Source organism: Coregonus clupeaformis, chromosome 11 (assembly GCF_020615455.1).
Source record: "Coregonus clupeaformis isolate EN_2021a chromosome 11, ASM2061545v1, whole genome shotgun sequence".
NCBI classification, from domain to species: domain Eukaryota; kingdom Metazoa; phylum Chordata; class Actinopteri; order Salmoniformes; family Salmonidae; genus Coregonus; species Coregonus clupeaformis.
In genome coordinates, this window is record NC_059202.1 from 12,899,248 (window position 1) to 13,187,605 (window position 288,358).

Here is a 288,358-nt window from a genome sequence, read left to right on the forward strand (position 1 = left end):
GTGTAGGGTGAAGTTGCCCATAGACGCTGATCTTGGGTCAGTTTAGCATTTTCCCCACTAATGGTTAAGGTTAGGATTTGGGGAGGGGAAGCTGATCCTAGATCTGTACCTAGGGTAAACGTCATCCCGGAGCCCACGTCTCTTTGCCCTTCCTGTTGTCGTGCTGTACATCGACTAGAAGAATCTTTAGTTTGTGTTATCAGGTACTTTCAGGTATAATGATATCACACCAGTTGTCTTAGTTTATAATGGAAATTGGGCGGCAGGTAGCCTAGCGTTGGGCCAGTAACCGAAAGGTCGCTGGTTCGAATCCCAGAGCCAACTAAGTGAAAAATCTATGTGCCCTTGAACAAGGCACTTAACCCTAATTGCTCCTGTAAGTCGTAATGGATAAAAGCGTCTGCTAAATGTAAATGTACCTTTCTAATGTGCTACACAGCTGATTCAAATAACCAACTCATCATCAAGCTGTGAATCAGCTGTGTAGTGCTAGGGCAAAAAACAAAACGGTCCTGGGCCCCCCCCCCCCGGTTGCACGAGTTTGGGAACCTCTAATAGAGGACTGAAATGTTCAGACAGATCATGAGATGGCAGTTGTAATCCACCAGAGGGAGTAGTTAGCATGGTTGTGTGTGTGTGTGTGTGTGTCACCCCAGGTAGTTTCTGTTGGGAGGGGTTGGGTATAAGCTGTGTTTGTGCTAAGTCAGTAGTATGAAATATGACTGTGAGTGATCTCTTTGTCTCAAATTACAGATAAGTAATTTGTTATGGAGTAAAGAGAGTGGATTGGTCAAACAATACAGTAGGAATGATCCTCACAATAATATTCACAAGTTTCCTTTTATTTACATTTGAGTCATTTAGCAGACGCGCTTATCCAGAGCGACTTACATAAGCAATTAGGGTTAAGTGCCTTGCTCAAGGGAACATCGACAGATTTTTCACCTAGTCGGCTCGGGGATTAGAACCAGCGATCTTTCAGTTACTGGCACAACGCTCTTAACCACTAAGCTACCTGCCTTTTATTTGTGTTACAGCAAAGAGAGGTTGAGTCAAATTAAAAATTATTTGTCACATGCTTTGTAAACAACAGGTGTCCACTAACAGTGAAATGTTTACTTACGGGTCCTTTTGCAACAATATAGATATTTAAAATAAAGAAAGAAATGAAATAGTAACAAGTGGAATACATAGTGAATAACAATAAAGAGTTAAAATAACATGGCTATGTACAGGGAGTACCAGTATCGAGTCGATGTGCAGGGGTACGAGGTAGTTGAGGTAGATATACTGTAGGCAGGGGTAAAGTGACTAGGCAACAGGATAGATAATAGACAGTGGCAGCAGCGTATGTGATGAGTGTGTGGCGTCAATGTAATTATGTGTGAGTGTGCATAGTCAGTGCAAGAAAGTTGGTGCAAAAAAGGGTCAATGCAGGTAGTCCGGGTAGCTATTTGATTAGCTATTTAGCGGTCTTATGGCTTGGGGGTAGAAGCTGTTCAGGGTCCTGTTGGTTCCAGACTTGGTGCATTAGCAAAGAGAACAGTCTATGGCTTGGGTGGCTGGAGTCTTTGACAATTTTCTGGGCCTTCCTTTGACACCACCTGGTATAGAGGTCTTGGATGGCAGGGAGCTCAGCTTGAGTGATGTACTGGGCCATACTCACCACCCTCTGTAGCGCCTTGCGGTGATGCAGCCAATCAAGATGCTCTCAATGGTGCAGTTGAGGGCCCATGCCAAGTCTTTTCAACCTCCTGAGGGGGACGAGGCGCTGTCGTGCCCTCTTCACAACTGTGTGGATGTGTGTGGACCATGTTAATTCCGTAGTGATGTGGACACCGAGGAACTTGAAGCTCTTGACCCGCTCCACTACAGCCCCATCGATGTGGATGGGGTGTGTGCTCGCTCCTCTGTTTCTTGTAGTCCACGATCAGATCCTTTGTCTTGCTGACTTTGAGGGAGAGGTTGTCCTGGCACAACACTGCCAGGTCTCTGACCTTCCTATGGGCTGTCTGCCTCATTGTCATCAGTGTTCAGTCCTACCACCGTCGTGTCAGCATCCTTGATGATGGTGTTTGGGTTGTGTACAGCCACGCCTGGGTGAACAGGGAGTACAGGAGGGGATAAGCACACCCCTGAGAGGCCCCCGTGGTGATGGTCAGCGTGTCTGATGTGTTGTTGCCTACCCTCACTGCCTGGGGGTGGCCAGTCATGAAGTCCATGATTTAGTTGCAGAGGGAGTTGTTCAGTCCCAGGGTACTGAGATTGGTTATGAGCTTTGAGGGGACTATGGGGTTGAATGCTGAGCTGTAGTCAATGAACAGCATTCTTACATAGGTATTCCTTTTGTCCAGGTGGGTGAGGGCAGTGTGGAGTGCAATAGAGATTCTGTCATCTGTGGATCTGTTGGGGAGGTATGTGAATTGGAGTGGGTCCAGGGTGTCTGGGATGATGGTGTTGATGTGAGCCATGACCAGCCTTTCAAAGCATTTCATGACTATAAATGTTAACGCTACGGAATGATAGTAATTTAGGCAGGTTACCTTGGTGTTTATTGGCACGGGGACTATGGTGGTCTACTTGAAACAAGATGGTATTACAGACCGGGTAAGGGATAGGTTGAAAATGTCAGTGAAGACACTTGCCAGCTGGTCAGCGCATGCTCTGAGTACGAGTCCTGGTATTCCGTCTGGCCCCGCGGCCTTGCAAATGTTAACCTGTTTAAAAGTCTTACATCGGCTATGGAGAGTGTGGTGGATATGATAAAATAAGGATTTGCTGGAGTCCAAGTCAAACTAAGATTCTTTATTTTTCTGAGCTCAGGAGAATAACAGATTTACACAGCGCAGTCTGAATTCCGAAGCATTGGGTGATAAGCACATATCTTTATAGTTTCTTCTTGGGCGGAACTCTGTTCTGTTTTTATCTGTACAAGGACACACGTGCAGCTGTTTTTGCAACACAGGATTATACTCCCCAGAACAGGAGATGATAATAGGACAGTTTCACACAGTTTCACAAGGTTAGTCACAACTCAGTTATGTGGACACATACAATTAAAAATGTCCCATTACAAAAGCGAGATCACACAGTCATCCGGAACAGCTGGTGCTCTCATGCATGGTTCAGTGTTGCTTGCATAGAAGGCATTTAGATGATCTGGTAGGCTTGCTTCGCAGGGAAGCTTGTGGCTGGGTTTCCGTTTGTATTTATACTTTGCAAGCCCTGCCATGTCTGTCGAGCGCCAGAGCGGCGTAGTAGGATTCGATCATAGTCCTATATTGACGCTTTGCCTGTTTGATGGCTCGTCTGAGGCGTGATTTCTTATAAGCGTCCGGATTAGTGTCCCACTCCTTGAAAGTGACAGCTTAAGCCTTTAGCTCAGTTTCGATGTTGCCTGTAACCCATTTCTTCTGGGGAAGACGTCGTGGATGCACTTGTTAATGAAGCCGGTGACTAGGGCTGTGGCGGTCATTACATTTTGTCAGCAGGTGATTGTCAAGCAAATAACTGCCGGTCTCATGGTAATTGACCGTTAACTAATATAAACACATTTAGCATCTCCTGGCTTCCAAGCATAGCCTACAAGCCACTGATGCAGACCTTTAGAACGTCTACATTTTAAGTCTAATAAATCCATGTAATATAGCCTACACCATCACAATAAATCCATTATTTATTTTAGACAGGTCTAAAGAAACATGATATGAAGAAAATGTAGTCTATTTCAGAAGAACAGACTAGCATACTCTGAGTTGTCCTTATGTCAGGCCCTGATCTGGCTATGCCATATGGTTGTGGGCGACACTAGTTCATTTAGCAGACAAGAATTGCTTAGAATTCCGTGGCATTATTTTATATTATTTTATAGTATGAAGAATACATGCGGCTATTCTGTGTTGAGCGGTTAACAAAGAAACATTTAATGAGGGAAATAAGTATTTGACCCCTCTGCAAAACATGACTTAGTACTTGGTGACAAAACACTTGTTGGCAATCACAGAGGTCAGACGTTTCTTGTAGTTGGCCACCAGGTTTGCGCACATCTCAGGAGGGATTTTGTCCCACTCCTCTTTGCAGATCTTCTCCAAGTCATTAAGGTTTCGAGGCTGACGTTTGGCAACTCGAACCTTCAGCTCCCTCCACAGATTTTCTATGGGATGAAGGTCTGGAGACTGGCTAGGCCACTCCAGGACCTTAATGTGCTTCTTCTTGAGCCACTCCTTTGTTGCCTTGGCCGTGTGTTTTGGGTCATTGTCATTTTCAATTCCCTGGCTGAAAATAATGTTTCCACCTCCATGTTTGACGGTGGGGATGGTGTTCTTGGGGTCATAGGCAGCATTCCTCTTCCTCCAAACATGGCGAATTGAGTTGATGCCAAAGAGCTCTATTTTGGTCTCATCTGACCACAACACTTTCACCCAGTTCTCCTCTGAATCATTCAGATGTTCATTGGCAAACTTCAGACGGGCATGTATACGTGCTTTCTTGAGCAGGGGGACCTTGCGGGCGCTGCAGGATTTCAGTCCTTCACGGTGTAGTGTGTTACCAATTGTTTTCTTGGTGACTATGGTCCCAGCTGCCTTGAGATCATTGACAAGATCCTCCCGTGTAGTTCTGGGCTGATTCCTCACCGTTCTCATGATCATTGCAACTCCACGAGGTGAGATCTTGCATGGAGCCCCAGGCCGAGGGAGATTGACAGTTATTTTGTGTTTCTTCCATTTGCGAATAATCGCACCAACTGTTGTCATCTTCTCACCAAGCTGCTTGGCGATGGTCTTTTAGCCCATTCCAGCCTTGTGTAGGTCTACAATCTTGTCCCTGACATCCTTGGAGAGCTCTTTGGTCTTGGCCATGGTGGAGAGTTTGTAATCTGATTGATTGATTGCTTCTGTGGACAGGTGTCTTTTATACAGGTAACAAGCTGAGATTAGAAGCACTCCCTTTTAAGCTCGTTACCTGTATAAAAGACACCTGGGAGCCAGAAATCTTTCTGATTGAGAGGGGGTCAAATACTTATTTCCATCATTAAAATGCAAATGAATTTATAAAAATGTTTACATGCGTTTTTCTGGATTTTTTTGCTGTTATTCTGTCTCTCCCTGTTCAAATAAACCTACCATTAAAATTATAGACTGATAATTTCTTTGTCAGTGGGCAAACGTACAAAATCAGCAGGGGATCAAATACTTGTTTCCCTCACTATATACTTAATTTAAAGTTATTTATGTGACTTTAGTTGTCATACAAATGTTGGGCTATATGTTTTGATATTTAATACTTTCTAAGGCTGCATGATTCGACTCTAATGATGATTTGAAAAAAGTCACATGAAAGGCATGAGCTCTGCTTAGTTTTTTTGCGCAGGCTGTACACACTTCATCAGCCTTTCATTCACAATTTGATAAGCACTTGATAATGCCTCAAATTTCCGGGCTGCATCCCCTTTGTGTGGCCGTAATGCCCCCTAAAACAATCCATGCCTTTCGCGGCCAGTGGCCGTTGTGCCCATGGGCTGAATATAATAATTTGAATTCCCTTCTCCAAGTTGCATGCAGAAGCACCTCTCAGTCACATGGCTCTCCTTCAAGTGATCGGGCCTATCTCACAGGCTACAAATGAAGACAGACACATCAGAGATGCAACTGAGCACGTCCTTATCCATTCCGAGGCGCATATTGAAGATATTGGAAGAACTGTCCACATTTTTTTTTTGTCAGCCAACAAGATGAGAAGCCTAATGAACAGCAAAAGCACTAGCCTATGTAAATCTACTATCCCAAATAGTACAAAAGTTGACCTATTCTATTCTGTGTGAGAAATAAATATTCCAAACATAGTCTGTGACAGTTGTGGGCTGCGATAGATTCCATATTAATACAACCACTAACATCAAAAATACTTTGTTACGCAATGTGGCTGACGCAACAGATCAGAACCTTTAGCTTAAAATGTTGATAAACTATTAGGCTATTTCATTTGTTCACATTATCAGCGCAGCAATGCGCACATGGCAGTAGGCTATAAGTGGAAATGTTCCATTCTTAAAAGTGACCACAAATGCAATTATGCATGTGATGCTTTTATTATAAAAGTGCATTTCTATAGTGAAAATTATCTTCCCCAAACTTTAAACTCACTTGCTGCATACAGTGCCTTCGGAAAGTATTCAGACCCCTTCCCTTTTTCCACATTTTGTTACGTTACAGCCTTATTCTAAAATTGATGAAATATTTATTTCTACACACAATAAATCATAATGACAAAGCGAAAACAGGTTTTTCAAATTTTTCAGCTCAGGTGCATTCTCTTTCCATTGATCATCCTTGAGATGTTTCTACAACTTGATTGGAGTCCACCTTTGGTAAATTCAATTGATTGGACATGATTTGGAAAGGCACACACATGTCTATATAAGGTCCCACAGATGACAGTGCATGTCAGAGCAAAAACCAAGCCATGAGGTCAAAGGAATTGTCCGTAGAGCTCCGAGACAAGATTGTGTCGAGGCACAGATCTAGGGAAGGATAACAACACATTTCTGCAGCATTGAAGGTCCCCAAGAACACAGTGGCCTCCATCATTCTTAAATGGAAGAAGTTTGGAACCACCAAGACTCTTCCTAGAGCTGCCAAACTGAGCCAGGGAGGTGACCAATAACCTGATGGTACTCTGACAGAGCTCTAGAGATCCTCTGTGGAGATGGGAGAACCTTCCAGAAGGACAACCATCTCTGCAGCACTCCACCAATCAGGCATTTATGGTAGAGTGGCCAGACGGAAGCCACTCCTCAGTAAAAGGCACATGACAGTCCGCTTGGAGTTTGCCAAAAGGCACCTAAAGACTCTCAGACCATGAGAAGGAAAATTCTCTGGTCTGATGAAACCAAGATTGAACTCTTTGGCCTGAATGCCAAGCATCATGTCTGGAGGAAACCTGGCACTATCCCTTTGGTGAAGCATGGTGGTGGCAGCATCACGCTGTTGGGATATTTTTCAGCAGCAGGGACTGGGAGACTAGTCAGGATCGAGGCAAAGACGAATGGAACAAAGTACAGAGGGATCCTTGATGAAAACCTGCTCCAGAGCGCTCAGGACCTCAGACTGGGGTGAAGGTTCACCTTCTAACAGGACAATGACCCTAAGCACACAGCCAAGACAACGCAGGAGTGGCTTCGGGACAAGTCTCTGAATGTCCTTGAGTGGTCCAGCCAGAGCCCGTACTTGAACCCAATCGAACATCTCTGGAGAGACCTGAAAATAGCTGTGCAGCAATGCTCCCCATCCAACATGAAAGAGGTTGAGAGGATCAGCAGAGGGTCTGAATACTTATGTCAATGTCACATTTCAATTTTGGGGGGGGATAAATTAACAAACATTTTTAAAAACCTGTTTTTGCATTATGGGGTGTTTTGTGTAGATTGATGAGTGGAAAAAAACAATTTAATCAATTTTAGAATAAGGCTGTAACATAACAAAATGTGGAAAAAGTCATGGAGTCTAAATACTTTCCGAAGGCACTGTATGTTAACGTGGGCTATTTTGAGTACTTTTCTGGGATGCTTGCTTGTTTTCATTGCTTTACTGGGAAGCTTGGTAGAAGTAGATATTCTCATGTTATTTATGTTAGTGCAGGGTGAGCTGCACACAGTGGACTTCCTACTAGGGCACACCTCCTCAGTGCTAACAGCATACATCTGGTTCATAGGCACATGATTGCTGCATACAATACATCTTAGTCATTTAGCAGACACTCTTATCCAGAGCGTCTTACAGGAGCAATTAGGGTTAAGTGCCTTGCTTAAGGGCACATCGACAGATTTTTCACCTAGTCGGTTCAGGGATTAGAACCAGCGACGTTTCGGTTACTGGCACAACGCTCTTACCCACTACGCTACCTGCTGTAGGATTAGCTGAGGCATTCAGGGCAGTTAGAGGGAAATAAATTAGGTTACTTACATTGTGTCTACCAATGCCCCTGGTGTAATGTACATTTGCTAAAACATTATGATGACTCAGCAAGGGATTAACTGAGCTGGGCTTGGGTCATTGATAAGTCATTGTCTCAAAGCAGCCTTATAATGCTGTGAAAGGATCCAGGAACCCAAATTATTTGGGTGGATCCCATCCTCCTTATAAAATGTGTTTTGTTTCCAAAAGGTATCGAAATTGTCAACAAAAGAGGTTCTTCAAATAGCCACCCTTTGCCTTGATGACAGCTTTGCACACTCTTGGTATTCTCTCAACCAGCTTCATGAGGTAGTCACCTGGAATGAATTTCAATTAACAGGTGTGCCTTCTTAAAAGTTAATTTGTGGAATTTTTTTCCTTCTTAATGTGTTTGAGCCAATCAGTTGTTGTGACAAGGAAGGGGGGGGGGGGGGTATACAGAAGATAGCCCTATTTGGTAAAAGACCAAGTCCATATTATGGCAAGAACAGCTCAAATAAGCAAAGAGAAACAACAGTCCATCAATACTTTAAGACATGAAGGTCAGTCAATACGGAAAATTCGCAAAAAATCGCAAAAACCATCAAGCGCAATGATGAAACTGGCTCTCATGAGGACCGCCACAGGAATGGAAGACCCAGAGTTACCTCTGCTGCAGAGGATAAGTTCATTAGAGTTAGCAGCGTCAGAAATTGTAGCCCAAATAAATGCTTCATAGAGTTCAAGTCACAGACACATCTCAACATCAACTGTTCAGAGGAGACTGTGTGAATCAGGCCTTCATGGTTGAATTGCTGCAAAGAAACCATTACTAAAGGACACCAATAAGAAGAAGAGACCTGCTTGGGCCAAGAAACATGAGCAATGGATATTAGACCGTGGAAATTTGTTTGTTGGTCTGGAGTCCAAATTGAAGATTTTAGGTTCCAACTATGTGTCTTTGTGAGATGCGGTGTGGGTGAATGGATTATCTCCACATGTGTAGTTCCCACCGTAAAGCATGGAGGAGGAGGTGTTATGGTGTGGGGGTGCTTTGCTTGTGACACTGTCTGTGATTTATTTAGAATTCAAGGCACACTTAACTAGCATGGCTACCACAGCATTCTGCAGCGATATGCCATCCCATCTGGTTTGGGCTTATTGGGACATCATTTGTTTTTCAACAGGACAATGATCCAACACACATCCAGGCTGTGTAAGGGCTATTTTACCAAGAAGGAGAATGATGGTGCTGCATCAGATGACCTGGCCTCCACAATCCCCCAACCTCAACCCAATTGAGATGGTTTGGGATGAGTCGTACGGCAGAGTGAAAGAAAAGCAGCCAACAAGTGCTCAGCATATGTGGGAACTCCTTCAAGACTGTTGGAAAAGCATTCCAGGTGAAGTTGGTTGAGAGAATGCCAAGAGTGTGCAAAGCTGTCATCAAGGCAAAGGGTGGCAATTTGAAAAATCTCAAATATATTTTGATTTGTTTAACACTTTTTTGGTTACTACATGATTCCATATGTGTTATTTCATAGTTTTGATGTCTTCACTATTATTCTACAATGTAGAAAATAGTTAAAATAAAGAAAAACCCTTGAATGAGTAGGTGTGTTCAAACTTTTGACTGGTATAGAGAGTGTGCGACTCTCTTTATTTTTATAGCTTACAGTCAGCACCTCCACACAAAATAATTTTCTCTGTGTCTGCTCCAGCTCATGCTTTTTATTAGGCTACTAATGACCATCAGCAGCATCAGAGCTTGGAGAAGCCTAATTACTGTGACTAAACGGTCATGTGGAATTTTACTGCCGTCATGACTCGTGACCGCCGGTGTGGCAGTAATACGGTCACCGTAACAGCCCTACCGGTGACTGATGTGGTAAACTCCTCAATGTTATCAGATGAATCCTGGAACATATTCCAGTCTGTGCTAGTGAAACAGTCCTGTAGCTTAGCATCCACTTCATCTGACCACTTCCGTATTGAGCGTGTCACTGGTACGTCCTGTTTGAGTTTTTGCTTGAAAGCAGGAAGCAGGAAGATAGGGTAATGTTCTGGTTTGCCAAAGGGAGGGCGAGGGAGGGCCTTGTATGTATTTCTGTGTGTGGAGTAAATGTGATCTAGAACTTTTCCATTTCCCAGCATTAAAATTACCGTCCACGAGAAACACAGCCTCTTAATGTGCATTTTATTGTGTACTTATGGCCCTATACAGCTCGTTGAGTGCCAGCATTGGTTTGAGGTGGTAAATACTATAGAAAGCTACGAAAAATAAATAGTATGATCTGCAGTCATGAGGTATTTAACTCAGGTGAGCAAAAACTTGAGACTTCCTTAACATTAGAGATCGCGCACCAGCTGTTGTTAACAGAGGTAGAGTATCTTATGATAAGCTGTAGACCACACTATTTACCAAGAGAGTTTTCATCTATATTTTTCATAGCTGTCTATTTACCACCACAAACCAATGCTGGCATTAAGATTGCACTGAATGAGTTGTACAAGGCCATTAATCAACAGGAAAACGCTCATCCAGATGCAGCGCTCCTAGTGGCCGGGGACTTTAATGCAGGGAAACTTAAATCCGTTCTACCTCATTTCTACCAGCATGTTAAATGTGCAACCAGAGGGAAAAAAACTCTAGACCACCTGTACTCCACACACAGAGACGCATACAAAGCTCTCCCTCGCCCTCCATTTGGCAAATCTGACCATAACTCTATCCTCCTGATTCCTGCTTATAAGCAAAAACTGAAGCAGGAAGCACCAGTGATTCGGTTAATAAAAAAGTGGTCAGATGACGAGATGCTAAGCTACAGGACTGTTTTGCTAGCACAGACTGGAACATGTTCCGGGATTCTTCAGACAGCATTGAGGAGTACACCACATCAGTCACTGGCTTCATCAATAAGTGCATCGATGATGTCGTCCCCACAGTGACCATACGTACATACCCCAACCAGAAGCCATGGATTACAGGAAACATCCGCACTGAGCTAAAGGGTAGAGCTGCCGCTTTCAAGGAACGGGACTCTAACCCGGACGCTTATAAGAAATCCCGCTATGACCTCCGACGAACCATCAAACAGGCAAAGAGTCAATACAGGTCTAAGATTGAATCATACTACACTGGCTCTGACGCTCGTCGGATGTGGCAGGGCTTGAAAACTATTACAGACTACAAAGGGAAGCACAGCCGCGAGCTGCCCAGTGACACAAGCCTACCAGACGAGCTAAACCACTTCTATGCTCGCTTCGAGGCAAGCAACACTGAAGCATGCATGAGAGCACCAGCTGTTCCGGATGACTATGTGATCACGCTCTCCGTAGCCGACGTGAGTAAGACTTTTAAGCAGGTCAACATTCACAAGGCCGCAGGGCCAGACGGATTACCAGGACGTGTACTCCGAGCATGTGCTGACCAACTGGCAAGTGTCTTCACTGACATTTTCAACATGTCCCTGACTGAGTCTGTAATACCAACATGTTTCAAGCAGACCACCATAGTCCCCGTGCCCAAGAACTCTAAGATAACCTGCCTAAATGACTACCGACCCGTAGCACTGACGTCTGTAGCCATGAAGTGCTTTGAAAGACTGGTCATGGCTCACATCAACAGCATAATCCCAGAAACCCTAGACCCACTCCAATTTGCATACCGCCCCAACAGATCCACAGATGATGCAATCTCTATCGCACTCCACACTGCCCTTTCCCACCTGGACAAGAGGAACACCTACGTGAGAATGCTATTCATTGACTACAGCTCAGCATTCAACACCATAGTGCCCTCTAAGCTCATCACTAAGCTAAGGATCCTGGGACTAAACACCTCCCCTCTGCAACTGGATCCTGGACTTCCTGACGGGCCGCCCCCAGGTGGTAAGGGTAGGTAACAACACATCTGCCACACTGATCCTCAACACGGGGGCCCCTCAGGGGTGCGTGCTCAGTCCCCCTCCTGTACTCTCTGTTCACCCATGACTGCATGGCCAGGCACGACTCCAACACCATCATTAAGTTTGCCGACGACACAACAGTGGTAGGCCTGATCACCGACAACGATGAGACAGCCTATAGGGAGGAGGTCAGAGATCTGGCCGTGTGGTGCCAGGACAACAACCTCTCCCTCAACGTGACCAAGACAAAGGAGATGATTGTGGACTACAGGAAAAAAAAGAGGACTGAGCACGCCCCCATTCTCATCGACGGGGCTGTAGTGGAACAGGTTGAGAGCTTCAAGTTCCTTGGTGTCCACATCACCAACAAACTATCATGGTCCAAACACACCAAGACAGTCGTGAAGAGGGCACGACAAAGCCTATTCCCCCTCAGGAGACTAAAAAGAAAAGATTTGGCATGGGTCCTCAGATCCTCAAAAAATTCTACAGCTGCACCATCGAGAGCATCCTGACTGGTTGCATCACCGCCTGGTATGGCAACTGCTTGGCCTCTGACCGCAAGGCACTACAGAGGGTAGTGCGTACGGCCCAGTACATCACTGGGGCAAAGCTCCCTGCCATCCAGGACCTCTATACCAGGCGGTGTCAGAGGAAGGCCCTCAAAATTGTCAAAGACTCCAGCCACCCTAGTCATAGACTGTTCTCTCTGCTACCGCACGGCAAGCGGTACCGGAGTGCCAAGTCTAGGTCCAAAAGACTTCTCAACAGCTTCTACCCCCAAGCCAAAAAGACTCCTGAACAGCTAATCATGGCTACCCGGACTATTTGCACTGCCCCCCCACCCCATCCTTTTTACGCTGCTGCTACTCTGTTAAGTATTTATGCATAGTCACTTTAACTCTACCCACATGTACATATTACCTCAACTACCTCAACTAGCCGGTGCCCCCGCACATTGACTCTGCAACGGTACCCCCCTGTATATATAGCCTCCCTACTGTCACTTTTATTTTACTGTATATATAGCCTCCCTACTGTCACTTTATTTTACTTCTGCTCTTTTTTTCTCAACACTTTTTTTGTTGTTGTTTTATTCTTACTTTTTTTGTTTAAAATAAATGCACTGTTGGTTAAGGGCTGTAAGTAAGCATTTCACTGTAATGTCTGCACCTGTTGTATTCGGCGCATGTGACCAATACAATTTGATTTGATTTGATTTGATTTGAGACAGACCCCTCCTCCCTTCGTCTTACCCGAGTCTGCCGTCCGGTTCTGACAATGCATAGAAAAATCCGCCACGACTCTGAGAGTCATAGGATATTACAGTTTTTCAGGTCCCATTGATAGGATAGTCTCGAACTGAGGTCATCCAGCTTGTTCTCCAGTGACTGCACGTTCGCCAATAGAACAGATGGCAATGACGGTCTATTTGCTCGCCGCCGTAATCTCGTCAGGATGCCGCCTCGCCTGCATCTCTTTCACCGCCACTTCCTCTTTCGAGTCCAGGGGATTAGGGCCTGGTCTGAAGTAAGCAGAACGATAATAAAACATGGAACAAAAAGTGAAATTAAGATGTGATTGCTGATGTGAAAGTTATATAAAGTGTGAGAGAGAAAAATTACGTATTTACCTGATTTGTTTAATATTAATAGTTAACAATTAATATGCTTAAAGACATTTCTTTAGTGCCAATGCTGTGCTTCTGAGAAAGGATGGTTAATCTCTTCCACGTTCACTCCCCACAGCTGGTCAGGGCGTGTAGTCAAGGACATGTGATAGAGATAGACTTGAGGAACAGATAGACCTGTATTGTTTCAATTTCTCTTTGCTTCTCAGTAACTTAGTCACACAGTCAAGACAAAGACCCTCTGAGAAGTGACCACAGTGTCTCAGCCCATCCTGTTTCTTCTCATCTTTCAAGGGCACAGCTGTGGGGAGATAGAAGAGAACGGAGGCTAGATTGGTAGAGAAAGGAGTAACAGAACTGTCGTTATCACTTGTTTGAGCGCTATAACCTCACACACCCAATACACCTGACCACAAGAAGAAAACAAGATGGCTTATCTGCCAGGGAGGGGTGGAACCAACCATGACTAAGCAGTTTTGGGTTTCTATATAAACCCCTTGCGTCTCTGTATCGTTGGGCTCTCAACGAATCACCTACGGGGGTTCCTTGGCCAGCTCCATTATTGCAATAATTAATCGATATCAAATCAAGATGGATTGTTTGAAGAAATGACAGAGTCTCTCACACTTGATTAGAATTTCCACGATAAAAGACAGAGTTTGATCTTAAGAGTTTTGTATTGGTATTTCATTGCCGTCTAAAAAGAACAGGTGTACTTGTTGACACAGGTTCCTAGAAACCTAGAAACCAGACACACCCTGTCTTGAGAAAAGGAGAGTGAGCAGAGAAATGAAACTCAAAGACAGACTTTACTGGAAACAAAACTGAAGGGAAAGAAGAAGAGTTGTGTGGAAAATAGCCACTGTGCTCAGCGTGTGCATGAGCCCGCACACACACACCGCAGGAGGCTGCTGAGGGGAGAATGGCCAATAATAATGGATGGAATGGAGCAAATGGAATGGCATCAATGGAAACCATGTGTTGGATGTATTTGATACCATTCCACCTATTCCAGGCCAGCCATTACCACAAGCCCATCCTCCCCAATTAAGGTGCCACCAACCTCCTGTGACACACACACAAACAATGCAGGCTGAGTGTAAGTTAGGTGCTTTCCTGTGGCCCTCGGCATTGACAGTTGAGGGGGAGGGGAGGTTTTTTTCAGGGCATAAATGGATGATGCGACGTTTGATCTGTCCTTTTTATTCTGCGGAGCCCTCCGCTAAAGGATTCAGGGGCGAGTTTCCTTTCCATAGAGATCTAATAGTTTGTATAGTGATGTATTATTTTATTGTTTAATGTGCTTTGTATGTCGTTCAGTTTGCATTCATTTCAATATCATCAAACCAAAATATTGTATTTGTGTTGCTGTACATTTACAGTTGCAGGGAAAGGCTACTGTTTTGTCTTTAGAGTAAAATTGCTATAGAACAAGATAACTTTGACAAGAATATAATACATGGTAAGAGTATTTGTTAAACATCAAACCTGCACCAGGAAGTATCAGTGTCAACTACAGTTGAAGTCGGAAGTTTACATACACCTTAGCCAAATACATTTAAACTCAGTTTTTCACAATTCCTGACATTTAATCCTAGTAAAAGTTCCCTGTCTTAGGTCAGTTATTTTAAGAATGTGAAATGTCAGAATAATATTCGAGAGAATGATTTATTTCAGCTTTAATTTCTTTCATCACATTCCCAGTGTGTCAGAAATTTACATACACTCAATTAGTATTTGGTAGCATTGCCTTTAAATTGTTTAGCTTGGGTCAAACGTTTCGGGTAGCCTTCCACAAACTTCCCACAATAAGTTGTGTGAATTTTGGCCCATTCCTCCTGACAGAGCTGGTGTAACTGAGTCAGGTTTGTAGGTCTCCTTGCTCATAAACACTTTTTCAGTTCTGCCCACAAATGTTCTATAGGCTTGAGGTCAGGGCTTTGTGATGGCCACTCCAATACCTTGACTTTGTTGTCCTTAAGCCATTTTGCCACAACTTTAGAAGTATGCTTGGGGTCATTGTCCATTTGGAAGACCCATTTGCGACCAAGCTTTAACTTCCTGACTGATGTCTTGAGATGTTGCTTCAATATATCCACATAATTTTCTTTCCTCATGATGCCATCTATTTTGTGAAGTGCACCAGTCCCTCCTGCAGCAAAGCACCCCCACAGCATGATGCTGCCACCCCTGTGCTTCACGTTTGGGATGGTGTTCTTCGGCTTGTAAGCATTTACATTACATTTACGTCATTTAGCAGACGCTCTTATCCAGAGCGACTTACAAATTGGTGCAAATTGGTGATTCTTTTTTGGGGTGGGGTAAGGGGGGTAGAAGGATTACTTTATCCTATCCCAGGTATTCCTTAAAGAGGTGGGGTTTCAAGTGTCTCCGGAAGGTGGTGAGTGACTCCGCTGTCCTGCCGTCTTGAGGGAGCTTGTTCCACCATTGGGGTGCCAGAGCAGCGAACAGTTTTGACTGGGACAGTTCTATACCGCAGAGGTAGGGGGGCCAGCAGGCCAGAGGTGGATGAACGCAATGCCCTCGTTTGGGTGTAGGGACTGATCAGAGCCTGAAGGTACGGAGGTGCCGTTCCCCTCACAGCTCCGTAGGCAAGCACCATGGTCTTGTAGCAGATGCGAGCTTCAACTGGAAGCCAGTGGAGTGTGCGGAGGAGCGGGGTGACATGAGAGAACTTGGGAAGGTTGAACACCAGACGGGCTGCGGCATTCTGGATGAGTTGTAGGGGTTTAATGGCACAGGCAGGGAGCCCAGCCAACAGCGAGTTGCAGTAATCCAGACGGGAGATGACAAGTGCCTGGATTAGGACCTGTGCCGCTTCCTGTGTAAGGCAGGGTCATACTCTCCGAATGTTGTAGAGCATGAACCTACAGGATCGGGTCACCGCCTTGATGTTAGCGGAGAACGACAGGGTGTTGTCCAGGGTCACGCCAAGGCTCTTTGCACTCTGGGAGGAGGACACAACGGAGTTGTCAACCGTGATGGTGAGATCATGGAACGGGCAGTCCTTCCCCGGGAGGAAGAGCAGCTCCGTCTTTCCGAGGTTCAGCTTGATGTGGTGATCCGTCATCCACACTGATATGTCTGCCAGACATGCAGAGATGCGATTCGCCACCTGGTTATCAGAAATGGAAAGGAGAAGATTAGTTGTGTATCGTCTGCGTAGCAATGATAGGAGAGGCCATGTGAGGATATGACAGAGCCAAGTGACTTGGTGTATAGCGAGAATAGGAGAGGGCCTAGAACTGAGCCCTGGGGGACACCAGTGGTGAGAGCACGTGGTGCGGAGACAGATTCTCGCCACGCCACTTGGTAGGAGCGACCTGTCAGGTAGGACGCAATCCAAGAGTGAGCCGCGCCGGAGATGCCCAACTCTGAGAGGGTGGAGAGGAGGATCTGATGGTTCACAGTATCAAAGGCAGCAGACAGGTCTAGAAGGACAAGAGCAGAGGAGAGAGAGTTAGCTTTAGCAGTGCAGAGAGCCTCCGTGCAGAGAAGAGCAGTCTCAGTTGAATTACCAGTCTTGAAACCTGACTGGTTTGGATCAAGAAGGTCATTCTGAGAGAGATAGCAAGAGAGTTGGCTAAAGACGGCACGCTCAAGAGTTTTGGAGAGAAAATAAAAAAGGGATACTGGTCACCCCCTTTTTCCTCCAAACATAACGATGGTCATTATGGACAAACAGTTCTATTTTTGCTTCATCAGACCAGAGGGCATTTCTCCAAAAAGTACAATCTTTGTCCCCATGTGCAGTTGCAAACCATAGTCTGGCTTTTTTATGGCGGTTTTGGAGCAGTGGCTTGCTGAGCGGCCTTTTAGGTTATGTCGATATAGGACTCGTTTTACTGTGGATATACAGTAGATACATTTGTACCTGTTTCCTCCAGCATCTTCACAAGGTCCTTAACTGTTGTTCTGGGATTGATTTGCACTTTTCGCACCAAAGTACGTTCATCTCTAGGAGACAGAACGCATCTCCTTCCTGAGCGGAATGACGGCTGCGTGGTCCCATGTTGTTTATACTTGCGTACTATTGTTTGTACAGATAAACGTGGTACCTTCAGGCGTTTGGAAATCCAAAGGATTAACCAGACTTGTGGAGGTCTACCATTTTTGGCTGATTAATTTTGATTTTCCCATGATGTCAATCAAAGAGGCACTGAGTTTGAAGATAGGCCTTGAAATACATCCACCGGTACACCTCCAATTTACTCAAATTATGTCAAATAGACTATCAGAAGCTTCTAAAACCATGACATCATTTTCTGGAATTTTCCAAGCTGTTTAAAGGCACCGTCAACTTAGTGTATGTAAACTTCTGACCCACTGGAATTGTGATACTGTGAATTATAAGTGAAATAATCTGTCTGTAAACAATTGTTGGAAAAATTGTCCTTACCGACTGGCCAAAACTATAGTTTGATAACAAGACATTTGTGGAGTGGTTGAAAAACGAGTTTTAATGACTCCAACCTAAGTGTATGTAAATTTCCGACTTCAACTGTATACTGCTGTTTTTGTGCACGGTGCGTACAGATTTATCTTGGGTTATTTGAGGATAGTGGTCAGAGAATATTGGTGTGGAGAAAGGGGTCTTACATGCTCACATCAAGCACACAATCTCTTTTAGGCGTTGCCTTAATAAGACAAAAGAAGGGAAAGTGTTTTTCATATAAATAATCTGTTTCTTTTTTTGATAGAAGGTATAGTACAAACTGTTCTCTACCAGGATGGGGCTAGGAAGAGCGATTGCAAACGGATTAACTTAACTGCTGTGTAAGGACAGAGCATTCAGTTAGCAACCACAGAGTAATACTGTGTAATAGATGAGAGTAGAGGCACAGCTTTCAAGATGTGTGCTGATGTACTTTGGAATTAGTTTGGAAAAGTGATATGCTATGCCTAGTTGACTTTCATATGCTTCAGATGGGGCTTCATTTGAAATCGCATTAAGCCAGAGACTGTCACCCTGAGCAGTTGAATCATACGTAATGTCAATGACCTCAGTCTTCCCATTTACCATGTTTTGCTCTCCAATTAAATGTGTAGCCTAATTGATGGCTAATGTAAGGCTCATCCTTTGCGGTCCATTATATATTAGTTACCAAAACTTTTCGGATTGTATAACTCAAACGCAAGGCTTTTCATTTAGCATGTTTAGAAAAACAAATCTGAGGTCTTGACTGATTTCTTTTGATTTTCCCATCATGTCAAGAAAATAGGCACTGAGTTTGAAGGTAGGCCTTGAAATACATCCACAGGTACACCTCCAATTGACTCAAATTATGTCAATTAGCCTATCAGAAGCTTCTAAAGACATTACATCATTTTCTGGAATTTTCCAAGCTGTTAATAGGCACAGTCAACTTAGTGTATGTAAACTTCTGACCCACTGGAATTGTGATACAGTGAATTATAAGTGAAATAATCTGTCTGTAAACAATTGTTGGAAAAATGACTTGTGTCATGCACAAAGTAGATGTCCTAACCGACTTGCCAAAACTATAGTTTGTTAACAAGATATTTGTGGAGTGATTGAAAAACTAGTTTTAATGACTCCAACCTAAGTGTATGTAAACTTCCGACTACAACTGTATGTGTGTCCTTCCTTGTGTTGCAGGACTGGTGACCCTCTGTCAGGTCACCATGGAGTTCCCACTCTGTCTGCTTGCTGTGTATTTTCTTGTATCTCACATCCGCAACATGAAAAAATGTATGCACTCACTAACTGTAAGTCGCTCTGGATAAGAGCGTTAGCTAAATGACTAAACATTTTACAAATTTAAAAATGAATGCGCCTGTGATGAATAAACCTTTATGGACAATAAAGATTTATAGAATTAAAATGAGCCTGTAAACATACTAAATTGTAGGGCCAGAGTTGCCTTGTGGACTAGCTGTGACTAAAACAAAGTCTTGTCCCACAGTGACGAGGAGAAAGAGAGGAGGCTCCCAAGGACAGATCACTGGGTCCCTGACCATGTCCTGGGGGGTGTGTTGGGAGTCTGTCCACTAGCAGGTACTGACCCTCAGCATGACCCTTCAGGACCTGGGCCCGGTTTCCCAAAAGCATCTTAAGGCTAAGGTTCTTCTTAGAAACTTAGCCTTAAGATGCTTTTGGGAAACCGGGCCCTGGTCAGTCGGGCCTGGTGAGCAGAGCCAGGAGCTGCAGATCAGCCAATCCGTAGCGACCTTGACACCAGAAGACACCTAAGATGACTAGATGAAGCTCATCCAAAGCACAAAGCTCATATTATTTACCTAAATACTTCAACAATTAATACTTACTTGAATACTTAAACAAGCAATGTAACTATATAGAATGCAGCCAGATGAAGAACCATTATTTTCTTTATTTTGGTAGGCTTCTGGTTGTCTGTGTTTCGGCAGCTCATTAAAACACAATCCCAAATACACTACAAGGCTGAAGGCCTGATTTCCTTAAATGTTTTTTTAAATGAAAATAAAAATGGAAAGAACCTTTGCAACATGAACAAACTTGCCTGTGCCATTTGTTCTGTAGTTTTGCAATTCTTAGTATTTATAAGCTCTTTGATATTGATTCCACATTGCAGAGAACAGCTACAATATAATACTTACAGCTAGTAGTGTAGTGTAAGTCAATCATATCCAAGCCACTTGACACATCCTTAAAGTGATACATACTGACAATTTCATATCAGTCTCACTGCATTATTTTATTTTCATTTTTTTGTAATTAGCTTAATGTAGGCCTAGATTAGCGTGTAGTTTAAAGCCTTCTCTGTTTAATACTTCCTTGAATGGGACTGCCCTCTCTCCAGGCACATACGCACACATACATACTGTACGTGCACGCACGTCATAGTTTGGTTCTCTTTCAAATACACGTTTCCGCCTTATAAAGAGGGAGGGGCTCACCTCATTCGCCACTCGACCTGTCTGTCTCTGACAGACGTTGTGTGATTGGTTCTTCCTAGTAGTGATCTGCTGGAGCAAATCCCACAAGTGATATATCTCACTTATTATCAGATAACCGGGGTTACGAAAGTTTTTTTTATTTTTTTTATTTTTTATTTAACCTTTATTTAACCAGGTAAGCCAGTTGAGAACAGGTTCTCATTTACAACTGCGACCTGGCCAAGATAAAGCAAAGTAGTGCAATAAAAACAACACAGAGTTACATATGGGGTAAAAAAAAATAAAAAAAATAAAAAAAAACATAAAGTCAGAAATAGAACAGAAAATATATATACAGTGTGTGCAAATGTAGCAAGTTATGGAGGTAAGGCAATAAATAGGCTATAGTGCAGAATAATTACAATAGTATTAACACTGGAATGCTAGATGTGCAAGAGATTATGTGCAAATAGAGATACTGGGGTGCAAAAGAGCAAAATAAATAACAATATAGGGATGAGGTAGTTGGGTGGGCTAATTTCAGATGGGCTGTGTACAGGTGCAGTGATCGGTAAGGTGCTCTGACAACTGATGCTTAAAGTTATTGAGGGAGATAAGAGTCTCCAGCTTCAGAGATTTTTGCAATTCGTTCCAGTCATTGGCAGCAGAGAACTGGAAGGAATGGCGGCCAAAGGAGGTGTTGGCTTTGGGAATGACCAGAGAGATATACCTGCTGGAGCGCAGACTACGGGTGGGTGCTGCTATGGTGACCAATGAGCTAAGATAAGGCGGGATTTGCCTAGCAGTGATTTATAGATGGCCTGGAGCCAGTGGGTTTGACGACGAACATGTAGTGAGGACCAGCCAACAAGAGCGTACAGGTCACAGTGGTGGGTAGTGTATGGGGCTTTGGAGACAAAACGGATGGCACTGTGATAGACTACATCCAATTTGCTGAGTAGAGTGTTGGAGGCTATTTTGTAAATGACATCGCCGAAGTCAAGGATCGGTAGGATAGTCAGTTTTACGAGGGCATGTTTGGCAGCATGAGTGAAGGAGGCTTTGTTGCGAAATAGGAAGCCGATTCTAGATTTAACTTTGGATTGGAGATTCTTTATGTGAGTCTGGAAGTTGAGTTTACAGTCTAACCAGACACCTAGATATTTGTAGTTGTCCACATACTCTAGGTCAGACCCGTCGAGAGTGGTGATTCTAGTCGGGTGGGTGGGTGCTAGCAGCGTTCGATTGAAAAGCATGCATTTAGTTTTACTAGTGTTTAAGAGCAGTTGAAGGCTACTGAAGGATTGTTGTATGGCATTGAAGCTCGTTTGGAGGTTTGTTAACACAGTGTCCAATGAAGGGCCAGATGTATACAAAATGGTGTCGTCTGCGTAGAGGTGGATCTGAGAGTCACCAGCAGCAAGAGCGACATCATTGATGTACACGGAGAAAAGTGTCGGCCCAAGAATTGAACCCTGTGGCACCCCCATAGAGACTGCCATAGGTCCAGACAACAGGCCCTCCGATTTGACACACTGAACTCTATCTGAGAAGTAGTTGGTGAACCAGGCGAGGCAGTCATTTGAGAAACCAAGGCTATTTAGTCTGCCAATAAGAATGCGGTGGTTGACAGAGTCGAAAGCCTTGGCCAGGTCGATGAAGACGGCTGCACAGTACTGTCTATTATCAATCGCGGTTATAATATCGTTTAGGACCTTGAGCGTGGCTGAAGTGCACCCGTGACCAGCTCGGAAACCGGATTGCATAGCGGAGAAGGTACGGTGGTATTCGAAATGGTCGATGATCTGTTTGTTAACTTGGCTTTGAATACTTTGGAAAGGCAGGGCAGGATGGATATAGGTCTGTAGCAGTTTGGATCTAGAGTGTCACCCCCCTTTGAAGAGGGGGATGACCGCGGCAGCTTTCCAATCTCTGGGGATCTCAGACGTTATGAAAGAGAGGTTGAACAGACTAGTAATAGGGGTTGCGACAATTTCGGCGGCTAGTTTTAGAAAGAAAGGGTCCAGATTGTCTAGCCCAGCTGATTTGTAGGGGTCCAGATTTTGCAGCGCTTTCAAAACATCAGCTGTCTGAATTTGTGTGAAGGAGAAGCGGGGGGCATGGGCAAGTTGCAGCAGAGGGTGCAGAGTTGGTGGCCGGGTTAGTGGTAGCCAGATGGAAAGCATGGCCAGCTGTAGCAAAATGCTTGTTGAAATTCTCGATTATTGTAGATTTATCGGTGGTGATAGTGTTTCCTAGCCTCAGTGCAGTGGGCAGCTGGGAGGAAGTGCTCTTATTCTCCATGGACTTTACAGTGTCCCAAAACTTTTTGGAGTTAGTGCTACAGGATGCAAATTTCTGTTTGAAAAAGTTAGCCTTTGCTTTCCTGACTGCTTGTGTATATTGGTTCCTAACTTCCCTGAAAAGTTGCATATCGCGGGGGCTATTTGATGCTAATGCTGTACACCACAGGATGTTTTTGTGCTGGTCAAGGGCAGTCAAGTCTGAGGAGAACCAGGGGCTATATCGGTTCTTAGTTCTGTATTTTTGAATGGGGCATGTTTATTTAAGATTGAGAGGAAATTACTTTTAAGGAACAACCAGGCATCCTCTACTGACGGAATGAGATCTATATCCATCCAGGATACCTGGGCCAGGTCAATTAGGAAGGCCTCCTCGCTAAAGTGTTTTAGGGAGCGTTTGACAGTGATGAGGGGTGGTCGTTTGACCGCGGACCCGGTACGGACGCAGGCAATAAGGCAGTGATCGCTGAGATCCTGGTTGAAGACAGCTGAGGTGTATTTAGAGGGTATGTTAGTCAGGATGATATCTATGAGGGTACCCATGTTTACGGATTTAGGGTTGTACCTGGTAGGTTCGTTGATAATTTGCGTGAGGTTGAGGGCATCTAGCTTGGATTGTAGGATGGCTGGGGTATTAAGCATATCCCAATTTAGGTCACCAAGCAGTACAAACTCTGAGGATAAGTAACCTTGAGTTTTGTTGAGTTGTGTTTGTTCAGCACCTAGTAACCAAAGAATGCACACCCCTATCTGAGAAAAAGAGAGGCAGCGCAAAAATGAAACTAAAAGATGGATGTTGATGTAAACAAAACAGACAAAGAAAGAAGTAAAGCTTGCTGACACGCACACACAGACAGACACACACGAACACACACTGCAGGCTGTGTGTCTGAGGTGCTGTCAGACAGGGCTAAACAGTTCAGGGTATAGGACGAGGGAGAGTAAGAGGAGGAGGAGGGAAGAGAGGAGGAGGGAGAGGAAGAGAGGAGAGGGGAGGAGTAGGAGGAGGAGAAGAGGGTTCTCAGGGTTTAAAAGGAAGATGCAGCGATTCATCTGTCCTTTCTATCCTGCGGATATGTCTGCTGAAGGATTCAGGGGTGAGTTTTATCTCTATAATGATAAAGAACTTACTGTAAGCATTGACCTGTGTTATTTGACCTGATTAATATATAGTTGAGTTTACATTCATTTCAGTATCATTCTTCCTTGTATTTTTTAAAGTAAAGTTGATATGACAAACAGGAATGTTTTTTGTACTTTTTTAAAAACTTTTTAAGTACATTTCCTGTATTATGAATAAGAGCAGTACAAGTACAAGTCTAATGTGATGTACAGTCATTATCATATGACAACATCCTGTTGTTGTTATTTAGTTTAGTCAGAGAGTAGCAGATCCATTGAGAAAATATGAATAATAATTCAATGAATAGCTTTTGAATTATTGATAAACTATGTAATATATTGACTTCAGAATCAGACTAAGAGTCTGAACATAGGGAAGTGACCATGTTTTGTAATTATTGACTGCGTCACATCTAAGTCTATCATTCCTTGTGTTTCAGGGCTGGTGACCTTAACCCTTTGACAGGTCACCCATGGAGTCCCATTCTGTCTGCTTGCCTTGAATCATGTAAGTATCTCTGTTTGAAGTATCTCTGTAAAACAATATACTACTATTCAGAGATGTCAGGTCCTAGATATTAAATGTATCTGTAAAAAAAGGAGACAAGTACAGACTTCCTTTTTATTGCTGTAAATCAAGCAATTTCTCACAACTACTCAGAAATGTTGTCTCAATAAGTCAATAAGTCTGTGTTGTGACACTTATCAATGATATGTATCAAGACCTCTACTGCTGCTGTTTTCTCTGCCACTCCCTTGCATCACCAGTGATAAAGTACTATTTGATAAAGGTTTATTAGCAAATGTAAAGGTTTTGCTGGGGTGAAGGTTTCTGAATTGTAGTACTGAACACAATCTCTCTTCCCACAGTGAGGAGGAGGAGGAGGAGGAGGAGAAGAAATCCTGGGCTAGACTAAGGGCGGGTCGCGCCTCCCCCTCGACTGCCCCATCATGAGAACACTACACATCGGGTGTGGCCTTCACTAGGGAGTTACGCAACAGTGGTGCTGCCTACCACAGGTACAAGGCCGATGCGTCGTGTTCCCATGCCGGGACAGCAGGGGGCGACGTGTGCAGAGCCAGTGCTGCAGAAATGCAGTGACCTCGAAACACCTAACCGAAGCTCAGACTACAGAAGCACCACAAAAGCCAAAAACTACTTTCCACTTCCCTTTTTCCCTTTGGCTTCTGGTGGTCTGCGTGCTTGGTTAGGTGGGCTCGAGGGAGGGGCCTGCTGATACACACAATCCCATAATAAATTCATCTAAAAAGGCTATACGCAACATTTCCTGTAAAAACCCATGAAACTGTGAAAATAAAAACTGTAAACACATGCAACTTCTGTCTAGTGTCTGTCGTTTCTATGTGTTGTTTATTCAATATTATAAACCTATCGATGTATTGTTAGGTTGACCAAATGAGTCTTCCCCTCATCAGTTCTACTAGTATTAGTTCAATTCAAACGTAACAACAGGCTGACAACAGGGACACAACAATACAATAACATACTGTACATATAACTATGACAACAATCATGACCATACAGTGCATTCTGAAAAATATTCAGACCCATGACTTTATCCACATTTTGATACATTACAGCCTTATTCTAAAATTGATTAAATTGTTTTTTTCCCCTCATCAATCTACACACAATTCCCCATAATGACATAGCAAAAACGGAAATATCACATTTACATAAGTATTCAGACCCTTTACTCAGTAATTTGTTGAAGCACCTTTGGCAGTGATTACAGCCTCAAGTCTTCTTGGGTATGACGGTACAAGCTTGGCACACCTGTATTTGGGGAGTTTCTTTCATTCTTCCCTGCAGATCCTCTCAAGCTTTGTCAGGTTGGATGGGGAGCGTCGCTGTACAGCTATTTTCAGGTCTCTCCAGAGATGTTCGATCGGGTTCAAGTCCGGGCTCTGGCTGGGCCACTCAAGGACATTCATAGACTTGTCCCAAAGCCACTCCTGCGTTATCTTGGCTGTGTGCTTAGGGTCGTTGTCCTGTTGGAAGGTGAACCTTTGCCCCAGTCTGAGGTCCTGAGCACTCTGGAGCAGGTTTTCATCAAGGATCTCTCTGTACTTTGCTCCGTTCATCTTTCTCTCAATCCTGACTAGTCTCCCAGTCCCTGCCGCTGAAAAACATCCCCACAACATGATGCTGCCACCACCATGCTTCACCGTAGGGATGGTGCCAGGATTCCTCCAGACGTGACGCTTGGCATTCAGGCCAAAGAGTTCAATCTTGGTTTGATCAGACCAGAGAATCTTGTTTCTCATGGTCTGAGAGTCTTTAGATGCCTTTTGGCAAACGCCAAGCGGGCTGTCATGTGCCTTTTACTGAGGAGTGGCTTCCGTCTGGCCACTCTACCATAAAGGCCTGATTGGTGTAGTGCTGCAGAGATGGTTGTCCTTCTGGAAGGTTCTCCCATCTCTGGAGCCATGTCAGAATGACCATCGGGTTCTTGGTTACCTCCCTGACCAAGGCCCTTCTCCCCCGATTGCTTAGTTTGTCCAGGCGGTGAAGAATGAACTGTGTTCTTGGGGACCTTCAATGCTACAGAAATTTTTTGGTACCCTTCCCCAGATCTCTGCCTCGACACAGTCCTGTGTCGGAGCTCTACGGACAATTCCTTCGATCTCATGGCTTGGTTTTTGCTCTGACATGCACTGTCAACTGTGGGACCTTATATATGTCAAATCAATTGAATTTACCATAGGTGGACTCCAATCAAGTTGTAGAAACATCTCAAGGATGATCAATCGAAACAGGATGCACCTGAGCTCAATTTTGAGTCTCATAGCAAAGGGTCTGAACACTTAAGTAAATAAGGTATTTCTGTTTTTTATTTGTAATAAATTTGCAAACATTTCTAAAAACCTGTTTTCGCTTTGTCATTATGAGGTATTGTGTGTAGATTGATGAGGAAATTGTTTTATTTAATTCATTTTACAATAAGTCTGTAACGTAACAAAATGTGGAAAAAGTGTAGCGGTCTGAATACTTTCCGAAGGCACTGTATGTCCAGAGGAAATAAATAATTACAAAGGAATGCAAAGTGCAATTACACATATTTGATAATAACACAATATTCATCATCAGATAATGTACAGTGTAACTTTCTAAAGAAAATAATATATATGCCTATGTAAGCTATTTCTCTGACCATAGTTTCAAATGTTTCGTAGCGTATTGTGCTAAAGGCCTTTTAGCACTGGTAAAGGATAAGAGTTGGTACAAATACACCTCTCATTTCCACCTTCCAGTTGTTTGTATCCCTCCAGCTGACAATAATGCAGTAAACACCAGCCTGTACACACAGCCAACAGAGTAGAGGATGTATTGGCTCCACTAGCTCCATATCAGTTGTGTCAGGGGTTTTCTAGGAGAGGTGTCAGGGGTTTTCCAGCAGATCCATAGGAGTGTGTGTGTGTGTGTGTGTACATGGGCGTCTGTGTGCATGTTTAGTATGCACTGGGCTCAGTCGCGCTTCACTGAGACACACCCCTTCTTCTTTCCCATCAGTTTTGTTTCCAGAAAAGTCAGTCTGAGTTTCACTTCACAGGGGAGGTGGAGACTCAGGCTTTGTCTCTACCCTGCAGTATAAAATCCACCCACTGCTCACTCTCCTCAGTCCTGCAGTCCTCTGCTGAACGCCATTATGGTAAGCTTGATGTTTTTTGATTGCATTAATGACAACTTCTACTGTAGGAACAGTGCAATATATGCAAGCAACACATAACTACTTATACTGTATTACATTGTATTGCTACAAAATACTGTTTCATTTTAAATTAGATATTTTGTAAAAGTGATCAGTTGTATCATTCTCACTCAAATGCACAGTCAATATCACGTGATAAAGGATCTCTCACACACACGGCATAACTGATAAATAAATTATCTACTTCATGTTCTATCTGCAGACGACCACAGATGAGCAGGATGAAGAGGAAGATGATGATTATGACGAAAAATATGAAGGTGGTTACAAAGACCATGATGATGGTGGTGAAGATTATTAGTATAATGACTTTTTATAGTGTACAGTCAGGCTACTCCCAAGGGTAGCACACCAGGTTCCTTTGGCCCTGCATACGGCACATACACTGTAGGCCATGTGTGGGGCTGTGGAACCGGTGGGCAGAAGTCCACCTGAGGCACTGAAACAGGTCTTAAAACAAGGAGGCAGAACTCCTTCCAGATGAGGAAGGACATAACCTTTTAACCTTGAAGAAAAAAGACTATCACTATCACAACGCTATTTGAAGCTATGTGAAGGAATTTCTGAGTGGCTCAGAACATTTCAGGGTTGCTGGCCAATGGTTAGGATTGCATAACTTACTATATGAGGATATTACGTTTGCAGATATCTTTTCATTAATGTAAGCTATGCATCTCACTGCTAAATGAAGAAAAAGTGAGAAAACTCATAATGTGAAAGCATACAGTTACAGGGCATAAATAACATAACAAAATAGTATGTTTATTATCATACCATGTTTACTTGTGTTCTATTTTTAACATAGGTACTATGTTAAAATATAACTAAGGATTTCTGTCGCTTGGTTCTGTGGCTATAAGGGAACATTTGAGGGTAGTTGTTCAGGATAAAATGGTTATGATTGGATATATTTTCATACTGTGGTATGAACATAATTTATGGTGATTACATGTTCATATATAATGTATATGTAGATACAACTAAAAATCAAAGCCAAGCTAACATCTACCTTCACTTGGAGCCACATGTTGAACGTCCCTTCTTGTGTTTTATTTGTTTTGAAATAAATGTTTTCTTTCATTCTAATGTTGTCTGTACTTTGTATTCAAATTAATGTAATTAATGTGAGATGAATATGTAAGTACTTCCATGCCTATCATTATTGTTGATTCCTGTTGAACCATGTTATTACTATGCCTAATTTAGTTGTTTTGTTACATATTACTCGTGTAAGATCAGTGGATCTTACTGCAAGTAAGGAAATAATAAACGATGTTAATAAGTATTCGAAAGAGGCGCTCGCCAAACTCACTTGTCCGTCTGCAAAACCGTCCGTACTGAAACCAAAGCTAGCTATCTATGATATGAGAGCAGTTGCCCATAGAGAATGATAGCGGCCAAAAGGCTGTGTTAGCATGAAGAATGCCATTGAGGGCGTCCACCATTTTAATGTAGTAGTAAACTGGGTGGGACATCCAACTTTATTGGCGTATCTCTCCTGGTGACCATGTTGGAGTAATGTCCAACTGGGCCATCAGGAGGGACCAGCCAATCGTGAAGAAGAAAACCTTCTACTTCAAAATTGAGATTGCCTTTGCTGCCACAGACCCTAAAATAGCACAGATACAAAGATGAGTCCTCTATCTATTTCTATGCAGTTGCCTTACTTTAGACTCGGCTAGGCTGCCTGGGTTGTCTACAAGTTGTACGTTTTGTTCCATTTTATCTGCTGTTTGAAACAACAAGCCACTGGTCGCAATGGAGTCTTTTGTTAAGTTCACAAATCAAAGTCAAGGAAGGGATCGTATTTTCAGGTATGTCATTGGTAAGTTAGCGAGATAGCTAGCTAAATCGGCTTATTTAGTAGCAAGCTAGCTGTCTACAGTAGCTAACTCATGATTTAAAAGTTGAGTATAATTCCAACCTTAATTAGCTAACTAATGCCAATGTTATCCATCATTCATTTCTGCTGCAACAAGTTACATCTCTTTGCTAATGTAGCTTGCTGTCTGTCAATCTAGCAAGTCAGATCAGTTTAGTTTGTATGATGATCTCCTTTTCAGTCTAACGTTACTAGCTACACATATAGTTGCTGTCCTGCTGAGATGTGTGTTTAAAGGCCATTATGTCTAATGCTTATATTTCAGGACAACCCAATATGCATGTGCCTTGTCGAAGTATTTGCTTCGCAAGAATTCTGCAAGGAAAGAGCTTGTTGTCAAGCTGCAGAGTCTGGAGTCCAACATGAGTTCTGGAAGGAAATGTGAGTTTGTACAACCTTCACCACCACCAACTACTACACTCCCCAGGGACATACTGTAGCTAACTAACCGGTAGGACAAGTGTTTTTGAAACATGCTGTAGGCTAATTATTATTGGATGGCTTTATGTGGAGAACATTTTGGGTATCAGACCCTCAACCATTTGGAAGAGTAGGCTCACTAGGCTGCTTCTGCAATTGCATAAGACATGGACAGTTAAGTTACATAAGCAGTAATTCCCCCAGGTCATATAGGAAAGCTGAAGGTCTATGCCTGGAAAGAAGCTCTCTAGTTTTGTGCTGACAAATATTTGGTTCAACGATCAGTCAAATGTAGCCTACTTGATAACTATTTTCATTCATGAGCATGTGCTGAATTCTGTATTTTGTTCTTTGTTTCAGTGTTCAGACTAGGGAACACTGTGAATTCCATTGACGCTGCCAAGCGAACCTTGCAGCTCTCTGACCCTGTGCTGCGCCTCTGCCTTACTGTGGCCAACCTCAACCGCGCCCTTTACTTTATCTGCGACAATGTGCTCTGGGCCAGGAATGTTGGCCTTGTCCCTGGTATTGACAAGGAGCGCTGGAGCTTGAATGCCTCTCGTTGCTACTTCCTGTCCCTGGTTATGAGTCTGACCAGAGATGTTTACGTAATCACCCAGACTATGGTTCAGAGAACCAGAGATAGGCAGTTTCAACAGAAAATGGATCAGCACCTCAACGACAGCCCTGATGTGGCTACTGTTATTGTTCCTCAACTGGATGCTTTTCTGTTCCTGCTCTTCGAGAGTCTTAAAAGCCATCCCTCGGTTGCCCTTGACACACTGAAAAACATTTGTGATCTTTTCATTCCACTGGACAGGCTGGGTGTGTACCGGTCAAACCCAGGAGTGGTGGGCTTTTGTGGGCTGATTTCCTCTATCTTAGGGATAGTGTCAGTCTTGCACCCCAGTTTGAAAATCCAACCGTAACCTAGAGTTGAAGGAAAAGGAAAGGAGCTAGAATTATGAAATGAAGAGAAGCCATACACAGTACAATGGGCAGATGCCAGGACTAAGGTTTATAGTCAAACACTGGTGAGACAGAATCTTTCAGGGGTACTATCCTACTTTAAATGTCACTTCAGGGGAAGCTGCATGTTAGCAGAAGTTCAGTGATGACAGCAACCCCTTCAGATAGCAGTTAGGAGCTTAAAGGGCAAACACTTATGAGTAGCCGATGATTACTGTTAGGACCAACAACAGCTCATAGGTGGATACATATGTACCTTTTTAGACATTTCTAAATTAATATATTATAAAGGAAACTTTGCAGTAGTTTAGGAATCACAAAGACAGAATAGACTGGACAGGGATCTTAGTCAACTTTGTTTACTAGTGTTTGATTGAACGTAGAGCACTGTAGGTGGGTGCCATAATGCTTTCACTAAATAACTTGACGGATCATGAGTTGCGTGATTCAGCATTACCACACTAATCCAAGCCCACCAGCACTGTCTCCTGTATGTCTTTATGATTCCAAGGCCACTTTGTATAATAATGTGAATTTGCACTACCTGTGCAATTGATAAAAGGAAGCATTCACTTTGGAAATAAGGCCCTTATGATGTAGCATATAACAGATTGAAATGAACAATTCAAGTGTACTTAAGATTGTGACCAATTGGAGCATTTACCAAACAATTTTGTTAATGTTTTGTCTAATTGTCAAATCATGTACAGTATTTCTTTAATTTTGTATTGTTGTTTAACTATGTATCAATACCTGAAACACTGATGTTTAGGCCACGCCTACCTGTTTACAGTTATAATCTTCCTCTTAATAGATGCTGTTCAGCATACATAGTCTACATTTTGTATTCTGCCAGGGACATCAACAATGGCAGGGATATGGCCTAGAAGTCAGTATTTCTCCAGCGCTGTTATAGAATGAGATGTAAGGTTCTAATGATTAACACTAATCAGTAGATGTTTTCTATTTATCATGAGGAAAGTACAAAAAGTCTATGCAAATAATGTATTCCATAATGGAAGAGCCTTATTAATACAGTAGATTTCTATGCATAATGCAATGTAACAAAATGGTTTGAATTTGATCAAACCTGTTGAATAATCAAATAGATTCCATTGACGTATGCTATAATTCACAATGCAGTTGTAAAGTTATAATTATCTGAAGTCCCGAGTTGAACAAAGTTAAAAATCAAGCATGTTTGATGAATGGGGCCCATGGGACTGAAACATATTGAAACACTGAAAGTAGATGGATGATAATTTGGGGTTGAAATGCGCTTTTTTATTAGATTGCAAAAGTTCAAAGTAATCCATTATTGCATTATAAGACAATAACCAAGGTTATTTTGATGATTTGGAAAATGTCTCAAGGATCTGGAAAATAAGTGCATCTTGAGGGATGCAGAATTCAAACATGGTGAATATTTGTCCTTTGCTTAATTGATTTTATCTAAACTACATTGACATTTTGACTAATGTAGAGAACTGTGTGATGTACAGTCACTATTCAAGATGATGTAGATGGCCTATAATATCAGTTTGTGGTGCAAGGAATTCCAATAAAAGTGCTGCAACATCGCCACCTTAAGAAAATATAGGAATTTTTAAAAACTCAATACTTGATGAAAAGAGCATTATACTTTATTTTTACAGAGACAATACATTTTGTAGGCTTTTTCTAGAGGAACAGGTGGTGATAAAGCATCCCCCACTGAAAATTGCAAAAATATATATTCCATTTCCCTTTTGCCAAGGAGAGGCTTTTTGTCTGCCTTTAATAGACTGAGAAAATTGTGCAAAGGAGGAACCAAAAAAAGAAAACATTAAAAGCAATAAATAGTTACACAAATTTGTTCTCATAGGTAGACTGAAGTGACTTATACAGGACAAGAGATTTAATTTCACATTTCTATTGAGACATTTAATTTACCAATATCAACAAAGTAAACGCAACAGCCAAAGCAAAACAATTACCTTAAAATAATCCTAGAGTTGTTTGATTTGTAAGCAGTATGCAGATTAACGTTCAAGAGCACATTGTGGGTGTCAAGAGTTAAGGACCTTTAGCCACAAATCTGTAGCCCTACACATGAAAAATACAATTTAGGGACCAATAAATTGAGTGCATACATTTGGTTTCAACTGCATGTTATGCAATAATCTCAATTATGATAGATATGAACATTATGTAAACACCAATGTGACTCAGATTTTCCTATTAGAAGGCACCTAGCTAACTCTGCATATATCACAATTAGCACTTATTCAGATGACCAGCCTCTGGCTCAGTCCAATACTGCACACAAAGAGACAGTGGTCTATGCTGGTCTCATATCTGATCATGTGCTTTCCAGAATACCACAGTAGCATACATTTCATTTAGGACATTTAGAATTCAACAATAAAAAAATTCACCAAACTGTGACAGAAGAACTCCCGACATTTACATGTCAGGGATGAATCTAGTTGAGTCAAGCACTTCTGACAGACCTTTCAGACACTTATACATAGCGCTAGAACCAGGTGGTTTGTGACAGTGGTGCAGAATTGTATTGGATGAGAAAAGGCCCTTAACACAATCACAATTATTTTTTGTACTCTGTTCATGATTATCAAAAAGATCCACAGACCACTCATATGGATGAGGAAAATGAACAGAAATTAACCTATGACAAACACAAAAGGATTAGGGGCTCTATTTAATCTGTATCGCTGAAGCGTTACAGGCTGCGTGATAGAAATGTAAAGGTAATTTCTGGTTGAGCTGACATATGCAGCAATTACCCTTAAATACAGTCTCCACTAATGCTGGAACATTGCCTTTAAATTTCAATCGTGCTGTAACGTTGAATTTCAATATGCAGCGATTACTGTGAATGCAGTCTCCGCTGACGCGGGAACATTGCCTTTACATTTCAATCATGCTGGAACGTTGAATTTCCGCGATACGGACACTCATTAGCCTGGCTGACGCGTGACTACACAGCAAGCTGTGACTCACTGATGTTAGCAAGACTAAGGACTCACATGGTAGAGGAGGAATACATCAACATTGTACTCTAACACTTAAAAAATGCTCTGACATAACACACAATATTGAAAACATCCATTAACTTAAATTCAGCAATTCCTTAAACCTAAAAATAAGTGAACTAAAATACATGATCCTGAAACATCTGCATATGTGCAGATAAAAAAATTTATCAGAGACATGGAAATGTGTGATGGGTATGTTAAGGCAAAATGAACTCTTATCTTCCTATTTACACCCATCTTAAGACAGCAATTAAGTAGCAAGACAGTGTACACAGACAGTCATATTGACTTCAATACTGTTTAGGAGTAGTCACTGTCTCTGAATATATATATATATATATATATATATATATATATATATATATATATATATATATATATATTACACACACACACACACACACAGTGCTTTCGGAAAGTATTCAGACCCCTTGACTTTTTCCACATTTTGTTAGGTTACAGCCTTATTCAAAAATTGATTAAATTGTTTTTTTCCCTCAATCTACACACAATACCCCATAATGACAAAGCAAAAACATTACTAATAAAAAACAGAAATATCACATTTACATATGTATTCAGACCCTTTACTCAGTACTTTGTTGAAGCACCTTTGGCAGCAATTATAGCCTAGAGTCTTCTTGGGTATGACACTACAAGCATGGCACCTCTGTATTTGGGGAGTTTCTCCCATTCTTCTCTGCAGATCCTCTCAAGCGCTGTCAGGTTGGATGGGGAGCGTTGCTGCACAGCTATTTTCAGATCTCTCCAGAGATGTTCAATTGGGTTCAAGTCCGGGCTCTGGCTGGGCCACTCAAGGACATTCAGAGACTTGTCCCGAAGCCAATCCTGCGTTGTCTTGGCTGTGTGCTTAGGGTTGTTGTCCTGTTGGAAGGTGAACCTTCGCTCTGGAGCAGGTTTTCATCAAGGATCCCTCTATACTTTGTTCCATTCATCTTTGCCCTGATCCTGACTAGTCTCCCAGTCCCTGCCGCTGAAAAACACCCCCACAGCATGATGCTGCCACCACCATGTTTCGACGTAGGGATGGTGCCAGGTTTCCTCCATACGTGACGCTTGGCATTCAGGCCAAAGAGTTGAATCTTGGTTTCATCAGACCAGAGAATCTTGTTTCTCATGGTCTGAGAGTCTTTAGATGCCTTTTGGCAAACGCCAAGCGGGCTGTCATGTGCCTTTTACTGAGGAGTGGCTTCCATCTGGCCACTCTACCATAAAGGCCTGATTGGAGTGCTGCAGAGATGGTTGTCCTTCTGGAAGGTTCTCCCATCTCCACAGAAGAACTCTAGAGCTCTGTCAGAGTGACCATCGGGTTCTTGGTCACCTCCCTGACCAAGGCCCTTCTCCCCTAATTGCTCTGTTTGGCCGGGCGGCCAGCTCTAGGAAATGTCTTCCATTTAAGAATGGTGGAGGCCACTGTGTTCTTGGGGACCTTCAATGCTGCAGAAATGTTTTGGTACCCTTCTCCAGATCTGTGCCTCGACACAATCCTGTCTCGGAGCTCTACGGACAATTCCTTCGACCTCATGGCTTGGTTTTTGCTCTGACATGCACTGTCAACTGTGGGACCTTATATAGACAGGTGTGTGCCTTTCAAAATCATGTCCAATCAATTGAATTTACCACAGGTATGACTCCAATCAAGTTCTAGAAACATCAAGGATGATCAATGGAAACAGGATGCACCTGAGCTCAATTTCGAGTATCATAGCAAAGGGTCTGAATACTTATGTAAATAAAGTATGTTTATTTTTATTTTTAATACATCTGCAAAAATGTCTAAAAACCTGTTTTTGCTTTGTCATTATGGGGTATTGTGTGTAGATTTCATTTTACAATAAGGCTGTAACTTAACAAAATGTGGAAAAAGTCAAGGGGTCTGAATACTTTCCGAAGGCACTGTATAGTTTGGACACACCTCATTCCAGGGTTTTTCTTTAATTTTTACTATTTTCTACATTGTAGAATAATAGTGAAGACATCAAAACTATGAAATAACACATATGGAATCATGTAGTAACCAAAAAAGTGTTAAACAAATCCAAATATATTTTGAGATTCTTCAAAGTAATCACCCTTTGCCTTGACAGCTTTGCACACTCTCGGCATTCTCTCAACCAGCTTCATGAGGTAGTCACCTGGAATGCATTTCAATTAACAGGTGTGCCTTCTTAAAAGTTAATTTGTGGAATTTATTTCCTTCTTAATGCATTTGAGCCAATCAGTTGTGTTGTGACAAGGTAGGGGTGGTATCCAGAAGATGGTATTTTACCAAATAGGGCTAAGTCCATATTATGGCAAGAACAGCTCAAATAAGCAAAGAGAAATGACAGTCCATCATTACTTTATGACATGAAGGTCAATCAATCCGGACACCAATAATAATAAGAGACTTGCTTGGGCCAAGAAACACTAGCAATGGACAATAGACCGGTGGAAATCTGTCCTTTGGTCTGATGAGTCCAAATTGGAGATTCTTGGATCCAACCGCCATGTCTTTGTGAGACGCAGAGTAGGTGAATGGATGATCTCCGCATGTGTGGTTCCCACCGTGAAGCATGGAGGAGGAGGTGTGATGGTGTGGGGGTGCTTGCTGGTGACACTGTCTGTGATTTATTTAGAATTCAAGACACACTTAACCAGCATGGCTACCACAGCATTCTGCAGCGATACGCCATCCTATCTGGTTTGGGCTTAGTGGGACTATCATTTGTTTTTCAACAGGACAATGACCCAACACACCTCCAGGCTGTTTAAGGGCTATTTGACCAAGAAGGAGTGATGGAGTGCTGCATCAGATGACCTGGCCTCCACAATCACCCGACCTTAACCCAATTGAGATGGTTTGGGATGAGTTGGACTGCAGAGTGAAGGAAAAGCAGCCAACAAGTGCTCAGCATGTGGGAACTCCTTCAAGACTGTTGGAAAAGCATTCCAGGTGAAGCTGGTTGAGAGAATGCCAAGAGTGTCCAAAGCTGTCATCAAGGCAAAGGGTGGCTACTTTGGAGAATCTCAAATATAAAATATATTTAGATTTGTTTAACACTTTTTTGGTTACTACATGATTCCATATGTGTTATTTCATAGTTTTGATGTCTTCACTATTATTCTACAATTACTCTACTACTATTCTACAATGTAGAAAATACTAAAAATAAAGAAAAACCCTTGAATGAGTAAGTGTGTCCAAACGTCTTACTGGTACTGTGTGTGTGTGTGTGTTATATATATCTTCAAGCCACAGATAATGAACTGTATGAAATCCCAGGTGATGGTACATCCAGCGAGGTTAAGTTAATGTGGTCCAGTTTGTTGAAAGGCATTTACTCCAATACATCCATATGTTGGAATGGAACATTCACTGTTTCAAACTGAAAATAAACTGTCCTATCTTGGCAATCTATATATAGTTTTGTGTAGGTGAAATCTAGTGAACTGCTACAGCAACACAATGAAATACCACCGGTTAGCACAGTATTTTCCTACAAAGCAGTGTCGACAGCAAGAGTGAAGAAGTTCACACACGTCAGAAAATAGATCTGTGAGAGCTCATCTTTGAACTACGATTCATCTCTGATCTACTGGATGGACAATCTTATTTCTGAGGCCCTAAATCAGGTTGAAATCAGCAGACACCAGAAGCTGTAAGGCATTACTTTTCATCACTGCATGGACACAAACCTATGTTTCTTGCTGGACTGATACACAAGCACAAGCTTATAAAAAGGGCTTCATGAAGTACTGTTAAATGATCTGGTATTCCACCCAGTCTCACAAATGTAATGGACTATTGATCGAGGTAATAAAAGATTTGTTAAAATTGTATGAACTTTATTACCATCAAAGGTCAGAGCATACTGGCTCAAACAATGAGAACCATTTATCCAGAAGGATAAGTAGGTAATAGAATGCCACAACAATCTTGACAAATCTTCTACTAATTATGCTCTTGGAGTTGGATTGCAGTTCTTATTCAGAATAGTGTTCTTTCAGTAACAATGTAGTGTTTTAAACAGAAACATGGGAGTATACTGTATGACTATGATGGCACTTTCCTCTATCCTACACATGTCAGGGGGCAGTTCCCCTTGCCCATATTTGATGAAGCAGAATGCCTTAATTACTGCCAACATGAACCACAGACAGAATGTGATGTTTGGGTCAGAGGCAGATGTATAGGATGTTTGACTGGCATGTCCGATTAATGACATGCACTGTCTCATTAACTTTAACAAAGAGATCAATTATCAGCACAAACAGTTAAATTCATGTTCATAGAGGTCTAAGACATTTCCACAGAACATTATGTTTAGGCCACTCCTACCTTTTTACAGTTACAATATTCCTCTTAATAGCTGCTGTTCAGCATACATAGTCTACTGCATTTTCTAGATAGTCTACATTTTGTACTCTGCCTGGGTCTTCACCAATGGCAGTGACATCGCCTAGAAGGCAGTATTTCTCCAGCGCTTTAAAACATTTGTGAAATGTTTCTGTAACAAACAGTGTGGTTATAGAATGAGATATACGTTTCAAAGGTTCTAATGATTAACACTATCAATAGTTGTAGATGTTTTCTGTTTATCATGTGAAAAGTAGAAAAAGTCTACGCAAATAATAGAGCCTTATCAATACTGATTGAAATGAACAACAAGTTCAAGTGTACTTAATATTGTGACCAATTGGAGCATTTACCAAACACGTTTTTTGTTAATGTCTTGGCTAATTGTCAAATCATGTACAGTATTTTTCTTTGTAATTTTGTATTGTTGTTTAATTATGTATCAATACCTGAAACCACTCCTACCGTTTTACAGTTACAATAATCTTCTTCTTAATAGCAGCTGTTCAGCAGTTCTGCATACATAGTCTACCTCATTTGTATTCTGCCTGGGACATCAACAATGGCAGGGATATGGCCTAGAATTCAGGTCTAAGATATTTCCACAGAACATTAAATATCTTCCATCTTTCACTAATCTTAATCCAGTGATTACAACCCTCTCTATAGGAATCAAGATTTTATATCATTATTTTGATATACCATTTTACATCTAGACATTCAGTGAAACAGCAAACCACAAATTGTACTGGGTACTTAAATATAGCATTGATATAAGACTGGGTATGAAGAGCATTTGTTGTCATCTGTCCTTATGATTGTACCATCAAACCAATATGCCTTTGTGTGTAGTCATGACAATAGACCAAACGTTAAAAGCATTTGGGCAGGAGAGTTCATGTACATTTTGCATTATGGGTAGAAAAAGGAATTTGGCTTAAGTTGTGTCATCTTATGATTTATGCGCCACAACAAATTCCAGTCATTACAACACTCGCCCTCAACAACGAAAACATTAAAGGGTTTTATTTGCTCACGAGTTGCTGGTCTTGGCCCACTTCATATAAGACAACATCGCTCCCCTCTCCCATCAACACTGGGAGGAGTAAAGTGAATGTGTGATTCATGTGATTCCAGGTCACTCCAGGACCCAGGCTTGGCTGGGCAGTCATTTGGTCCACGGGGAGTCTTTTGGACCATTGATACAGTAACACCCTGGGGCAGCAGGGTGCAGGCCAGTCACTATGAAGGGGCCTGGGTACGGTCATAGTCCAGGATCAGACCTTTGATGTGGGAAAGTTTCTGATGCAGATACTCGCATCGCTTCTTCTCTTCCCGGTAACCAGGGAACTTCTGCAAAGACAAGGCAGAGGGGTGTCAGAGAGCTGGCATTATGGTGACATGGTCAAGGCAGAGGGGCATGTAGTACAGTGGGGGAAAAAAGTATTTAGTCAGCCACCAATTGTGCAAGTTCTCCCACTTAAAAAGATGAGAGAGGCCTGTAATTTTCATCATAGGTACACGTCAACTATGACAGACAAAATGAGAAGAAAAAAAAATCCAGAAAATCACATTGTAGGATTTTTTATGAATTTATTTGCAAATTATGGTGGAAAATAAGTATTTGGTCACCTACAAACAAGCAAGATTTCTGGCTCTCACAGACCTGTAACTTCTTCTTTAAGAGGCTCCTCTGTCCTCCACTCATTACCTGTATTAATGGCACCTGTTTGAACTTGTTATCAGTATAAAAGACACCTGTTCATAACCTCAAACAGTCACACTCCAAACTCCACTATGGCCAAGACCAAAGAGCTGTCAAATGACACCAGAAACAAAATTGTAGACCTGCACCAGGCTGGGAAGACTGAATCTGCAATAGGTAAGCAGCTTGGTTTGAAGAAATCAACTGTGGGAGCAATTATTAGGAAATGGAAGACATACAAGACCACTGATAATCTCCCTCGATCTGGGGCTCCACGCAAGATCTCACCCCGTGGGGTCAAAATGATCACAAGAACGGTGAGCAAAATCCCAGAACCACACGGGGGGGACCTAGTGAATGACCTGCAGAGAGCTGGGTCCAAAGTAACAAAGCCTACCATCAGTAACACACTACGCCGCCAGGGACTCAAATCCTGCAGTGCCAGACGTGTCCCCCTGCTTAAGCCAGTACATGTCCAGGCCCGTCTGAAGTTTGCTAGAGTGCATTTGGATGATCCAGAAGAGGATTGGGAGAATGTCATATGGTCAGATGAAACCAAAATTGAACTTTTTGGTAAAAACTCAACTCATCGTGTTTGGAGGACAAAGAATGCTGAGTTGCATCCAAAGAATACCATACCTACTGTGAAGCATGGGGGTGGAAACATCATGCTTTGGGGCTGTTTTTCTGCAAAGGGACCAGGACGACTGATCCGTGTAAAGGAAAGAATGAATGGGGCCATGTATCGTGAGATTTTGAGTGAAAACCTCCTTCCATCAGCAAGGGCATTGAAGATTAAACGTGGCTGGGTCTTTCAGCATGACAATGATCCCAAACACACCGCCCAGGCAACGAAGGAGTGGCTTCGTAAGAAGCATTTCAAGGTCCTGGAGTGGCCTAGCCAGTCTCCAGATCTCAACCCCATAGAAAATCTTTGGAGGGAGTTGAAAGTCCGTGTTGCCCAGCGACAGCCCCAAAACATCACTGCTCTAGAGGAGATCTGCATGGAGGAATGGGCCAAAATACCAGCAACATTGTGTGAAAACCTTGTGAAGACTTACAGAAAACGTTTGACCTGTGTCATTGCCAACAAAGGGTATATAACAAAGTATTGAGAAACTTTTGTTATTGACCAAATACTTATTTTCCACCATAATTTGCAAATAAATTCATAAAAAATCCTACAATGTGATTTTCTGGATTTTCTTTTCTCATTTTGTCTGTCATAGTTGACGTGTACCTATGATGAAAATTACAGGCCTCTCATCTTTTTAAGTGGGAGAACTTGCACAATTGGTGGCTGACTAAATACTTTTTTCCCCCACTGTATATGGGAAAAGTTGATCCGATTCTAATTAGATTAATATCACTGGTATCAGTTAAAGTTATTTGTGATATCCATACAGGCATATAGGCTACAGTAGATAAGACAGGCTATACAATAATGACATGATATTTGCTGCTCATGCATTACTTACTTTCTTATACTTTCTATATTTCTGCAGTATTTGTTCCTCCATGAGCTGTAAGGGTGGAAAAATACAAGACATTTAGTAAATCCTTGAAAGTACATGAAGCCAGGTCTTCAACTGTTTAACCAGAAGTGTTTTGTGGTGTGTGTGGAAGTGATGTCAGTTCCTTGCTCATACCTTGTATTCCTGTGTACCGGGGGACAGTGTGTTTATCTTGGAACCCAGCTGAACAAACATCTCAGTGATAGTACCGATCCGGTCGTGCAGGGCCCTGTACTCATCGTACTCTGCACAGAAATCCTGCTTGTACTGTTGTCGCTGTTCTGAGGCTGTGATGGTGTTGTACTTTCTGGAAAGAGAGACCAACATCTTGTGAGCTGTAATTTCAACAACCACAGGTGCATGGCATGCATCCACTATGGTCTGGACTGGCCAGCTCTGACAGGCAACGTGGAATGGCCACATCAGGAGGTAGAAATATAAACATTCATTGTTCTTTCCAGCAGGTGGCACTGCAGATTAGCAGAGTGATGGCCTATGACTCCCCAATGACTTCACAAAGAGATTTGTTCACAAGATGTAGAAATGTAAGACATTAGATCCTAATAATTAGGTGCTCACATTTGTCCCATTTCATGTACAAGTGTGTATTATACACATGTGAATTGGACATTTGTTTTTCGCATATTCCACTCCCCCTGAGACACCCTCAGAGAGTGGGGTCACGGCCAGGGATCTGCCATTTATAGATGGCGACCCTGGAGCAATTAGGGTTAAGTGCCTTGCTCAAGGGGACATCGACACCAAGTTGGCTCGGGGAATCGAACCAGCACATTTTTGGTTACCAGCCCAACGAACTTAACTGCTAGGCTACCTGCTGCTCCTAGATCATTTGTTTTCTAAGTCACTCTCTTATTTTATTTTATAACACAAAACCTACACATAAAAACGACAGCATACAGATGCTCACAAACATCAACGACATCGGACCTACCCAAACTCCCCCCCCCATTTTGTTTCTCTCCGTCGCCCACACACTTTCAACATTTAGATAATAAAGCATTTTACCTTTCCATTGAGTTTAAGTATATGTTTTGTCAAGATGATTGATAAGAAAAGTATCGTCCAACCCGTCGGGAATCTCACTGCTCACTGCTCACTCATATGCTTGAAATATGCAGACAGACGGATTAAAAGTACATTTACATTGTAATACTTCTGATAGCCAACTTTCTAACGCCACCCATAACTTTCGGACTTTATAGCATTCCCAGAAGGCATGGATTGAGTCATTGTTAGTTTTACACTTAAGACATGGACTCCATTGTGCTGTAAAATGTGTATAAATTCTATACATTAGTTTATACTGGATTAAGTGTACATTTTCGTTAACTGTAGTTTCGTTAGTTATGTTCCAACATTCCCTCCAGCTTGTGCCAATATCAGTTATTTTAAAGTCTTGGTTCCAATAGTTTATATATTTTTTTCTAAGAGATTGTCAGTTGGATAGGCTCTCTGCAAAGTTTTGTATATCTTACCTACACTACATGACCAAAAGTATGTGGACACCTGCTCGTCAAACATCTCATTCATGGCATTAATATGTAGTTGGTCCCCCCTTTGCTGCTATAACAGCCTCCACTCTTCTGGGAAGGCTTTCCACTAGATGTTGGAACATTGCTGCGGGGACTTGCTTCCATTCAGCCACAAGAACATTAGTGAGATCGGGCACTGGTGTTTATCGATTAGGCCTGGCTCGCAGTCGGCATTCCAATTCATCCCAAAGGTGTTTGATGGGGTTGAGGTCAGGACTCTGTGCAGGCCAGTCAAGTTCTTCAACGCCGATCTCGACAAACCATTTCTGTACGGACCTCGCTTTGTGCACGGGGGCACTGTCTTGCTGAAACAGGAAAGGGCCTTCCCCAAACTGTAGTCACAATGTTGGAAGCACAGAATCATCTAGAATGTCATTGTATGCTGTAGCATTAAGATTTCCCTTCACTGGAACTAAGGAGCCCGAACCATGAAAAACAGTCCCAGACCATTATTCCTCTTTCACCAAACTTTACAGTTGGCACTATGCATTGGGGCAGGTAGCGTTCTCCTGGCATCCGCCAAACCTAGATTCGTCCGTCGGACTGCCAGATGGTGAAGCGTGATTCATCACTCCAGAGAACGCGTTTCCACCGCTCCAGAGTCCAATGGCGGCGAGCTTTACACCACTCCAGCCGACACTTGGCATTACGTATGGTGATCTTAGGCTTGTGTGCGGCTGCTCGGCTATGGAAACCCATTTCATGAAGCTCCCGACAAACAGTTATTGTGCTGATGTTGCTTCCAGAGGCAGTTTGGAACTCTGTAGTGAGTGTTGCAACCGAGGACAGACAATTTCTACACGCTTCAGCGGTCCCATTCTGTGAGCTTGTGTGGCCTACCACTTCAAGGCTGAGCCGTTGTCTCTCCTAGACATTTCCAGTTCACAATAACAGCACTTACAGTTGACCGGGGCAGCTCTAGCAGAGCAGAAATTTGACGGACTGACTTGTTGGAAAGGTGGCATTCTATGATGGTGCCATGTTGAAAGTCACTGAGCTCTTCAGTAAGGCCATTCTACTGCCAATGTTTGTCTATGGAGATTGCATGGCTGTGTGCTCAATTTTATACACCTCTCAGCAAAGAGTGTGGCTGAAATAGCCAAATCCACTAATTTGAAGGGGTGTCCAGATACTTTTGTATATATAGTGCATCATATGAATATCATTTTCTGACTCAAATAAGATTCCATCAAGATTGCTCTGATGTCCAAAAGATTTCAAATCGAAATTTCGTGATATGAAACTTTTAAGTTGCATGTATTTAAGAATATCTACAGTGGACAGTCTAAAATTGCTTCTGAATTCTGTAATGGAAATAAATGTATTTCCTATTACCAAGTCATTTACGGTTGAATGGGAGGGGTTGAATGGAGCTTAAGGTTGGGACTAATAACAACTAATAACAACAAGATAACTAATGTAAAACATACTATGTCCATAATAAGTATATAGGTTATAGGTTAAGAACTTTTGTGAAAGAGCACAGTTTGAAAGATATGGCATATAGAAGCAAACCGGATGGACATCATGAAAATGATCGGAGAGGTTGAGGGTAGATGAAGTTCAGGAGTAAAAACTAACAAAATAGAACTATTGTAAAATTGACTGTGTCCATAAAATGTATATAGTATGTATAAGCTGGAAGTAGAGGCCTAAGCGTTGTTGTTCACTAGTTTACTCCAATTAGGGGAGGGGTGGTGGGGTTGGAAAGTAACTTTTTCAGCTGTGCTAACATAATTGCGAAAGGGTTTTCTAATGATCAATTAGCCTTTAAAAATGATAAACTTGGATTAGCAAACACAACATGCCATTGGAACACAGATGGTTGCTGATAATGGCCTCTGTACGCCTATGTAGATATTAATTTTTTTTTTTAAATCAGCCGTTTCCAGCTACAATAGCCATTTACAACATTAACAATGTCTACACTGTATTTCTGATCAATTTGATGTTATTTTAAATGGACAAAAAATATACTTTTCTTTCGAAAACAAGGACATTTCTAAGTGACCCCAAACTTTTGAAAGGTAGTGTATATGCGAAAAAATATATATGGGGGATTGGAAGTGATGCAGACAATTACATTGATGGAAGTTACAATCTATCTGCAATATTAAAGCTGATCTACCCCCTAAAAAAAAAAAACATTTACGGTTACTATGCCTTTAGTTTTCCATGTGGACCAATTTATCGGTGAATTACGAAAAGCTATCCAAGGATTGTTCCATAGGGTTGTGTTTCTAGGGAGTGATATTGGCTCTTGTAGAATAAGTTTAATTTTCTTCCATATTGTTATAGTGTTCTTAACTAAGAAGTTCTTAATGTTCTTAGCTTTATCCTTTGAAAATAGACAAGTGAAAAGATGAGCATGCGCATCTTCAATATGTACCCATTGTTCTTCTGTAGTGCATTTAACTATATGGTCGCAAGTAAAAGCTGTGGGTGGCGAGTTGATACAATTCCAAGTCTGGAAGGTTAAAAACACCCTCAGACTTAAAAAGGAAAGTTTTACATCTTCCTATTTTATGAGTTTTATTTGCCCATTTCAAGTCTGTTATGACCGATTATACTTTTTAAAATAATGTCTTCGGTGGGGTAATTGCTATTACCGAGAATAAATATACAAACTTTGGGAGCCAGATCATTCTGAAGAGGTTTATTCTACCTGTAAGATTTATGGGAAGATTGTTCCATTTAATTAGATCTGTTTCCATATTGTTGAGTAATGGGACAAAGTTATCTTTATATATTTGTTGTAACTTATTAAGCATCCTAAGTATTTGATATTTTTTGTGGTCCACTTAAAGGATTGCTGAAGATCATGAGTTATTATTTTTCATATTGCCATTATTTCGGGGGTTTTCCACGTTCATTTTATATCCTGAGATTTTAGAGTATTCTGAAAATATTTTTAGCAAGGGGGGCATTGAGTTTTCAATAGTGGTCAGATATATCAGGAGATAATCTGCAAATAAGTTTAGTTTATATTCATGTTTACCAATACTGATACCTGTTATGTTTGAGCCCTGTCTAATTCTTTCTGCAATCGGTTCAATTGCCAGTGCAAACAGGAGGGGGGAGAGGGGACATCCTGTCTTGTGCCCCTTTCTAAAGCCATTTCATCAGATAATGTATGATTTGTGTATATTTTTGCTTTAGGACATTTATATAATATTGTCATTTTTATTTGTATTTTTTGCTGTAAAGTTGAAAGCTTCCAAAGTTTTGAATAGAAAGACCATTCAAGATGGTCAAAATACTTTTCGGCATCAACAGCCATTATTGATCAATCTATATCTTGTTTTTTAGCGTATTGTATGTATTAAACTGAAACATGTTCTTGTATTTGTGTCTATTTTTAATAAACCTTGTTTGATTGATATGTATCAAGTCTGGTAATATTTTTGCCATTGTATTGCTTATGAGCTTTGTTATTATTTTATTGTCACAATTTATTAAACTTAAGGGTCTGTAACCAGCAGGGGATTCTCCAGATTTTCCTCGTTTTAATATAACTGAAATAACTATTTGATACATAGAACTAGGAAGCACTGAATTGACTGACGTGTGTTGTCATTTGTGTAAATAGGGGCGCTACTTTGTCCTAAAATGTTAAATAGAATTCTATGGGAAAGTCATCCATTCCTGGTGCTTTTCTCTGCGCAAATGCTTTAACAGTATCTAATATTTCATTTTGGGTGATCTTTTCTTTTAGTGATTATTTTATGTCTGCTGATAAATGCTTCAGGGTTGTTGAGTCTATGAAGGCTGTAGGATCAGTCCAACAGTTGTTTAATTCTGATTTATATCGATTTTCATAGACGCTTTTAAAATTGTCATTAAATCACATTGTTTCTAATTAACACATTTTGATCTTTATCTTTTAAAATTGTGTATTCATTTTGTGAGGGCTGAGAGATGTTTACCATGTTTAATTGCCATTAATTAGTATGCTTTATTTGAGTTTAACCTGTAGTCGCTCTACAAAAGTAAAATATAATCGCTGCTTAAATTCTGACATGTTATTTTCTTCTTTACATTGTAAAGATTTTTTTTAATGGGCTTTTTTTTATTTATTGGGATTTATTTTCCTTTAATTTACATTTCTAACTCAGATTTAACTTTCACAGAGTATGAGATTATCATTCCCCCTAATGTACGCCTTAAAAGCAACCCAGATTATATCGGGGGTCGGCTTTTCTCTGTCATCTATGTCTACATTTGTAATGGAAAAGTTTTTATTTATTTATTTATGAATTTAATACATTTCGGGTCTTGAAGATGCGCTCTGTTCATTCTCCATATTCTGTTGCTAATTGTATTTTCTGTTGGAGTAATTAAGCATGATACCGGAGAATGATCCGATATCACTAGGTCATGGATTTTTGAACCCAGTAAATTGTTGAGAGCATATATTTCAGCCTCATTGGAAGCTCCTTGAATTAGTATTTTTTGTTACTACGTCTGTCAATCTTATCGAACATATGATTTCAGTCACCTGCTAGAATAATAGTTATTGTCAGGATTTTATCTAATTTAGCTTGAATTCTATCTAAACACCAGATTTGCCCCTGGTGGGATATACAGTGGGGAGAACAAGTATTTGATACACTGCCGATTTTGCAGGTTTTCCTACTTACAAAGCATGTAGAGGTCTGTAATTTATATCATAGGTACACTTCAACTGTGAGAGACGGAATCAAAAAAAAAATCCAGAAAATCACATTGTATGATTTTTAAGTAATTAATTTGCATTTTATTGCATGACATAAGTATTTGATACATCAGAAAAGCAGAACTTAATATTTGGTACAGAAACCTTTGTTTGCAATTACAGAGATCATATGTTTCCTGTAGGTCTTGACCAGGTTTGCACACACTGCAGCAGGGATTTTGGCCCACTCCTCCATACAGACCTTCTCCAGATCCTTCAGGTTTCGGGGCTGTCGCTGAGCAATACGGACTTTCAGCTCCCTCCAAAGATTTTCTATTGGGTTCAGGTCTGGATCTGGCTAGGCCACTCCATGACCTTAAGATGCTTCTTACGGAGCCACTCCTTAGTTGCCCTGGCTGTGTGTTTCGGGTCATTGTCATGCTGGAAGACCCAGCCACGACCCAACTTCAATGCTCTTACTGAGGGAAGGAGGTTGTTGGCCAAGATCTCACGATACATGGCCCCATCCATCTTCCCCTCAATACGGTGCAGTCGTCCTGTCCCCTTTGCAGAAAAGCATCCCCAAAGAATGATGTTTCCACCTCCATGCTTCACGGTTGGGATGGTGTTCTTGGGGTTGTACTCATCCTTCTTCTTCCTCCAAACACGGCGAGTGGAGTTTAGACCAAAAAGCTCTATTTTTGTCTCATCAGACCACATGACCTTCTCCCATTCCTCCTCTGGATCAACCAGATGGTCATTGGCAAACTTCAGACGGGCCTGGACATGCGCTGGCTTGAGCAGGGGGACCTTGCGTGCGCTGCAGGATTTTAATCCATGACGGCGTAGTATGTTACTAATGGTTTTCTTTGAGACTGTGGTCCCAGGTCATTGACCAGGTCCTGCCGTGTAGTTCTGGGCTGATCCTTCACCTTCCTCATGATCATTGATGCCCCACGAGGTGAGATCTTGCATGGAGCCCCAGACCGAGGGTGATTGACCGTCATCTTGAACTTCTTCCATTTTCTAATAATTGCGCCAACAGTTGTTGCCTTCTCACCAAGCTGCTTGCCTATTGTCCTGTAGCCCATCCCAGCCTCGTGCAGGTCTACAATTTTATCCCTGATGTCCTTACACAGCTCTTTGGTCTTGGCCATTGTGGAGAGGTTGGAGTCTGTTTGATTGAGTGTGTGGACAGGTGTCTTTTATACAGGTAACGAGTTCAAACAGGTGCTGTTAATACAGGTAATGAGTGGAGAACAGGAGGGCTTCTTAAAGAAAAACTAACAGGTCTGTGAGAGCCGGAATTCTTACTGGTTGGTAGGTGATCAAATACTTATGTCATGCAATAAAATGCAAATTAATTACTTAAAAATCATACAATGTGATTTTCTGGATTTTTGTTTTAGATTCCGTCTCTCACAGTTGAAGTGTACCTATGATAAAAATTACAGACCTCTACATGCTTTGTAAGTAGGAAAACCTACAAAATCGGCAGTGTATCAAATACTTGTTCTCCCCACTGTACAATGAAATCAATGTGTATTTTTCCCCATATAAAGGTACAATTCAACATTAGAAAACGGCCTTCTTGGTCTGTGTGCTGGGCCTTCTTGGTCCGTGTGCTGGGCCTTCTTGGTCCGTGTGCTCTCTCTCTCCCTCTCCCCCTCTCTACCATACCTGCTGTCTCGACCTATGAAAAGCCAACTGACATTTACTCCTGAGGTGCTGACCTGTTGCACCCTCTACAGCCACTGTGATTATTATTTGTCCCTGCTGGTCATCTATGAACATTTGAACATCTTGAAGAACAATCTGGCCTTAAATGGCCATGTACTCTTATAATCTCCACCCGGCATAGCCAGAAGAGGACTGGCCACCCCTCAGAGCCTGGTTCCTCTCTAGGTTTCTTTCTAGGTTCCTGCCTTTCTAGGGAGTTTTTCCTAGCCACCATGCTTCTACATTGCATTGCTTGCTCTTTGGGGTTTTAGGCTGGGTTTCTGTATAAGCACTTTGTGACATCTGCTGATGTAAAAAGGGCTTTATAAATAAATGTGATTGAATTAGATTGATACAGTAGGTGGCAGCAAAGGCCTCTCCAACCTAGCTCCTCTTTAAATATTCAATTTCTTATAATTTTTTAAAATGTAACACTTGCAGGAAAACCACATCTGCTGACAATCTCTGTGTTCAAGAACCATATGCTTTTTGTTGTTGTTGTTTTCATCATGGAGCCTGTGCACATTCCATGTAATAAATTGGATTTTGTTGGTCATGTCATTTATATATTGGAGAAAGACTGTCACTTAAGTATTGTGGTCAGTTTGTATTACTTTGTAAATTCAATTAAAGCATAGTGGCTGGTGGGGCTCTACTTGGGGAGAGTGGGTCCACCGAGAGACTGAAGTGAGATGAGCGGAGACCCCACACATACTTCAAAAAAAGTTTCTGATGCCAAACATTATACCTCTGACACACTTACACCCATCCATCGACTTACTCATCCATTCTCATTTATTCCCCCCCAACATCCATCCTATGTATCCACACACCCATTCTCTCCCATGCATATTCATATTCACCATCCCTCACTTCTTCCCTCACACTCCCATTCACACACACTATATTTCCCCTTTTGAATGGTCTTTTTAGTGTCCATGTAGCCCATTGGCATCGGCTACTTCTATCGTTACTTCATAGAGAAAAAAAATTACTTGGAGAAAGTATAGATTGTATTGGGGGGGATATAGTCTCAATTTACGATAAACTGGTGTTAGGCATCACTGTATGTAGCCTAGTGCGCTCATCGTTTTTTCCTACTTTGCCCTCTTCTCAGAGCAGGGGGCTATCCTCCTTCAACTGGGAAGGTTTCTTGTAGCTTGATTAAGGATTCACTGACGCTTATGAATTCCATCCCTTGCATTCACTTCGATACCCACAGCACTGCCGGGAAGCGGAGCTGAGACTTGATCCCCTTTTCCTCCAGTGTCTATCTGATCGGAATGTATTCCTTGCGTCTCTCTCATCCTAGCAGACAGGTCCTGGACCAATCGAATGGACCAGCCGTGGATTTTGATCTCCTTTCCCCCCTGTGACCTCAGAATGTTTATTTTTGACCGATAGTTCCACAGTTTGAAGATTACCAGGCGTGGGTATTTAGCGTTCTCCTATCTTCTGGTGATATATCCACGTCAAGTTCTTCTGATATCAGTTTGACCACTTAGCTGGAAATGTCTCCTTTTTACTCTTCTTCCGGTAAGGACAAAATTCTCATGTTGTTTCGTCCAATTAATCTTCTACATTTTGCAACTTTGTTTCCAAAAGGCACATTTTGTTGTCTTGTTCGTTCATGCACATGTGACTGACACGATAGCCTCTACTTTCTTTTCGAGCTAATCTCATTTTGTAATAACATATTGTAGCAGTTTGTTTTGTTGTGCATTGAGAGCATTTTAGCTATGTTTTCCTGGATAGCCTTTAACTGTTCATTACACTCATTTGCATCTCCAAGTTGCTCCTTGTCTTTTCCTCTGGGGAAAGCCATGGCTTGTTGGACTCGTGTCACCGTGCCGCTTTACCAACTTATTGGTTCGCTGTTGTACATAACTGATCGCTCACACTCTCCCAGTTGCTAGGGGATGTGTTGATTTATCGATTTTAGAGGCTTGATTTAAACTTTGTCTGGTTTGTACATATAACCACAGTTTTGTCAGTACAAAACGGAGCTACTCACACCCCATGCATCCTATCAGTACGCGCATGCGCCTCTCACCTTTTTTAAGTCATTCTCAGTGAAGCTGTGTTATTATTGCACATTTGACAGACCATTTAAACTTCCACATTTTCCACTATTTATGTGAATGTTTTCAAGCCGAATCCAGACCTTTTGGAACAAATCACTTTCCTTTCACAACAAAAGGGACTAAAGTAGTCATACCATTAAACAAAAACATTGAAGCAACAGATGGCAGCAACAGAACCTGAGCATTTGAAAGCACATTCTGGCTTCACATGTACCATGTTTACAGCTTGAATGGGTTTCACATAACTTATCAACCTAGAAGTACAACTCAGCAACCCGATTCTGGAGGACTTATGAATGAAGCAGTGTGTTTGAACTTACATTAAATAGTCGGGCAGCTCCTCCGGTGAGGTACGAGTGACAGGTGTTTTAGCCCCCTCATGGTCTGGAGATAAAAAGAAGCAGAGAAAAAAAGGTTAATGTAATCTGCCAATGCAAACGTGATAAAACTCATATCATACCAAGGCTGATGGAGTCATTTATCACTACTACTGATACGAGACCTGCTACAGAAGTGCCCCAGATTGCGAGGCAGAGCAGCCTGCTGACTCGATGGACCGTGGGTCACCCAGCTGTTCCACAGTCAATCATCTACACACTAGCCAGGGAAAGGGATGGGTGGTGCTAACGGAAGCTACATACACAGCACCCTTTCCACTGGAAATGCTCTTCAGATCATTTATTTATTGTCACTCTGTTTAAAACCTACAGCAATTCACTGTGAGCCGTATATCTAGATAAGTCACCTAACCTATTGGGTACCGATCCCTTTGAAGATTCATAATACTGGAAAGTTTTTATGACAGTGTTTATGTATATGGAGAGTGTTTATTCGTATGTATACAAATACTGGGCAGTCTTTCCTGTAATCTTGTTGGCTCAAATACACTGATTAGGTGGTTCTTGTAAATTATTAAACTGCTCTGATTTCAAGGTGGTCATAGACCAGAGGTGCTGTAAATATATCCTTTGATGTCATTACAGTATCATTATCAACATGTTCTTTTCTGCTATCATTCCCGTCAACAAGGCCTCAAAATTATAAGATTTAGTTGAAAATTACATTGGGAATGAGATGGTGCTTTTCTTACCATTGACATTTTCCTGGTTCGGTTTCAGGTCGGGACTGTTCTCTATCCAGTCCTGTTTTAAGCGCTCCCGGTCCTTGTCTTTGTGCTTCTTGGACTTCTTCTTTTTGTGCTGGCCGTTGGCTAGCAGCTGGTCAGTGCAGATGGAGGACTCAGTCTGTAGAGCCTTGGGGCTTGGTACTGCTAGGACCGGCTCTGTCCTCTCCAGCTTGGGAATACTGGAGGAGCCACCCAGTTTATGCCGTGTGTAGAGACCATTAGGGCTTCCCTGGACGTGATTGTTGGTTCTCTCAAACTCTGTTTTGGTCTGTACACTGGTGTTGCCTGGACCAGATGAGCTAAGGACTCCAATGGGACCAAGGTGTCCATTGGAAGGGGACTGCAGGGGTAAACTGTGGTCTAATAGTCTTTGCTTCTTGGGGGTCTGACAATCAGATAGGTCTGAGGGCACTGGGCGTTTCTATGAGAAGGGGAAGAGAAGAGGTTTTACCTGTAATACTACTTAGCAAAGACCAACATACCCTACATGTGAAAGGAATGGCTCCGCTACATTAAAACGTCCTAACTGGCTCCTGAAAATGTCAGTGACTGAACTGCCTCCAGCACTCCCATAAATAAAAAGCAGATGCGACCAAACCAAGAAACTTTCCTCTCATTCCTCCTTTACTCAATCTTATTCTGCAGTAGGCCCAAGTCAAAAGGCATAACACTGATCCACTATTCAAACAGAAATCATTTAACCCTTGAAATTAATCTCTGCATTCTCTTTTATTTCTAATCAATCTCAAGCTTTTAAGAAAATAAACAATGAGTAAGGGCAGGATGTAGGAATTCTTTTAGAGTTAGGTAGGGGAGTATTTACCACAGAGGGAGTCTTGACCGGGCTGAGTTGTGACGGAGAATCCCCAGGGGTTTTGTGGAATGAATGGTTTGACTGGAAACTCTTCAACTGGCTACTGCTGCTCAGTGGCTGCAGTTTCCTGCAACATTAGAAGGGGAAGACATTTTTACTTTGCTATTATGTTTATGTTAGGGCAGATAACTCAAGCTTAACTTAATTTTTGGACAGATTTATTTGTTTTTATACAACGGGTGGGTCTAATCCCGAATGCTGATTGGTTAAAACCGCATTCCAGCCGGTGTCTATTCCACAAGTTACCACCGGCTAAATCTATGACGTTAAAAGGCCTATTTAAATCCACTGTCTCATCAGCCTAGACAGGCAATTTATAAACTTGATATCCACTATAAAAAGCATCTAGACATTATCGCACATTTATTTTAGACTAACATTTAGTTTTTGACAGCGGAGATTTGTATAAACCTTGCTGTCTGTCTCTCCGACATTTGCAACATTGTTTCAATATTCAAATTCGATCTCCAGCTGTCCCATAGTAATGTTGAACGAGTCGGGATGAGACAGACAGGCAGGCAGCTTTTCTCAGCCAGTCAAAATCACGAATCAGCATAATTTTTATGGATATATACAAAGAACTATCAATAGAAAACAGGTCAAACGAAATGAAGTGCAGCTAGTTTGCAGTCTTTCCAGCTTCAGTTTAAAGTGATTGTGTTAGCTGTGTTGTTGGCTAGCTCCTCTGAACAACAGTGTCCTGAGCAGAGATCACATTTTCTACGGCAGGCGAAATTGCGCATCATTAGCTCATTGTTATGGATGTATCCAAATAAATGTCACTAGAAAACAGCTTAAACAAATGCAAATGCAGCTACTTTGTTGTTATTCTGGCTGCACTAGTGTTTGACATGACTGTAAGTTAGCCGTAGTTGGCTAGCTAGCAAGCGAGGGATAAGAATGTTGCCAGCCAGTATGGCAATGGAACACTTAGAACGAACGACTGGGTCGCGCCCATAGATACAGAACATAAAGACTGAACGACTCTGGCAACCGAACCGATAGAACAGTCAGTTTGGGTAGCAACCCTAGATTTGTGTCGGGACTTTATCTTGTGGAAGGATTAAATAGAATGAATAAAAATAACGTTTTTAATGAAAATACGTAAATCATTATTTTAATATGTTGGTAACCCATTGTATAAAAGTGATAATGCCCGCGAAGCCGGTGTTTGGAGGATATATTGCCACGGTTTTCCGGCCCTCGACAAACAACACCCGCGCCAATATATCCTCCAAACACCGACTTCTCTGGCATTATCACTTAAGTAAATAATGGTTCAAACTCCAACTGCATGGTTTACAGCGAAATGAGAGAGGTGGGGCCATGTTAACAGAGGAAAACATGACACAAAACAGGTAGAACCAGTTGGTTACTGTAACTTCAGGATCAAGGTACATCAATTACAAGCAAAGCCCACCTTGACGCCGCTGTTGACATGAATATTGCATAAGAACAAATAGACCACATTGTCAGACAGATGATGTTACACTCCCATTATCTACACTTGACCTCAGGGTGAAACTGACAAGTTTGTCAGCATGTTTCAAAGTGTTAAGCTGTCTGTAGTGTTTCTAGTTTACAGAACACAGATTACATCGACAAGAGGCAGGCACTAAGACAGAGCAGTGTCCAGTCACTTCAGTGAGGAGAACAATGGTGCCAGATGCAGGCTCTGTTAGGCCAAACACTCCTCTCTCAACTGGCAATCTGTTTCCTCCAGCTCCTTCCTCACAGAAACCTCACTGGAATCAGAGTTCAATCATACCTCCCACAGGAGCCACATGACCTTTTCAACTACATGATCAATGGAATCTGATGGAAGCACCACTGACTTTCAGGACATTCCAGACATGAGACCCTCTGACAGACTAGGCTTCCAGCAATATGGTTACTTTCTGGGATAAACTATAGGGAAAGGCTCTGATCTCAAAAACCATTGGTCATACACTGATGAGCCACATCAACAGCTACCTTATCCTGTACATGCAGCAAAACAACCTGTCCACTCCCATTCAGAGCTCTCTTTTGAACATCTGAGTAGTGTAAACAGAAGGGAAACAATAAGCAGGCAGGAGGACCATCCAAAAAGCTTATGAAACACACCCCCTAACTGACCAGTGGCAGGAGAGGACACGTACTTAACGTGGGATGACGTCCACTCTCTCATTCTGAACAGCTCAGCCAGGCTACCTTCCTCTACAATAATGCTATTTGGCAACACCAAGCAGAGAATATTTCTCTCCCCACTTTGATGTGCCCATTAAGAAATTCATCTGTGCAGAGAAATAGTCATTTAGAGTCTCTCCTTTCACCATGATCACAGCGGCCTGCCACAGTAATCCAGTGGGCCTGCAGTCTCAATGCCAGCACGTTGTCAAAAAGCATCAGAGCACCCCGCTACTGAGGAGAGGTAATTATCCAATTACTGACGCTTACAAGGTTAAATGAAGATAAACTACAGACTAGGGGACTCTCCGCCATGACACCAACATCATGTTGATACAGGTAAATATTTAAATATTCAGTGGTGAAAATGTGAAGGAGAATATGATGGTAGAGAAGACAGGTGAGTAGAAGTACAAGCCACACCCACCTGGCCAGGAGCCTATGGATGAGAGGCTTCTCTTCCTCTAGGTAACCGGGCCAATCCTTCTGGACGTGCCTGTAGAACTCATCCTTCAGAGTAAAGCTGTGGTCTTTGGGGTTCAGTTTAGCAACCTGCAAATCAATGACAACACATTTGAACCCTCTGTCCCTGTAGCATTAGATACACTTTTGACCCCGGTTAAAAGAAAGGCTCAACTGGCAGGCTGTCAAAGTTCAATAATACATTGTTCACCATTAAAGTAATTGATAGTAAACACAGCAGTTACACTAGCACTGTGCCCAATTAGTCACAAATGCAGTACCAAATCTAGTCTACCCAGAGTGCCTCTGTGACAGACAACATCCATTTGTCAGAGCAGTCCTGGCCTGGCTGGAGACACCCCACCCTCCCCTGTCGAAACACTGTCTTCTCCTCCAGACATAATTAAAGCACAGCTCTAATTACAGCTACCAGTAGAGGCAGTGGCAGCAGCGACACAGTCTCCCCTTGTATGACTGCACTGGGACTTCCAAACATACCCAGAACAGGAAATACGCCTCAAATATACCTACTGAGATCACTTAGCTGCTCAACATTTGGTTGTAAAAGCAGCCATTAGCATTAGCTTCTGAGTGGCTGTAGAGAGCAAGCGATGGAGACAGAGCGGCTACTCTACAGTGTTTCCATTAGGAACCCCTGGAGGGATTTAGAATTGCACTTTTAAAGACCCTGTCCTTTCTATCAACGTGAAAGTTGTTGTGATGTTTTAAAATGTTTCATTTACCAAAATAGATTGTTTATTCATTTCAAATGCATTACAATTGGAATACAATATGCAAAAGTTGTACATTATTAAGTTATATCTCCACTTAGTGAAACCAGCGCCTACCATGTACATGCATCTGCAGCCTAGTGCCGGAGTACAATTTTAGTGTTGTGTCGTGTTGTGTTCTACAGGTCTCACCTCATCCAGTACTGTTCCCAGGTCAGTCTTGTCCTTGGGACTGGCCCTCTCCCTCTCCAGCCACAACAGCAGCTCAGGCTTCCTGTAGGGCTTTAAGGCCAGGACGTGGATGATGCGGTCTCTCAGGGGCCTAAGGGCCACTGGGCTGGGGGCCCCGCTCCTTTTGTTGCTGGGGGAGTGCTTGTTGCTGCCGCTGTCCATGCCTGACGACAGGCCCTGCTTCCTCTGGATCTTCACACATTTACCTGACAGAAAAAGGGAGATGCACAGAGAGGCGCCATTTGATGAGAAAAATGTTACATACAAACTATATTTTCGTTATAAAAGCTACCTTGTTACACCTCTAAGCTACTGTTACCAAGTGAAAAGCAGTGGTTTTGTGCTCGTCAGTTAGTGAAAGTTTCAGCGATTACCACAATTATGACTTGGATAATCTAAAAACTCTCGTAGAAGCAGTACACTGGAAATGTGACGAGAGGAGATGGAGGTATTATGCTTGTTCTAACAGCCTCTGAACAGGATTCAAAATACACTGACACTTCTCTGAATAGCCCAGCAACTCAACACTTGGCCAATCCTCAGACCAGTTATGCAAAAAAGTTATAATGTGACTAGGGCCGGAAGCAAAACTTTGTCTTGACAGATGATGTCAGTTATATACACAGTATGCAAACACTGCACACAGGAATGGCACCTTGTGTCCCTAGTAGGAAATAGCGTTTTAACAAACATATTTAGCCAGATCTCAAACAGCCTCCTGTACACATACACACTTAAGTGTTGGTACGCAGCACCAGGCTTGGAGTGCAGTGAAAGGGTTGACAGTGAGGTTAGCCGGTTCCTGTGCAAACAGAGGAACATGGAAACTAAAGCACCTCGCTCACTCACACACAGTGACCATTTTCCCTGTTGCAGCACTAATTCACCTGGCTCCAAGCCAGCAGGACATGGTGGTGCTTATACTGTATGTAGATGTATCTCCAAACCTAATCTCATTAAACATTTAAGATCTACTTTCAAGGTTGCTATAGGACAAAAAGCACAGCCTCTACATGGAAGTACAGTCGTGGTCAAAAGTTTTGAGAATGACACAAGTATTGGTCTTCACAAAGTTTGCTGCTTCAGTGTTTTTAGATATTTTTGTCAGATGTTACTATGGTATACTGAAGTATAATTACAAGCATTCCATAAGTGTCAAAGGCTTTTATTGACAATTACATTAAGTTTATGCAAAGAGTCAATATTCGCAGTGTTGACCCTTCTTTTTCAAGACCTTTGCAATCCGCCCTGGCATGCTGTCAATTAACTTCTGGGCCACATCCTGACTGATGGCAGCCCATTCTTGCATAATCAATGCTTGGAGTTTGTCAGAATGTGTGGGTTTTTGTTTGTCCACCCGCCTTTTGAGGATTGACCACAAGTTCTCAATGGGATTAAAGTCTGGGGAGTTTCCTGGCCATGGACCCAAAATGTTGATGTTTTGTTCCCCGAGCCACTTAGTTATCACTTTTTCCTTATGGCAAGGTGCTCCATCATGCTGGAAAAGGCATTGTTTGTCACCAAACTGTTCTTGGATGGTTGGGAGAAGTTGCTCTCGGAGGATGTGTTGGTACCATTCTTTATTCATGGCTGTGTTCTTAGGCAAAATTGTGAGTGAGCCCACTCCCTTGGCTGAGAAGCAACCCCACACATGAATGGTCTCAGGATGCTTTACTGTTGGCATGACACAGGACTGATGGTAGCGCTCACCTTGTCCTCTCCGGACAAACTTTTTTCCGGATGCCCCAAACAATCGGAAAGGGGATTCATCAGAGAAAATGACTTTACCCCAGTCATCAGCAGTCCAATCCCTGTACCTTTTGCAGAATATCAGTCTGTCCCTGATGTTTTTCCTGGAGAGAAGTGGCTTCCTCGCTGCTCTTCTTGACACCAGGCCATCCTCCAAAAGTCTTTGCCTCACTGTGCGTGCAGATGCACTCACACCTGCCTGCTGCCATTCCTGAGCAAGCTCTGCACTGGTGGTGCCCCGATCCCGCAGCTGAATCAACTTTAGGAGACGGTCCTGGCCCTTGCTGGACTTTCTTGGGTGCCCTGAAGCCTTCTTCACAACAATTGAACCTCTCTCCTTGAAGTATTTGATGATCCGATAAATTGTTGATTTAGGTGCAATCTTACTAGCAGCAATATCCTTGCCTGTGAAACCCTTTTTGTGCAAAGCAATGATGACGGCACCTGTTTCCTTGCAGGTAACCATGGTTAACAGAGGAAGAACAATGATTTCAAGCACCACCCTCCTTTTAAATCTTCCAGTCTGTTATTCTAACTCAATCAGCATGCCAGAGTGATCTCCAGCCTTCAGTCCTCATCAACACTCTCACCTGTGTTAACGAGAGAATCACTGACATGATGTCAGCTGGTCCTTTTGTGGCAGGGCTGAAATGCAGTGGACATATTTTTGGGGGATTAAGTTCTTTTCATGGCAAAGAGGGACTTTGCAATTAATTGCAATTCATCTGATCACTCTTCATAACATTCTGGAGTATATGCAAATTGCCATCATAAAAACTGAGGCAGCAGACTTTGTAAAAATTAATATTTGTGTCATTCTCAAAACCTTTGACCACGACTGTAGTGTGGTTCTGGTATCATGCATCTACTGCATTGCGTAAAGCACTGTACGTGAAAGAGTTGATCCATTATGTGACAATCTAAATAGTATTTTACGGAGTATGTAAATTATTTGGCTCCATGCACTCAATTTGACATTTCTAAAAGGCCACAGTTGTTGCACAACTGGAATGTAATAATGTTAAGGATATGAAATAACAAGTCGCCAAAATGTCTGTATTCTTATATGTTATGCATCAAACATTATACAAACGATTCCTGACATTTTCTTAATGTGAGAAATGAGGATATCATCAACATATAACATAAACCCCAGTACGATCAAAATTCATTTTTTTTTTATCAACTCTGGGCCTGAGGGTAAATCTCTGCTTTTGCCAAATGCAATGTAGTTTCGAGAGCTTGTCGTAACAGCTACCCTGGTTCAAGACACATACATATTCCAGTCCAATATCTTCCTGTCGTGTAGAGAAATAGCCTGTATTGCCACATTTTAAACAAGCAGCGACTAGACGCTAACAATAAATTAAATCTGCTTGTCATGTAGGTGGTTATGGGAAAGTTTGTAAAACGCTATTCTGTCTACTGTATAGCCTTTACATAAAACCAGCAGAACACTGCACATGCTTGACTGAAACAAAAGTTGCTTTCAGAAATATGATATGGGTTGGTTTCGTTGTTGGTAAAAAATATTTGTGCAACATCGTGCCGTACAAAATCAAAAACAGTAACTAAAATAGATTAGGGTTGTCACGATACCAGTATCGCGATACTCTGAGGTATCGTTGCAAGGAAACAAAACATGAAGCGGACTGAATTTCCTGAAGAAAACGGTCCTATTGTTGGAAACAAGCTGCCTTATATTGTCACCCAGAATCACATTTCTTTTCCATGCTATAGCATGCAATATTTTACATATAGTAGCTGTTTTAAAAGGACCAGTTTAGTCTGCTTTGTGTTTTCCTTTTTGCCATGGAAAATCAGGTATCGTAGTATTGCGATACTGGTATCGTGACAACCCTAAACTAGATAGTCATGTTTGGACACACTAATGTTTATCACATTGAAACCATAACAGTAGCATTCATCCAACATCTATAGTTACACCAAAGACCATCATAGCTCAGCTTGAGATTGTCGGGTGTTCCTCATCCCACCTGTCACCAAGGTGTAATGCATCACAACCATAAGTAATGTACGTCAGACTGACACCAGACCAAGCAGAGAAGTGAGGAGTTAGTGAGCCTATAACAGGCTGAGGATGAGTTCTCCATGGTTCCCAGGTTGGAGTTTATCCAGGACGGTGGGGTTAAATCCTACTCTAGCATTAAGTGCCATAGGATCTTTAGTGATCACAGAGCATTAGGATCTTGGCTTATCATCTCATCTGAAAGACAGCTCACAGGGTGTGGTATTCCTCACTCCTTGGGGGTATTGACATGTCCTATTGCTACCTGATGTTCTCCTTACCAGATACATGATTCTAACCAGACCCAATCATAACTGGACTAACCTTTCTTAACCTCAATACTAGCTAGTGCTGAGCTATTAACTGAGATTTTGGGGGGGGTTTCGGGTTATTAAACAACTAATTGACTAATGTCGGTTCAATTACTTGAATTCCATTTAGTATTATATTTTTTTTGTGTGAACCCAACACGCCCTTTCTCTAGAGAACTCAAATCATTCACAAAAGAAATCAAGTCAAGAACTATGTGGGATGCTGAACTGATGGGAGTTGTAGTTTTCATTAAGCAAATATTCAACCTAGTTCAGCGCAGACATTTGGTAATTAACTAGGTGTAGTGTATCATGTTGTTTTCAAACTCTCGTGAGAATGTTTCAGATGAAGTAGATGTCCACTCATTAGATGGTTCTCCAATTGAATGTGTTCCCACATATAAATACTTACACATTTGGATTGATATGGATTTTACATTTAAAAAACATACTGTAGATGAGCTGGTTAAGAAGCTAAGATTTAAAGTTGGCTTTTTCTAAAGAAACAGATTGTGCCTTTCTCTAAGCAGTAGGAAGCAGATTATTCAGTCAACCTTTTTATCTGTTCTTGATTATGGTGATATTATTTATCAAAGTGAAGCTTCTTCTACTCTTAAACCTTTGGATGCCAGCAACCATAGCGCCCTTCGTTTTGTTACAGGTGACAGTTTTGATACTCATCACTGCATCCTGTATCAAAAGGTTGGCTGGACTTCGCTAAAGACCCATAGATCTCTACATTGTTCCCTTTCTGTTTATAAGGCCCTACTTCATTAACTTCTGTCTTATCTAACTTTGCTGTTGAAGTATAGACACCTGAGTTGCCTAATTCGTTCACAGGATTGGTTAACTCTTGAGGTTCCTAGGGTCTCCACCGACCTAGGTAAATCTGCTTTCAGTTTTAATGCACCTTATTGCTGGGACAAAATTGTAAATACATTTCATCTTGATATTCTGGTGCCATTCAGACAATTTAAAGTATTGATTGGGGACTTAAATCTCTTTTACAAATGCGCCCTGTATACACACACACACACACACACACACACACACAACGTAAATATACACATTATACCCAATCGATCGATCTATCGATCTAAATACAAAAACACAGTCATGGGAAGCACAAAAAAAAATAAAAAATAATACATTCCTCCACAAATACACCACATGACCAGAATTAACTGTTTTTCTGGGTGATTTGTTATGTTTTATTTGTGCTTCCCATGACTGTGTTTGTGTTTGTTTGTATATATATATTTATTTATTTATGGTATAATGTGTATATTTATTTTGTATATACAGGGCGCATTTGTAAAAGAGACCTACACTACATGACCAAAAGTATGTGGACACCTGCTCGTCAAACATCTCACCCAAAATCATGGGCATTAATATAGAGTTGGTCCTCCCTTTGCTGCTATAACAGCCTCCACTCTTCTGGGAAGGCTTTCCACTAGATGTTGGGACATTCCTGCGAGGACTTGCTTCCATTCAGCCACAAGAGCATCAGTGAGGTCAAGCACTGATGTTGGGCGATTAGGCCAGGCTCGCAGTCGGCGTTCCAATTCATCCCAAAGGTGTTCGATGGGGTTTAGGTCAGGGCTCTGGGCAGGCAAGTCAAGTTCTTCCACACCAATCTCTACAAACCATTCCTGTATGGACCTTGCATTGTGCACAAGGGCATTGTCATGCTGAAACAGGAAAGGGCCTTCCCCAAACCGTTGCCACAAATTTGGAAGCACAGAATCGTCTAGAATGTCATTGTATGCTGTAGCATTAAGATTTCCCTTCACTGGAACTAAGGGCCTGAACCATAAAAATCAGTCCCAGACCATTATTCCTCCTCCAAACTTTACAGTTGGCACTATGCATTCAGCAGGTAGCGTTCTCCTGGGATCTGCCAAACGCAGATTCGTCCGTCGGACTGCCAGATGGTGAAGTGTGATTCATCACTCCAGAGAACGCGTTTCCACTGCTCCAGAGTCCAACTCCTATCAGCAACGGGTGTGGCTGAAATAGCCGAATCCACTTATTTGAAGGGGTTTTCACATATTTTTGCATATATAGTGTTGGTCTCAATATGTCTTCCCTGTTAAAATAAAGGTTAAATAAAACTAAAATGACCATAATCCATTGAGTCCGTTTTTTCAGGCTTGGATTTACGGATACACTTTTACGCCTACTACTTTCGGTTAGATACACACAGACCGCATAGACTGCATGAGAGAGGACTGTACACAACACGAGAGGGATAGAGACAGTTCATGAAAGTATGCCTTATCCACTTTGAAGAACTACACTGTGTGCACAATTATTAGGCAAGTCAGTATTTTGACCATATCATCATTATTATGCATATCTCCCAACTCCAAGCTGTATAAACTGGAATACTTATTGGATTTAAGCATATCAGGTGATGTGTATTTGTGTAATGAGGGAGGGTGTGGCCTAAGGAGATCAACACCCTATATCAAGGTGTGTATAATTATTAGGCAGCTTCTTTTCCTCAGGCAAAATGGGCCATAAAATAGATTAAACTGACTCTGAAAAGTCAAAAATTGTAAAAACTCTTTCAGAGGGATGCAGCACTCTTGAAATTGCTAAGATATTGGGGCGTGATCACAGAACCATCAAACGTTTTGTTGCAAATAGTCAACAGGGTCGCAAGAACCGTGTTGAGAAAAAAATACGCAAATTAACTGCCAAAGATTTGAGAAGAATCAAACGTGAAGCTACCAGGAACCCATTATCCTCCAGTGCTGTCATATTCCAGAACTGCAACCTACCTGGAGTGCCCAGAAGTACAAGGTGTTCAGTGCTCAGAGACATGGCCAAGTTAAGGAAGGCTGAAACCAGACCACCACTGAACAAGACACATAAGTTGAAACGTCAAGACTGGGCCAAGAAATATCTGAAGACAGATTTTATGGACTGATGAGATGAGTGACTCTTGACAGACCGGATGGATGGGCCCGTGGCTGGATCAGTAATGGGCACGGAGCTCCACTTCGACTCAGACGCCAGCAAGGTGGAGGTGGGGTACTGGTATGGGCTGGTATTATTAAAGATGAGCTAGTTGGACCTTTTCGGATTGAAGATGGACTCAAACTCAACTCCCAAACCTACTGCCAGTTTTTAGAAGACACTTTCTTCAAGCAGTGGTACAGGAAAAAGTCTGCATCTTTCAAGAAGACCATGATTTTTATGTAGGACAATGCTCCATCGCATGCATCGAAGTACTCCACTGGGTGGCTAGCCAGTAAAGGCCTTAAAGATGAAAGAATAATGACATGGCCCCCTTCCTCACCTGACCTAAACCCTATTGAGAACTTGTGGTCCCTTCTTAAACAGTTGATTTACGGTGAAGGAAAACAGTACACCTCTCTGACCAGTGTCTGGGAGGCTGTGGTTGCTGCTGCACAAAAAGTTGATCGTCAACAGATCAAGAAACTGACAGACTCCATGGATGGAAGGCTTATGACTGTTATTGAAAAGAAGGGTGGCTATATTTGTCACAGATTTTTTTCTTTTTATGTCAGAAATGTTTATTTGTAAATTTTGAGTTGTTTGTTTATTATTCTCACTTTAACAGATTAAAATAAACAAGTGAGATGGGGAACTTTCCGTTTTTCATTTAGTTGCATAATAATTCTGCACACTAATAGTTGCCCAATAATTGTGCACACATAGATATTCTCCAAAGAAAGCCAAAACCTCACTTTTACTTTCTTAAATATTCAGGTTTGAGGTTTATTAACATTTTGGATTGACCGAGAGCACTGTAGTTGTTCAATAATAAAATTAATCCTCAAACATACAACTTGCCTAATAATTGTGCACACAGTGTAGTAAAATGATTTTGTCAGACAGCTCTGCAGCATACTTAGGCAGGCTAGCCTAGCTAAATAGGATGACTAAAGACAGTACAGTATGGGGAGCACAGAGATAATGTTAGATGGTCTAGCTGGCCGGCAGCTACTGCCTGAGCAGAGATGAGACTATGAGACTATGATATACAAAACTACAATATGTTATTATTTCTTAGTAATTTTCTATTTTCTACAGATGTCTACCCAATTTGGACCTGACAGTGACATTGGAATATTTTCAATGTTTTGGCAATTGAATGTTCACATTAATGTTATGTTGTACTTATGTTTTAGAAAATATATGTAAAACTGTCAGTGTGTGCAAAGAGAAGCTTAAATCCACAAATGTGTATAATGTCATAAACACAGCAATGTTTTATGTGTCTGGCCAGGTTATAATACAAAGCATCTGTAACATGTCCCTTCAATCAACAAGACATAACCCATCAAAAGACACAGAAGTATGCCTGTGTATACATCCTCCTCCTGGATTAAATATAGCTAATGCACATCCCAAAGGTCCCACTGGTTCAGATGCTGTGTAAAGACATCTACAGCACTGCTATGCTCCCACAATTATTTATTTACATTGTGGCGCAAATACACAGCATTTTGATTCTGATCTTCATCAGTTCTTAAATCCTTATGATGAATTATGGCCTTTGCGTCAGAGAATCTGCATACATTATTCAGTATTTCAATAGATGAAAACGAATTGAATCGCAGCCACTGTAATTGAACTCTTACGCAAAACTTCATCCACTCAGCATGAGACTAGTTAGTGCATACTTCTGGCAAACTCAATCACATTAATGGAGCTGGCAGGCAGGTTGGCAACGTGCCTGAGCAATCTGGTCAAAATGAAGGGAAAACGAGAAGAAAAAGAGGCATCCCCTCTCGCATGAATAATTGCAACCCAGTACTTTGATCAATTATGTGAAAACCTCCACACCATATTGCAATTATCAGCAGGACAAGATGGTAGAAGGCGATGGATTAGAAGCTTTCCGAGAACATTAAACACCTCCATTATTTTGCCCTTGATCCCCAGGCAGTAAAGGGCTCAGTATAAAGCTGGTTTGGACCCAACTCAGGCAGCATAGGTAAAGGCAGCCTGTGACTGCAGACTTACCATGTGTGGAGCCCGGCTTGATCTCGATGGCCGACCTGCTCATGATGTCCTTCTCCACCTGAGACATGCGCTCTCGGGTCATCTGGTATGAGTCATCAGTGGCACATACAGTGATCTTGTCCTGAATACTGCCCTGGCCCTCCAGGTGCTCCCTGCCCTCCCTGAGGAGAGGACAGGATCAGGCTCACATAGCAGCAACTGGTAATGTACAAAATATCTCACACTACTTCCCAATCAATAGAGCATTTAATAAAAATGTATTTAGGGTGTTTCTTTCAACGTGTGACATACAGTGCCTTCGAAAAGTATTCAGACCCCTTGACTTTTTCCACATTTTGTTATGTTACAGCCTTATTCTAAAATTGATTAAATTGTTTTTTCCCCCCCTCATCAATCTACACACAATACCCAATAATGACAAAGCAAATGTATTAAAGATACAAAAATATGAAATATGACATTTACATATGTATTCAGACCCTTTACTCAGTACTTTGTTGAAGCACCTTTAGCAGCGATTACAGCATCGAGTCTTCTTGGGTATGACGCTACAAGCTTGGCACACCTGTATTTGGGGAGTTTCTCCCATTCTTCTCTGCAGATCCTCTCAAGCTCTGTCAGGTTGGATGGGGAGCGTTGCTGCACAGCTATTTTCAGGTCTCTCCAGAGATGTTTGATCGGGTTCAAGTCCGGGATCTGGCTGGGCCACTCAAGGACATTCAGAGACTTGTCCCGAAGCCACTCCTGCGTCGTCTTGGCTGTGTGCTTAGGGTCGTTGTCCTGTTGGAAGGTGAACCTTCTCCCCAGTCTGAGGTCTTGATTGCTCTGGAGCAGGTTTTCATCAAGGATCTCTCTGTACTTTGCTCCGTTCATCTTTGCCTCGATCCTGACTAGTCTACCAGTCCTTGCCGCTGAAAAACATCCTCACAGCATGATGCTGCCACAACCATGCTTCACCGTCGGGATGGTGCCAGGTTTCCTTCAGACGTGACGCTTGGCATTCAGGCCAAAGAGTTCAATCTTGGTTTCATCAGACCAGAGAATCTTGTTTCTCATGGTCTGAGAGTCCTTTAGGTGCCTTTTGGCAAACTCCAAGCAGGTGGTCATGTGCCTTTTACTGAGGAGTGGCTTCCGTCTGGCCACTCTACAATAAAGGCCTGATTGGTGGAATGCTGCAGAGATGGTTGTCCTTCTGGAAGGTCCTCCCATCTCCACAGAGGAACTCTAGGGCTCTGTCAGAGTGACCATCGGGTTCTTGGTCACCTCCCTGACCAAGGCCCTTCTCCCCTGATTGCTCAGTTTGGCCGGGCGGCCAGCTCTAGGAATCTTGGTGGTTCGAAACTTCTTCCATTTAAGAATTATGGAGGCCACTGTGTTCTTGGGGACCTTCAATACTGCAGACATTTTTTGGTACCCTTCCCCAGATCTGTGCCTCGACACAATCCTGTCTCGATGGACAATTCATTCGACCTCATGGCTTGCTTTTTGCTCTGACAACTGTGGGACCTTATATAGACAGGTGTGTGCCTTTCCAAATCATGTACAATCAATTGAATTTACCACAGGTGGACTCCAATCAAGTTGTAGAAACATCAAGGATGATCAATGGAAACAGGATGCACTTGAGCTCAATTTCGAGTCTCATAGCAAAGGGTCTGAATATTATGTAAATAAGGTATCTGCTTTTTATTTTTAATAGATTAGCAAACATTTCTAAAAACCTGTTTTCGCTTTGTCAATATGGGGTATTGTGTGTAGATTGCTGAGGATATTATTTTTAAATCCATTTTAGAATAAGGCTGTAACTTAACTAAATATGGAAAAAGTCAAGGGGTCTGAATACTTTCCGAAGGCACTGTATGTCTCACTCCTATGACCGGTTCTGTGACTTCTGTCCTCATGCTCATTCCTCACATCCGATGCTATGGCATTAAGCTGTACAACAAGCGAAGATGCCTATGAGCTGTGGTGCAAACAGAGCAGCACAGAGCTACCTTTGACCCCCACATGACCACAAACACTGATCTCACCGTTCTCAGACATGCGCAGTGTTGGGGGTAACGTGTTACAAAAGTAATGCACTCATTACTTTAAACTGGGTAATATTATTACGGTTACGTTGTCAAACAATGCGTGCGTTACTTTCAGAATCAAATCGAATTGTATTGGTCACATGCTTCGTAAATAACAGGTGTAGACCAACCATGAAATGCTTACTTACGGGCCCTTCCCATCAATGCAGAGAGAAAAATATAGACAAATAATAACACAACAAATAAATAAACAATGAGTAACGACAACTTGGCTATATACAGGGGGTACCAGTACCGAGTCGATGTGCAGGCGTACGAGGTAATTGAGGTAGATATGTACATATAGGTTGGGGCAAAGTGACTAGGCAACAGGATAGATAATAAACAGTAGCAGCAGCAGCAGCATAGGTAATGAGTCAAAAGAGTTAATGCAAAAAGGGTCAATGCAGATAGTTCGGGTAGCTATTTGGTCAACTATTTAGTTGTCTTATGGCTTGGGGGTGTAGAAGCTGTTCAAAGTCCTGCTGGTACCAGACTTTGTGCATCGGTACCGCTTGCCATGCTGTAGCAGAGAGAACAGTCGATGACTTGGGTGGCTGGAGTCTGACAATTGTTGGGGCCTTCCTCTGACACCGCCTGGTATAGAGGTCCTGGATGGCAGGGAGCTTGGCCCCAGTGATGTACTGGGCTGTACGCACTACCCTCTAGCGCCTTGCGGTCAGATGCCAAGCAGTTGCCATACCAAGCAGTGATGCAGCCAGACAAGAGGCTTTCAATGGTGCAGCTGGATAACTTTAAGGATCTGAGTGCCCATGCCAAATCTTTTCAGCCTCCTGAGGGAGAAGAGGCACTGGCGTGCCTTCTTCCCCACTGTGTTGGTGTGTGTGGACCATGTTAATTCCTTACTGAAGTGGACACTGAGGAACTTGAAGCTCTTGACCCACACCACTACAGCCCCGTCGATGTGGATGGGGGCGTACTTGCTGACGTTGATGGAGAGGTTGTTGTCATGGCACCACACTGCCAGGTCACTGACCTCTCTATAGGGTGTCTCATCGTCATCAGTGATCAGGCCTACCACCTTTGTGTCGTCAGCAAACTTAATGATGGTGTTGGAGTCATGCGCAGCCACGCAGTCGTGGGTGAACAGGGCCTGAGGGACCCCCGTGTTGAGAGTCTGCGTGGCAGATGTGTTGTTGCCTACCCTCACCACCTGGAGGCGGCCTGTCAGGAAGTCCAGGATCCAGTTGCAGAGGGAGGTGTTCAGTCCTAGGGTCCTGAGCTTAGTGATGAGATTGGAGGGCACTATGGTGTTGAACGCTGAGCTGTAGTCAATGAACAGCATTCTCACATATGTATTCCTCTTGTCCAGGTGGGAGAGGGCAGTGTGGAGTGCATTAGAGATTGCGTCATCTGTGGATCTGTTGGAGCAGTATGTGAATTGGAGGGGGTCCAGGGTGTCTGGGATGATGGGGTTGATGTCAGCCATGAACAGCCTTTCAAAGCATTTCATGGCTACAGATGTGAGTGCTATGGGGCAATAGTCATTTAGACAGGTTACCATGGTGTTCTTGGGCACAGGGACTACGGTCTGATTGAAAATGTCAGTGAAGACACCCGCCAGCTGGTCAGCGCATGCTCTGAGAACACATCCTGGTAATCCGTCTGGCCCCGCGGCCTGTTGAATGTTAACCTGTTTAAAAGGTCTTACTCACATTGGCTACGGCGAGCGTGATCACACAGTCATTCGTAACTGCTGGTGCTCTCATGCATGGTTCAGTGTTGCTTGCCTCGAAGCGAACAAAGAAGGCATTAGGCTTGGGCGATATAACGTTGATACCATATACCAGGGAATTTCAAAATAATAAAAAAAGAAAGTCTATAAAATATATTTATAAGTTACCTATAAGAAATCTAAGATGTGTCAAATAAATTTGATCGAGCTCAGGGCCACAGCTATGCATTTGGTCTGCTAACTTGCTAGCTAAATGGCTAGATGTAAAAACCAAGCTTCTTGGTTACAGCAGAGACATTCAATCCCCTCCTGGATCAAGATCCTGATGCCTAAATAGTTATATATATATTTTTATTTATTTATTTATTTATGTATAGCGCCCCTTGTGTGCACATTCGGTAATACTGTATACCCTGGTATGGTACAGAAACGGTATGACGGTATGAAAATCTAGATACCGCCCAACCCTAGAAGGCATTTAAGCTCTTCCGGTAAGCTCACGTCAATGAACGGCTGGGTTTCCTTTTGTAATCCATTATAGTTTGCAAGCCCTGCCACACCCGACAAGAGTCAAAGCCGGCGTAACAGGATTCTATTTTATTCCTGTATTGATGCTTTGCCTGTTGTTTGATGGCTCGGCGGTCATAGCGGGATTTCTTATAAGCGTCTGGATTAGTGTCCCGCTCCATGAAAACGGCAGTTCTAGCCTTTAGCTCAGTGTGGATGTTGCCTGTAATCCATGACTTTTGGTTGGGATATGTACGTACGGTCACTGTGGGGGGGACGTCGTCGATGCACTTATTAATGAAGCCAGTGACTGATGTGGATGAATCCCGGAACATTCCAGTCTGTGCTAGCGAAACAGTCCATATCTCTACCGAGCGCATGTTTCCATGACCTGATCTCAACTTGTTTGGAGAAATGTCATGACATCTGCTGTCTATAGAAATGTATAGAGGGCGCACCTCTGATCTTTGCCATTGATCGCTTGTGATATAAAACCTGAGTTAGTAAGTAGCATATCCTTGTTAGAGCGCACGCGGCTCGCCTTGCTCCCTCCGACAGTCAAACAAACGGTGAGATTTAGATTTTTTGCATGAAAGTAATGCAAAGTAGTATAACTAGTAATATTGTAAAGTAACATTACTTTTGTAAAATGTAACAAGTATTACTTTTCAAGTAACTAATCCCATCACCGCACATGTGTAGGTCAAAGGTCTAGAGACAGACAGTTGAGATTGGTTATCTTCTGTCATTACATTACAATCTTCAACTAACAAATAAAACACCTTACCTAAATAAGCTTATGTATGTATATGTATACTGATATGTATGTATGCGTCTAACTGATAGATACAGCGCCTTGCAAAAGTATTCATCCCCCTTGGCGATGTTCCTATTATGTTGCATTACAACCTGTAATTTACATGGATATTTTATTTGGATTTCATGTAATGGACATACACAAAATAGTCCAAATTGGTGAAGTGAAATGAAAAAAAATACCTTGTTTCAAATAATTCTAAAAAATAAATAACGGAAAAGTGGTGCGTGCATATATATTCACCCCCTTTGCTATGAAGCCCCTAAATAAGATATGGTGCAACCAATTACCTTCAGAAGTCACATAATTTGTTAAATAGAGTCCACCTGTGTGCAATCTAAGGGTCACATGATGTGTCACATGATCTCAGTATATATACACACCTGTTCTGAAAGGCCCCAGAGTCTGAAACACCATTAAGCAAGGGACACCACCAAGCAAGCGGCACCATGAAGACCAAGGAGCTCTCCAAACAGGTCAGGGACAAAGTTGTGGAGAAGTACAGATCAGGGTTGGGTATTTAAAAAATATCCGAAACATTGAACATCCCACGGAGCACCATTAAATCCATGTGTCCAGAAAAAAAGCCATTGCTTAAAGAAATAAATAAGCAAACACGTTTGGTGTTCGCCAAAAGGCATGTGGGAGACTCCCCAAACATATGGAAGAAGGTACTCTGGTCAGATGAGACTAAAATTGAGCTTTTTGGCCATCAAGGAAAACGCTATGTCTGGCGCAAACACCATCCCCACAGTGAAACATGGTGGTGGCAGCATCACGCTGTGGGGATGTTTTTCATCGGCAGGGACTGGGAAACTGGTCAGAATTTAAGGAATGATGGATGGCGCTAAATACTGGGAAATTCTGGATGGAAACCTGTTTCAGTCTTCCAGAGATTTGAGACTAGGACGGAGGTTCACCTTCCAGCAGGACAATGACCCTAAGCATACTGCTAAAGCAACAGAGTGGTTCAATTTGTAAGTCGCTCTGGATAAGAGCGTCTGCTAAATGACGTAAATGTAAATGTTTAAGGGGAAACATTTAAATGTCTTGGAATGGCCTAGTCAAAGCCCAGACCTCAATCCAATTGATTGCTGTACACCAGCGGAACCCATCCAACTTGAAGGAGCTGGAGCAGTTTTGCCTTGAAGAATGGGCAAAAATCCCAGTGGCTAGATGTGCCAAGCTTATAGAGACATACCCCAAGAGACTTGCAGCTGTAATTGCTGCAAAAGGTGGCTCTACAAAGTATTGACTTTGGGGGGGTGAATAGTTATGCACGCTCAAGTTCTGTTTTTTTGTTTGTTTCACAATAAAAAATATTTTGCATCTTCAAAGTGGTAGGCATGTTGTGTAAATCAAATGATACAAACCCCCAAAAAATATTTTTTAATTCCAGGTTGTAAGGCAACAAAATAGGAAAAATGCCAAGGGGGGGTGAATACTTTCGCAAGCCACTGTACTACTCAATGTAAATGTAATATAAGAAAGTGGAAATGAATGTAGGCCTAGAGTAATACAGTGCCTTGCAAAAGTATTCATACCCCTGGGATTTCTTCACATTTTATTTTGTCAGAAAGCGTAATTAAAATGGATTTAATTGTAATTTGTTGTCAATCTACACAAGATACTCTAATGTCAAAGTGGAAGAAAAATTAACATTTTTTAAAATATTATTTAATTAATGAAATAACAAAAATATATAGTAATTGCATAAGTATTCAGCTCCCTGAGTTAATACATGTTAGAAACACATTTGGCAACAATTACATCTGTGAGTCTTCTTGGGGAGAGCTTTACACACCTGGATTGTGCAATTTTAGCCCATTATTCTTTTCATAATTCCTCAAGCTCTGTCAAGATGCTAGACAGCAATTTTCAAGTCTTGCCATATATTTTCAAGCAGATTTAAGTCAAAACTGTAACTTGGCCACTCAGGAACATTCACTGCCATCTTGGTAAGCAACTCCAGTGTAGATTTGGCCTTGTGTTGTAGGTTATTGTCCTGCTGAAAGGTGAAATTCTCTCCTAATGTAAAGCAGACTGAAGCAGGTTTTCCTCTAGGATTTTGCCTGTGCTTAGCTCCATCCTGTTTCTTTTTATCCTGAAAAACTCCCCAGTATTTGCCGATGTCAAGCATACCCATACCATGATGCAGCCACCACTATGCTTGAAAATAAGGATGCAGTTACTCAGTGCTATGTTGGATTTGCCCAAAACATAGGACTTTGCATTTAGGCCATAAAGTGTATTCCTTTGCCGTGTTTTTCTGCAGTATTACTTTAGTGCCTTGTTGCATACAAGATGCATGTTTTGGAATATTTGTATTCTTCTTTTCATTTAAGCCATTATTGTGGGGTCACTACAATGTTGTTGATCCATCCTCAGTTTTCTCCCATCACAGCCATTGAACTCTGTTTTAAAATCACCAATGGCCTCATGGTAACATCCCTGAGCAGTTTCCTTCCGGTCCTGCAGCTCAGTTCAGAAGGATGACTGTATGTGTCTGGGTTGTTTAATACATAAATCACTGCATAATTATTAACTTGACCATGCTGATTTGTTATTGTTACCCATCTAACAATCAATGGCCTTCTTTATGAAGCTTTGTAGTTGAATCTGTGCATGAAATTCAACTCTTGTTGTATGTATGGTGGACAGAGGAAGGGTCAGTAAAAAAATTTCAAACCCTATTATTTCATGTAACTTATGTGATTTTTTAAGCCAAATGTTATTCCTGAACTAATTTAGGCATGCCTGAACATAGGGGCTGACTACTTATGCAATGACTATATTTTTTTATAATTTTTTGGGGGTATTTTACCCCCTTTTTCTCCACAATTTCGTGGTATCCAATTGGTAGTTACAGTCTTGTCCCACCGCTGCATCCTCCGAAACACAACCCAACCGAGCCGCACTGCTTCTTGACACAGTGCCCGCTTAACCCGGAAGCCAGCTGCACCAATGTGTCAGAGAAACATTGTACACCTGGCGACCTAGTCAGCGTGCACTGCGCCTGGCCCGCCACAGGAGTCGCTAGTGCGCGATGGGACAAGAACATCCCTGCCGGCCAAACCCTCCCCTACCCTGGACGACGCTGGGCCAATTGTGCGCCGCGCCCCATGGGTCCGGCCGGTTGCGGCCGGTTGCGACAGAGCCTGGACTCGAACCAGGATCTCTAGCACTGCGATTCAGTGCCTTAGACCACTGCGCCACTCGGGAGGCCCTTATTAACTTTGACAGAGTATTTTGAGTAGATTATTGACAAAAAATTACAATTAAATCCATTTTAATCCCGCTTTGTAACAATAAACTGTGAAGAAATCCAAGGTATACAGTGGGGGAAAAAATTATTTGATCCCCTGCTGATTTTGTACATTTGCCCACTGACAAAGAAATGATCAGTCTATACTTTTTATGGTAGGTTTATTTGAACAGTGAGAGACAGAACAACAACAACAAAAAATCCAGAAAAACGCATGTCAAAAATGTTATAAATTGATTTGCATTTTAATGAGGGAAATAAGTATTTGATCCCCCTCTCAATCAGGAAGATTTCTGGCTCCCAGGTGTCTTTTATACAGGTAACGAGCTGAGATTAGGGGCACAATCTCCCTCGGCCTGGGGCTCCATGCAAGATCTCACCTCGTGGAGTTGCAATGATCATGAGAACGGTGAGGAATCAGCCCAGAACTACACAGGAGGATCTTGTCAATGATCTCAAGGCAGCTGGGACCATAGTCACCAAGAAAACAATTGGTAACACACTACGCCGTGAAGGACTGAAACCCTGCAGCGCCCGCAAGGTCCCCCTGCTCAAGCAAGCACATATACAGGGCCGTCTGAAGTTTGCCAATGAACATCTGAATGATTCAGAAGAGAACTGGGTGAAAGTGTTGTGGTCAGATGAGACCAAAATCGAGCTCTTTGGCATCAACTCAACTCGCCATGTTTGGAGGAGGAGGAATGCTGCCTATGACCCCAAGAACACCATCCCCACCGACAAACATGGAGGTGGAAACATTATGCTTTGGGGGTGTTTTTCTGCTAAGGGGACAGGACAACTTCACCGCATCAAAAGGACGATGGACGAGGCCATGTACCATCAAATCTTGGGTGAGAACCTCCTTCCCTCAGCCAGGGCATTGAAAATGGGTCATGGATGGGTATTCCAGCATGACAATGACCCAAAACACACGGCCAAGGCAACAAAGGAGTGGCTCAAGAAGAAGCACATTAAGGTCCTGGAGTGGCCTAGCCAGTCTCCAGACCTTAATCCCATAGAAAATCTGTGGAGGGAGCTGAAGGTTCGACTTGGAGAAGATCTGCAAAAAGGAGTGGAACAAAATCCCTCCTGAGATGTGTGCAAACCTGGTGGCCAACTACAAGAAACGTCTGACCTCTGTGATTGCCAACAAGGGTTTTGCCACCAAGTACTAAGTCATGTTTTGCAGAGGGGTCAAATACTTATTTCCCTCAAATGCAAATCAATTTATAACATTCTTGACATGCGTTTTTCTGGATTGTTTTGTTGTTATTCTGTCTCTCACTGTTCAAATAAACCTACCATTAAAATTATAGACTGATCATGTCTTTGTCAGTGGGCAAACATACAAAATCAGCAGGGGATCAAATACTTTTTTCCCTCACTGTATGAATACTTTTGCAAGGCACTGTTGGTCCCTCTGTTTCTCTGTGTTGTGTCAGTACAGGACTTTGTTAGGTCTATTTTTCTCATTTAAAATGTATGTTGTTCTGTCCTTGAGCTGCTCTTGTCTATTCATGTTCTGTACTATGCCATGCTTTATGTTTTGTGTGGACCCCAGGAAGAGTAGCTGCTGCTTCAGCAACAGCTAATGGGGATCCTAATAAAATATTAAATACTAATACACCAGCATTCAAACTTTAGCAACACAGCACGCTAAATAGGTGCTTACAATAACTCAAAGGAAAAACAAGAGCTCAACAAATAGTGCTTAACTCAAAAGGTCAGAGCTTATGAGTAGTTCGAAAATAAGACTGAACTATACATGGTAAGAAAAACAGTCGGGGATAAGCTGTCACTTGTTTCTAGCGGACGTTCACATGGGGACAAGGGTTACTTGTGTTAGCAATGAGAGCGAGAGAGAGCAGTGTCTCAGAAGCCCTGTGGTCCAAATCTGACTGAACTAGAGTTGGGCAATATGGGCATAAATCCATATTGCGATAAATTGCCTGAATTGATGCCATAACAATAAATACAACAAAGTTTCTAACAATGAGCACCACATTTATTTATTTATTATCCTTTAAAACGATTACTAGTTTGATGGTTGTAGCCATCAATTGTTCCATTAACAATCACCCATATTATCAAACTTATTTCATTTAAAAAACTTTACATTTCTCTAGTATAGGCTACTTATCGTAATGAACAATATCAGCAAAATGTCTACAATAAGTGATCGGTGTCAAATGTTTGGTTTATCATCCCAGCTCTACTGTGAACTGGCTGAGAATTCCATCTGTGGTTGACTGAAAACAGTAGCGAGGGCTTACCCTGAGACATGGTGGTGGATGCAGTCAAAGCTGGCCTGAGGTTTGTCCTTGCCATCACTGGACAGGTAGAAGGAGAAGACCCGGAGTGCATCTGGGGCCTCTGGGGACGGGGCAGGGATCTTGATGTACTGTTGTCAGGGGAAACAGAGATAGCGTTAGATCACTGAGGAGACCATGTGTAAAACTATAAATGTTTATGACCAAGCAGTTTTAGCATATTCAGCTGTGCTTTCTGTCTGCATATTCTACATTTACATTTGAGTACTTTAGCAGACGCACTTATCCAGAGCGACTTACAGCAGTGAGTGCATTCATTTCAATACTTTTTTTCTGTACTGGTCCCTGTGGGAATTCTAAACATGCTAAATGAAAAGCCTTGCGTTTGTGTTATACAATCCGAAACGTTTTGGTAACTAATGTATAATGCACCGCAAAGGATGACCCTTCCATTAGCCATCAATTAGGCTACACATTTAATTGGAGAGCAAAACATGGTAAATGGGAAGACTGAGGTTATTGACATTACGTATGATTCAACTGCTCAGGGTGACAGCCAGGCAGTCTCTGGCTTAATGCGATTTCAAATGAAGCCCCATCTGAAGCATATGAAAGTCAACTAGGCATAGCATATCACTTTTCCAAACTAATTCCAAAGTACATCAGCACACATCTTGAAAGCTGTGCCTCTACTCTCATCTATTACACAGTATTACTCTGTGGTTGCTAACTGAATGCTCTGTCCTTACACAGCAGTTAAGTTAATCAGTTTGCACTCGCTCTTCCTAGCCCCATCCTGGTAGAGAACAGTGTGTACTATACCTTCTATCAAAAAAAGGAACAGATTATTTCTATGAAAAACACTTTCCCTTCTTTTGTCCTAAGGCAACGCCTAAAAGAGATTGTGTGCTTGATGTGAGCATGTAAGACCCCTTTCTCCACACCGATATTCTCTGACCACTATCCTCAAATAACCCAAGATAAATCTGTACGCACCGTGCACAAAAACAGCAGTATACAGTTGAAGTCGGTAGTTTACATACACTTAGGTTGGAGTCATTAAAACTCGTTTTTCAACCACTCCACAAATTTCTTGTTAACAAACTATAGTTTTGGCAAGTCGGTAAGGACATCTACTTTGTGCATGACAAGTAATTTTTCCAACAATTGTTTACAGACAGATTATTTAATTTATAATTCACTGTATCACAATTCCAGTGGGTCAGAAGTTTACATACACTAAATTGACTGTGCCTTTAAACAGCTTGGAAAATTCCAGAAAATGATGTCATGGCTTTAGAAGCTTCTGATAGGCTAATTGACATAATTTGAGTAAATTGGAGGTGTACAGGTGGATGTATTTTAAGGCCTACCTTCAAACTCAGTGCCTCTGATTGACATCATGGGAAAATCAAAATTAATCAGCCAAGACCTCAGAAAAAGAATTGTAGACCTCCACAAGTCTGGTTCTTCCTTGGGAGCAATTTCCAAATGCCTGAAGGTACCACGTTCATCTCAATAGTACGCAAGTATAAACACCATGGGACCACGCAGCCGTCATACTGCTCAGGAAGGAGACGCATTCTGTCTCCTAGAGATGAACGTACTTTGGTGCGAAAAGTTAAATCAATCCCAGAACAACAGCAAAGGACCTTGTGAAGATGCTGGATGAAACAGGTACAATAGTATCTATATCCACAGTAAAACGAGTCCTATATCGACATAACCTGAAAGGCCGCTCAGCAAGGAAGAAGCCACTGCTCCAAAACCGCCATAAAAAAGCCAGACTACGGTTTGCAACTGCACATGGGGACAAAGATCGTACTTTTTGGAGAAATGTCCTCTGGTCTGATGAAACAAAAATAGAACTGTTTTCCCATAATGACCATTGTTATGTTTGAAGGAAAAAGGGGGAACTTGCAAGCCGAAGAACACCATCCCAACCGTGAAGCACTTCACAAAATAGATGGCATCATGAGGAAGGAAAATTATGTGGATATATTGAAGCAACATCTCAAGACATCAGTCAGGAAGTTAAAACTTGGTCGTAAATGGCTTCCAAATGGACAATGACCCCAAGCATACTTCCAAAGTTGTGCCAAAATGGCTTAAGGACAACAAAGTCAAGGTATTGGAGTGGCCATCACAAAGCCCTGACCTCAATCCTATAGAACATTTGTGGGCAGAACTGAAAAAGCATGTGCGAGCAAGGAGGCCTGACTCAGTTACACCAGCTCTGTCAGGAGGAATGGGCCAAAATTCACCCAACTTATTGTGGAAAGCTTGTGGAAGGCTACCCGAAACGTTTGACCCAAGTTAAACAATTTAAAGGCAATGCTACCAAATACTAATTGAGTGTATGTAAACTTCTGACACACTGGGAATGTGATGAAATAAAATAAATAAAAGCTGAAATAAATCACTCTCTACTATTATTCTGACATTTCACATTCTTAAAATAAAGTGGTGATCCTAACTGACCTAAGACAGGGAATTTTTACTAGGATTGAATGTCAGGAATTGTGAAAAACTGAGTTTAAATGTATTTGGCTAAGGTGTACGTAAACTTCCGACTTCAACTGTAGATGTATAAATAGTCTTAAACAGGCCAAATGCAAAAGGTGTTCATCTGTAGAGCACCATGTTAATCATCTACCTATACCAGTATTACTGTATTCTGCATGCTACACTCTGTGACAGGGGTTCTCAAACTTTTTGGGTCAGGGGACACAACTTTGACTTTAGAGTGCAATAAAATAGCATACAAGGTGTTTTACTATGACTGCTGTAGTGCATGGTCGGACTAACCAAGTCTCGGGCCCAGGGAAAGAACATTTTAAAGGCACCCCTTTTCGCATCGGAGAGACCATTTTGCAGTTTTAAAGCTCATTTCCTGCAACTCTACACATTTGCCATGAGGCAGAGAGAACATTTTGCAGTTTTACAGCTTAAATTACAGTGCATCTATGTTAAAAACAAAAATTTTGGGGAATACAAGAACTATTCAGTTGAATACTGGATCATTGATGGAGTACTGTGGATCCCTGTGACCTCCCTGTTGGCCCTGTTGTGCATTTAAGGGTATATTGTAGATGAATAATATTACATTGTATTGTATTGCACCCTCTAAAATTTTCCACATGGCCCTTGGCCAAATGTGTTTAATCTGCTAGCAATATATATATATATTTTTTTATATAGTACCTCCGCGATCCGCAGACCCCAGTTTGGGAACCACTGCTCTGTGACACACTTGTATCAACCTTGTAGCGTTGCTGTTTTGATGTTATTGCTTTGGAACAACACACAGTTATGTAATGAGTACATTTTATCTTCCCAGAAGGTGATTAGAGTAAATGTAATCTAGAAGTGTATTTGTTACTGCACCAAAGTAGCTGGACCAAAGTCTTTTAATGTATTGATATGAGAATGAGCTTGGCCCTCTGCTGTTCTCAAGCCATAAAACTGCCCTAAATAAGCCACTGGTTAAGCCAATAACCCAGGCCACGTGGGACCTCCTAGGTCTCAAAGTGGCAACCTCTACTCAGCCATTGGAACAGTGAGGCTGATATACGGGCCTTAACCATTGGGCCTTATGTCTCTCTACCTAGGTGATAGTATCGTACTGTAGTGTCCAGAGCTCCCTTGGAATCCAACAGACCCACAGGGTGCTATGGGGCCAAAAACAGCTAATAAAATGGCCTAAAAACCTACTTTCACAAAATGGCCAATTCAACATAGAAAGTCATTAACTAACAGGTATTGCCGTGTACTTAAACACATTGGGTGCCGACTGTCCTTTTACTCCAGCTGAAATAGACCGTTTTGTTGATGCTGAGCCTGTGCCCTAGATTCAGAGGACAAGATGAAAGGGGCAGAGAGATAGATGGCCCACAGAATAATTATCACTTCTTTTGACCCAGCATCATAACTGACTGACTGACTGACTGGCTGATCACTGACTGAACTCAGAAATTAGGAATTGTTTCCAAATCATCTAAAAATAAGTCACTTTCACTTCCCTAGTGGTCTCAGACTAGGGTGAGATGGCTAACACAAAAGACAAAAGGGCTCCATGTAATATGTCCCTTTTATTATGAGCACTAAGACAAACAGAGGACAGTCAGTGGGCCTTGAAACAGCCTCTTTAGCTTAACTGTGGAAAGTGATTGATTCCAGGCTGGCTGGTAGAATGCACAGTGCCTGGGGCAGATGTGGCAGGCAGGACTCTAGTTGTCACAAATACCCAGTCATGCAGTTTCTGTAGCGCGTAGGCAATAAACAGCTCTTCTTTCAACACCCCTCCCCCCCACCCCTTCTTCCCCCGAACCCCACAGCGAGCTGGACACTCTACCCCCATCACCCTCAGCTCTCTTAATAGCACACAACACACAAGCCAACAATCACAACACAAAGCACAAGGCAGCCCACAAAGTCATGGACACTTCTGATATCAAACTGACCATTAGTTATGTTGACCTATATCTGTCCAGCCCTTCACATGAAGTGGTGGGGCAGGATTCCACTAATGTCAGCTTCAGGTTTCCACTAATTAACTGCCATCAACCAAAAAAAGCATCAAAGTAAATAGGAGCAACAGAACAGCCATGTCTGCAGGACCTAATACATCAAGACGCTGTCTAAAGTGGTAGCGGTCTTGACCAAAACTCGAAGCAACAAGTCAGAGAGGCTCCAGAAGTAGGTCAAGGCAGATAGCATTGCACTGGAGAATGATTTATTTCAAATGGAGATGCTGATAAACAGCTTGGCTGCCCCCAGGCGAGAGCACAGCTCAGGATTTACAGTCTTAGCTGTGCAATCACCGTCCCCCCCCCCACATCCCCCTCAGTCACTATGCGCTCTTGGTTTGAAGCGAGCAGCAAGCACCCCCCTCCAGCCAAGCGTTAGATTCGCCTGTCCCCCCCATCCCCGCCACCGTGCACACATCACATTCTAATTCTAATCAATGTCACTCAGGTCAGTCCATTCTGAGGTCGACCCCATTTTATTCACAGCTTCCTTCTCCACCTTCATAAACATATGTCATTAGTTCCCAGCTCTATGCTCCTGGCTCCTGGGGGAGCTGCTCCTGGCTCCTGGCTGCTTTTAGCCCGTACATTCCCTGATGTGAAGATTAAGGACTCCAAAATATGAGGCACTCCAGTTAAAAGCTTTGTCTGAGCACACACGGGCCATCCTTGACTTGCTCCCTGCAACTTTTTTTCTCTCTCGTCTTCAGATTACATTTCCCAGGACAGTTGTTCATGCTAGAGGGTTCTGAATAAACACTCAAAAGAAAAGGAAAACAACTAATCTTAGGCCTCCATTTTGTAGGCTTTTGTGTATGTAAAAAATAAAATCTATAAAACTGTTGATCACAAAAATGCTGTTGAAATATTTATAATTTTTAGAATGTCATTCAATCTTTTGTGGGTTCCCATTTCCAAACTGATGGAAATCTACCATGACTTTTCCCCTCGTCCCCATCTGTTCCAGAACCACCACCTACATTGACAGGTAAGTCTAATATCAGTGTGAATAACAGAGGTGTGTATTTCCATAGAGCTGACTACACAGGGCAGTCCGGCCGTACCATGAAGCTGTCCTTGCCCGAGGCCCCCAGGCCTACCCTTTCCATCTCTGGTTAAACCAGGGGAGTCCCACACTTCCGCAGGTCACATGGAAGGACTAAGGTCAAACTCCTAAGCTTTGCTGCAGCTGAGGCCGTATGCCACACTTCAACCAAACATCAACATCAGCTGTCAATGCCTCCAACTAACTTACTTGGCCTACATGGGAAATGAATCACTATTTAGCATTCACTAACTGCTGGAATTAGGCTTCACCCTTCGGGTCTGTACTCTTAAGATATTTTATCTGACCCTTCCTAAAGGGACATTTGAAATATATAGTAAGCTATGCCATATTACACAAAATGTATCTTGTTCAAATCAAGTTAAGACAATTTCAAATAAATGTGTGAGAATGGATAACATATGCAAATGATTCTAAAAACTCCCCAGCAGGAACTAATGGAAGTCATTGTGCTGCAGTGTACTGTCAGACGAGTGGTAGGTCAGTCAGCTTTGCCCAGTAGTGTCCATCCTGTGAGCTGAAGTTGGCAGTTGGACAGTTAGTGTCATCCTAGCCAAATGGCATCAGATCGACAATCCTCAGCACCTTGTCAGCAGAGCCTCTCTACGGGGTGCTGGGGCAGATACAATAGCCCCTCTGTGGCCTGGGCCCAGGCACATCTGCTGCAGCCTGCACAAGGCCAGGGCCGGCCAGCCCTGTGTGTTTGGAGATGTCAAATACTTTCAGGCTGTTGTAAGGTGTGAACTGGACTGGAACGGAACAACTTGGCGTGGGTTCTGCCGTTAGAGCATGACAAAGGGCACCCTCACTGGTGTCAATGAAAAACTCCCCCTTACACCCACAGACAGCATTAACACTATTTAGTATTTATCACCTCTAATCAGATTTAATAATGCTCTTCTCCTGCCTTACATTTGGTGGCAGATGAGGAAAGGATTCTGGTAAAGAGATTTATTTCCTACTGCTAACCACACATCTGCCAGGAAAGATGAGAAGTATTTTTGGGGGATGTTTTTTCTTCTTCTTGGGTCTGTAGACGTAAGCGGACAGGCAGAGATCCCAGCTCTTGCATTTAGCATGGCAGCACAGTGATGAGAGCAGTCGTCTAGATATACAAACGTGATTTACTATAGTCTGTGCCTCCTGCCTCTGTCTGTACTGACACTGCTGGCCATTGTCCTCTCATCCCAGTCTGCTCAGTCATGGCTGCTGCTGTGAGCCGCCTGTCTTTTGTTCTTGCATCTTCCCCCACACAGCTGAGTGCAATGGCCCGTCGGCCCGCCTGGATTATTCATGAACAGCAGGGACGTGTGGTGGGCGGGCGGGCGAGGGGGACAGCACTGTCATGGTGAGGCTCAGCTCAGCTCGTGCATGAGGTATAGCACTCCACAGTCCCCGCTTTCATCTCCCTATGGAATGTGGTCAACACTAAAGCATCCCAGCGAAGGGACAAACAGAACAGAGAAAACTAGTCTGGGAGGAGGAGGGGCATGGGTAAGAGCTTGGGCCAAAAGCATTCCATCTCTTTGCCACGCTGCATCTCTTCACAAACAGCCATACGCACACGCTGGATCCATGTGTACTATGGGGAAACACTGCTAAGACATTCAGAAAGAAAGGCAATGTTTTTCCTCTGGAGGCTCCACACAGAGCTATTGGTCAAAAAGGAAAAGGAAGCTTACAAGTGGCATTTAAAAGGAAGGCATTATTCCAGTGACACATGCAGACAACTATAGAAGGTAACACATGCAGACGATGCCTCAGGGAATATTCATATTAATTCCTGCTATCCACAATCCTCCCGCTGTTTACCGTATGATCAATGACTCTGTGGTGACTCATAGATGGTGAATACAATGCGTGAGATCACCTCTCCTTTAAATCAGGCTTTTAGGGAGGCTTGCTTTTTGTTCCTGTGCTTTAAGTCAGCCCGACCGTTGAGGGGGTTGGTAGAGAAAGACTGAAGATCCACAGAGAGGAGGAGTGGGGGTCTGAAGGGGGTTGGGAGGGGAGTAGGGGGTGGGCAATTGTTGTGGCTACAACATCCCCCAAGGTATTGGCTCTTATGCCAAGCTAAATTTGCCTTCTCCAAGAGAAGCTGGGCTAATCTGTCAACCTCGGCAAACACATGGGTCACCAACTCACCCCCTCCCCTCGCCACCCTCTCTCCTCCCAGCAGTGTTCCTGTCTGAGTGGACACACAGATAGGGGGGTGGAGAACACTGATGGCAGGCTTCATAGACAGCCCATTTTAACATTACATGCAGCCACTTTTCCACTGGTTACTATAGTTACAGTGTTTGGGGATTATGTAGGCCCATGACTCTACATAAGGCTTGGGGGTGGAGGGGCCCGTATGTGCTGTGTGATGTCGTGTTTTAATCAATTGTTTAATTACAGTGATCATTACTAACTTGAAGAATGATCCAAATACTCCCTTTACCGGCCCTTGATTCCAAGCAGTTGGTAATCCTTTAACAATTCCCAGATTGTAACATGTGAAAATACATCCAAATCTGATTAATTTACACAGAGCCTCAGAGAAACAAGACTAAATCCAAAACATGCACCGAGCTGTGACGTGGAAAACCAGGGTGAGCAGATAAGCCTTCCCTAGTGCATGACAAACAAACACTCATAAACCGTCACATGCCCAAACAAACACAAAACATACAGTGAAACCTCAGTATACATCAAAGTCCTCTTTGCACACAGTGTATATCTCCCACTGTCAATGTGGTAAAGATTACCTTGTTATTCTTCTTTAGGTTAAACAATAGCTCAGTCTGTAGTACTCTAGTGATTTGAGCCCTAGAGAACACAACAACTACATACTGCAGACAGAAACTCTGCCCTCTGACCATTCCACTTCCCTAACCATGTTTGTTTACGGGGGCAGCGTTGCTTGTATGCTGTTGTGCTGCATTTTTAAATGCCGGAAAAATTATGGATGTGGGAAGAGTTCAGGAAAAGCAACCATTGCAGACAGCCGAACAACCAACCAAACCAACAGAAAGAGCGGAGGAACAGAGGCTTGCTCTTTCTTACATCACTTAGTGCTTTTCACTCTCGCTGATGGTCGTTTGTTGCTCTAGTGCTTTCAGTGATGTTATGTTATTACCCTCCAAAAGGTAACTTCTGGGTCAGTCCTTACTGGTTTACAGAATGGTGAGGCATCTTCCATGAATGGGATTAGATCCAACAGGATCTCATTTGTCTAGCCTATTCTTGTGATATAAAATAAATAGCTATCATGATCCCAGTTAGATGTAGTAAGCGTTTGCTAATTGACAAGACATCTCGCAGACGTATTTAGAATACCTACATTCTAAATTCTACAGTTCTACATAGATTATATGTCAGCCAGGCATTCTATTCTGATGTCTCGGTGACATCTTGCCAATGTGCAAACGCTCTCCAAACTACATATTCCCTACGCATTTTGATACGTCGGCCAAAGTTGTGTGTGCTTATTGGGATATTCCTAACACTGTTATTGGAATGTAAGGAGAACACGAAGACTGTACAAGTATAAACAATAGGGGCTGGGTGTTTCAATCAATCTTTCTAATAGATTTTTGACCTGTGCTAATAAACAAAATGGTTGACCTAATACTGTATGTGAGCAGAGCTACAACATCATCCTGGAACCACTGGTCTTCCTGGTGAGGAGACCACACACACTGAGGCTGTGCCAGTCCAGATAGATCAGGGCTGCTGGCAATCAACAGTCTCAGATCAATGCACCAAACAATCAAATCTCTGTACCTTCAGTTCCATATCTGTGTTAAATTACTACAGGTTACGTGTTTAATTGCTACACAAAAACTAGCAGAAATGTGCTCGCTAAAAGCCCTTGTGCGATAACTTGGATAATATCATCATCAAATCACTATACTTCAGAGCTACATTAGCGATCTCAATATCAGAGGTGCTTGCTAAAGAAAGAGAACCAGTCTTCCCTGGACTGGGAGATGTCTCATGAGGCTTGTCCCTCCAATATGTGATCCCAAAATGGGGCCAACAGCTTTGCCAGTCAAAACAGTGGGCCTCAAACACGCAGGGCACGCAGTGCCTTTTGCCTAGCCTGACACATCTGGATGAATAGAGCAGCGTGTGCCGTTTCAGGCACACGTGGGACAACTCCCCCAACCTCTGGCTGAGCCACTGGGAAAGGACCTCGCTCTAACCGCATTCGTCTTATTGTTATTCTAATTAGCGTTCGTAAAAAAAAATACTGACTGACGGGCGTGCACACACACAGACACACAGAGCAAAGGCTCATTTGCAGTGAGAAAGGGAGGCGGAGTGCTCTGGGTGGGGGTAGATGTCTCCCAGGGCTTCAGCCAAGGCACGGGGTGAAACGGCACAATAATCAGGGGGGCAGACGGGAGGGGGCCTCGGGGGAGCTAGCTGAGCCTTCACACACAGTCGTCATGAGAAGATCTCTGGGAAGAATGCTCCCTAACCCTTCCTCTACTCTCCTCCTCTTCTCTTAGCACCAGCCAGCCTTTAGTTAGCTGCTGGGCAGACCATCCAGATATTACCTACAGTGGGGAAAAAAAGTATTTAGTCAGCCACCAATTGTGCAAGTTCTCCCACTTAAAAAGATGAGAGAGGCCTGTAATTTTCATCATAGGTACACGTCAACTATGACAGACAAAATGAGAAATAAAAATCCAGAAAATCACTTTGTAGGATTTTTAATGAATTTATTGGCAAATGATGGTGGAAAATAAGTATTTGGTCAATAACAAAAGTTTCTCAATACTTTGTTATATACCCTTTGTTGGCAATGACACAGGTCAAACGTTTTCTGTAAGTCTTCACAAGGTTTTCACACACTGTTGCTTGTATTTTGGCCCATTCCTCCATGCAGATCTCCTCTAGAGCAGTGATGTTTTGGGGCTGTCGCTGGGCAACACAGACTTTCAACTCCCTCCAAAGATTTTCTATGGGGTTGAGATCTGGAGACTGGCTAGGCCACTCCAGGACCTTGAAATGCTTCTTACGAAGCCACTCCTTCGTTGCCCGGGCGGTGTGTTTGGGATCATTGTCATGCTGAAAGACCCAGCCACGTTTCATCTTCAATGCCCTTGCTGATGGAAGGAGGTTTTCACTCAAAATCTCACGATACATGGCCCCATTCATTCTTTCCTTTACACGGATCAGTCGTCCTGGTCCCTTTGCAGAAAAACAGCCCAAAAGCATGATGTTTCCACCCCCCATGCTTCACAGTAGGTATGGTGTTCTTTGGATGCAACTCAGCATTCTTTGTCCTCCAAACATGACGAGTTGAGTTTTTACCAAAAAAGTTATATTTTGGTTTCATCTGACCATATGACATTCTCCCAATCCTCTTCTGGATCATCCAAATGCACTTCAGACGGGCCTGGACATGTACTGGCTTAAGCAGGGGGACACTTCTCGCACTGCAGGATTTGAGTCCCTGGCGGCGTAGTGTGTTACTGATGGTAGGCTTTGTTACTTTGGTCCCAGCTCTCTGCAGGTCATGCACTAGGTCCCCCCGTGTGTTTCTGGGATTTTTGCTCACCGTTCTTGTGATCATTTTGACCCCACGGGGTGAGATCTTGCGTGGAGCCCCGGATTGAGGGAGATTATCAGTGGTCTTGTATGTCTTCCATTTCCTAATAATTGCTCCCACAGTTGATTTCTTCAAACCAAGCTGCTTACCTATTGCAGATTCAGTCTTCCCAGCCTGGTGCAAGTCTACAATTTTGTTTCTGGTGTCCTTTGACAGCTCTTTGGTCTTGGCCATTGTGGAGTTTGGAGTGTGACTGTTTGAGGTTGTGGACAGGTGTCTTTTATACTGATAACAAGTTCAAACAGGTGCCATTAATACAGGTAACGAGTGGAGGACAGAGGAGCCTCTTAAAGAAGAAGTTACAGGTCTGTGAGAGCCAGAAATCTTGCTTGTTTGTAGGTGACCAAATACTTATTTTCCACCATAATTTGCAAATAAATTCATAAAAAATCCTACAATGGGATTTTCTGGATTTTTTTTTCTCAATTTGTCTGTCATAGTTGACGTGTACCTATGATGAAAATTACAGGCCTCTCTCATCTTTTTAAGTGGGAGAACTTGCACAATTGGTGGCTGACTAAATACTTTTTTTCCCCACTGTATGTATATCAACTCTTATATGCAAGGTATTCCCCATATCTGGAGGGGGATGAGATCACCATCAATGTGACACACAACACATAAAAGAGATTGCTCTGCAATATATAGCCCAGACAGATTATAGAGCGTACACGTTTTTAAAACCGTGGCTGTAACTCTGTATTATGGCATTTCTGGCAAGAGCAGAGATCCCATTTTGAGGGCATACTGTACCAGCAAAACAATGCCTAACCCAGATCCTTTCTCTAGTTCTTATTTAGGAAGCTGAGTGGGAAGGAAAACAGGAATCTCATCATTTGCAGGAAGATTTCTGGAGGCAAACAGGAAAGTGATCACACTGCAGGATTATATCGCCGCACAACAGAGCCACGAGGAAATAGTGTGCCAACGTAATCCAAAATCAACACTATCCAATCTCACAAATTGCAATATCCCTACAATGAATGAATTGTCACCATATGGCACAAATACTGTAACAGGGCTCATTGGACATAACTCTTGTTAATAAATACAGTCGCTACCTTAGGTGTGAAATATAACTTGAAATTCACACACTGTTCATTTGTGTACATGCACTCGACATGAAAGAGGGATAATATGTTCAATGCTGTGAAAACGCATTGAAGAATCATCACGTGTCCTATAATTGGAGACCAAAGAGAGCTAAGAGATTCAATTTCTACTAAGCAGACATAAAACATACCAGCTAAAAGACTTCTTTGCCAGCACTAAAGGAAAATAAGCACTAGGATGTGAAATTCTAGTCCATGAGAACCCAACCCTACACTGAATAAGTTCCTAAATCCCTAGTGACGATTTCAAAGTAATACAGACATGAATTCCTTTTAGACTGAGAGCTTTTGTGAAAAGTGAAAAGAATTTCACATAACCCTCTCGTCTTCACGTTTATTTCTTTAAAGTTGCTTCACCCGCTCCACTTTTAATATGTTTGCTTACATGACAAGGTTTTGTTATTTCTTTAACCACTGCAACTGAAAGCTCATTACTGATCTAGCTTTTCAATTTACTTTCCTTCAATAACATTATGAATATGACAAGTGTAGCTAGTTGTTATGAGCAAATGGTTCCAACCTTATCACTGGGGGGGCAATGTGGGAACTTCTCAAGCATGAGTGATACATACACTACCGGTCAACATTTTTAGAACACCTACTCATTCAAGGGTTTCTTTATTTTTTTAAAACTATTTTCTACATTGTAGAATAATAGTGAAGACATCAAAACTATGAAATAACACATATGGAACCATGTAGTAACCAAAAAAGTGTTAAAATAGCCACCCTTTGCCTTGATGACAGCTTTGCACACTCTTGGCATTCTCTCAACCAGCTTCACCTGGAATGCTTTTCCAACAGTCTTGATGGAGTTCCCACATACACTGGGCACTTGTTGGCTGCTTTTCCTTCACTCTGCGGTCTGACTCATCCCAAACCATCTCAATTTGGTTGAGGTTGGGGGATTGTGAAGGCCAGGTCATCTGATGCAGCACTCCATCACTCTCCTTCTTGGTCAAATAGCCCTTACACAGCCTGGAGGTGTGTTGGGTCATTGTCCTGTTGAAAAACAAATGATAGTCCCACAAAGCGCAAACTAGATGATTTGGTGTATCGCTGCAGAATGCTGTGGTAGCCATGCTAGTTAAGTGTACCTTTAATTTCTAAATAAATCACAGACAGTGTCACCAGCAAAGCACCCCCACACCATAACATCTCCTCCATGCTTTCTGGTGGGAAATACACATGCGGAGATCATCTGTTCACCCACACTGCGTCTCACAAAGACACGGCGGTTGGAACCAAAAATCTCAAAATTTGGACTCCAGACCAAAGGACACATTTCCATTGCTCGTGTTTCTTGGCCCAACCAAGTCTCTTCTTATTATTGGTGTCCTTTAGTAGTGGTTTCTTTGCAGCAATTCGACCATGAAGGCCTGATTCACACAGTCTCCTATGAACAGTTGATGTTGAGATGTGTTTGTTATTTGAACTCTGTGAAGCATTTATTTGGGCTGCAATTTCTGTGGCTGGTAACTCTAATTAACTTATCCTCTGCAGCAGAGGTAACTCTGGGTCTTCCATTGCTGTGGTGGTCCTCATGAGAGCCAGTTTCATCATAGCACTAAGACCGCACTCAATGAGCTGTATAAGGCCTTAAGCAAACATGAAAACACTCATCCAGAGGCGGCTCTCCTAGTGGCCGGGGACTTTAATGCAGGGAAACTTAAATCAGTTTTACCTCATGTCTAACAGCATGTTAAATGTGCAACCAGAGGGGGAAAAAAACTCTAGACCACCTTTACTCCACACACAGAGATGCGTACCAAGCTCTCCCTTGCCCTCCATTTGGCAAATCTGACCATAATTCTATCCTCCTGATTCCTGCTTACAAGCAAAAACGAAAGCAGGAAGCACCAGTGACTCGGTCAATAAAGAAGTGGTCAGATGACGCAGATGCTAAGCTACAGGACTGTTTTGCTAGCACAGACTGGAATTTGTTCTGGGATTCTTCCGATGGCATTGAGGAGTATACCACATCAGTCACTGGCTTCATCAATAAGTGCATCGATGTCGTCGTCCCCACAGTGACCGTACGTACATACCCCAACCAGAAGCCATGGATTACAGGCAACATCCGCACTGAGCTAAAGGGTAGAGCTACCGCTTTCACGGAGCGGGACTCTAAACCGGACGCTTATAAGAAATCCCACTATGCCCTCCGACGAACCATCAAACAGGCAAAGCGTCAATACAGGACTAAGATTGAATCGTACTACACCGGCTCCGACGCTCGTCGGATGTGGCAGGGCTTGCAAACTATTACAGACTACAAAAGGGAAGCACAGCCGTGAGCTAACCCTAACCCTAACTTTTAAGAAGGCACACCTGTTAATTGAACTGCATTCCAGGTGACTACCTCATGAAGCTGGTTGAGAGAATGCAAAGAGTGTGCAAAGCTGTCATCAAGGCAAAGGGTGGCTATTTGAAGAATCTCAAATATAACATATATTTTGATTTGCATAACACTTTTTTTGTTACTACATTATTCCATATGTGTTCTTTCATAGTTTTGATATCTTCACTATTATTCTACAATGTAGAAAACAGTAAAAATAAAGAAAACCCTTGAATGAGTAGGTTCTAAAACTTTTGACCGGTAGTGTAGCTGGCCACATATCCAGAGGAAAGCCGTGTGTCAACCACAGCATGGCATTGCTTGATATGGGGACTAACCCCTAACACCACAGAGGCCTGGAGAGGGGCCAGCAGAGGGGTTATGGGAATTCCCTTGGCTTAGTGGCTCTGGAAATGGAAATGTGACTTGAGCTAGCAAGCCCTGAGACAACAGCAGGAATTGTTTGAACTGGTAGGGCACGTCTGAGAGGACACTGCCACCTGTCACTGGTCACAAGAATCACCCCTCTCTTCACCCACTCTTTAGCTAGGATAATAGGTTTTTGAAATATGTTAAAGACAAAAGAGCTGCTCTAGATATGATGGTAAAGACGCTGTTTACTGTGACTGTACTGTTCTAAGGCACCTTAGAGCCCACTGGTCCTCCTCTGTCTGGTGTACTCCAGTCTGCCATGTTCACCATCATCCTCCCCCCAGTAACAGCTTAATCTGCTCTCCCTCCAACGGCTGCAGATAGCTCATTAATACCCAATCGGCCAGCGCAGGGGGCCGTTGTCAGAGGGGGAGGGAGCCTATACTTGAATTCCGCCAAAGCAATTTGAATATGTAATGTGCCAACAAAGACATAATCACAAAATCCTATTCAGTGATTAAAGCATACTTAAATTGCACACTAAACAGAACGACTGATGTCGCCTATCCTTATTCATCTCTTGCGTGTTTTGCATATGTTCAATTACACTCACTGGTTTGCATATGCCTTACATATGTTTGTTTATACCTAAGCTACATTCTGTATCAAAGTACTTTATTCTTTTCTGATGAAGTGCCATAAAGAACTGTGCAGACAGAGGGAGAACAATTCCATGGCTGCCATAGCATCCCCCTTTCCTCATCTCGGCTCTTTCATGTCTACACAGAGACAACAGGCGTGGAGACATGGGGCTCCCTGGGGTTCACCAACTCCCCAACCTCCTCCCCCTCTCCAAACAAAGCCTTTCCAGTTGCCAGCCTGACCCAGTAACCTGGCTAGCAGCCTGGGAGTATGGTGTACCCTCTCTTAGGGCCCGTGTGAGCACACAGGCCAGCGTTTGCGTACAGAGCAAAGTCACTTTCGTCAATGCAATCGGCTCTTGCAGGGATTAGAGCAGCTCCTTTTAGACAGGGCTGATTGTGTGGTAAATGTGCCGTAGGCAGCGCTGGGGAGGGTGCTCTAGTGCCCCGGCTAATCTGGTTGGACACAGGCATCTTTATTTACTGCGGTTTCACAGGAATGTCTTCTCCATTTCACTGCCAAGTGTTTCTGTAGATGATGTACTAGGTCTGACTACACTCATCATTAAGGATAATATGACACAGAGCTACATTCAAACAAACCTGCATTGCAGTATTTATGCATTAGCATAATCACCTTTTTCCCCGTAGCCAGATAAAAATCACAACCACGGTCCTGGAATATTGTGAAAATGCCAGCTATATGCTTCCAGTTTTCAGAATAAAAGGCAGTACTGTACTTGTGTAAATAAAGACTGTGTATAAACATTGCTGTGGCAGGACTGATTAAATCCTGTTCTAAATCTAACATGGAAAACATAAAACCTCACACATGCCACAAATGCAAAGGAGGTCACATTAAACACTGATAGTCCTTTGCGAGGCAGTCAAGCTTTTAATGTATTTATAATGACAAATATGAGAACTGCTCCATTCTACTGTATATCCCTGTAAGGCAACAATAACCACCAGCTAAAGAATAGAACAATATCCTCACAACATGTGCAATCTCATCAGGCAGGCCTTCAGGGTTTAGTCAGTGGACGCATGCAACTGAACTGCCCTCCTGTTTCAAGCCATTGGTTTTGGATCTCATGAAAAATGCAGTGGAAGAGCGATTGCGAGTGCTGCTTGTACGGCAAATAAGAACTAATTAACGCATTTCATTTCTAAAGCTTTAGAAAGGGTGTGCAAAAACACATTCATCTTACCCCCTGGCTCCCCTTGAAGCAAATTGATGGCTGATTTGGTAAGGATCCCTGGGAAGAGGAAAGAAAGGGGGAAAGTGGTTATCATTTAATATAACAGATTCAAGTGTTGCAGGTAAAATACAATTGATCCTAAAATACATCAGGTAACATCTAAAATGTTGAAAGGAAATATTGTTATTTAATATTAAATATCTGGTCAAGCTCTGCTAGCAGATACATTTTCTGCGATTGCACTCTAAACACCATCAATTTCTCCCACAGCAATCATCCTTTATTCATCAAGCTAACAATGTATTACAACAGAACTACTTAGTTCAATTAGACCAGTGGGGCAAATTATAACCATTAGCCAACCATCACAATAATTATAGTTTCCTATCACTTATTTGCCCCAATGACCAGAGTACAACCTCTTAAGTGTTAATTCAATAATAAAACGTGCTCTTAAGGCTTTTTGAGTGTGCTCATATCCGTGGCCCCTCGCCAGTATCATGGTTCTATACGGCCTACAGATCAAGGGGCTTCACTGCTAATCTGCACTGGAATGTGTGATTAATCAATCTAGAGCACAGAAACCTTGTTTCACTCAATCAGTTCTCATAGTCAATTGGAAATTGGGGACATAGGGAGGGAGAGAGACAGAGGGGGGTGAGAGACAGAGAGACAAAGGGGGGAGAGAGAGAGACAAAGGGGTGGAGAGAGAGCGAGAGCGGCGTATCAAGGGAAAAGCCTCATCACAAAGCTTTAAGCGTAAAATCCCTAATCATTTTCTCAGCTGATTTCTCATCAAAACGACAGGCTGGAGAACTAATTGTACCTTTTGTTTACAAGTGGGCTACATTTTATCATCCCTTTGTACTGTGACTTGCACAAACCTGTCGTCCATGTACAAAGCAGTCCCCCAAATAAGCCTTTATGTAACCGTAAAGAGGTGACCACGCTGTGCATGTTTCAGGTGTTCCTGAACAGTCAAGCATCAGTACCTTCACATGACCAGTACGTAACAATGAAGAGAACAATAAAACTGTTCTCTTCTCTCTGAGGTACTCCTAGCGATGGTACAGGGTCAAGAGATAAGCGCCGTTATCTGAAAGGTACAGCTGCAGCCATGGTCAACAGGCCTGTTTATCTATTATAGATGGTTTTGGGAGAAGTCTTCATGCTTCTCTCTTTCCCTCTGGTCATTGCTTAACAGGTCTACAGCTCATGTTGTATTTTAAAGTGTAGGCTTATTAGAGATCCATTTCTTTTCATTGGTCAGAGTTGCAGGATAAACGTCATTAAGAGGAGATAGGGGCCAGCACTTTGCTCCTATAGTCTGTGAGTGAAAACCACAGAACCTCATAATGACCGGACGTGACCACCTTTGCTGCTTTTCGACCGTAACACCAGTGTTACACTAGAGCAAAGCACTTAGCCCTAATTGCTCCAGGGCCGCCATTGATATTGGCAGACCCCGGCCGTGACCCCACTCTCCAAGGGAGGAGTTGTGATATGCAAAAAACACATTTCCTGAAATAGGACAAAATATAAGCACCTAAATTATAAAAAAACAAAAACATTTGGGCCGTGTGTGTATACAATCTCATGTTATACTACGGAAATTGTGTTTCCATAGCTCGGGCTGAGAGTGAAGACTTGTGAATAGCAGAATCAACAACCTCTGGATAATCAAAACAGTTGCTTTGTGAGAAGGTGTGCGGCAGTCTGCTGAGTGATGAATATGATCGGGGCTCTAAAGTGCGACCATTTTGGTCACATATGCTCCAAAATATTTTGCTGTGAGAACTGGAATTTTATTTAGATAAAAAAAAAAAAAAAAAAGCTAGGTAGTTAGCCATCTCTAGTCGGCTGTACCTGCAACAAAACTCTGGTATTTCTCCTTCTCTAGTTTGCTCACCATCTTCTTTAAAAAAAAAATGGTAAGCCAACATGTTGTCAGCACTTTTATTTCCATGACTGATCAAAACTAGTTCTCATGGCTCTCATGTCCCTCTGTAGCAGATGAGCAACTTGAGTATTTTGGACCCCACCAGAGGGCAATGCCAACCCTATTTCGACGTAATTCCTGTTCTAGAGTGGAAATGCTCATTTAGGTTCCACCACCTCAACATTCCTTCCCTTCTCCAATTCGTGAAATAGGGGTGGCATTGCTCCAATTCGTGGAGTGGAGAAACATTAACAAATAGGGCACTGGCAGCTGTCAGTATAGCTAGCTATCTTGCTAACCTTATCTAGCTAGCTAATGTTATCTGTTGTTGCTGGGATCTTTTTTACTACACTGTATTCAGAAGATTAGCCAGCTGGCTAGGCTATGGCTGGTTCTGGAGCTGGATTTGTCATAATCATTTAGGGAAAACTTCACCACAGATGGAAACCAGTATCTTTGACTTCGCAATCTATTGTTATCTCCAAAGTTGTCATTTTCCATAAATTGTGGCCACGAATCCGCCACAGAAAGTGTAATAAAATGAAGCTCCGGTAATATGGATAACTACTGAAAGGCTTAGAGACATGCATTTTTCTACATTGTAATGGACAAGGTGCAACCTTTATTTTGTTTTATTTTACCAGGTAACTTGACTGAGAACACATTCTCATTTACAGCAAAGACCTGGGGAATAGTTACAGGGAAGGTAGGCTGCTGGTAAGTCCCGTGTAGATCAGTTGGTAGAGCATGGCGCTTGCAACGCCAGGGTTGTGGGTTTGATTCCCACAGGGGGCCAGTATGATTTTTTTTATTTTTTATTAATGTATGCACTCACTAACTGTAAGTCGCTCTGGATAAGAGCGTCTGCTAAAATGACTAAAATGTCAAATGTAAAAGAGTATGTGGGCTGCTGGCAGGCTTTGGCTGCAATACAGCAAAGCCAAATCAGCCCGTGGTCATGGATCTCACAGGGGAAGTGAAATGATAGGCTACAATGACTTTGCCCATGATGCACGCCGCAAATGACATGTAACAACACCCTGAGTGCATCGGACACGAAACACCAATACAAATGTAACAGCACAAAAAAAATTGATAAACAAGTTCTTTCAATTGTCTTTTGCAGTTGCCTTTTAAATATAGGACAGACACTTCTAGCTGCACCAATCAAAGCAGTGGAGTGTGTAGTGAAGTAAAACAGTGGTAAAAACCATTCATCTTGGGGTGACATGGGGAGCAGGGTTGCAAAATGCTACTTTGAAAAATGGATTATGATAATTTTCTGATAAAAAAGTACATTAGTTTGCACCCCCTATTTTAATTTGCTCCACGGCTCAGGAGGCCAAGTGGACGCAAGGCTGTTTGGCTCAGCTCAGTCGCGAAGAGGAAGAACTTTGCAGCTGTTTTTGATTAAGAAACAATGCCATGCTCGGTGGTGGTAAGGAAACACACAGCATTGACACAGATTTCTACAAATGTCCCACTTCAATCCCAAATTAGCCCAACCGGCCGCAAGATGGCCCTATTATACCTTTTACGTTGTTTGTCATCTTATGTCCAAATGTAATGTATTCAGCCGGCAATACACTCGTGTCCTCCATGGAACGACTCGTACATAAAACATCCGCCATTCAGGCTGCAAAGGCACCAGTTTCCTCAACTCGATTTATGGTGAGTCGGTGGAAAATAAAACTGAAAATATTTATACTGTCTTAACAAAAACAATATTTTCCACCACTGTTTTCGGATTTTCCGACAACTTCCGGATGTTGCATGCTGCGTGATTCTGTTGTTCACCCCTGGCTGAACACGCACCGCAACATCAGGAGGTAGCATTAGCCACCCTAGCATGGTGATGGAAAATAGTGTTTTATCAAGACAGTACTAATATTTCCCAATTTTTCTTCCCACCATTAAATCGAGTTAAGGAGGAAACCGATGCACCTTTGCAGCCTGAATGGAGGATGTTTTGTGTACGAGCCCGTCCATGGGGACATGAGTGTATTACCAGCTGGGCTGAGTGTGTTGACACCTACAAGTAATACGTCATCAGGAAGAACTACGCCCTCTAGGGGTCTTGGCGCTAAAGCCCAACTATATCATACTTTGACTAAAACGATGACTTATTGACTTACAGTAAATCGTTGTGCAACATCATGGGTAAGCGCCGGGCATCGTGTTTCAGTAGAAAAAAAGTGAATTTCCGCTGCTGTGGCACTTTAAGGGGCAAAACAATGAGGGAGTTCTATTAACCTGAGTCGCGGGGCAACGGTCTATGGCCTGTGACGTGAATGGGCAAAAGCGGTGAGGGAGGAGCGCCCTTTTCAAATCGAACAGTAATCTGCACCACTCGGTCATGTTGTCAACAATGCAGCATGGTGCATCTTCTGGAAACATACATAATCTCTTTTCCATCAAATATATGTTCACATTTTCTAACTAGTTTTCATTGTTTTCAGATACAGCGTTTTTATCAAAAGCAATCACTTTTACATGTGAAAACACATAATCCTACTCCTTACGCCACGTGCTTAATCTAGCCTACGTCACTTTTGTTTTGAGCCAACTTCGCCGTGGCAGAGAGGAAGAGGTGAAGCGAGAGGATTTACTGAAAAATCTGTCCATGAAAATAAGACCACGAAGTGAGGATTTTTTTTATGGATGTCAATGAGAGTGTCGGATTTGCACGTGAGGCTTATTTGAATAGAATAGAAGTTCCGTAATGATTAGATTGTTACAAATGCACTGATATACACTGAACAAAAATATTAAAACGCAAAATTTAAAGTGTTGTTCCCATGTTTCATGAGCTGAAATAAAGGTTCCCAGAAATGTTCCATATGCACAAAAATATTATTTCTCTCAAATTTGTTTACGTCCCTGTTAGTGAGCATTTCTCCTTTGCCAAGATAATCCATCCACCTGACAGGTGTGGCATAATCAAGTAGCTGATTAAATAACATCATTATACGGATGCACCTTGTGCTGGGGACAATGAAAGGCCACAACGCCACAGATGGCTCAAGTTTTGAGGGAGCGTGCAATTGGCAAGCTGCAGGAATGTCTACCAGAGCTGTTGCCAGAGAATGTAATATTCATTTCTCTACCATAAGCTGCCTCCAATGTCATTTTAGAGAATTTGACAGTACATCCAACTGGACTCACAACCGCAGACCACGTGTAACCACGCCAAACCCAGGACCTCCACATCCAGCTTCTTCACCTGTGGGATCGTCTGAGACCAGCCACCCGGACAGCTGATGAAACTGTGGGTTTGCATAACCAAAGAATTTCTGCACAAACTGTCAGAAACAATTTCAGGGAAGCTCATCTGCGTGTTCGTTGTCCTCACCAGGGTCTTGACCTGACTGCAGTTCGGCGTCGTAACCGACTTTAGTGGGCAAATGCTCACTTTCGATGGCCACTGGCACGCTAGATAAGTGTGCTGTTTACGGATGAGTCCCGGTTTCAATTGTACCGGGCAGATGGCAGCGGTTTGCTGATGTCAACGTTGTGAACAGAGTGCCCCATGGTGGCGGTGGGGTTATGGTATGGGCAGGCATAAGCTGCGGACAATGAACACAATTGCATTTTATCGATGGCAATTTGAATGCACAGAGATAACGTGACGATATCCTGAGGCCCATTGTCGTGCCATTCATCTGCCGCCATCACCTCATGTTTCAGTATGATATTGCATGGCCCCATGTCGCAAGGATCTGTACAAAACTCCTGGAAGCTGAAAATGTCCCAGTTCTTCCATGGCCTGCATACTCACATTACATGTCCCCCATTGAGCACTTTTGGGATGCTCTGGATCGACGTGTATGACAACGTGTTCCAGTTCCCGCCAATATCCAGCAACTTTACACAGCCATTGAAGAGGAGTGGGACAACATTCCACAGGCCATAATCAACAGCCTGATCAACTCTATGCTAAGGACATGTGTCACGCTGCATGAGACAAATGGTGGTCACACCAGATACTGACTGGTTTTCTGATCCACGCCCCTACCTTTTTTTTAAGGTATCTGTGACCAACAGATGCATATCTGTATTCCCAGTCATCTGAAATCCAGGTCCTAATGAATTTATTTCAATTGACTGATTTCCTTATATGAACTGTAAATCTCTCAAATTGTTGCATGTTGCGTTTATATTTTTGTTCAGTGTAAGTGGACGCACATGACACTTCGGCAAAAAAAACGGCTTTATATCAGAGTTGTGCCTGTTGTTCACACGCGTATCTGCCCTCTCATTGTCTAGAATCACCTGTGCGGATCACCACCGTATCTCACCTCCTTCCGCCTGCCTTACATCTTTGAGGACATGTATTTTCATTGTTAGAGGGACTATCTTTTCAATATAATAGAAAGTCTTTGGCTGTGGGCTTTGAACGGAGCACTTGGCTCGATCACGCCTGAGAGGCAGCCCGGTTCCAAAACGACCGCAATCACTTTTCACCCGGTGTAAACTCCTCTCACCAGTGTTACCCAGGCCAGATAATCGAATCCCCTCACTGCACAAAAGCACAGCAACAAAACTGCCCTGCCACCACCCAATAGCAACAAGAGACTCCAGGTTTGGGGTGACTACTTTTCATAGCCTAAATAAGGTATTTCTTTCTCACCAAATACACCACGTTTAGAATAGATATATCCTATGAAAATTACAGTAATTTAGAAACGCTTACACATTATCCATGTCACATAGGTATATGGCTATTAGGCTTACACATTTTTCTAAATTACAAACTGCAACATGTTATCAGAAACCATAACAGGTCATGTAGGCTGTTACTTTTGAAAGTAACAACATTGCTGGATAGATTATAGCCTACCTTCGATGGCCAACATTTATGCTACATTCAAGCTAAGAATTCAAATGTTATATCATGTTAATCAAAATGAACCATTTTTGGCTCATCAATTTGCAATTAATGTTCAGTGGCGTTAGTCCTTACTCGCATGTATAGCGCAGATGAGAGCCTAGATATTGTGGCTATGTCGCCATGATCCGTCTCAGAGACTATCCTAATGTTAAAAAGTAACGTTAGCCTACAAAAGTTATGAAACCACAATGTAGCAACGTGCTTTATTCCAACATATCGGCATATATCACGATCATTTAAATTACATACATTAATTGGTACAGTTTACGAATAGATAGACTACATGTTTGGGCTATGTCTGAAGGTCTATAACGTATGTTTACTTTAAAACACCAATGGATCACATACATACGCTAATATTCTACACAACAAACATGCATCACACAAATGACATTTCTCATTATTTTTAGCGCAATCCATGGCATTTTCCAAGCAATTTTAAAACAACCTCAAATTGTGTATTGGATGCTGTGGCATTATTTCTATGAAGTCCTATATAATCAAGTAACCATTGCCTATTAAAACGGCAAGCTTTCCCATCGACCAATAAACCATTCAATAGACATTGCCTATACAGTGCAAGCACAAGTAAGTGTACAATCACCACATAGGACTGAACGATAGGCTACTGTGTCGCTGACACTTTTTTAAAAAACTTTTTACCCCAGTGGTCTACCTCTTTTCATTGAGATTAGACTAGTCGGAGGAGTATCCAATCAAACAAACACCTGCGCGAGAGCAAATAAAAATTGGCTGGGATTTACCTTAAGATTTTGATAGGCTTCAAGCGTTCGAATGGCGGTATCGGTTAGCTTGACGTGAAATAGAGTTTTATTATGAGCTTTTTTGTTGATTTTTGCACAGGAGAGCCCATACCGATGCTCCTGCCTCAGCGCTGCCATGTCTTCAACTGGGGTGAATTGGCGACATTCTCTGTGAAACGTCACTTGGACCTAGGCGGAGTTAACATTGCATGCGTTGCCGTGATCACGTCACACACACACACACACACACACACACACACACACACACACACACACACACACACACACACACACACACACACACACACACACACACACACACACACACACACACACACAAATGGGTTATTTGCATGTCTTTGAATGTCTTTGTTTTGATATTATAATAACAATGTCATACAGCATGTTTGCAAAATAATCCATCTCAGTTTTTTTCTACTGAATGAGAGGGAAAAACAAATTGAAGAATTGCTTGTGACACAATCATGTTTTGTTTTGCTTCTATTGTAAATAACAATGAATAATAATCATAATCATTGTTATTACTGTATTGCATAATGTGAAATATATATCATATAATCTCCTTTTTGTGTAGCCTAATACAGATAAATATGTTTTTTTACCAAGGTTCTAATTCATTCTACAGCCCTGAAGTCATAATAAATAAATAAAATATGATGAAAAACATTTTTTTTCTCAACTAGATTTAAAATACAAAAATAGCCTATATTCCCTTGATCAGCTGGGCCAATCCCCTGCTCCCAGACAGATAAGGTGAAATGGACAGTGATGAAAAACTAGGGAATTTGGGTTAATTAAAGGTGTAATCCCTAACAGACAAGATGCTTGGGCAGTGGTTAAGGAGCTCTATCCCAGCACTAATGGAGTCTTTACTTGCCATATGGCCATTTGAGGTTCACTATGACTATCTGAACCAGACTATCAACAACACATGCATCACAGCAAATGTACAGTACATAGCCTAGTGCAGTATGTTGTCTTTTGGCAATAATGTGAGAGGAGATAATGAATTCAGACCCCAGAGATTATCACTGTGAATGTTCTTGTCGGTTGTAGCTACTATGTGGGACAATATACCTCAGGAGATTTAACAACCCAAATCCAAACTCTCAAGTGACGGTATTACGGAATCGTAGAATGCAAGTGTGGCTCTTGCTCAGCTGTGTATTGGTCTAATAAGGGTATTTTCAGTAAATGGCTCTAAGCTGTTTTGCAGTGCTAAAGTATTAAGGGGGTTGAGGATAAAACAGAGGGGGATCATCAAACCATATGTAGGTGCAAATAAAAAGCCTTGCTCATGTTGAGTTTCCACACAAACTACAAAAATACATAGTACGCACAAATCATTTTAAATTCATTTCAATACAGCAAAAAGTAGATACTTTGCATTGGAGTTTACCTTCTTTAGTGTGTTTCGTTTAAATCAGATAATAATTTCCCCATTGAATGCTAAATTAAATAATTCATCTAACATTATTTTGAGATTTTCTATCCAGATAATAAGTATCATTCTTAAATCAGTCTATACATAATTGATAAACAAGACACAAGTGTAATCCTGTATATCTCAATACCCATTTCAGGTAAATAACCATAGCATTCACTGCAAGGCTCATTTTCCCTTTAGTCAAGTGGAAAAGTGATATTGAGTTTAGGCATGACAGTCTGAATATTTTTGGTTCCCTTTTCCTGTTGCGACATGACCAGAAACAGCAATGACACACACACTCAAATAAGCAGATTTTAATAACTGTATAAAATGAATGCAATATCTCAGTTCATTATCCTTGTTAAGATAACAAAGACGTTATATTATGTTGACACAGTGCCAGGGGATACCTAACAGACACTCCAAATCATGAACGCAAAAAAACTTGATCTTTGTATCACTGTTTAAAAACAAAAGCTATTTTCATTTAAATTGTGAGTGCATTTTGAATTGAGGGATGGTTTATGATTACATGGGTTGTGGTCGTATATACTGATCTTTGTTGAATTTGCAATTCAATGAATTATTAAGCTAATACACTCTATGAGACACAGTGTGTAGTCATTATAGGACTGAGGCCTGTCTTGTCTTGAAAGTGTAGCTTGCTGGCTCCTCTCCCACAGAAAGTATGTGGTAAACCTAGAAAAACCTGTTCTGTTTGCAGAAATGTATTACACTCAGATCATATTAGATCATAATAATATCTAGTTTGTGCCACACACATGTTGCTGTGATTGTTTTCCCCTTCAAACGTATAAAAGGATGAAATGAGTGAAAGAAAGTGCATACATTGTTGATGATTAGTTTATAAATGGAAATCCACTCAACTCAATCTAGCACTCAATGTCTCACATTGGTCATCAGGGCCATTCTATGAACCTTGGGTCCCCCTCTTAACACTTGACTACTTAAAAAGGGAAAATAAGATCTTGCGCCACAGAGTAAGACAAAACTGTGTCCAAGACAGCAGTCCCTGAGATCTTATTGGTGGAAAGCATTAATGGAAACTGCATTATGGGGCAGCGCGATGAAGTCATTAAGAAGCTTACAGACGTTCTGCCAGATTAGATTTTGCTCTCCTAATCCTACAGATTACAGTCGCACAAGCCTGTTGACCGAGTGTGCTTCGTTGTGTTGTACAATTTATTTGCATTGATAATTTATTGTTGCTCCTAACTCTCTGGAATATGTAGGCTAACAAGGAGTAGCAGGATTTAGAGGAGGTTAAGGTGAGACTGTATATAGCTCTAGTTGATAAGACAAAGCGCTGGTTAAAACTATTGATGCAACCGGGATTCAGTCTGGTTATGGATGTTTTTAAATTGGATTTAACTAGAGTTTATGTGACTGTTCGGTTTTCATAAAAACTACAGACTGTCTCTAATGGATGAAGGCACTTCTCAGCTGTAACTAGACCGAGCAACTGCTTCCACACTACAGAACCAACCAGCCAGGCAGGCAGCGTGGGGAGAGATAGGCGGAGGAGGATCATCTCTTTGGGAGGCTTTCACAGATGGTGTCCCTTGCTCCCTGTAGTGAGATGGAGACAGAACCCTGCCCTGGAGAGCAAGAGAAGTGGGTGGTGGAGACCAATGAGCCAGGCTTGAAGGAGGCCTACACAGGCCCTGGTGACAATGACAGTCAGGAGGAGAAGGAACTGTCCCATGGGCCTCAGCAGGAAGACAAGGAGCCCCATGGTGAGGGAGACCCCAGGATAGACAGCCAGGGTGGAGGGAAGGAGGGCACTACGTTAAACCCACTCCCTATATCTGAGATGACAGAGACCCCCTGTGTGGAAGAGAGGAAGCTGAAGACTCCCAGTTTTGCGAAGACAGTGCGGTTCAGTGAGACAGAGTCTGTGGAGGACAGAGAGAAGTCAGAGGAGAGTCTCTTCCCAGACCATGAGATGGTGCAGTGGACCTCCTCCAGCTTCGAGGAGCTGTTCCTGGCTGAGGACTGGGAGAACATCACAGGTATGATACTCATTCAATACAGTCATCGTCATAACGTTTTTTACAAATTATAAAATATTGAAATGGTTGTTGAAGCAATAGTGTTCTATTGTTTGTCAGTTGTTGTGGCACTGCCTGTAATTTGCTTGCCAACAAATTGTACAGACATTGGAAGTTATGTGGAGTATTGTCTATGTAATTTATTAAATTATATTTAGTCAAATTCTATTCTATTTAGTCAAACACCGGCATGTAACGGCTTCTGAAACTGTATTACACAACATTATGCCCTTTCCTAATAGTTGTTTTGTCTCCAAGTGCCTGTTGATCAACAACAAGCAGATTAACCCCCCTTTCCCCCCCCCCCCTCCTCCTTCCTCCCTCTCTCCCTCTGTCTGTCCATCCCTCGCTCCCTCCTTTCCCCAGATGATCAGCTGTTGAGGAAGAAGGTGCTGGTACCTGGCCCCCAGCAAGCTGAGCACCCAGCCTGGGGTCAGGAGGTCACAGTCAAAATGCAGGGAGTGCTGGAGGACAGGACTGTGGTGGAGAAGGACCCTAAATTGGTGTTCGTCATCGGAGAGGGAGATGTAAACCAGGTGGGCCCTACAGACATTCTGACTGACAACAGGACAGGTTCCAGCACCCCTGTCCTCCACCCTGTCACACACACCTACACCTGCTAAACATAACACAGGGTTGGCCTGATCCTTCAGAGAATGTACATGTGATAGCTACAGTATAGGTTGCAGTGTAGCCATAACAAAACAGCACTGTAAGTTATACATTGGTATTCTGTGTGGCTATAGGGTTTCAATGTATGCCATCGTACACACTAGACATTTTAGGTAAATTAATCACTCTTCATGAATGGATTTTTATAATTATTAACTAATGTGTGCAAATAAACCATTAACAGTTAGAGAGCTGTGGGTAATACAGTGCTGTTTGACACATAGGCCCTGGAGGAGTGTGCCATAGCCATGCAGCAGGACGAGATCGCATTACTGCTGGCAGATTCACAGTACACCTATGGACTTCTGGGAAGGTAAACACCGCTGGGGGGGAAACACATTCATGATCCACAGCATCACTGTAGGCAAAGACACAATCACAACACAAAAAAAAATATATATATTTGGTTAAATTAAACTTGAGTTCTGCCTCTCCTCCGATCTATAAGGAGGTTGTATTATGGGGGTGAGGGTGTAAAAACCCAAACTCAGATTTGGCCATCTATCACCCCTCATTAAAAAAAGTAATGTGACATCTATCATCACACTAAGGAACAGAGTCCTATTGTACCTGTTAATCAGAGGGCAGCCTGGCTGTCCCCAGTAGCCTGACTAATGAACCACAACCTGGAGCAGATGGCCCCCTCCAAACACCATTCACACACGGCTAGAGGCCTCTACCCTCCCTCCCACCCTATGGTAGGACACCACTCAAATGACAGCCAATGGCTTGGGTTTACAACCCATGTCCCATTAATGAGCCATTGCATGCATAGAACTTAACGCATTGACACCTGTGGTTCCGACACAATGATACTTCACATGCAATGTTTACTTCAACATAGCACTGTAACGTGATCATTACTCTGCAAATACCACTTGATTTGCAAAAGAAAATAAATTTAAAAAAAATGATGGGGCGGTTAACCAGACGTAAATTCAGTTATTTGCCAAATTACATGCTACCTTTTTTAAAAGTATACCATAGTGTTGTTCATGCACGGGCATATACCTGTGTGTTTCTAACAGGTAAACAAAACAGGATAATGCTCCTGAATAGTGTCATGTCACATAACATGTTTAATCTCCCACACAGATTACCCAATCATCATGTTGTTTAGGATCTTCCTCTGGATATTTACATAAAACCCAATGGAACTAATCGAGATGTGACAATATTTTTGGACAAAACAGCATGAAGATAATACAGCTGTCCTATATGCAAAGAGTTATCCGTTGCACTCCATTTGCATGTTATAGTTTACATCCCAAAATATAGCTGTTTCAGTGGATCCATGGGCAAGGTTGTACTCAGACTGTGTCATGTGTCTGTGTGGTCTTGTATTTCTTGCCAGAGCCTGATGCAGTGTGATGAGCGTGCAGTGCAAGTCTTGGCCTCTATGTGTGGTCCTATTCTATGTGTGAGGTCTTGTTAGTATTGAGTTTGTGGAGCTCTAGAGAGTAGTTGTTCAATTCTGTTTTAGCATAGAGAGGGCTGAAAGGAAGGTGATCCTCTGAGGAAAATCTTTCCCTCTGTCTGTTCCTGAGGTGAGTCCCCTGGTCTGTTCCTGAGGTGAGTCACCTGGTCTGTTCCTGAGGTGAGTCACCTGGTGCGTGTAGACAGAGAGAGCTAGAGAGGCCAGGCAGGCAGGCAAGCAGGCAGGCAGGAGCTCAGTTAATGATTGTTTTGCTGCATCTGGTTAAGGCTGTGTACTGTGGAGTCAAATTTAGCCCTTCCCCTGAGGTAGTCCTCCTGGGCACCGTGCCAGCTCCTAAAAGGGTGGTAACAAAGCTGTTTAAGTAACTTCTCCCTGCTGTGATGTCCAACAATGAAAGACAGCTAGTGGTGTCTCAGAGAGACTTCCTAGAATATGTCAAAAGGAGTGACGTAAATTAAACAAGGTGCCGTTGTACGGTGCTTTTTATACCATGATGTGATTCAAAGACAGTAATACCACTAATATTTTAAGTTGGAAGAATAACAACTACTTTTTTAAAGTATCATGCAAAATAATGTATTTACCCTCTCCCCATCCTCTAATGGATACATTGATTGAACCTGTCGGTCGCCTGTTGCAGACAGCGGCACTGTCTCTGCTGAGAGCACTTCACAGCTATTTGTCTGAACATTTTGCTGACACGCTGATTCACTGGTAGGGATGCACCTGGCGTGTTGTGGGTGTGCTGCTGCCTGCTGCATCTGATCCTAAAAGACTTGGTCTGTTAGGATTATTAGACTGATGATGTTACAGTATGTTAGGATATGGCTAATGAAACCCCTGGAACAGTCTCCATGATCAACAATTTACCTGATTCGATACGTCAGACAGGCTGGTGAAAGGTTTATGGGGTAAATCGAGTGTAAAGCACACTGACGTTTGTGCTGCCAGGAATGAACCATGGAACAAGGCAATAAAGAAGTGACTCCATCATCATAACCATCTCTGACACAAGTAACATACGCCAAAAGCATCCAAGCATTTCCGGGGAGATACAGACTGGACTCTGTCAGTCACCACATCCTAATCATAAACCCATGGAGAGCAACATCTGTGGATCTGTGCTCAGGCCCAAGACCAACACAGTCGAGAAGTCCTGGGGGGCAACACCCCCTCAGCTCCTCACAGACCCAAAGTCAACAACATAAAACATGTGCACTGACAGCTGTTGTACTGACAGGATAAATGTAGTCTTTGCAAATATTAGGAAAGTTTATAAAATCCAGTTGTGGTCCTGCCTGACTACTTGACACCTATGTTATTTGACATCTGTACAAAACACTATGAATTCATAACTTTAATATAACTTTAGTAATAGAAAAAGGTCTACACTGTATCAGGATTGTGAGGGGAAGTTGTTTGAGAAAGTCCTATTCAACAGATCCTTATGTCCCAGCAGGGATGGGGTGGCTCTAGTATCATTTTTGGCAGATATTTGTTTTCTTGGCAGAGATGAAAGCAATGTTAATGATGCATGTTGGAGAGAGCAGTGTTTATTTACTAGGATATTGAGACATGTCAAACAGTCTAATAATGAACACACCTCAGAGGGCTTGGTAGAGTCAAACCAAAGTCTACCCATGATTTGAGGTGATGTATAGTAGCCAAAGGGTGATGAATCCTATCCATTTCAATTCAATTCAAATAACTTGTATTTCTTGACAACATAGCAGCATAGAACACAAAAACATTTAGAGCATTTATTTGCAGAAAATGACAACTGGTCAAAATAACAAAAAAGATACAGTGTTGTCAGACCTCGAATAATGCACAGACAATAAGTTAAATGTTCATTTTTAAACAACACAATACTAATGTTTTAACTTAGGAAGAGTTCAGAAATCAATATTTGGTGGAATAACCCTGATTTTCAAGCACAGCTTTCATGCGTCTTGGCATGCTCTCCACCAGTCTTTCACATTGATGTTGGGTGACTTTATGGCACTCCTGGCGCAAAAATTCAAGCAGTTCGGCTTTGTTTGATGGCTTGTGACCATCCATCTTCCTCTTGATCACATTCCAGAAGTTTTCAATGGGGTTCAGGTCTGGAGATTGGGCTGGCCATGACAGGGTCTTGATCTGGTGGTCCTCCATCCACACCTTGATTGACCTGGCTGTGTGGCATGGCGCATTGTCCTGCTGGAAAAACCAATCCTCATAGTTGGAGAACAATGTCAGAGCAAAAGGAAGCCAGTTTTCTTCCAGGACAACCTTGTACGTGGCTTGATTCATGCATCCTTCACAAAGACAAATCTGCCCAATTCCAGCCTTGCTGAAGAACCCCCAGATCATCACCGATCCTCCACCAAATTTCACATTGGGTGCAAGACACTGTGGCTTGTAGGCCTCTCCAGGTCTCCGTCTAACCATTAGATGACCAGGTGTTGGGCAAAGCTGAAAATTGGACTCATCAGAGAAGATGACCTTGCTCCAGTCCTCTACGGTCCAATCCTTATGGTCTTTTGCAAACCTCAGCCTGGCTCTTCTTTGCTTCTCATTGATGAAGGGCTTTTTTCTAGCTTTGCTCGCCATGCACTTCACCCCAGCTGCCGTTTGCCATTCTTTTTGTAGGTCACTTGATGTCATCCTACGGTTGTTGAGTGACATTTGAATGAGTTGGCGGTCATCCCGGTCAGTAGAGAGTCGTTTCGCCCTCTGCTGGTCTGTAGCTTTGTTGTCTCCAATGTCTGCTGCTTGACCTTGTTCTTATGAACCGCCGTCTTTGAAATTTTAAGGATGGAAGCAACCTGACGCTCACTATATCCCTCTGGCAGTAAAGCTAGAATAGAACCCTTCTTTTCCTCACTCAAAACTTTCCTTTTCAACTCTTTTGGCATGGTCAATAGTTATTTTTTGATTAATATTACTTTTGAGGTACTATTAGCACTGTTTTTGCCATCCAGCTGGTCCTATTGCAAGAGGATAGTGATGACCACAGCAGTGGTTTTTATACTTTTCCTCGTTAAATAAGATTTGGTTCAGGTGATCACCTAATCAGTACCTAATTCAGTAGAATGAGGTGTGCCTGTGTTGGAATTCAACAGACACTGGAATGGAATGGCTGTCATACATGTAGAGATGCTGATTTAAAGAAATATTTGCAGTGGTCTCTTAATGTTTTCCACAGCTGTATATAAAATAAGTGAATCATTTTTGTAAAATGTTTTTATGAATATCACTAGCTACAACAGAATACACACATTTTGAATTACATACCTACAGTAGAAAAGAGGATCATATCTTCTTTCTAATGATGTTATCTTACACTCACTGGAGTATTTGACATAGGTTTTCAAAAAGCACCCGCAAATAGGCTACCAGTGCGGTAAGTGCCGCTGGCTACTGGTAAGCTTTCTTGACTTGGACATACATTTTTGCCAACACATGGATAACCTTAGTTTAACCAGCTAAACAGCTGATCTTAGCGAAAATGTTTTTGGAGTTACCTTTCTAGCTAATAGGCTATGTTAGAGTTTAAACTTCCTCTTCCAATTATAATGTGGGGAGGTCAAAATAATGAAATACTATCTACCAAATCTATTAATTTTAAAAGGTTGATTACTTCTCCTTGCCATTATCATTCACCTGATGATAAGACATGACATTTTAGTTTTTTTTATTTGTTGATAAATTATGATGGGGGTCCCTGGGTCGCTGGTTTGCCTGTTAGGGGGTCCCTGGGCGAAAAAAGGTTGAAGACCCCTGCCCTATAGCACCAAACCACTCCACAATATTAAACAACAGGATGGATTGTATAAAGCATTTATAAAATGCTTGGAGGATGGATTGGTGTACATTAAACTTCCTCAATTTCCGTAAAATGAACAACCGTTGTTGACATTTAGAGTGAATCTGTTCGGTGTTCCTTTTTTTAACTCATGCGTAAGGAAGGATTACCACATTCAAAACATGTGAGACCTGCAAAGGAAAAGTGAATACACGGTTGAGGCTTCACATATAGCTATCATTATCAGAATTCTGCAAGGAGCAATGCAAACTAGTTTGTCCCAAGAGATGAGGTGAGGAATATCTCCTGCATTGACCTCAGGGTGCCACTGGAGCATGGAGATGAAAGCTGCACTGCCCAGTTAGTAGGGGTGGGGCTGAAGCTTGTCTTAAGTTTGGTGGTGTTTATCTATAGGTTGAATGTTTACCTACCTTAAGGCATGGTTAAATAGCATTGATTGGTCAGTTAGTTGTTTAAGGTGTCATAATGGTTTGATAGTGTCTATTTGCTGAATCGTCTCGTTCGGAAGATAAGAAGATTATATGTTTTGGTCAGTTTCTTTAGTTATCCAGAAAACACAGGTAATTTGCATACCACTCCAATTCACATACCGCCCCAACAGATCCACACTGCCCTCACCCACCAGGACAAAAGGAATACCTATGTAAGAATGCTGTTCATTGATTACAGCTCAGCATTCAACATCATATTCCCCTCCAAGCACATCACCAAGGTCAGGACCCTGGGACTGAACACCTCCTTCTGCAACTGGATCCTGGACTTCCTGACGGGCCACCCCCAGGTGGTGAGGGTAGGCTACAACACATCCGCCACGCTGACCATCAACATGGGGGCCCCTCAGGGGTGTGTGCTTAGTCTACTCCTGCACTGAGTGTTCATCCACGACTGCATGGCCGCGCACGACTCCAACACCATCATCAAGTTTGCTGGCGACGTGATTGTGGTAGGACTGATCACAGCGACGATAAGGCAGCCTATAGGGAGAAGGTCAGAGACCTGGCAGTGTGGTGCCAGGACAACAACCTCTCCCTCAACGTCAACAAGACAAAGGAGCTGATCGTGGACAACAGGAAATGGAGGGGCGAGCGGTACCAGTGCACCAAATTTGGGACCAACAGGAACCTGAACAGCTTCTACCCACAAGCCATAAGACTGCTAAACAAGACTGCTAAGTAGCTAATCAAATGGTTACCCAGAAAACCTGCATTGACACATTCTTTGCACTAACTCTCTTGCACTGACTCTATGCACACACTCACACATACTGTACTTACACTGACACCCCAACACACACAAACAATATGTGCACACATGCATACTGACGCTACACACACACACACACACACACTTTTACACTCACCACATACGCTGCTGCTACTATCTATTATCTATCCTGTTGCCTAGTCACTTTACCACTACTTTACTACCACTCAATTACCTCGAACCCCTGCACATCGACTCGGTACTGGTACTCCCTGTATGTAGCCATGTTATTTTTTACACTTTATTGTTATTCACTGTGTATTTATTCCTCGTGTCACTATTTCTTAAAATAAAATATATACAGTACCAGTCAAAAGTTTGGACACACCTACTCATTCCAGGATTTTTCTTAATTTTTTGTATTTTCCATATTGACTGACCTTCATGTCTTAAAGTAATGATGGACTGTCGTTTCTCTTTGCTTACTTGAGCTGTTCTTGCCATAATATGGACTCGATCTTTTACCAAATAGGGCTATCTTCTGTATTCCCCCCCAACACAACTGATTGGCTCAAACGCATTAAGAAGGAAAGAAATTCCACAAATTAACTTTTAAGAAGGCACACCTGTTAATTGAAATGCATTCCAGGTGACTACCTCATGAAGCTGGTTGAGAGAATAACAAGAGTGTGCAAAGCTGTCATCAAGGCAAAGGGTGGCTATTTGAATAATCAAATATAAAATATTTTTTGATTTGTTTAACACTTTTTTGGTTACTACATGATTCCATATGTGGTATTTCATAGTTCATAGTTTCTACAATGTAGAAAATAGTAAAAATAAAGAAAAACCCTGAAATGAGTAGGTGTGTCCAAACTTTTGGTACTGTATATATATATATATATATATATATATATATATATATATATATATATATATATCTTTAACTCTGCATTGTTGGAAAAGGACCCGTAAGTAAGCATTTCACTGTCAGTCTACACCTGTAATTTACGAAGCATGTGACAAATAAAATGTGATTTTATTTGAGCAGGTAGCACCTTTATACTGTCCTGGGAATGTACTTAAGAGGTGACTTGGTAAACACTTCTCAGGACTCAAGTCTTTCCCCATCACCTCTGAGACACACTCACATCCAGCAGAGAATGTAGCTGCGTAACGTAACAGTGACATTCTTAGAAGAAAACAGAGCATGCAGACAAAGTGAGCCACAATCCAAACCACCACCATGTGAGAGGTCGTGAACTCTGGGTTGTGATGAATGACTTGTCTAATAAGTGAGGGTATCTGTGGGTGTTGCTATTCTCAATGAAAATGTAGCATTTGCAATGGCATATGACACACACACATACACACACACACACACACACACACACACACGACACACACCTATGGCATATGACACACACACACATTTGCATGTGCATACATGCACACACACACACACACACACACACACACACTCTCTCTCTCTCTCAGGGATATGAATCAACACATCCAGCCCTGGTGACTCCCATCCTTTCCCAAGCTTTGAGAAAGACCAGAACAACAGGAGAAAAGAACTGGCCGCAGCTTGTTTTCTGGCATTAATAACAATAGACTCAGCCATCCAATTGGGTATAGTCCCAAGATTTGAATGGTAGTAGTATTTCAAATCCATAGCCACCAGTACAGCCAGTAATATTCACATTGTAAAGTAAAACTCTTGTTTTGGTAAAACATTAATTCACATGAAACCACTTCTTACCTTTGGTACTTACACTGTAATACTAACTTAGTGCAGTCGAAAAGCAATGCTCTGAATTGTTGTGTGTGTTTGTGTGTGCGTGCATGTATGTATTTGTGTGAATGCGCGCGTGTGTGTGTGTGTGTGTCTGTCTTATGCTCAACCCAGTCTCATTGTAAAATGATATGGCCCAGAACATACTTCTGCTTTATTTTTGTAACACTGGTAAGAGGATATTTATTGGAATACTGTACTACAGTAAATCTCTCACAGAAACGGTTTGCTTATAAACATTCCTGCATGCGTGTGTGTGTGTGCATGTATGTGCGCATTTGTGTGTCTGGCTGAAAGGCCCATTAGTTGAAATGAGCTGCCGTGACACATCATCCCAGAGATGCGTAAGCAGGGCTGACTACCAGGGTCAAAATCAAGCTCTGACACCTCCCGAGCCACCGTGGATGACTAAAAATGATAAACCAGTTTTACAACAGAATTAAACATGTTCAGAAGGGTTTAGCAAGCTTAACCATGGTCAATGAGGGCAATGACTAAAGATAGGGAGTATGGTGCATCATTTTCTGCTGAAAATGTCCTTTTATATCATTCATTGACAGCCTAGAATTATTGTAGCATGATTTTTCCGCGAACCTGAAATTGAACTCGTGTGTGCAGTCAAATGTCTGAGAAGTTACAGTTGAAGTTGAAAGTTTACATACATCTTAGCCAAATACATTTAAATTCAGTTTTTCACCATTCCTGACATTTAATCCTAGTAAAAATTCCCTGTCTTAGGTCAGTTAGGATCACCACTTTATTTTAAGAATGTGAAATGTCAGAATAATGTCATAAATAATTATTTATTTCAGCTTTTATTTATTTCATCACATTCCCAGTGGGTCAGAAGTTTACATACACTCAATTAGTATTTGGTAGCATTGCCTTTAAATTGTTTAACTTGGGTCAAACGTTTCGGGTAGCCTTCCATAAGCTTCCCACAATAAGTTGGGTGAATTTTGGCCCATTCCTTCTGACAGAGCTGGTGTAACTGAGTCAGGTTTGTAGGCCTCCTTGCTCGCACATGCTTTTTCAGTTCTGCCCACACATTTTCTATAGGATTGAGGTCAGGGCTTTGTGATGGCCACTCCAATACCTTGACTTTGTTGTCCTTAAGCCATTTTGCCACAACCTTGGAAGTATGCTTGGGGTCATTGTCCATTTGGAAGACCCATTTGCGACCAAGCTTTAACTTCCTGACTGATGTCTTGAGATGTTGCTTCACTATATCCACATCATTTTCCTTCCTTATGATGCCATCTATTTTGTGAAGTGCACCAGTCCCTCCTGCAGCAAAGCAATCCCACGGCATGATGCTGCCACCCCCGTGCTTCATGGTTGGGATGGTATTCTTCGGCTTGCAAGAACCCCCTTTTTCCTCCAAACATAACGATGGTCATTATGGCCAAACAGTTCTATTTTTGTTTCATCAGACCAGAGGACATTTCTCCAAAAAGTACGATCTTTGTCCCTATGTGCAGTTGACAACCGTAGTCTGGCTTTTTTATGGTGGTTTTGGAGCAGTGGCTTCTTCCTTGCTGAGCGGCCTTTCAGGTTATGTCAATATAGGTCCCATAGTGTTTATACTTGCGTACTATTGTTTGTACAGATGAATGTGGTACCTTCAGGCGTTTGTAAATTGCACCAGGGTTTTTTTCTGAGGTCTTGGCTGATTTCTTTTGATTTTCCCATGTTGTAAAGCAAAGAGGCACTGAGTTTGAAGGTAGGCCTTGAAATACATCCACAGGTACACCTCCAATTGACTCAAATGATGTCAATTAGCCTATCAGAAGCTTCTAAAGCCATGACATCAAGCCATGACATTTCTGGAATTTTCCAAGCGGTTTAAATGCACAGTCAACTTAGTGTATGTAAACTTCTGACCCACTGGAATTGTGAAACAGTGAATTATAAGTGAAATAATCAGTCTGTAAACAATTGTTGGAAAAATTACTTGTGTCATGCACAAAGTAGATGTCCTAACCGACTTGCCAAAACTATAGTTTTGTGGAGTGGTTGAAAAACAAGTTTTAATGACTCCAACCTAAGTGTATGTAAACTTCCGACTTCAAAGTATGAAAAATGTATGCACTCACTAACTGTAAGTCACTCTGGATAAGATCGTCTGCTAAAATGACTAAAATGTAAAAATGTAAACTGTAGAATTTTAGGACTGTGTTTGTAGCTGTCCTGGCACACTAGCAGCAGGCAGACAAGAGGCCACACCCAGCTCTCATGCAGCAGGAGCATGCTGTTTAGGGAGGGGAATATTGAACGCTATTAGAATTACTTAAACATACATTTTAAAGTTGTTTTTATCAGGGGCGCAACTTTGGTTTTAGTAGTCGGATAACACTCCAAACAGCCTACCCGACCGCTCGTAGGCGTCCGCATGGTCCTAAAGCACATCATTGCGTCATTCTGTATCACATTCCAATGCTAAAACTGGGGGGGATGCAATTTTAAAATGTGGGGGGACATGTCCCCTGGTTTTTATACCCCTATTACCTTTCCTTTAGTCAAGGCTAGTTGTTTGGTTGACCTGCATGCATTGCAACAACAAATGTCTGCTGTCAGGCTGTGTGTGACCTCTGCATGTGCTCAGTGGATGTTTATCTTTTAGACTTCTTGCTAGCAGCAAACCCCACACTTATCGCTCCCATCGACACAGCCCTCATTGTAATACGATACTGCCTTGGAACTGGTCAACTTCTGCTCTTTATTTTTGGAATCTGTGGTGAGAGGATATTTACTGGGATACTAAATATCAGTGAGTGGAATCACTGATAACTGAAAGTTTTCTAAGTTAGTGAGGGTTCTAGGTTTAGCTGTTTTGTACTTGACTGACCAAAAAGTATTCAGCTGTGCCTGCATTAGACAACCGACACAGTTTAATTGTTGCTGTTAAAATAGCAACATGATATATTGATGATTTCTTTAGTTTAAACCATGCTTTTTCAGCCACAATGTTATGATAGTACGAGCTGGGGTCATTTTGAAAGTATGTCACATGAATCATTCACAGTACCATTAAAATAATTGCTTTTTGCTCATAATACAAACATGCTCTGCTATTAAGCTGTTTTACATTGTGAAAGTATAGTATTGTCTGGATGGGTGCCAGATCAAGGAGATAGACAGTCTGCTGCTCTCCTGCTGACCCACTGTTAAACAAACCCTCCCCTTTATCTTTGCAGTTTAATAGCCAGTCAGAGATAGGCAGTCCACAGTATCAAAACGAGCTGTTTGGACTGGAGCATAAAGAGAAGAAAAAAATAATTTTGCTTCAGTTATTGATAGCCCTTTTTAGTCCATTGTTACACTCACCCCAGCATGTTGGGTCGACACGGCCATGTGGCAGTGCATTATTGAGAGAGTGACATGCATAGGAAACACGCGGAGGAGCACACGTGAGGTAGCACTCCACCTCTAATCAAGCCTAGCTACCTGCTCCTCCTTGCCTCTCTGTACTATTCTCTCCCCACCACATCCTCCATGCCTGCTGTGCACAGTGCATAGCCAATAAGGGAAGGAGATTACTGGTGCATGGCAGAGAATAGAGGAGCACATGAGGCGCCAGGATCAAATCTGCCACATCCACAGGAACCTGATGTCCTCTCCAGGCACAGATGAATATGTGTCAGGACCCCGGACATTCTCCACTATGGTTGAGGCTGGGGGAGGTCTGGGCTCTGGGGGATACAAATAATGATTCCAAACTCGAGGGCTTTATCTTTTTTTTCCCCCTGGTTGCTTATGAACTGTTTGCTTAATCGCACAATAAACCTCTACTCTTGCACAAAAGTTAAGAAAAGTGAGAGAGGTCCACACAGACTAGCTAGCCCCGAAGTGCTACACCCTTCAGCACTTGAAAAGTAAATGCGATATTTGTCTGTGTTTTGATTATATAAAAACAAATTTTAACCTGTATTTAACTAGGCAAGTCAGTTAAGAACAAATTCTTATTTACAATGACGGCCTACCCCGGCCAAACCTGGATGACGCTGGGCCAATTGTGCGCCGCCCTACGGGACTCCCAATCACGGCCAGGTTGTGATACAGCCTGGAATCCAACCAGGGTCTGTAGTGACGCCTCTAGCACTGAGATGCAGTGCCTTAGATTGCTGCCTTAGACTGCTGCGGCACTCGAGAGCCCAGGCCAAGACACCTAAAGCGTGTAACGAGAGGACATGTATGCTCTGCCTTTCCTCTGTGTTCATAGCTGGTTTCCATCCACCTTGTTATTCTCCATACACAGTAATGTGATGAGGTGTGAATGACGGAGTCAGGCGCAGGAGGTAAAACACCGAAATCAACCGAGCTACTCACTCTCACAACGAACAATCACTCACAAAGGACAAGGTGGCAGAGAGATCACTTATACACAGACTAATGAGGGAATGAGTACCAGGTGTGTGTGATTGACAAGACAAGACAAGACAAGACAAGACAAATGGAGTGATGATAAATGGAGCGGTAGTGGCTAATAAGCCAGTGACGACAATCGCCGAAACCAGCCCGAGCAAGGAGGAGGGGCAGCTTCGGCTGAATTCGTGACAGTACCCCCACTTGACGCGCAGCTCCAGCAGCGCGCCGACACCGGCCTCGGGGACGGCCAGGAGGACGCGGAGCAGGGTGAGTCGGATGGCGACGATGGAGTCCCTCAGCAGAGAGGGATCGAGGATATCCCTCACCGGGACCCAGCACCGTTCCTCCGGACTGTACCCTTCCCACTCCACGAGGTACTGAAGGCCCCCCACCCGGCGCCTCGAATCCAGGATGGACCGGACAGAGTACGCTGGCGCCCCCTCAATGTCCAAAGGAGGTGGAGGGACCTCCCACACCTCAGACTCCTGGAGCGGACCAGCCACCACCGGCCTGAGGAGAGACACATGAAACGAGGGGTTAATACGGTAATCAGGGGGGAGTAATAACAGGGCAGGCGGAGGGGCAGATTCTGGGTCGAGAGCCAGATCCGATCCCCCGGTACAAAGACGGGGGCCTCACTGCGGTGGCGGTCAGCGTTGGCCTTCTGACGACGCACGGCGCGTTGGATGTGAACATGGGTGGCGTTCCACGTTTCCTCTGCGCACCGAAACCTGTCATCCACCGCAGGAGCTTCGGTCTGGCTCTGGTGCCACGGTGCCAAAACCGGTTGATAACCTAAAACACACTGAAATGGCGTTAGGTTCGTAGAGGAGTGGCGGAGAGAGTTCTGGGCATATTCTGCCCATGGCAGGAACACCGACCACTTCCCCGGCCGGTCCTGGCAATAGGACCTCAGGAATCTACCCTCATCCTGATTAACCCGTTCCACCTGCCCATTACTCTCAGGGTGGAATCCAGAGGTCAGGCTGACCGAGACTCCCAGACGTTCCATGAACGCCTTCCAGACTTTTGACGTGAACTGGGAACCTCGGTCAGACACTATATCCTCTGGTACCCCATAGTGCCGGAAGAAGTGTGTAAACAGGGCCTCCGCAGTTTGCAGAGCCGTGGGGAGACCGGGCAGAGGAAGGAGGCGGCAGGCCTTCGAAAATCAACACTCAAATGAGACCATGGTCGTTGTGGAACTGGTAAAGGTTTTAACTTACCCGCTGGGAGGTGCCTGGGTGCCTTACTCTGGGTGCACACTGAGCAGGAGGAAACATACACCCTCACGTCCTTAGCCAAGGTAGGCCACCAGTACTTTTCGGTCAGGCAGCCCAGCTGGACACTGCGGTGGAGATGGATCTGTGCGTAATGCCTGCGCTATATCTGCGTCCATCGCCCATACTACCAGCGCCACAATGCAGGAGTCTGGCAGTATGGGGGTATTGTCTCTGGACTTCTCCTCTGTATCATACAGCCGGGACTGTGCGTCTGCCTGCACGTTCTTCGTACCCGAAATGTATGACAGTGTGAAATCAAACCGGGTGAAGAATAGGGCCCACCTGGCCTGGCGAGGGTTCAGCCTCCTCGCTGCCCGGATGTACTCCAGGTTACGGTGGTCCGTCCAGACGAGGAAAGGGTGTTTCGCCCCCTCAAGCCAATGTCTCCACACTGTCAGAGCTCGGACAACAGCCAACAGCTCCCGATCACCAACGCCGTAGTTCTGCTGAGCTTCTTTGAGAAGAACGCACAGGGGCGGAGCTTGGGTGGCGTGCCCGAGCGTTGAGACAGGACTGCTCCCATCCCAACCTCAGACGCATCCACCTCCACTACGAATGGTAGTGATGGATCGGGGTGGGCCAGTACCGGGGCCGAGGTGAACAGTTCCCTCAGGTTACTGAAGGCCCTGTCAGCCTCAACAGACCAGTGGAGCCCAGATAAACCTTCGATAATAGTTGGCGAATCCAAGGAAGCGCTGCACCTCCTTTACCGTGGTTGGAGTCGGCCAATTACGCACGGCTGCAATGCGGTCGCCCTCCATCGCCACACCTGTGGTAGAAATGTGGTATCCGAGGAAGGAGACGGACTGCTGGAAAAACGTACACTTTTCAGCCTTAGCATAAAGGTCATTTTCCAACAGTCGGGACAGTACTTTGCGAACCAGGGACACATGCTCAGCGCGCATAGCGGAATACACCAAGATGTCGTCGATGTAGACCACTACACTGTGACCAAGCATGTCCCGAAACACCTCATTCACAAAGGACTGGAAGACTGAGGGAGCATTCATCAAACCATAGGGCATCACCAGGTATTCATAATGTCCCCGTGGTTGTGCTGAATGCTGTCTTCCACTCATCTCCCTCTCGGATACGCACCAGGTTGTACGCACTCCTGAGATCTAATTTAGTGAAGAAGCGCGCTCCATGCAATGACTCAACCACTGACGGAATGAGGGGGAGAGGATAACTAAATCTAATCGTCTCCTTGTTCAGTGGTCGATAGTCAATGTACGGGCGCAGACCGCCGTCTTTCTTCTTCACAAAAAATTAAACTTGAGGAGGTGGGTGAAGTGGAGGGACGTATGCACCCCTGGCGCAGGGACTCGGTGACGTATGTCTCCATAGCCTCCGTCTCCGCCTGCGACAGGGAATACACTTGACTCCTGAGGGGTACAGCGTCTACCCGAAGGTTTATTGCACAATCCCACGCCCGATGAGGTGGTAATTTAGTCGCTTTATATTTAGAGAAGACTTGTGCCAGATCATGGTATTCAGGGGGAATGCGCACGGTGGAGGCACCGTCTGGACTTTCCACCGTGGTTGCACCAATGGAAACACCCATACACCTACCCTGACACTCTCGCGACCACCCCGTGAGAACCCTCTGCGGCCATGAGAAAGTGGGGTTGTGGAGTGCTAGCCATGGAATACCTAACATCACAGGGAAAGCAGGAGACTCAATGATGGAAAAAGTGACCTGCTCACAATGCGTCTCCTGTGTGATCATGGTGACTGGTACCGTGACTTCCTTTATCAACCCGGACCCTAATGGTCGACTATCAAGTGCTCTGATGGGGCGTGGAATGGATAGGGGAACAAATGAAATGCCCTGGCGGCGTGCGAAAGTTTTGTCCATAAAGTTCCCAGCTGCGCCTGAATCGACTAGCGCCTTACACTGGGGAGGAGGGGCAGCCTCGGCTGAATTTGTGACAAGTAAGTGTTTAACAGACTTGGTTTCTGGGACTCTTTCACTCTAGGGACACCCTGCTTCTCTCCTAATTTGTGGTCCACCCATGTCAACTCTTATTATACTCTTACATATAATTTAAGGCATGGCTATCAACCCCCTCCCCAGAATGCTCCCTTCTCATAATCTGACCTGAGCCAGACCCTTTTGTGATAACAGACGCATAGTTGCTAGGCAACTCATAAACACACCCACACCATGACTTTTCTGTTTGTAGCACCATTATAGTGGAAGCAGATGGGAAAGTGTGTGACCAGCTGTTGTCAGCAAGAGAGAGCAACACAGAAAAACACGCACGCACGCACGCACACACACACACACACACACACACACACACACACACACACACACACACACACACACACACACACACACACACACAGTAGGAGCTCTGGGCAAGTCCTGGCACTCTGGTCTGTATTTAAGAGCTATAGCGTGTTGACTGTGTCACACACTAGAGTCTATATGCAGAGAATGACCCAGTGATGTGAGCTGTTTGTGTGTCTCTGGCAGTACAGTGTGATGTGGGAGGCTGGGAGGCAGGGAGCCAGGGAGGCATACTCATGGCAGAGCAGCCAGTGCCATGGGGGGCCCCCCTCCGTCAGTGAGGACGTGGAGTAGGGGTGACTCATCATGTGAGACGTCAGCGCTTCGTCACCAGCCGTCTGCATCTGCACCAGCACAGCAGTCCATCACTGAAGCTCTGTGCTCACACAAAATCCTATTTTGTTGCATTACAACCTGTAATATAAATGCATTTTTATTTGGATTTCATGTAATGGACATTAAACACAAATTAGTCCAAATTGGTAAAGTGGAATGAAAGAAATAACTTTTTCCAAAAAAATAAATAACGGAAAAGTGGTGCGTGCATATGTATTCACCCCCTTTGCTATGAAGCCCCTAAATAAGATCTGGTGCAACCAATTGCCTCCAGAAGTCACATAATTTGTTAAATGTGTTAAATAAAGTCCACCTGTGTGCAATCTAAGTGTCACATGATCTGTCACATGATCTCAGTATATATACACCTGTTCTGAAAGGCCCCAGAGTCTGCAACACCACTAAGCAAGGAGAACCACCAAGCAAGCGGCACCATGAAGACCAAGGAGCTCTCCAAACAGGTCAAGGACAAAGTTGTGGAGAAGTATAGATCAGGGTTGGGTTAAAAAAAATATCAGAAACTTTGAACATCCCACAGAGCACCATTAAATCCATTATTAAAAAATGGAAAGAATATGGCACCACAACAAACCTGCCAAGAGTTTGGCCGCCCACCAAAACCCACGGACCAGGCAAGGAGGGCATTAATCAGAGAGGCAACAAAGAGACCAAAGATAACCCTGAAGGAGCTGCAAAGCTCCACAGCGGAGATTGGAGTATCTGTCCATAGGACCACTTTAAGCCGTACACTCCACAGAGCTGGGCTTTATGGAAGAGTGGCCAGAAAAAAGCCATTGCTTGAAGAAAAAAATAAGCAAACACGTTTGGTGTTCGCCAAAAGCCATGTGGGAGACTCCCCAAACATATGGAAGAAGGTACTCTGGTCAGATGAGACTAAAATTGAGCTTTTTGGCCATCAAGGAAAACGCAATGGCTGGCGCAAACCCAACACCTCTCATCACCCCGAGAACACCATCCCCACATTGAAGCATGGTGGTGGCAGCATCATGCTGTGGGGATGTTTTTCATTGGCAGGGACTGGGAAACTGGTGAGAATTGAAGTAATGATGGATGGCGCTAATACAGGGGAATTCTTGAGGGAAACCTGTTTCAGTCTTCCAGAGATTTGAGACTGGGACGGAGGTTTACCTTCTAGCAGGACAATGACCCTAAGCATACTGCTAAAGCAACACTCAAGTGGTTTAAAGGGAAACATTTAAATGTCTTGGAATGGCCTAGTCAAAGCCCAGACCTCAATCCAATTGAGAATCTGTGGTATGACTTGAAGATTTCTGTACACCAGCGGAACCCATCCAACTTGAAGGAGCTGGAGCAGTTTTGCCTTGAAGAATGGGCAAAAGTCCCAGTGGCTAGATGTGCCAAGCTTATAGAGACATACCAAGAGACTTGCAGCTGTAATTGCTGTAAAAGGTGGCTCTACAAAGTATTGACTTTCTGTTTCTTTGTGTTATTTCTTGTTTTTTTTCACACAAAAAATATTTAGCATCTTCAAAGTTGTAGACATGTTGTGTAAATCAAATGATACAAACCCCCCAAAAATCAATTTTAATTCCAGGTTGTAAGGCAACAAAATAGGAAAAATGCCAAGGGGGTGAATACTTTCGCAAGCCACTGTATATCTCCAATGGGTTTTCTACCTCATATTAATTCATCACCAGCAGGCTCCCTCTGACTTGTGTGATTATAACACTAAACCTATGTTTTTAGGATTTTGTGATTAGTTCAGTAGGTCTTAATTATCACAACTAGAATTGTCTTTATAATAGTGTTAATACAGTTCATATTCCAGTGTTGAACAGCACAGGGCACAATATATGTGTTTGTATTTTGTAAAATACTATATGCTAAAGAAGACGTATGATAATTGTCTTTTGCTCAGTTAAATGGCTACACATTTCTCCTAATTGCCTGTGGTTGCCTGTGAGGCTTTCTGTCTCTGATGAGTGTAACCCAGTGCCATTGCCAGTGGCTCTGGTCAAGTCAAGTCAAGTCCTTTCTCCTCCAGTCTAATGACTGGTGCTCTTGGTCTCATTCCTCCTCATCAAATCAAATCAAATCAAATTGTATTGGTCACATACACGTGTTTAGCAGATGTTATTGCAGGTGTAGCAAAATGCTTGTGTTTCTAGCTCCGACAGTGCAGTATATCTAACAAGTAATATCTAATAATTTCACAACATATACCCAATACACACAAATCTAAGTAAAGCAACGGAATATATAAATAAATATATGGACGAGGAATGTCAGAGCGGCATAGACTAAGATACAGTAGAATAGTATAGAATACAGTATATACATATGAGATGAGTAACGCAAGATATGTAAACATTATTAAAGTGACTAGTGTTCCATTTATTAAAGTGGCCAGTGATTTCTAATCTATGTATACAGGCAGCAGGCTCTAATGTGCTAGTGAAGGCTATTTAACAGACTGATGGCCTTGAGATAGAAGCTGTTTTAAAGTCTCTCGGTCCCAGCTTTGATGCACCTGTACTGACCTCGCCTTCTGGATGATAGCGGGCTTAGCACCTTAAACCCTCACAAACTTTTACAGATGCACAATTGAGAGCATCCTGTCGGGCTGTATCACCGCCGGGTACGGCAACTACACTGCCCTCAACCGCAGGGCTCTCCAGAGGGTGGTGCGGTCTGCCCAATGCATCACCGGGGGCAAACTACCAGCCCTCCAGGACACCTACAGCACCCAATGTCACAGGCAGTGGCTCGGGTGGTTGTTGTCCTTGATGATCTTTTTGGCCTTCCTGTGACATTGGGTGCTGTAAAATATTAATGAAAAATAAAACACTACTATACAGTATCTTGATTAGGTAAGTATTCAACCCCCTGAGTCAAGATATGTTAGAATCACCTTTGGCAGCGATTACAGCTGTGAGTCTTTTGGGGTAAGTCTCTAAGAGCTTTGCACACTTGGATTGTACAATATTTTTTTTACTCGAAAATCTATGGCATGACCTGAAAATGCCTGTCTAGCAATGACCAACAACCAACTTGATAGAGCTTAAAAAGCTGATTTATGTCAAAACTGGAACTAGGCCATTCAGGAACATTCTATGTCGTCTTGGTAAGCAACTCCAGTGTATACTTGGCCTTGAGTTTTAGGTTATTGTCCTGCTGAAAGATGAATTTCTCTGCTAGTGTCTGTTGGAAAGCAAGACTTTTATTCCCTAGTCCTTGCCGATGACGAGCATATCCATAAAATGATGCAGCCACCACCATGCTTGAAAATATGAAGAATGGTACTCAGTGATGTGTTGTTGTGATGGATTTGCCCCAAACAATATGCTTTATGTCCAGGACAAAAAGTTAATTTCTTTGCCAAATTTTTTGCAGTATTACTTTAGTGCCTTATTGCAAACAGGATGCATGTTTTTGAATATTTGTATTCTGTACAGACTTCCTTCTTTTCACTCTGTCATTTAGGTTCGTATTGTGGAGTAACTACAATGTTCTTGATCCATCCTCAGTTTTCTTCTATCACAGCCACTAAACTCTGTAACCATTTTAAAATCACCATTGTCCTCATGGTGAAATCCCTGAGCGGTTTCCTTCCTCTCCGGCAACTGAGTTAGGAAGGACTCCTGTATCTTTGTAGTGACTGGATGTATTGATACACCATCCAAAGTGTAATTAATAACTTCACCATGCTCAAAGGTATATTCAGTGTTTGTTTTTTACCCATCTACCAATAGGTGCCCTTCTTTGCGAGGCATTGGAAAACCTCCCTGGTCTTTGTGGTTGAATCTGTGCTTGAAATTCACTACTCGACTGACCTTACAGATAATTGTATGTAGATGAGATAATCATTCAAGTCCATGCAACTTATTATGTGACTTGTTAAGCAAATGTTTACTCCTGAATGTATTTAGGCTTGCTATAACAAAGGGGTTAAATACTTATTGACTCAAGACATTTCAGCATAAAATGTTGTATTTTTTTTTTTATTAAACAAAATTCCACTTTGATATTGTTGGGTATTGTGTTTTGGTATTGTGAGTGGCACAAAATCTAAATTTAATCCATTTAAAAGACAGAGGGAGCCTCATCATGGTTTAAGATGAGTTCATGCACGTATTTCAATTACCAGTGTTATCCGAATTAATCTTTCTGGCACTGTTTGTGATGCTATTGCACCCAATATTTCTTGATTTACAAAGCAAAAGACATAAGTCAGTCATGGCAGGTAGGCACCCTGGTGTGAGATGCGTGATGACCACTTGTTATGTTTCCAATCCACTGGGTGATATTCTAGACATGGTGACATTTCTTTGATCACCATTTTGTCTCTGGTTCTTAACTTTGTTTTTAATACATGCACCAGTAGCAAATCAGACTTTGAAAGAAAGGAAATACATATTTTATGAATATCTATTTTTATGACATTTATTCTATTCTCAGAGTGTCACACATAAATGACTAAGCTGCATGTGGTCACAAATATTTTTATCATCAGAATTCACAGAAATCTACTAGGAGGTGATGATATATTAAGTGTGTGTCTGTCTCCCAAACATAGCTAAAAGGTGTAGCAGTAGTGTGAGGAAGGCAATCTGAAACCTTGTTGGATGAGGATGATTTATTTGATTCATTACTAAAATGTCCTGCAGTTCATTTTTCACTCACTCCTCTCTCAGATACATACTAAATGGCATACCACCATTCTGTAGTTCACTGGATATGCTGGTGCCAGTCTAAGACGAAAACCACAGGACGTAGCTCAATTTAACGACAATCCCTGTGACTATGTAGATCAGGGTTCCCCAACTGGCAGCCCGCGGGCCAAATTCTGTCCTTGTTTTATTTTTATTTTCATGGTTGTACATAAAAGACTGTAAAAACACCAGGAAATCAACTCAAAGTGATTTTAATTTAAGAAATCAGTTCCCAAGTATTCCCATGCATAATAAAGAGACACGTAATCGTATACAAATGTAAGTAAGGTTTGAAATGATTATGCTTTAGTCAAAAATGATATCTGTTTGATCTTCTTGCAGTCAATTTGCAGTCTACAAATTATTTGTAATTATGTTCCGGCCCCCCGACTATCCGCTCAAGAAGAAAAAAAATCAGCCCGCGGCTGAATCTAGCTGATGATCCCTGATGTAGACAGTATTTGACACACTTTTTTAACACCCCCATCACATTTAGTACTTCCTTGAATCTTGCAATTATTGGATAGACTTTGAGAGTCAAGAGTAGGCCTAACTAAATTAATCTGGTTTTGCCATTTACCTCACTAATAAATCCACTGAACCAAAGGTTCCTCGGACTGCACGCAAACTAACATATCTGCCTCTTCAAAGTCTAGTCTTAATTAATCCTCTGAATTCCCCTCCAAAATAGGTCTCCTTCCGACACTACTTTCATTGAACAGCCCATCAGTTTATAATACCAGTGAAACAACAGGAAGTGCTGTATTCATAACATAACCTCTAGTCACACCTTCCTTCACAATATCTCAGTGACAGTCCAGTGATGATGTGGAACAGTTGTTACAAACTGTACTTGTGGATCAACTTGAAAATGGAATGTATGATTGGCTCATATTTCATATACAACATGCAGCCTAAAAATGCATAAATTGTATGGTGCAAAACATGTCAACAACAACGTCACAACTTTATAGTGTGGGTCACAACCGATATGAGTCTGCCTCAGCCACAGGAGCATTGTGGGCCCTTCATGACTCAGAGGAAGACAGATCATCACATTGAATCACAGAATTCCATTTAATTCAGCGATTTTAAATGCACCCTCAGATCAGTCTCATGTCTCAAAATGCTAGCATGCTAGTAGATACCCATAGACTTCCAGTAATAGCGCTAACGCTAGTTAGCATTGGCTTGCGAAACTACATCTAACTTCCTTCATTCTGGACACAGAGACATAAAAATGGTATCCACGAGTTCATCGGACTCTGGGGAAGTAGATAAAGGGCCTCATTGCCAAAATCCTGAAGTATCCCTTTAGTCACAGTCTGTTGACCCATGTCTCCCTAAACCTCAGAGGACTCATGATATAGCTGTGGTTCTAGCAATCTGCCTCCACCAGCTCATCTCAGATGGGCCCAGTACACATAACTGCCTATAAAAAGCTACTGTAGCACTGTAACTAGCCCCAGGCCTGAGATTGGATTCATTTTAACAGGCTGAGGAGGCCTGCTCCAGATTATATGAGGACTTTTGAAGAGCTCACCCCCAGGCAGTGGGCAGGAACTACCCTTGATGCCTGCTGTTTTCTCCCTCATTGGATTTTGTGGACGAGGGAATAAAAATAAACAATGTAGTAAACACACAGAGGCAGCAGCCCAGTTAGAGGTACATAGTTGACAGAATCAACGTTGGTTAGTCCTTGTATCATAGACAGTAACATAGGACTGTTTTGCAGTAAATTAACCGCTTAGGCAAGGCAGAAAAACAGCTGTGACGTTTCACTGAGGGCAGGATTAGAGCTAAGCTCCTTTGTGTGGATGTTTTGATGTTGTGTCCAGAGCTGCCAATGTCTCTTTAAAGAGCAAAACAGAAACAAATAAATGTCCAGTGAACAATCCAATTGATGTGTTTATCATGACATTAAAGTGACCATCCCCATAAATCACCCACTGGGTGATATTAGCATACGATTTGTACAACACATCTATTTTTATTACCGGCATGTACTATGGTAGGTTATCTCCATAGCAACCGCAGTGAGGCACTTTCTGGGCATTTCCATCATTTAAAGACGCATGATAAAAATTGAGTGCCTGACGTCAAAGGGACTTCTGTTTTTTCCCTCCACTGAGGTATTTTTCCTTCATTCACACTGACAAGGTCTCTGTCTGCTTGACAGATAACACTATGAGTCAACTGCATTAAGAGCCATAAACATGATGAAGTTTGCATTGCAGCTCTCGGTGAGTCAAACAGATCGGTCATGGATGCATGCATCCCATAGAGATGACATGGCGAGAAAGGAAAACAAAACAAAGCCTTCATAAGTGAGGACCATTATCCAAACAAACACTATGGGATGGCAGGGGTTACACACATTCTATTGACCTGACTAGTGTATATGAATTGCGTCAAGATATTACTCTGTTTAATTTTAATGAAGTACCGGTCACTTACACTACTGCATGTGTTATAAGAAAACATGCCAAGCATTTACTGTACATGTTGCCTCTCCTTACTTGCCTACACTTTCCCTTTAATGGAGACAGATAACGTACCTCAACAGCCCCTGGCCAGACGATCCTGTCAATGTGACTCCCTCAACCTGTCTATCTCTCAGCACCACTAGCAGACTTGCTGCTTCAGCTAAATCCTTGTCCTAAGTCTCTTGTAATTTCACTGCTATCCTCTTCCCCCTTACCCACCTCCAGCCTACCCCCACCCCCACTCAGCTCAGTCACAGTGCTCAGGGTCAGATGTTGACCAACAGGACAGGGTCAGTCCTAAAGGTTAAGTCTACCGGATGTAGGGCTTGAATAACTGTGTTACTATTCTGCCGCTTTGCTGTTTATTACCCCATCACATCTCAAGGCTTGACAACTCTAATCAGCCTGTAGAAAGGTTATGTAGGCTATATAACCTATTTTCTCTGGTCTCTGTCAATAGCTACTCCAAAAAACCTCAACTACACACATACCCCTCTTCTGGCTAACTGTGGGTGGCTTACTTTGCTGGGCTTTAGACTTTTAAAAAATGTCAGTATATGTGTGAGAGAATCTAATGGCCTCTTTAGGCTCCAACACCGATCGGTTGTGTGCCAGGCACTGCTAGGCCTAGCCTCGAAGGAGCCTGGTTAGTGTCAGATGAGTTTGTCCCACTGACCAGCCTGTGTTTCCTGTCTTATAATCAGGCCCTGGGGGCTCATTCACTGCGCTCTACACACCAGTGGCTGGCTATGGGGCTAATCACTAGTGCCCTGTGTGACACTGTAAACCCGGTGGAGTTGTGATCTCAAATTACATCTGACAACTCTCTGACACTGCCTGTTTGGTTTGAAGAATGTAGGTGCAATTCACAGCTGTTAATATTTTTGGGTAAAGGAAAATAATTGTGATGTTGATGGAATCCACCTTACGTAGCCTGGCAACAAGGGGGCAGACAATTTGTTGCTGTTGCCTTTCAACTTCCGCCACATTGACACAGCTGGTGATGTCGTTATAAATTACATTTGTCAAAACTATTCAATAACGTGCACAGAATTTGAAAGATATCATAATTCTCTGGTGAGAAAAATGTCTTGAAAAATGTAAAACGTTTTGTTTTCACCAGTGGAGGCTCCTCCGAGGAGGAAGGGGAGGACCATCCTCCTCCGTGAATTTCATAAACATATATATTTTTTAACATTTTAGATAAAACTATACAAAAATATATTCACGTCACCAAATAATTGATTAAAAAACAATGTTTTACAATGAAGGTCTACAGTAGCCTCAACAGCACTCTGTAGGGTAGCACCACGGTGTAGCCGAGGACAGCTAGCCTCATGGTTCTCACCCCCTTCCATAGACTTACACAGTAATTATGACAACTTCCGGAGAACGTCCTCCAATCTATCAGAGCTCTTGCAGCATGAACTGACATGTTGTCCACCCAATCAAAGGATCAGAGAATGAATATGGTACTGAAAGCATAAGCTACAGCTAGCTAGCAATGCAGTGCATACAATGTGGTTAGTAGTTGACTCAAAAAGAGAGAAAGACAATAGTTGAACAGTTTTGAACAAATACATTTCTTTAAAAAAAAAAATGCAGCTAGCTAGTTGAGCCTACTAAAACAGAGGGGTGCTATGTTAGCTAGCTGGCTATGACTATCCAACACAACACTGGAACTCTTCCAAGTCAAGGTAAGCTTTTGGTTTGACTAATTCATTGCCACCGGGGCCCGCCGGTGTAACTGCTAAACTGCTTACTAACTGCTTACTAACTAACGTTATACACTGTAACGTTACTGCATGATTGTAGCGGGTTTACTAACGTGTTAGTTCTATCAGCTATGTTGACTATGATGTTACTTTAGCAAATATGGTGACAACGATGTAGGCTGTGTGTAGTGGTTACGATATGGTTTGGCTTGGAAAGGTTTTTTCGCCTGGTCACATACAGCTGACGTGTTGTGCATTGAAGTCCACAAATGAAGGGAAAAGGTGAGAGGAGGAGAGCACATAGATGCGAGAAGGAAGACAACGTGGCTGTTATTAAAGTATACTGTGTTTTACGCGTGATTAGGGGTGTATTCACTCCGCCGATTTTGTTGAAAAACGTTTTTTAAACAGAAGCAAACGGAAAGAAGATAAACATACCCGAATCTGTCCAATATAAACTCTCGTTTGCAACTGTTGGACTAATGATTACACCCTAGATCAGCTAGATAGTTAAATAAAAGGTAAATAAATGTTTCTAAAACTCCCTATGGGAAAAATGTATGGTGGAAAAACAATTGGAACCCTTTACCTGTTAGACTGCTAGGTTTTATTGGTATTAAGACACCTCCACTGTGGGGCTCTATAGGTAGTGGCTTGGGGTTTAGATATCTGTGGTTAATATTCTATTGATGTGGCTATGTTTTAGGAGCACACCACACCGATGTGCATTAATCAGCCAGTGAGTTTACCCTAACTAACTGGGCACCTGTAGCACAGTGACCTGCTTGTCTTAGCCTCTCACCAGCCAGTTTGACTAGCTATGTTTGTTTCTTCAATACAGTCCAGTGTTACATAATGTAGCCTTTGGACTATTGTGAAATGTAGTGAGATAAGAGCAGAAAGGGAAAACTCCAAGGCAAAGAGAATCAAATCACTGTTCTAGATTGTCTATTTATACATTCTCAGCGATTGTCGTACATCCTGGTCAATGGATTTACATGGAATGTGTGACCAGAATGAGAAGAAAATATTTGTCCCTCATGAAGGTGAAATACAATGACATGAGTTGTTGGGCTTTTTTATAAATGAATCAATTATTCACATTTCCATTTGTTTATCACATAGATAAATAATTATAATGCCAGTGAGTACTTGTCCAGAAAGGTGGTGGACAGATGTATGGCAGATCATGAGAGGATACTTCCTCTGTAGTACACTCCAAAGAGGAAATACAATGGGTGTTTCTCAATATGCATACTACCGTGCTCCACACTCTCTTGCTCCAAGTACATTCTCCGAGGACATTCTCTTGAGTACGTTCTTGTGAGGACGAAAGTGTGGATAACGCATAAAACATTATATTTGAGAAGCACTCGCACTCCCCTTACTGTATTACCTCACACTGCATCTCCCCATTCACTGAAACTTCTTCCAGCCAGGACAATGGCAACAATATAGACAAAACAAGATATACACTAAGCAAATGTTTTACTTCATAATTATCAGCTAGATATACAGTATGTGAATCGTTGTGATCTAGCTAGCCAGCTAACTAGTTATACAGGCAAAAATGTCCTAAAACTAATGTTATGCAAGGTACAGTAGATGTCAATTCTTTGTGGGTAGCTAGCTAACAATTATTTGTGGCTAGCTAGCTAGTTAGCCCTATTGACTTACCCATCCACTGAACCTTCCTTCTTCTAGCCAGGACAATGGCAATAGAGATGAAACAAGTTATACACAAAGCAAACGTTTTACTTCATAACTGTCAGCTAGCTATATGTAAATCGAAATAATGTAGCTAACCAGATGAATGAATGACAATGAATGGATGAATGAATGAATGACATTTTATTTTCGTGTCAAATCGCTTATTGGCAACCCATCCCTTATGGGATTAATTGACACAAACAAACATTACAATAAGTCACTGTGATAATTCAGTAATAATTGTTCTTCCGGTGTTCTCTGCAGTGCGCATCGCATAGAGAGTACAAAAAAAATAATATCTATATATAGTAAATAAGGTTATCCAAACAATAATTATAAATACAGAAAAATGAAACAGAAGTCATTTTAACCCAGTCTGGCACAAAGAGAAGATTCATGTGGGAGACAGGCCTACACACAATCTATATACAAAAATATATGTAGTTCTGTTCTTGAGCTGTTCTTGTCAATTAATGTTCTGTATTATGTCATGTTTCATGTTTTGTGTGGACCCCAGGAAGAGTAGCTGCTGCTTTTGCAACAGCTAATGGGGTTCCTAATAAAATACAAAAAAAATACCAAATACACATGTGCCATTTGTCACATAGAAACAAATGTGTATAATTTGATTATAGGTAACCCTTAATTTTATTCCAGGCTTTATCTAAATATTCCGCAAATGGAAATACACAATGGACAAAACTATTTCAGTTTCTCCTCATCGCTCAGCCACATAATGCCAGTTATATCTGGTGTGCTTTCTGGAATAAGAGCAAGCATATATCGTGGTAAAAAGGGCAATAGAGGATAGAATTAGTTTCATTCTCTATTTCTTCGAGGTCACAATAGTTACATAGTCTTTCCTTTTCCATTTCACCACAATACCGACCTGTTTCAATACGCAGGGGTAATATCCCTGATCTTACCTGTGCACATAGCAATCTCTTGCTTTTAGGTAGGTTATACATAATATATATCTCACACATGAATTCACTCTTAATCAAACAGAAGGTTTTCAATTTGGGTTTATGATTAATCTCCTCCACCCATTTATTTTCATATTGCATCATCAGTAGTTTAAAAAAATAATATCTACAGTATGTCTACCTTAATTTGGTTTTCGTACAGATGTTCACAGTCAGACTAGTATATACAGTGGGGAAAAAAAGTATTTAGTTAGCCACCAATTGTGCAAGTTCTCCCACTTAAAAAGATGAGAGAGGCTTGTAATTTTCATCATAGGTACACGTCAACTATGACAGACAAAATGAGAATTTTTTTTCCAGAAAATCACATTGTAGGATTTTTAATGAATTTATTTGCAAATTATGGTGGAAAATAAGTATTTGGTCAATAACAAAAGTTTCTCAATACTTTGTTATATACCCTTTGTTGGCAATGACACAGGTCAAACGTTTTCTGTAAGTCTTCACAAGGTTTTCACACACTGTTGCTGGTATTTTGGCCCATTCCTCCATGCAGATCTCCTCTAGAGCAGTGATGTTTTGGGGCTGTCACTGGGCAACACGGACTTTCAACTCCCTCCAAAGATTTTCTATGGGGTTGAGATCTGGAGACTGGCTAGGCCACTCCAGGACCTTGAAATGCTTCGTACGAAGCCACTCCTTCGTTGCCCGGGCGGTGTGTTTGGGATCATTGTCATGCTGAAAGACCCAGCCACGTTTCATCTTCAATGCCCTTGCTGATGGAAGGAGGTTTTCACTCAAAATCTCACGATACATGGCCCCATTCATTCGTTCCTTTACACGGATCAGTCGTCCTGGTCCCTTTGCAGAAAAACAGCCCCAAAGCATGATGTTTCCACCCCCATGCTTCACAGTAGGTATGGTGTTCTTTGGATGCAACTCAGCATTCTTTGTCCTCCAAACACGACGAGTTGAGTTTTTACCAAAAAGTTATATTTTGGTTTCATCTGACCATATGACATTCTCCCAATCCTCTTCTGGATCATCCAAATGCACTCTGGCAAACTTCAGACGGGCCTGGACATGTACTGGCTTAAGCAGGGGGACACGTCTGGCACTGCAGGATTTGAGCCCCTGGCGGCGTAGTGTGTTACTGATGGTAGGCTTTGTTACTTTGGTCCCAGCTCTCTGCAGGTCATTCACTAGGTCCCCCGTGTGGTTCTGGGATTTTTGCTCACCGTTCTTGTGATCATTTTGACCCCATGGGGTGAGATCTTGCGTGGAGCCCCAGATCGAGGGAGATTATCAGTGGTCTTGTATGTCTTCCATTTCCTAATAATTGCTCCCACAGTTGATTTCTTCAAACCAAGCTGCTTACCTATTGCAGATTCAGTCTTCCCAGCCTGGTGCAGGTCTACAATTTTGTTTCTGGTGTCCTTTGACAGCTCTTTGGTCTTGGCCATAGTGGAGTTTGGAGTGTGACTGTTTGAGGTTGTGGACAGGTGTCTTTTATACTGATAACAAGTTCAAACAGGTGCCATTAATACAGGTAACGAGTGGAGGACAGAGGAGCCTCTTAAAGAAGAAGTTACAGGTCTGTGAGAGCCAGAAATCTTGCTTGTTTGTAGGTGACCAAATACTTATTTTCCACCATAATTTGCAAATAACTTCATAAAAAATCCTACAATGTGATTTTCTGGATTTTTTTTTCTCAATTTGTCTGTCATAGTTGACGTGTACCTATGATGAAAATTACAGGCCTCTCTCATCTTTTTAAGTGGGAGAACTTGCACAATTGGTGGCTGACTAAATACTTTTTTTCACCACTGTAGTATAACAGGAAAAATGACCTAAAACCAATGTTATCCAAGGTAGATGTCAATTCTTCATGGGTAGCTAGCTAACGATTCTTCGTGGCTATCTGGCTAGCTAACAGTAGTAGCTAGCCAGTTAGATCTATTGACTTTTTTTTTAATCTTTTTTTTTCACCTTTTATTTAACCAGGTAAGCCAGTTGAGAACAAGTTCTCATTTACAACTGCGACCTGGCCAAGATAAAGCAAAGCAGTGCGATAAAAACAACAACACAGAGTTACATATGGGGTAAAACCAAACATAAAGTCAAAAATACAACAGAAAATATATATATACAGTGTGTGCAAATGTAGCAAGTTATGGAGGTAAGGCAATAAATAGGCTTAGTGCAAAATAATTACAATGAGTATTAACACTGGAATGATAGATGTGCAAGAGATGATGTGCAACTATGAGCTTGTGACCTACGCACACTACAGTGGGTATTGTAGGCAAGTAACCATGCAAAAATTAACACAGCATGTATTTATTAACATATCAAGATAAAATATTGTAGTCAGGCAACATATGAGATGTGAATAGGCAACATTTCATTCCGAAGTCAGAGTGTATTTTCTCTCGCTTCAGCTCAGATAATGGCGGACATTGATTTCAAGAAAATGTGTGTCCTTTTTTACGTGGTTGCATCATATTTCCTTGCATACTTTCTGTTGAAGCTTGCATCGATGCATGCTTCAAAATATGTACATATATTATTAACACATTCACTTTGTGAACACATTCCATCTCACATCTATGCTTATGGATAATTGCCCAAGACACTGAAAGGGAGATTAACTCTTAGAAGGGTCTTGTCCCATAGGTTAATAACTACTGTAGGGGCCTAGGCTCTGTGGATTCACATACAGTAGAAGGGCTGTTAATGCATTTATACAGGTAACTGCCAAAATAAAGGAAACACCAACATAAAGTGTGTTAATAGGGCGTTGGACCACCACGAGCCGCCAGAACAGCTTCAATGCGCCTTGGCATAGATTCTACAAGTGTCTGGAACTCTATTGGAGGGAAGCAACACCATTCTTCCATGAGAAATTCTATAATTTGGTGTTTTGTTCACCGTGGTGGATAACGCTGTCTCAGGCCCCACTCCAGAATCTCCCATAAGTGTTCAATTGGGTTGAGATCCGGGGACAGATACACACACAGCTTTTTTTTACATGGATTTTCAGGACTTTTTGGGGAGTAAAAATGTATTCCCATAGAGCCCCACAGTGGAGGTGTCATAATACTCATAAAACCTAGTGGTTCCAATCGTTTTTCCACCATTCATTTTTCCCATAGGGGATTTTAGAAACACTTAAAATAAGGGATGTGTTTCATGTAGGCTTACCCTTGTCAGGACATTCTGGTCCTGATAATGTAGGAAAACACGCACGCACGCTCCTTTGAGACCCCTCTTTCAAAGTCACTGAGATCTGTGGTCCTCTGTAGCTCAGCTGGTAGAGCACAGCGCTTGTAACGCCAAGGTAGTGGGTTCGATCCCCGGGACCACCCATACACAAAAAAATAAATGTATGCACGCATGACTGTAAGTCGCTTTGGATAAAAGCGTCTGCTAAATGGCATATTATTATTTATTATCTGTTCTTCTGGCCATGGTGGCCAAAATTAACGGGCAACTGGGCATTTTTGTACATGACCCTAAGCACGATGGGATGTTAATCGCTTAATTAACTCAGGAACCACACCTGTCTGGATGCACCTGCTTTTAATATACTTTGTATCCCTCATTTACTCAAGTGTTTCCTTTATGTTGGCAGTTACCTGTATATCTACATATGCTAAATCTGAATATTCTATGACAGGGCAACTCCAGTCCTTGGGGACATGATTGGTGTCACACATTTGCCCTCAGCCCAAGCTAACACATCTGACTCCAATAATCAACTAATCATGATCTATAGTTTAGAATGCAATTAGTTTAATCAGCTGTGTTGGCTAGGGATGGGGGAAAAGTGTGACACCACTCCGGCCACCGAGGACTGTTCTACGAGCTAGTCACATTGAAAAGGGTCACCATCACTAATGGTGGAATCTGACTTCTAAGGTTATTTCCTCTTTTGTCTACTCATCCAAAGCCTAAATTGATAAACATCTTTGAATGTCCCTACTTCCTCCTGTTTCAAGGGATCCATCTCATGTTTCCAAGGCCATAGCTCATCTGCTACATGCTCCTGAATCATGTAACACTGGATGTAGTCCCTTGGGAGGAGAGGTGAAATGGTAACCCGATTCTACCTGCTGACACAGCCACACAGTGGTCGCGCTCCCCTGCTCAGACGTTGCATGCATCACCAATGGTTGCGTGCCACGTCATCGACTGTGTCATCAACTGACAGATTGCTATAACATCATGATGTGGTTAGCTGAAACTTAAAATACCTATCCACGCGTTGTAAGATCTGGCATGCGTCAGCAACGCCTGGGCAAAGGAATGCGCCCAAAGACTAGTGCTATGCTAATTATCTTAGACAGACATAAATTGTGTTATTGATACAACCAATTTGAATAATTCATGCTCTGACACACCACAGTGCTATCACCTTGCAATACAACTACCAGTACCAGACCTTGCTATGACATCTGGACTTATCAGTATCAGACTTCATTTCAAATGTCTACTTTCTAGAACTGAATTTCCAACATGATCCACTTTCATTTTTAATTTCTCTTTTTAAAGAGAATTGAGTTTTATAACTTTATTTTGGCATATGACCTTGACATACTTAGGAACCTAGAAATCAGAATTGCACCTGCCAATTATGCCTTTATATTGAATGAGGGATGATAATGAGAGGGGGCTTAACACTTTCGCTATAATTAAGCAAGGGCTGTGCACTGTAACATCTATGTTCACATATGGTATGAGAATTGTGGAGCTCTCCTCCCAACTCCCGAATTTCAGTCAACCTACTGCTCCCTCTGCTAAACGTAATCAATTAAGTGAGCCCATGTCATGCATGCTCCATTGTGTGCTATGGGGTCACAGGTACCAACTGATAAGCTAGAGAACCAATTTAACTTTCCTTCTGAGTGTCTCTTGCGTAAACTGAAGCCATCAGGAACTTACAAGTGTAACTCACAGGTGGACCAGATTACATTTCTTGCCTGTTTACATTTACATTTACATTTTAGTCATTTGGAATACCCTGACAAGTTCACAAATCCTAGAGCTTGTGGTGACTTAGATATTAAACTTTAATTCGCTGTAGTAACACTGCCCTGGGAGATAACAGCTGTTAAGTGTGAACCCACAGGAATATATACACATACAGTTGAAGTCGGAAGTTTACATACACTTAGTTTGGAGTCATTAAAACTCGTTTTTCAACCACTCCACAAATGTATTGTTAACAAACTATAGTTTTGGCAAGTCGGTTAGGACATCTACTTTGTGCATGACACAAGTAATTTTTCCAACAATTGTTTACAGACAGATTATTTCACTTATAATTCACTGTATCACAATTCCAGTGGGTCAGAAGTTTACATACACTAAATTGACTGTGCCTTTAAACAGCTTGGAAAATTCCAGAAAATGATGTCATGGCTTTACAAGCTTCTGATAGGCTAATTGACAACATTTGAGTCAATTGGAGGTGTACCTGTGATGTATTTCAAGGCCTACCTTCAAACTCAGTGCCTCTTTGCTTGACATCATGGGAAAATCAAAATAAATAAGCCAAGACCTCAGATTTTTTTTTTAGACCTCCACAAGTCTGGTTCATCCTTGGGAGCAATTCCAAACGCCTGAAGGTACCACGTTCATCTGTACAAACAATAGTACGCAAGTATAAACACCATGGGACCACTCAGCCGTCATACCGCTCAGGAAGGAGACGCGTTCTGTCTCCTAGAGATGAACGTACTTTGGTGCGAAAAGTGCAAATCAATCCCAGAACAACAGCAAAGGACCTTGTGAAGATGCTGGAGGAAACCAGTACAAAAGTATCTATATCCACAGTAAAAAGAGTCCTATATTGACATAACCTGAAAGGCCGCTCAGCAAGGAAGAAGCCACTGCTCCAAAACCGCCATAAAAAAGCCAGACTACGATTTGCAACTGCACATGGGGACAAAGATCGTACTTTTTGGAGAAATGTCCTCTGGTCTGATGAAACAAAAATAGAACTGTTTGGCCATAATGACCATCGTTATGTTTGGAGGGGGTTCTTGCAAGCCGAAGAACACCATCCCAACCGTGAAGCACGGGGGTGGCAGCATCATGCTGTGGGGGTGCTTTGCTGCAGGAGGGACTGGTGCACTTCACAAAATAGATGGCATCATGAGGAAGGAAAATTATGTGGATATAGTGAAGCAACATCTCAAGACATCAGTCAGGAAGTTAAAGCTTGGTCGCAAATGGGTCTTCCAAATGGACAGTGACCCCAAGCATACTTCCAAAGTTGTGGCAAAATGGCTTAAGGACAACAAAGTCAAGGTATTGGAGTGGCCATCACAAAGCCCTGACCTCAATTCTATAGAAAATGTGTGGGCAGAACTGAAAAAGCATGTGCGAGCAAGCAGGCCTACAAACCTAACTCAGTTACATCAGCTCTGTCAGGAGGAGTGGGAAGCATGTGGAAGGCTACCCGAAACGTTTGACCCAAGTTAAACAATGTAAAGGTAATGCTACCAAATACTAATTGAGTGTATGTAAACTTCTGACCCACTGGGAATGTGATGAAATAAATAAAAGCTGAAATAAATCATTCTCTCTACTATTATTCTGACATTTCACATTCTTAAAATAAAGTGGTGATCCTAACTGACCTAAGACAGGGAATTTTTACTAGGATTCAATGTCAGGAATTGTGAAAAACTGAGTTTAAATATATTTGACTAAGGTGTATACAAACTTCCGACTTCAACTGTATATCACATATATACAGTTGAAGTCGGAAACATTACTTGTCATGCACAAAGTAGATGTCCTAACCGACTTTCCAAAACTATAATTTGTTAACACGAAATTTGTGGAGTGGTTGAAAATCAAGTTTTAATGACTCCAACCTAAGTGTATGTAAACTTCCGACTTCAACTGTATATATACACTGCTCAAAAAAATAAAGGGAACACTAAAATAACACATCCTAGATCTGAATGAATGAAATAATCTTATTAAATACTTTTTTCTTTACATAGTTGAATGTGCTGACAACAAAATCACACAAAAAGTATCAATGGAAATCAAATGTATCAACCCATGGTGGTCACACTCAAAATTAAAGTGGAAAACCACACTACAGGCTGATCCAACTTTGATGTAATGTCCTTAAAACAAGTCAAAATGAGGCACAGTAGTGTGTGTGGCCTCCACGTGCCTGTATGACCTCCCTACAACGCCTGGGCATGCTCCTGATGAGGTGGCGGATGGTCTCCTGAGGGATCTCCTCCCAGACCTGGACTAAAGCATCCGCCAACTCCTGGACAGTCTGTGGTGCAACGTGGCGTTGGTGGATGGAGCGAGACATGATGTCCCAGATGTGCTCAATTGGATTCAGGTCTGGGGAACGGGCGGGCCAGTCCATAGCATCAATGCCTTCCTCTTGCAGGAACTGCTGACACACTCCAGCCACATGAGGTCTAGCATTGTCTTGCATTAGGAGGAACCCAGGGCCAACCGCACCAGCATATGGTCTCACAAGGGGTCTGAGGATCTCATCTCGGTACCTAATGGCAGTCAGGCTACCTCTGGCAAGCACATGGAGGGCTGTGCGGCCTCCCAAAGAAATGCCACCCCACACCATTACTCACCCACCGCCAAACCGGTCATGCTGGAGGATGTTGCAGGCAGCAGAACGTTCTCCACGGCGTCTCCAGACTCTGTCACGTCTGTCACATGTGCTCAGTGTGAACCTGCTTTCATCTGTGAAGAGCACAGGGCGCCAGTGGCGAATTTGCCAATCTTGGTGTTCTCTGGCAAATGCCAAACGTACTGCACGGTGTTGGGCTGTAAGCACAACTCCCACCTGTGGACGTCGGGCCCTCATACCACCCTCATGGAGTCTGTTTCTGACCGTTTGAGCAGACACATGCACATTTGTGGCCTGCTGGAGGTCATTTTGCAGGGCTCTGGCAGTGCTCCTCCTGCTCCTCCTTGCACAAAGGCGGAGGTAGCGGTCCTGCTGCTGGGTTGTTGCCCTCCTACGGCCTCCTCCACGTCTCCTGATGTACTGGCCTGTCTCCTGGTAGCGCCTCCATGCTCTGGACACTACGCTGACAGACACAGCAAACCTTCTTGCTACAGCTCGCATTGATGTGCCATCCTGGATGAGCTGCACTACCTGAGCCACTTGTGTGGGTTGTAGACTCCGTCTCATGCTACCACTAGAGTGAAAGCACCGCCAGCATTCAAAAGTGACCAAAACATCAGCCAGGAAGCATAGGAACTGAGAAGTTGTCTGTGGTCACCACCTGCAGAACCACTCCTTTATTGGGGGTGTCTTGCTAATTGCCTATAATTTCCACCTGTTGTCTATCCATTTGCACAACAGCATGTGAAATTTATTGTCAATCAGTGTTGCTTCCTAAGTGGACAGTTTGATTTCACAGAAGTGTGATTGACTTGGAGTTACATTGTGTTGTTTAAGTGTTCCCTTTATTTTTTTGAGCTGTGTATATACAGTGCTATGAAAAAGTATTTGCCCCCTTTCTAATTTTCTCTACTTTTGCATATTTGTGATACTGAATGTTATCAGATCTTCAACCAAAACCTAATATTAGATAAAGGGAACATAAGTGAACAAATAACACAACAATTACATATTTATTTCATAAACAAAGTTATGCAATACCCAATTCCCCTGTGTGAAAAAGTAATTGCCCCCTTACACTCAATAACTGGTTGTGCCACCTTTAGCTGCAATGACTCCAACCAAATGCTTCCTGTAGTTGTTGATCAGTCTCTCACGTCGCTGTGGAGGAATTTTGGCCCACTCTTCCAAGCAGAACTGCTTTAACTCAGTGACGTGTGGGTTTTCAAGCATGAACTGCTCGTTTCAAGTCCTGCCACAACATCTCAATTGGGATTAGGTCTGGACTTTGACTAGGCCATTCCAAAACTTCCAATTTGTTGCTTTTTAGCAATTTTCATGTAGACTTGATTGTGTGTTTTGGATCATTGTCTTGCTGCATGACCCAGCTGCGCTTCAGCTTCAGCTCACAGATGGACGGTCTGACATTCTCCTGTAGAGTTCTCTGATACAGAGCAGAATTCATGGTTCCTTCTATTAAGGCAAGTCGTCCAGGTCCTGAGGCAGCAAAGCATCCCCAAACCATCACACCACCACCACCATGCTTGACCTTTGGTATGATGTTAATACTGTGGAATGCAGAGTTTGGTTTTCGCTAGGCATTACTGGAACCATGTCGTCCAAAAAGTTATACTTTTGAATCATCTGTTCATAGAACGTTCTTCCAAGAGTCTTGATGATCATCCAGGTGCTTTTTGGAAAACTTGAGTCAACTTTTTTGACGAAATGGGTCCCATTATGCCTGGCGAAAACCAAACACTGCATTCCACAGTAAGAACATCATACCAAAGGTCAAGCATGGTGGTGGTGGTGTGATGGTTTGGGGATGCTTTGCTGCCTCAGGACCCTTGAATGAGTAGGTGTGTCCAAACTTTTGACTGGTAGTGTATATATATATACATACATGCATGCATACATACATACATACATACATACATACATACATACATACATACATACAGTGCCTTTGGAAAGTATTCAGACCCCTTTACTTTTTCCACATTTTATTACATTACAGCCTTACTCTAAAATTGATAAAAAAACAAAAAACTCAGCAATCTACACACAATACCCCATAATGACGAAGCGAAAACAGGTTTTTAGAAATGTTTGCAAATGTATTACAAATAAAAAAACAGAAATACCTTATTTACATAAGTATTCAGACACTTTGCTATGTGACTCTAAATTGAGCTCAGGTGTATTCTGTTTCCATTTATCATCCTTGAGATATTTCTACAACTTGATTGGAGTCCACCTGTGGTAAATTCAATCGATTGGACATAATTTGGAAAGGCACACACCTGTCTATATAAGTTCCCATAGTTGACAGTGCATGTCAGAGCAAAAACCAAACCATTTGTTCGAAGGAATTGTCCGTAGAGCTCCGAGACAGGATTGTGTCGAGGCACAGATCTGGGGAATGGTACCAAAAAATGTCTACAGCATTGAAGGTCCCTAAGAACACAGTGGCCTCCATCATTCTTAAATGGAAGAAGTTTGGAACCACCAAGACTCTTCCTAGAGTTGGCTGCCCGGCCAAACTGAGCATTCGGAGGAGAAGGGCCTTGGTGAGGGAGGTGACCAAGAACCCGTTTAATTGCTGGAGGAAACCTGGCACCATACCTACGGTGAAGCATGGTGGTGGCAGCATCAAGCTTTGGGGATGCTCAGGACGTCAGACTGGGGCAAGGTTCACCTTCCAACAGGACAACAACCCTAAGCACACAGCCAAGACAACGCAGGAGTGGCTTTTTAAAAATCTGTTTTTGCTTTGTCATTATGGGGTATTGTGTGTAGATTGATGAAAAAAAACAATTTAATTAATTTTAGAATAAGGCTGTAACGTAACAAAGTGGAAAAAGTAAAGGGGTCTGAATGCTTTCCAAATCTATCTATCTATACACACACACACTACATGATTTAGCCACTCTACCATAAAGGCCTGATTGGTGGAGTGCTGCGGAGATGGTTGTCCTTCTGGAAGGTTCTCCCATCTCCACAGAGAAACTCTAGAGCTCTGTCAGCGTGACCATCGGGTTCTTGGTCACCTCCCTCACCAAAGCCCTTCTCCCCCGATTGCTCAGTTTGGCCGGGCGGCCAGCTCTAGGAAGAGTCTTGGTGGTTCCAAACTTCTTCAATTTAAGAATGATGGAGGCCACTGTGTTCTTGGGGACCTTCAATGCTGCAGAAATGTTTTGGTACCCTTCCCCAGATCTGTGCCTTGACACAATCCTGTCTCGTAGCTCTACGGACAATTCCTTGGACATGGCTTGGTTTTTGCTCTGACATGCACTGTCAACTGTGGGACCTTCTATAGACAGGTGTGTGCCTTTCCAAATCATGTCCAATCAATTGGATTTACCACAGGTGGACTCCAATCAAGTCGTAGAAACATCTCAAGGATGGTCAATGGTAACAGGATGCACCTGAGCTCAATTTCAAGTCTTATAGCAAAGGGTCTGAATACTTATGTAAATAAGCTATTTCTGTTTTTTATTTTATAAAATGTGCAAACATTTCTATAAACCTGTTTTCGCTTCGTCATTATGGGGTATTGTGTGTAGAATGCTGAGGATTTTTGTTTATTTAATGTGTCAAGGGGTCTGAATAGTTTCCAAAGGCACTGTACCAGCCTCAGAAATCGGCAATTAAATGCACCTCAGATTGCGCCTCACAGAGTTCAAGTAACAGACACATCTCAACATCAACTGTTCAGAGGAGACTGCCTGAATCAGGCCTTCATGGTCAAATTGCTGCAGAGAAACCACTACTAAAGGACACCAATAAGAAGAAGAGACTTGCTTGGGCCAAGAAACACGAGCAATGGACATTAGACTGGTGGAAATCTGTCTAAATTTGAGATTTTTGGTTCCAACCGCCGTACCTTCGTGAGACGCAGAGTAGGTGAACGGATGATCTCTGCATTTGTGGTTCCCACCGTTAAGCATGGAGGAGGAGGTGTGATGGTGTGGGGGAGCTTTGCTGGTGACACTGTCAGTGATTTATTTAGAATTCAAGGCACACTTAACCAGCATGGCTACCACAGCATTCTGCAGCGATACGCCATCCCAACTGGTTTGCGCTTAATGGGACTATCATTTGTTTTTCAACAGTACAATGACCCAAAACACACCTAGCTGTGTAAGGGCTATTTGACTAAGAAGGAGAGTGATGGAGTGCTGCATCAGATGACCTGGCCACCACAATCACCCGACCTCAACCCAATTGAGATGGTTTGGGATGAGTTGAACCACAGAGTGAAGGAAAAGCAGCCAACAAGTGCTCAGCAAATGTGGGAACTCCTTCAAGACTGTTGGAAAAGTATTCCAGGTGACTACCTCATGAAGCTGGTTGAGAGAATGCAAAGCTGTCATCAAGGCAAAGGGTGGCTACTTTGAAGAATCTGAAATATATTTTGATGTTTAACACTTTTTTGGTTACTACATGATTCCATATGTGCTGGCTTCACTATTATTCTACAATGTAGAAAATAGTAAAAATAAAGAAAAACCCTTGAATGAGTAGGTGTGTCCAAGCTTTTGACTGGTCCTGTATATATATATACACAAAGGTATCTCTCACAACACAGTGCCAGTTCCCTATTGACCAGATAGCAGAAATTGGTTGTCTACTAATACACATTGCAGGTGAAGTCACAAGTCAATATGCAGTCCAATCAATCAAGATGTAACCAGAACAACTTCAAACTTAGTTGTGATATTCGCAAATGACTGGGACATGGAAAATGACTTCAAACAACCATTCTTGTGATGTTTTCAAGTCAACAACATGAGTGATATGATACGCACTGACCCAGCATATTTACACACAATCAAAGTGAGATGTTGATGCAGATATTTAGGCAATCCCTATTCTTTGAGGCTCTCCACATTGCTCCGGTCTGGGTGTGATTGAAGGTTTGTGTATGTGTGTATTTGTTTTTGTTTTTGGCAGGGAGCCTGATATTCCAGCATGGGCTCCCTTACTCTACCAGCTGCAGCTTCTGGACATCAGAGAGAAGCCCGACCCTCTGATTCTCCCAATCTCGGACCGTATGCGCATCGGAAACCAGAAACGAGAGCGGGGGAACTTCCACTTCCAGAGGGAGGAGTACAGCATGGCTGCCAGGGCCTACTGGATGGCTCTGGAGGTCCTTACTACACGCACTAGAGGTAATCCTTTCCTTCATCAGGTGTGTCATGCTACACACACGCAAGCATAGAGGCGTCATACCCATAGGGGGCACAGGGGCACGTGCCCTCTCAGATTTGCCCTGTTAATAAATAAATACATTTAAAAAATGGTTTATCTGTAATACTACTAGCCACCTACATATGTAGGATCTTAATTTGAGCCAGTTTGTTAAATCAGGAAGATAATCCTGTGGCAATAGGAAATTATTATGTGGATTATAATGAATGGACATTTTTGTATGCTTCGATACATTTTTCATAAGGGAAAATCAATTATGTAATTTCAAATAGGAAATTACAAACTTCAGAGGCCTTTTTAAAACCTCAAATACACTACACATTTTAAAATGTCCTGCATTGCAGGAAAGTTCTCCTGCAACAGGGTGATCAAATGAAGTTCCTACATCTGTAGCAATTTTATGAAGTTGGCTTTAGCTAGCTAGATAGGTTTCCAATCTCCCAACCTCATAACTAGCTACCAAGAAGACATTTCCGGATCAAGTTAGAGTAGCTAGCTTGTCTAACTATTTTAGCTGGCATGCCTGCTGGAAAGGTTGGTAGACTTTAGAAAAGCAAACAATTACTAAATGTACTGAATAAGACTCACATTATTTACAGATGCAGAGAAGCATATTTAGTTTCTTAAATAAATAAAAAACACCAGTCAGGTGGATACAGACAGCTCAAGAGGTATGCTTAGAGATATACAGAAAAATATACATATTTTAGTATAGAATTAAGAATAATGATTATGGCTCTAGATTGCAGGAAAAAGCTGTTTCAGGTGTTTGAAAAATTATAAATTCTCCAACTTCCGTCCCACCCCCAGCCATCCTGACATACTTTTGCCCCCTCAGATATTCATTTTACATTTACATTTAAGTCATTTAGCAGACGCTCTTATCCAGAGCGACTTACAAATTGGATATTCGGTGTGCATGACGCACCTGCGCACGCACACAGCTTTTAGTTAACTAGCACACTTCAGAAAAATACAGTTTCCACATTTCCATGCATGATAGTCTCTTCATGGCTTACTGCTAGTCCATCTCAGAACTAATCATGCTATCATAATGAGGAGGCAAATCCAGCAGAGGTCACTGTCATGAGAAATGTTATTGTTAATTCTTAATCAAACCTAATAAACGTTCTTGTTAATTCAAGGTCCTTAATAATGTTCATTGCTGGAAAGGCAGGGTGGACCCAAGAGAGACATTTAACAGAAATGTGTCAGTGAGGAGAAGAGCATGGGCTGCCTCTAAATGTATCAATGATGATGGGCCAATGGCTACATTTTCCTCAGCACTTAACAAGAAATGAATATATTCGATGCAAAAAGACTGCGAATTTAGCAGGTTAGCATTTTTCGTCATGAATCTTGTTCTGGAGGCAGCTCTGCAGATTGGGGCTGTGCCAGCAAGTGACCAAAGTCATGAAATCGAACCCTAACCTTAACCACACTGATAACCCTAACCTTAAATTAAGACCAAAAAGCTAATTTTTGTTTTCATGAATTTTTACAATATAGCCAATTTTTACTTTGCAGCTGGCCCATCTAGCAGAAATCACTCAGTTCTGCTGCATGACAATGCTTGATGAGATAATGCAACAGAATATTCAGAAATTCAATACATGGCATAAAACCATCATTAAATATTTACATTCAAATTATTACTGCATATCCCAACAGATATAGGTCCCTCCCCCCATGTGTAGAAGTAGAAAATGTATATAAATTGAACTTGCATCAAAACACTGATTTACGTCTGTCGTGATCATTCACACTTGAATACACAATGGCAATGCACCAAACTTTGGATAATGATGACTTCTTCCTGGATTTGAGTGAGATGACGCAACCTTACCGTCTCTATAATATACTGTAAATCCTTGAATAACTGCTCCTTCCCCTCAATCTAATCCTAACATAGCTCTGCTAACAACAATCCCTCACAGATCTTAGACTAATAACTCTCACTTCAGCTGTAACAGAGACTTCCAAACTCACAGGAGTGTCAAAGTCAGCGCTTCCATAATGGCGTTAATGGATTTTTACTGAGGCAAACAAACACACAGATGTCCTTACAGTACATCAAATACCCAAAGTCTTTCCTCCCTTTAGTTCCAGTGAGTATATAATTCTCCCTAACACCCAGAGAGACTGGGGCTCCAAGGATATATACATGACAATAGCCCAGGTGTGAGAGGCTGTGTGGCCTGTTTCCCCCCCTGTAGATGGTAGAAGTGATGTGCTGTTGGAGGGGGAGGAGGAGGAGGTGCAGGACTACCGGGTGAAGTGTCTGAACAACCTGGCAGTGGCTCAGCTGAAATTGGAGCAGTACGATGACGCACTACACACCAGCCGGGATGTTCTGTCCCTGGATCCACAAAACGTCAAAGCCCTCTTCAGGACAGGAAAGGTGAGGGACACACTGTAACATTACCTCCCCTTCACAAATCTACGGTGCCTGGGTGGCAGGGGAATTCAATGACAAAACCCTATTCAGACATTATAGATGGGTGTAAAGATGTACTGCCATTCAACATATACTACTGAAACATGTACAGTATACAACTGAAGGATGATTGTTGATTTAGCTGTTCAGAGATATTGCAATCTATTTGCAGCTTCTGTCAGACAAGAGCGAGTACCAGGAGGCAATGGAGATACTGAAGAAGGCCCTGAAACTGGAGCCGTCCACTAAGGTGAGATAGCCTATCTAAATGAGGTTCTCAACACCTCCACCTCTCCCTAGCCTCTAGCCTGCTAGTGAAATCCACCCCCCACAAACAGATCAAGGGTCAATGTCCACTACAGGTCCTTGAAATCATTGCCCAATCAAACACACTCAGATGACACTAGACCAGAGATTCATGATTTTATTTCCATGTCTGGAGTAGAGTGTGACTCACAGTTCACAATAAGTTTACAGAGTTATGTACTATTGCCCAATACTGCCAATGTTGAAGTACCTTTTGGCATGGGTTTGTGTTGTATTTTAAAGCACTTAGTGTTGGATTTGCACAATATAGTTCATCAAAGCAAAGCCAACCAAAGGTATTAGAGCCTAACACTTTGCAGAGATCATTGTGTAGTGTTACTTCCATTGCCACAGTGAAGACCTGTTCTGTGTTGCTCCTAGTGCTGTCTGCTAAATTCTCTACTCAGCCACAAAGATTTAAGACCCTGATGTCACACATTGAGTGATAAAGCAAATCAACATTTTCATTCATTTAACATTTGTAATTAATTCAGTTAGTTCTAGGCCTAACTCATTATGCTAAACAACTCCAATGCTACCAAAATACAAAGTGTGAATAACAACATTTAGAAACGTTTGCCCTTGTGGGTAGAATTCAGAATATTTTGTGCTTGTTAGTTTTTTTAACCCATGCTCTGAATGTGTTTTTCTGTGGCCTCAGCCCCACTTGGCTTGACCTGCAGTGTGCACTGCTGTCGTGTTGAGACAGTCTTGTCTAGACAAAACTAAAATATCTGGTGCCTTGGTAATTACACCCTTGTCTTGATGGCGAATAAAGTAATCTTTCCCTTTAGAGACCTCATTTAGCTGTGTGGGTAAGGAATTGAAAAACAGAAACATGATTCTGAATCCGAATGATCTATAAAAGCCATTTTGGGGTATAAGTTAGACCAAAAACCAAGGGTTGGAACCAGTTCAGGGAACAGAACAGAAAACTGAAAAATAACAACATTTTTCAAGGAACAGAAACAGAACCGGAAACAAAAGTGATCCATACCGTTATTTTAAAAGCATGGGAACCGGTTAAGAACTTTATTTTACTTCCAGGCATTTTTCTCTAGCCCCACAAAAAAACGCAACAAAGTGCCTATGCAAAGCCCTCACTCTGTCACTCAGAAACATATTCCAGTGTCTGCCTGCAAGCTGAAAATGTGTGCGTTTAGGCTACCTATCTATATTCCAAATCATGTGAAATCTATAGATTAGGGCCTATTGAATTTATTTCAATTGACTGATTTCCTTATATGAACTGTAATGCAGTAAAATCTTTGAAATTGTTGCATGTTGCATTTATATTTTTTATTCAGTGTAGTTAAAGAAGAATGGATTAACTTTTTCAATGCTAGTTAAGGATACTATAGGCCTAGATATCACGTTTCACGTTGAATTTATTAACTACAAAAAGGTAAGAGGTGTTTTTAATTCTGGTGCTGCTCTGTACACACAAGCTTGTTAGCTAGCTAGCTAGCTCAAAGGACATACAAAGTTCCTCCATAGAAGCCGCTCCTCCTAGGTATAATTATGTGGACCTAGCTATAAAAGCTTGCCAGCTTGTAGTCCTAAAACCCGGAAATAAGTTACCTCTGGTTCATTCAGCCATCCCTATGGAAAAAATGAATGGGGAAAGAATAGGGTTTTGGAATAAACGCCAAACATAAGGTTATTAACACAGTCTTAGGAGATCTTATACATTTTGTTATATGAGATAATAGCAATCAGGTAACATGCCCTTTATGAATTATGAAGCCTTTGTCATTTATGTGTTTTATTATTACATAAATTCTTCAAAATTCTCAAAAAGTGAGTTAGCTGATGAAGATGATCTAGAACAAAACGTATAAGATCTCCTAAGCATGTGTTTGCCATATACAGTGAGGGAAAAAAGTATTTGATCCCCTGCTGATTTTGTACATTTGCCCACTGACAAAGACATGATCAGTCTATAATTTTAATGGTAGGTTTATTTGAACAGTGAGAGACAGAATAACAAAACAAAAATCCAGAAAAACGCATGTCAAAAATGTTATAAATTGATTTGCATTTTAATGAGGGAAATAAGTATTTGACCCCTCTGCAAAATATGACTTAGTACTTGGTGGCAAAACCCTTGTTGGCAATCACAGAGGTCAGACGTTTCTTGTAGTTGGCCACCAGGTTTGCACACATCTCAGGAGGGATTTTGTTCCACTCCTCTTTGCAGATCTTCTCCAAGTCATTAAGGTTTTGAGGCTGACGTTTGGCAACTCGAACCTTCAGCTCCCTCCACAGATTTTCTATGGGATTAAGGTCTGGAGACTGGCTAGGCCACTCCAGGACCTTAATGTGCCTCTTCTTGAGCCACTCCTTTGTTGCATTGGCCGTGTGTTTTGGGTCATTGTCATGCTGGAATACCCATCCACGACCCATTTTCAATGCCCTGGCTGAGGGAAGGAGGTTCTCACCCAAGATTTGACGGTACATGGCCCCGTCCATCGTCCCTTTGATGCGGTGAAGTTGTCCTGTCCCCTTAGCAGAAAAACACCCCCAAAGCATAATGTTTCCACCTCCATGTTTGTCGGTGGGGATGGTGTTCTTGGGGTCATAGGCAGCATTCCTCCTCCTCCAAACACGGCGAGTTGAGTTGATGCCAAAGAGCTCGATTTTGGTCTCATCTGACCACAACACTTTCACCCAGTTCTCCTCTGAATCATTCAGATGTTCATTGGCAAACTTCAGACGGCCCTGTATATGTGCTTTCTTGAGCAGGGGGACCTTGCGGGCGCTGCAGGATTTCAGTCCTTCACGGCGTAGTGTGTTACCAATTGTTTTCTTGGTGACTATGGTCCCAGCTGCCTTGAGATCATTGACAAGATCCTCCCGTGTAGTTCTGGGCTGATTCCTCACCATTCTCATGATCATTGCAACTCCACGAGGTGAGATCTTGCATGGAGCCCCAGCTTCCATTTGCGAATAATCGCACCAACTGTTGTCACCTTCTCACCAAGCTGCTTGGCGATGGTCTTGTAGCCCATTCCAGCCTTGTGTAGGTCTACAATCTTGTCCCTGACATCCTTGGAGAGCTCTTTGGTCTTGGCCATGGTGGAGAGTTTGGAATCTGATTGATTGATTGCTTCTGTGGACAGGTGTCTTTTATACAGGTAATAAACTGAGATTAGGAGCACTCCCTTTAAGAGTGTGCTCCTAATCTCAGCTCGTTACCTGTATAAAAGACACCTGGGAGCCAGAAATCTTTCTGATTGAGAGGGGGTCAAATACTTATTTCCCTCATTAAAATGCAAATCAATTTATAACATTTTTGACATGCGTTTTTCTGGATTTTGTTGTTGTTATTCTGTCTCTCACAGTTCAAATAAACCTACCATTAAAATTATATACTGATCATTTCTTTGTCATTGGGCAAACGTACAAAATCAGCAGGGGATCAAATACTTTTTTCCCTCACTGTACCTCATTTTCGGCGTTTATCCAAAAACACCATTCCTTTTCCTCATAGGCTTTGTCCAACAAACCATGGCGGAGTTGGTGCCTACAAAAATACGCCATTACTATTTATCTCTATTCAGATAATGCATATCATTACAAGATGCCCAGCGCTTCAAGCCTCTTCCTCAACCCTCTCTCAGGTAATGGCTAGAAGGGATCCTGCTTTATTTATTTATTTATTTTTTGCATTTTAGCTAACCCCTCACCCTTTTCCTACCTTAACGTAATTCTCCTAACCTGCTACGTTAATTATCCTAACCTGCTGCGTAAATTCTCCTAACCAGCTACAAAAAGTCAAATCTGACGTTAATTGGACAAAAGCTGGATCCCTTCTAACTAACACCCCTCTCTCGCTCTCTCCCCACCCGCAAAATTTCAGTCGCATCTTGCGCCATAGGCTACACTTGTCTGTCCATCAAGCATGTTAATAACTAGCTTGCCTGTTCTAGCCGCACTGATTGGTGAAGTAATTTAATGAGCTAAATGAAGAAAAGAAAACTGTTGATTTCACAGATTAAAAAAGGAACAGAAAGGAATGATATAACCGGTACTTTATTTTATTTGTGTGGTTCGAACCGGTTCATAACTTTATTTGGCAGGTCGGAACAGTGTAATGGAATGAAAAAAAATTGTGGTTGTGTTCCGAACAAAACGATTGGGAAATAATTTCAGTTCCAACCCCTGCCAATAACAGTTCGTTTTCAGGTTACACATCCCTCCCATTAGGCTACCAAGACCCTATAGTGGTCCAAATGCAAAGAAATGCTAAATAAAGTAGGCTACAAAACATAAGACAACTTTGATTATGAGAGCTTAACAGGAAACTGGTTAATATTTGTTGTCTAATATTTGTTGAAAATACTTTTTATGCTAGAAAGATAAACTAAATTTGATTGTCAACGTTAGGGGATCTGATTCAATTGTAAAGTCCAACTATGGCTTGAGCCGGAGATTGCATTTAATATGATCTATGCTGTCATCTACTGGACAACTCCTAAACTACAACCTCATACTCAATGACAATCCACCCAGCCCTCTTTACTGCTAAAATACTTAACCTAGACCACTTTACTGCTAAAATAATAAATTGTATTGTACAAGATTGTGCATAAGGTTATTAGGATAAGTAGTCACTACAGTCTCTCTTTCCCTTCCCAGGCCATCCATGTTGAGTTGTCCAAGCTAGTGAAAAGGCAATCAGGAGGCAAAGATACCCAGAAGTGGCAAGCCAAACCTGCCCGGCTCCTTGGAGACAATATTGCTCCTTTTCTGACTCCTTCTAAAAAGAAGCCACCTGTAAGCCACTGAGAACTTTCCCTGAGTGAAATGTTTAGGTTTAATTCAGTTCACGAGAAAAATACATTTGACTGTTTGTTGACATTGCGTCACTTGGTGTTTCAGGGAATTTCATGGACGTTCCTGCTTGGTGCTCTGGTGGTGGCCTTGGGCAGTTTAGTGACGTCAGTGGTTCTCACTGCAAGAAACTGACGTCCTCTACAAAGGAACTGTCCTCTAGCTCATGAATACTAAACTGAGTTGTCTACTGTGAATAAAATGAAATAAAGATTGCACTGAACGATGGAAAAACCTGTATCAATGTTCACTGACATATTGTAGCAGCACCGACATTTACACCACAGATTGTATTTATTTGAGCGTAACAGAGTAAACTAATGGCACTTCTTCCAAAGAATATATATTTATTTTTTTACAAAACAATGACCACAAAATAGCTTTGTGATGTAATCGTATAGTACAGTTATTAGCTGATATATGTCCCCAAATCCATAGAAAAATGCCCAAATCCCCAAACTCATTCTGGAATAGTCAATTGGTCAATGTTCAATGTTCCTCAACAAAAGATTGAGGAGAGCAGTATTCTCGTGTTACAGCTTTTAAATGTCTTGTATGATTGAGGGGTTTCTGTAATAACAGGTTATGTGTCCCAGTTCATTTTATCTATGTCAATGGAAAATCTAATAAAAATTGTAGGCCTACTGTCCGTTGATACAGAAACAACATCAATAAAGCTGCATACTGTAATAGCTATATTCCAGTCATTGTTTATAACGGAGGGGTGGATGGGGGTGGGTTCTGCCAATGAAGTATATACAGTGCATTCGGAAAGTATTCAGACCCTTCCCTTTTTCCACATTTTGTTACGTTACAGCCTTAATCTAAAATATATTAAATAAAAAAGGGTCTTCATCAATCTACACACAATACCCCATAATGACAACGCAAAAACAGGTTTTTAGAAATGTTTGCAAATGTATAAAACATAAAAAACAGATACCTTATTTACATACAGTACCAGTCAAAAGTTTGGACACACCTACTCATTCCAGGGTTTTTCTTTATTTTTGTACAATTTTCTACATTGTAGAATAATAGTGAAGACATCAAAACTATGAAATAACACATATGGAATCATGTAGTAAGCAAAAAAGTGTTAAACAAATCAAAATATATTTTCTATTTCAGATTCTTCAAATAGCCACCGTTTGCCTTGATGACAGCTTTGCACACTCTTGGCATTCTCTCAACCAGCTTCACCTGGAATGCTTTTCCAACAGTAATGAAGGAGTTCCCACATATGCTGAGCACTTGTTGGCTGTTTTTCCTTCACTCTGCGGTCCGACTCATCCCAAACCATCTTAATTGGGTGGAGGTCGGGGGATTGTGGAGGCCAGGTCATCTGATGCAGCACTCCATCACTCTCCTGCTTGGTCAAATAGCCCTTACACAGCCTGGAGGTGTGTTGGGTCATTGTCCTGTTGAAAAACAAATGATAGTCCCAGTAAGCCCAAACTAGATGGGATGGCGTATCACTGCAGAATGCTGTGGTAGCCATGCTGGTTAAGTGTGCCTTGAATTCTAAATAAATCACAGACAGTGTCACCAGCAAAGCACCCCCACACCATAACACCTCCTCCTCCATGCTTTACAGTGGGAAATGCACATGCGGAGATCATCCGTTCACACCACGTCTCACAATGACACGGCGGTTGGAACCAAAAATCTCAAATTTGGACTCCAGACCAAAGGACAAATTTCCACCGGTCTAATGTCCATTGCTTGTGTTTCTTGGCCCAAGCAAGTCTCTTCTTCTTATTGGTGTCCTTTAGTAGTGGTTTCTTTGCAGCAATTCGACCATGAAGGCCTGATTCACACAGTCCCCTCTGAACAGTTGATGTTGAGATGTGTCTGATACTTGAACTCTATGAAGCATTTATTTGGGCCGCAATTTCTGAGGCTGGTAACTCTAATGAGCTTATGATCTGCAGCAGAGGTAACTCTGGGTCTTCCATTCCTGTGGCGGTCCTCATGAGAGCCAGTTTCATTATAGCACTCATTCCAGGGTTTTTCTTTATTTTTAGTATTTTCCATATTGACTGACCTTCATGTCTTAAATTAATGATGGACTGTCGTTTCTCTTTGCTTATTTGAGATGTTCTTGCCATAATAGGGCTATCTTCTGTATTCCCCCCCCTACCTTGTCACAACACAACTGATTGGCTCAAACGCATTAAGAAGGAAATAAATTCCACAAATTAACTTTTAAGAAGGCACACCTGTTAATTGAAATGCATTCCAGTTGACTATCTCATGAAGCTGGTTGAGAGAATGCCAAGAGTGCGCAAAGCTGTCATCAAGGCAAAGGGTGGCTATTTGAAGAAACTCAAATATAAAATATATTTGATTTAACACTTTTTTGCTTACATGATTCCATGTGTTTTCATAGTTTTGATGTGTTCACTATTATTCTACAATGTAAAAAATTGTAAAAATAAAGAAAAACCCTTGAATGAGTAGGTGTGTCCAACCTTTTGACTGGTAGAATAAGTATTCAGACCCTTTGCTATGAGACTCGAAATTGAGCTCAGGTGCATCTTGTTTCCATTGATCATCCTTGAGATGTTTCTACAACTTGATTGGAGTCTACCTGTGCTAAATTCAATTGAGTGGACATGATTTGGAAAGGCACACACCTGTCTATATAAGGTCTCACAGTTGACAGTGCATGTCAGAGCAAAAACCAAGCCATGAGGTCTAAGGAATTGTCCGTAGAGCTCCGAGACAGGATTGTGTCGAGCCACAGATCTGGGGAAGGGTACCAAAACATTTCTGCAGTATTGAAGATCCCCAAGAACAGAGTGGCCTCCATCATTCTTAAATGGAAGAAGTTTGGAACCACCACGACTCTTCCTAGAGCTGGCCGCCCGACCAAACTGAGCAATTAGGGGAGAAGGGCCTTGGTCAGGGAGGTGACCAAGAACCAGATGGTCACTCTGACAGAGCTCCAGAGTTCCTCTGTGGAGATGGGAGAACCTTCAAGAAGGACAACCATCTCTGTAGCACTCCACCAATCAGACCTTTATCGTAGAGTGGCCAGACAGAAGCCACTCCTCAGTAAAAAGCACATGACAGCCCACTAAAGGACTCTCAGACCATGAGAAACAAGATTCTCTGGTCTGATGAAACCAAGATTAAACTCTTTGGCCTGAATGCTAAATGTCACGTCTGGAGGAAACCAGGCACCATCCCTACCGTGAAGCATGGTGGTGGCAGAATCATGCTGTGGGGATGTTTTTCAGCGGCAGGGACTGGGAGACTAGTCAGGATTGAGGGAAAGATGAACGGAGCAAAGTACAGAGAGATCCTTGACAACAACCTGCTCCAGAACACTCAGGACCTCAGACTGGGGCGAAGGTTCACCTTCCAACAGGACAACGACCCTAAGCACACAGCCAAGACAACGCAGGAGTGGCTTTGGGACAAGTCTCTGAATGTCCTTGAGTGGCCTAACTAGAGCCCGGACTTGAACCCGATCGAACATCTCTGGAGAGACATGAAAATAGCTGTGCAGCGATGCTCCCCATCCAACCTGACAGAGTTTGAGAGGATCTGCAGAGAACAATGTGAGAAACTCCCCAAATACAGGTGTGCCAAGCTTGTAGCGTCACACCCAAGAAGACTCAAGGCTGTAATCGCTGCCAAAGAAGCTTCAACAAAGTAGTAAGTAAAGGTTCTGAATAGTCATATAAATGTGATATTTCATTTTTAAATTGATAATACATTTGCTAAAATTGTCTTGATGGGGTATTGTGTGTAGATAGATGACAGTTTTGCAGAATTGAAGACAATTTAATCAATTTCAGAATACGTCTAACGTAACAAAATGTGGAAAAAGTCAAGGGGTTTGAATATTTTCCAAATGCAATGTATAAACACTGGATCACTGATGCGATGTATTGGCCAATTAGAGGCTTTGAATCCACCAGTCGCCATATTGGTACTCCCCAGAAGGAGCAGTCCTCCATAGGAATGAACGGAATTCTACAGTATTTCAATAAAATGACAAAATTATAAGTATTTTAGTATTTCTTTGTTGATGTGGGGACAGTCCCATTAGTACTAAAAAAATAATTTAAGGAATCGTTTTTTATATAAACAATTTTTTTTAAATGTTCAGTTCAAATAATGTAATTTAAAAGTATGCATTAAGGCAGTGGTCACCAACCTTTTCTGAGTCAAAATGCAAGCAGAGATCTACCACTCAGATGTATTTTAAATATGACTTAAAAATCGTAAGCCTATGCAACATTAACCAATTAAAAACAGTTAGGTAGCAATGAGGTTTGTGCAGTAGGCTATATGCCCAATACATTATCACTATGCTTGAATTGCCCTGCCAATGTTGTTTTTCTCAGACTATATTTCTAAATTGTAGGTATATGATCACACTGGTAATAGATCATTTGTTATTACTTGTGAGGCACAGCTGAGTGAGCATAATATTATGATTTTTTTTTAGAGGACTGATGGCCTGCATCTGATGGTCAGTCTGAGGGGAGGGAAGGGGAACAGCGGTGAGGCTGCCTGTCACCTGACTCATGTCCCTCGGCTCTCCCTACCTCCGCTGAGAAAAGGGGAGACCTTCTTCCAGCTGATGGCGAAACTTAAGTCGCACTGCATTATTTCTGCCTCATGCACCAATTCATGTCGTTACTCCTATGACCAGAGACAGTGAAATATTCCTAGATATTAAAAAAGGCACAAGCTGCAAATAATAACAACGCAAACTTATTGAAACACTTTGCTATACTCATTAATTGAAGCTGCAGTGCTGGTTGGAGCCTATGCGGAAGTAGTGAGAATGAGCATTTTATGGCTTATAAAAATTTTGAACAAAGTGTTGACAGTGCTGAATAACAACTTAAACATGAACTTACTCATAAAAACAGCAGCTCTTTGCTGTATTCGTTGAGTCTCTCTCTAGTAATGATTTTAAAAGTTTTTAAATCTCACATTATCAACTTTGGTGAGTTCGAGGATTCTTTTTAACTCAATTCGCCTTTGCACTCCTAAACAACGCAATTTTTTAAAACTTTGGCAAAGGGTCAATTCTACAAAACGTAGTCCACTCTATTCATAACAGATTCTAGTTTTCCAGAAAACTGTATTGAAGTCAAATGTTTAATCGATGAGAAAATCCATCTTCTTCCATCTTCTCCCACTGCCGGCCACTGGGCTTCCTCTCACTACCATATTTGGTAGTGAGTGGAAACGCCAAGCGGATGCTTCACATTTATACATCCTGTGAAATATCTGTCTCATTGTTCTGTCTGTGGCTTTACCGTTGGAGGAGTAACAAAATGGCTGCGTGGTGGCTTCAATACAGCGTCCCCTGTCAGTCATCCAGGGTTTGTACACATAATTGGATACTGCCCATTACATTTTCATAAAGTCTAATATTAATAAATGTCTTTGGGAGGAAGGGATTTTGTTTACATTTGTATCTAAAATCATAATTGAGAAAAATCTAATTCCAGTTGCAAATATCCTTTAATGTCTATCAAAGTATTTGTAGTAAATTACTCAAATGTATTGAATCATTGAGAAAAATATAACTTTGCAAACATAATTCGAAGCTATAAAGTTGTTTTACAGTCGTGTGGCCTGCCAACCACCATAACAGAATCTCTTTGGTTTTTTTTGTTAAAGAATCTAGTATAGTTATGGTATTTCATAATCTTCAAAAGCCACTGGGAAATTTAAATCATTGATAAAATGTTGAATTTTTAGGTTTTATAGTACGAGTCATAATAACCATAACACCTAGTGGTCAAACAAGCAAATGGTTCCAATCGATTTTCCACCATTAATTTTTCCCATAGGGGATTTTAGAAACACTTAAAATAAGGGCTGTGTTTGAAGGTATATGCTTACCCTGGCGTGATGTTTTGATAACCGTGTAAATCTCTCTAGTCAATATATTCACCCTCCAAAAATGAAGCGCTAATTAGCTGCTAATGTGGCTATCATACAGAACTACAAATGCCATGATGATCTGGACGGGACTGCCGAATCGAGGCAAAGGTAAGAATATCTGGATGAACTATCTAATGTTAACTACATTTAGTAATGAATAAATTGGCTACATTTCATTAAAATGGACAATTCTGTGCACTGTCTTGTGCATGTTTTAAATTGACACAATACCTGCTCGCAAAGGTGTCAGCTAGAGTTGACGTGTAGGAGCTGGCAGGGATATGTAGTCTAGCATGATTCTACTTTAATGCTAATTAGCATTTTTTGAATCTGAGAGTAAATAGAGCTGAATATATTGATAAAAGTCAACTTGTCCGAGAGAGATTTACATTGTTATCAAAACAAATGGTGGAAAAACCATTGGAACCATTTCCCTGTTTGACCGCTAGTATTTATGGGTATTATGACACCTCCACTGTGGGGCTCTATTGCCGCGTTCAAAACAACTGGGAACTCCGGAATGGAGGTCGGACGGAAAAAAGATGGTGGAAGCGGATGATGATGTGGATTCTGAATCTAATGGTGGTAGAATCAAGGAGAATTTGAATATTGTCCAAAAGAATGGAAAACGGAGCAAAGTAGAGTACAGTGATGAGAATGTCTCTTAGTATCTTGTAGGAGTACGGTTTGTAAATGAGGAGCAGCTGATCGAATTACCAATCTTGAGGAATCCATTTGAGATATCCAAACTGGTGGAGAGAGTGCTGGGTAGAGTGAAGGCTGTGAGGATCACGAGAGGCGGGCTGGTTTAGATTTTTTGTGCTTCTGAGGATCAAAAGAAAAGTGTGTTGCGTCTCACCCGATTTGATAAGTTTGAAGTGTCGTGTGTGTCTCTTAGGAACAGGGCACCCCTCAAGGGGGTTATATCTGGAGTCTCGTGGGAAGTAGATGTTGAAGAGATGAAAAATATTCCTGGAGTGATTGATGCACGTCGGTGAATGAAGAAAAAGTGAAGAGTCTATCTGTTCTTTTGTTTTTTGATATGGAGTCTCTCCCTACTCAAGTGCAGTTGGGGTTTATAAACTACAGAGTCAGAGCATTTATACCAAGACCAATGCAGTGTGATCATTGTAAAGCTTTTGGACATGTTTCAAGTGTTTGCAGAAGGGAGAAGCCGAGATGACCAAATCATATGTGTTATAAAAGTGATGAAAATGTGACATGTTGCAATTGTGGTGGGAACCATGAAGCGATGTCTTTCAAATGCCCCACAAGGGTGAAAGAGAATGAGGTGGCCAAAGTCAGGGCTATCCAGAGCATATCATATGCAGCAGCTGTTAAAAGGGTTGGGGGTTTGAATGGTGCACTTGAAGAGTCCATGGTGGTGGATAGGCCTTCACTGCATACTGCAGCGGTTGCCTTTCACCAGCAGGATCCTGACATTTTAAAGGTTAAGAAGGTGGACTTCGTGGCCTTTATAGCTATGGTGATAAATAGCACTGCCAAGGTGGAGAGAAGGTCCAGGAAGATAGAAATCATTGTGGAAGCGGCGGAGCGGTTCCTGGGGCTGAAAGATTTATCGGTGAAAGAGTTACATGGAATATTGTCACAAGCCATACCACCCTCTCAGGCCCTAGAGCCTGAGAAGGGAGACAGGGAGAACTGAAAGAAGGAAGAAGTGGGAGTTTTGTTTTGTTTTATCAATGTACTATTTTTATTTGTGTGGATTAAGTTAGTTTCCCTATCAAGTATGGATTAAATTTTTACCCGTCCAGTTGGTGTTGGCAATACACCTTTTTGGGTTGTAGTCCACCATAAATCCCACAGAAGAAAAAGAAGAAGAAGAACTGGGAAATCTCCGACCTCAGTGTGTTCCAGACAACTGGGAACTCTGAAAAAACGAGCTTCAACTGGGAAAATCTATTTGAACGGTCATCCAATTCGGAATTCTAACTTGGGCCTCTTTCTAGAGCTCCGACTTTGAAGATCACTGACATCATGATTTGACCCTGTATTTTTCCAAGTTCCCAGTTGTTTTGAACGCGGCATAATGTACTGATATTATGTAGACGTCAACTAGAAGGAAATAGGGGAGAAAGAGAGTGCGCTTGTTTGAAATGGAAAAGCGTTGCAGTAGCTATTGATGAGGAAGAACATCAAGATGAACCAGTTGATTTACAAGTGGGATGCTCTGTTGAGCTCTACATCCCGAGGGGTTCGTGCTGATTGTATGGAGATTGTGACAACCGATTAAATGGTGTCCCTTGACAAGGCAAGAACAAGATGTGTGTCAGGAGAAGTGCAGTATTATCATAAGGAGAGTTATACGTGGAATACGGAGGAGGAATGGAGGGAAAAAGAGAGGCAGAGGAGGTCTAAGAGAGAGAGGGAGGAAGAGGGTGAACTTGAGTCGGTTAAAAATGGAGGAAAAAAGGGAGATGGTTTGTTAAAGAAGAATGGTAGAAAGTGTAAGCAGGAGGAGAAATGGAAGTGAATGAGGTCGAAGTATCGGAGGTGGTAGGTGTGGTGAAGTTCTCGGAGCCCGAGGCTTGCACCGAGGGTCAGGATAAAGATGAGTCTGACAGTAGGAGTGAAGTTTTTGGAAAAAGTGGACCCTTGCCTTTTGGCTGATCCATTTGTGGTTTCAGGGTGGGTGAAAACAGAGTTGGGTGCTGTGGAATCGGTGAGGGTAACCAGAAGTGGTCTTGTGATAATTGTTTGTGTTTCTGCTGGTCAGAGGGAGCAGGCGCGCTGTGTTAAACAAATGGGGGCAAGAGATGTGAATTGTTTTGCTCTCAAGAAAAGGGCACTATCGAAAGGAGTTATTACTGGGGTAGCGGTAAATGTGAAAGCTGACCAACTGAAGGGGAAGATTCCCGGTGTTTGTGATGCTTGTCGTTTGGTGCGACGCAGACAGGGTGGTGTGAGTGGTGAAACAGAAGAGTCATTGTCTGTTCTTTTGAGTTTTGATGTTGAGTCTTTGCCCGACAAAGTGATGTTAGGATATATAAGTTATCCTGTATGAGCTTTTGTGCCGAATACATTACGTTGTTACAGGTGTCAAGCTTATGGGCATGTGGCAGCAGTGTGTAGGAGGGAGGTTCCTAGGTATGAGAAGTGTGCAGAAGGACATGAGACAAAGGAATGTGTAGCATTGTGGAAAGTAGTGGTATGTGTTAATTGCATGGGTGCCCATGGGGCTGGGGATCAGAAATGTCCCATGCGAGAGGCAGGTTGAGGTTTCCAGGGTTAGAGTAGTGCAGAAGTTGTCATATGCTGAGGCAGTGAAGAAAGTAGAGGGAGATGGGTCAAGGGAGAGGAATCCTGAGAGGAGTGGTGTGAGTAGTAGATCCGTACCAGTACAGAGGGATAAACCAACAAGTGATATATGTTTCAGTAAGATTGGATTTTTGTCATTTATAGCAATGGTTATCAACTGTACTGCAGGGATGGGACGTAAGTCGCAGAAAATAGAGATTGTGGTGGCAGCTGCAGAGAGGTATTTGGGTGTGCGAGACTTCACATCAGAATAGTTACAGAGTGTGTTAAGTGGCGGTGTCCCATCTTTTCAGGCTTTTGGCCTGAAGTAGGACTAGTATCCCTTCTTTCTTTTCTCTCCAAAACTCTTGAGCGTGTCGTCTTTAGCCAACTCTCTTGCTATCTCTCTCAGAATGACCTTCTTGATCCAAACCAGTCAGCTTTCAAGACTGGTCATTCAACTGAGACTGCTCTTCTCTGTGTCACGGAGGCTCTCCGCACTGCTAAAGCTAACTCTCTCTCCTCTGCTCTTGTCCTTCTAGACCTGTCTGCTGCCTTTGATACTGTGAACCATCAGATCCTCCTCTCCACCCTCTCCGAGCTGGGCATCTCCGGTGCGGCTCACTCTTGGATTGCGTCCTACCTGACCGGTCGCTCCTACCAAGTGGCGTGGCGAGAAGCTGTCTCCGCACCACGTGCTCTCACCACTGGTGTCCCCCAGGGCTCAGTTCTAGGCCCTCTCCTATTCTCGCTATACACCAAGTCACTTGGCTCTGTCATATCCTCACATGGCCTCTCCTATCATTGCTACGCAGACGACATACAACTAATCTTCTCCTTTCCCCCTTCTGATAACCAGGTGGCGAATCGCATCTCTGCATGTCTGGCAGACATATCAGTATGGATGACGGATCACCACCTCAAGCTGAACCTTGGCAAGACGGAGCTGCTCTTCCTCCCGGGGAAGGACTGCCCGTTCCATGATCTCGCCATCACGGTTGACAACTCCGTTGTGTCCTCCTCCCAGAGTGCGAAGAGCCTTGGCGTGACCCTGGACAACACCCTGTCGTTCTCCGCTAACATCAAGGCGGTGACCCGATCCTGTAGGTTCATGCTCTACAACATTCGGAGAGTACGACCCTGCCTTACACAGGAAGCGGCACAGGTCCTAATCCAGGCACTTGTCATCTCCCGTCTGGATTACTGCAACTCGCTGTTGGCTGGGCTCCCTGCCTGTGCCATTAAACCGCAACAACTCATCCAGAATTCCGCAGACCGTCTGGTGTTCAACCTTCCCAAGTTCTCTCACGTCACCCCGCTCCTCCACACACTCCACTGGCTTCCAGTTGAAGCTCGCATCTGCTACAAGACCATGGTGCTTGCCTACGGAGCTGTGAGGGGAACGGCACCTCCGTACCTTCAGGCTCTGATCAGTCCCTACACCCAAACGAGGGCATTGCGTTCATCCACCTCTGGCCTGCTGGCTCCCCTACCTCTGCGGAAGCACAGTTCCCGCTCAGCCCAGTCAAAACTGTTCGCTGCTCTGGCACCCCAATGGTGGAACAAGCTCCCTCACGACGCCAGGACAGCGGAGTCACTCACCACCTTCCGGAGACATTTGAAACCCCACCTCTTTAAGGAATACCTGGGATAGGATAAAGTAATCCTTCTACCCCCCCCTTAACCCACCCCACCAAAAAAAATATAAACATTGTAAAGTGGTTATCCCACTGGCTATAAGGTGAATGCACCAATTTGTAAGTCGCTCTGGATAAGAGCGTCTGCTAAATGACGTAAATGTAAATAGATTTAAATAGTGGAGTATGGTATTTATTATTATGTTTTGTGAGTGTTAGATGGTAGGGTATTATTATTATTATTAATTATTATTATTTTTAAAGCAAAGTATAAGGGAGTTATACTCCAGCCTTGTAGGTGGTGGTAATGTAACATTTATTGGATGCCAACCGCCGTTAAACCTCATCGAAGAAGTAGAAGAAAAAAAATACCGCTACTCTCGCGATGTCTCGTATCAACGCGTTCACTTGCCGTGACGTAAATCGAATATTGTCGGTGCACAGCTGGCAGGCTTGGCAGCCTTCTCCACACCGTTTACATAGAAACAACAACATGACAAGTGAGTATATAGCTATATTTTTATTCACTATGTATTAGCTACTAAACTAAAGTTGTTTGTTGGTAGCTAAGCTAGTTACGCATCTCGCTTTGCTGTTTCAAGCAATGAAATCAGAGACCATCAATGCTAGGTAGCTAACGTTAGCTAGCTATGTTTGAACTGGATAAGTAAAAAAGAAAAAAAAGCTAGCTAACTAGAAAGTATAGTGTAACATGGCTTTCTGTTACCATACACGAATTTGTTTTAGTGCCATAAAATGTATACCCTTTTCCATTGTTAACTGGTAAGGATCTGATTTGTAGTTAGCTCGCTAACTAGCTACGTTAACTGACGTTAACTGACTAGGCCCGTGAAGTGCCACGCACAATAACAAACCCTGCTAAGCAGTGGCCTAGCGTTATGCTCCCTCTCTCCCGAACGTACATTATAGATTAAACCATTATTTTCGTTTTCACTAACTATTAGGTACACTGTTGTAATTATCTAGCCAGTTCAGTTACCAAACTATCAATACAGGGGCTGGTTTTAATTGAGTGTTTTAAAATTAAGACATTACATTTTTGTCATTTAGCAGACGCTCTTATCCAGAGCGACTTACAGTTAGTGAGTGCATACATTTATTAAATTTTAATTTTATACTGGAATCGAACCCACAACCCTGGCGTTGCAAATGCCATGCTCTACCAACTGAGCTACATCCCATTAGCAATGACTCTGCAACAGTCCCTCACCTGGGTCTTTCAAATCGATTTCTTTGCAGGGGGGAATCAGCGTGACCTTGCTCGTGCTAGAAATGCCAAAAAGCAAGGGAATGACAAGGGAAAGAAGGCTGATGATGGCATGTCTGCAGCTGCGAGGAAGCTGAGGTAAGTTATTCGTTTTGGCTTTTAGGAAGTTCTCCTGGTACACAGGTGAGAATCTTTCACTGAAACCAGGACCATTTATTTTTTATTTTTTTACATGCATTTCGTTTTTATTGAACAGATTGTATTTGGTTTGACTATTTTGTTTGTCTTCCTTAGGGATGCAGAGATAATGCAACAGAAGCAGAAAAAAGCCAATGACCCTAAGCCGGCCGATGAGAAAGCCAAATAGCAGCAAGATCCAGAGCTCAATCACGACTATTCTCAGATACCAAGATGTTACCCATTATTGAAAGATGACCAGTTCTCTTTTTGTCCCCATAATCTGGGGTTCAGAACCAGTTTGTAATATTTTGTGGTGGAGGTTGTACTGTATAGTTTGGGAAATGAATGGTTTTGAATAAGGACTAATGCGTAAGCCTATTTCAATACACAGGTCTAATGTTAATCAGTATTTACAATGTAAAGAGCAGGAATTTCAAACTCCACTACTTGGAATTACAAAACAATATTGTATTTTTGTATTCCCTCATCTAGATTAAGTAACTCAACTAGTGGTTGTTTATGGTTTATATACCATGTTTATTGCTTTTATATTGAGGATGGGCATATGCAGTGCTGTAAGATTAATCAAATAAACAAATGAAAGATTCAAACAAATCACACACACCTCTGTACAGAAAGTTTATTCAATTAAAACATTAGCTGATAAATACTGTAAGCACCTCATTGTAAAATGTGATAATTTCTGCATGTTTCTAACCACAGCATTAGCATTGTAGTTTCGACTGAGCTAGAACAACTTCAACTGTGCCTTTCTGAATACAGTAAATTCCTGATGTGTACAACAGGTAAGTGCTGACTATTTAGGTGCAGTACACAAATCCCATTCATTAAACATCTCTGGAGATCTACAGTGGGGAGAACAAGTATTTGATACACTGCCGATGTTGCAGGTTTTCCTACTTACAAAGCATGTAGAAGTCTGTCATTTTTATCATAGGTACACTTCAACTGTGAGAGACGGAATCTAAAACAAAAATCCAGAAAGTCACGTATGATTTTTAAGTAATTCATTTGCATTTTATTGCATGACATATGTATTTGATACATCAGCAAAGCAGATCTTAATATTTGGTACAGAAACCTTGGTTTGCAATTACAGAGATCATACGTTTCCTATAGGTCTTGACCAGGTTTGCACACACTGCAGCAGGGATATTGGCCCACTCCTCCATACAGACCTTCTCCAGATCCTTCAGGTTTCGGGGCTGTCGCTGGGCAATACGGACTTTCAGCTCCCTCCAAAGATTTTCTATTGGGTTCAGGTCTGGAGACTGGCTAGGCCACTCCAGGACCTTGAGATGCTTCTTACGGAGCCACTCCTTAGTTGCCCTGGCTGTGTGTTTCGGGTCGTTGTCATTCTGGAAGAACCAGCCATGACCCATCTTCAATGCTCTTACTGCGGGAAGGTTGTTGTTGGCCAAGATCTCGCAATACATGGCCCCATCCATCCTCCCCTCAATACGGTGCAGTCATCCTGTCCCCTTTGCAGAAAAGCATCCCCAAAGAATGATGTTTCCACCTCCATGCTTCACAGTTGGGATGGTGTTCTGGAGGTTGTACTCATCCTTCTTCTTCCTCCAAACACCGCGAGTGGAGTTTAGACCAAAAAGCTATATTTTTGTCTCATTAGACCACATGACCTTCTCCCATTCCTCCTCTGGATCATCCAGATGGTCATTGGCAAACTTCAGATGGGCCTGGACATGCGCTGGCTTGAGCAGGGGGACCTTGCGTGCGCTGCAGGATTTTAATCCATGACGGCGTAGTGTGTTACTAATGGTTTTCTTTGAGACTGTGGTCCCAGCTCTCTTCAGGTCATTGACCAGGTCCTGCCGTGTAGTTCTGGGCTGATCCCTCACCTTCCTCATGATCATTGATGCCCCACAAGGTGAGATCTTGCATGGAGCCCCAGACAGAGGGTGATTGACCGTCATCTTGAACTTCTTCCATTTTCTAATAATTGCGCCAACAGTTGTTGCCTTCTCACCAAGCTGCTTGCCTATTGTCCTGTAGCCCATCCCAGCCTTGTGCAGGTCTACAATTTTATCCCTGATGTCCTTACACAGCTCTCTGGTCTTGGCCATTGTGGAGAGGTTGGAGTCTGTTTGATTGAGTGTGTGGACAGGTGTCTTTTATACAGGTAACGAGTTCAAACAGGTGCAGTTAATACAGGTAATGAGTGGAGAACAGGAGGGCTTCTTAAAGAAAAACTAACAGGTCTGTGAGAGCTGGAATTCTTACTGGTTGGTAGGCGATCAAATACTTATGTCATGCAATAAAATGCAAATGAATTACTTAAAAATCATACAATGTGATTTTCTGGATTTTTGTTTTAGATTCTGTCTCTCACAGTTGAAGTGTACCTATGATAAAAATTACAGACCTCTACATGCTTTGTAAGTAGGAAAACCTGCAAAAATCAGCAGTGAATCAAATACTTGTTCTCCCCACTGTACATGCTCCAGATCAGTTTTGTGCCACCTGTTCAGGACCATTGCATTTCAGGAGTTGACTATTGCTAAAGATTGGTCAATTACTTAGATTAAACTTAAAAAATATGAATTAGATATCTACAGTTTTGCTAACTTTACAGTAATCTCAGATTTCTTATACGTATTTAGCTACTATTTACAGAGAGCAGAAATACTACACAAAACAGCTCTGCATCACAAAATAAGTTCTCAATCACAAAAGCTGTGGTGCTAAAATAGAGCCCCCATCCTCCCTAGTCTCCAGTCAGATGCATTCCATTGTGTGAAGTGATGGGCCTCCATGGTTATACTCTGCAGCAGTTGGTCAGAGCTTTCTTTGAACTGCTTAAACTCAACTTCACCTGTGACTCTGATTGCCGTCTCAGTTTCACACTTTTCTTAACTCCTCTGTTAGGAAAAAATGGTAAGAGCTCAGTTATAGTTTAGGTATTCGTGGTAGGGAAGTGTAGGGGTTGGATGGGAAGGGGCTTTAAGATTCTTACCTTGCCAGGTGAAGTACTGCCTCCACTACATTAGTTCCCTCTTTGGCACTAGTTTCACAGAACAGGGCATTGTATGTCTGAAACACATGGTAATATTGTGATTCATATTTATTTTATGGACCCATGAACATCTTGTTATTTTGACTGCTAAAAAGAGGTTGTACCCTAGCCAGCCTTTCCCCATCAACAGTGCTGACACAGCTTCCTTCTGGTCGGTCTTCCCGCAGGTCCACTTTATTCCCAATTACACACATTGGGAGGTGCTCATCCGTGGATTCCTGGGATAACAAGGGCAGTTTGTTCTTCAGTAAGTTCCTGATTTATGCGTAATCATAATTGTTCCTTTATATTGTATATAACTGAAAATACCATTATGGCCTCAAACTGAAATATAGTAACACATTTAAAAATCTGCCTGTAATAAAAGACACCTGTTATTTTGGCATCCCATTCCAAGTTGTTTTTTTAATCACGAGGACCATAAAACCCCTCCACTGGGACTGCTACCTGAATCTGGTCCATCCACTCTCTGACATTAAGGAAGCTGCTCTCAGAAGTGACATCATACAGCAGTAAGACTCCATGGGCTTTACGGAAGTAAGACCTGGCAATACTGCGGAACCTACAGTAACAGGGAAATCCCATTTATCTTTTGATATTACATGATCATTTGGAATCTGTAACAGCCACATCACCAAAGACACATTATGGGACAACTATTTATTTTTATTTATTTTTATTTGCTTTTACTATGTCAATGTACAGAAACATACCTCTCTTGTCCAGCAGTATCCCATATCTGGAGGTTCGTTTTTTCTCCGTCCACCAACATCTTCTTGATTTGGAAATCAACTCCTACGAACAACATGTAATGGAAATAGCAATGCACTTTCTGCATTTATTCTACCACTATCAAAAACTGTTACTGTACATGTACTTACCCAACGTCGTCTGAATATCTCCCCTGAACTCATTGAGACTCAACCTCAACAGAAAGCTGGACTTCCCTGATCCTGCATCTCCTGCCAAAACTAACCGGTACATGGGACCAGGGCACTCAGGGCCACCAGTGTCAACAAGGTCTGCTTCTGTTTGCTGAGGACCAAGTAGCATTAGTTAGTTATGGAAAATAATACAGATACCATATGTCAGCAGCATATACCAATTCCACATAAGCCTCCATACACAAATGTCTTACTGTGCTTCAAAACTGAGCATCTCAGCTCATAGCCTTACCTTTATTGGGAAAGCAGACAAGCGTCTCCGGATGGACGAAGCAATGGAGCTAGCTTTGCTGGGAGCTACAGACAGTGTTGCCTGACTTGCTTCCAATTTCACATCTGATATCTGGTGCAGAAATAGGTACATTCATGTATTAGAATGTGAAACATACTAATAAAATAGTAGTTGGTCAAACCTTGCAGTTACCCTTACCTCGATGTCTGAGGGCTCATATGAATAACTATGGTGTACTGTTTCTGCAGAGTCATCACTGTCAGACTCGCTGCCTGAGCTTTCAGTAGTGTCCATAGGCAAGGACACACCGCTGTCCAGGTATGCATCAGCCCAGCTGGCTACATGGGAGTTGGTCGTTTTACTGGAGCCTACAGTTGTGTGCTCTCCCTCTGAACTGGACTCAACATAGGGATGAAAAAATTAAAACATTAGTTAAGTGGTCAATTAATATTATTAATCAATAGGTCCAGATTTCTAGGATTAAAATATAGTATGTGTACTTTATAAGCGTGCTCTGTCGAACTGGCTTCATTCTTCGAGCTGGAATTTCATTGTTGGGGGATAGCTGTGGGGAGGAAGATTTGTTACACTTTGTAAACAAATAAACTAAAGCATTGTAGAGATGCCTTATAAATGTAAATATAAAGGGGTAATGTGAGTCTTCTTTATCTTGAGTGAAAACAACCAAGACTTACCCTCCTTTTACTTGATGCCACATCGTTGACTAAGGCAGAGCGCAAGCCATCATTGCTGTCATACAGCTTTTTGTTCATGGCCCTATAAGGAAGGAGTCAATGTAGAGACATATCAGATGCTTTACTAATCTTTTAGCCTGCCACCATTAGAGTAGAGTCAGCATTCATGATAATGAGCATAAGGTGTGCATGCATGACTCAAAGCTATGCTTGACACATGCTTGACTACGATGCAACAAAAACAATCATCATGAAAGGACATACTGTACTAACGAACAAATTGGGTCAGACAGACTTACTGGAGAATTTCAATGTGACTGGAGTAAGACTGGTATTCAATAACCATCTTTTTCAGTTCATCACTTTCTCTGTGAAAATAGACAAATACAACATTTGTTATCAACTAGTCTGTATTTACTGAGTTGGACTTGATCCATTGGACCTGAGCATGAAGTCGGTGATCTCACCTCTCATGCTGAAGTTTCTGGTCTGCATACATGTTCTTCAGCTTGTCCATCTCTACCTGCAGAATGGAGACGTTTGTCTGAGCTTTGAAGAGAGAAGTCCGTAACTGCTCATTTTCCTGAGGAGAGATCATGTAATATGTAGAACATTACTGGAAAGTGTACAGGAAATAATGTACAGTGCATTCGGAAAGTATTCAGACCCCTTTTTCCACATTTTGTTACGTTACAGCCTTATTTTAAAATTGATTAAATAAATACAAATCATCAATCTACACACAATACCCCATAATGACAAAGCGAAAAAATTGGTTTGTAGAAATGTTTGCTAATTTATTACAAATAAAAAAATGAATACCTTATTTACATAAGTATTCAGACTCTTTGCTATGAGACTCAAAATTGAGCTCAGGTGCTGTTTCCATTTATCATCCTTGAGATGTTACTATAACTTGATTGGAGTCCACCTGTGGTAAACTCAATTGATTGGACATGATTTGGAAAGGCACACACCTGTCTATATAAAAGGTCCCACAGTTGACAGTGCATGTCAGAGTAAAAACCAAGCCATGAGGTCGAAGGAATTGTCCATAGAGCTCCGAGACAGGATTGTGTCGAGGCACAGATCTGGGGAAGGGTACCAAACATTTTCTGCAACATTGAAGGTCCCCAAGAACACAGTGGCCTCCATCATTCTTAAATGGAAAGAGTTTGGAACAACCAAGATTCTTCCTAGAGCTGGACACCCGGCCAAACTGAGCAATCGGGGGAGAAGGGCCTTGGTCAGGGAGGTGATCAAGAACCAGATGGTCACTCTGACAGAGCTCCAGAGTTCCTCTGTGGAGATGGGAGAACGTTCCAGAAGGACAACCATCTCTGCAGCACTCAACCAATCAGGCCTTTATGGTAGAGTGGCCAGACGGAAGCCACTCCTCAGTAAAAGGCACATGACAGCCCGCTTGGTGTTTGCCAAAAGGCACCTAAAGGACTCTCAGACCATGAGAAACAAGATTCTCTGGTCTGATGAAACCAAGATTGAACTCTTTGGCCTGAATGCCAAGAGTCACCTCTGGAGAAAACCTGGCACCAACCCTATGGTGAAGCATGGTGGTGGCAGCATCATGCTCTGGGGATGTTTTTCAGTGGCAGGGACTGGGAGACTAGTCAGGATCGAGGGAAAGATGAACGGAGCAAAGTACAGAGATATCCTTGATGAAAACCTGCTCCAGAGCATTTAGGACCTCAGACTGGGGCGAAGGTTCACGTTCCAACAGGACAATGACCCTAAGCACACAGCCAAGACAATGCAGGAGTGGCTTCAGGACAAGTCACTGAATGTCCTTGACTGGCCCTGCCAGAGCCTGGACTTGAACCCGATCGAACATCTCTGGAGAGACCTGAAAATACCGGACAGAGCTTGAGAGGATCTGCAGAGAAGAATGGGAGAAACTCCCCAAATACAGGTGTGCCAAGCTTGTAGTGTCATACCCAAGAAGACTTGAGGCTATAATCGCTGTCAAAGGTGCTTCAACAAAGTACTGAGTAAGGGGTCTGAATACTTATGTAAATATTATATTTCAGTCTTATTTTTAATACATTTGCAAACATTTCTAAAAACCTGTTTTTGCTTTGTCATTATGGGATACTGTGTGTAGATTGAGGGAAAAAACAAAACAATTTAATCAATTTTAGAATAAGGCTGTAACATAACAAAATGTGGAAAAAGTCAAGGGGTCTGAATACTTTCCGAATGCACTGTAAATGGGACTTAAGATACAGTTATGTGTCTAACTGATCCAACGTACCTGAATCAGTTCACTTATTTGGTTATGTAGTTTGTCAACATCCTGCCTGGAACTGTTGAGTTCAGATTCCCCTTGGGACTACAATGAAAACAAATTAATCATAGATATGATTAAGCATCAACTGAAATCATATTCACATCCAAGACTGCCTGAATCTAGGTAAATAAAGTAGTGTTAACGGATAAGAGTGGCAATCCTTGGGAAACATTAAATAACCTTTCAACACCAACAATAATAGGTCAATAGGTGAAATAGGTCACAAAACCTGTTTCAAACGGATGACACCTACCTTTAACAACCTGTCCATAACAGTATGCAGGTCTGCCACCTCATTCTCATGCCTTCTCTGGAGTGCAGCCATGACTCCCTCCATTCTCTTTCGCTCCTACAGACAAGAAACCCAATGAGAGACAACTTTGCTCATTTGCACTGGACTAAAAGAGGGGCTTTCACAAAACTTTATAAAGGGGCCTTTGTGAGAGTTTGAGCTAGCTGCTCTCCCTTCTCTAAAAGTGAATTCCTCTACCACAAATATGCGGATAAACACCTGTGCCGAGGCAAGGAGGAATGCTGCAGGGAGGAGTGTCCCTGGCCTAGCCCCTCTTGAAATAAAAACAGTTTAATCTTCATTTCCAACAAACTATTTGCCCCAGTATAAGTCTATATTACTCAACTTTTTCTCATTCATTAAAAAAAAAACATTTCTAAGGTACATTTTCAATGACACCAATGCCTTTTTAATGACTTAGCTTGCTTGTTATTTGCTTGTTTTGTTTATTTTTAGTTCTTAAATACTTGATGTTAGAATGATATATATTTTTTTCTAGCACAATGTGTAGAATATACTGTAGTAAATAAGTCCTCATAATATGTCACTTACCTCTTCTCTCACCCTGTCCTCTACACAGGCAAGCTGCTGCTGCATGTCCTCCTCCAGCTCTGTCAACTGACTGGTGTTCAGCTCCTCTGTTCTGTCGGCACACAGAGGTACATACCATTTACACGTCGGCCCTGGATGTCCATCAAATGCAAAACAAATGCCCCAACACTAGTCCAGCAAAAGTGATGAGTCAGAATATAAGGTGAACAAATCAAAAATATGGTTTGCAAGCGATAACATCTTCAAACACAGCAGCAACACAGCACATATAACTACACCTTTTGGTTCCAATCATATCTGTTCCATATGTATCCATTGCCCATGTGTTTTCATCTAGGAGTGTACTTTGAGCGGGCGGGGCACTATTCAGTTAAATGTGTTTTCTCATAATCAAGTGACAACACTTGGTCCAGCTAGTCAAGAGACATGGGAGGGCCCCTAGGAGGCAAATACCACAGGTTCACAAGACTGAGATTTGCAGTGTGAGATTGAACAAATCAAAATACAGCACGTCTTGCCACTGATTAGCAAATATTCTATATTCGTGTCAGAATTTTGGGTTTTACAGGCACATTAATTTGCGTTAGGATTAGGCCTAAATGGAAATCTAAAAAGGGACAAGAATAGCAACTCATTTAAAACTACTTCATTGGGTGAGAAATGTCATCCCTATCATGTAATGCAGCCTCTGAACCATGAAAGCAACTCCACCCCATCTAGGGTTACAATTCAGTAGCTGGAAACATGCAATTCTGTCTGATGATAATCACCTTACTGTGGGAAGCATACTGGCACAATCAATACTCACATTTGTAAATGTTAACTGATTAACAGCTCAGGCCTGATCTTGATTGAAACACTGTTACATGGATATCCCACAACATAAACACTACATATGTGTTTTTAGTAACACAAACAGGCAAATGTCAAAGTTAACTGATATATAAATATGTTCCATTCGTGAAGATAACATAATTCAGACAATATACATTTGGTAGATTGTTTCTCAATATATTGTTTTCCTCCTCTTATTGTGGAATCTGAGCCAAGAGATGCTTCTATGACAGAATCCCTACCTTCTCAAACTGGTTTCCAGCTGCTCACTCTCAAGCCTGTGGTCCTTGCTCTCACTGACAAGAGCATCAACAAGTCCCTCATATTGTTGCAACAACAAAGGTTCTGAGGTGGAATACATGGCTTGGTACAGTTCAGCCAATTGATCCCGCAGTCTGAAAGAATATAGAGATTATGGACAAGCATCATTTCTCAATTTTACATATTTATAAAATCAGAGGGATGAACGCATAACGAATATCTACATATTACACCCACAGTCTGTTGTAACAGCTGTAATAGCAGGTGCAACTTTGTCAAACAATTCACACCAACCACCAGATTTACCTTCCTGAGAGGAGACCGGTTGCATCGTCCATCATGCTCTGGAACTCGTCCCAGGGTTTCCCTTGACTTTGAGGAGACGATCCAAAAGAGGCTAAATCCAATGTTTCAGAAACCTCTTGAAACCGTGACGAGAAATTGCTGTAATTGATACATCCATCTTCACTAGCGCCGAATTTGTTGAATAAAGTTTTGATTTCGTCTTCAGGCACATTCAGCTCTCGACAAACAACTGTAAAGTCTTCGTATTCAATCACACCAGATTTATTAATGTCACACGCTGAAAACAGTCTCTGGAGGCTGGGTTTGTCCATGACTTTGTAGTTACATGAAGTCCGCCTTGGGAAATAACCCCTTCTGTAAAATAAAATCGATAGGCTAGGTGCAATACGTGACCATTTGATCCCCACCTTTATTTGTGCAACCTTATCCCGCACCAGTGATCAGAATTTTAGCTCGTCACTCGAGTGGCCAGAAGTGTGAAGTGATGGAGGCGGTAATACTTTTACCACGCTAATTATCAACTCTATTCACAGGTAGATTGCAGTACAATCAAAAAGCCACTGATTGGCTCAGCCGGCCTGAAATGGGCGTGACTGCGCGTGCACACCGATTACAGCATTGGGGCCATGACATCAGACAGTGAGAATGTGCGTCACCTGTACTTGTCAATTTTGTTTTACTGCTGTTAAAAATGTCATTGTTTGTACACGTTGTCATGCAACCCACATACTTTAAATATTTTTTTTTATTGAGTGGATGTAGGTCTCACAAATAAAGTTTGAACAAAATACATTAATTTACATGTATAAAACACTCATATATAAAACAGATTAAAATGAAATGTAGGTCAACAACATTTTCAAATAGTATATGATGTATTTGCACAGGGGTGGAGAATAATTGTATATCCATTGCTAGGGTGTGGCAAGGATTCTACCTATGACACCAAAGTAGACTATTTTCCTTTCAGGTGTGGACTGCACTCTTTATCAAGAATACTTGACTGCCTGCCATTGTTGCACTGTGCTCACACTCAGTAATTAACTCCACCCTACCGTGTGATATCCCTAGCCATACTTATTTTTACTACTGTGACAGAAACACCTCTACTAAAAAACACAGAACTACAATATTAGCTTATTTGTTTGACATGATTATGCAAGAATTAGGCTCACATAAAAAAAAAGACTGAACATGTTCAACAGGAACTTTCTGCGCTGTTCTTCGCATATGTTTTTATATGAGTCTGATGGAATGCGTCAGCAAACGCTGTGCTCCACCTTAATGTGACTAATGTGTTGACAGAGGACACAGTCACTGTTAACCTTTCACTAATCAAACAACAGAGGGAATAAAAATGGCTCACACATACTACTTTAAAATAACATACCTATTACATTCCTTACTGTAATGACAGAAATCCCTTTTTACATTACAATAAATCTTTCTGAAAGTTGTCAATAATATTGTGGCCACACAGTGGCAGTGTAAGAGCAGAATCAGGCAAGTCTGGAACTACTTCTTACACCAGTACAGTATCTGGATCCATTTAGCAATGACTGAACCTTTATGATATAGACAGATTTTGAAAATTTGTTTTTGAATCAAGTGTAGCAATGTGACAAGCACGACTTGTGTCCTAGAAAGTCTAAATTTAGGCTATTCTCTAATTTCATGTGGCATTACAACTATATAGTTCATGAACCATATGAAGGAAACTAAATGTTTCCATTTATCTTTATTTGAAAAATTTAAATAAAGTGCTTTTATGTACAGAACAATAAAAACAACTGAAAGAGTAGTGATGTATAATATAAAAAAATACGGTTCACAAGAGCTTTTTACATTGGCAGCTCAATTTACAAAGCACTTTTACATACAAACTTACAAGACATGTTGACATGAGTCAGAGAAACTTGGTACACTGTCACAAATAGAAGGCTTGACTGAAGTTGTTCTTCAACTGACAGAGGTGCCTTACTGCAACTTATAACTGCAGTCTCAAAAACCTTATGTAAGGATATATTAATTTCGAGCAGTGATCAAACAAAAGAGATTTGTATGCTGCATGTCTGAACCTATTATGCTAGATATTCAGGCTGATTTTGTTCTGCATTCGGCTAATGTATTATTGAGTTTAGATAACTTTACTCAACTGATCCAAGCTGCCATTTCTTAACTTGCAATCTTTGTCACAAAACAAAAAATAATCATACATTTGAAATGTTCAGTTGTCAAAACAATGTTTCAACTTCTTCTCCTCCCATGTTTGTTACACTTTGAGTCTTTGAAACCCTGATGGAGTTCACAAGAGTTGTGTAGACATTAGCAGTATGGGATTTCTGTACAAGTTGAGACTATAATTCAATGGTGTTTGCAATAGTGTTTGCAATAGTGTCAACACAGAAATACATTGTGACTGAAGTTGAAGCCATTCTAACAGAGTTATTGTACTGATACTGGCCATAATCGAAAGGAATTCACTCAAAGTGTTGTAATAGTATTGTTCAGCATGCTCAGTAGAGTTCTACAGTCTATTCTGTCGTACCTATCATGCAGGTGATGCTGCTGCTACCTGGTTATCCATGTGATTAAGTAATGTCACAAGGACAGGAGAACACATTTAGTATCCCAAGAAGCACAACTCTTGATTCTTTCATTTTGCTTAAAGGCATGAAAAAATAAGTTGAAAACCTAATACATAATTCTCAACAAAATCCCCATCCGTATCCCAAACTAAGTCTTTCCAACATTCTGTGCAAAAACAACGCATTCTCAAGGTGTTTGCTGGTTCTGCACTTTCACCACAATGATACAACTTTCACCAGTCTTCTCAAATACAATACAAATGTACATTATATACAATCAGCCACCATGGCAGTCCTTTAGCAGTATGCTCTTTGGACAGCTACTTTGTCAATTGTTTTTGAAATTGTAAGTCCCTTGTATAAAATTCAATATCTAGAATAAACTTAAATAAAACAGTTTTACTTAGAAATTGTTTTGGAATACTTGTATCACTACATTCCACAATTCCACAATGTTGCAATAGTTCATATTTACCACAATTTTGCACTGACATAGCAACATCTTTGGAATATTAAATTGATATTCTTACATTTTAAATGTAGAATTATTATTTATTTCCAATCATGAACAGCTGAAAACATATACCTGTTACTGGGTATTGTAATGCCTGAATAAAAGTCCTCACTTTTGGATTATAAAATATTCTGCAGGTTCTATCCTTTAACAATATCGGTTTCTACAGTAGTTAAAAAAAAAAAAACACATTCCTCCATTGACTGGTCCATAACCGCTGTGTGACCCTTTGCTCTATGTTAGTAAAACCCATTTTACAGTCATTAGTGTCATTAAACCAGAGGTGATGGTTGTAACTATGGCAGCTTTCATATGCACTACATTATGAATAGCCTAAGCACATGCTGTTTGGTACAGTACATGCTGAATCAGTCAGGCCCATTAAACACAAGACATTGATTTGACGTGACAGTTGTGTTGGATAGGATGAAAACAGAAGACGCATCATAAAAAAAAGTACTTTTTGGCACAAAAGTCATTTTGTTTACATAAATTAACACATATGAGCTTGGTTGCCTCTGGGTGTGTGTCACAATCAACAACACTAAGAGCTCCATAGCCCACTGGCTGACTCTGTTGTGTTGCCACACTCTACCTTTGGCTCTTCTAAGCTCTGCTGTCTACTGGTCTCTGAATCACAGGGCCAGGACAGAGCTATCTAAACAACATGGTGAACAGGTTTTTATAGTCTCAGTCCACTTTAACTTGGTGTCTGAAGTCACTGAATTTGGATTGAAGGAATCAGTTCCTGACTGACACTCTGAACTAGTCAGCAACCATTTTATACTGGGACTTCAGCCTAGCTACATCAACTCCAGGCCTAGTGATAGCCTCTATCTCATTCCCTCGCTCTATGACACAGAAATGGCTCAAAATCACTTGCATACTAAATTGTATAATGCCTCTCATTCTCTGTAATCAATAATGTGCTGACACCTATGTGCTTGCACAGTCTCAAGATGAGATTCTCTTTTGATGTGACCTTTCACCCTACTTCACATGATGTGCTTTGCATAGTCTGTCTGCTCCATAATGAACAATATGTTAATACCTGGTCTAGGGTCTTCCCCAATGACAGGGGTACATTTCAACCCTGTGAATGTCAATCTTACACATAACTTAGGCACCATATCCTCCAATACCTTGGGACTTACAAAACCCATCTAACTTCTCTCCATTTAAGCTCCTGGTGGAGCAGAGCAGAGCAGAGGGCCTCAACAAAACCTCTCCAGTGTTATGTTATTCTGTTGTGTGCTATTTTAACCTCACCTCATCCCAGGTGGTCACTACCTCTTTCATTCCTTCCTCATTGGTTCCTCAGCATGTCTCTCGGGTACTGCCAGCCTGTCTCTTGACCAGTGGATTCCATTCTAATGCCTGTCTGGTTATGCTGCATTGAGGTTTATCTACAGTTTAAACTGCCTTTAATTAATAGCAGTTACAATGCTGTTATAACTAAGTCATAGGCCTAATGATCTACTTACTATAGTGTGAATTAGAGGTTGTTTATTCCACTGCTATCCATGCACTGAGTCTGTCTAATGTCTCAGTGCAGGGCTAAGCCCATGCTAACTGTGGATGTAGGTGGGAGAGTTAAGGGTCAGTTCTTGACCCATAGAGTATCTCTCTACTTTCAATGCAATGCCAACAGAGCATTTGGACGGATTGAGTGGCAATGCATACAAACATGACTAAACCATATACAAACTGTTACAGAAGGACAATATCAGCTGTATGTGTCCTATACCCACCATGAGCATCATTCCACAGATTCAATAGTCTAAAGGCAATCTGTATCAGATTCTCTTCATTGTGCTTCAGATGCACTAGAGAAAGAAGAGTGACTAAACAAGGAAATGAGAACTGACCACAGGGACAAAATGAAAAAGACAAATGTGCAAAATCAGTGTAATGAAATGTCCCTCTGAGAAGAGGTTGACGGTTTTCAGTGTTCCCTCCTTTTGTGTTTTTCTTTTCTTTCACTTATAGTCCCCTCTTTCCTTACAGTTCATAGTTAGTCACTCCGCATTACAGTTTTATATCCTGCTCAAGTTGATCAAAGCTGTCCTCACACAATGGAGTCTTTGATCTCTGAGCCCAGTCTCACCCGAGGCCGCGGGCAGGTGGGCGAGATCTCGACAGTGCTCTCCTTTAAGTTTAGAGGCCTCGTCTCTGACTCCGAGAAGCTCTTGCTGTTGTCTGGTGATGAGCACTCATGTGGCGGCGTGTTGCAGATGTAGTTGTCATTGAGTGTCTGGTAACCCTTGTGGTCTGACACCGACACTGGCACTGTGCTGTTGCCATTCAGAGGCAGGTTTTCTGCCGGCTTCCCCACTATCCTGGGTTTCTTCTGCTGCATGTTGGGACACTCACCCTCCTTCAGCATGGACTTCATGCGGTCACGGTTCCTGTAAACCACAAACAGGGAGAAGACCACCAGGGAGAAGCCCAGCAGGGCACACACCACAATCAGCTCGTTCCAGTAGGTCTTGGTGTTGATCTGCGGGGAGCGGGTCTCTCCGGGTAGGATGATTGGCTCCTCCTGGGGGACAAGAGGGGTGCGTGAGTGGCCGATCAGGGTGGTACTCTCCTGCCTGGCCTCACCTCTCACACAGTAGTTGGCCAGGAGCTGCCTGAAGCCCTCCTCCACTGACCAGCACTCATAGGTCTCCTGTCTGTCAGCATGGGCCACCACCACTAGACCTCCCTCAGGACTGGGGTACAGGAAGTGACCTGCACCCTCACTGTACTCCCACTTCCTCTCAGCCAGGTTGGAGCGCAGCTTACAGGGCAGCACTTTGAATGTGTTGGCTGGGATCATTATCACCTGGCATGAAGACATCCCTGCAGACAACAAGTGGAAGGGCTTTTTCATTTTTCATTTGTGAAAGCAAGTTCATCCCAGGTAGTTCAAACAAACTGCATTATTATATCACTGTGTTAGCTGAGTATGAGTGTGCTGAGAATGAACAAATTAAATGAGCTGGGTACGGATAATGACGGTAAGAGAACATTGGAATAAAATTGTCAGCAAAATTTAAATTTAAATGCAGCAGTCCCAGAGTAGATTACGGTGGTACAGTATAGAGCCAAAAGGATTTAGTCCAGCAGGAGCTAATGGTATGGTACAGTACTTACGTGTGGGTGGGTGTTTAGCAAAGCGAGGGCTGGGCTGTGTCTTGTTGCAGATAACTGATGTGTCTGCCTCGTCCACATCCTGCTGCCAGTGGCTGAGAACACAGGCAACAGTAAATCAGAGAAATGGGTGTCTCAGAACAGCTCTAACTGGCACTATCAATCTACACATAGAAGGTCTTGACAGACTACAGTGTTAGTCTGCACATACAGCATGTAAGCAGACAGCATAGAGCATTGTCCTGTATTGTCACTTTTTCTTTGGTGTACTCAGATGTTCTGGAAAGTTACCAGTCATTATGAGAGCTTAGCATCAAAATAGTTTATACCTATCTCTTACATGTTAATACAAGGCTAGTATCTATTTGATGAGTAACACCTACATGTCCATGAGTGGACCATGGAAATGTAAAGTATAATGGCTGGTGGTCTGGGTGAAACATACCTATCTGGTGGAGCCAGCCTGACATCCAGGCACTGCCTCCCTGTCCAGGCACAGTAAGGGTCTCTGGACAGGACACACTCTCCACAGCTCTGGTAGTTGGAGCAGTTAGCCACAGGGACCTCCACTAAGCCAGAGTAGGAGGACACAAACAGCAGGCCCTGTAGAGGAGAGGAGAGACCACCAGTCTGTCAGATGCCAGGGAGGAATAGCCCTAGGTCACGTATTCACATTCAGTTACCCCTCTCTAATATAATATCAACATCATACCCTCGACGAACCCAATGCTGGAGGAACAAACAGAGTAACTCACAGAGTAACAGCACAGAGTAACAGCACAGAGTAACTTAGGACAAGATTCATGATGTGTCACACGCCGTTTACAACCCATCTGTTTTCAGTTCCCCTGAGAGGAAGTTGCATGCAATTATCTCAATGAACATGAGCTGAGCTCCCCTTTAGGCTCCGGCTCTCTTCACGGCTCATGGGACCCCTAAGCTGCTAGTGCTGACATTTAGTGAGCTCAATATTACTACCACTATGAGGACATGCTCCAGAAATAAACAGAGTTCCTGCTCTACACTCTGTACTGTACCTTCTCAGAGTCCAGTTCTATGTGTTCTACAGGCTGGGGGTCAGTGAAGAGCACCATCTCCTCAATGATGTGCATCTTGTTGTTGACATTAATGGCTTTGTGGAGTCTCCCGTCATCTGCCAGAGACATATGACAGAACAGTAGATGGTTAATGTCTGCTATAGCTCTGCCTCTCATACAGAACAGGAAAGGGGGATAAGTTCTGTCAGCTGAGCCTGTTTACAGTACCTGTTCCAATGAAGAGCACATTGTAGTGTTTGTGGATGACCTGGACCCGGTGGACAGCTATCTGGGTGTAGCGGACGCTGCGTTTCAGCAGGAGGGGCTGGCTGCGGATCACACTGTCCATCAGGAAGTGGTCCTTGACAAAGTTCAGTACCTTGTCAGGCATGTGCTTGGAGGAGGGGATGCCCTGGTCCCGGGCTGCATTAGTGATGCACTGTGGAAGGAACACAGGTAGTCTCATAAGCACACACTACACAACCATACTACTCCCCCATGCCTATCCCCATCAATATGTGCTTGTATCCTTCAGTTGATGTGGCCATGATAACGCTGCCAGGAAATGAAAGCAGCAGCACCTTTTTGATAACATCAGGCCTTCTGGGAAGAGGGCAGCCAGTGACAGCAGAGAGACAGATAGCTGCTTATGCACTGATGTTCAGTCCAGATTGGTGATGTGAGTAAGGCAGGCTAGAACACATCCGACCTGCACACACAAGGTTGGCTAAAGCTTACTGTAGGCTTCCCAATCTAAAAAGTTTGCGCATATATTATAACAACATTTTGTGACGTTTTTGGTGTTTGGCAGTTTTCTGCAGCTTTTTTTCTCAGGCTGTTCAAGCACACATTTTTTCCTTGAGGCTTGTCGAAGTTTGGTAGTCGAAGTTTACGCCCCTTCGTCATTGATTGGTCAACCGTAGATTATTCAATTAAGTTTTTGTTGTCTTTCAAAGACAGATGACTAGTTTTCATGTTTTTCACTTGAAAAATACTGCACCAAACATCTTGTTAAAATTACGTGACTAAGACCTCCTTGGCAGAAACGTCAAAATTAATTACAGATTTCTTGAGTTATTTTAGATTATTTCTGACTATTTTGAGGAAGCGTACTGGCTGATAAGGCGTTTCAAGAGGGACAAACCGCTTTTTTCGTTTTTCAAGCGAAGGTATTTTAAGGAAGTATGCGTGCACAGACTTTCACTTCGCCTAGCCGAGTTCTGCTAGGAGCAAACCGAACCTATGTATGCAGACACCTTTATTGCGTTTTTCGTACACCAGAAGTACATTCATTTCCAATGGAACGCTGCGTTTGCCTTTCAGCATTGCGTTGCAGAGGCAGTTGCAGTGCGTTCTGTGTGGTGCATATGTTGGATTTATCGAACGTATGCATCAAACTGTATGTGTAAATGGGTTGACAGAAATGGTAGCAGAAGGTGAATGTTGAACTTTTGTTGCACACATATCTAGATGATGCTGCATACTATTTTGCTCAATGACACAGTCGGTGTGGTCCTCTGTAGCTCAGCTGGTAGAGCACGGCGCTTGTAACGCTAAGGTAGTGGGTTCGATCCCCGGGACCACCCATACACAAAAAAAAAAATGTATGCACGCATGACTGTAAGTCGCTTTGGATAAAAGCGTCTGCTAAATGGCATATTATTATTATTATATTATTCAAAGCTCAACGCCTTAATCAAACCGATAGTATTATTGCGCAAAATAGTATGCAGCATCATCTAGATATGTGTGCAACAAAAGTTCAACATTCACTTTCTGCTACCATTTCTGTCAACTCGTTTACGCATACAGTTTGACACATACGTTCGATAAATCCAACATATGCACCACACAGAACGCACTGCAACTGCCTCTGCAACGCAATGCTGCAAGGCAAACGCAGCATTCCATTGGAAATGAATGTATTTCTGGTGTACCAAAACACAATGACGCAGTCGGTGGGTTTGAAGCGTAATGCAGTTTCGTGATACTGTGTCAGCTGTCCAGCAGAGGGCAGTGGAAACTAACTCACCGTTCCAGGCCGTGGCTCAGGGATAGGGTGGTTGTAGGTGTACCACTGCTGGGTCTCCCGGTTGACCTCCCGGTAACGGCCGTTGAAGGCCTTCTCCACCTGGTCCATGGTGAAGGCACACACTGCTGAGCTGCCAGAGGCCCCTTTATACCTGGGATAACACCACACAGGGGTTAGGCTACATCGCATTTCTCTTCCCCCAAATCATCCTATTCTTTACTCTGACAATAGTGCTTAACTAATATAAAGTACTTCATCAATAATATCTCCAATACACCATAGACGAACAGAGGGAATGGAGGTGTGGCTGTTTGCCCATGACTGGGTCAATAATAATCTGCTATAAACTGACAGTGAGCTGTTCTTGTATGGAGAAATGTTTATGAGGAGATGAGTGTAATACCAACCAACTCAGACACAGAATCTTTCATTACCCAAATCAATAGAAAATCCTATACACTCTTGCAAATGAACTGTATGTCAAAGTGACAAAGTGTTTCCTCACCACTGTGAAGTGAAGACCCCATAGAACACGGTGTTCTTCCAGTCTTCTGGGCTGGGCGTCAACACAAACATGTCCTGGATGATGTTGAAGGGGAAGCCATCGTCAGGCAGCGAACAAAGGAGCTGGGCTTTTAGGAAGGTGGTCCATTTCTTCTGCAGCACCCTCTCTCCTCCTTTGTCACCCTGTAATACAAATCAGAGCTGTTATAGTATATGGACCTGCAGTCATAGTAACCCAATGTCCAGTAGAGGGCACAAGCACATACGTTTAAACTGTAAACCCAAAAGTTGAAATGATGAGAATGCATAATAATTAATATTGCACAAAATATTGGCCTGAGTGATGTCATGGCAACCAACTTGCCTAAATATTATTATGGTTTACATTCTGCCTTGTATACATGTTCTACACCTGTTGTATTCGGCGCATGTGACAAATACAATTTGATTTGATATATGTAATGATATGTCTGAAAAATCCTTCTCCCCAGTTGTTTACCTCGAAACGAAACAATGTACACAAACAAGGCACTGTTTGAACTGACATAAATGAGAAACAATATTGTAAAACTACCAGACTGAGTATAACAGATTGTGGCCATAACACAGCTCCCCTGGGGCAGTGGAGTTTTAGGTCAAGAAAACAATATAAAACATCACAACTGGATGGGAGGATAACACTGGGGCGCTGGGGAGGCCAAATGCTTTTCAGTGAGAGAGAAAAGGACACTGCTCACACACAATACCTCTCCACGGAATACTACCACTCTGAACCTGTGCCTGTAGCACTACCCTGCCTGGTGGGCTGTGGTCATCTATGGGATCATGATACTGGGTTGGCTTGAGATGCAAAAAAGGCAGCACAACTTTTCCATTAAGAAAGTATTAATTCACTTAGATCCCTTCAACCTCTGCATGAAATAGATTATTTGTGAGCCTTACAGCTTTGAATGCTGTGCCTATACTTGTAACAGATAGCTGGATGTACAGGGAATGTGTGGGGACATACAACTGAAAAAAGGGATATAATTGTCTGTTTACATTCACTTGAGTCTGTGGCTCAGAGTGCAGCAATTACTCCAATTCTTGTCTGGGACATAGATCTGAGGAGATTCAAAAGGCTGAGGGAGGAACGGCACTGTTCAGAGGACTAAAAAGAAACAAAAAGAAAAATAAGTCTAGTCTACATAACCCAGAGCCCTGTAAATTGTGCCTTCATCTGAGTCCCCCTCAGCCCAACATTAATCAGAGGAAATGACATCGGTGAATGGGAAAGGGAAATGACACGTGACTAATGCTGAGTTTCAGAAGCAATTACTTGCTGTATTAACCCAACCAGATAATGAGCTACATATATTCCCTGCTCTGCTCCCCTGGGTCTACCTAGTTATTATTAAAACCAGAGAGAGTGTGTACCTAAAGTCTCTCCTTCTGAATATTGGACAGAAAGCACTCAATTCATTAACCCCTTACATAAGCCTCCCTTTCCATCACAGAGGTACTCAGGGCCAGGTAGAATTTCCAGAGTTTCAGTAACAACAGTAATACCAGTAATACCAAATCTTGTTGTATTGTTCTGTTTTCTGCACAGCTGTATACATCCACAATGCTCCACCCATCAAAAGTGTTATTTTCAGTATTATTGTAATTCTGTATTTTTGACAACACCTTGTCTAAAGTTTCACCAACACATATTGTACCACCCAAACCTTTACAAGGGGAATTCCTTAACAAAGACACTATAGTGTAAATAAGAATTTGTTCTTAACTGACTTGCCTAGTTAAATAAAGGTTAAATAGTGGCATGTATGGTGTGAGGATAGGAAAGACCAGGAGCTGTAGCTAAGATACTCTGTACCCGGAGTTCAAATCTCCCCTGTGATAGCCCTGCACACCACCATCCTGTGTTTTATTTTAGAGGAGAATCAAGGGTGTGTCCTGCAGCCTCACTCTGACAGTGGCAGACACACTGGTTTCCATTTGACTGCCAATCAGTGTCAAGACAAACACCTGCAGACAGCTACTGTAGAGAAGCCGTTCTGCTTGCAGTCTGCAGAGCCTGGGATGGATAGGCAGTCAAAATCCTATTACTAGGAGATGTCTGCTGCCTGTTTGAAAAATATAAACAAGGAAAAATATCCCTCCATTGGAACTGCAACGTATGGGGCCTCTTAAAATGCAAAACATGCCTGTCATTGCTAAGTGTAGACTGCTTTAATGAGTTTAGCTCATATGGCCGAGGTGGAAATTAAATTAAAAAGGCACAGACGCAATTGAAAATGACTTGTGAGCTGGCCCCAAAGCAGAGCTCTATTTCACATCTCATCATGGTTAATATTTTCGAATTAAGTTTGATAATGGGCTTTGGTGGATTCATTACGTTTGTTTGCTATATGCGGGAGGACAACGTGCTGTCTGCAGGAGCCTTGGACTCAGTCACACAGCTCCTCCCTTCACTGTATGCACCTCACTTGGTCCACTCTGGCAGCACTGCAATGGTACTGTTTATCTCTTCATAAAACTAAAAAGCTAAGAAATGCAATATTACAAGGTGCACATCAGCAGCAAGCTTTCCCGGAAGATTGACTGCTGGAAATGCAAATTCTGGGAGGAGGGGTGTTGACCATAAAACTGTCTAGTATTTCACACTGTGTTTGGATTGACCATAATACAGCTGGGATAAACAAGAGGCCATGACCATGCTGTCAAAGTGAGAGGTGATTCTCTAGTCACAGAGAATAGAAGAGGTTCATTAAATTATTGTGGAGAAGAAGTATCACTTAACAATAGACTGGTGGTATAATGAATGGAAACCATTCCTTTCAGGTTGAAATTCTAGAAACGGAAATAAAGTTGTGGAAAAGGAGAAGGCATTTTAGGTCTGCTGTGAATCCTAGCTGAATGCTAATATTTGCTGAAATGTGATAAGAGTGGAGTGGAGGAGGAGGGCCCAAACAGGGGGAACTCACAGGAGGAATGTTTTTCTGTAACACGAGCCTGTGTCCCTCCCAGACTGTGAAACCAACCGCTCCCACCCTTAAATCCCCCACCTCACACACACACACACACACACACACACACACACACACACACACACACACACACACACACACACACACACACACACACACACACACACACACACACACACACACACACACACACACACACACACACACACACACACACACACACACATACTTCTCCCACTCTGATAGAGTCCAATAAAGTGTGTGTAGACGGGTGGGGGTGGAGGAGAGCCTTGCTCAAGGGGAAAATACGCTCTTTAGACAGGCCATCTCCGTTGAAGCGTCACTCACCTTACACACGCGAGCAATGCGTGACACAATGGTGTTGTCAAAAAAATCAAACTCCTTTCCCGCCTCGCTGAAGAAGAAGTAAATCTTATCGTCATCGCCCACTGGGTTGCCTTTGGGCAGGCTCTCCTGGATGTAGGCAGAGCCCACAAAGGCTGGGTCTGTAACAATAACAAAGAAACCACAGGTTGAAATGTCAACCTAGAACTATGCATTCTAGGACATGGACATGCCTTTTACATCCACAAACGTCTTCTGGTGATTCAGTGATTTTGCAACAGGAATTGTGGCAACCTCTGCATGTCGATATTGACAAAATACCATGGAAACACCTATAGTTCTTCAAAGCTATGGTAATTGTCATTTATCATGTCCAGCCTGAGGTCTTCAAATACTGATTGTATGTTTAGGGGAAAACTATTTATGTGTGTATGTTTACCTTATCAGCTAGCTACATGTACAAACAGTAGATCATGACATTAAGCAGCTACCAGACAGCTTGCAGCCTGAAGACCTGAACTTACCTTGAAGCCAGTTCAAGGAGTTTTCTGTTTTTAGGGCAGCGCCTTGGCCCAGGCTCTTGTAAATGATAGGTTCATTTCCTTGGAAATTACTGACCGTACCAGCATACAGTTCTCCATCTATAATGTAAGGAAGTATAAGATGAAGACAAACAATATCTTGACCAAGAGAAGGAGCCTCTGTGTCACTCATAACAAACCCTGGAATCTAGAAGGAAAGGGTTGTCTGCTACTATATTTACAGTATGGAACACACTAAGGATGGTAAAATATACATTGCAGCTACTGTATATAAAATATTGTATCAATGATAAATCTGAAATTAAGTATGTCTACATTATGTATTTTATTTGTATGTATATATTGAATTATATACAGTATGTATTGTGTACACAGTGTTATGGAAGCCAAACATATTTCCCTGACAGTAAATAAGTGACCCATATAGTGAACCTACCGGCCATGATGGCAGTGGACTTGTACTCAGGGTTGAAAGGGCAGCGGCTGCGTCCGTCCTCTGTCACTATCTCTCCAGTCTGGCTTCTCACCAGGGTGAAGTCAGCTGTGTTCTGGAGAGGACCCAGAGAGAAAGAGAGCTTTGAGGAGAAGTAGGGCTGTAATCTACACTGACACTGCCCAATGCCTGCTGGCCACTCTGTTCGCTACTACAGCACTGAGGCACAAATGATGGGGTGGGAACCACTGTGTGGTCACAGCCGGTCACTTTGTGGTAGGTCAAACCACGGTGTGTGGTTTGATGTGGGTGTCTCTTGTGTGTGTTTGCAGGTGGGAGGAGTTAGCTAAATCATTTTTGCCATTTAGCTTCAGCGGCTGGTGTGCGACTGTGGGAAAGTTGGTTTGACTTTGGATAGCCTATCTCTGGGGATGTTTAGGGATCGTCAATAAATTACACAATGTAAATGGGACAATATGTTCATGTTGCACAACTTTTAGTTGTCTCATTAAATGCTTTCAATATTTGTAAATTATATGAATTTCTAAAATGTATAGTTGGTTTGAGGTTTTCAAGTCATTGACATTTGGAGCTATTGACCTTTTAAAATATTGTCCTGTGTACATTGTGCAATTTACCGATGGTCCCTAACTAGCCCTATAGGGATATCGAATGTCAACTAAATTGACCATGGGCATTACAATCGGGTCGCATGCAGCTATGCTCCGAATTTATGATTTTGTGGGTGCTGCCAGCTGTGGCAGGATTTAAATAAACCCAACCCAAACTGTTACGGTACCCTTCATTTTTTCCATTATCTCGCAAATCTCCGTTTTGGACGAGACTGACTTTATGACCAAAATGATCCTATTTATACTTTGTAGTACATTGTTACACTATAATAAATATTCTGACTCATATCTATGCCACATAGGCCATTTTAAAACGAGAAGTAGCTTTTTAGGGGCCGTCGCTCTTTAATTAAATATTATTATACGATTCCTTTTAGAAGTGATCTGGTGATGGGGATGATGAGGAGTGCTGCTTACAGAAGGAATGGACATAACTTTGTCTGTATACTGTACTTTATATCTCTCTGTGTGGGCTGAGACTCAGTGGTTGTGATAAGAGAGACAGAAGGGAGACTTGGGAGGAGGAGGCACTTGGGAATCCTGGTTCACAACCTAAAGTTCAGTCAAGAGACTTTCCCTCCTCCTTTAATGTTTTCCCTCCTCCTTTAATGTTTTCCCTCCTCCTTTAATGTTTTCCCTCCTCCTTTAATGTTTTCCCTCCCATATTAAAGTAGTGCAGAGGGAAAGGGACAAACATTTGAGATGTTCTTTGACTGTCAATATTTCTAAATGGAAATGTCAATGTTATTCTGAATTGCCTCAGAGACTTGTCTGCTCCATCAGCTGAACACATTTACAGATGCACTTCCTCTCAAATCTGTGTGTTCTAAAACATCTTCATTCAACCCAGAGCCACACATGCTCACTAAGCATCTGTAAGGGGTATAATTGGAATACACTGACTTCAGGATAAATCAAATGCAGTCTCCAGGGTGAAAATCACACGGAGAAGAAAAGCTGTACCTTGATTGACAGAGTGAATTACATGGCTAATTACATCTCTCTACAGCACACAGGCATGGGGATTATCTCTACAGCACACAGGCATGGTGATTATCTCTACATCACACAGGCATGGTGATTACCTCTACATCACACAGGCATGGTGATTATCTCTACAGCACACAGGCATGGTGATTATCTCTACAGCACACAGGCATGGTGGTTATCTCTACATCACACAGGCATGGTGATTATCTCTACAGCACACAGGCATGGTGATTATCTCTACAGCACACAGGCATGGTGATTATCTCTACAGCACACAGGCATGGTGGTTATCTCTACATCACACAGGCATGGTGATTATCTCTACATCACACAGGCATGGTGATTATCTCTACAGCACACAGGCATGGTGGAATTGTATGCTGTATGCTGCAGCAGAATAAGAAATCAAACACTTACTATATATGCACAGATTGGACTGAAGGCGTACGTTCCACACACGTATAGATGGGTACTGTTCACACGCAGTAAAATCTTGATGTAATTGAAGCAATCCGTCTGCATTAAAGACACAGGAGAGGAGAGAGCATCGTTAATATGACTCATAGGTTCCCACAAACTATTCTGGAGGGAGAGTTACTCAGGTTGAGTGGAGTAGCTCATTAGGCGACTCTCCAAGCATATTCCCACATTACTTGGCCGGAATTAATTGCTTTCAAATAGCCTGGCAGGGCTGTTGGCAGCAGTGTGACAAATGTCTGAGTGACTGTTTCAAACAGAAAATGTATTAGAGTGTCTTCATCAAGATCCTGGTCTATGAGCCTCTGTCCCCCAACCAACCAATCAATCAACCATAAATGAATCATACAATATGTCCTTCTGATAATATACTTCCCACAGTATTGAGGTTTCACCACAATCACAGGGGGTTGGTTAGATGGGATGCATAGCAATTTATCTGGCTATAAAAAAATCACTCAGGCCACTACTGCTGAATGGATATGTACTTAAATTAAAACCTCCACTGCCTGACTGAGTTCATTTTCTGTACTACGGAAAAAAAAACAAGCCTAAGGACTGGAATGGAAGTGTAAGTATTGTCACTAGAGTTCCACACATGCAGCACAGTGTCCTCACCTGTAGGTCTTTGCCTTTGAAACTGCACTCGTCTCTCTTCCTTTCCGGGGTGCTCCATGTAAGCTACAGGAGAGGAGAGTACAGGTGTCAGACACATTACTAAGACACAGCATAGAGATGTAAAGAACGTTGCTGCCGAGCACTGTCAAAAAGCAGTGGTGTAAAGTACTTCAGTAAAAATACTTTAAAGTACTACTTAAGCAGTTATTTTGGGTATCTGTACTTTACTTTATATTTATATGTTAGACTACTTTTACTTTTACTCCACTACATTTCTAAAGAAAATAATGTACTTTTTACTCCATACATTTACCCTGACACCCACAAGTATTCGTTACATTTCGAATGCTTAGCAAGACAGGAAAATGGTCAAATTTACACACTTATCAAGAGAACATACATGGTCATCCCTACTACCTCTGATCTGGCGGACTCCCTAAACACAAATGCTTTGTTTTTAAATTCCGTGTGCCCTGGCTATCCATAAAAAATAAATGAATAAATAATTTGTGCCGTCTGGTTTGCTTAATATAAGGAATGTGTAATGATTTATACTTTTACTTTTACTTTTGATACTTAAACATATTTTGGCAATTACATTTACTTTTGATACTTAAGTATATTTAAAACCAAATACTTTTAGACTTTTACTCAAGTAGTATTTTACTGGGTGACTTTCACTGTTACTTGAGTCATTTTCTATTAAGGTATCTTTACTTTTACTCAAGTATGATTATGGGTACTTTTTCAACCACTGTCAAAAAGAGCCGTGTCCGCAAGATGTCATACACCATGTAAGTTATATAATTCACACATCTTCACCCTTGGGTTACTGTTCATGCATGCACGCACACACACATGCACGCACGCACGCACACACACACACACACACACACACACACACACACACACACACACACACACACACACACACACACACACACACACACACACACACACACACACTACAGTACAGCACTGTGGTGATGTGTATCTGAGAGCAGAGGGTTATTACATACAACCTCAAAAAATACAAATGTTTCTATATTCACACACAGACACACACTCGTGCCCACTTACATTGCGTTGTAGTTTGACTCTGCTGATATCAGAGAGGTTGAGGGCGAAGAGCTCCTCTCGTGCTCCAACATAGAGCATGTTATCTTCCTTACTGAGGAGCAGAGAGGTGTAATTGAAGACTCCATCCACAGAGAATCTTTTGGCTGATCTCTCCTTTGCATCTGGGGAGAGAGGAAAAACAGAAAGAGGAGAATAAATATTAACCTTACTGCAGTGGGCTAAATCTGGGTCACAAAATGTTTCTTGTTAGTCTTAAACAAATTTACTTTGAAACAAAAGTATACACCTCACACACATGGTTATGGTCTTTAAAAAAAGAAGACACCTGTACCATGTCAGATATAGAGCTGAAATACATTAAATGTTGAGTTTGCATACCAATGTTACACTTTATAGACATCACAGAAGACTGAAATATAACCAAAACGTTTGACATAGAAACACCAGATTTTCTGCACATGTTTTTGTTGTTATATTAATATTAATAACATTCCATCCATGAGGCCACTAGAGGGAGATTTGGTCATTTGACTGCAGGAAAGGGCTACCAAACAGAATGCATTACTGCAATATGAGCCTGCAGAAAGCATTCAAAGAGCCGTCTGGGAAAGAATGGGCAAGAATGAAACATCAAAACTGCAGTGTGTGTGTGTTTGTGTGGTCACATAACATGATGAGCAGGATGAAGACAGATGTTGGGTCTTAATCAGAGTCACCAGCACACCATGTCAGTACTGATAGTGCTCCTTCAGGCTGTATCTTTGTTCCCATGACAACAACATTGTCTGGCTTAGCAGGCTGTCTCTTTCACTGCTGACTCCATCGCTACATTGGAGCTATAATAGGAGAGATGGACAGAGCCTGGCCTCCTGTGTGTGTGTGTGTGTGTGTGTGTGTGTGTGTGTGTGTGTGTGTGTTTGTGTGTGTTCAGTTAACAGTGTACATTAGCAGCCTCCAGTCCTATCACCCTCTCTCATCACCTCTGGAGTGGCCTGCAGAGAAACAGAGTGGGAGCCGGCACCCAATCTGTCTCTCACCATCCTGACACCCCTTCAAAAGTCCTCACTCTGCCTGCAGCCTGTAGCCACGTGTCTCATCATTGACTCTCTCTCTAAGCCTTCAGCGTTGGTGTCAAAGCTCCACATTCAGCACACTGTTGCAGAGTGGAGGTCTTCTGAACTGGCCAGGGTCAAACACTTTGTCTTTACGCCAGTCCAACATTAACAACATGGAGAACATTCTGTCATGCAAACAACGCCTACTAAGTGATTCTCAGAGGACATTACTGCCTTACGGATTATAAGCCCAATATTTAACGATTTATAGTTTTATCTTATCAGAGAAGATACAGTATACCTAGGCTACCTCTACATTTCAACACAGAAACACATTTTAATATTTAATATTTTTTCCCACAGGTTCTATGTATTCTGAGTAGGTAGCGTGTGGTTACCTCCCGGCCTGCTAACCCCACCACAGAGGGCAGAAGGTGTGAAGAGAGGGTTCCGCTTCCCCAGGGGAAACTACAGGCTAATAGCAGTGCATCAACGCAGCAAAAAGGGGCCTTTTTAACATAAATTCCTGTGTCAAAACAACAAGAGGATCCTCTCTAGTCTCTACATTGCAAAGACCCAAGCCCACCAAGACTGCTCCCTCTCGGTCTATGATTACAGGATGTAGTATGATTAGCGCTCTGTGCTAGTGCCATTTACCCTCCTTCTTTCTCTCCTCTCCTCCATCTTCCCTCTCTCTCACCTCATTATCTCTTCTCTCTCTCTCTCTCTCTCTCTCTCTCTCTCTCTCTCTCTCTCTCTCTCTCTCTCTCTCTCTCTCTCTCTCTCTCTCTCTCTCTCTCTCTCTCTCTCTCTCTCTCTCTCTCTCTCTCTCTCGCTCCTCTCCTCCCTCAGAGCTTTGGGCAAATTTAACAGTGATTTACCCAGGCTAAGACAAAGGCTGGAGCTTGAACCAAAACAAGAGGTTAGAGGGATTTCCACAGAGGAGGATATCTACACAATTACTCTCTTGAGTCAGATCACCACTGTCATATTCTCCAAGCACTGCTGAGGGAGGCACAATGAGGCGGGTAATTGTGTACCATTAAGGGAATCCATGTGGGTTTAAATAGTGTGATGCTTTCTTTTTATAATTTCAGCCAGTCATTAGTCAGGTTTCTATTTCCATTGTGTCAAGCTGCAGTGGTGATGTTTGTATACAGTGTTGTGTATAGCCTAACAATACTCAACATGGTTGTCCATTTACGCTGCATGTCTGCCCATTCCATAACATTGTGGTCAGTATTACAAGGATCTGTGTGTCCAGAAGAAAATTATTTCCATGCATCAGATGGCTTGCATTGATTAATTATTCTTGGAGCAAATTAAAATCATTGCTCATAAATCCAAGATAATAATCTGGACTGATCCAAGAAAATGAACCTATAAAATGTATCAACGATTTGAGCAATTAAACACATTTCCAGTAAATGGCAACATATGGAATGTGAGGCTTTTGGCAGAATAAGTGCAGCTGCGAGGAGTGCTATTTGAAGAATGCTTAATAACATCAGTTCATCTGGCACAAAATGTATCAAGAAAAGTCAAGGGGGGGGGGGTGGTAAAATATATTGTATAAAGATATAATACAAGATATAATAAATACATTTTTACTGAAAACAAGTTAGGAGTGGGGAGTCTATCTGCCTGAATGTACAGGTGCTGCTGTTAAGGATTCTGTTTAAAGGTGCTATTACTAAAATGAATTTTTTTATTTCACCTTTATTTAACCAGGTAAGCCAGTTGAGAACAAGTTCTCATTTACAACTGCGACCTGGCCAAGATAAAGCAAAGCAGTGCGATAAAAACAACAACACAGAGTTACATATGGGGTAAAACAAAACATAAAGTCAAAAATACAACAGAAAATTTAGGAGGTAAAGATAACATGATTGCTGATCTCAAAGGGACAAAATATGAATTGCAAATAAAATACAATTTCTAGCCCTGGGATGACAAACCCCAATAGTGAACTGGAATAACTGTTGGTCAGTGTCTGTCTGTAGACTGTCTCCCCCAGACACCATACATACAGGCAGTCACCACAGTCTCTTTCAGACAGACTCCACTCTATTGTTGTTAGAGCGTCTGAGGTTGACTCCTGGGGGCCATCCCATGACAACGCAGGCAGCCATGGAAACGCTATGCTGTAGTGTTCTCTGGGAAGAGAAGAGGTCTGGCCTGTTTAGTGTTCAGAGGAAGCAGAAGCACTCAAGAGCTGCTAGTTTCTTCTGGAACTGGGGAGACAGTGGGGTGTCTGCCGGAGCTAAATAAGGGGAGGGTGTTAGGGAGGGCAGGTAAGTTGGCACAGTGTAACAAATTAATAGGCACAACATACTGTATCACAACTAGCGTGCCCTCACCTTGTTGAGCCCCTTCTCCCTACACAGCATGGCCTGTGCCCCGGCAACCCAGAGCTCCACAGTTACTTTATCGATGGGACATCTCATTATTGGGTCCCACAATGTCAATGACAAACAAGGGAAATCAAGCTAATAGAGGCTGGGTTCAAATAGCAATACACTTACGCTGGAGAGGAGACATGGCTATCTAGGCTAACAACCTTGCACGTGTGCAAAGGGAACTGCATTGACAGGGGTTGTTTTCTGCTATCACTGCGAGGTTTGGCACTGTTTTGAACATTCATTTAGATAGGCACCAATGTTGTCCTTGGACTGAGTCTATCACAGCTCCCAGTCTCCGTTTCACAGACAGGCTCAGAGTACATTCAACACAGTCCTATTTAACCTGCTGGCTCTGACTGAAAGACACAGCCTCCGCCTGACACAGCTGCCAGTCACACATTTCTCTTCCTGTCAGTGTACCAGCTCTCTCACCGTATCGCTATTTCCAGGCCCACGTCTGTCCGTCCTTCCATCCATCCCACACCCTCAGAGAGAGCAGATTTGTGTGGCTGGGAGCACTTCCTGTGTGACCCCACAACCAAACCACACATACACAACAGTGCTCCTTCAGCAGGACACACAATAAGATGCAGTGAGGGGGGGTGGCTCAACCACGGGCAGCTGTAAGCAATATGAGATCATTAAAATTATTTTTGCAAATGACACTGCTAAATGGATTGTAATATCCACCCTGCCTTGTTCACTAATCCATTTAGGGGCAAATTAATTATGTGGGCTTTTAGGGAACCCTAGTCTACATTTTGTTGCTGTGGATTTCCCAACGGCTCTGAGTTACAACAGCACAAAGTTAATTAGAAGCACAGAACATCCCGTCTAAAAGGCAAATGTGGAGTAATCTGTCATTCAGTCAGGGAGATCCAAGTGCTTCATTTTGTAGGGCATCCAACTACGGCAGCAGCCTGATTCACTAAAAGGCCTCTCCTATGAAGGGGTATTGGCTTTCACAGCTGTGGGTTGAGAGGTTTGAGGTATGCGTTCCCCATTAGAGACAAATGTTGTTATTGTTTACTTCAATGATGCAGAACTAGCGGGAAACAGTGATGGCCACTGTCAGAGCCGTGTGGCTCTCTAGTACACATCACTGGATGGCAATGGGACAATATGCAGCAGACTGAACCGCTTTTAAATAGGGCAAGATTCTGTTTATGTATGTTTTAGAAATCTAACAACAAAACCAGTATCCTAATAGAGGCCTTCACTGGTGAAAAAGAGGTAGGAGAAAAACATGATGAGCACTCTTTCCATTACTCAAATCCTCACCCTTCCTCCCAATCAAGAATTGCATTATTTGAGCAAATAGATTACGCTAAAATAAGTGACAGCTCCCTACAGCTGCAATAAGATACGCTATCTGTTCAAACAGTCATTAATTTGGTGCCTGTCATAACAGCAGATGACGTGGAAACAATCTCATCCCTCTTCATTGAGATCAAGCAGCATGCTATAGAACCCTGTTGGTGCATCTTGAAGGGGATGTCTGCTGCCCCATTTCCAGCAATCTGTCTATAAACATAGCCTAGATTCTCCTGTGGAGGAACCCATGAAGATACTTCTATGTCATTGGCAGCAGGAGGCCACTTTGGACAAAAGGGCTGTGCCTTCTGTAAGCAGGGCAGAACAAGCGTATCAGCAGCAGAGAGCTGGGCACAGCCCCACAGCCACAATTACAGCCTAGCAGTGCAAACGTTAATCTGATGGAGCTGGACCTATGCTCACAATTAGAGAGAGCACAACTCCACAGCCAAAACACTCTGGAGCACAGGTCTCAGCAGCACCACACGCCATACAGAACATGTCTGTGGAACTACATAAACTAACAGGGCCTCCACAAGATTCAAGAGCTTATAGGGTTTTCATTAAGATGATCCAAAGATATACACAGGCCACTTTGGCCGTATCTCAGTAACAAATAATTGTAAGCAGATGATCAGGCCAAAGCTATTTCATAGGTAACTGTGATTTAGCCAAAAAAGGATAGCTGTGATGTGAAAGCCATAGGAGGAAACTTTTGAACCCATGCATGAAAGGTATCTGTCCAGGATGACCAATGAAATAGGTAGCTTAAACAAATGCAGATACCAGAACTGAAAAACACTAACATTTGCATTGTGTTAAGAGTTTTGCAGAGAAGGTGGAGTCGTAGTGGGAGTATGCTGAGTGAGTGGGGTTAATCGAGGATTAGGCTATAAGCTTTGTAAGGTGAAGTCATGGTGGGGTTTACAAGAGAGGTTAGGGAGAAACAAGGGGGTGGATGGCAGTGAGACTGTTTCACCACAGCCAGACTAAAGAGGACAGAGTATAATAAGGGGCTTAATGGTGTTTCATATGCCTCTGAATCTTTCTGCCCTACCTGTAACAGACTCACTGCCTCTTCATCTCACAGCTCCACACCTATCTCATGTCTTTATCAGCATGCAGACACACACACGCACACACGCACGCACACACACACACACATGCACAAACACACACACACACACACACACACATGCACGCACGCACACGCACACACACACACACACGCACACACACACACACACGCACACACACACATACACACAAATCTGTGTCATCACCATACTTGTTCTTACAGGATCCTCTGTTTTGACTTTGTGCACACTGAAACCAGGCGGTTACTTTTAGTCATGTTCCTTTTCAGTTGGATCTGACCCAATGTAAAAGAACAGATACAGAACATTCAATAATCCAACATGTTGTTCTACTCACAGAGGAAGTGGTCACACCCCAACTCTTGGGAAACAGCACCAGGAACCCCTAACACAGTAAGAACAGAGCAGCTCTTCCCGCTTTCTAGAAACCACTTTCCCAATGGGGACAGACTGAGCTAGGAGCAAGGTCAGTTCACAACTTCCCCTATCATCCCATCTAATCCTATTCTATGTGGACAAACAGCAGGAAGACAAAACCCACCACAGACCTTGTTCATTGTGGAGGCACACACTTGACATCAATTGAGCTAGAGTGGGAACTGAGTCAACCCAATGCTCTGGGACCTGGCAGCTTGCATGAGTAGTATGCTGCGGAGGTGAAAAAGCAACATGAACTATGATTGATAGAATGGTGCATGGCCGTGGTAGAACAAAGGCAGAGAAAGGGGCAGACATCAGATCCACCAGGAGATTCATTGGGCACTCTGTGAGCCAGCTGTTTGTTTAGGGAAGGGCTTGGGTCTTGGCTCTCTATGCTTAGCAGGAGATAGGTTAGAGCTCCAAATGGTAGCATGAAGAAAACACCATGGTGATGCTGAAAATTCTGGCAAGTTTATACACAATCTACAGTGTCGGAAGTTTACATACACCTTAGCCAAATACATTTAAACTCAGTTTTTCACAATTCCTGACATTTAATCCTAGTCAAAATTCCCTTTCTTACGTCAGTTAGTATCACCACTTTATTTTAAGAATGTGAAATGTCAGAATAATAGTAGAGAGAATGATTTATTTCAGCTTTTATTTATTTCATCACATTCCCAGTGGGTCAGAAGTTTACATACACTCAATTAGTATTTTGTAGCATTGCCTTTAAATTGTTTAACTTGGGTCAAATGTTTCGGGTAGCCTTCCACAAGCTTCCCACAATAAGTTGGGTGAATTTTGGCCCATTCCTCCTGACAGTGCTGGTGTAACTGAGTCAGGTTTGTAGGCCTCCTTGCTCGCACACGCTTTTTCAGTTCTGCCCACACATTTTCTATAGGATTGAGGTCAGGGCTTTGTGATGGCCACTCCAATACCTTGACTTTGTTGTCCTTAAGCCATTTTGCCACAACTTTGGAAGTATGCTTGGGGTCATTGTCCATTTGGAAGACCCATTTGCGACCAAGCTTTAACTTCCTGACTGATGTCTTGAGATGTTGCTTCAATATATCCACATCATTTTCCTTCCTCATGATGCAATCTATTTTGTGAAGTGCACCAGTCCCTCCTGCAGCAAAGCACCCCCACAGCATGATGCTGCCACCCCCGTGCTTCACGGTTGGGATGTTGTTCTTCAGCTTGCAAGAAACCCCTTTTTCCTCCAAACATAACGATGGTCCACAATGTAAACCAGCCGTGGCCTCAGGCTCTCAGGCTCAGGACCTCCTCATGACCCCTGCTGCACTACAGGGAGATGCTGAGCATCAGCACCATGGTGTGAGAGGCCAGGGGGCTGAACAGGCTGGCGGCAAAACTAGGCTACATGCTGAGTGGAGCACCAGACTAGACTAGACAGTGTGTTGAGCTGTCCCTCCCCACAACACAGGCTAGGAGATGAGGGTGGAGGAGTAGGAGGAGGAGGAGGAGAAGCGATAAGGGTGTTTTCACAACAAGGCCTGTCCAGGGTGATTTATGAGCAGCTAGCTCCCTGGTGGACTGGAGAAAGTGGCTGGCTCTCATAAACACTAGCAACATCAACATCAATGTTCTCCTCTTTATAATGAACCTCAGCCACCCGAGCCACGGTCTGTTCACCCCGCTACCATCTAGAAGGCGGAGATAGTACAGGTGCATCAAAGCTGGGACAAAGAGACTGAAAAACAGCTTCAATCACCAGCCATCAGACTGTTAAATTGTCACCACTAGCCGCCCTCCACCCAGTACCCTGCCCTGAACCTTAGTTACTGTTACCACACGGTACTCTAGCCTGCACCTTAGAGACCGCTGCCCTATGTACATAGTCATTGAACACTGGTCACTTGAATAATGTTTACATACTGTTTTGCCTTCAGAAAGTATGGATACCCCTTGACTTATTCCACATTTTGTTGTATTACAGCCTGAATTAAAAATTGATTAAATATATGTTTCCCCTTACCTATCTACACACAATACCCCATAATGGCAAAGTGAAAACATGTTTTTAGAAACTTTGTATGTATTGAAAATTAAATACAGAAATACCTAATTGACATAAGTGTTCACACCTTGTAGAAGCACTGGCGATTACAACTGTGAGTCTTTTTGGGTAAGTCTCTAAGAGCTTTGCACACATGGATTGTACAATATTTGAACATTATTCTTTAAAAAGTTATTCAAGCTCTGTCAAGTTGATTGTTGATCATTGCTAGACAGCCATTTTCAAGTCTTGCCATAGATTTTCAAGACGATTTAAGTCAAAACTGTAACTGGGCCACTCAGGAACATTCAATGTTGGTAAGCCACTCCAGTGTAGATTTGGCCTTGTGTTTTAAGTTATTGTCCTGCTGAAAGCTGAATTCATCTCCCAGTGTCTGTTGGAAAGCAGACTGTACCAGTTTTTCTTCTAGGATTTTGCCTACGCTTATAGCTGTATTCTGTTTCTTTTAATAAAATAAAAAAATCCCTAGCATACCCATAGCATGATGCAGCCACCAACATGCTTGAAAATATTATGAGTGGTACTCAGTCATGTGTTGTGTTGAATTTGCCCCAAACATAGCGCTTCGTATTCAGGACAAAAAGTTCATTTCTTTGCCACATTTTTTGCAGTATTACTTACGTGCCTTGTTGCAAACAAGTTGCATGTTTTGGAATATTTTTATTCTGTACAGGCTTCCTTCTTTTCACTATGTCATTTAGGTTAGTATTGAGGCGTAACTACAATGTTGTTGATCCATCCTCAGTTTTCTATTATCACAGCCATTCAACTCTGTAATTGTTTTAAAGTCACCATTGTTCTCATGGTGAAATCCCTGAGCAGTTTCCTTCCTCTCCGGCAACTGAGTTAGGAAGGACGCCTGTATCTTTGCAGTGACTGGGTGTATTGATACACCATCCAAAGCCTATTTAATAACTTCACCATGCTCAAAGGGATATTCAGTGTCTGCTTTGTTTATTTTTACACATCTACCAATAGCTGCCCTTCTATGTAAGGCATTGAAAAACCTCCCTGGTCTTTGTGGTTGTATCTGTGCTTAAAATTAACTACTCGGTTGAGGGACCTTACAGATGATTTTATGTGTGGGGTACAGAGATGAGGTAGTTATTCAACAATCATGTTCATTAAGCAATAAGGCCCAAGAGGCAATGCTGTATCATGAATACAGTCACAGGTAAATGGCGTTTCTCGGTCCGCCATAACAAAGGGATTGAATACTTATTGACTCAAGACATTTCAGCATACGTCATTTAAACAGGATTAATAAAAAAAAAAAAATATATATATATACTAACAAAATTCCACTTTGACATTATGGGATATTGTGTGCAGATCAGTGACACAACATCTAAATGTAATCCATTTTAAATTCAGGCTGTAACACAACAAAATGTAGAAGATGTAAAGGGGCATGATACTTTCAGAAGGGACTGTATATACTGTATTCTAGTCTTGGCTCATCCTATATAACTACTGCTGTACACACCTTTTCTATTCATACACTGTCCATACTGTCTATGCACACCATTTTATATACAGTACCAGTCAAATGTTTGGACACACCTACTCATTCCAGGATTTGTCTTTATTTTACTATTTTCTACATTGTAGAATAATAGTGAAGACATCAAAACTATGAAATAACAAATATGGAATCATGTAGTAACCAAAAAAGTGTTAAACAAATAAAAATATATTTTATGTTGAGATTCTTCAAAGTAGCCACCCTTTGCCTTGATGACAGCTTTGCACACTCTTGGCATTCTCTCAACCAGCTTCAAGAGGTAGTCACCTGGAATGCATTTCAATTAACAGGTGTGCCTTGTTAAAAGTTAATTTGTGTTAATTTGTGTTTTGACAAGGTAAGGTTGGTATACAGAAGATAGCCCTATTTGGTAAAAGACCAAGTCCATATTATGGCAAGAATAGCTCAAATAAGCATAGAGAAATGACAGTCCATCATTACTTTAAGACATGAAGGTCAGTCAATCTGGAAAATGTCAAGAACTTTGAACGTTTCTTGAAGTGCATCCGCAAAAACCATCAAGCGCTATGATGAAACTGGCTCATGAGGACCGCCACAGAAAAGGAAGACCCAGAGTTACCTCTGCTGCAGAGGATAAATTCATTAGAGTTACCAGCCTCAGAAATCGACAATTAATTGCACCTCAGATTGCAGCCCAAATAAATGCTTCACAGACTTCAAGTAACAGACAGATCTCAACATCAACTGTTCAGAGGTGACTGCGCGAATCAGGCCTTCATGGTCGAATTGCTGCAAAGAAACCACTACTAAAGGAAACCACTAAGAAGAAGAGACTTGATTGGACCAAGAAACACGAGCAATGGACATTAGACCGGTGGAAATCTGTCCTTTGGTCTGATGAGTCCAAATTGGAGATTTTTGGTTCCAACCGACGTGTCTTTGTGAGACGCAGAGTAGGTGAACAGATGATCTCCGCATGTGTGGTTCCCACCGTGAAGCATGGAGGAGGAGGTGTGATTGTGTGGAGGTGCTTTACTGGTGACACTGTCAGTGATTTATTTAGAATTCAAGGCACACTTAACCAGCATGGCTACCACCGCATTCTGCAGCGATACGCCATCCCATGTGGTTTGCGCTTAGTGGGACTATCAATTGTTTTTCAGCAGGATAATGACCCAAAACACACCTCCAGGCTGTGTAAGGGCTATTTGACCAAGAAGGAGAGTGATGGAGTGCTCCATCAGATGACCTGGCCTCCACAATCACCCGACCTCAACCCAATTCAGATGGTTTGGGATAAGTTGGACCGCAGAGTGAAGGAAAAGCAGCCAACAAGTGCTCAGTATATGTGGGATCTCCTTCAAGACTGTTGGAAAAGCATTCTAGGTGACTACCTCATGAAGCTGGTTGAGAGAATGCCAAGAGTGTGCAAAGCTGTCATCAAGGCAAAGGGTGGCTAATTTGAAGAATCTCAAATATAAAATATATTTTCATTTGTTTAACACTTTTTTGGATACTACATGATTCCATATGTGTTATTTCATAGTTTTGATGTCTTCACTATTGTTCTACAATGTATAAAATAGTAAAAATAAAGAAAAACCCTTGAATGAGTAGGGCGTCCAAACTTTTGACTGGTACTGTATATATTTATATTCCCGACTCTGACTCATTCTGATATTTCTTAATTTCTTTCTTTTTATTTTTGGGATTTGTGTGTATTGTTTTGTATTGTTAGGTATTACTGCACTGTTGGAGCTAGAAACATTTCGCTGCACCTGCGTTTACATCTGCAAAATATGTGTACGCGACCAATCAAATTTGATTTGAATTGAAGAAACAGATACCATTGCGCTGCAACTTCTAGCAGACTTTAGCATGAACAGGTAAAACAGCATGTTATCACACATATTCATAAAATATTCTAAACATCAATCATATCTCTTTTCATGGATGACATACACCGAGTATACCCCCCTCAGACAGAAGCTCAGCTGGCTCTCCATACTGCAGGCCTTTCATGGGCAGTATGCATGTGTCTGCCAAGGGGCTGTGGTCTAGTGGAGCATGTCTAAGCACCTACGGCCAGACCCCTCCCATAACAACACAGTCCACAGGAATGGAGGCCATTTCATGCATACTTAAAGAAGAGTACGGTATAGTAGCTACATTGTGCAGCTATACTGTACATACAGTACATTCTTGGTAGATTCCTTATCTCATTTGACAAGATTGTCATTTTCAATCACTTCAACGTGAGTGGCTCAACAGGCCTAATCACTGTCCTATAGCACAAGAACAAAGCACATTCTGATATACATTATGTGCTTTAAAATGAATGATCTTCTTAATTATTAGTGCTGTGGGCATGTCCCCTATATGCTGACCTATACCATGACTGCCTGCACTGTGTTTAACAAACAGAGGGCTGAATAGATCAACAGGCACATAGAGCCAACATAAACCGCTTATAGGTGTCCCTTTAAATAGCATTCTAGCACGCTAAGCTCTCCGGCATGGTCTGCATTAAAGCCAGGAACAAAAGTGGAGAGCAAAACAGATGTAGGCTCTCCTCCCTGAACCCATGATCCGTCCTGATAGGCGCATAATGAGAACCAGACCTATGTTCACACCATAACACACAAATCCCCATTCAGTATTCATGGAGGATTAGCCTCTTCATTGAGGCAGAGGGCGGGACGGAGGGGTGGCGGGGGAGGGGAGAGGAGAGAAAGGCTGTCCAGGAAAATGTTGCTGCTGCTGGGCCTGAGGAGGGACTGGGGAGGGCCTGGCTGATCTGAGCGCACCACAATCACAAGGCATGAAGTCATGAATGCTCACATGAAGTCATGAAGGCTCACATACAAACAGACAGGACTGAGGGGCAGATAGAGAGGAGAAGAGAGGAGTCAGCCTGGTTTTGTAAGGCCTAGGTCCCCAAGGCTCACGGCACAAAGTGTTGCTTTGATACAGTAAACACAGAGTGACACAGCCCTTTTGCAGGGGGCCTGGAAAATGTCATCACACCGGCACTGATGTTAGCAGGCAAAGGCAGCTCCCATCGTCAGGCCACTGTCAATCAGCATCCCTATCAACATGGACACTTTGCTTTCTTTTCATGAGGGTCTTTGCTTAACCAATGGAATATATATCCCTACTGGACACAAACATTTGCCTATTCCAAGGAAACAGATCTGTGTGGGTCGTTTAAATGTCAGTGGGACCACATCCTTTCGCTGTCAGGTTCAGTGCTGCAGCTGGTAAATGGCTATATGACTGTAACTGTATCATGAGTGGACAGCCAGTTCCTTTTACTACTGAACCTCTCAAAGTTTTAAGAGCTGGAAGTCACTCCCACTGTTAGTAAAGTAGGCTGTTTCCTTACGTTGACCCCATTGAGTAAAAGCATGGCTCATCAGTAGAACAGTGGCAAGAGATGTATAGCAATGTGATACTAATTAGCTTACAGCTTTACATAATCAATGAATGGGTTTATGGATAATTCCTAATGGATGCTTCTGTAACAATGGTTTTCTAAACCAAAAAACACAACCTACAGACTACAGAGTGAGAAGATAGAAACTTGGCCTATATCCAGAATCTTCAGATAATGTAGGCATCTTGACATGACTGACTAGGAAAGTGACATTTCGGTCTTACGTGTTTTATAGTGTTCATTCAAGATTAGTGATTCACCCTAAAAGCAAATATTTTTTTCCAGACCAAAGAGACGTGTGAAGTGTGAAGTGGCTGAAAGGGCCTTTTACGGTTGTGATTGATGGTGTGTGCTGTTATGAAATGCTCCATCAGGGCTGTGCTGGGGGCTTTGTGAAGGCTGGCAGGTGAGAGAGATTACCTGAAACTATAGAGGTCCATCAAGAGAAAGCCAGGATGCAGGCTGGGACAGGCAGGACAGGCTCCAAGCTGAGGTCTCTGTGACCCATTTCAATCTTCTCCTGGCCTCAGATGAATATACAGTGGCTTACACTATTGTAGGTGAAGATATTATGAAAACGCAATCTGAGCACTCTCTTTCTATGCCAGTATGTGCGTAAAGACTATAGCTGATCCTAAAATGTGAGTCATTGGGATCAACAGTAAACTAATCCTATTCCTGCATTTGCAGTCTTGCATCACTACTATCCCACACAAATAGCGCTAAAGGTTTTGTTCTCCTATGAAAACAAAAATGTTACAGATTGATGAAAAGTATAGCTAGGATTTCTAGTGCTGCCTTCTATAGAGCTGGACCCGCTGCCCCCCAAATGGCCTGTAAGACCTGAGACCATGTGAACCGTGACGAATTGGGTGGTAAATCACATTCTCAATGGTTCACACCAAAGGGAATGGGGGCCATCCATAGCTTTAGCATTATGTGCATACGCTCATCAACCCTGGCAGAGCATTAGTATGTTGACAAATGGGCTGTATTGCAATTACATATCATTTGATTCCTTCTTCCAAAACCACAAATCTGGAGCCATATTGAAATCAGATGGGCGAGCATAATCCCTACGCTTATTAGTTTAACAAGCACTGCACTTAATAAAGACATGTTTTGAAGACATTTTTTAATATGGTGTTATTGGCAACTACTTAAGTTAACTGGGCAAACAAACCATTAGCACAGACTGAAGAGGACGGCTACAGAAGACCAATACCTCCCTGTTGATGGAAACTCTGTGTGTGTGTCATTGTCCTGAGTAAGACTAAGTACAATGACCTGGTTCATGTTGTAAATACCTCTGACCTGCTATGACTTGACAGACCCACCCTGATGGAACTGCCATTCATGCCCTGGGATTTAGCTGGCTTTACTGCCATTAAGGTCTAGACACACTGAGGAACACACTGAGTAACACACAGAGTCAAATGCATGGATCGGAAACTTTTTGTACTGCTGAGCCATCATGAATGTTCCTTTAGATTTTGCGAGGAACTGCCAGTGAAATGTATTGAAATGTTGCACAATGTCAATGGAAGTTAATCAACGGAAACACAAGCAAAATGTAAAATCCCTGACAAGAGCTTAATTCTCACAATAGGTTACATAATACAGTATCTTGTACTGAGTAACAATATATCACTAAGACCTTGCAGAACACGCTTTCTCTCCCTTTCAGCAGGATACCATTCAAAGTGTGTGAGGCACTGTCCTGAAATACCAGCGTCTTTCCGTGAGCATAGCAGTTATGTAAATGTTGTGCTCCACCACGATGTGTCCCACTGAGAACACACTGAGCTCCTCAATAGAGCCGGTTAGAGAGGAACAGCCTTGCTCCCATTTGTCTGTTCATCAACACCTTGCCATGCGTTTCTGTCCATTTCAGATATTCCTCAAAGCCCTGCCTGAGCCCCAGAGCTCCAGAGCTCTCCTCTCCTCTCAGCACCCTGGGCCATCCCAGCCGCCTCCACCACAACCCCAACCCCACACTGCTCTTATTTATAGAGGAACAACAGCTCTGGAAGGGAAGCAGGCTGAGACTCCCATGCACATTTTTCAGTAAATGGATGATCTACACACCCAGGTCAGTGGGGAGAGCACACAGAGTGGGTAAACACTGTAGCCTCTCTCTTGCTCGCTCTGTTTCTCCAACACTCAAGGAATTCTTGTGTTTCTCACACTATGACCTACAACTGGTCCTGGAGAAACAGAGGAATACAGGAGGGAGGAGAGTTACTGTGCATTCGAAAAGTATTCAGACCCCTTGACTTTTTCGACATTTTGTTACGTTACACACTTTTTCTAAAATTGATTAAAACATTTTTTTCCCTCATCAATTTATAATAATAATAATATGCCATTTCGCAGACACTTTTATCCAAAGCGACTTACAGTCATGTGTGCATACAGTTTTATGTATGGGTGGTCCCGGGGATCGAACCCACTACCCTGGTGTTACAAGCACCATGCTCTACCAGTTGAGCTACACACAATACCCCATAGTGACAAAACAAAAAAAATATTTTAGAATTTTTGGCAGATGTATTAAAAATAAAATACGGAAATATTACATTTAAGTAAGTATTCAGACCCTTTACTCAGAACTTTGATGAAGCACCTTTGGCAGCGATTACGGCCTTGAGTCTTCTTTTTTTATTTTATTTTTTATTTATTTTATTATTATACACACATACATACAGTGGGGAGAACAAGTATTTGATACACTGCCGATTTTGCAGGTTTTCCTACTTACAAAGCATGTAGAGGTCTGTAATTTTTATCATAGGTACACTTCAACTGTGAGAGACGGAATCTAAAACAAAAATCCAGAAAATCACATTGTATGATTTTTAAGTAATTAATTTGCATTTTATTGCATGACATAAGTATTTGATACATCAGAAAAGCAGAACTTAATATTTGGTACAGAAACCTTTGTTTGCAATTACAGAGATCATACGATTCCTGTAGGTCTTGACCAGGTTTGCACACACTGCAGCAGGGATTTTGGCCCACTCCTCCATACAGACCTTCTCCAGATCCTTCAGGTTTCGGGGCTGTCACTGGGCAATACGGACTTTCAGCTCCCTCCAAAGATTTTCTATTGGGTTCAGGTCTGGAGACTGGCTAGGCCACTCCAGGACCTTGAGATGCTTCTTACGGAGCTACTCCTTAGTTGCCCTGGCTGTGTGTTTCGGGTCATTGTCATGCTGGAAGACCCAGCCACGACCCATCTTCAATGCTCTTACTGAGGGAAGGAGGTTGTTGGCCAAGATCTCGCGATACAAGGCCCCATCCATCCTCCCCTCAATACGGTGCAGTCGTCCTGTCCCCTTTGCAGAAAAGCATCCCCAAAGAATGATATTTCCACCTCCATGCTTCACAGTTGGGATGGTGTTCTTGGGGTTGTACTCATCCTTCTTCTTCCTCCAAACACGGCGAGTGGAGTTTAGACCAAAAAGCTCTATTTTTGTCTCATCAGACCACATGACCTTCTCCCATTCCTCCTCTGGATCATCCAGATGGTCATTGGCAAACTTCAGACGGGCCTGGACATGCGCTGGCTTGAGCAGGGGGACCTTGCGTGCGCTGCAGGATTTTAATCCATGACGGCGTAGTGTGTTACTAATGGTTTTCTTTGAGACTGTGGTCCCAGCTCTCTTCAGGTCATTGACCAGGTCCTGCCGTGTAGTTCTGGGCTGATCCCTCACCTTCCTCATGATCATTGATGCCCCACTAGGTGAGATCTTGCATGGAGCCCCAGACCGAGGGTGATTGACCGTCATCTTGAACTTCTTCCATTTTCTAATAATTGCGCCAACAGTTGTTGCCTTCTCACCAAGCTGCTTGCCTATTGTCCTGTAGCCCATCCCAGCCTTGTGCAGGTCTACAATTTTATCCCTGATGTCCTTACACAGCTCTCTGGTCTTGGCCATTGTGGAGGTTGGAGTCTGTTTGATTGAGTGTGTGGACAGGTATCTTTTATACAGGTAACGAGTTCAAACAGGTGCAGTTAATACAGGTAATGAGTGGAGAACAGGAGGGCTTCTTAAAGAAAAACTAACAGGTCTGTGAGAGCCGGACTTCTTACTGGTTGGTAGGTGATCAAATGCTAATGTCATGCAATAAAATGCAAATTAATTACTTAAAAATCATACAATGTGATTTTCTGGATTTTTGTTTTAGATTCTGTCTCTCACAGTTGAAGTGTACCTATGATAAAAATGACAGATCTCTACATGCTTTGTAAGTAGGAAAACCTGCAAAATCGGCAGTGTATCAAATACTTGTTCTCCCCACTGTACATACATACATACATATATACATACACACACATACACATATACATACGTACATACATACATACATACATACATACATACATACATACATACATACATACATACATACATACATACAGTCGTGGTCAAAAGTTTTGAGAATGACACAAATACAAATTTTCACAAAGTCTGCTGCCTCAGTTTTGATGATGGCAATTTGCATATACTCCAGAATGTCATGAAGAGTGATCAGCTGCCATCATGTCAGTGATTCTCTCGTTAACACAGGTGAGAGTGTTGACGAGGACAAGGCTGGAGATCACTCTGTCATGCTGATTGAGTTAGAATAACAGACTGGAAGCTTTAAAAGGAGAGTGGTGCTTGAAATCATTGTTCTTCCTCTGTTAACCATGGTTACCTGCAAGGAAACACGTGCCGTCATCAATGCTTTGCACAAAAAGGGTTTCACAGGCAAGGATATTGCTGCTAGTAAGATTGCACCTAAATCAACCATTTATCGGATCATCAAGAACTTCAAGGAGAGAGGTTCAATTGTTGTGAAGAAGGCATCAGGGCTCCCAAGAAAGTCCAGCAAGCGCCAGGACTGTCTCCTAAAGTTGATTCAGCTGCGGGATCGGGGCACCACCAGTGCAGAGCTTGCTCAGGAATGGCAGCAGGCAGGTGTGAGTGCATCTGCACGCACAGTGAGGCGAAGTCGTTTGGAGGATGGCCTGGTGTCAAGAAGGGCAGCAAAGAAGCCACTTCTCTCCAGGTAAAAACATCAGGGACAGACTGATATTCTGCAAAAGATACAAGGATTGGACTGCTGAGGACTGGGGTAAAGTCATTTTCTCTGATGAATCCCCTTTCCGATTGTTTGGGGCATCCGGAAAACACCTTGTCCGGAGAAGACAAGGTGAGCGCTACCATCAGTCCTGTGTCATGCCAACAGGAAAGCATCCTGAGACCATTCATGTGTGGGGTTGCTTCTCAGCCAAGGGAGTGGGCTCACTCACAATTTTGCCTAAGAACACAGCCATGAATAAAGAATGGTAGCAACACATCCTCCGAGAGCAACTTCTCCCAACCATCCAAGAACAGTTTGGTGACGACCAATGCCTTTTCCAGCATGATGGGAGCACCTTGCCATAAGGCAAAAGTGATAACTAAGTGGCTCGGGGAACAAAACATCGACATTTTGGGTCCATGGCCAGGAAACTCCCCAGACCTTAATCCAATTGAGAACTTGTGGTTGATCCTCAAGAGGCGGGTGGACAAACAAAACCCCACAAATTCTGACAAACTCCAAGCATTGATTATGCAAGAATGGGCTGCCATCAGTCAGGATGTGGCCCAGAAGTTAATTGACAGCATGCCAGGGCGGATTGCAGAGGTCTTGAAAAAGAAGGGTCAACACTGCAAATATTGACTCTTTGCATAAACTTAATGTAATTGTCAATAAAAGCCTTTGACACTTATGGAATGCTTGTAATTATACTTCAGTATAACATAGTAACATCTGACAAAAATATATCATAACACTGAAGCAGCGAACTTTGTGAAGACCAATACTCGTGTCATTCTCAAAACTTTTGACCACGACTGTACACTTACATACATACATACATACATACATACATACATACATACATACATACATACATACATACATACATACATACATACATACATACATACATACATACATACATACATACAGTGGGGGAAAGAAGTATTTAGTCAGCCACCAATTGTGCAAGTTCTCCCACTTAAAAAAGACGAGAGAGGCCTGTAATTTTCATCATAGGTACACGTCAACTATGACAGACAAATTGAGAAAAAAAATCCAGATAATCACATTGTAGGATTTTTAATGAATTTATTTGCAAATTATGGTGGAAAATAAGTATTTGGTCACCTACAAACAAGCAAGATTTCTGGCTCTCACAGACCTGTAACTTCTTCTTTAAGAGGCTCCTCTGTCCTCCACTCGTTACCTGTATTAATGGCACCTGTTTGAACTTGTTATCAGTATAAAAGACACCTGTCCACAACCTCAAACAGTCACACTCCAAACTCCACTATGGCCAAGACCAAAAAGCTGTCAAAGGACACCAGAAACAAAATTGTAGACCTGCACCAGGCTGGGAAGACAGAATCTGCAATAGGTAAGCAGCTTGGTTTGAAGAAATCAACTGTGGGAGCAATTATTAGGAAATGGAAGACATAGAAGACCACTGATAATCTCCCTCGATCTGGGGCTCCACGCAAGATCTCACCCCGTGGGGTCAAAATGATCACAAGAACGGTGAGCAAAAATCCCAGAACCACATGGGGGGACATAGTGAATGACCTGCAGAGAGCTGGGACCAAAGTAACAAAGCCTACCATCAGTAACACACTACGCCGCCAGGGACTCAAATCCTGCAGTGCCAGACGTGTCCCCCTGCTTAAGCCAGTACATGTCCAGGCCCGTCTGAAGTTTGCTAGAGTGCATTTGGATGATCCAGAAGAGGATTGGGAGAATGTCATACGGTCAGATGAAACCAAAATAGAACTTTTTGGTAAAAACTCAACTTGTCGTGTTTGGAGGACAAAAGAATGCTGAGTTGCATCCAAAGAACACCATACCTACTGTGAAGCATGGGGGTGGAAAGATCATGCTTTGGGGCTGTTTTTCTGCAAAGGGACCAGGACGACTGATCCGTGTAAAGGAAAGAATGAATGGGGCCATGTATCGTGAGATTTTTGAGTGAAAACCTCCTTCCATCAGCAAGGGCATTGAAGATGAAACGTGGCTGGGTCTTTCAGCATGACAATGATCCCAAACACACCGCCCGGGCAACGAAGGCGTGGCTTCGTAAGAAGCATTTCAAGGTTCTGGAGTGGCCTAGCCAGTCTCCAGATCTCAACCCCATAGAAAATCTTTGGAGGGAGTTGAAAGTCCGTGTTGCCCAGCGACAGCCCCAAAACATCACTGCTCTAGAGAATATCAGCATGGAGGAATGGGCCAAAATACCAGCAACAGTGTGTGAAAACCTTGTGAAGACTTACAGAAAACGTTTGACCTGTGTCATTGCCAACAAAGGGTATACACTGTAACAAAGTATTGAGAAACTTTTGTTATTGACCAAATACTTATTTTCCACCATAATTTGCAAATAAATTCATTAAAAATCCTACAATGTGATTGTCTGGAATTTCTTTTCTCATTTTGTCTGTCATAGTTGACGTGTACCTATGTTGAAAATTACAGGCCTCTCTCATCTTTTTAAGTGGGAGAACTTGCACAATTGGTGGCTGACTAAATACTTTTTTCCCCCACTGTACATAGATACATACACATACATATCCATTAAAAATATATATTTTCCCCTTTATTACTTTCCAACCCCACCACCCTTTCCATAATTGGAGTAAACTAGTGAACAACAATGCTTAGGCCTCTACTCCCAGCTTATACTTACTATATACATTTTATGGACACAGTCAATTTTACAATAATTATATTTTGTTTGTTTTTTCTCCTGAACTTCTTCTACTCTCAACCACTCCGATCATTTTCATGATGTCCATCTGGTTTGCTTCTATATGCCATATCTTTCTAACTGTGCTCTTTCACAAAAGCTCCCAACCTACAACCTATATACTTATTATGGACACAGTATGCTTACATTATTAGTTATCTTGTTATTAGTTGTTGTTAGTTGTTATTAGTCCCATCCTTCAACTCCATTCAAAACCACCCATCTATATCTTAACACCATCCATATAGGATTTCTATTTGCCATATATTTTTCAACTGTACTGTGATGTTTTACAAAAGTTCTGAACCTTTCTATTCTCATTGTTTCTACAGATTGTAAATTGAAAATACATTTTTTTGCTAAAAGTATTATTATATTATTGATTGATTGACTTTTCAGATCACCCAGAAATGCTATCTGCAAGGTTAGCTCCAGGTAAATATTGCCTTGAGTCTTCTTGCTTATGATGCTACAAGCTTGGCACACCTGTATTTGGAGGGTTTCTCCCATTCTTCTCTGCAGATCCTCTCAAGCTTTGTCAGGTTGGAAGGGGACAGGGAGCCTAGCACTGTCACTGCACAGCTATTTTCAGGTCTCTCCAGAGATGTTCGATCGGGTTCAGGTCCGGACTCTGGCTGGGCCACTCAAGGACATTCAGAGACTTGTCCCAAGCCACTCCTGCGTTGTCTTGGCTGTGTGCTTAGGGTCGTTGTCCTGTTGGAAGGTGAACCTTTGCACCAGTCTGAGGTCCTGAGCGCTCTGGAGCAGGCTCCGTTCATCTTTCCCTCAATCCTGACTAATATCCCAGTCCCTGCCACTGAAAAACATCCCCACAGCATGATGCTTCCACCACCATGCTTCACCGTAGGGATGGTGCTAGGTTTCCTCCAGACGTGACGCTTGGGATTCAGGCCAAAGAGTTCAATCTTGTTTTCATCAGACCAGAGAATCTTGTTTCTCATGGTCTGAGTCCTTTAGGTCCCTTTTGGCAAATTCCAAGTGGGCTGTCATGTGTCTTTTACTGAGGAGTAGCTTCCGTCTGGCCACTCTACCATAAAGGCCTGATTGTTGGAGTGCTGCAGAGAAGGTTGCCCTTCTGGAAGATTCTCCCATCTCCACAGAGGAACTCTGGAGCTCTCTCAGAGTGACCATCGGGTTCTTGGTCACCTCCCTGACCAAGGCCATTCTCCCCCGATTGCTCAGTTTGGCCGGGCGGCCAGCTCTAGGAAGAGTCTTGGTGGTACCTCAATACAATCCTGTCTTGGAGCTCTACGGACAATTCCTTCGACCTCATGGCTTGGTTTTTGCTCTGACATGCACTGTCAACTCTGGGACCTTATATAGACAGGTGTGTGCCTTTTCAAATCATGTCCAATCAATTGAATTTACCACAGGTGGACTCCAATCAAGTTTTAGAAACATCACAAGGATGATCAATGGAAACAGGATGCACCTGAGCTCAATTTCAAGTCTCATAGCGAAGGGTCTGAATACTTATGTAAATAAGGTATATTTAATACATTTGCAAACATTTCTAAAAACCTGTTATTGCTTTGTCATTATGGAGGTATTGTTTGTAGATTGATGAGTATTTTTATTTATTTAATCAATTTTAGAATAAGCCTGTAATGTAACAAAATGTGGAAAAAGTCAAGGGTTCTGAATCTTTCCGAATGCACTGTATGTTCCCATAAAGAACCACAGCTATTCTAACAGTCAGGAAGGAAGGCGATGGATGACACTTACTGTAAGTGAAGCTGAGCCGTGGAGTGACATCGTCCTCAGTGGCAGCTGCTTGGACGAAGGCGTAGGCCAGTAGGAGAGTGAAGGCCGGGAAACAGAGCTGGGCTATGCTTATTGTCCACATGGCTCCTCTCCTCACGACTGCCAGCCAACTCACACTGTTTGTCTTTCAGGATTTGGGGGAATTCATGAACAGCGCCCTTTTCTCCTGTGTTTATTTTATCTCCCTCTCTTCCTGTGGGTCTGGGCTCCCTAAATGGGAGACCTGTGCTCTGTTGTGAAAGTGAAGCTCCTCCGGGGCTGCAGAAGACTCTGGCCTCGGAATGATGACCTTTCACCTCACAACAAGCCTCCCAGGATGGACAGCCTCCTCCAATCAGCCTCCATACAGTCAAACCACCCCAGGGGCTCAGCTGAGATCTGCACACATGGACAAAAGAACATTCATTCACATTGGTGTACAGACAGTGCAACACAGTTCACAGGGTTCCTCTCCTTATCATGGAACATTGGTTTGAAAAAACACTCCATTCGCACACGTCTCAGTACTAACAAGGCTTCAGCCATAAGGCTACTGGCTACATAGGGGCTACTTTAGGCTGAGTGCACTTCCCTGTGTTTGTGTTTGTTGGACATACAGTGGGGAAAAAAAGTATTTAGTCAGCCACCAATTGTGCAAGTTCTCCCACTTAAAAAGATGAGAGAGGTCTGTAATTTTCATCATAGTTACACGTCAACTATGACAGACAAAATGAGAAAAAAAAATCCAGAAAATCACATTGTAGGATTTTTTATGAATTTATTTGCAAATTATGGTGGAAAATAAGTATTTGGTCAATAACAAAAGTTTCTCAATACTTTGTTATATACCCTTTGTTGGCAATGACACAGGTCAAACGTTTTCTGTAAGTCTTCACAAGGTTTTCACATACTGTTGCTGATATTTTGGCCCATTCCTCCATGCAGATCTCCTCTAGAGCAGTGATGTTTTGGGGCTGTCGCTGGGCAACACATACTTTCAACTCCCTCCAAAGATTTTCTATTGGGTTGAGATCTGGAGACTGGCTAGGCCACTCCAGGACCTTGAAATGCTTCTTACGAAGCCACTCCTTCGTTGCCCGGGCGGTGTGTTTGGGATCATTGTCATGCTGAAAGACCCAGCCACGTTTCATCTTCAATGCCCTTGCTGATGGAAGGAGGTTTTCACTCAAAATCTCACGATACATGGCCCCATTCATTCTTTCCTTTACACGGATCAGTCGTCCTGGTCCCTTTGCAGAAAAACAGCCCCAAAGCATGATGTTTCCACCCCCATGCTTCACAGTAGGTATGGTGTTCTTTGGATGCAACTCAGCATTCTTTGTCCTCCAAACACGACGAGTTGAGTTTTTACCAAAAAGTTATATTTTGGTTTCATCTGACCATATGACATTCTCCCAATCCTCTTCTGGATCATCCAAATGCACTCTAGCAAACTTCAGACGGGCCTGGAGATATACTGGCTTAAGCAGGGGGACACATCTGGCACTGCAGGATTTGAGTCCCTGGCGGCGTAGTGTGTTACTGATGGTAGGCTTTGTTACTTTGGTCCCAGCTCTCTGCAGGTCATTCACTAGGTCCCCCCCGTGTGGTTCTGGGATTTTTTGCTCACCGTTCTTGTGATCATTTTGACCCCACAGGGTGAGATCTTGCGTGGAGCCCCAGATCGAGGGAGATTATCAGTGGTCTTGTATGTCTTCCATTTCCTAATAATTGCTCCCACAGTTGATTTCTTCAAACCAAGCTGCTTACCTATTGCAGATTCAGTCTTCCCAGCCTGGTGCAGGTCTACAATTTTGTTTCTGGTGTCTTTTGACAGCTCTTTGGTCTTGGCCATAGTGGAGTTTGGAGTGTGACCGTTTGAGGTTGTGGACAGGTGTCTTTTATACTGATAACAAGTTCAAACAGGTGTCATTAATACAGGTAACGAGTGGAGGTCAGAGGAGCCTCTTAAAGAAGAAGTTACAAGTCTGTGAGAGCCAGAAATCTTGCTTGTTTGTAGGTGACCAAATACTTATTTTCCACCATAATTTGCAAATAAATTCATTAAAAATCCTACAATGTGATTTTCTGGATTTTTTTCCTCAATTTGTCTGTCATAGTTGACGTGTACCTATGATGAAAATTACAGGCCTCTCTCATCTTTTTTAAGTGGGAGAACTTGCACAATTGGTGGCTGGCTAAATACTTTTTTTCCCCACTGTAACTCGCTGGAAATATATTAATTTCATAGCCTGTGGCCATGTCTGTCTGTTTTCAGATGGGCAGAGTGCACTCTTTACCTGGACCAAAACAAACACATCATCTGTCCTCTTAACAGGCAAATATGATCATATCTGACAGACTGAGACAAACAGAGCTGAGACAAAGACTCCCCTCTCTATGGGAGTCAGACTGACGTTTTCACTACAGTTAATATCATAATACTGTATCATAGTATCACCCGGCTAGTATGGGTCTACTTAGAGTTCAAATCGAATCAAAACCAAATCAAATTTGATTGGTTGCGTACACATATTTGCAGATCTTATCGCAGGTGCAGTGAAATGCTTGTGTTTCTAGCTCCAACGGTGCAGTAATACCTATTAATACAAAACAATACACATACACAGTACCAGTCAAAAGTTTATACACACCTACTCATTCAAGGGTTTCTCTTTATTTTTTTCAATTTTCTACATTGTAGAATACTAGTGAAGACATCAAAACTATGAAATAGCACATATGGAATCATGTAGTAACCAAAAAAGTGTTAAACAAATCAAAATATATTTTATATTTGAGATTCTTCAAAGTAGCCACCCTTTGCCTTGATGACAGCTTTGCACACTCTTGGCACACTCAGAGAGTCGCAAGCGGGATGTCATGTGCCTTTTACTAAGGAGTGGCTTCCGTCTGGCCACTCTACCATAAAGGCCTGATTGGTGGAGTGCTGCAGAGATGGTTGTCCTTCTGGAAGGTTCACCCATCTCCGTAGAGGAACTCTAGAGCTCTGGCATAGTGACCATCGGGTTCTTGGTCACCTCCCTGACCTAGGCCCTTCTCCCCCGATTGCTCAGTTGTCCAGGCGGTTCCAATCTTCTTCCTTTTAATAATGATGGATGCCACTGTTCTTGGGGACCAATGCTGCAGAAATGTTTTGGTACCCTTCCTCAGATCTGTCCCTCGACACAGTCATGTCTCGGAGCTCTACGGACAATTCCTTCTACCTCATGTCTTGGTTTTTGCTCTGACATGCATTGTCATCTGTGGGACCTTATATAGACAGGTGTGTGCCTTTCCAAATCATGTCCAATCAATTTAATCCATTTTAGAATAAGGCTGTAACGTAACAAAATGTGGAAAAAGTCAAGGGGTCTGAATACTTTCCAAATGCACTGTACATATGAAGTGGGTAAAACAGTATGTCAACATTATTAAAGTTTCTGTTTCTACGGGTAAACAAATAGAATACACAAAGAGATGGTTTGGTAATGATTCACAAAATACTAAGCCATAAATTAGCTCCTCCCTAAGGCATGCATTTCTCTGTGTGCATGAGGTACTGCATGAGGTTAGGTTAATTTGAAGGCATCATCGCATGACGAAACACCCTCAAGCCCTGAGAACTGGTATCTCCACACATACACTACATGGCCAAAAGTATGTGTACACCCCTTCAAATTAGTGGATTCGGCTCATTCAGCCACACCTGATGCTGACAGGTGTATAAAATCAAGCACACCGCCATGCAATCTCCATAGACAAACATTAGCAAAAGAATGGCCTGTGCTGAAGAGTTCACAGACTTTCAACGTACAGTTGAAGTCGAAAGTTTACATACACCTTAGCCAAATACATTTAAACTCTGTTTTTCACAATTCCTGACATTTAATCGTAGTAAATATTTCCTGTCTTAAGGTCAGTTAGGATCACCACTTTATTTTAAGAATGTAACATTTCTGAATAATAGTAGAGAGAATGATTTATTTCAGCTTTTATTACTTTCATCACATTCCCAGTGGGTCAGAAGTTTACATACACTCAATTAGTATTTGGTAGCAGTGCCTTTAAATTGTTTAAATTGGGTCAAACGTTTCGGGTAGACTTCCACAAGCTTCCCACAATAAGTTGGGTGAATTTTGGCCCATTCCTCCTGACAGAGCTGGTGTAACTGAGTCAGGTTTGTAGGCCTCCTTGCTCACACACGCTTTTTCAGTTCTGCCCACAAATGTTTTATAGGATTGAGGTCAGGGCTTTGTGATGGCCACTCCAATACCTTGACTTTGTTGTCCTTAAGCCATTTTTCCACAACTTTGGAAGTATGCTTGGGGTCATTGTCCATTTGGAAGACCCATTTGCGACCAAGCTTTAACTTCCTGACTGATGTCTTGAGATGTTGATTCAATATATCCACATACTTTTCCTTCCTCATGATGCCATCTATTTTGTGAAGTGCACCAGTCCCTCCTGCAGCAAAGCACCCCCACAGCATGATGCTGCCACAGCCGTGCTTCATGGTTGGGATGGTGTTCTTTGGCTTGCAAGCAGCCCCCTTTTTCCTCCAAACATAACGATGGTCATTATGGCCAAACAGTTCTATTTTTGTTTCATCAGACCAGAGGACATTTCTCCAAAAAGTACGATCTTTGTCCCCATGTGCAGTTGCAAACCATTGTCTGGCTTTTTTATGGCGGTTTTGGAGCAGTGGCTTCTTCCTTGCTGAGCGGCCTTTCAGGTTATGTCGATATAGGACTCGTTTTACTGTGGATATAGAAACTTTTGTACCTGTTTCCTCCAGCATCTTCACAAGGTCCTTTGCTGTTGTTCTGGGATTGATTTGCACTTTTCACACCAAAGTACGTTCATCTCTAGGAGACAGAACGCGTCTCCTTCCTGAGCGGTATGGCGGCTGCGTGGTCCCATGGTGTTTATACTTGCGTACTATTGTTTGTACAGATGAACGTGGTACCTTCAGGCGTTTGGAAATTGCTCCCAAGGATGAATCAGACTTGTGGAGGTCTACAGTTTTTATTCTGAGGTCTTGGCTGATTTCTTTTGATTTTCCCATGATGTCAATCAAAGAGGCACTGAGTTTGAAGATAGGCCTTGAAATACATCCACAGGTACACCTCCAATTGACTCAAATTATGTCAATTAGCCTATCAGAAGTTTCTAAAGCCATGACATCATTTTCTGTAATTTTCCAAGCTGTTTAAAGGCACCGTCAACTTAGTGTATGTAAACTTCTGACCCACTGGAATTGTGATACAGTGAATTATAAGTGAAATATTCTGTCTGTAAACAATTGTTGGAAAAATTACTTGTGTCATGCACAAAGTAGATGTCCTAACCGACTTGCCAAAACTATAGTTTTAATGACTCCAACCTTAGTGTATGTAAACTTCCGACTTCAACTGTACCATCATAGGATGCAACCTTTCCAACAAGTCAGTTTGTCAAAGTCCTGCCCTGCTAGAGCTGCCCCAGTCAACTGTAAGTGCTGTTATTGTGAAATGGACATGTCTAGGAGCAACAACGGCTCAGCTGCGAAGTGGTAGGCCACACAAGCTCACAGAACGGGACCGCCGAGTGCTGAAGCACGCAGCGCGTTCAAATCGTCTGTCCTCGGTTGCAACACTCACTACCGAGTTCCAAACTGCCTCTGGAAGCAATGTCAGCACAATAACTGTTCGTCGGGAGCTTCATGAAATGGGTTTCTATGGCCGAGCAGCCGCACACAAGCTTAAGAACACCATGCGCAATGCCAAGCATCGGCTGGAGGGGTGTAAAGCTCGCCACCATTGAACTCTGGAGCAGTGGAAACACGTTCTCTGGAGTGATGAATCACACTTCACCATCTGGCAGTCCAACAGACTAATCTGGGTTTGGCGGATGCCAGGAAACCACTACCTGCCCAAATGCTAGTGCCAACTGTAAAGTTTGGTGGAGGAGGAATAATGGTCTGAGGCTATTTTTCATGGTTCGGGCTAGGCCCCTTAGTTCCACTGAAGGGAAATCTTAACGCTGCAGCATGCAATTACATTCTAGACGATTCTGTGCTTCCAACTTTGTGGCAACAGTTTGGGGAAGGCCCTTTCCTGTTTCAGCATGACATTGCCCCTGTGCACTAAGCGAGGTCCATACGGAAATGGTTTGTTGAGATCGATGTGGAAGAACTTGACTGGGCTGCACAGATTCCTGACCTCAACCCCATCGAACACCTTTGTGATGAATTGGAATGCCAACTGCGAGCCAGGCCTAATCGCCCAACATCAGTGCCCGACCTCACTAATGCTCTTGTAGCTGAATGGAAGCAAGTCCCCGCAGCAGTGTTCCAACATCTAGTGGAAAGCCTTCCCAGAAGAGTGGAGGCTGTTATAGCAGCAAATGCCCATGATTTTGGAATGAGATGTTCGACGAGCAGGTGCCCACATCCTTTTGATCATGTAGTGTATATTAGTGCTGTATGTTGTGTCTGAGTGGTGAATAAATGCAAGCAGTGTTTCTTGGAAACATTAGTTTCTGTGGTTTCTAGTCCAAGATAATGAAAAGGTGTGTCCCTATACTGTATCAGCTCATATTGTAGTGCCGGTCAGTCAGAGGCACTGCCCCACTATGCTGTAGCTCATATCACCACCAATGCTCTTCCAATTCATAATTGAAGTAAGCAACAATATAAAGACACAAAAACATGCTGTTATATTAGTTGGAGATAGGCCTCTGTTCAATTAACGTAAAATTTCAAGAGTCAAGCCACCCAGTAGCAGACCACTGGGCAGAAACTGATGGAATCAACATTGTTTCAACGTAATTTGTCAATGTATTGTGACGTGGAATCTAAGTGGAAAATACATTGGATTTGCAAAAGGTCATCAACGTAAATTATTGTTTTGAGGATGAAATGTCAACAGACAAACCTTGTATAAAATATAGAACAAAACGTATAAGATCTTCTAAGTCTGTGTTTACCACAGACCTTATTTTCGGCGTTTATCCAAAAACCCTCCAAAAACTCAATTCATTTTCCCATAGGCTTTGTTCAACAAACCATGGCAGAGTTAGTGCCTACAAAAGATGCCATTACTATTGCTTTGTTGTTGAGAATGATTGTTGAGAGTCATTCCAAAAGATAGGTTTAACAGAGCAAATTATATGTGACCATACTTTATCACTCATATATCATCAATGATGCTATTAAGGCCTACATAGCATTTGCAAAGTCATCAACAGCTATTGTTCCAATTCAACTCAGGAATCAACAAAAATAAACAATACATATAGGCCTAGGGTTTCAAGCTGGTTGATTTCAAATGTAATTATATTTAGTGATATTGAATTGTGTTTGGTTGTCAACGCAACCAAATAGTAACATTTGAAGGAGATATACGGTATCTTCTGCTTTTAAATGGTTGAAAGCTCAGTGATAGACAGTGATAAACAACAAAAAATCGGACATTGTTTTTCCATTGGAATTTGGTTGTGCTTTTAGGTGTTTGAAAGCATATTGATAACACATTGGATATTCAACTAACTTTGGCTGTCTTTTTGAGTGGGTGAATATAGGTTGTAATCTCATTGATCCATGTCTCAACCAAGTATTACCCAATTATCCACATTGAAATGACATGGTGTGCCCAGTGGGAGTAGTCATAAAAGTTTTTTCATAATTGATCATAAGATGTTTGGTTTTCAATGTACATAAAAGCCTGTCTGCTTTCAATTATGTCCTCTACAAAACCATATTAAAGGAAATTGGAGTGATTAGAGCTTGTTGCCAGCCATTTGTGGTGGGGTTTGAAGAAAATGAATGGACCAATGCCCACAGGAGAGGCCTCTGTGATTAAACATGGTTGGACACAGCTACAACACTCCTAAACTCTCTATGGATCAATGATAGGCTATTAAATCTTTAATGTGCTTGCCAAGACCAAGAGTGGACACTGGCTACCTTGTATGCCCACATCTTAGCCAATATGACATGTGAAAGCATCAGGACAAAACCACAAAGCAGCTGTACAAGAGCATTAATGTGATGTGAACCACTGAAATTTACAGTGTGGCAAACGGCAAGGCCTCTATAGTAACAGAATGTAACGTGATAGACATCCCCCCCCATCTGCTGTTTTTATTATAATTGTCGAGAGGCTTTGCTTACAAGTGGTGCTGAATAACAAATGATCAAAATTGATCAATGTCAGAAAGCCCCTCAGGTTAAGAACGTCTCACCACCACCTGTGAATCCCCACACAGGGAGCCGCAGAGCTCCTCATACTGACTATATAATGAATTAATCAGGAGCATCTGGATCAGACAGGATATGTGCTTTACTCCGTCAACACAGCAGAAGGTGTCCCGTCTCCTGTTTCAAACTGATGTCTATTTTATCACCCAACAAAATCACTGAACTGTAAAATAAATTCACAAATGCAAATATGTACACATTTTCAAAACTCCAACCAGGCTATATTTCTATCTATCTAATGCTAATTCTAAAAACTGGTCGATGAAAGAACATAGACTAATGAAACTGTAAAGAGCACAAAGAGAGAGGTGTCAGAGAGTTGTGATGGTCTGCTTGGCTACACTGTAATGGTAGCGCCTTCCAAGTTTCCCGGTCCTTTGTGTGGAGTGTTGCGTGCCGTAAACAGGGCCATGGTGAGGGCCACATCAGCATGGGAGGCAGCCACAAGCATCATTAGCCTTCTTTGTGAGGAGCAAATTGTAGTCAAGTCCCATCTGACCAATGAGCAGCCGCTGCTCCATTAATCCTTCTGTTGTGTGACAGGCAGAGGAAGTGTCCTACACTACACTACTGGCCCACATGCATCAGGCCGGGTTTTGCTGAGGCATGCCAACAGTTGAACTCAATGGGAGTAAGAGAAGGAGGGCCTCTGACAGCATAGAGATTGCAACTCTGTATTTCTCTCTAGTATGGTTTATCTGAAGGTACTGAATCATCTCATTGTCTCACTATCATCTCTTTCACATAAACCCCCCTACAATTTACTATGGTCAAGATACAACAGACCATAGCAAACATATATGATACATCTGAATAATGGATTTCATTGATATCAACGTAGGCTACTACTTTATCCTTTTGAGTCAATTTTCATTCAGATACAATCAGGTTGGAGCAAACATTTCTGCTACTGTAGCAAATGTCAAGGTTGTGGATAAGAGCTGAGAGTTAGTTTCCCATTTAGGTTGGAATAACATCTCTAGCATGTCACTTTGGACACAATGTAGGGAAAATAATGTGTATTTTTTGCGTAAATGAAAACAGCAGAGAAAAAACATTCAAACTCTTACATTTCCAAAGGAACAAAAACATTCTCCTCTCTACGCAGATGATGCTACGGTTCATCATTGAGGTGATAAGTGAGTAGGTCTACATTTTCTAATAGACTTCATGTTTTCAAAGGCATAAAGATGCTTTCCCTCAGATTCATACCAGCCTATCATCTGCATGATGAGTAATAGTAATAGTTTTGACTATCCAGTCACTGCAGTGGATTAATTGGGAGAGGAGGTGACCAACAAAACTAACTAGCTTTTCCCAGTCACTGTCAGAGTTACTCTACTGGCCTTCCTAATTATTGCCAGAGTCCTATACTGGGAGAAACCGGAGCACTTGTGAGAACTGCATCACACAGTGACGTGCCAGTGTGCTGGGGAGCCACCATGGAGTTTCTTACTGGAATTGTTTACAGAGTCATGAATGTTTCCATTGCATTTTTAAAGGGAGCTGATGTAGTGGTTACTCAGAGCAGAGAAAAGCTTTGAGGCAATCTAGACATATTAACTCAACATTAAAAGGGTATTAAGAGCTATGACAAGTTCAGAGCAGGATCAGCTGGAGCTATGTTATCGTTCCCACACTGAATAAATACATCATAGAAGGGTCTGACGCAAAAAAGGAGATACATTTTATATTTAACCAAAACAGGGACATTTCCAATACTCTGTATCAGTCATATCCTGGAATACAGTTCCTGTTGTAAATCCCCAGTTCACGTCCAAGGTCTGGAAGGCGTTCATGGAACGTCTGGGGTCTCGGTCAGCCTGACCTCTGGGTTCCACCCCGAGAGTAATGGGCAGGTGGAACGGGTAAATCAGGACGTGGGTAGGTTCCTGCGGTCCTACTGCCAGGACCGGCTGGGGGAGTGGTCGGTGTTCTTGCCATGGGCAGAATATGCCCAGAACTCTCTCCGCCACTCCTCCACTAACCTGGGCTAGACAATCTGGACCCTTTCTTCCTAAAACTAGCCGCCGAAATTGTCGCAACCCCTATTACTAGTCTGTTCAACCTCTCTTTCATAACGTCTGAGATCCCCAGAGATTGGAAAGCTGCCGCGGTCATCCCCCTCTTCAAAGGGGGTGACACTCTAGATCCAAACTGCTACAGACCTATATCCATCCTGCCCTGCCTTTCGAAAGTATTCGAAAGCCAAGTTAACAAACAGATCATCGACCATTTCGAATACCACCGTACCTTCTCCGCTATGCAATCCGGTTTCCGAGCTGGTCACGGGTGCACTTCAGCCACGCTCAAGGTCCTAAACGATATTATAACGCGATTGATAATAGACAGTACTGTGCAGCCGTCTTCATCGACCTGGCCAAGGCTTTCGACTCTGTCAACCACCGCATTCTTATTGGCAGACTAAATAGCCTTGGTTTCTCAAATGACTGCCTCGCCTGGTTCACCAACTACTTCTCAGATAGAGTTCAGTGTGTCAAATCGGAGGGCCTGTTGTCTGGACCTATGGCAGTCTCTATGGGGGTGCCACAGGGTTCAATTCTTGGGCCGACACTTTTCTCCGTGTATATCAATGATGTCGCTCTTGCTGCTGGTGACTCTCAGATCCACCTCTACGCAGACGACACCATTTTGTATACATCTGGCCCTTCATTGGACACTGTGTTAACAAACCTCCAAACGAGCTTCAATGCCATACAACAATCCTTCAGTAGCCTTCAACTGCTCTTAAACACTAGTAAAACTAAATGCATGCTTTTCAATCGAACGCTGCTAGCACCCGCCCACCCGACTAGAATCACCACTCTCGACGGGTCTGACCTAGAGTATGTGGACAACTACAAATATCTAGGTGTCTGGTTAGACTGTAAACTCAACTTCCAGACTCACATAAAGAATCTCCAATCCAAAGTTAAATCTAGAATCGGCTTCCTATTTCGCAACAAAGCCTCCTTCACTCATGCTGCCAAACATGCCCTCGTAAAACTGACTATCCTACCGATCCTTGACTTCGGCGATGTCATTTGCAAAATAGCCTCCAACACTCTACTCAGCAAATTGGATGTAGTCTATCACAGTGCCATCCGTTTTGTCTCCAAAGCCCCATACACTACCCACCACTGTGACCTGTACGCTCTTGTTGGCTGGTCCTCACTACATGTTCGTCGTCAAACCCACTGGCTCCAGGCCATCTATAAATCACTGCTAGGCAAATCCCCGCCCTATCTTAGCTCATTGGTCACCATAGCAGCACCCACCCGTAGTCTGCGCTCCAGCAGGTATATCTCACTGGTCATTCCCAAAGCCAACACCTCCTTTGGCCGCCATTCCTTCCAGTTCTCTGCTGCCAATGACTGGAACGAATTGCAAAAATCTCTGAAGCTGGAGACTCTTATCTCCCCCAACAACTTTAAGCATCAGTTGTCAGAGCACCTTACCGATCACTGCACCTGTACACAGCCCATCTGAAATTAGCCCACCCAACTACCTCATCCCTATATTGTTATTTAATTTGCTCTTTTGCACCCCAGTATCTCTATTTGCACATAATCTCTTGCACATCTAGCATTCCAGTGTTAATACTATTGTAATTATTCTGCACTATAGCCCATTTATTGCCTTACCTCCATAACTTGCTACATTTGCACACACTGTATATATATTTTCTGTTGTATTTTCTGACTTTATGTTTTTTTTCTTTACCCCATATGTAACTCTGTGTTGTTTTTATTGCACTACTTTGCTTTATCTTGGCCAGGTCGCAGTTGTAAATGAGAACCTGTTCTCAACTGGCTTACCTGGTTAAATAAAGGTGAAATAAAATAAAAAAAATAAAATAAAAAACCTAACACCTTTCCAGTGTATTCTAGGTTACCAACCGGTTCTGGCACCGTGGCACCAGAGCCAGACCGAGGCTCCTGCGGTGGATGACTGGTTTAGGCGCGCGGAGGAGACGTGGGATGCTGCCCACGTTCACCTCCAACGCGCCGTGCGTCGTCAGAAGGCCAACGCTGACCGCCACCACAGTGAGGCCCCTGTCTTTGTACCGGGTGATCGGGTCTGTTACGGGATTTCCACCGTCGCCATCCGGCTCGCACTGCTTCGCGTCCTCCTGGCCGTCCCTGAGGCCGGGGTCGGCGCGCTGCTGGAGCCGTGTGTCAAGGGGGGGGGGATACTGTCATGACTTCCGCGGAGGCTGCCTCCCCTCCTTGTTCGGGCAGGTTTCGGCGTTCGTCGTCACCGGCTAACTAGCTGCTGCCGATCCATTTATCATCACTCCACTTGTCTTGTCTAATTAATCACACACACCTGGTCCTTATCCCCAATTAGTCATTGTATAAGTGTTCCTTCTGCTTCCTTGTCTGTGTGGGTGATTTTTTGTAGTGAGCTGTGTGTAGCTCGGTTGAGCTACCCTTACCTTGTTGTGCCTGAGTTTTGTTGTCGCATGCTTGCACAACTGTTTATCGACGGAATAAACTCTTTGGATGCGTATACTCTCTTGTGCCTGACTCCTTCTATCACACGCATAACACAAGGGGGATGAATACTTTTGCAAGGCACTGTATATATAGTACCAGTGAAAAGTTTGGACACACCTACAAATTCAAGGGTTTAACTTAATTTTTTCTATTTTCTACATTGTAGAATAATAGTGAAGACATCAAAACTATGAAATAACACATATGGAATCATGTAGTAACCAAAAAGGTGTTAAACAAATCAAAATACATTTTAGGATCTTCAAATAGCCACCCTTTGCCTTGATGACTGCTTTGCACACTCTTGGCATTCTCTCAACCAGCTTCACCTGGAATGCTTTTCCAACAGTCTTGAAGGAGTTCCCACATATGCTGAGCACTTGTTGGCTGCTTTTCCTTCACTCTGTAGTCCAACTCATCCCAAACCATCTCAATTGGGTTGAGGTTGGGTGATTGTAGAGGCCAGGTCATCTGATGCAACATTCCATCAATCTCCTTCTTGGTCAAATAGCCCTTACACAGCCTGGAGGTGTGTTGGGTCATTGTCCTGTTGAAAAACAAATGATAGTCCCACTAAGCCCAAACCAGATGGGATGGTGTATCGCTGCAGAATGCTGTGGTAGCCATGCTGGCTAAATAAATCACCAACAGTGTCACCAACAAATCACCCCCACAACATAACACCTCCTCCTCCATGCTTCATGGTGGGAACCACACATGCAGAGATCATCCGTTCACCTACTCTGCGTCTCACAAAGCCATGGCGTTTGGAACCAAAAATGTGGACTCATCATACCTCAGGAAAGATTTCCACCGGTCTAATGTAAATTGCTCGTGTTTCTTGGCCCAAGCAAGTCTCTTCTTCTTATTGGTGTCATTTAGTAGTGGTTTCTTTGCAGCAATTAGACCATGAAGGCCTGATTCACACAGTCCCCTCTGAACAGTTGATGTTGAGATGTGTCTGTGACTTGAACTACATGAAGCATTTATTTGGGCTGCAATTTCTGAGGCTGGTAACTCTAATGAACTTATCCTCTGCAGCAAAGGTAACTCTGGGTCTTCCATTCCTGTGGCGGTCCTCATGAGAGCCAGTTTCATCATAGCGCTTGATAGTTTTTGCGACTGCACTTGAATAAACTTTTCTTAAAGTAATGTAGAAAATAGTAAAAATAAAGAAAAACCCTGGAATGAGTAGTTGTGTCCAAACTGTTGACTGGTACAGAATATTTATATAATATTATTATTATTATTATTATTATTATTATTATTTTATTTTTTTTTATGTTTATTTTTGGACTGTAAAAACAGCTCCAAGTGAGACGTAATTGTATACAAATGCAAGGTTTTAAATTATTAGTTAAATATTATATCTGTTTGGGCTTCTTGCGGTCAATTTGCAGTCTACAAATGATTTATAATTATGTTCCGGCCTCCATCAATAACAATAGGCCCACAGTTAAATCTAAAGTGCATTCAGAAAGTTTTCAGAACCCTTGACTTTTTCCACATTTTGTTAAGTTACAGCCTTACTCTAAATTGTATTACATCATTTTTTCCCCCTCATCAATCTACACACAATACCCTATAATGACAAAGCAAAAGCAGGTTTTTAGAAAATGTTGCAAATGTATTTAAAATAAAAACTGAAATTTCACATTTACATTTGTTTTCAGACCCTTTACACAGTACTTTGTTGAAGCACCATTGGCAGTGATTACAGCCTCAAGTCTTCTTGGGTATGATGCTACAAGCTTGGCACACCTGTATTTGGGGAGTTTCTCCCATTCTTTTCTGCTGATCCTCTCAAGTTCTGTCAGGTTGGATGTGGAGCGTTGCTGCACAGCTATTTGCAGGTCTCTCCAGAGATGTTCGATCGGGTTCATGTCCGGGCTCTGGCTGGGCCACTCAAGGACATTCAGAGACTCCTGCGTTGTCTTGGCTGTGTGCTTAGGGTCGTTGTCCTGTTGGAAGGTGAGCCGTCGCCACAGTCTGAGGTCATGAGCGCTCTGGAGCAGGTTTTCACCATTCATTTTTCCCTCGATCCTGACTAGTCTCCCAGTCCCTGCCCCTGAAAAACATCCCAACAGCATGATGCTTCCACCACCGTGCTTTACTGTGAGATGGTGCCAGGTTTCATCCAGACGTGAAGCTTGGCATTCAGGCTAAAGAGTTCAAACTTGGTTTCATCAGACGAGAGAATCTTGTTTCTCATGGTCTGAGAGTCCTTTACGTGCCTTTTGGCAAACTCCAAGTGGGCTGTCATGTGCCTTTTACTGAAGAGTGGCTTCTGTCTGGCCACTCTACCATAAAGGCCTCGTTGGTGGAGTCCTGCAGAGATGGTTGTCCTTCTGGAAGGTTCTCCCATCTCCACAGAGGAACTCTGCAGCTCTGTCAGAGTGACCATTGGGTTCTTGGTCTCCTCCCTGACCAAGTTCCTTCTCCCCGATTGCTCTGTTTGGCCGGGCGGCCAGCTCTATGAAGAGTCTTGGTGGTTCCAAACTTCTTCCATTTAAGAATGATTTAGACCACTGTTTTTTTGGGGTCCTTCAATGCTGAAGAAATGTTTTAGTGCCCTTCTCCAGATCTGTGCCTCAACACAATCCTGTCTTGGAGCTCTACGGACAATTGCTTCGACCTCATGGCTTGGTTTTTGCTCTGACATGCACTGTCAACTGTGGGACCTTATATAGACAGGTTTCTGCCTTTCCAAACCTTTTTTGATTACAGATGAACATGGTTTATTGTATGGTTACACATCCTTGTGATCAGTCTTCATGTTTTACACATCCTCATGATCAGTCTTCATGTCTTTCCATGAGACTTGCAGTACAAACAAATCTTCTGCAAGATGTCGAAGCAGTGGGTGGTGAAGAAAGTGTACGAGAGGCTTGTCCACCTGGCTGTGGAGTGCAGAAATGACCAGATGGTTGTCTACAAGGAGCCTGAGTCACAGCTCCCCAAACCCAACATCCCTGCTAACATCACCACAGCGCCAAAGTCTGCTAAACCAGCTGCCATTACCCAACACTAGAAGAAGTTCACCAGCTGAAGAACATGGAACCTGCCTTGAACATTCAACCAACACAACATCCATTTGTTAGACTGATGTTGTAGTATAATATAGAATGCCTAGTATGCTCACAACTGCATTGTGGTATAGATATTGCTAGCTGTTGTACATACTGTATGTACAGTCGTGGTTAAAAGTTTTGAGAATGACACAAATATTAATTTTCACAGACTGCTGCCTCAGTTTTTACGAAGGCAATTTGCATATACTCCAGAATGTTATGAAGAGTGATCAGATGAATTGCAATCAATTGCAAAGTCCCTCTTTGCCATGAAAATTGACTTAATCCCCAAAAAACATTTCCACTGCATTTCAGCCCTGCCACAAAAGGACCAGCTGACATCATGTTAGTGATTCTCTCGTTAACACAGGTGAGAGTGTTGATGAGGACATGGCTGGAGATCACTCTGTCATGCTGATTGAGTTAGAATAACAGACTGGAAGCTTTAAAAGGAGGGTGGTGCTTGAAATCATTGTTCTTCCTCTGTTAACCATGGTTACCTGCAAGGAAACACGTGCCGTCATCATTGCTTTGCACAAAAAGGGCTTCACAGGCAAGGATATTGCTGCTAGTAAGATTGCACTTCAATCAACCATTTATCGGATCATCAAGAACTTCAAGGAGAGAAGTTCAATTGTTGTGAAGAAGGCTTCAGGGCGCCCAAGAAAGTCCAGCAAGCGCCAGTACCATCTCCTAAAGTTGATACAGCTGCGGGATCGGGGCACCAGCTGTGCAGAGCTTGCTCAGGAATGGCAGCAGGCAGGTTTGAATGCATCTGCACGCACAGTGAGGCAAAGACTTTTGGAGGATGGCCTGGTGTCAAGAAGGGCAGTGAGGAAGCCACTTCTCTCCAGGAAGAACATCAGGGACAGACTGATATTCTGCAAAAGTTACAGGGATTGGACTGCTAAGGACTGGGGTAAAGTCATTTTCTCTGATGAATCCTCTTTCCGATTGTTTGGGGCATCCGGAAAAAAAGCTTGTCCGGAGAAGGCAAGGTGATCGCTACCATCAGTCCTGTGTCATTTTTTTATATTTTAGTCATTTAGCAGACACTCTTATCCAGAGCGACTTACAGTTAGTGAGTGCATACATTATTTTTTATTTATTTATTTATTTCATACTGGCCCCCCGTGGGAATCGAACCCACAACCCTGGCGTTGCAAAAGCCATACTCTACCAACTGAGCTACATCCCTTGCCAACAGTAAAGCATCCTGAGACCATTCATGTGTGGGTGGGGTTGCTTCTCAGCCAAGGGAGTGGGCTCACTCACAATGTTGCCTCAGAACACAGCCATGAATAAAGAATGGTACCAACACATCCTCCGAGAGCAACTTCTCCCAACCATCCAAGAACAGTTTGGTGATTATCAATGCCTTTTCCAGCATGATGGAGCACCTTGCCATAAGGCAAATGTGATAACTAAGTGGCTCGGGGAACAAAACATCGAAATGTTGGGTCCATGGCCAGGAAACTCCCCAGACCTTAATCCCTTTGAGAACTTGTGGTCAATCCTCAAGAGGCGGGTGGACAAACAATACCCCACAAATTCTGACAAACTCCAAGCATTGATTATGCAAGAATGGGCTGCCATCAGTCAGGATGTGGCCCAGATGTTAATTGACAGCATGCCAGGGCGGATTGCAGAGGTCTTGAAAAAGAAGGGTCAACAATGCAAATATTGACTCTTTGCATAAACTTCATGTAATTGTCAATAAAAGGCTTTGACACGTATGGAATGCTTGTAATTATACTTCAGTATACCATCTGACAAAAATATCTAAAAACACTGAAGCAGCAAACTTTGTGAAGACCAATACTTGTGTCATTCTCAAAACTTTTGACCACGTCTGTATATAATGGTGTTTAATATAATATTTTTTACAACTGTACTGACAAGTGGCTAAATGATTCCAGCTGCATCAGAAACAAATAAAGTGTTGACTTCAACTTCTGGATCAATTCATTGTGATATTCATGAAATATATTTTGATAAACTAGCTTCAGTCTTACTGCTAAAACAAATGATGCAGAGAGTCATTTAATCTTTAATTTGTTGGCAAGTAAACATGTTTCAATAAAACAGTAGAATAGTCTGTCAATATAGCAAATAAGTAGACATGGCTTGTATTCAAGACCGAGGTGCGTTTACATAGCAGTATGCAGGAACAGTTATGGCAATTTATGATACATTAGAAGCAAAATATACTACTAACGCTTTTAATAAATATTACAGTTCTACAAAGGGAATACTTGCATATGGTGTGTTTGGGTGGTGGAGTGAGGTGTTCGGAGTCACTTTGATACAAGGGGAGATTATTGTTATGGGACCTTTCACATCTCGAGAGTCAAATTCTTTGTATCCAAGCGGTATTGTCTGTGAGAGAAAGACAAAAATGCTATTACACATTCATGGGCAATCGTTGTGTACTGTCTGTATTCCTACTGTAGCAGCATGGTGTAGAATATGAGACATCTCACAGACACATGTTAGCTAGCTAGCTACAACACCCAGGTATAGTTACTCCAAGACTAACATGAGTCATAAAGCCAAAGTCATTCCTTTACTCTCTGCCATCATCATCAAAACATTTCTCCAGTTTCGCTCCTAATGAGAGGCACTGAGGCTAGCCAGGCTAGTTAGCTAGCTAGCTATAACGTTAGACTACAGTAAATTTTAGGTATAGCAAATACACAACTAGCTAGCTAGATAAACTTGGCTAGCTTGCCTTGTAGTGGTACTAGCAAGCCCTGTTATGGCCAAATCGATTACCAAATTGTACTATACTGAACAATACTGCCTCATGTAAAAAGAGAGCTTATATTGCTAGCTAGCTACCGACAGCAAAGCAATTTTCTCATTTGTCATTTGCACTCCTGAGTCCTGGTCCAGCTGGTCTAGGCTGCCACCGCTGCTTGCCGGTCTCGCAATAATTTTTCAGTGTATTCCAGCTCAAATAAATAGGGTTGTATGTTCCTATGTAAAATAACATTTAAAACAATTATTGGAAAGAGGAATCATCAGCAGCAGCCGTTGTAGCTAATTATTTAGCAATCACGGATTGACAGTGCACGGTAAAATAGCTTCCATGAACCTGTAAACTAGTACCGCCCACATTTTGAAAAGCCTGGGAACAAGGATGTAGGGCTCCCGTCAGGCTGTAGTCTTTACAAAGCCAGGGAAAATGAGTCAACCTAGATATTCTGCAATATCCTAGCAGATACGAACATCTTTGATGTCCAATGGCTCTTTTGAAAAAGGACAATTGGCAAAACACAAAGGCCACAATAATTGCTACAAAACATGACCCAATTCATTTTTAGATCAGACAGCAGGCTCAATCAACCAATTACGTAATTGGTTGAATTCTACTGGCGCAAAAATTGAAAAATACAGCTATAGTGCATAATTATGTATGGAGACTGGAAAAACACCCCAAATAGTGTCTAGCGGTGAAGTTTCCCTTGAAGGAAATTCAAAAGAGAGGGTAATATCATCACATTGTCCTCTGGATACAACTCCCATTCCGCTGCAGCACATCATCGTTGCTGTTGAGATGTTCCTGTATTTCCTGTAGTAAATGGGAACTGTGCAACCAGCTAGTCTGTGTGATGAGGTGACCGAGGGGCCTGGAAAGGCCACGTCTCTCTGCCCATTTCAAAGTCCACTCCCCAAGCCCAGCTTAGTGTAATTAATGGCTTATTCATTCCTGAGCAAACCATCCAGCAGTAATTATGACCATATGCTATTTCAAAGACCTTTAATTGCCCAATTAAAATGTTATTAGACTCCTGATCAGAGATGGGAGAATTTTTTTTACTTCAGGTTTTGGGAGTGTAGAATTCTTCAAGCAAAATTACCACAGGGATTCCTGAACCATGGTCAGTAGCCGTTAATTTAATCACAACTAGGTTTTTTTATGGATCAAAAAGGGGCTTAGGTGGTGGGCGTGGCAGGAGGTGTGGCAGTGGCGTGGCAATAGCCGCAGTGTAGAGAAATGTTTTAATATTTAAGCAAACTTCCTGCAATTGTACACATTTCTCCATGGAGCTGAGAATTTTTTTTTGCAGTTTAAAGCAAATTTCCTGCAATTCTATGCATTTTGCCATGGATAATGCTGCGTTCTTTTGCTAAAAAATAATAACAAAATAAATATTGCAAAATAATTTTTTGGGGGAATTTTAAATTCTCCCTGACTGTCTAGCTTTTATTTTGGTGATTGTTAGTTCTTTAGACAATATTATTAAAAAATATATAGGTCCTTTTCTACATATCTGGTTTTAGTAATTTAAGTTTACACTGAAAGCGTTTTTCCATCCCAAAAATGTTTTCAACAAATATTTATACAAATGTTTGACACTGTTTGAACTTTTCGTCCCGAAAAAACACTTAGGCGGCCCGCCCAAGGATTTCAATGGCAGAAAAATCCCTGACAACTGCTGACTGGATGAAATCGTTCCTATGTGAGGAGAATATCAGATGCTCTCTGTGAGCTCAGCTCATTGATATATTAATGTAATATATGGCTGTGAAAGTGGATGAGAATATTTCATCACCTCTGTCTTTGAAACCTACGCAGTAAACTGCCTAAATCAAGTAGCTCTCGGAAGTGAAAATATTTGAAATGGTATTCCATTTCATTCCATTTCCCCTCTGTGCTAAATTTCCATAACAGATGTGGAGCCAGCAGAAGCACCTACTGTAGCTGATGAAATGTAAAGTTGCTCTCTGTCTGTCTGTCTGTCTGTCTGTCTGTCTGTCTGTCTGTCTGTCTGTCTGTAGCCAGCCCTGATATCACTATCAGGGCTGTGGAGGATGAAGGAGAGCAGCAGGGGTCTGACTTACAAAGTGCCTACTGCATTAAAGGTGCTACACATAGGATATTTTAGAAAATGTCCATGTACCATCTACATTGCTGTGAAATATATTTTCAATAACAACAAAATATTGTTTTTACAGCTGTTTGAAGCTGGTGGACCAAAACTGTAAGTAACTTTCGATTTTGGTCCACCAGCTTCAAACAGTTGTAAAAACAATATTTGTTGTTATTGAAAATATATTTCACAGCAATTTATATGGTACAATCATTTCCTACACTATTCAGTGTTTGTTTTCTCACATAAACTGAAATTGAGCAAACAGTGTAGAATTGTAGCAACCAGGAAATGACAAAGCGATTTCCACTAGATAACACAGCCACAAAGTCAGAACAGCTTTCCCAGCTGCCGCTCTGGCGGGAAGAATCAATAGGCAAATATCACAGCCAATCACATCACTGGCGGGTAAGTAATACCGTGAAGCACTATCATTCCACTATTAGTGCCAAATATATTATGGAAATTTTCTGAAATTACAATGCTCTACAAAATCTAATGTGTAGCACCTTTAATACTCTACTCTACTGTACTGTACTGTGGGGGAGGGAAGGAGAACCAATAATATAATAATAATATGCCATTTAGCAGACGCTTTTATCCAAAGCGACTTACAGTCGTGCGTGCATACATTTTTGTGTATGGGTGGTCCCGGGGATCGAACCCACTACCTTGGCGTTACAAGCGCCGTGCTCTACCAGCTGAGCTACAGAGGACCACAACTCATCTACCTGAAAGAGGAGAGCAGTATGGCAGACTGTTTCCCCCTTTAAATGTGAAAGTATCCAATGTGCTGCCTGTAAAATACATCAACATAACATTCACAAAGCCAATGTCTATTCCATCTTTGAGTTATGACAAATTTTTTATTTTGTCATTTAGCAGACGCTCTTATCCAGAGCGACTTACAGTTAGTGAGTGCATACATTTTTTTTTCATACTGGCCCCCCATGGGAATCGAACACACAACCCTGGCGTTGCAAGCGCCATGCTCTACCAACTGAGCTACACGGGGACCATCATGTTAGTAGATCTTAGGAGTCATTTTTGGTCAGTTCTGACCAGAGAAATAACCTAGTTAATATTCAACATCCCGGAAAAACACAATATTCTCTTTCCATTGAGATGTGTGCTTTAGGCAGTTTTGTCCTGTGAGCTGTGCTGGCCTAACTGAGTGAGAGAGGGCTGGCGCTCACAGCCTCCCTTCCTCTTACAGCCAGGACTTTTTTTCCTGGCACTGGGGCCAAATCTCCCTGTCAAAACACATCAGGCAGGGTCTAAACTAGGCGGATTAAAACCTCTCTTGTGTTGTCATGAAGAAAGTTTCATAACACGGTGAATGCAGAGGAATTGAGAAAAAACTTGAAATGTCAGAGGGACCATTTCCTTGTATTCTCCACTGCTCTTGAAGAACTCTGATGTAAGCTGATCTACTTTGGGAGGTACCTTGTTGATTCAGTTGAAGTGGCCTGATTATTTTCTACAGTATGTGTTGCTCTTGTCACACCCTGTATTGTGCATAGGAACACCTCTACTTCCCCTTCACTATATCACATGACATATATGGGACCACTGGCTATTTGATATGCAGCCACTATATTACCATGGTGTGAGGAACAGTACAGTGAACTTTCCGGAAGATGATTCTGAGACCTCATAGTGGGCTGATAATAATTGTAAAGATTCTCCTGGGTGTTTAGGATGCACTGTGAGTTTAACATGGAAACACTGCCTTGTTCAAAATCCATCCACAAAAGATGAAGGAACTTCAGGAACAAATGAGATTTCTCATTGAACTATCTAACACTTGAGGTATTACATGCTCTGTCCACAGATCCCACTATTTGAATGCATGGCAGAGTTGTTATTGTTGTCTTAGCAGTGTATGGTTAGTAGCATCCCCTGAGATAGCTGAAATAAAAGGCTTACCATACCTAATTTCCTGGGTAAATACAGTATGTCATGCTGACATTTGCTTTGATACACAATGCAAGGAGAATACAACTATACTGTTTACAACTTTCTAACGCAGGGGGGATGTGTAATGGGAATCAGAGGCATGAATGAGTGGTCCAGAGGAGTTGTTCAGACCCAGATACAGAAGACTGTGTGGTGAGCTACAAAACCAGCCTTGACTGCCATCTCAGTTATTTGAAATGATTGAGTATTCAACACATACTTTAGTGTGTAGCCTATAGCCTACTCTAAATGCATGCATTGTAATCATGTTTGCTTATCTCCAACACTATCAAAGCCAATACTGATTGGGCTCCAACTGGTGCATGTTTAACTGATTCTTACCAAAGATATGCAAAATCACTCATTATAATATGTGTCTTGTATGTGCTGTTATGATGATAGTATTCAACTGAATCAAAGCCTGCAGGTTATGTTCCCCCTCTATACATCTTCATCAACAACTGTTAGAGAAGTCATAACACTTCCATCTGTTGAGCCTCCTGGCTCCCAACACTCACAGAGCTGCTCAACATGCAGTCAGAGCAATTGTCATCCCACATGTGTTGCGCAAGCACCAACCTGGTCTCATATTATTCTGTACATAAATCTGAGACACTCAATTTAGTATCATATGTTACGTTTCGTATGGTATGCATTAATTTGTGGAAGTCCATTATCCATTTCGCATGATATGTTACGAATTACAATTCATATGCTCACACTGCCCTACCCTATGCTTTGACTTCTTTCTCCCCTCTCTCTCCAGATAAAATCTTGCGACTTGTGACGGCAGGCCGCCCAACAACCTGCCCGCTTGACCCTATCCCCTCCTCTCTTCTCCAGACCATCTCCGGTGACCTTCTCCCTTACCTCACCTCGCTGATCAACTCATCCTTGACCGCTGGCTATGTCCCTTCCGTCTTCAAGAGAGCGAGAGTTGCACCCCTTCTCAAAAACCAACACTCGATCCCTCTGATGTCAACAACTACAGACCAGTATCCCTTCTTTCTTTTCTCTCCAAAACTATTGAGCGTGCCGTCTTTAGCCAACTCTCTTGCTATCTCTCTCAGAATGACCTTCTTGATCCAAACCAGTCAGGTTTCAAGACTGGTCATTCAACTGAGACTGCTCTTCTCTGTGTCACAGAGGCTCTCCGCACTGCTAAAGCTAACTCTCTCTCCTCTGCTCTTGTCCTTCTAGACCTGCCTGCTGCCTTTGATACTGTGAACCATCAGATCCTCCTCTCCACCCTCTCCGAGCTGGGCATCTCCGGCGTGGCTCACTCTTGGATTGCGTCCTACCTGACCGGTCGCTCCTACCAAGTGGCGTGGCGAGAAGCTGTCTCCGCACCACGTGCTCTCACCACTGGTGTCCCCCAGGGCTCAGTTCTAGGCCCTCTCCTATTCTCGCTATACACCAAGTCACTTGGCTCTGTCATATCCTCACATGGCCTCTCCTATCATTGCTACGCTGACGACACACAACTAATCTTCTCCTGTCCCCCTTCTGATAACCAGGTGGCGAATCGCATCTCTGCATGTCTGGCAGACATATCAGTATGGATGACGGATCACCACCTCAAGCTGAACCTCGGCAAGACGGAGCTGCTCTTCCTCCCGGGGAAGGACTGCCCGTTCCATGATCTCGCCATCACGGTTGACAACTCCGTTGTGTCCTCCTCCCAGAGTGCGAAGAGCCTTGGCGTGACCCTGGACAACACCCTGTCGTTCTCCGCTAACATCAAGGCGGTGACCCGATCCTGTAGGTTCATGCTCTACAACATTCGGAGAGTACGACCCTGCCTTACACAGGAAGCGGCACAGGTCCTAATCCAGGCACTTGTCATCTCCCGTCTGGATTACTGCAACTCGCTGTTGGCTGGGCTCCCTGCCTGTGCCATTAAACCCCTACAACTCATCCAGAATGCCGCAGCCCGTCTGGTGTTCAACCTTCCCAAGTTCTCTCACGTCACCCCGCTCCTCCGCACACTCCACTGGCTTCCAGTTGAAGCTCGCATCTGCTGCAAGACCATGGTGCTTGCCTACGGAGCTGTGAGGGGAACGGCACCTCCGTACCTTCAGGCTCTGATCAGTCCCTACACCCAAAACGAGGGCACTGCGTTCATCCACCTCTGGCCTGCTGGCTCCCTACCTCTGCGGAAGCATAGTTCCCGCTCAGCCCAGTCAAAACTGTTCGCTGCTCTGGCACCCCAATGGTGGAACAAGCTCCCTCATGACGCCAGGATAGCGGAGTCACTCACCACCTTCCGGAGACATTTGAAACCCCACCTCTTTAAGGAATACCTGGGATAGGATAAAGTAATCCTTCTACCCCCCACCCCCCCTTTACTCCACCCCCCAAATTTTTTTTTGTAAAGTGGTTATCCCACTGGCTATAAGGTGAATGCACCTATTTGTAAGTCGCTCTGGATAAGAGCGTCTGCTAAATGACGTAAATGTAATGTAAATGTAAATATGATATGTTACGAATTTGCAAAACATATGAAATGTTAAGAATTCCAATTTGTTGTTGCTAACGTTAGTTAGGTGGCTAGGTAGCTAACACTAATATTAGCTAGCTGGCTAACGTTAGCTAGGCTAGGGGTTAGGGGTTAGGGTTAAGGTTAGGAGTTAGGTTAAAGGGTTAAAGTTAGGGTTAGGGGAAGGGTTAGCTAAAAGGGTTAAAGTTAGGGTTAGGGGAAGGGTTAGCTAAAAGGGTTAAGGTTAGGGTTAGGGAAGGGTTAGCTAACGTGCTAAGTAGTTGCAAAGTAGCTAAAAATGTGTTAGTAGTTCAAAAGCTGCTAATTAGCTAAAATGCTAGAGTTGTCCATGATGAGATTCCAACACGCAACCTTTGGGTTGCTAGACGTTCGCGTTATATGCCCACCCATCCACTCCGACCAACCATCCGCCTTTTGTTTTTGCCTTAAGTAACCTTCTATTTTATGTAACCATACCAAACGTAACATATCATACTAATCCTCAGAGCATGCGCAGACCAGCTGGCTGGTGTGTTTACGGATATATTAAATCTCTCCATATCCCAATCTGCTGTCCCCACATGCTTCAAGATGGCCACCATTGTTCCTGTACCCAAGAATGCAAAGGTAGCTGAACTAAATGACTATCGCCCTGTAGCACTCACTTCTCCCATCATGAAGTACTTTGAGAGACTAGTCAAGGATCATATCACCTCCACCTTACCTGTCACCCTAGACCCACTTCAATTTGCATAACGCCCCAATAGGTCCACAGACGATGCAATCGCCATCACACTGCACACTGCCCTATCCCATCTGGACAAGAGGAATACCTATGTAAGAATGCTGTTCATTGACTATAGCTCAGCATTCAACACCATAGTACCCTCCAAGCTCATCATTAAGCTTGAGGCCCTGGGTCTCAACCCTGCCCTGTGCAACTGGGTTCTGGACTTCCTGAAGGGCCGCCCCCAGGTGGTGAAGGTAGGAAACAACATCTCCACTTCGCTGATCCTCAACACTGGGGCCCCACAAGGGTGTGTGCTCAGCCCCCTCCTATACTCCCTGTTCACCCATGACTGTGTAGCCACGCACGCCTCCAACTCAATCATCAAGTTTGCAGACAACACAACAGTAGTAGGCTTGATTACCAACAACGATGAGACAGCCTACAGGGAGGAGGTGAGGGTTCTCGGAGTGTGGTGTCAGGAAAATAACCTCTCACTCAATGTTAAAAAACAAAGGAGATGATCGTGGACTTCAGGAAACAGCAGAGGGAGTACCCCCCCCCCTATCCACATCGACGGGACAGCAGTGGAGAAGGTGCAGAGTTTTACATTCCTCAGCGTACATATCACTGACAAACTGAAATGGCCCACCCACACAGACAGTGTGGTGAAGAAGGCGCAACAGCGTCTCTTCAACCTCAGGAGGCTGAAGAAATTTGGCCTGTCACCAAAACCCTCACAAACCTTTACAGATGCACAATTGAGAGCATCCTGTCGGGCTGTATCACCGCCTGGTACGGCAACTGCACAGCCCACAACCGCAGGGCTCTCCAGAGGGTGGTGCGGTCTGCACAACGCATCACCGGGGGCAAACTACCTGGCCTCCAGGTCACCTACAGCACCCGATGTCACAGGAAGGCCAAAAAGATAATCAAGGACAACTACCGCCCGAGCCACGGCCTGTTCACCCTGCTATCATCCAGAAGGCGAGGACAGTACAGGTGCATCAATGCTGGGACAGAGAGACTGAAAAACAGCTTCTATCTCAAGGCCATCAGACTGTTAAACAGCCATCACTAGCACAGAGAGGCTGCTGCCTACATACAGACTTGAAAATCATCACTGGCCACTTTAATAAATGGAACACTAGTCACTTTAATAATGCAACTTTAATGTTTACATGTCTTGCATTACCCATCTCATATGTATATAATGTATTCTATACTATCTATTGCATCTTAGACTATGCCACTCTGATAATGATAATGACATTGCTCATCCATATATTGATATATTCTTATTCCATTCCTTTACTTAGATTTGTGTGTATTAGGTTTTTGTTGTAGAACTGTTAGATATTACTTGCTGGATATTGCTGCACTGTCGGAACTAGAAGCACAAGCATTTCGCTACACTCGCAATAACATCTGCTAACCATGTGTATGTGACCAATACATTTGATTTGATTTGATTTTGAGTGTCCCAGATTTACATTTACTATGTTACGTCGAGTCTATGAGACCAGGCTGCAAGCACTGCTGGGACAGTCAGGAAATACAGTACTGTACTGGGGGTATATGCTCAACCCAGGCCAGTCCTCTACTCTCTCACTCTAGTATTGACTTGTCCTTGGTGCAGGGGTTTGTGTGCTGAATGGGGACAGAGCCGGGCTAGCTAATTATGTGGACACCCAGTAATGAGACTCACATATGCAGCCCTGACAGTGGGATTATGGAACAGTTTTTTCCATTACACATAAAAACAGGGGGCCTGGTCCTGCAGAATGACTCACGGGAAGGCTGCTGTCTTCATTACAGCCTTGAGGAGACCCTCATATAATTACAGTCACACCAGCCTGGCAGGCTGCCAGTACGCTTAAACACCTCCTAGACCATTTGACCTTGAATGTCACATATTGGAGGATAGGAAAGAAAAACACCTGAAATACAAGTTGGCAAAAACATACTGTATGTTGACTAATCAAAGGATTTTCATTAGGAAAACATTGCAGAAAGGTATCCATTCAACTATATGAGGGGTCACAGCGTCAGAGACACAGGTGGAGCTGTGAAAGTCCTGGCTGCTTAAAGTAGGTCAGAGCAGGTCTGTCCAACGCTTGCTGCTCCCCGTATCCTTCTTTGTACATTTATTGCGGGAGCAATATTGACCCTGATATGCTAAACACTGATAAGCCTGTTACAATCTGCATGACTTCATATCTCACTCTAGTTTCTGTTTTGCTTCAGGTCTGACTGCATGTGGTAGATTGGTTTTTAATGGCAAGGGCCTATTATTGTTAGTTCAAAAGTACACGGTGGATGTTTGATTTATAAATGACTAACACATCAGGTTTACTAATACATAACCTAAGTGCTTTAATTAACATTTCCTTCAATTGTTTAATTTGTAATTGAATGGTCACAAAAAATGTATAGTTATTCATCACCAGAACCTGCATAGATAACATGAAGAAATGTAAACGATTCCCCCTGCAAATGGGGGAATAGGCTAAATATGATAATAACAACAACAACTTGATGGCAGTAGCTAACTACTGTAGCTAACTAGCCAGCTAACCTCTGTAGCTAGCCAGGAAGCTAGCAAGCAAAGCTAAAGGGATTGCAAAATAAAATAGTTTTCCTAATTATTAGCTAGCTGGCTAGCATTTATGAGGCCATCAAACACTTTCCTCACACGCTAGGAACGTATTTCCTCCAACGTTATAATGAAAAGGTGCCTCTCGCTCCCAAAGTTTTTCTGGAGTGCTGATGACATCACCCACTGTATGGGCTCTCGTGGCCTGATTGCGTCCAGACTGAGGAGAAATCCGCACACAATGCGCTCCGGCTCTATTTTCATGTAATCTGACCAAAGCACTGGTTCCAATTCAAGTGCCAATGCCGTTCAGGCATTTACATTTGTTGGATGACATGAAAATAGAGTTCTTTGGCCACACACACCAGTGGTGGGTTTGGCGTCGAAATGAGAATACATGAGCAGAAAATAACCCCATACCTACTGTAAAATATGGTGGTGGATTTTTGATGTTATGGGGCTATTTTGCTTCCACTGGTCCTGGGGCCCTTGTTAAGGTCAACGGCATCATGAATTTGACCCAGTACTAGGACATTTTAGCCAAAAACCTGTTTGCCTCTGCCAGGTCACTGAAACTTGGCCGCAAGTGGATCTTCCAGCAGGACAATAACCTCAAGCACACATAAACATCCACAAATAAATTGTTAATTTGCCACAAAATCAACATTTTACAATGGCCATCTCAGTGTCCGGACTTGAAACCCATTGAAAACCTGTGGTTTGAATTGAAGAGGGCAGGTCATAAGCGCAGACAAAGGATATTAAGGATCTGGAAGGATCCTGTATGGAGGAATAGTCTAAGATCCATCCTAATGTGTTTGTTAACTCGTAAAACATTTCAGAAAAAGGCTCAGTGTCGTTATCGTCGTAAGGTGAGGTATTGAACGCTATTGAAAATAGGGGTGTCAATATATATAATTTTGACCCCTACACTTTTGAGAAGAAAAAAAAATCCTTGTAGAACAAAATCTCTTTCTCTGAGCAATTGTATTAGTATAAAATAATAGAATTTCCCAATTTCTTTGAACATCCAATATAGCTCAGTATTTGAATTATTTATTTTATACAGTAATTATTGATCATCTTTATCAAGGGGGTCAATTATTTCAGGACCCTACTGTATGTGTGTGTATTGTTATCTGCATCTATAGGCTACTTGTGGTCAGCTCATAGCAAACCCTGCACACGTTTACACATAGCTAACTGTATTAAGAGCAGAGAAAGAAACTGACTACAACTCAATATGCACTACACACAATATGACCTAGAGGATAACATTGATTATTTAGCCTACATGTCTGAGAGGAGTAAGAGGAGATTATGCATACAAAGTAGTCATATAACTGCCCGCAGTAGAGTACCAGAAGAAGGAGAAAGAAAGCTGCAAGCAATAAATACATACATACAAAACTGATGGCGACAACAGTCAACTGGGGGGTGACATTAACGTTTTCCTTCTTTGATGTTCATAATATCGGCATACTATTTGACTGTTATCATGATGCCCATCCCAGATGCTTGGTCACCCTCTTCCATGCACCAGTTTGTGTGGAAGCTTCTCTTACTTGCTGTGTGAAGATTGTGAATTGATATTTCAATGCAGGGTGTGTACTGTAGTAAACCTTAATCTGAGCATCCGTGTTTTCATTTGCATAATGCAGAAATAATGATAATTACAATGGTAATACTAAATATCAGACCTCCCAGTTCAAACTGAATGCAGAAGTTGCCGTAATATGCAGACTGCTCTGCTCTGCCTTTGTAGTCAGGCTGTGCTCTGTATGATAAGACAGTTCTCTCTGGGCTGCATATGGGATAAAATGCTCTTAAAACATTCTGAGGTTGAATTCTAAACCCTGAACACAGTGCAAAGATTGCCTGTCTGATATTATTTTGCCAATCAGGTTCAAATGAGGTGCTACTGATCCTGGGGCAACAGTAGCAGACACTCTGACTTGCTGATGCCTGTGGTTCCTCCAGTACCTCTGCTTCTCGCTCAGCCTTGAAATGAGTGGGAATGATACCAAGTACCAGCCAAAGCCCCCTGGTTGTCTTTATCTAGCTTTATCTAGCAGACAGAGTTTTTTGTTTTTAGTATAGTCTGTGTGTGGGGTATTGGCCCCCCACATGCAGTGACCTCATATTGGAGTGATCAATAGCATGCTACTCATTCCTAAAGAGTCACCAGGACATTGGTATGCCAGTCATCCTAGACATATCATCAATAATTGACACCACAGATATCTAGGGTACATTCCACTCAGTGGCACCCAGCAACCTAGACAACTGGCTTTGACCCCAAAAGGGGGACGACTGGTTGGCAATCTGGAGGAGACTTGGTCTTGTCACTCAATGTGTCAACCTGATAGCCATGGAACGCTAAAGCGCAACACAGCTCCTAGCTCTTGTTTAATAGTAAAATGTATAATTTTAGGTCTAATTGAAGATTATCTCCAAAATCTATCTCCTCACTTTGGAGGGATTGTTCTATCAAGCCTTTCTCCTCTTGTTTTTGTTCATATTTCTAAGTAAAGTTCTGCAGGGTCCCATTGATCCCTGGGCTAGATGGTTATAAGGCTGACTGACTGACTGCTCTACTTAACCAGACAAGCATAATAACGGGATTAGCAGCCTATCAGATGACACAGTATAGTGCATCTGGTTGCAGGTACATACAGGCCCATATCTTATGTCACATGGTGTGGTCAACTAGCACTATGCAGTATTAGAGTGAAAATTGATTAATTTAAAACTTGATGACTGAGAAAAAGGGTATAAATTAAGTTTCTCCTTTTCATTAACACCAAGCAAAAATACATGCATAACATGCATTAAAATGCATAACCTTTATATCACATTTCTGATATTGGGAGTTAGCTTTCAGCTTGCTTTCACTGGCTCTGCAGAGGATTGTTGGTTAATGTAGTACAGAGTGGAGTGAACCTCAAAAGGACCCTTGAAGTTCCTGTGGCCTTTGTTTGCAGTGAAGGGCTCAGTCATAGAGTGCAGTGGATGTGTGTGCGATCCAATCAGAGTCCTGACACGTCCACACAGCTCAGCTCTTTGCAGGGCCCTGCGGCTGCAGGCATGGAGGTGGGAGCTGATGTCATGGAGAGATGGCAGTGAAATGATCTGTTACAGGAAAGTTGAGCGTCTTCAATACCATGTTAGAGCCAAGCCCACATAGCATTTCCTCAGACAACTTCATCTACTTTCACAACAGAGGTCAAGGCACGTCAAACCACAGGTCAGGCCCTCTGATGCAATCTCCTTTCCAGACATGAGCAGAGCAAGACAGATGCTGCTTTTTCCAATATACACAGAGAAGAAAGATGATGTGCAGAACTGGAACAATGATAACCTATTTTCTTATCTGAGACATTTTGTAGGTTAATCTATCAGGTAGACTAAATCCAAGTAGGTACTGTAGATGACTATCAGGTTGGAAAGAGCTTTGCTTGACCTTAAGACCTGGGTCTGAACAAACCAAAGGTTTTAGAGGGCACAGGAAGACAAATAGTAATTTCAAGAAGTCCTAATTCAGACAATGAGCATACAGTATCCCCCAGGAGCCATATAAGGCAATCTCCCAAAATACCCTGTAACTTCAGGGTGAACTGTAACTTGAAAAAGTAGGCTCTACTGCTTTGTTGTTCAGTGAAAAAGCAAATACATGCCATAGCTCTTTCTTTTGGGCAACCTCATCACAAGAAATAATACAGCATCCTTCAAATAAAGCACAAGAAGGTCCCTTTCTCTACTTTATTAATTCAGGAACATGAGGAGCAGTCTTTTACAGACTAAAGCATGGCTGTGTAGAGGGACAGCATGAAGATATCTGTGTGATCTGAACCAATTAGACCAGTGGACCTCTCCTCTGTTCCACTGTCCCACCGACCACGCTGGCAGCAGTGGGGAAAATGAGCATCAAAGCATCAAAAGCGTTAGTTGCTTCCTGTGAGCTGCTACCTGCATGCTAAGCAGTTCCATTCCCCCAGATGTCTGAAAGCTCTGCTGGACCCCAGCCAAAAGCAGCATATCTGTAACCGTCTCCCTCCCAGGCTGCCCAGACCAGACTAGCCAGGCAGACAGTGGAGCGAACAGGTGCCAGGGTGGAGAGGGAAAAGACAGGGATCTGAACCCTGCTGTCACTCACAGCACAAGAAAGCACCGGGACAAGATGTTAGCATCCTTTAAAAGGCCACCGGATGCCTTGCCCTGGGTGTTTATACATCACATATTCGATCCAATGACATTAATTATTCAGACTGTACTCTGCCTACTGTGGCTCTCACCTCAAACACCTGCACTGTCTGCCTACCTGCCCTGGGTAACAGTGTTACCATAAGAAGTATGATTCGATACATGTCTAGATTCATGGGCTCCGATACGATACAGGAACGATACGTTTTAGTTTGAAACGATTCGGTGCGATTCAGTTTGATTAGAAGAACGAATTGATGCAATGCACTAACATTTGTTGCATAAACACATTCATTTGACATTCTATATTAAAAGTGTGTGTGTGTATGTGTGTGTGTGTGCGTGCGTGTGTGCGTGTGTGTGTAAATGATGTATATGTCTATGGTGTACACACTTTTGATCTGAAATCATCATCACCCACTAATTAATTTGTAATTTGTGCAGATTAAAAGTGTTAGAGCTAGTAATGTATCAATATTTTATCTTGAAAAATTAGCTATGACCTACCCACTGAATATATAGCAGAACTTTGGATTCCACCCATCTCATAATCAAATGGTTTTGACCGTTTGGAGGTTTTGACGGACTTGGAGTAAGCTTCTCTTCTTCTCTTGCTTCGACCATGTAGTACGGATAGCAAAAGTGATTTTGAAATTGACAAGGTTCATTTTCTGGCCATCTCTGAAACACACTTAGATAATTCCTTTGATGATGCAGTAGTAGCTATACATGGTTATAGAATATATAGGAAAGATAGAAATGCAAATGGAGGAGGTGTTGCCATGTACAGTTGAAGTCGGAAGTTTACATACACTTAGGTTGGAGTCATTAAAACTTGTTTTTCAACCACTCTACAAATTTCTTGTTAACAAACTATAGTTTTGGCAAGTTGGTTAGGACATCTACTTTGTGCATGACACAAGTAATTTTTCCAACAATTGTTTACAGACAGATTATTTCACTTATAATTCACTGTATCACAATTCCAGTGGGTCAGAAGTTTACATACACTAAGTTGAATGTGCCTTTAAACAGCTTGGAAAATTCCAGAAAATGAAAAACATCATGGGAAAATCAAAAGAAATCAGACCTCAGAAAAAAACATTGTAGACCTCCACAAGTCTGGTTCATCCTTGGGAGCAATTTCCAAACGCCTGAAGGTACCACGTTCATCTGTACAAACAATAGTACGCAAGTATAAACACCATGGGACCACGCAGCCGTCATACTGCTCAGGAAGGAGACGCGTTCTGTCTCCTAGAGATTAACGTACTTTGGTGCGAAAAGTGCAAATCAATCCCAGAACAATAGCAAAGGACCTTGTGAAGATGCTGGAGGAAACAGGTACAGAAGTATCTATATCCACAGTAAAACTAGTCCTATATCGACATAACCTGAAAGGCCGCTCAGCAAGGAAGAAGCCACTGCTCCAAAACCGCCATAAAAAAGCCAGACTACGGTTTGCAACTGCACATGGGGACAAAGATCGTACTTTTTGGAGAAATGTCCTCTGGTCTGATGAAACAAAAATAGAACTCTTTGGCCATAATGACCATCATTATGTTTGGAGGAAAAAGGGGGACTTGCAAGCCGAAGAAAACCATCCCAACCGTGAATCACGGGGGTAGCAGCATCATGCTGTGGGGGTGCTTTGCTGCAGGAGGGACTGGTGCACTTCACAAAATAGATGGCATCATGAGGAAGGAAAATTATGTGGATATATTGAAGCAACATCTCAAGACATCAGTCAGGAAGTTAAAGCTTGGTTGCAAATGAGTCTTCCAAATGGACAATGTCCCCAAGCATACTTCCAAAGTTGTGGCAAAATGGCTTAAAGACAACAAAGTCAAGGTATTGGAGTGGCCATCACAAAGCCCTGACCTCAATCCTATAGAAAATTTGTGGGCAGAACTGAAAAAGCGTGTGTGAGCAAGGAGGCCTACAAACCTGACTTAGTTACACCAGCTCTGTCAGGAGGAATGGGCCAAAATTCACCCAACTTATTGTGGGAAGCTTGTGGAAGGCTACCCAAAATGTTTGACCCAAGTTAAACAATTTAAAGGCAATGCTACCAAATACTAATTGAGTGTATTTGGGAATGTGATGAAAGAAATAAAAGCTGAAATAAATCATTCTCTCTACCATTATTCTGACATTTCACATTCTTAAAATGAAGTGGTGATCCTAATTGAGCTAAGACAGGGAATCTTTACTAGGATTAAATGTCAGGAAATGTGAAAAACTGAGTTTAAATGTATTTGGCTAAGGTGTATGTAAACTTCCGACTTCAACTGTATCTACAATACAAAATCCATGTGTACGTGTGTGTAGAGCGCGTGTTGGCAGGTGTATGTGTATGTGTGTATCTGTGCCTGTGTGTGTGTGTCTCTTCACAGAACCCGCTGTTCCATAAGGTTTATTTGTATCTGTTTTTTAAATCTGATTCTACTGCTTGCATCTGTTACTTGATGTGGAATAGAATTCAATGTAATCATGGTTCTATGTAGTACTGTGCGCCTCCCATAGTCTGTTCCTTTTTGTGGCAGTCCCTTTTTGTGGCACCTGACCACACGACAGGACATTAGTCCAGGTGCAACAAAACCAGGGCCTGTAGTACCTTCCTTGTTGATAGTGTTGTTCAGAAGGCAGAGCAGAGCTTTATTATGGACAGACTTCTCCCGATGTAGTGATCATAATATAATAGCCATATCTAGAAAAAGTAGTTCCAAAGACCCTACCTAAAATTGTGTATGAACGATCTTACAAGAGGTTTTGCCATGATTCCTATGTCGAAGAGTAATGAGGAACATTCTGACTCTGCACTTGAAGCATTTATGAAACTGCTTCTTCCGGTTACTGATAGGCATGCGCCCATCAAGAAACTGACTGTTCGAACTGCCAAATCCCCATTGATAGATGATGAATTAAAAAACTGTGAGGCTGAGAAGGATGAGGCAAAGGAAATAGCAATTAAGTCTGACAACACAGCAGACTGGCAAACATACAGTAAATTGAGAAATCACGTAACTAAACTAAACAAAAAGAAGAATAAACTATACTATGGAACAAATATAAATGATATAAAGAATAATGGTAAAAAGCTATGGAGTCCTTTTTTTTTTTACCCCAATTTCGTGGTATCCAATTGGAAGTTACAGTCTTGTCCCATTGCTGCAACTCCCGTTCGGACACAGGAGAGGCGAAGGTCGAGAGCCGTGCGTCCTCCGAAACAAAACCCAACCGAGCCGCACTGCTTCTTGACCAATGTGTCAGAGGAAACACTGTACACCTGGCGACCATGTCAGCGTGCACTGCGCCTGGCCCGCCACAGGAGTCGCTAGTGCGCAATGGGACAAGAACATCCCTGCTGGCCAAACCCTCCCCTAACCTGGATGACGCTGGGCCAATTGTGCGCCGCCCCATGGGTCTCTCGGTCGCAGTCGGCTGCGACAGAGCCTCGACTCGAACCAGGATCTCTAGTGGCACAGCTAGCACTGTGATGCAGTGCCTTAGACCACTGCGCCACTCGGGAGGCCGCTATGGAGTACTTTAAATTAAATTCTGGGTTCCATCCTTCATTGAGGCAGATGGCTTGTTCATAACAAAACCCTTTGATATTGCCAACCACTTTTTTTGTTGACAAGATTAGCAAACTTAGGCATGACATGCAAACAACAAATGATGAGTCTTCATATTCATGGGTCATAGACAAAATAATGAAAGACAAGCACTGTAGTTTTGAGTTCCACAAAGTGGGTGTGGAAGAGGTGATTTTTTTTGTTGCTGTCTATAAGGACAAACCACCTGGTACTGACAACCTGGATGATAAATTGTTGAGGTTGGTAGCGGTATATATTGTGACTCCTGTTTGCAAAATCTTCAATTTAAGCCTAGAAGACGTTGTGTGCCCTCAGACATGGAGGGAGGCAAAGGTCATTCCGCTACCCAAGAATAGCAGAGCACCCTTTAATGGTTCAAACAGCCGACCAACCAGCCTGTTACAAGTGCTTAGCAAACTTTTGGAAAAAATGGTGTTTGATCAAATACAAAGTTATTTTACAGAAAACAAATTAACAACATACTTTCAGCATGCTTAAAGGGAAGGGCACTCAACATGCTAGGCACTGACACAAATGACTGACAATTGGCTGAAAGAAATTGATAGTAAGAAGATTGTGGGAGCTGTTCTGTTAGACTTCAGTGCAGCTTTTGATGTCATTGATCATAACCAATGTTCCCTCAAATTATGTTCAGCACTGAGTAGATTTCAGGTCTGCTGAGCGCAAACTTCAACGTTGTGAAAATTCTGTGCAACTTCCAGTGTGCGTTTACTGTGAACACTGAGGCTCTACCCTTTTAAAGTTTTAACAGTGGCCAAGAAGGCTACTGTGGCTATTTGATCATATAATATAGGCCTACCATAACATTTTAAGACGGAAATAGCTATTCTATCATTCAGCCTACAGTAGCAGCCAATGTGTGGTGTTCAATGTAGGCCTACATTCCATGAAACCTTTGAAAAAAAACATGCAGGGCTTGACATGAACCTATTTATCCACTTATCCTTCAGACAAGGAGGTGACTGAAATGAATTGTTGTGACTGAAATGAACTGAATGTTGTTGTGTTGTTTGATGCAAGAAACCACTTTACAAAATAAAATGCATTATTATTCCCATACCATTATTACAGAGAATCAGACAAATTATGCTACCCTCTGCCTATTGGCTACTTAGCTTATTCAAGCCTGTCTCAAAATACAACACTGCCCCATTAAGACAAAAAAAAGCTCTTTACCTGAATCTCTTTTCAAAGATGTCTAGAAATGTAAAAATTTTTTTGCTCTTGTAGGAAGCAGTCACTCCCCTATTGCTGACAACAAATTATGTATAACTGGGCTAATAACTTACTAACTAGGAAAGGATATAAACAAAATGTGCACAGGTAGCTAGCTACATGCAGCTCTTGCTTTGATCTCAAAACAAGTGCATCTAATCACGACAGCTCATGCTGTAAACACAGTTCAGTTCAAAGTAAATGGCAGAGATCCATATATGGCAATGGTCTATTTGCATATAGGCCTACTGCAGCTCTGTTTGTTTATGCCGCACAGGTCTGTGTAGAGTAAGGGTTGAGTCGTGCATGTCAATGCAATAGAATCCTACTCCGATGCATTCTGCCTACAACAAAATCTCTTGCATAGTTAGTTTTGTTTCGGTATGTTGCATTGAAAGTGGCTAATATTGCGTTGATTCAATCACAATAGCCACAGTAAAGGGAAACGTTGATAGTGTTAACAGGGAAAATTTAATTATATTTCAAAATTTTAGGTATATGATCACACCAGTAATAGATCCATTGCTGTATTACTTGTGAGGCACAGCTGAGTGAGCATACATTTAAATCATTTGCTTTTTATTTTTATTTTACTGTGCTAATGCTGCCTGCATCTGATGGTCAGTCTTAGTGGAGGAAGAGAGCAGAATGATGGTTCGCCTCTCAACATCCCTCCACTCTCCCTTTCCTCTACTGACTGACCAAAAAGGGACACCGTCTTCCAGCTGATGATGAAACTCGAGTCGCACCACATTATTTCTGTCTCATGCACACATTCATATTGTTACTCCTATGAACAGAGAAAGTCAAATATTCCTTGATATTAAAAAAGACCCAAGCCGCTAATAATAACAACTAAGCAAGCCTATAGATACACATTCCTACTCATTCATTACTGCTGCAGTGCTTGTTGTAGCGCTGAGTTGAAACAGGAAGAACTCGCATTTTATGGTTATAAAAGTGTTGAATGCAAAGTGTTGACAGCGCTGAGTAAGAACTTAAACATGAACTCACTCATAAAAACAGCAGCTCTTCACTGTATTCGTTGACAGTCTCTCTCTAGTTAAATACATTTACATTTTAGCAGACACTCTTATCCAGAGCGACAGGAGCAATTAGGTTTAAGTGTCTTGCTCAAGGGCATATCAACAGATTTTTCACCTAGTTAGCTCAAGGATTCAAACCAGCAACATTTTGGTGACTGGCCCAACCTCTTAACCACTAGGCTACCTGCCGCCATAGTTTTAAATGTTTTCAAATCTCACATTATCAACTTTGCTTTAGCTTTCTTTTATGCCTGCTACGTTATTGCAGACACAGTAATCTGAGCCATCTGATTGGCCAGCGGTAGGCCTATAGTGCACTTGATTTGCTCTCCGGGCCCGCCGGGAAGGCAAAGTTTGTACCTTCAGACACATGAAATGGGTGCACCTACCGTCAGCAACTCGAAACGAATAAAAAGGCTTTATCGTTGTTTTTTTTACAGAAATGTTCAAGGCACTTCACGATCGACTGGTTGGTGACCACTGCTTTAGAAAGTTTAGTGAAGTTCGAACTCGTGCTTCTCTCTGTGGGCTGATATTTCTTCTGCACGGCAATCCTGGAGGAGCTGCGTGGCAGTCTCAAGGCTACTGCACGAGGGAACATTGCTCTTAACCTTAGAGGGAACATTGATCATAAACTATTGCTGAAAAAACATAGGCGTTATAGATTTGCATCCTCTGCCTTATTATGGATTGAGAGTTACCTATCTAATAGAACACAGAGGGTTTTCTTTAATGGAAGCCTCTCTCATGCAAATTCAGTTCAGTGTGGTGTACCACAGGGCAGCCGGCTAGGGCCATTATTGTTTTCTGTTTTTACTAATGAACTTCCATTGACCTTGAATAAAGCCTGTGTGTCTATGTACGCTGACGACTCAAAAGTATACACGTTGGCTGCAACAGTAAAAAAAAAATACTGACACCCTGAACATAGAGCTCCAGTCAGTTTTAGAATGGGTAACCAGCAATAGGCTGGTGCGAAATATCTCAAAAAACGAAAAGCCTCATTTTTGGGATGAACCACTAGCTCAACCTCATTTAGATCTATTATTGAATAATGTGGTGATTGAGCAAGTTGAGGAGACTCAACTGCTGGGTGTAACCCTAGATAGCAAGCTGTCATGGTCAAAACATATAGACTCAATGGTTGCTAAAATGGGAAGAGGTCTGTCCATGATAGGGTGTTGCTCTGCCTTCTTGACATCTTAGTCGATGAGACAGGTCCTGCAGGCCCTAGTTTTGTCGCACCTGGACTACTGCCCAGCTGTGTGGTCATGTGCGGCAAAGAGGGACATAGGTAAATTAAAGTCGGTCCAGAACAAAGCAGCATGTATCGCACTTTAGATGTACACGGAGGGCAAGTGTCAGTAACATGCATGTCAATCTCTCCTGCCTCAAAGTTGAGGAGAGATTGACTGCATCATTATTGGTCTTTGTGCGAGGTATTGATGTGTTGAAGGTACCAAACTGTCTGTTCAAGCAGTTGGCACACAGTTCGGAAACTCATCGGTACAACACAAGACATGCAACCAGACAAGCACACCTAATTAAACTTGCCAACTAATCATCAAGCCCTCAATGAGTTGAATCAGGTGAGTTTGTCGGGGCTGCAACAAAAATGTGTGCTGTTGGGGGTACTCGAGGACTGGAGTCGGGAAACACTGAACTAGGGGGATAAAACCAGCATACAGTACTCCCCTCACTCACTCCTTTGTTTGTGGATTCCAGCTATGCATGAAATGGCCAAATACCAGCATCTCTCCTCCCGGTTCTCCTCTGTGAACGTCTCCCACTCCTAACTATCAGCAGGGATTCCTGACTGGATAATGTGACCAACACTTCCAAGTTTAGAGGTGGACAGAATCATCCAACTACAGTATAACGAGCCTGTGACTTCTCAGCCATGCGAAATGTTCAGTTGGTCTTCACAAAATTGGATAATTGATTAAGAATATATGATCACAAAAAAACAAGACCTATGACTTGTTTATCAGTCACTCCAGGATTCCGCGATTCTGTGATTTCTTTTGTTGTTGTACAAATTCAACAATTCCCACCATATTATGCGTGGGCTTGCAAATTTGAGCAATCACTGCACTATTTCTGCATAAAACAGTAAAGTCATCTCAATATTTTTTTGGCTGCAAATTGGATAACATCCTTGCATACTGCCATGCAAATATCACAAAGAATCCCTGGAGGGACTAGTTTATAGTAGAAAAGCAATTAAAAGCCTTCTATTATCAGTGGTCTGCAGTCAGGAGTCTGGGAGGGTCAGCAGCACCATTAGTGGAGTAAAGGGCACAACCTGGAATGCTGGGAGATATTGAATCACTGCAGAGGGGGAAGGGGAGGCGGAGGCTGCCATTGTCCAAGGCTGATTCCATTCATCACACACAGCAGCTCCACACTGGTGTCAAAGAGGAGCACACCAACACCATCACAGTGAGAAACACCTCATATAGCCACGTTTAGAACAACATGGCGGCGACAGAAACATTGCCCTGTTTCTAGCTCTTAGACAACTTTGCTCTAGTTTTGTTTTGTTATTTCTTACATTATTTGCTCATAAGGTTTTTGGTATTATTACCTACAGTCGGAAATAACTTTTGGATATTAGATCGGCAGTCACTCACCAGAAATTTGGGCAGAAATTTGACTTGCCTGACCTCGATTCTTTGTTTGAACTTCCCGATGCAGCTCTATTCATCCCGGGGGCTGCACCAAAATGGTGACGCCGGAGAAGAGGTAGAAGGAGTGGGACCATAGTCGGAGTCAGGCGGTGTGCATACCATCCACCGCTTCAGACTATATTATTCACTAACGTTCAGTCCCTGGATAATAAAGCAGACGAGCTCAGGGCGAGGATCTCCTTCCAGAGAGACATCAGGGACTGTAACATACTCTGTTTTACAGAATCATGGCTCTCTCCGGATATATTGTCCTCGTCCATTCAGCCAGCGGGGTTCTCCATCCATCCATCGAACGGACAGGAAGAAAGAACTCTCCAGGAAAAAGAAAGAGGGAGGGGTTTGTTTCATGATTAACAACTCATGGTGTGATTGTGGTAACGTAGAGGAACTCAAGTCCTTTTGTTCTCCCGATCTGGAATACCTTACCAGCAAATTCCGATCGCATTACCTCCCGAGATCATTTTCTTTGGTCATCATCACTGCGGTGTATATTCCCCCCCAAGCCGACACCACGACGGCTCTAAAATAACTACACTGGACTATGTGAAAACTGGAAACTGCATATCCTGAGGCTGCATTTATTGTAGCTGGAGACTTTAATAAAATACATCTGAGGAAAACGCTACCAAAATTCTATCAACACTTCTCCTGTGCTATAGGCACAACATGGACCCTGGATCATTGCTACTCTCCCTTCCAGTACGGCTACCAGTCCCTCCCCTGCCCTCCCTTCAGCAAAATAGATCACACCTCCATTCTGCTCCTCCCCACCTACAGGCAGAAACTTAAACAGGAAGCTTCCATGGTAAGGACAGTTCAACATTGGTCTGACCAATCGGAATCTATGGCTCAAGATTGTTTTGATCATGCAGACTGGGAAATGTTCTGGGTCGCCTCAGAATAGTATTGACGTATACACTGACTCGGTAACAGGGTTCATCAGGAAGACCATAGAGGATATTGTTCCCACTGTGATGATTAGACCTTATCCAAACTAAAAGCCGTTGATAGATGGCAGCATTCGCAAAAAAACATGGTCGTGTACAAACAGACCAGCTACGACCTCCGTAAAGCACTCAGAGGCAAAACGATAGTACAGGGACAACTTGGAGTCGCAATTCAACGGCTCAGACAGGAGATGTATGTGGCAGGGACTCTAGACAATCATGGATTATAATGGGAAAGCCAGCCACGTCATGGACACTGACGTCTCGCTTCCGGATGAGCTAAACACCTTCTTTGCCCGCTTCGAGGTAAACAACATTGAGCTGCCAACGCGGGCCCCTGACGCTCACGAGGCCTGTGTGCTCTCATTCTCCTTGGCCGACATGAGTAAGTCCTTTAAGAGTGTTAACCCTCGCAAGGCTGCCGGCCCAGACAGCATCTCAAGCCGAGTACTCAGAGCATGTGCTGACCAGCTGGCTGGAGTGTTTATGGACATATTCAATCTCTCCATATTCCAGTCTGTTGTCCCCACTTTCTTCAAGATGTCCACCACTGTTCCTGTACCCAAGAAAGCAAAAGTAACTTAACTAAATTACTATCGCCCCACAGTACTCACTTCTATCATCATGAAGTGCTTTGAGAGGCTAGTTAAGGACCATATCACCTCCACCTTACCCGACACCCTAGACCCACTACAATTCACATATCGCCCCAACAGATCCACTGAAAACGCAATCGCCATTGCACTGCACACTGCCCTATCCTACCTGGACAAGATAAATACCTATGTAAGAATGCTGTTCATCGACTAAAGCTCAGCCTTCAACACCATAGTGCCCTCCAAGCTCATCATTAAGCTCAGGGCCCTGGGTCTGAATCCCTCCCTGTGCAAATGGGTCCTGGACTTCCTGACAGGCCGACACCAAGTGGTGAAGGTAGGCAACAACACCTCCACCATGCTGATCCTCAATACGTGGGTCCCACAAGGGTGTGTGCTCAGCCTCCTGCTGTACTCCCTTTTCACCCATGACTGCGTGGCCACGCACGTCTCCAACTCAATCATCAAGTTTTCTGACGACACAACAGTGGTAGGCCTGATTACCAACAACGATGAAACAGCCTACAGGGAGGAGGTGAGAGCTCTGGCGGAGTGCTGCCAGGAACATAACCTCTGCCTCAATGTCAACAAAACAAAGGAGCTGATCATGGACTACAGAAGACAGCAGAGAGAGCATACACTCATCCACATCAACAGGGCCACAGTGGAGACGTTCAAAAGCTTCAAGTTCCTTGGTGTGCACATCACTGACAACCTGAAATGGTCCCTTCACACAGACAGCATGGACTTTTCAACCACAGGAGGCTGAATACATTTTGCTTGGCCCTTAAGACCCTCACAAACTGCTACATATGCACAATTGAGAGCATCCTGTCGGTCTGGTACGGAAATTGCAACATCCGCAACCGCATGGCTCTCCAGAGGGTGGTGTGGTCAGCCTAACGCATCACCAGGGGCACACTGCCTGCCCTATAGGACATCTACAGCACTCGGTGTCACAGGAAGGCCAAAAAGAACATCAAGAACCTCAGACATGCGAGCCACGGCCTGCTCACCCCGCTACCATCTAGAAGGCGGAGACAGTACAGGTACATCAAAGCTGGGACCGAGAGACTGATGAACAGCATCTATCTCCATGCCATCAGACTGCTAAACAGTCACCACTAGCCGGCTTCCACCAAGTACCCTGCCCTGAACCTTAGAGACTGCTGTCCTACAGTGCATTCGGAAAGTATTCAGACCCCTTGACTTTTTCCACATTTTGTTACGTTACAGCCTTATTCTAAAATTGATTAAATAGTTTTTTCCCCTCATCAATCTACACACAATACCCCATAATGAAAAAGCAAAATCTGGTTTTTATAAAAAAAATTTAAAAAAAAAGGACAAAAGGAAGCTGAAATATAACATTTACATAACTATTCAGACCCTTTACTCAGAACTTTGATGAAGCACCTTTGGCAGCGATTACAGCCTCGAGTCTTCTTGGGTATGACGCTACAAGCTTGGCACATCTGTATTTGGGGAGTTTCTCCCATTCTTCTCTGCAGATCCTCTTAAGCTCTGTCAGCTTGGATGGGGAGCGTCGCTGCACAGCTATTTCCAGGTCTCTCCAGAGATGTTCGATCGGGTTCATGTCTGGGCTCTGGCTGGGCCACTCAAGCACATCCTGCGTTTTCTTGGGTGTGTGCTTAGGGTCGTTGTCCTGTTGGAAAGTGAGCCTTCGCTCCAGTCTGAGGTCCTGAACGCTCTGGAGCAGGTTTTCATCAAGGATCTCTCTGTGTTTTGCTCTGTTCATCTTTCCATCGATCCTGACTAGTCTCTCAGTCTATCTTGGTTTCATCAGACCAGAGAATCTTGTTTCTCATGGTCTGAGAGTCTTTAGGTGCCTTTTGGCAAACTCCAAGCGGGCTGTCATGTGCCTTTTACTGAGGAGTGCTTCTATCTGGCCACTCTACCATAAAGGCCTGATTGGTGGAGTGCTGCAGAGATGGTTGTCCTTCTGGAAGGTTCTCCCATCTCCACAGAGGAACTCTAGAGCTCTGTGAGAGAGACCATCGGGTTCTTGGTCACCTCCCTGACCAAGGCCCTTCTCCCCCGATTGCTCAGTTTGGCCGGGCGGCCAGCTCTAGGAAGAGTCTTGGTGGTTCCAAACTTTTTCCATTTAAGAATGATGGAGGCCACTGTGTTCTTCGGGACCTTCAATGCTGAATATATTTTTTGGTACCCTTCCCCAGATCTGTGCCTCGACACAATCCTGTCTTTGAGCTCTACGGACAATTCCTTCAACCTCATGGCTTGGTTTTTGCTCTGACATGCACTGTCAACTGTGGGACCTTATGTAGACAGGTATGTGCCTTTCCAAATCATGTCCAATCAATTGAATTTACCACAGGTGGACTCCAATCAAGATGTAGAGACATCTCAAAGATGATCAATGGAAACATGATGCATCTGAGCTCAATTTTCGAGTCTCATAGCAAAGGGTCTGAATACTTTTGTAAATAAGGTATTTCTGTTTTTTTTAAAATACATTTGCTAAAATTTTTCCCTTTGTCATTACGGATGATGGTGTGTAGATTGCTGAGTATTTTGTTGTATTTAATCAATTTTAGAATAAGGCTGTAACGTAACAAAATGTGGAAAAAGTGAAGGGCTCTGAATACTTTCCGAATGCACTGTACATAGAGTCATTGAACACTCGTCACTTGAATAATGTTTACATACTGTTTTACCCACTTTATATGTACAGTGGGGAGAACAAGTATTTGATACACTGCCGATTTTGCAGGTTTGCCTTCTTACAAAGCATGTAGAGGTCTGTATATTTTATCATAGGTACACTTCAACTGTGAGAGACGGAATCTAAAACAAAAATCCAGAAAATCACATTGTATGATTTTAAAGTAATTAATTTGCATTTTATTGCATGTCATAAGTATTTGATACATCAGAAAAGCAGAACTTAATATTTGGTACAGAAACCTTTGTTTGCAATTACAGAGATCATACGTTTCCTGTAGGTCTTGACCAGGTTTGCACACACTGCAGCAGGGATATTGGCCCACTCCTCCATACAGACCTTCTCCAGATCCTTCAGGTTTCGGGGCTGTCGCTGGGCAATACGGACTTTCAACTCCCTCCAAAGATTTTCTATTGGGTTCAGGTCTGGAGACTGGCTAGGCCACTCCAGGACCTTGAGATGCTTCTTACGGAGCCACTCCTTTCGGGTCGTTGTCATGCTGGAAGACCCAGCCACGACCCATCTTCAATGCTCTTACTGAGGGAAGGAGGTTGTTGGCCAAGATCTCGCGATACATGGCCCCATCCATCCTCCCCTCAATACGGTGCAGTCGTCCTGTCCCCTTTGCTGAAAAGCATCCCCAAAGAATGATGTTTCCACCTCCATGCTTCACGGTTGGGATGTTGTTCTTGGGGTTGTACTCATCCTTCTTCACGGCGAGTGGAGTTTAGACCAAAAAGCTCTATTTTTGTCTCATCAGACCACATGACCTTCTCCCATTCCTCCTCTGGATCATCCAGATGGTCATTGGCAAACTTCAGACGGGCCTGGACATGCGCTGGCTTGAGCAGGGGGACCTTGCGTGCGCTGCAGGATTTTAATCCATGACGGCGTAGTGTGTTACTAATGGTTTTCTTTGAGACTGTGGTCCCAGCTCTCTTCAGGTCATTGACCAGGTCCTGCCGTGTAGTTCTGGGCTGATCCCTCACCTTCCTCATGATCATTGATGCCCCACGAGGTGAGATCTTGCATGGAGCCCCAGACCGAGGGTGATTGACCGTCATCTTGAACTTCTTCCATTTTCTAATATTTGCGCCAACAGTTGTTGCCTTCTCACCAAGCTGCTTGCCTATTGTCCTGTAGCCCATCCCAGCCTTGTGCAGGTCTACAATTTTATCCCTGATGTCCTTACACAGCTCTCTGGTCTTGGCCATTGTGGAGAGGTTGGAGTCTGTTTGATTGAGTGTGTGGACAGGTGTCTTTTATACAGGTAACAAGTTCAAACAGGTGCAGTTAATACAGATAATGAGTGGAGAACAGGAGGGCTTCTTAAAGAAAAACTAACAGGTCTGTGAGAGCCGGAATTCTTACTGGTTGGTAGGTGATCAAATACTTATGTCATGCAATAAAATGCAAATGAATTACTTAAAAATCATACAATGTGATTTTCTGGATTTTTGTTTTAGATTCCGTCTCTCACAGTTGAAATGTACATATGATAAAAATTACTGACCTCTACATGCTTTGTAAGTAGGAAAACCTGCAAAATCGGCAGTGTATCAAATACTTGTTCTCCCCACTGTATATACTATATTGTAGTCATGGCTCATCCTATGCTACTGCTGTACATACCTTTTCTATTCATATACTGTCCATACTGTCTTTACACACCAGTATACACTGAGTGCAGAAAACATTAGGAACACCTACCTAATATTGAGTTGCACACCTTTTTGCCCTCATAACGGTGTCAATTCGCTGGGCATGGAATCTACAAGTTGTCGAAAGCGTTCCACAGGGATGCTGGACCATGTTGACCTTTGAGGGGTGGACCATTCTTGATACACACGGGAAACGGTTCAGCGTGAAAAACTCAGCAACGTTGTAGTTCTTGACACACTCAAACCGATGCACCTGGCACCTACTACCATACCCCGTTCAAAGGCACTTCAATCTTTTGTCTTGTCTATACATCCTCTGAATGGCACACATGCAAAATCCATGGTGCAATTGTCTCAAGGCTTATCCTTCTTTAACCTGTCTCCTCCCATTCATCTTCACTAATGTTTTGTACACTCAGTGTATGTACCGTACCAGTCAAAGGTTTTGACACACCAACTCATTCCAGGGTTTTTCTTTATTTTTACTATTTTCTACATTGTAGAATAATAGTGAAGACATCAAAATTATGAAATAACACATGGAATCATGTAGTACCCAAAACAGTGTTGAACAAATAAAAATAAATGTTATATTTGAGATTCTTCAAATAGCAACCCTTTGCCTTGATGACAGCTTTGCACACTCTTGGCATTCTCTCAACCAGCTTCACCTGGAATACTTTTCCGACAGTCTTGAAGGAGTTCCCATATATTCTGAGCACTTGTTGGCTGCTTTTCCTTCACTCTGCGGTCCGACTCATCCCAAACCATCTCAATTGGGTTGAGGTCGGGGGATTGTGGAGACCAGGTCATCTGATACAGCACTCTCCTTCTTGGTAAAATAACCCTTACACAGCCTGGAGGTGTGTTGGGTCATTGTCCTGTTGAAAAACTAATGATAGTCCCACTAAGCGCAAACCAGATGGGATGGCATATCGCTGCAGAATGCTGTGGTAGCCATGCTGGTTAAGTGTGTCTTGAAATTCTAAATAAATCACAGACAGTGTCAGCAGCAAAGCACCCCCACACCATAACACCTCCTCCTCCATGCTTTATGGTGTGAAATACACATGCAGAGATCATCCGTTCACCCACACCGTGTCTCACAAAGACACGGCGGTTGGAACCAAAAATCTCAAATTTGGACTCCACACCAAAGCACACGTTTCCACCGGTCTAATGTCCATTGCTTTTGTTTCTTGGCCCAAGCAAGTCTCTTCTTCTTATTGGTGTCCTTTAGTAATGGTTTCTTTGCAGCAATTCGACCATGAAGGCCTGATTCACACAGTCTCCTCTGAACAGTTGATGTTGAGATGTGTCTGTTACTTGAACTCTGTGAAGCATTTATTTGGGCTGCAATTTCTGAGGCTGGTAACTCTAATGAACTTATCCTCTGCAGCAGAGGTAACTCTGGGTCTTCCATTCCTGTGGAGGTCCTCACGCGAGCCAGTTTCATTATAGCGCTTGATGGTTTTTGCGACTGTACTTGAAGAAACTTTCAACGTTTTTGAAATGTTCTGGATTGACTGACCTTCATGTCTTAAAGTAATGATGGACTGTCATTTCTCTTTGCTTATTTGAGCTGTTCTTGCCATAATATGGACTTGGTCTTTTACCAAATATAGCTATTTTTGTATACCCCCCTACCTTGTCACAACACAACTGATTGGCTCAAATGCATTAAGAAGGAAAGAAATTCTACAAATTAACCTTTAAGAAGGCACACCTGTTAATTAAAATGCATTTCAGGTGACTACCTCATGAAGCTGGTTGAGAGTGTGCAAAGCTGTCAAGGCAAAGGGTGGCTATTTGAATCTCAAATATTAAATATATTATGATTTGTTTAACACTTTTTTGCTTACTACATGATTCCATATGTGTTATTTCATAGTTTTGATGTCTTCACTATTATTCTACAATATAAAAAATAGTAAAAATAATGAAAAACCCTTGAATGCGTAGGTGTGTCCAAACTTTTAACTGGTACTGTATATATATTTATATACATTATGTGTTTATATATTTAAATTCCAGTCTCTGACATTGCTCATTCTGATATTTCTTAATTCCTCTATTTACAAATTTTTCGGGATTATTATTATTTATTTTTCAATTGCTAGGTATTACTGAACTGTTGGAGCTAGCATTTCACCGCACCTGTGATAACATCTGCAAATCTGTGTAAGCGACCATGATTTGATTTGTTTGGAGTACACAGGTCACACATTTAGCTCCCCTCCAGGTCGAGCATTATTTAAAGAGGACAGACACTCACATTCCCCAGCTCACCACTGTTTAAAATAGAACGGTATAATGCGTGTAACATGGACATGCAAGAAAAACAGGTGTGAACCCGAGTGTGACGGACAGCATGCCCTGAAAAGACAATTTTGCAATCCTCACACGGACACATGAGAAACTCTGACCCACGTGTAAACATATTCCAAATGTCTTCCCAAAAGTATTTCACAGGCCGGCTTGTGTACAGTTAAAATAAGTCACAGGTCGGGTGATGTGAAAGCCTGAGGCACCTTGTAGTACATGTGCCATGTTTCTGTTCACGTCTCATAGGGGTTAAAGGCAGATCTTAGGCTCTCTGAGACAGCCGAGCAAACACAGGGTTCTGGCTAGGATCCATGTCCACAGCCATTTCCCACATCATGCCACTGTGACTGCTCTGCTCTGGACTGGGAAAACACAGGAGATTGCTAGCTGTGCTCCCAGAATGCCTGGTTGCAGAGTTCCCATGAGTAAGTACACAGTAATAGGACTCCCTGAAGGCCCATGTTTAACCTTCAGGTTACAAGTGGCTGCCACTCCATGACCCATCCCCCTCTCTCGCTGCTATCAACCCCTCTCTCACTCACGCTATACATCCACCACAGCAGTACCAAACAGCTCTCTCACATTAAGACCCTTGCATTTATCATAGCACCTCAGTCCCAGCTGGCTTTCACAAATATTAAGTGACAGTCAGTCATCATAATGGTGGATGGGTCCTCCGAGAGACAGTGTTTCAGCTCACTCACATTACTTAATATGGTTCCTCATTGAACTAAGCACTGTTGAGAGGGGGATGGGTTGGGTGAGGTTTGAAGTTTATTTACATTCCTTGTTTTTACGACCAGAACGAATTGCATAACCTAATTTGTGATCCACTTCACACACGCACAAGCAAGTGTGTACACACGCGCACACATGCATGCACCCACGTACACACACACTCACCCAGGTACTAAGCCAACAAATAAAGAAGAGGAATCAGAGTAATGCTGAGAAAAGACCCCTGGGATTATATGATGAGTGTGATTGGAAGCATGTGCTAGAGCGTGGCCAGGGAGGGTTGTGCTGTGCAAAGATACTACAGTGTGATGAATTTCTTATTTTATTTTTCTCGGAGCAGAATCACTAATCTGTAACAGGTTGTCCATTGCACTCACATTGTGACGCTTCAGTGCACAGAAGCACTGTTTTTCTTTTTTTGCTTCGTGCCCCTCAGCTGCTGGAACACCAAATCAAAAAAGGCCTTCCACTGTAGCTAGAAACAGCTATGAAATGTTATTTACTTTAGGCCTTACATTATTACTTTTAATGTTAGGTTATTCGAATATTCAAATATCCGAACGGACGTTAGTATTCTGATATTTGTGTGAGTATACATTTTCTGTGAAAAAACTATTATAGGTCTGTTTTAACACTGAAAATGCTTTTTCTAAATTCAACTAAAATATCCATGTGACATTGTTACATAAAAGGATATACCACGACATTTCAAATGATTAGTTAAATAAAACAACAAACTTTTCAATGTAGTTTTTATGACGTGCACCCCATAACAAGACTGGTGGCCGACCGGTAGCCTTCACATGTGTAGCTTGTTGATTATGCTGGCTAATCAAAGCGGCAAAGAGGCTCAATGAGTAGCAAGTGGAGGGAGAGTTCACTAATGCAATGCAAGAGTGGGAATAAAATTACAGAATTAAAAGTTATCAAAATGAGAAGGATTAGGCTACAACGAGCAACCAACAGGTAGGCTGTTGTTTTATCTGAATGGGGTTGGGGCATGGCTGCGAGAATATGTTTTGTGATGGGGTTATTTCACCCCGCTCTGCTGACAAGTATTTTTCTCCATTAAGGCCTAGTGCACTAATATGGTTTAAAAATAAATATATATATACAGTGGGGAAAAAAGTATTTAGTCAGCCACCAATTGTGCAAGTTCTCCCACTTAAAAAGACGAGAGAGGCCTGTAATTTTCATCATAGGTACACATCAACTATGACAGACAAATTGAGAAAAAATAATCCAGAAAATCACATTGTAGAATTTTTAATGAATTTATTTGCAAATTATGTTGGAAAATAAGTATTTGGTCACCTACAAACAAGCAAGATGTCTGGCTCTCACAGACCTGTAACTTCTTCTTTAAGAGGCTCCTCTGTCCTCCACTCGTTACCTGTATTAATGGCACCTGTTTTAACTTGTTATCAGTATAAAAGACACCTGTCCACAACCTCAAACAGTCACACTCCAAACTCCACTATGGCCAAGACCAAGAGCTGTCAAAGGACACCAGAAACAAAATTGTAGACCTGAACCAGGCTGGGAAGACTGCATCTGCAATAGGTAAGCAGCTTGGTTTGAATAAATCAACTGTGGGAGCATTTATTAGGAAATGGAAGACATACAAGACCACTGATAATCTCCCTCGATCTGGGGCTCCACGCAAGATCTCACCCCGTGGGGTCAAAATGATCACAAGAACGGTGAGCAAAAATCCCAGAACCACACGGGGGGACCTAGTGAATGACCTGCAGAGAGCTGGGACCAAAGTAACAAAGCCTACCATCAGTAACACACTACGCCGCCAGGGACTCAAATCCTGCAGTGCCAGACGTGTCCCCCTGCTTAAGCCAGTACATGTCCAGGCCCGTCTGAAGTTTGCTAGAGTGCACTTGGATGATCCAGAAGAGGATTGGGAGAATGTCATATGGTCAGATGAAACCAAAATAGAACTTTTTGGTAAAAACTCAACTCGTCGTGTTTGGAGGACAAAGAATGCTGAGTTGCATCCAAAGAACACCATACCTACTGTGAAGCATGGGGGGTGGAAACATCATGCTTTGGGGCTGTTTTTCTGCAAAGGGACCAGGACGACTGATCCGTGTAAAGGAAAGAATGAATGGGGCCATGTATCGTGAGATTTTGAGTGAAAACCTCCTTCCATCAGCAAGGGCATTGAAGATGAAACGTGGCTGGGTCTTTCAGCATGACAATGATCCCAAACACACCGCCCAGGCAACGAAGGAGTGGCTTCGTAAGAAGCATTTCAAGGTCCTGGAGTGGCCTAGCCAGTCTCCAGATCTCAACCCCATAGAAAATCTTTGGAGGGAGTTGAAAGTCCGTGTTGCCCAGTGACAGCCCCAAAACATCACTGCTCTAGAGGAGATCTGCATGGAGGAATGGGCCAAAATACCAGCAACAGTGTGTGAAAACCTTGTGAAGACTTACAGAAAACGTTTGACCTGTGTCATTGCCAACAAAGGGTATATAACAAAGTATTGAGAAACTTTTGTTATTGACCAAATACTTATTTTCCACCTTAATTTGCAAATAAATTCATAAAAAATCCTACAATGTGATTTTCTGGATTTCTTTTTCTCATTTTGTCTGTCATAGTTGACGTGTACCTATGATGAAAATTACAGGCCTCTCTCATCTTTTTAAGTGGGAGAACTTGCACAATTGGTGGCTGACTAAATACTTTTTTTCCCCACTGTATAGCACCCTTACTTCCCACGGCTATGGGTTGGGGAGAAAGTGCAGCATGTAGCCTCAATTAGCCTAGCTAGCTATAGCCAGCTAGCTTAGCTATCTTCTCTAGGCTACTCCAGTCAAGACAGGCACTGTTATATGGGTTAGCTAAGTTAGCTAGTCTTGGCTGTAATTTAGTTGCCTTGGCCAGTGGCTACTGCGTCTCTCTCTCGCTCTCTCCATCTGCTCGCTCCCATCTCACACACACACACCCTCTACAGCTGCAGCAATAGAGCGCCAGCCTCTACCCCTTGCGTAGCAGTGCTCAGGTTAAAAACGTACAGTATGTTAAAAAAAAACACATGTATTTCGAATATACGGATATCCAACCCAAATATCTGACCAAAATTCATGATACTATTCGAATAATGAAATTATTTAAAAAGCACAATATAGATATTTCCACTGTACTTTGGCATTGAGAATACCACTATAGAAACATAAATTTACAGTTCATATCCAAGGGTATAGACCCCATCCATTATATCACACAACGAAATGTCCATCCCCCAATGGGATACTAGAAGTGAGTAGCTGGAGTGTGTATCTGAGGTATTGATATAACAGGCACCGTCCTCTACTAACGAGCCAAACTCTTTGTGACAGCGTCATACAGGCAGCTCATTGTCAAGGTTTCTATACCCAGAATCCTGTTGCCAGCTGTTGTCTTTACGGATCAGACCAAAAGAAAACACCGGGACAAGGTCATCAGCACAGGCAGGCTTTTCTTCTCCTCGCAAATGTGCCACAGACGGGGAAATCAACACATTTCCAACTGAATTAGGTAACAGAATTCACCTTGTTTAAAGAAGATATCCATTGTTCTGTCCTCTCATTCTGAGAGGAACTCCCTCTGACAGTTTTTTGTAAAAAGCTTGAACATCTCTTGTAGTTCTACAGTTGCTGTTTTTGTTGTCTCCTATAGCATATCCATGGTTGGGATGGCTATCCTATGTCCCGCTAATCACATAATTGGACTACACCTCCAGGCTATAATGAACTGGCCTGCCTCTGAGGGATACTTCACATTCGATAGTGGTTCATATTGCACTTCAGTGATACTGTATCTAGGCTATGTAGTGCCGAATAGATTGATGTTGACACCCTATTTTGACAAAAACGTAGGCACTGTCCAATGTGCACTGGTAACATCATGCATGTCCTAGAATGAACTACCTGTACACACAACTGTTGTATAGGTTAACTCACCGTTTCCCAAACTATGGGTTCGCAAGCCCAATGTGGGGTCGCCTGATTTGAAAATGTGGTCACGAGAGAAACTCTGAAATAGAATAAATGCAATCGCACTTGGTTCATAGAACCGGGTTTACGTCAGTAACCTCAGGCAGCCACTAGATGCAGTTGTAATAAACAGAGTGGTTTAATTTTTTTCCCTACAAATGTGGCTTTATCTTTTGGACCGTTTAAGCTAAAAAATATTATGACACATCACTGAAAGATAAGACTCTCAGGAACACGTACAGTTGAAGTCGGAAGTTTACATACACTTAGGTTGGAGTCATTAAAACTCGTTTTTCCACCACTCTACACATTTCTTGTTAACAAACTATGGTTTTGGCAAGTCGGTTAGGACATCTACTTTGTGCATGACACAAGAAATTTTTCTAACAAATGTTTACAGACAGATTATTTCACTTATAATTCACTGTATCACAATTCCAGTGGGTCAGAAGTTTATATACACTAAGTTGACTGTGCCTTTAAACAGCTTGGAAAATTCCAGAAAATGATGTCATGGATTTAAGAGCTTCTGATAGGCTAATTGACATCATTTGAGTCAATTGGAGGTGTACCTGTGGATGTATTTCAAGGCCTACCTTCAACCTCAGTGCCTCTTTACTTGACATCATGGGGAAATCAAAAGAAATCAGCCAAGACCTCAGAAAAAAGATTGTAGACCTCCACAAGTCTGGTTCATCCTGAAGGTACCACGTTCATCTGTACAAACAATAGTACGCAAGTATAAACACCATGGGACCACGCAGCCATCATACTGCTCAAGAAGGAGACACGTTCTGTCTCCTAGAGATGAACGTACTTTGGTGCGAAAAGTGCAAATCAATCCCAGAACAACAGCAAAGGACCTTGTGAAGATGCTGGAGGAAACAGGTACAAAGTATCTATATCCACAGTAAAACGAGTCCTATATTGACATAACCTGAAAGGCCGCTCAGCAAGGAAGAAGCCACTGCACCAAAACCGCCATAAAAAAGCCAGACTACGGTTTGCAACTGCACATGGGGACAAAGATCATACTTTTTGGAGAAATGTCCTCTGGTCTGATGAAACAAAAATAGAACTGTTTGGCCATAATGACCATTATGTTTGGAGGAAAAAGGGGTTGACTTGCAAGCCGAAGAACACCATCCCAACCATGAAGCACGGGGGTGGCAGCATCATGCTGTGGGGGTGCTTTGCTGCAGGAGGGACTGGTGCACTTCACAAAATAGATGGCATCATGAGGAAGGAAAATTATGTGGATATATTGAAGCAACATCTCAAGACATCAGTCAGGAAGTTAAAGCTTGGTCGCAAATGGTCTTCCAAATGGACAATGACCCCAAGCATACTTCCAAAGTTGTGGCAAAATGGCTTAAGGACAACAAAGTCAAGGTATTGGAGTGGCCATCACAAAGCCCTGACCTCAATCCTATAGAACATTTGTGGGCAGAACTGTAAAAGCGTGTGCGAGCAAGGAGGCCTACAAACCTGACTCAGTTACACCAGCTTTGTTAGGAGGAATGGGCCAGAATTCACCCAACTTATTGTGGGAAGCTTGTGGAAGGCTACCCGAAACGTTTGACCCAAGCTAAACAATTTAAAGGCAATGCTACCAAATACTAATTGAGTGTATGTAAACTTCTGACCCACTGGGAATGTGATGAAAGAAATAAAAGCTTAAATAAATCATTTTCTCTACTATTATTCTGACATTTCACATTCTTAAAATAAAGTGGTGATCCTAACTGACCTAAGACAGGGAATTTTTACCAGGATTAAATGTCAGGAATTGTGAAAAACTGAGTTTAAATGTATTTGGCTAAGGTGTATGTAAACTTCCGACTTCAACTGTATATGTCTTCTGGTTCCCTCTACCAGCCCACAAGCCGTGCAGGTCTCATTAAAACAGAGTGGACAAGACCAGGCACTAAATCAGACTGGGGGAAAAAGAACATCATCAATGATAATGTTATTTTCTACACAGAAGATCATACAAAATTATTACCTGATGATCTTCTGAACTACCCAATACTTTCATGATGCATTTCAGTCATTTCAAACCATACTTCCTTCAGATTGAAATACTGTCAAAAGTAATGTCAGACTGATTTGTAATAGACTGTAATAGCCCAAATTCAAAAAGTAAACACTGGCCATCGATTGCATCACTTTCTTCACATGGTGGGGTGTTGATTTCTTTAATATATCAAAATGAGGTTGCGGGCAAAAAAGTTTGGGAACCTCTGGGTTAAGTTATGTACACTAAGTACTTGGAAAAACCCTGACTCTTCAAAGAAAGGCACATGGTGTAAGAAAGGTTGTCTTGTTTACGTCTTCATAGACTGGATTCAGTTTCCAGTTCTGTAATAATGAACACACCTCTAACACATTGGCAGGCATTATGTCACGACTGTGCTGCCAGCAGAGTGAGGGTGAGAGGTTTGAATTTCACACAGTAACACCTGCAGCCTCTGGCCTGAAGATGCCCTGCCAGACCTACAACCACTGACTGGCATCACAACTCATACCACCACAACAGTCCTGCTGCACAGCACAACCTGAAACCACTATGGGAGAAAAGGCATAATCATGCTAACACACTCTCAAATGAGACCTCATGTCGCTTTTTTGTTTGTTCTTTCCCTTCACAGAGTTCACGGAAATGTCCTGTGCTGGGAGAGGATTTGAGTGCACTGGCTGCCACTTTCACTGACTCATATCTGTAGAGATAGGCCCCATTCCCTGTCTCACACTCTGTGCCACAGTCGTTCTCTGGTTTAAAGAGCTGGAGAGACTGAGCCGTCATCTCCACTAGAAAAAACACTGCTTTACGATGGTCCCTCACGCACAGGCCAACAACCCTTTAAATGTGAACACACCCAGGTAAATAGCTGTGTAAATACAGAGAGAAAAATGCTGAGTGATCTCTTTAGGCAGGAGGATCTAAACATACCCAAACATATAGCTTGCCACTACATAGAAGAAGGCAGCCCTTTAAAAACCCCTTTGCCCTGCTATCACCTTGTGATAAAAACTTACTGGGGAGAGGCTGTCTCATGTCAGCACACACCCACTCTGGTAATGTATACTTAGAGAGAGGGAGAGCAGCAACAACTAACCCCATGCAGACAGAGAGAGCCATAAAGTAGCCCTAAGCCCATAATGCAGCAGAGGCAGCAGAACGACAGCACACAGAGAATGACGTCATTTCACAAGGTAACCAAAACCACATGAGACACATCAATGATTAACTGAGTCTACGCTCAGCACAGTTAATAAATACAGGGCTGCCTCTATAGTAGTGGCTTGTAGTTACACTATTCTTGTACTTACACTCTTTCCAGCACTTCTCTGTACCAAAATGATCTTCAGATTTTAAAAAAAGCTTCCTTTTAGGGTGAATCAGAGATTGAAGTCCTTCAGGGATTGAGTAATAGAATAGCCAGTATGTTATCCAATATAGAGCAGTTAGAGTACCGGTAGTTAAGGGCTCCTGCTGCCTACTCTGTGTCTGTGTCTGCCTTCTCTCTCTCTCTAACAGTCTGACACACTGTTGTAGTACAGCCTGCCTCAACTCTGGCCACTCTCCACTATAGCCCCTCCCCTCACACACTGCTGCCAGAGAGAGAGCAAGAGAGGAGGAGAGAAGGGGCTCGGATATTCTGATCAAATCAAATCAAATCACATTTTATTGGTCACATACACATATTTAGCAGGTGATATTATAGGTGTAGCGAAATGCTTGTGGCCTTAGTCCTAGATCCAACAGTGCAGTAGTATCTAACAATTCACAACAATACACAAATCTAAAAGTAAAATAATGGAATGAAGAAATATATAAATATTAGGACGAGCAATGTCAGAGTGGCATTCTACAGAAGTGGGGGAAGAAAGAGAGGTGGACAGGATACACCCACAGAATGGTTTTCTCTTAGTTTTGATTTCTGTTTCTATCTGATGAATGAACTAGGCTTGAACAATGGAACCATTTAGAAGCGGTTTGAAGAAGAAAAAATCTAAGCCTGTTTAATTCAATCAAAAATTCACTTTGTATTTGACTAGCTACATACATGTACATACAGTGGGGGAAAAAAGTATTTAGTCAGCCACCAATTGTGCAAGTTCTCCCACTTAAAAAGATGAGAGAGGCCTGTAATTTTCATCATAGGTACACGTCAACTATGACAGACAAAATGAGGAAAAAAAATCCAGAAAATCACATTGTAGGACTTTTAATGAATTTATTTGCAAATTATGGTGGAAAATAAGCATTTGGTCAATAACAAAAGTTTCTCAATACTTTGTTATATACCCTTTGTTGGCAATGACACAGGTCAAACGTTTTCTGTAAGTCTTCACAAGGTTTTCACACACTGTTGCTGGTATTTTGGCCCATTCCTCCATGCAGATCTCCTCTAGAGCAGTGATGTTTTGGGGCTGTCGCTGGGCAACACGGACTTTCAACTCCCTCCAAAGATGTTCTATGGGGTTGAGATCTGGAGACTGGCTAGGCCACTCCAGGACCTTGAAATGCTTCTTACGAAGCCACTCCTTCGTTGCCCGGACGGTGTGTTTGGGATCATTGTCATGCTGAAAGCCCAGCCACGTTTCATCTTCAATGCCCTTGCTGATGGAAGGAGGTTTTCACTCAAAATCTCACGACACATGGCCCCATTCATTCTTTCCTTTACACGGATCAGTCGTCCTGGTCCCTTTGCAGAAAAACAGCCCCAAAGCATGATGTTTCCACCCCCATGCTTCACAGTAGGTATGGTGTTCTTTGGATGCAACTCAGCATTCTTTGTCCTCCAAACACGACAATTGAGTTTTTACCAAAAAGTACTATTTTGGTTTCATCTGACCATATGACATTCTCCCAATCCTCTTCTGGATCATCCAAATGCACTCTAGCAAACTTCAGACGGGCCTGGACATGTAGTGGCTTAAGCAGGGGGACACGTCTGGCACTGCAGGATTTGAGTCCCTGGCGGCGTAGTGTGTTACTGATGGTAGGCTTTGTTACTTTGGTCCCAGCTCTCTGCAGGTCATTCACTAGGTCTCCCCGTGTGGTTCTGGGATTTTTGCTCACCATTCTTGTGATCATTTTGACCCCACGGGGTGAGATCTTGCGTGGAGCCCCAGATCGAGGGAGATTATCAGTGGTCTTGTATGTCTTCCATTTCCTAATAAATGCTCCCACAGTTAATTTCTTCAAACCAAGCTGCTTACCTATTGCAGATTCAGTCTTCCCAGCCTGGTGCAGGTCTACAATTTTGTTTCTGGTGTCCTTTGACAGCTCTTTGGTCTTGGCCATAGTGGAGTTTGGAGTGTGACTGTTTGAGGTTGTGGACAGGTGTCTTTTATACTGATAACAAGTTCAAACAGGTGACATTAATACAGGTAACAAGTGGAGGACAGAGGAGCCTCTTAAAGAAGAAGTTACAGGTATGTGAGAGCCAGAAATCTTGCTTGTTTGTAGGTGACCAAATACTTATTTTCCACCATAATTTGCAAATAAATTCATAAAAAATCCTACAATGTGATTTTTTATCCTCAATTTGTCTGTCATAGTTGACGTGTACCTATGATGAAAATTACAGGCCTCTCTCATCTTTTTAAGTGGGAGAACTTGCACAATTGGTGGCTGACTAAATACTTTTCCCCCCACTGTATCTACTGTATGTCACTGTAATTTGACTGGGCTATATGGTGATACGTCCCCTGACAGTTCAATATTTCACACACAATATTAGGCATATTATTATAAAAAGTCAGTGAATGATATTGGATGGGTTAGGGTTACATCCGTTTAAAAAAATTTTGATCATATCTAGAAAATTCTGTGGGAAAACTAACTTCTCTTGCCCAATTTGTTTTTGAGTATCACTATCAGAGTATTAATTGGAAGAAGTGAACTGGTTAAGAGAAACCACTTGAGTGTATTTTATATTAATCAGAGGAAGCAGAGGCAGAGTATGAGGCTATCCCTGACAGGATGGTGTCATGAAGCGCTACTAAAATAATACACAACCCACTGCCAAGGACAAGCTTTCAGGGCTAGACACAGAGTTGAACAGAAATGGTGATGCTAACAAGTCTTGGTGGGAATTGCATTCAGAACTAAGAGACCATTTCATACGCTGAAAAGGGGCCACTGTCTTCTGGTGAAACCGCATACTCCCATGCTAAATAGACAAAGCTTGGAGTTGGCTCTCATTTCAATAGCATTAGTAAATGCTGTTATTCTTGCGTGAGTGCCTCAGCGAATGCGGAAATTGAATTGAAAATGGACATCATATCACTCAACCATCACATGCTTTTTTTTCCTTTATCAAACAAAACAACTATGAGTGTCTGGTAGAAAACAGTGGCTTATGAAAGTATTCACCCCCCTTGGCATTTTTCCTATTTTGTTGCCTTACAACCTGGAATTGAAATGGATTTTTGGGGGGTTTGTATCATTTGATTTACACAACATGCCTACCACTTTGAAGATGCAAAATATTTTTTTTTTGTGAAACAAACAAGAAATAAGACAAAAAACAGAAAACTTGAGCGTGCATAACTATTCACCCCCCCAAAGTCAATACTTTGTCGAGCCACCTTTTGCAGCAATTACAGCTGCAAGTCTCTTGGGGTATGTCTCTATAAGCTTGGCACATCTAGCCACTGGGATTTTTGCCCATTCTTCAAGGCAAAACTGCTCCAGCTCCTTCAAGTTGGATGGATTCCGCTGGTGTACAGCAATCTTTAAGTCATACCACAGATTCTCAATTGGATTGAGGTCTGGGCTTTGACTAGGCCATTCCAATATATTTAAATGTTTCCCTTTAAACCACTCAAGTGTTGCTTTAGCAGTATGCTTAGGGTCATTGTCCTGCTGGAAGGTGAACCTCCGTCCCAGTCTCAAATCTCTGGAAGACTGAAACAGGTTTCCCTCAAGAATTCCCCTGTATTAGCGCTATCCATCATTCCTTCAATTCTGACCAGTTTCCCAAGTCCCTGCCAATGAAAAACATCCCCACAGAATGATGCTGCCACCACCATGCTTCACTGTGGGGATGGTGTTCTCAGGGTGATGAGAGGTGTTGGGTTTGCACCAGACATAGCGTTTTCCTTGATGGCCAAATAGCTCAATTTTAGTCTCATCTGACCAGAGTACCTTCTGCCATATGTTTGGGGAGTCTCCCACATGCCTTTTGGCGAACACCAAACGCAATGGCTTTTTTCTGGCCACTCTTTCGTAAAGCCCAGCTCTTTGGAGTGTACGGCTTAAAGTGGTCCTATGGACAGATACTCCAATCTCCGCTGTGGAGTTTGCAGCTCCTTCAGGGTTATCTTTGGTCTCTTTGTTGCCTCTCTGATTAAAGCCCTCCTTGCCTGGTTAGTGAGTTTTGGTGGGCGGCCTGCTCTTGGCAGGTTTGTTGTGGTGCCATATTCAATTTTTTTTATAATGGATTTAATGGTGCTCCGTGGGATTTTCAAAGTTTCTGATATTTTTTTATAACCCAACCCTGATCTGTACTTCTCCACAACTTTGTCCCTGACCTGTTTGGAGAGCTCCTTGGTCTTTATGGTGTCTCTTGCTTGGTGGTGCCCCTTGCTTAGTGGTGTTGCAGACTCTGGGGCCTTTCAGAACAGGTGTATATACTGAGATCATGTGACAGATCATGTGACACTTAGATTGTACACAGGTGGACTTTATTTAGCTAATTATGTGACTTCAGAAGGTAATTGGTTGCACCAGATCTTATTTAGGGGCTTCATAGCAAAGGGGGTGAATACATATGCACGCACCACTTTTCCGTTATTTATTTTTTAGAATTTTCTGAAACAAGTTCTTTTTTTTCATTTCACTTCACCAATTTGGACTATTTTGTGTTTGTCCATTACATGAAATCCAAATAAAAATCAATTTAAATTACAGGTTGTAATGCAACAAAATAGGAAAAACGGCAAGGGGGATGAATACTTTTGCAAGGCGCTGTACATTACATGCAAACACTTTAAGGAATGGATTCAGTCCAATTTCACACTTAATAATATGTCACTTAGCAGATGCTTTTATCCAAAGCCACTTACAGTCATGCGTGCATATATTTTTTTGTGTATGGGTGGTCCGGGGATCGAACCCACTACCCTGGCATTACAAGCGCCGTGCTCTACCAGCTGAGCTACAGAGGACCACTTACTTAAGGAAAAAAATTTTTCAGTCTCTGATGTGTCAAATCATTTTTTGACCTATAAAAAGCCATCCATAAGAACACAGAGAGGTGTAAAATAGCAGGCTGTTGAGTGGGGGATGCCTGTTTCTAAACTAGTGGGTGCTAATTAAGCCCGTTAACAAATACAAATGATAATTTGGGCCAGAGTGCTAAGGAGGCAGACGGAATGCCAGGTTTAGCCTAGAGGTGTCAGGAATGGAAATGCAAGCTCTGGGCATCTCTGTGAGAAGCTATGAGGCTGAGATGCCATTGGTCACATGAGAACTACTAGGACTACTATGGAAAGGCTAGCCTACTTTGCAGACGTCTTATTTGCAATCACTAGACACAGTCAGTCAGTCCTGTACTTTAAGGTTACTGTCTGTTCTGCAGCACATACTGAAGCCAGACAGACAGTGTACCTCTATAGAATGTGAGTAGGACAGTCAGTTAAGTTAGACCAACTGTCCTTGCCTATACCAGATGTCCCTAAAGTAAATAGTACTCAGTGCAGAAGGAACCCCTCACCGAAGCTGGAAGACGTATAAATATGTGGATTGAACGAGTCAAACAAAAGGAGACAGAGGTGATCATTAGGGCTCTTTCTGTTGTCTGGGATCCCATTAATACATTTGACCAGGTCTCTCTGGACTTCAGACTCCAGTCTACATACAGTGGGGGAAAAAAGTATTTAGTCAGCCACCAATTGTGCAAGTTCTCCCACTTAAAAAGATGAGAGAGGCCTGTAATCTTCATCATAGGTACACGTCAACTATGACAGACAAAATGAGATTTTTTTTCTCCAGAAAATCACATTGTAGGATTTTTTATAAATGTATTTGCAAAACGGACTTTCAACTCCCTCCAAAGATTTTCTATGGGGTTGAGATCTGGAGACTGGCTAGGCCACTCCAGGACCTTGAAATGCTTCTTATGAAGCCACTCCTTCGTTGCCCGGGCGATGTGTTTGGGATCATTGTCATGCTGAAAGACCCAGCCACGTTTCATCTTCAATGCCCTTGCTGATGGAAGGAGGTTTTCACTCAAAATCTCACGATACATGGCCCCATTCATTCTTTCCTTTACACAGATCAGTCGTCCTGGTCCCTTTGCAGAAAAACAGCCCCAAAGCATGATGTTTCCACCCCCATGCTTCACAGTAGGTATGGTGTTCTTTGGATGCAACTCAGCATTCTTTGTCCTCCAAACACGACAAGTTGAGTTTTTACCAAAAAGTAATATTTTGGTTTCATCTGACCATATGACATTCTCCCAATCCTCTTCTGGATCATCCAAATGCACTCTAGCAAACTTCAGACGGGCCTGGACATGTACTGGCTTAAGCAGGGGGACACGTCTGGCACTGCAGGATTTGAGTCCCTGGCGGCGTAGTGTGTTACTGATGGTAGGCTTTGTTACTTTGGTCCCAGCTCTCTGCAGGTCATTCACTAGGTCCCCCCGTGTGGTTCTGGGATTTATGCTCACTGTTCTTGTAATCATTTTGACCCCACGGGGTGAGATCTTGCGTGGAGCCCCAGATCGAGGGAGATTATCAGTGGTCTTGTATGTCTTCCATTTCCTAATAATTGCTCCCACGGTTGATTTCTTCGAACCAAGCTGCTTACCTATTGCAGATTCAGTCTTCCCAGCCTGGTGCAGGTCTACAATTTTGTTTCTGGTGTCCTTTGACAGCTCTTTGGTCTTGGCCATAGTGGAGTTTGGAGTGTGACTGTTTGAGGTTGTGGACAGGTGTCTTTTATACTGATAACAAGTTCAAACAGGTGCCATTAATACAGGTAACGAGTGGAGGACAGAGGAGCCTCTTAAAGAAGAAGTTACAGGTCTGTGAGAGCCAGAAATCTTGCTTGTTTGTAGGTGACCAAATACTGATTTTCCACCATAATTTGCAAATAAATTCATTAAAAATCCTACAATGTGATTTTCTGGAGAAATTTATCTCATTTTGTCTGTCATAGTTGACGTGTACCTATGATGAAAATTACAGGCCTCTCTCATCTTTTTAAGTGGGAGAACTTGCACAATTGGTGGCTGACTAAATACTTTTTCCCCCCACAGTATGCTACTACAGTTGAAGTCGGAAGTTTACATACACTTAGGTTGGAGTTATTAAAACTAGTTTTTCAACCTCTCCACAAATTTCTTGTTAACAAACTATAGTTTTGGCAAGTCGGTTAGGACATCTACTTTGTGCATGACACAAGTAATTTTTCCAACAATTGTTTAGAGACAGATTATTTCACTTATAATTCACTGTATCACAATTCCAGTGGGTCAGAAGTTTACATACACTAAGTTGACTGTGCCTTTAAACAGCTTGGAATATTCTAGAAAATGATGTCATGGCTTTAGAAGCGTCTGATAGGCTAATTTGACATCATTTGAGTCAATTGGAGGTGTACCTGTGGATGTATTTCAAGGCCAACCTTCAAACGCAGTGCCTCTTTGCTTGACATCATGGGCAAATCAAAAGAAATCAGCCAAGACCTCAGAAAAAAAAATGGTAGACCTCCACAAGTCTGGTTCATCCTTGGGAGCAATTTTCAAACGCCTGAAGATACCACGTTCATCTGTACAAACAATAGTACGCAAGTATAAACACCATGGTACCATGCAGCCGTCATACCGCTCAGGAAGGAGACGCGTTTTGTCTCCTAGAGATGAACGTACTTTGGTGCGAAAAGTGCAAATCAATCCCAGAACAACAGCAAAGGACCCTGTGAAGATGCTGAAGGAAACAGGTACAAAAGTATCTATATCTGTCAAAAGGGGTGATGTGTACGCGGCAGTGAAGTCAGGCGCAGGACACAGAGGATCAAGATGACTACTTTACTTCAAGTTAACACGCACAAAACAGAAAGTCTCCACAACACTGGAGGAGAAACACGCTCAGTGCGTAAAAGGCGAACTAGATATGCCGAACATCAAACAGGACAAAATGACAATAACACACAAAGGCCAAACGTAAAACAAGGGAACTTATATGTTACACAATCAACACAAAATAAGTAACAGGTGTACAAACTAGACAACACAAGACAAACACCGAAACATCGATCGGCAGTAGCTAGTACTCCGGGGACGACGAACGCCGAAGCCTGCCCGAGCAAGGAGGAGGAGCAGCCTCGGCGGAATCCGTGACAATATCCACAGTAAAACGAGTCCTATATCAACAAAATCTGAAAGGTCGCTCAGCAAGGAAGAAGCCACTGCTCCAAAACCGCCATAAAAAAGCCAGACTACGGTTTGCAACTGCACATGGGGACAAAGATCGTACTTTTTGGAGAAATGTCCTCTGGTCTGATGAAACAAAAATAGAACTGTTTGACCATAATGACCATCGTAATGTTTGGAGGAAAAAGGGGGTTCCTGCAAGCCGATGAACACCATCCAAACCGTGAGCACGGGGGTGGCAGCATCATGCTGTGGGGGTGCTTTGCTGCAGGAGGGACTGGTGCACTTCACAAAATAGATGGCATCATGAGGAAGGAAAATTATGTGGATATATTGAAGCAACATCTCAAGACATCAGTCAGGTAGTTAAAGCTTGGTCGCAAATGGGTCTTCCAAATCAACAATGACCCCAAGCATACTTCCAAAGTTGTGGCAATGGCTTAAGGACAACAAAGTCAAGGTATTGGAGTGGCCATCACAAAGCCCTGACCTCAATCGTATAGAAAATGTGTGGGCAGAACTGAAAAAGTGTGTGCGAGCAAGGAGGCCTACAAACCTGACTCAGTTACACCAGCTCTGTCAGGAGGAATGGGCCAAAATTCACCCAACTTATTGTGGGAAGCTTGTGGAAGGCTACCCAAAACATTTGACCGAAGTTAAACAATTTAAAGGCAATGCTACCAAATACTAATTGAGTGAATGTAAACTTCTGACCCACTGGGAATGTAATGAAAGAAATAAAAGCTGAAATAAATAATTCTATCTACTATTATTCGGACATTTCACATTCTTAAAATAAAGTGGTGATCCTAACTGACGTAAAACAGGGAATTTGTACTAGGATTAAATGTCAGGAATTGTGAAAAACTGAGTTTAAATGTATTTGGCTAAGGTGTATGTAAACTTCCGACTTCAACTGTATATGGAGGGAATGCAGATAGGCTAACCAAAATACTAATTTCACATAACGGTACCTGTGAAATGGAAGGCATTAAACACATTCGTAAAATATTAGTTGAAGCCTTTTCTTCTGTGCATCTCACACCCAGAGGAAGTGTTGACAAGTCACTTCATACAAATGAATTACAAATAGTGTACAAATTACAGCACAGTGATATGAGTCTGTATTACACATATTAGCCTAATGGGAAAACCCCAGATAACAGGTCCCTATTGAACTAGTGGTGCTAACAGGACCAATGAGACAAGACAGATAGGCTAGCTCCTCAATGTTATCACCTCTGTGCTCAGGGATTATTTTATGATATTCAAGACCATATCATCCTCAGGATAGGGTTTGGGTTTTACCTCCAACCACACAATGTCAAGATCTACACTCTTTACTCCTCCAATGTGACAAAACACTGATATTTTTATCTGTAGAAACATTGGTGATTGATGTGGCGTGACCTTGTTACAGACAGCTGTGTAGAAACCTCTTTCTCTCCGTCTCTCTCTCCATCTCACCTTGCTTTGAGCGGACACATACATCATTATCATCATGGTGTTGAATTTAGAAGGTCTTAGTTGAATAAGTCATATGAATAAGTGGTAATAATTATGAAACTTTTAACAATTAACAGCAGGGAATGTTATGTAAGGCCCCTTTATTAAAATGAATGTGAATCCAGAGGATAGCGGCAGGTAGCTTAGTGGTTAAGAGCGTTGTGCCAGTAACCGAAAGGTTGCTGGTTCTAATCCCCGAGCCAACTAGGTGAAAAATCTGTCGATGTGCCCTTGAGCAAGGCACTTAACCCTAATTGCTCCTGTAAGTCGCTCTGGATAAGAGCGTCTGCTAAATGACGTAAATGTAATAGCTACTCTGACTCAATGATTCTGACCGCTGTAGGCAAAGACAGGTACTGCAACATCAATAACATGACACCACTTCACCTTCCCATCAGTATCAATTCAGAAAAGAAAACCATACAGAGATGCATAACGGTATTGAATGATAGATCTGTCAGAACTAAGGTAGTCATGATACAGAGACTATGAACCCAAGGTCTCTACTCCCACACTCTGTTCTCAGGTTATCTACTGTTAAAACGATATGGCAAAGCTGTCTTTTACATCACGTCTCAGCTTGTCACAGCCACAGGCACTTTAAACAGAGTGATGGTTTGCCTCTATTCACACTATACCAAGAAAAAAAGCGTTGAATACTTTAGACTGAATTAGTGTACTGTTAAAAACGCAACATAATTTAGAACATGATTTTAACAAAAGTGTACAAGTTACAACTGAACCAGCTTGAATTAAGTCATTCTTCTCACAGTTCATTGATATTACTGTGACCAGATATATTTTTGTTCTCTGGTAAAGTACAGGCAGGAGTGGCACTGTGTCACAATGCTGGGGGTGAATGAGTCATCTTAACCTGAGAAGCTGGTGCCAGCAGCCAGTTGCGTTAAAGTGGCATGAACAGTCATGTCCTTCTCAGATGGCTGATGTCACAGGGGCAGGTGATTGGGAATGTAAGGCCAGATCACTGGGTTTCCGCTCTGGATGATGAAATCTGGAATGGATCTATTTTGGAAATTTACTCAGAAGAATCATTGGGCTGTACAGTATGAACCTAATAACATCAGTATGGTGGCATGGCATAGCCTGTGACAAGCTATTGAAGCCAAATCCTCCAACTTCCCAAAAGCATTATTATATAATCTAGCATTATAAAATAGTAATTCCCTGACCAGAAGCCTTATTACACCACCAATAATGCCTCTGTATCTCCTAGGGAGGGGTAGGGTGTGGGCAGCGATGCGTGCCCTCTGGCATGTTGGCAATCCCACTGCTCCATCCCAGGATGTGTTGTAAGAGAAGTTTTGTGATAATCTGTGTGACTCACTACACGACATGTCCTTTCATTAGAATACTGAGTCCATGCACGTTCCTCTGTCTCACATACAATGTCACTCCCATTACTCATCAGTCTAACAACCTCCCTCTCTTTCTCCAGCCCTGTCTGTCATGTGCTCACCATATCAGCTGTGTGCAACATCCTTCTCTCTCCTAAACATGCTTTTTCCCTCCTCGTACTCCCTCTCTCCCTCTCTTTCTCATCCTCTATAGAGCATCTACATTTGTGACATAATCACTACTGTGCAATATTGAATAATCATGATTAACACACAGTTTATTGCGTTGGTAGTCAAACTCTTTCAGCATCTCTCTTTGTCAGTATTGAGAATCTATGCTCTGGCTTCACTAGAACAAACACCTGTTCAATTTTCAGATGTGGTATTGGGGAGAGAAAAACTCCTGTGCTCCTCAGGTGGCCCTCCATGTCCATATCAAAGGCAACAGCAGCTCCCTTTCATGTCTCCTCTATTTTAATCCCTCTGATGGCATGCAACAACATCGCCTGTCCTCCTCACTTCAATAGAGAGAGAAATTAATTAAGCAAATCACTTCGCTCTCTCATGGCCAGTGATCTGATATTGTCCCACAGTAATTATTATTAGATCCAGGAGTTTTACCTGACCATGTGACATGACCAAGGAAAACTCCTGGCTCTAGTTATGTACTTAAAAAATATTGTTTTGAAATGTTATTTTGAATAATGTTTGTTTAAAAGATGGAATCCACATTAGGGGAAACAGCGCCACTGTCCGACCCCTGCACCTTTCCCACTGGGCACAGACGTATAGTTGAAGTCAGAAGTTTACATACACTTAGGTTGGAGTAATTAAAACTTGTTTTTCAACCACTCCACAAATTTCTTGTTAACAAACTATAGTTTTGGCAAGTTGGTTAGGACATCTACTTCGTGCATGACACAAGTAATTTTTCCAACAATTGTTTACAGACAGATTATTTCACTTATAATTCACTGTCAGACGTTTACATACACTAAGTTGACTGTGCCTTTAAACAGCTTGGAAACTTCCAGAAAATGATGTCATGGCTTTAGAAGCTTCTGATAGGCTAATTGACATCATTTGAGTCAATTGGAGGTGTACCTGTGGATGTATTTCATGGCCTTCCTTCAAACTCAGTGCCTCTTTGCTTGACATCATGGGAAAATCAAAAGAAATAAGCCAAGACCTCCACAAGCCTGGTTCATCCTTGGGAGCAATTTCCAAACGCCTGAAGGTACCACGTTCATCTGTACAAACAATAGTACGCAAGTATAAACACCATGGGACCACGCAGCCGTCATACCGCTCAGGAAGGAGACGCGTTCTGTCTCCTAGAGATGAACGTACTTTGGTGCGAAAAGTGCAAATCAATCCCAGAACAACAGCAAAGGACCTTGTGAAGATGCTGGAGGAAACAGGTACAAAAGTATCTATATCCACAGTAAAACGAGTCCTATATCGACATAACCTGAAAGGCCGCTCAGCAAGGAAGAAGCCACTGCTCCAAAACCGCCATAAAAAAGCCAGACTACGGTTTGCAACTGCACATGGGGACAAAGATCATACTTTTTGGAGAAATGTCCTCTGGTCTGATGAAACAAATATAGAACTGTTTGGCCATAATGGCCATCGTTATGTTTGGAGGAAAAAGGGGGGACTTGCAAGCTGAAGAACACCATCCCAACCGTGAAGCACGGGGGTGGGAGCATCATGCTGTGGGGGTGCTTTGCTGCAGGAGGGACTGGTGCACTTCACAAAATAGTTGGCATCATGAGGAAATAAAATTATGTGGATATATTGAAGCAACATCTCAAGACATCAGTCAGGAAGTTAAAGCTTGGTCGCAATGACCCCAAGCATACTTCCAAAGTTGTGGCAAAATGTCTTAAGAACAACAAAGTCAAGGTATTGGAGTGGCCATCACAAAGCCCTGACCTCTATCCTATAGAAAATGTGTGGACAGAACTGAAAAAGCGTGTGTGAGCAAGGAGGCCTACAAACCTGACTCCAAATTTCACCCAACTTATTGTGGGAAGCTTGTGGAAGGCTACCCGAAGCGTTTGACCCAAGTTAAACTAAATTAAAGGCAATGCCACCAAATACTAATTGAGTGTATGTAAACTTCTGACCCACTGGGAATGTGATGAAATAAATAAAAGCTGAAATAAATCATTCTCTCTACAATTATTCTGACATTTCACATTCTTAAAATAAAGTGGTGATCCTAACTGACCTAAGACAGGGAATTCTTACTAGGATTAAATGTCAGGAATTGTGAAAAACTGAGTTTAAATGTATTTGGCTAAGGTGTATGCAAACTTCCGACTTCAACTGTAAATTCAACTTCTGTTCCACATTGGTTCAATGTGCAGCACTTTCGTTGAAAGGACGTGGAAGCAATGTGGATTCAACCAGTGTGTGCCCAGTGGGTTGTTTTTGTTTTGTGGACGAAACGTAGTTAAGGTGCGTCGAGCAGCGTTGTAAAAAAAATGCAGTACATATTCTGCTGTTCTATTGCACGTGCAATGATGTCAGAGGGAAGACAACTGTGTTCGTTGTTGTAATATCCCAAACGGACTTGGCAGTTTCACCATAAAGGATTCCAGCTTTAAACATTTTAGTCATTTAGCAGACACTCTTATCCAGAACAACTGCATACATTTTCATACTGGCCCCCTGTGGGAATCGAACCCATAACCCTGGCGTTGCAAGCACCATGCTCTACCAACTGAGCTACACAGGGCTAGAATATACAGCACTAAAAGTACACTACCGGTCAAAACCTTTAGAAGACCTACTCGTTCAAGGGCTTTTCTTTATTTTTACTATTTTATACATTGTAGAATAATAGTGAAGACATCAAAACTATGAAATAACACATATGGAATCATGTAGTAACCAGAAAAGTATTAAACAAATCAAAATATATTTTATATTTGAGATTCTTCAAATAGCCACCCTTTGCCTTGATGACAGCTTCGCACACTCTTGGCATTCTCTCAACCAGCTTCACCTGGAATGCTTTTCCAACAGTCTTGAAGGAGGTCCCACATATGCTGAGCACTTTTTGGCTGCTTTTCCTTCACTCTGCGGTCCAACTCATCCCAAACCATCTCAATTTGGTTGAGGTCGGGGGATTGTGGAGGCCAGGTCATCTGATGCAGCACTCCATCACTCTCGTTCTTGGTAAAATTGCCCTAACACAGCCTGTATGTGTGTTGGGTCATTGTCCTGTTGAAAAACAAATGATAGTCCCACTAAGCCCAAACCAGATGGGATGGCATATTGCTGCAGAATGCTGTGATGGCCATGCTGGTTAAGTGTGTAAATAAATCACAGACAGTGTCAGCAGCAAAGCACCCCCACACCATAACACCTCCTCCTTCATGCTTTACGGTGGGAAATACAAATGCGGAGATCATCCGTTCACCCACACCGCGTCTCACAAAGACACGGCGGTTGGAACCAAAAATCTCCAATTTGGACTCCAGACCAAAGGACACATGTCCATTGCTCGTGTTTCTTGGCCCAAGCAAGTCTCTTCTTATTATTGGTGTCCTTTAGTAGTGGTTTCTTTGCAGCAATTCGACCATGAAG

At 42.5% G+C, this 288,358-nt stretch overlaps 6 protein-coding genes and 3 long non-coding RNA genes across 12 annotated transcripts in view; 6 read left to right on the top strand and 3 right to left on the bottom strand.

The window, feature by feature from the left end:
- Nucleotides 1-19,006: 19,006 nt before the first annotated feature.
- Nucleotides 19,007-19,906, top strand: LOC121577261. The gene is made up of 2 exons (XR_006002594.2): nt 19,007-19,220; nt 19,418-19,906. It is a non-coding gene; the product is annotated as an uncharacterized LOC121577261 (long non-coding RNA).
- Nucleotides 19,907-23,666: 3,760 nt separating this feature from the next.
- On the top strand, nt 23,667-25,136 carry LOC121577262. Its single transcript, XR_006002595.1, has 3 exons — nt 23,667-23,769; nt 24,235-24,302; nt 24,665-25,136. It is a non-coding gene; the product is annotated as an uncharacterized LOC121577262 (long non-coding RNA).
- A 1,677-nt stretch (nt 25,137-26,813) lies between these two features.
- LOC121577263 lies at nt 26,814-28,614 on the top strand. The gene is made up of 2 exons (XR_006002596.2): nt 26,814-27,468; nt 27,731-28,614. It is a non-coding gene; the product is annotated as an uncharacterized LOC121577263 (long non-coding RNA).
- A 454-nt stretch (nt 28,615-29,068) lies between these two features.
- On the top strand, nt 29,069-32,383 carry pex11a (peroxisomal biogenesis factor 11 alpha). Its single transcript, XM_041889852.2, has 3 exons — nt 29,069-29,342; nt 29,676-29,791; nt 30,191-32,383. Exons 1-3 carry the CDS (start codon nt 29,287-29,289, stop codon nt 30,757-30,759), a joined length of 741 nt encoding a protein of 246 aa, XP_041745786.1. The 5' UTR covers nt 29,069-29,286; the 3' UTR covers nt 30,760-32,383.
- A 4,643-nt stretch (nt 32,384-37,026) lies between these two features.
- On the bottom strand, nt 37,027-101,352 carry LOC121576599 (RNA polymerase II elongation factor ELL2-like). The gene is made up of 12 exons (XM_041889853.2): nt 101,202-101,352; nt 93,617-93,664; nt 76,743-76,870; nt 66,113-66,273; nt 56,981-57,225; nt 56,023-56,147; nt 53,376-53,493; nt 52,517-52,973; nt 51,747-51,810; nt 41,552-41,723; nt 41,381-41,425; nt 37,027-39,550 (listed from the first exon to the last, which is right to left on the bottom strand). Exons 1-12 carry the CDS (start codon nt 101,337-101,339, stop codon nt 39,440-39,442), a joined length of 1,812 nt encoding a protein of 603 aa, XP_041745787.1. The 5' UTR covers nt 101,340-101,352; the 3' UTR covers nt 37,027-39,439.
- A 2,462-nt stretch (nt 101,353-103,814) lies between these two features.
- LOC121577264 (peptidyl-prolyl cis-trans isomerase FKBP8-like) lies at nt 103,815-154,554 on the top strand. Of its 2 annotated transcripts, XM_041891026.2 has the most exons (8): nt 103,815-104,684; nt 105,090-105,259; nt 105,620-105,708; nt 146,043-146,260; nt 148,517-148,701; nt 148,910-148,987; nt 153,685-153,822; nt 153,928-154,554. In XM_041891026.2, the coding sequence occupies exons 1-8, from the start codon at nt 104,225-104,227 to the stop codon at nt 154,012-154,014; spliced, it is 1,425 nt and encodes a 474-aa protein (XP_041746960.2). In that variant the 5' UTR covers nt 103,815-104,224; the 3' UTR covers nt 154,015-154,554. The 2 variants fall into 2 exon arrangements, with proteins under 2 accessions (XP_041746960.2, XP_041746961.2); XM_041891027.2 differs by lacking the exon at nt 153,685-153,822.
- Nucleotides 154,555-165,063: 10,509 nt separating this feature from the next.
- LOC121577265 (small EDRK-rich factor 2) lies at nt 165,064-166,724 on the top strand. Its single transcript, XM_041891028.1, has 3 exons — nt 165,064-165,196; nt 165,957-166,062; nt 166,219-166,724. The coding sequence occupies exons 1-3, from the start codon at nt 165,082-165,084 to the stop codon at nt 166,289-166,291; spliced, it is 294 nt and encodes a 97-aa protein (XP_041746962.1). The 5' UTR covers nt 165,064-165,081; the 3' UTR covers nt 166,292-166,724.
- A 1,790-nt stretch (nt 166,725-168,514) lies between these two features.
- On the bottom strand, nt 168,515-176,229 carry LOC121576600 (ras and EF-hand domain-containing protein-like). The gene is made up of 17 exons (XM_041889854.2): nt 175,581-176,229; nt 175,256-175,408; nt 174,180-174,270; nt 173,589-173,684; nt 173,300-173,377; nt 171,498-171,613; nt 171,330-171,398; nt 171,031-171,112; nt 170,836-170,900; nt 170,534-170,729; nt 170,336-170,446; nt 170,041-170,194; nt 169,873-169,954; nt 169,607-169,721; nt 169,264-169,377; nt 169,100-169,176; nt 168,515-169,004 (listed from the first exon to the last, which is right to left on the bottom strand). The coding sequence occupies exons 1-17, from the start codon at nt 175,889-175,891 to the stop codon at nt 168,902-168,904; spliced, it is 2,013 nt and encodes a 670-aa protein (XP_041745788.1). The 5' UTR covers nt 175,892-176,229; the 3' UTR covers nt 168,515-168,901.
- Nucleotides 176,230-177,303: 1,074 nt separating this feature from the next.
- LOC121577449 (semaphorin-4B-like) overlaps nt 177,304-288,358 on the bottom strand; it is a 117,501-nt gene continuing 6,446 nt past the window's right edge. For 2 of the 3 annotated variants that reach the window (XM_045223465.1, XM_045223466.1), the window contains exons 2-15: nt 216,296-216,712; nt 193,480-193,640; nt 192,400-192,462; nt 191,722-191,820; nt 189,686-189,797; nt 189,232-189,348; nt 188,711-188,868; nt 185,392-185,573; nt 184,887-185,037; nt 183,083-183,293; nt 182,855-182,970; nt 182,263-182,420; nt 181,821-181,912; nt 177,304-181,526 (exon numbers count right to left, since the gene is read on the bottom strand). In XM_045223465.1, coding sequence (XP_045079400.1) covers nt 180,751-181,526; nt 181,821-181,912; nt 182,263-182,420; nt 182,855-182,970; nt 183,083-183,293; nt 184,887-185,037; nt 185,392-185,573; nt 188,711-188,868; nt 189,232-189,348; nt 189,686-189,797; nt 191,722-191,820; nt 192,400-192,462; nt 193,480-193,640; nt 216,296-216,416 — 2,517 coding nt within the window. In that variant the 5' untranslated portion in view covers nt 216,417-216,712 and the 3' untranslated portion in view covers nt 177,304-180,750. Of the gene's footprint in view, nt 181,527-181,820; nt 181,913-182,262; nt 182,421-182,854; nt 182,971-183,082; nt 183,294-184,886; nt 185,038-185,391; nt 185,574-188,710; nt 188,869-189,231; nt 189,349-189,685; nt 189,798-191,721; nt 191,821-192,399; nt 192,463-193,479; nt 193,641-216,295; nt 216,713-273,834; nt 274,023-288,358 lie in introns of those variants that run through there. The other variant, XM_045223464.1, reaches the window with a different exon arrangement.

What these genes read in the sequence shown, in the direction of transcription:
- LOC121577265 (XM_041891028.1), top strand. Translation starts at nt 165,082, where the DNA reads ATGTCTCGTATCAACGCGTTCACTTGCCGTGACGTAAATCGAATATTG. An exon ending in TAGAAACAACAACATGACAA is followed by an intron (nt 165,197 to 165,956) that starts GTGAGTATATAG and finishes ATTTCTTTGCAG; the next exon opens with GGGGGAATCAGCGTGACCTT. An exon ending in GCAGCTGCGAGGAAGCTGAG is followed by an intron (nt 166,063 to 166,218) that starts GTAAGTTATTCG and finishes TGTCTTCCTTAG; the next exon opens with GGATGCAGAGATAATGCAAC.
- LOC121576599 (XM_041889853.2), bottom strand. Translation starts at nt 101,339, where the DNA reads ATGGCAGCGCTGAGGCAGGAGCATCGGTATGGGCTCTCCTGTGCAAAA. An exon ending in AAGCCTATCAAAATCTTAAG is followed by an intron (nt 93,665 to 101,201) that starts GTAAATCCCAGC and finishes TCCTCTTCCCAG; the next exon opens with GGATCCTTACCAAATCAGCC. An exon ending in ATCCACCACCATGTCTCAGG is followed by an intron (nt 66,274 to 76,742) that starts GTAAGCCCTCGC and finishes TCCTCTCCTCAG; the next exon opens with GGAGGGCAGGGAGCACCTGG.
- pex11a (XM_041889852.2), top strand. Translation starts at nt 29,287, where the DNA reads ATGGAGTCTTTTGTTAAGTTCACAAATCAAAGTCAAGGAAGGGATCGT. An exon ending in GGAAGGGATCGTATTTTCAG is followed by an intron (nt 29,343 to 29,675) that starts GTATGTCATTGG and finishes CTTATATTTCAG; the next exon opens with GACAACCCAATATGCATGTG. An exon ending in CATGAGTTCTGGAAGGAAAT is followed by an intron (nt 29,792 to 30,190) that starts GTGAGTTTGTAC and finishes TCTTTGTTTCAG; the next exon opens with TGTTCAGACTAGGGAACACT.
- LOC121576600 (XM_041889854.2), bottom strand. Translation starts at nt 175,891, where the DNA reads ATGGACAAACCCAGCCTCCAGAGACTGTTTTCAGCGTGTGACATTAAT. An exon ending in AGGACAGGGTGAGAGAAGAG is followed by an intron (nt 173,685 to 174,179) that starts GTAAGTGACATA and finishes TCTTGTCTGTAG; the next exon opens with GAGCGAAAGAGAATGGAGGG. An exon ending in GATACTGCTGGACAAGAGAG is followed by an intron (nt 169,722 to 169,872) that starts GTATGTTTCTGT and finishes CTGTTACTGTAG; the next exon opens with GTTCCGCAGTATTGCCAGGT.
- LOC121577264 (XM_041891026.2), top strand. Translation starts at nt 104,225, where the DNA reads ATGGTGTCCCTTGCTCCCTGTAGTGAGATGGAGACAGAACCCTGCCCT. An exon ending in GAGAGGGAGATGTAAACCAG is followed by an intron (nt 105,260 to 105,619) that starts GTGGGCCCTACA and finishes TTTGACACATAG; the next exon opens with GCCCTGGAGGAGTGTGCCAT. An exon ending in AACTGGAGCCGTCCACTAAG is followed by an intron (nt 148,988 to 153,684) that starts GTGAGATAGCCT and finishes TTCCCTTCCCAG; the next exon opens with GCCATCCATGTTGAGTTGTC.